The 288,358-nt window shown below is 46.3% G+C and overlaps 2 protein-coding genes across 3 annotated transcripts; one reads left to right on the forward strand and one right to left on the reverse strand.

Moving 5' to 3' along the window:
• Positions 1-1,554: 1,554 nt before the first annotated feature.
• ME3 (malic enzyme 3) lies at positions 1,555-130,018 on the reverse strand. Of its 2 annotated transcripts, XM_074572502.1 has the most exons (15): positions 129,959-130,018; positions 129,577-129,782; positions 61,860-61,993; positions 60,189-60,338; positions 40,201-40,276; positions 34,384-34,545; positions 31,322-31,425; positions 18,925-19,034; positions 7,296-7,393; positions 6,033-6,146; positions 5,277-5,382; positions 4,534-4,676; positions 3,188-3,361; positions 2,654-2,752; positions 1,555-1,831 (listed from the first exon to the last, which is right to left on the reverse strand). In XM_074572502.1, the coding sequence occupies exons 2-15, from the start codon at positions 129,763-129,765 to the stop codon at positions 1,670-1,672; spliced, it is 1,821 nt and encodes a 606-aa protein (XP_074428603.1). In that variant the 5' UTR covers positions 129,766-129,782; positions 129,959-130,018; the 3' UTR covers positions 1,555-1,669. The 2 variants fall into 2 exon arrangements, with proteins under 2 accessions (XP_074428603.1, XP_074428602.1); XM_074572501.1 differs by lacking the exon at positions 129,959-130,018 and having other exon boundaries at positions 129,577-129,955.
• A 54,369-nt stretch (positions 130,019-184,387) lies between these two features.
• On the forward strand, positions 184,388-192,916 carry PRSS23 (serine protease 23). The gene is made up of 2 exons (XM_074572503.1): positions 184,388-184,589; positions 189,742-192,916. The coding sequence occupies exon 2, from the start codon at positions 189,755-189,757 to the stop codon at positions 190,871-190,873; it is 1,119 nt and encodes a 372-aa protein (XP_074428604.1). The 5' UTR covers positions 184,388-184,589; positions 189,742-189,754; the 3' UTR covers positions 190,874-192,916.
• The last annotated feature ends 95,442 nt before the right edge of the window (positions 192,917-288,358 follow it).

Consider the following 288,358-nt stretch of genomic DNA (forward strand, 5'->3'; position numbering starts at 1 on the left):
GGAGACCGTGTCAAACGCCTTGCTTAAGTCAAGGTAGACCACATCTACCGCCCTCCCCTCATTTGTCCATCCAGTCATGCCATCATAGAAGGCTATCAGATTAGTCAGACATGATTTCCCCTTGGTGAATCCATGTTGAGTACTTCTGATTGATAGCTTTCTTTTCCTCCACATGCCTTGAGATGACGCCCAGAATGAGCTGTTCCATCATCTTTCCAGGGATGGAGGTGAGGCTGACCAGCATGTAGTTCCCCGGCTCCTCCTTCTTGCCTTTTTTGAAGACTGGAGTGACACTGGCTTTCCTCCAGTCCTCAGGCACCTCGCCTGTTCTCCAGGGCCTTTCAAAGATGATGGAGAGGGACCCAGCAATGACTTCCGCCAGCTCCCTCAGCACTCTCGGGTGCATCCCATCAGGGCCCATGGACTTGTGAATATCTAATTGATCCCTCACTTGATCCTCCTCAACCCAAGGGAAGTCTTCTTCTTTCCCCGTTACTTCCCCCAAAGCCTGGGACTCCTGAGGGTCAGGCTGAGCAGTAAAGACCGAACAAAGAAGGCATTCAGTAACTCCGCCTTCTCTGCATCCTCCATCCCCATGGCTCCTGTCTCATTCAACAGTGGGCCCACAATTTCTCTGGTCTTCCTTTTGCTTCCAATATACTTGTAGAAGCCCTTCCTGTTGAGCTTGACATCCCTGGCCAGGTTTAATGCCAAGGCGGCCTTGGCTTTCCTTGTTTCATCCCTGCACACTCTGGTGGCGTTCCTGTAATCCTCCCAAGGGGTCAGTCCCTTCTTCCACTTAATGTAAACTTCCTTCTTCCACTTGAGCTTTTTCAGAAGCTCCCTGCTCAACCATGCAGGTCTCCTGCGTCCCTTGGCTGATTTCTTTCTCTTAGGGATGCACCGATCCTGAGCTTGGAGGAAGTGGTCTTTGAATACCAACCAGCTCTCTTGAGCCCCTTTGCCTTCCAGAGCCCTAGCCCACGGGATCTCTCCAAGCAGTTTCTTGAAGAGGTCAAAGTTAGCCCTCCTGAAATCTAAGGCTGTAATTTTACTTCTTGTTGTTGTTTTGTGCGTGGTACCCATGATCCTGAACTCTATCATTCCATGATCACTACAACCTAGGGTGCCCCCAACCTTAATGTCCTCCACCAGTGTGCCCAAGCGTGCACCTCTCCCAGGGCAATGCACACACTCCTCATCGCATCCACAGAGCCACGGGCAACGTGTGGCTGCCGTATGTGAGGGATGATCACGCACACAGCTGCCACCATGGAAGAGGGGCCACCATGGACTTGCGAGCTTCCTGCAGGCATTCCCACTAATAACGGGACTCTTTCCTTCTACGGTGGCCAAGGCAGCTTCTCCCGAGGCAGCTGAGCTGAGAGCCGGGCAGTGTGTTAAGCAAGCAGCAATATGCAGTGCCGACTGACTGGGATGGGCTGCAGCCATAGTCTGTCTCCCTCCCCGGAGTACTGACTGCCCAGCTTGGACTCTGTTTTATTTCCTACTGACACGCCTCCCCGGAGAAAAAGCAGCAGCAAGTAAAAGAACTACTTGGATTCATTTACTTTTATCATTCTGCAAGCCTGGAGGTGCATTTATATCAGCAGTGATATGAACCACGGGAACTGATGGAAAAAAATGAGAAAACAGTTCTCCCAAAAACTTATACATCTTGTGTTTGCATGGCTGCGGGGGGCCACCTGTAATTATCAATAACAAACGAATCGTAATCAGGACTGTAAACGAGCTGTTTCACAAAGGCTTCCTTGTCTGCTGGCTCGGGGTACCAAGAAGCAAGACCATGCTTGTAGGCCCAGTCAACAATCTGCAAAAGGATAAGCAAAACAAGCTGATGAAACAACGCTGGCACGTTATGAAGTTGAAACCAGCTGCAGTTTGGCCTTGGCTGTATTTTTGCTCTTTCCTCAAAACTGTGCCCTTTTTTGCTCTTTTCTCTTTGTGCAGTTCCTTGAGTCAGCTGCACTTCATCCCTTGCGTGAGGGAATGCAAGCTGCCCGCAGCTACCGGCTGCTTCGAAACGCACACCCCTGCCCTGGCAAAATGGTTGGAGTGTGCAATTAAGGAGGAAGAGCAGAGTTTTAACCACCTCCGCCCACACCCTTGAACTCCTCAGCTACACTGTGCACCCGTCAGGAACTCCCAGCAGGCCAATGTGATCCTCAGTGGGAGTCCCCTGAACGGGAATGACAAATTTGATGCATACAGGGCCTCAGTCCCCCAGTCGGACAACAAGCGCAGATCTGCAATAGTATTTAGGTACTTAGGCCCCTATCGAATACAGGAGGAGAGGTTCCAAAACAGCGATCTGGAACCTCAAATATTTTGGCACTTTGCGTCATGTTTGAATTTGACCCTAAACCTGATGTTTTGAAGTGCTGAGCGCTCACAGCTCCAAGCACTAGAGCAGAGCTTTGTGAGCTGTGAGGCACCCAGAATCAGAGGGTATTTTTCACATTTGGGCTTTAATGATGGGGGAAATCAAAGCAGCGATTCTGGCTGGAAGGATTCCTGAGAATCATTGCTTTAGGCTGTAGAAAAAGTTGAATTAAAACCTCACAAAGCAAGAATGATGCCAAGGCAATTCTGCCCTCCCTACCACGGGAAGCGGCAATAAATGAGTACTCACTTTCACAGCGATTTTGAGAGACACCTCTCTGATGCTGTGCAAGGGGGGATAGAGTCTTCCTTCTGCAAGGTTCTGCTCTGTCACCTCGGCAGCAATGGACTAGAAAGAAGAGAAAGGCAGTTTACAGAGGCGGTCTCAAGCACGTACCACATTCACTAGCGTTACACGATACGTGCCTGATACCTCAGCAGCGGCGGAGACGGGACTAGTTAGTTCTTAATGGGAACTGCTGAACTGTTCAAAATACGCGTGTGTCTACATTTCATTACAGACTTAAAACTAGAGCCAGAATGATGGAAGTGCTGTGCCAGGGCAGCATTTCTGAAGAATGAGGGGAATTCTGTCATGGGTCCTGCACCTCTGGAGGTGCAATGGAAGCGTGAGCTTTCCCTGACACTGGGAAAGGCTTTGCTGAGACGGTGCCATTTCCACTCGGTGCATTGCCCCAGGCCAGGTTCTTGAAAACACCTGAAGTAGGTGCATGTGCCTCTTAACAATCTTTTTAAAAACATTAGTTAAATGCCAGTTGGAAACCTCTGCTGTGATGAGGAAGATATCGTCAGAGATGTGCCGGACTCCGCAGGCGATGACTCCCAGTGCCACTCCTGGGAAGACGTAGGCGTTGTTTCCCTGGCCAGGGAAGAAGGTCTGTCCATTGGGCAGGGTTACCTTTGAGAATGGACTCCCGCTTGCAAATATTCCCCGTCCCTGATAAGAAAGAGAGAAAGAGAGAGAGGGGCCTTCAGATTCAGAAGACACATCTTACATTTCTGCTGCTTGCCATGATCTGCGCTCAGGGGACTCTGGTGACCAAGTGGACAAATCTCCAGCTGGTCAGTGAGCAGGATCTCCACCAGAGCCATCTCCAGTTGATAATTCTGGAGGGCGTGGTCCCCAGAGCCATGGAGAGGGCGATGGACAGGGCCACTGAGCACCGAGAGGGTGTTTGCACTGCCCAACTGCACGTGCTCTGAACTTGGTGAGAAGGAGTCTCTCTTCCTCTCTGTCAACCATCTATTGCGCATGAAGAGGGACTCGTGGGGTGAAGGTCTGGGGGCTGTGTGATTGCCCTAGCCAGCAGCAGGTGAGGGGGAGGCAAAGAGGAGAGTGAGACAAGGCCTCCTCTCTCAGCCCAAGCCAATCCCCATGACAATAATTCTTCAGTGACATTTGAGCCTGATTTGGGTGATGAAACTGTTACACAAACAACTAGGGTGGCAAAACACAGGGAGAGTAACCTGGGAGGATGGGACACCTCCGACAGCTGTGGGTGAAGGAGCCACGTGCTTTCCTTAGAGGATCACAAAGTAATTCAGGCTGGCAGGGACCCAAACTCCTGCTCACAGCAAGGCCAGCTATGAAATCAGACCAGGTTGCTCAGGGCTTTATCCAGCCTGGTCTTGAAAATCATAGAATCACAGAATCATAGGGCTGGAAGGGACCTCTGGAGATCATCTAGTCCAACCCCCTGCCAGAGCAGGGTCACCCACAGCAGGTGGCACAGGAACGCGTCCAGGTGGGTTTGGAATGTCTCCAGAGACGGAGACTCCACCACCTCTCTGGGCAGCCTGTGCCAGGGCTCTGCCACCCTCAAAGTAAAGAAGTTCCTCCTCATGTTGAGGTGGAACTTCCTATGCTCAAGTTCCTGTGCTCAAATCTGCAAGGACAGAGACTGCACGAGCAGTCTGGGCCCCTGTTCCACCTTCTGACTCTCCTCACAGCATGCAAGCTTTTTCTTTATGACCAGCTTAAACCTCTTTTGTTTCAACTTATGCCCGCTGTCACTTGTCTGCCCACCATGCACCACTGTGGTTTCCTTGGTACAGCCATGGCCACGGCGTACCCAGAGCACCCGGCTTCCCCGCGCTGAGCTCCAGTACCTCGGTGAGGCGGTAGCACTGCTCCGCTGTGCACTCCGCTTTACTGGTGGGGTTGCTCAGGGCAAACACGATGGGCCTCTCATTGAAGGCTGCCATGTCCTTCAAAATCTTCTCAGTGAAAGCCCCTGCAATGGCTGCGACACCTAAAACACCAACAGCAGAGTGAGGTGGTGCTTTCCGACGGTCTGACTTCAGTGCATTGGGCTGATCCTTCTTGAATGCCTCTAGCGGTAAATGAACTGTGGGAGGGAACAGGATCCATCTCTGGAGATACAGGTGGGAATGTTTCGTTTTCACATTATGGCAAGATTAAAAGCCTGTCTCAAAATAAAGCCCTCTGCTCCTCTGGGCAGAGTGGGGATCAGCGTTTAGGCAGCCTGACTGCGGCAATTCACCTCCCAAAGGCTCAGCACTTCTCCCGAAGACCTGCCCGAGCTGCCTGTTGTCATCCTCGTCCTGCCCAGCCTGGCAGGGCCACGTTCGCTGCCGAAAGCTCCAGGTCCTGCCTCCCGCAGCACCTCCCTCTGCAGCCCTGTCTGGAGGGCTCCTACAGCTCCAAAAGAGAGGAAGCCTGTGCCCCACGGGAGAAGAGGAAAGGACGTGGAGAACTCGACTGACAAAACAGGGGTAAAAAAAGCTCATTTCATTTTCACTGGGAGAACAAAAGGAGGCCCTGGAAAAGAAGACAGAAACTCTCCTAAGAACTGAATTGACGTGAAAAGGTTGTGCTAAGGGAACTCTACCTATAATTGCTGTAGGCTTCACTTTCTGCACAACCTCTTCCAGTGTGTTCACACTGGGGTGGTCCTGGGCAAACATTTCTTTCTCATGGTTCAGGTGGCTCCTGCCCTGTGAGGAAAAAGGAGGAGTCAAACTTGCGGTGGAGACATAACGTAGTAACTCATCAGTTCATTTCACCTCTTGGCCCTCTTCCTAAACCAGATTCCTCAGAGGAGGACCTCAACATCAACCTGTCAGGCATTGAGCTGTTGGTGTAACGTCATGGTGGGGCTGGTCTCTGCTCCTTTCACTCTCCAAAATACATCGATTGTGTGGAGGCAGCATTTGGCTGCCAGGGCAGAGAAGTTGTACATGTAGCGCAAGTCTCCTCAAGTCTGAGGAGGGAGAAGGGCAGAGGTCCTGAGGACCGAGGGAGAGGAGAGTAGAGCTGGGCCTGGCTGGATCACCAAGCAGGGCCCCATGTTGCTGTTGTAATACCCCACATGACATGCAAGACTTCCAGCACTGCTTGAGACCGTGGCCAGCACTGCATCCTACCACTTTAGAGGCCCAGCCCAGAGCGTTGCCTTTAGGGCAGCCAGTGCTGCTGGCACACTGTTGTCACCAGGAGACCTAGTCCTCTGAAAGCAGGAACAGCTCTGCTGACACCAACGGAACGCCAGGGCTGAGCAGGGCTCCGAGGCATCTGCCTGCTCTGGCCTCTTCTAGCTTGCAGGAGGTGGCCGAGGACTCCGGCTCAGCTCTGGAGACAAATTTACCTTCACAATCAGTCCCTTGGAGTCCACCATCCAAATTTTTTTGATGGCATCCTCTCGTGAAATTCCTTCCTTTTCCATGGCCATGAGGATGAGATGAGCTATGCCCATTGCAGCCTGGAACACATTATATAAACACTTCATTGGGGTACCATCATCTTTTTTTTGGGGGGGAAGACTTTAAATGAGAGATCTTAAAAAAACAGAGTTTAAGAGAGACAGACAGAGGCTGTCTCTGTCATTTAAACCAGCTGCTGCAGGGGAGGAAGAGGGGCAGACACGGAACAAACATTGGTGACAATGACAGTTCAGAGGAACAAAAAGCGAAGCAGGACTGCTGCATCTGAAGTGAAGCCAAGAGGAAAGTCCTCTTCTCCCACTCCTGCCTGAAGAAGCAGCCCTGGGCACGCTGAGTGTTAGTGGTCCTACAGCTGTGCATGGCCCTCCTGCCCAGATGGGGACCAACGAGGCGGGACGGTCTCTGTGACACAGCACAGACATGTCTGTCAGGAGGGGTGAAGGAGAAGCAGCAATCTTTGCTTCATGAAGGACAGACAAACAGTGAGTAACAGACCTAGCCCAAAGTCCCACAGGCAGGCACGAGCTGAGCCAGGACCTGGACCATATGGACTTCAGTCCATAGTCCAGCCTTTAGAAACTTTTTCTTCCCCCTCTCTCTTTGAACGAGGCATAGAATCATAGAATCACAGAATGGTTTGGGTTGGAAGGGACCTTAAAGATCATCAAGTTCCAACCCCCTGCCCTGGGCAGGGACACCTCCCACCAGCCCAGGCTGCTCCAAGCCCCATCTTTACATCTTACAAACTACCTGACTTCTGCCATGGGGGCAATATGACCGACTCCAGAAAGCGAGGTTACGTTCTTACAGTTCTTTAAGTCTGGGTCCTTTCGACTCTATTGCTAAAGAGGCTCTGGTCTACCCTAAATACCAGCCCTAAGGACTCGCACCAGCCTCCTCAACGTTCCTGCAGCACCCTGCCTCCTAAGGGACTCCCCTCAAGGAACTTAAAGCCCCACTGACACATGGGCAGCCTCGCAGCACCCAGGAAGTCTGCCCAGGACTCATGGGCCAAGAAGTCACTGAAAGATTGTTGGCAACTGTGGGGCCCACTCCTGCCCAACGACAAGAAACCTGCTTCTGTGCTTTGTTTTCATGAAGTTTTGCAGGAAGTTTCATAGTTGACTTTTGTCTCTCTAAATTTGAATTTAGATCATATTGAGGAACAAACTCAAGAACATTCCTACCTCTCCAGCTCCCTGGAAAACAAACTTATGGTCAGCGAGCTTGTTCTTTGTGATCCTTAAGGCTGCAAAGATGCCAGCGACCGCAACGGACGCGGTGCCTGAAAAGAGAGAAACACCATCAGATGGTCACCCTGGATTGTCTACCCTAACGATATGCTGTTAGAAACCCTGTGGTGGGAACCATTCTCTTAGATCATAGAATCATAGGGTTGCAAGGGCCCTCTGGAGATCATCTAGTCCAACCCCCTGCCAGAGCAGGGTCACCTAGAGCAAGCTGCACAGGAATGTGTCCAGACGGATTTTGGATGTCTCCAGAGACGGAGACTCCACCACCTCTCTGGGCAGCCTGTGCCAGGGCTCTGCCACCCTCACAGCAAAGAAGTTCCTCCTCATGTTGAGGTGGAACTTCCTATGCTCAAGTTTGTGCCCGTTACCTCTTGTCCTGTCCCCGGGCACCACTGAAAAGAGCCTGGCCCCGTCCTCCTGACACCCACCCTTGAAGTATTTATAAGCGTTGATAAGGTCCCCCCTCAGCCGTCTTTTTTCCAGACTGAAGAGACCCAAATCCCTCAGCCTTCCTTCATAACAGAGGTGTTCCAGTCCCCTCAGCATCTTGGTAGCCCTTTGCTGTCCCCTCTCCAGCAGTTCCCTGTCCCTCTTGAACCGGGGAGCCCAGAACTGGACACAGCACTCCAGGTGTGGCCTCACCAGGGCAGAGTAGAGGGGGAGGATGACCTCCCTCCACCTGCTGGCCACACTCTTCTTGATGCACCCCAGGATGCCATTGGCCTTTTTGGCCACAAGGGCACATTGCTGGCTCATGGGCATCCTGTTGTCCACCAGGACTCCCAGGTCTCTTTCAGCTGAGCTGCTCTCCAGCAGGATAGCTGAAAGAGACCTGGGAGTCCTGGTGGATCCTGGTGATCCTGTCCCTGAAGGATCAGAGTGCCTTTCCTACTCTGAAATATTAATCCTCAGAAGATCCCTGCAAGCAGAACATCAATTTCCCTCTATATAGACTCAAAGGGCTGCCAAATCCTAGAACGTGAGAAGAAGCTAATATCTAGCTCCCAAGGGTTTAAGACGCTATGTGACTTGTCTAAGGTCACAGAAGACATCTGTAGCAGAGCAGTGGTCTGATCTTGGTCACCCTTGTCACAAAATGCTCTGTGATCGTGGAATTACCATTCTGTTCTCCTCATTTATCTTCATATCCCAGCACCACCTTCTCTTTTTTCACTCTGATACTCTAATACCCTGACTCAGAGCTGTCATGCCTCACTGCCAAGCATTACGGAGTCATTGAGAACATGAGATGGTCCCAGAGAAAAAAAATCAGTATATGGAGAGCAGAGCCTTGCTGTTACAGCCACCGTGATATGTACACCTTTCCATCCACCAAGGGAGGCAGTTTCCCAGGTTGAATAAACCTACCTTCACCCCACATCAATCACATAAAGTGTTCATCTAATGTCCTATCCCAGGTGAAAGAACACAGTGGGAAGAAATTAAGCAAGGCACGGACTAATGAGGATTCAGGCACTGGTGGTATCTCAGGTCACCTGGGCAAGCTGGACACAAGTGTAAAAGGTGAGCTAGGAATGAAGGAGGCAATTTTAGCATAGAATATCTGAAATTGGAAGGCACCCATAAAGATCATTGAGTCCATTAGTTTTATTCCTCATCATTTTAAAGGATACCACTTCGGATGTGCTCAAGCTCTGATGATGGTCTCTCCATTCTCATCTTCAGAAGCTTTGAGAGAAACCAGGGAGTCTACAAGTAACAAGTCCTGAGTGGGTGGTCATGGGTGGGGCGGACAACGAATCCTTTTAGGCTAATAAACCCGATTTCACCAAATTCCCAGCATCTCCTATTTTCCTGCCCATTTAGAGAGCCAGTGCCTTGGGGTTTCAATCAGCCAGTGCTTCAGTGAGACCCTTTGCATGGTCCTTAGGGCCTGGGGTGCTGCTGGGCATCAGCAAACATTCTGGCTGGGAAAGGAAAGCAGCTCATGAGCAAAGCGTGACCATGAGCAGGGAAACCAGCAGATGGTGCTGCCTCATCTATCAAGGACCGAGAAAATAAACTCGGCTTTACCTGCTGCTTTTCCTTAGTGCAAAAGCCAGAGCTAAACTAGAAATCACAGAATCGTAGAATCTTCAGGGCTGGAAAGGACCTTTGAGATCATCGAGTGCAACCATACACACACCAAAAAAACCCCACCAACCCCCAAAAAACCCCCCACAAACAACCAACCTACAATCTCTGCCACTAGAGCATGCAATCTAGCAGTATATCATGGTTCCCAGTCTACCGGTATATCACGGCCTCGGGGAATGATTTACTCTCTCATTATTTCCATGCAAGCAGAAAACCCAGCGGCAGCACAGTTACTCTGGCAGAGCAGTAACTTTTATTGACATGGCTTATTTTGCTTAGGGAACCTATATGAGCTACTCTGACAAAGAAAATCTTTACTGGCCAGACTGCAAAGGAGTGGGGAGAGCCCAGGGTCCCACAGCTGTCAGCGATGCCAAGCTTGTGACATGCAGTAGAGCACGAACACCGGCGCACACACTCACACGCTATCATCTGCCAGGCCAACCTTGCACAGAAATCCCCCCGATGGCCGTGTGGGTGGGAGTGGGGAACTGACCAGAGGAAACAAATCCCAAAGTGGAACAACTACAGTGCAACAGTGTGTCAGGTCACAGCATTAGCAGCAAAAGATGCCTGGAAAGTATTTAAAAGGAAGAAATGTAACTGGAGAAATATCTTGTTTCTCTTGGTCCTGACCCAGGCGAAATGGCTTTATACCCTGTGATGGTCCAGAAGTCTGAGGGGACAAATGCTGGTCTCTGCAAACCCATTTAGATGGAAAACGCTCGTGGGACGTTCAGCAGAGGGACTCGAGGTCTTTTAGATGTTAGGAGCGGGGATTCGAGAAGCGGGGCGCACGGAAAGGAAGGGTGCGGGGATTCAGTCTGCGTGCGCTCCGCTGAGCGGAGACCTGTGGGACTGGGTGTGCCGTTACTCATCCCCCGGCGCTTGCGCTGCAGCTCTGACAAACAGCAGGACTCTGCCGTTCCTAACCCTCCTCCTCTCCCTCCAATGTGTTTCTAATCCCTCCACCTCTCGCAAACTGCATCTCACCCCCATTACTCAACTAACAAAGTTACTGTACCTTGGCCTCAGCTCAGTATTTTTCTTTGATAATCACAATTTCTGAGCATGGAACAATAGAGCATCTCTACGGAGGAGAGTTCACAGCTGGTTCGTGTAAGGAATTGGCTAATCACTGTGCTTCAATTCCAAAAAGACCACAAAATGAGATGGGGGTGGGGGAACCCTCACCGCGAGCTGTGGCAAGAAAAAATCGCCTACCCTTCAACACGTCGGTCTATCTGTTTTCCAAAGAGATTGAACGCTGCTATTGCAGATAACTACTTCCTGAAGTAATCAGCAAGAGCCAGCTTGGCTGGTCCGTATCGGAGGTGAGATACGGAGGGGCACAGAGAGAAGAAAGGAAAATGCTTGCAAACCATCCCGTCTGTCCAAGGCTCAAAGCGAACGCTCAACACATCACAAAGTAGCAAGCAGACCTCAGGAGCCTTTCTGGGGAGCCCACAGCAACAGGACCAGCAAAGAAAAAAGGCATTTAAAAGCAAGGTACACTCAGGCCATCGCTTTAGGATTAATCTCTGACACTCAGGCACACTCAGAATACTGCAAAACATTAAGGAAACCCCCTCTGAGGCTGATTTTCCACTTGCTCTAGTGTAAGTCAGAACGAGCCCCGATAGATGTCAGTGGAGCTACACTGGAGCAGAACCGGGGGAAAAGGATCTGCTCCACAGCTTCAAGACGCTGCACGGATGGAAAAGGCTGCAGCCCAGAGGCACCCACGCCTGGGGACCTTATCCCTCCCTCAGAGCGGGGAGAGTGGACAGAGGGACGAATGGCTTTGCACATGGAGTTACGGGCACGGCTGCAACAGGGAAAGCGGTGCCCAGCGCTGATGTCAAGGCTGTACCGCGTGTGACAGGACCCGGTGGCTAAGCAGGGGACATGGCGGGAGCGGGGACCCTGCGGATGCTTGGGGCAGGAGTCCCCAGATGCTGAGAGCTGGTGCTGCCCTGTCCCCTGGCCCAGGCGGCGGCTGAGCGGGGCAGAGCATCACCTCCACGGCAAATCCTTCCGACAGCAGCAGCCACGCTGCCTGCTTCTTCATGCAATGCCCGTGTGAGTGATCCCCCCCTTCTCCACAGCACACTGGTGGAAGGCATGCCCAAATTCAGCCTGATCTTTTATTTTTCACCCTTGTCCCGCCTGCTTACGCTTCGCCCCATCAAAACCACGCCAAGATGAGGGCCTGGGGAGCAGCAAACACCAGTTTAACGGCTCCAGCAAAGGGCAGCCAAGAAAATATATCTGAATTTATGGATGCAGAGGAAGCATAGGGCTTTTCCAAATCCTGGTTCACATTAACTCCCTGCAGCAGTTCCGCCTGTTACTGGAAAGCAGAGTGGAGACTGTCCAGATCCACTCCAAATACATAATCGAAAGTCAAATACAACAAAGCTGAAGCAGAAAGCTGCCGAAGCGTTTGCAGCTCGAGGTCTTTCACCGCCTCGGCTGAGGGCTATTGTTATCCTTCCCCCAAAATGCCTCTGGAAGACATTAAGAAAATAAACCTAGAAATGGTGTGGAGCAAGTCAGTGAGAAGAGCAGTAAAACGCAAAGCACTGATACGCGGGGAAGGAACTGAATTTCTCCACTAACAGATGTAGGGACATTGGTGGTGGTATGGTGAGGAGCTGTCTGACAATGGAGATACGGAGCTCATCTTAAAGTAGATGCCCAGCGTAGGCCATCTCTAGATGCCTGTTTTTAATTCTTGCACTGTAACGTGCTCGGACTATAAAGTACGTGGCAGCGCTGGCCTACAGCATTGCCCTCACCCCTGCCAGCACTTTGCAAGAGAGCATCCCCGTCCCCATCGCAGCCCTGTGGATGCTGTTTTATACCAAGGAGCTAAGCCAGGTCAGAGCACAGCCCTGTTCTTCTCTGCATTTTGCCTCCTTAGCCTGGACTTAAAGACAGCTCAACACGGGGGTGACGTGGTCTGAAGTTGCGGCAGGGGAGGTTTAGGTTAGATATTCGGAAGAATTACTTTACTGCAGGAGTGGTCAGGCACTGGAACGGCCTGCCCAGGGAGGGGGTTGAGTCACCATCCCTAGAGGTGTTTAAGAAACGTCTAGATGTGGCACTTCAGGGCATGCTCTAGTGGCAGAGACTGTAGGTTGTTTGGTTGGACTTGAGGATCTCAAAGGTCCTTTCCAACCATGAAGATTCTGTGATTCTATGGTTCTATGACATGTGCTGTTCTTTGCTGCAAAGGAGGAGTTTGCAATGGCAGCCAGCGAACAACAGAAACAACGAACAAGAAAAGCGGGAGAGAAAAGGGGACCAAATGTTACAATCCCCAAAATGACCGAAGATATGGGGCAGATCTTTAGGGCCGTGCACCACTAAGCCCAAGAAACCGAGGCTCATTTACACCCAGGACTCCAGACTGTTCTGACCCATCTCGTTAAGCGTCAATGAGTAATTCAGAAATAAGTCTAACAGCTGGCCCTGAACTAGACAATATAGTAGCATCCAGAGAAAATGCAGGAGCGTCTTCTGCTGCAGGGCACAGCAGGTCCAAAGGGCATGGTGATGGTGACCCCCTACAGGACTGAGAACATCTCCAGACCCATCTTCAGGCCGGGTAAATCCCCACAGGGAACGCGTGCTGCTCGGGAGCCGCCTGGCAGGACATTGCCTGCTTTGTTCTGCAGCACAGGATCGTCCAGCGCTCCCTTCCTATTGTGCTTCCCCCCCTCCTTAGTTTCCTGTGATAATTACTGATGCGTTTTCCACGCCAGCTGAAACAACAAAGCAAGATACTGTACCATTTTAATCTGCTGAAATTAGTTAATGCTGAGCCAAGAACTAGCTTCGCCTGCTTCACACGGCACATGGAAACGTGCCCGCAAATTAGGCCACGTTTGCACATGACCGATTTCTAACTTGCCCATATGTTTGGAGCCGCTCAGATTTGCGGTGCTGGAGTCGGCCTGTTCCCAGCCTCAGCTGAGGTCTGGGAGCAGTGTTCCTCCAGGCTGAGACCGCTTCCTGAAGTGTCCTGGGAAGGTCAGGGAAAGGTTATCTGCTAGGATAATGAGAAAAGGTGGTTGGTGGGTCAAGACATATTTTGAGGCGCATCAGCTGTCACACATCCAACAACAAAAGGGAATCACTGCTCGAACGAGCGGGAAAAGACCCAGAGAGGTTCTGTGAAAGTGATGACCCCTGTGCATTGCCTGTGGAGGGACTATGAAAATACAAAAGGCTGAGTGTTTTTAAAGTGGTTAGTGATTTGGGATTTCCCATCTTGAAGTGCCTTGAAGAAGTCCAGTTTGCACGGTGTAGGTGTTGAGCCTGTTTTAGAAATCCTGTCTGTTCACAGTGGCTCAAACTGGCTATGGATGTAACTGAAACGTTCAGATTGGCGGTTCTTTGAGAAGCTATCAGTGTTGCACTTACATCAGGTCTACATTTAAAAGACTGTTAAAAATACCCGGAAGCAGGAGAAAGTAGGCATTTTGCTTCTGTGCACTATTCTCTCTGCCCTGTCCATAAGTGTGAAAGGCTTTTAGAATCATAGAATCATTTTATTTGGAAGAGACCTTTCAGATCATCATGTCCAACCATTAACCTGACACTGCCAAGTTACCACTAAACCGTGTCCCCCAGCACCACACCTACACGTCTTTTAAATCCCTCCAGGGATGGCGACTCCACCACTGCCCTGGGCAGCCTGTTCCAATACTTGATGACCCTTGCAGTGAAGAAACTTTTCCTAGGATCCAGTCTAAACCTCCCCTGGCACAACTTAAGGCCGTTTCCTCTCGTCCCATCGCCTGTTCCTTGGGAGAAGAGCCCGACCTCCCCCGGCTACCCCCTCCTTTCAGGGAGCTGCAGAGAGCGAGAAGGTCTCCCCTCAGCCTCCTCTTCTCCAGGCTGAACACCCCCAGCTCCCTCAGCCGCTCCTCACCAGACTTGTGCTCCAGACCCCTCACCAGCTCCGTTGCCCTTCTTTGGACACGCTCCAGCTCCTCAGTGTCCCTCCTGTAGTGAGGGGCCCAAAACTGAACAAGTGTTTGAGGTGGGGCCTCACCAGCGCCGAGTACAGGGGGACAATCACTGCCCCAGTCCTGCTGGCCACACTGTTCCTGATACAGGCCAGGATGCTGTCAGCCTTCTTGGCCACCTGGGCACACTGCTGGCTCAATTCTGTGATTGAATGACATGTTCAGATACAATTAATTAAAGAACTTATTAGAGATTTCTTCATTTTTCTGCAGTTCTGACGAAGCTCGCAGAACAACTTCTGCCGGGTAAGCAGCCTGAGCCTGAAGAATTCAGGTTTGCGATGTGAATATGGAGGGTAACACACTGATCAAACAGGAGAATTAATTTTTCATAGAAAAAATAAGGTTGGAAGAGATGCCTGGAGGTCACCTAGTCCTGTACCTGATTAAAGGAGGGTTAGCTTCAAAATTAGACTAGATTGCTTAGGGCTTTCTTGAAGGATAAAAGTCCCAAAGCTTTTCTGCACAACTTGTCCCAGTGTTCAACCACTCGCATAGTGAAGAACATTTTTGTTATGTCTGATCAGACAACTGAGCCATGATACTGAAGGATCTCTGTTGCAGCATAAAGAGTTCAGCTCAATACGCCAACTCAGCCAATTCCAACCACAGGTTGATGTGTCTCATCCCACTTTTGCGTATCCCAGGCACAAACTCCTGCTGACGTTGGTTACTCGGTGCCCATCTCTGATGGCTGTGTTGGGATTAGGCAGGCTCTTTACCACAAAGACAGTGAGGCACATGCACACAGAGCCTTAGTACCACGCTGAGAACCTTAGGTGTGCAAATCTACAGGGCTTCTGTGGACTCCTGCCTATTCAGCAGGGATTATTCAACAGACAAAGTCTATGAGACCTGATGAGGTGCATCCAACGATGCTGAAGTACGTGGCCATTGGCATTACAAAGTCAAGTGAGGGGTTGGCCTGGGTGATGTTCAGATGTCCCTTCCAAATTAACCTCTTCAGTGATTTTATTTATTTTCTTGTATGAAGCATGAAGCCAGAGATGCTTGACCCAGGGATTCACAAGACCTGACACCTTTGTAAGACTTCTCACAGAATGACAGAATCACAGAATCTTCATGGTTGGAAAGGACCCTTAAGATCATCGAGTCCAACCAAACAACCTACAATCTCTGCCACTAGAGCGTGCCCTGAAGTGCCACATCTAGACGTTTCTTAAACACCTCTAGGGATGGTGACTCAACCCCCTCCCTGGGCAGGCTGTCCCAGTGCCTGACCACTCTTGCAGTCAAGTAATTCTTCCTAATAACTAACTTAAACCTCCCCTGCCGCAACTTCAGCCCATTGCCACAACTTCAGACCATTTTCAGTTGTCTACTTTCTGTTTATGCACAGTTAAGTGGAGCCAAGTTACAGTAGGAAGAGAAAGAGCGGGATCCAAAGCATTCCCATGTCCCTCCACTTTCGTATGTGCTTTAATCGCCTGCCCTGGTACTTTACTGGGAAAAAGGAAGAATGACAATCAATTTTCTCCTGTAGAGCTGAAATTGAAGCTGTTGCCCCTTGCATGAACCCAGACGGAGCTGGGAAAGGACTGATGTCATCACCCCCACGGAGGAAGGAGAAGCGCGGCCTTAATGGGGAGCTCCCACGCGCGGGCACTGCGCGCCAGCTCCCGCTAGCTCCCCGGCTCACGGCTTTCAGAGGAAGAGCCATCGCCTCGTCCCGGTTTGTGGTACCTGGCAGGCATCCCACTCAGCATCCGCAGGCTGGCTCGAGCGGCAGGGGGTCTGAGTCATTTTAATTCTGTGGGGTTAGGATGGATTTGGCAATACGGTAATTGATGCAACCAGAAAAAAAAAGAAAAAAAAGAAAAAAAAGTCGGTGTCAATATTTAAAACTGCTTCTGTTTGTGTAGGCCCTGGGGCAGCAAGAGGGACACCTACGGGAGACGACGCAGAGCAGTCTGTACTCTCTTCCCACACCTCGTCTGTGTGTGTGTGTAGGCACATTGCAGTCAGAGCCCCACTAGCCCACGGGCCATGACTGTAAGTTAGCACAGCCCAGGCTGATCTCACTTGCACTGCTTGTGCCCAAGGTTTCTTTTTAAACCAATATACTGAAAACAATACCGGCTTTAATATGCCGGATAATTCAGGCTTCAGGAGGTCTGTTCCTGCCTGACTTGAGTGAAATGAGTCAGGCCTCCTTAAACAAGGCTGTGTATAATTCTCATTAATAATATAAAACAGAAGTTGCATTGAACTCTCCCACTTTTTTAAGTAGGCAAGTCACGAGACACCAGCACGTTAGAGAAGTGACAGCCCGAGGCAAAACCAAAGAACAGGACGGTGTAAGTGAGGAAGTGGCACTTCCTACTTTTCTCCTATCACCTGGGGATACAGAGGGCATGTCAGGGGGGGTAAACCAGACCACGCATTCCAGCTTCGATCCCATTATCTCTGACTTGACTCTAAGACAGAGTTAGCTGAGCAGATCCAAGTCATATCAGTGTCCCAAAGGTCCCCAAAACTCATTCCTGACTACGACCCTGGCTTGGAATCCCTTTTTCTTTCTGACAGTTACGTAAAAAAGCCTGAAACAGTGGCTTGCTTCCCTCGACTCATCGCTTGTCTGTGCAAAAGTTCAGTAGGATTTCTTTCCTTATCTACTACTGTGAAACCAGTGCCAGCTAGATGCTTTATTTGAGAATATAAGGGAGCTTAGTAAGAGGTAAAATACTATTGTTTTAACAGTTGGGACTCTGGGGAATTTTCAGGGGCCTCGACATCTCTTGTGCATCGTGACAGACATCTAACTGTGGAGAAGCAGACAAGGTCCATTTTATGGCAAAGCTGTTTTACAGCATCCTCCTAGATGTAGTTCGCCTCTCCGAGGGAGTCATGTAGAGGAACTCTCTGCGGCATTTAGCTACGACCTATGGCCAAAAAGACTATAAAATAGTCTTCTGCTTCCCACTCAGAATCTTCAGTTTTGCGTTAATATCCTCTTTCTCTTCTCTCTGCCTAAGAAACCATGCCAATTCACCAAGAAACCTTTCCAATTCCCTCAAGAAAACCGACATCCAGGCCAACAGATCCGCCACATCGCCTGGCCTGTTCTCCTTTCAGCTGCTGAGTCCCCTTCCACTTGCAGAGACAGCAACTAATCCAAAATAAATCTTTACATCACCAGCTCCTCATTATGGGCTTCATCTGTTCATCTCCAGAAAAGTTTGAGTTCTTGGTTCCTCCATTCAAGACTTCCATTAAAAAATGTATCTCCTTTTTCTGTGCTCCTGTCTCCACTGAAAACTTTTGTGGGTGGCAAGAATGAGTCTTCTGGTATGGGAGAATCTATCTCACCCTCTCTGAAATACCTTAAGCTCCTCTGCTTCTAAAAACCTTCTTCATGACAATGTCTTTGAGCATCACCGTGCAGCCCATCACACCAACCACATTCCCACCAGCCAGGGTCTTACTCCCTCTTGTGCCATGACAGATAGGAACAAGCTGTTAGACACACTGCCAAAGATTGCTAGATGGGTTGCAGATGCAGAAATAGTGCCGGAAAATCTGCTCACAAAAGAGTCATCATTGTGTGAAAAAGGACACTGGCATTTCTTTTAGTCTCTTTCAAGTACAAGCGAGGACAAGCCCAACTGACTGCAAATAATTAAATCAACAAACCTTGGAAACTTCTGCATGTTGCAAGCAGGACTAGACAAAAGAAGAGAAGATGAAGGGACTCACAGAAGAACTGGTTATTTGTAATCACTCGGGAAGATCCTGTCCCTGTCGGGTGGGCAAACAGCCCTTCCAATGGTTTAAAGCGAAGTCAGCACCAGACCAGGACGCCAGCAACACGCAGCTTGAATTCCTCGGCGCATGGGAGCAATTCTGCTGCCCGCTGAGCCTCACAGCGCCCGGGAGACGTGCTGGTTACAGCCCCAGCTTTGCTGCTGCCACTTCTCTTTGGCGCTGGAAGAATTATTTCAACCACTTTAGGGGAGACCACGTCTGTTCTCAGATTACCCTGGAGTTAGCATCCACGGAGAGGAAAGAAGCTGGTTTACCTTTCCCTTTGCGCGTGTAATGAGGAGGATAACAACAGAGGGACAATGCCAGGAGCAGCTAATGACCACCTGCCTCATGGAAGCCGAAAGCCTTGCACGACTGTTAAAACGTCACCATTGTTTTAGCTAAATTACAGAAAATTAATGGAACTCTCAAATTACCTTAATAATCTAAAGCACATGATCCATTTTCTCCCTTGAACAACGTTGCTGCGGCAAAAAGCTAAATTACTAAAATTATTACTTGTTTATATTTTTAAATGCTTATGTATAAACTCTAAAAGTTATCACACACCTGAGTATTGCACAATAAACAGTCTTGTGACCTTACCGCCTTTCCTCGCGAGAAGGTGAAGGTTAAATTTGCATTTCCCGAGCAGTACTTACCCTGAATATCATCATTGAATGTACAGTATCTGTTGCGGTATTTATTGAGGAGACGAAAAGCGTTAGCATTGGCGAAGTCTTCAAACTGGATCAGACAATTCATGCCGTACCTGCAAGTTAAAGGGTAATTAAAAATGGACACAAGTATTTCCACAACACAGGATGATAAATACATCTTTTAGCAGGACCATGCAGCTACAGTCTCTAGCACGGAGATAGAAGATGAGAGAAACGTGTCACAAGAACAGCCAACAGCATCACTCCCTTCCCAAGGTCCATATGCTCAGAAATGTGGAGTCTCTAAGAATAAATTGTATTAATCATCTGTCTGTTCAAGAGGCACAAGGGGCTTCTTAATATGCATACCTATATATCTATATCTATATCTACATCTACATCTACATCTACATCTACATCTACATCTCTGTCTATATCTATCTGCATCTTTGGATGGTTGGTTTGACACTTTTTCAGTGGTGTATTTACCAATGAGCTCCACGAAGTGAAGGAGATGCTCTTCTGCAATGGATATTGCAAGGGTCACGCTGCAATTCAGCCACTCTGACTGCAAAGGGAACGTCAGTGAAGGGGACACCTCCCAGTGCCCACTTCAACGGCAGGTGACCAAGAGCTGAGAAAAAAAACCTGCGTGTCGGGTCCCATGGACCCGAGCGCTTCACCGTGTGATTTCACAGCCACGTTTCCGTGCTTTGGAAACATTTCTCTCTCCACTGAGCTGCTCTGCAGGAAACCAGCACGCAACGACAGCAAGTGACCCAGAGAGTCAAAAGGCAGGAAACAATTGCAAACTTTCCATAATTATCCAGCAACATCAGGGCAAGTGCGCAATTTCTAAAAATTGGGTAACACTCGGACTCCGTATCTATACACTTTCAGCACTTTGTATGACTCCAGGCTGCATTAAAGCTTTGCTAATAAAATCTAAAAGGGCCACAAGTCTCTCACACAAATGTGACGGGGCGGTGGGAGAAGCTCAGGGAAGGAGTAACGCAGCTATTAGCAGCCTCTGGGCTGCAGGCAGGCGAGGGGGCTCTGAGCGGCTGCCCCGTGTTAGTCCTGAGCCCCTCTGGGACCCAAGGCAGGGCGGAGGCAGCATCGCCTTCCCCCCCCCGTTCAGGCTTTCCCCCTCTAAAGCAGGGACACCCCTGCTTTAAACTCGAAATCGATACTGGATAAAACATGCTGCACCTGAGAACTGTGGCTCTTGTCATGAAAAGCTCTTTTCACGGCACTCGCAGTGCTCTCCTGGGACGGCCTCGAACTTTTTATTGTTATTATTTTCCATTTCAGGTATGCCTGTCAGCAAGGAGACAATGACAAGCGCATGCATTGTGCTCCTTTATTTGTCCGTCATGAGAAACTCCAGCTTCACAAAACCCTCCGGTCTCAAAAAGGGAAAGGGTTTGGCTCTTACACTTGCTCCACATTCTCTGTGCTTGCTGTTAGAAAAGGACCACGATGATTTTAGAGCTGCGTGTGACTCTTTTGGATACAAAAAGCTCCGATTCAATTCAATGCCTCACTCCAGTTCAATCTCCCACCGTCCTACTAAGCTTAGTATTTGCAAAACAATATTAATATTTGCAAAAATTTCAACGAAAAGTTAGGTGCATGGACTCTTTGTTGAATCATGGACACAGAAGCTGTGGAAACTTTTCGATGGGTTCTGCAATGCGGTGTCATCCCCAGAGGGAAGGGTCACTGCTCCTGTCACCAAAGAACGGGGCACGTCCCTGTTGCAGAGCTGCGTGTGCAGGCGTCCCTGACCGCGTACGGCACAGCTCCGTGCCCGAACGTGGTGCTGCTTCCTTTCTCCTGGGCACCTTTCGGCTCTCTTCAGCTTCTCCTCTGGTGACGTTGGGAACGGATGTGGCACACCTGCAAGGGCGGACATGCCACGGTGGGTGGTTTTCTTCCTGGCTAATCACAGAATCACAGAATGGTTTGGGTTGGAAGGGACCTTAAAGCCCAGCCAGTGCCACCCCCTGCCCTGGGCAGGGACACCTCCCACCAGCCCAGGCTGCTCCCAGCCCCGTCCAGCCTGGCCTTGAACCCCTCCAGGGATGGGGCAGCCACAGCTTCTCCGGGCATCATCGATTTATCTTATTCCCAGTCCCCGCCGTATGTGTTCCCCATATCTCTCCTGAAAGAGAATACATCCCAGAGGGGTTAAAAACTGCTTTCAACATTAGTCTGTTTTTATTGTGTGCCACGTGACAGCTCCTACTTGATGAAGTACGCTTACTCCCCACTCGTCAATGTCCGAGCCCGGTGAGCCCTCCCTAGCTAGGCAGGTGCCACCATGGCTGCTCACACTGGCCACAAAGGCAGCAACTTCTTGTCTCGTTTACTGCGCCGAAAGGAGCAACAAAAGAGCCCTGTGCAGTATCCCGGCTGTTCTTGCACCACAACTCTCACCCTGGGTATGGAGACTTAGGCATGGATTTTCCAGGGGAGCAACAGGCTTTGAAATTCAGCAGGATCCAGATGCTCAGGTGGGGAAATTCCACCTTGCCACACTTCAGGGGGAAAAAAGCCCTAGAAGAGGGACTGCAAATCTGCTCCCATTGTGACTGCGAACAGGACAAATTCTTTCCCGTACCCTGTATGACAGGCCACGTTACATGGCTCAACAGCAACTGGAGTCTATGGAAATTTTCCATTTGTTTTTATAAGATCCTCTTAAATTGTCCCCAGTGTGCTGCTAACTACAAGTCACAGCAAGTGTCTGAGGGACAGACTGCTTCGGCGCTTTAAGCCTCCCCACTGCAGATTCTGGCCACTAGCAAGGAGACATCCAGTATCAAAATTTCCTCTGAAATGCTGAGCAACGCTCTGAAAAGCAGTAGATGAAGATTCCCAAGTCTCTTTCTCTCCGTAAAGTCTTGGAAGTCAAAATGAACGTTGTAGATATCCAAGGAATTTGTGCAAATAAACAACACAAAAACTGTGAAAATCAGTTTTCTGATGGACGATCCTCTTATCCATCGCTTGAATGTGTGAGGAAAATATGGCTAAGAGGGAGATGACACACCATGCAGAACATCTGCGAACATCTCACAGCAAAGAATTAGCAAATCTTTAAGCAACTCCAGTTGCTATAGAGACCATTTCTCTAACACCACTCTTATTATTTATTTGTATCACCGAGGAAGTTCCATTACCGACTTGCTTAATAAAACCAGTGATCTCAGCCAGCGTTAATGTGTGTGTGACCAGCTCTCCAAAGAGCATGAGGGTAGGTGGGGGGGTTTCTCTGGCTACAGACTCCAATTTGCAAAAGCATTAACCTGAACGTTTTTTTTTTCCTCTTTTGAGCCCAGAATTCTTTCCCCACTTCACATTCTGTGTCTGCAGCATAAGGCAGTGCACAATCACTTCTATTTTTGTCTTTGATCATTTTTTATTAAGCAGAGCACAAGGAAGGCGTGGTGGCCCATAAACGCTCCATTTCTCTTCCTGCCCCTCGGTACGACAGGACAGTGCTGGAATGCAAACTCTTTTCACCAAGCTATTTTTCTGAAGATTTGGTTTTTTCTCAGCAATATGCCCACTGAGCTTTCTCAAGCGTGAACCACATTTTTGAGCCTACGCGAGCCTTTGCAAAATGTGAGAACTAAAGTTTTCATTAATAAAGACCACAAATTGGTCATGGCAAGACCCTAAGACTGGATGCTTTAAATGGAAGAAGCAAGTATTTCAGACTCACAGTTAAAGAGGGGAGTCTCGGGATGATGATCCTAGTTCTCAAGGACTACACACCCTACTGGGGGTTTGAGAGCACTTTAAAGAACTTTTGCTGCTCAGAGTCACTGAAATGAAACACAAATGAGGCAGCTGACTTACTGAGCCATCTCAGGAATCCACCAGGTAATGCTCACTGCTCTTTCCTAATGCTACTTCGGTGGCTGTGTCCAACGCTCCATCTCAGGATGAGCTGAGCAGCCCAAGGATAACCTTGGCAAGGAAGAAGAGCAAAACAACTGCTGGGGCCATTTGCAGTAACGTCCTTGTGAGTATCAACATGATGAGTCAGTTCTGCTGTCCTTCCTCCACAGCCCAGTAACTTCAGCTTCGCGCAACCTGTTTCATCCCACAGGAATTCAGAGCGCTCTACAAAGTATTTGGGTAGCATCCAAAAGTAAAAGGCAGCCAACTTGGGACCGGCGCACAGCAAGCGCTTAAATACGCAACGATCCAGCTCAGGAGAGAAGGTGGAGAACACTTGTTACTGCAACGGGGAAGGGTGGTCGGAGAGCTGCTACTTGTACTGGATGGAATTCAGCCAACAAAACGCAACACAGAATGGGATTTTTCCACCACCTCCACGTATTAAAATTTGTCTGCGTAATGCCCAGCTAGACAACTCTGGCTGCCTTCTTAGACAAAAGAGAGACAGAGGCATATCCAATAGCAACTTCTTCGAACTAGTTTAAGTGGAAAATGGAAGTAGACGACATCTCTGGATACGCCTCTCCACAGTCTCTGGTGAAGACAGTATAAGACGACCAACTTAAATTTAGATGTCTAACTTTAGACACCTTTAGGAGAGATCATCTAATGCTATCTAATTATCACAGCTGGTTGGAAAGATCTTAAATATATGTCATGCACCCTCTGTCATTGACTCATCGCCCTTTTAACTGCGATGCTCTGCTGTCCTTCAAAGCCTGCAATTTCCTTGTTGATCTTCTCTACAGAAATTGCCCTGCTCCACCTCTTGTGTATGGTACCCAAGCGGTCCCCTATCAGGGTACGTGGAAATACTTCAGGATGGAATGAAATACACTGTCAGTCTCCCCCCATCATAACATTTTTAAAATGAAAACCGGATTTTGACAAAACTGATTTTGTACAATTATCGTGTTTTGGTGGAAACATTGCCATTTCCATTAAGAAACCAAAATTAAAGATTTCTTGTTGGAAGAATCATTTTTAGTGAGGTTATGCCCATGTTTAACCAGCTAAGAAATTTTGCTGTGTTTAACGTGTGAGATCTGATCTGAACGCAGTCCCAGTTAGCCCACACCGAAGCGCTTACCCCATGCTCGCTGCCTATAGGTGCAGGATGCCTCTTTTTAGAAAAAAAGTGATTGCAAAGTTAATATTTGAACAAGGACTTCTGAAGATCCCCTCTGCCACATTTAAATATTCTTAAATTTGCGTCTAGAATTGAGAGTGGCCCTGCAGGGAGATCTTGCAACCTGCTGTGGTAGGAAGAGGCTCCTGAGGTCAGTCTGCTTGTTTTTCACCTTCTTGGGTATGGGGCTATGGGGAACACATACGGCGGGGACTGGGAATGAGATACATCGATGATGCCCGGAGAAGCTGTGGCTGCCCCATCCCTGGAGGGGTTCAAGGCCAGGCTGGACGGGGCTGGGAGCAGCCTGGGCTGGTGGGAGGTGTCCCTGCCCAGGGCAGGGGGTGGCACTGGGTGGTCTTTAAGGTCCCTTCCAACCCGAACCGTTCTGTGATTCTGTGATTCTATAACTGCATTTTGACAAACGAGAGTGGAAGAACACTAGGCTGTTGTCCCATCTGATGCTAAGGTTGACTTGAGACACAGAACAAGATACTCTTTTATCTATATTAGAAATAGAGACAGAACCAGCAACCTTAAATACGCAAATGCTGGTACCAAGCTAAGAAGAGGCTTAGAGGGAAAAAGTACCTTTGCTCATCCCACATAAAAAGTGCGTGAGGCCCAGCTCATTCTTGTTACTGGGGTCCCAGTGCCTTCAACACCTCTGGGTGCGCTGACAGCCCCTTCGTGGCAGCTCCGGTGCGATGGTTGGGCTCTTTGCAATCGGCAGGTTACAGAAAAGCATAAGAACGTCCCAGAAGGCTAAGGCTTTTCTGCTGCCATTCACGTCTGGGAAAGCTCACGTCAGGATTGCACTGTTTGCATATTTACATGTGTTTCTGGCCAAGAAGAGGAACCCAGCTAGGTAAAAGACAGCTGCAAGATGGGTTTACTACTAAGAGCTCGCAACATTTCTTTGCTTACAGGCTGCAGACAGATGTTACACTTAACATCAGAAAAAGCCTTTAATTTTTAATACTTACACATAGCTAAGAGGAAGGCAAGTTTTCCCTTTAAAAACTGACAATGAAAAATAAAATTTTGGTAAATTAAAGTTTCAGAGCTTCCAGTTCTGAAACCACTGAAAAAGCCCTTCAAAGCCTCAGTACCGTGATGCGATTTAATAGCTCTTATGTCAATCATTAAATAGTTCTGCTAGTGTTAAAAGGAGAGATGAAGAGATTAAGTTAGAAAACACGATCACATCTGTTACTGTGTTTCGAAATGGAAATGCCATGGGTAAGGTTCATTGGCTGCCAGATAATCATAGCACAGTGAAAGCTGGACCCCAGGATCCGCAATAGAAGTCGTGACTGTTCCAGCAGATGCAGCAGTTATGATGGTCACCAGGAGTGAGACAAAAATGCAATTTTTGGTTTTGAGCCAACAGATGGGAGTTTTGCAAAAGCTTGTAGCCTTTTATATTGTAGACAATACAAATCTAGAGCTCTAGGTCCTGGGTTTAGAAATCCCATGCCAGGCAGCTGCACCATGGACCCAACAGGACCTGCTGCCTGCCTCACCATCTTCTCAGGCTGCAGACGATTTCGGACGTTGGGCAGGAGTCTCACTAGGGTTCTGCCAACACAAACACAAGCCACCACCCTCTGAGGCACAGAGCCTGCTGCGGATTCAGTGAGTGCTAAATGGAAGTGACCCTCCAAGCACAAAGATAGCAGGAAATCCCTGAATCTCGGGTTACTGGAGGCTGGGGGTATGCCAAGGATGGTTCGCTGCTTGTTCCTAGTCATATGCCAGGACATCTGCTGTGAGCTACTGTTAGAGACAGAACACAGGGCAAGACCAAGCTGAGATCTTGGGGAAAAAAATCTTGAAAAATCATAGTCAACCTTCATTATAGTCCATACAGCAACAGAACCGCCCTCTCGTGAAACAACCAACTCTTCTGAGCAGCACGTCTCACGACTTCCACGCACTGAGGCCAGCACTAATGGCTGCTATGGCCATTCCTGTGTTTTTATGCAAAAGGACATAATCCTCCTTGCGGGAGGTCTGAGGAACAACTGGAGCTGGAGGTACCAGACTTCTTGGGAGCAGGGCATAAGCAGGAGATGCAACCACGTTAGTGCTGACCCTCAGATGCAGCCTTGAGCTACCCTCCGACTGACAACACGGAATGGAGCCTCACCACCTGCCTTCCACCCAGACGGATCTTCTCCAGCTACATCTTTCTAAACCAGCTGTGGTAAATCTGGCTTAGGTGGAAAGCACAAACAGAAAGCCTAGGGCAGAGGGCTTTGCGCCATCTGTAAATGCGTTATCCCAAAGGAGTTGAAGGCAAGGTAATAAAAGTCCATTACCACAGAGATCCTGTAGCAGCACATCTGGAGCTCAGTCATTCCTCAGCAGCAGAAAATCAAGCTAATAAAACCTAAATATTGTTCTTTGACTTTAAATATTGTCCAGTGGCTAAAAGCGGACCATAGGAGCCGGCTGATGAGCTCATGCCACGTCAAGCCAAGATACTGGACAGTGGGGGTGGCTCTTACCATCACCACCACTTCTCCTTTCTGGACGGTGTCAGAGTCCCTCTGGGCAGGGTAACTGGGGCAGATGGGCAAGGAGAACACCCACCCTGTGCTCCCATGAGGGCTGGAGCCCGTCTACACCATTAGCCCTGCTAGAGCACTGGTGATGGTGTGCAGATCTCCTAGTGGACACACAGATGCTGAGGGACTCTAGGTGTTAACAGCATTACGCGAGGGCTTTGTGGAGACCAGTGGTGTCTAAAGACTTAAGTCTAGTCTTTCAGGATCAATTAGCCAAATTAACTAGAGCATCTCACTAAATAACTAGAGCACCTGCATAAATGCTCCAGAGAGCACCTGAATAAATAAAAGATGGGCACTGGTACTGGTGATTTTGTTTCTGAAAGGTGCTGCTGAGCTGGCGATCCACAGCCCTGGAGAACTGCTGAAACAGAGACGGCTTGTTGGGGAGCAGACTCTGCTTGTTGAGAGCACGTGGGACCTGACTTGGTACGTTTGTGGGTATAAGTACCGGGAAGGGATTAGGCAAAGAGAAGTCAGGTATAAAACAAGCACAATGAAAAACAAACTCAGCAGAGCTACTTTCCTCCTTCTCCCGTTTTGAGAAACTGAGTGCTTGATCTCCTGATGTCTTCTGTGCTCTACCGTGTGGCCCGGGCTGACAGAAGGCTTCTGTTTCCCTGGTCACCCTGTTAATGATCACTGATGGGAAAGGAAAGGGGACTCAAGTTACCACAGCTTAACGAGGCTTCTGCGACACGGTTTGCTGGCGTGTGGAGGTGCCTCTCGCAGGGGCTCAGGCCGCATGCTCGGCACCTGCCACGTTGGGAACGGAGACTGGGGCTCGGGGACAGGCCATCACCACCTCTGGCCACTTGGAGCCACCAAGCTGCACTGCTACCGCATGAGGAGACTACAGAAGGAATGAATGGAATTAGACAGAGGGTCTTATATCAGATAAAGAACGGATCTATACCAGCTTCTATACTAGTTTAGGAGAAAAAGGAGGAAAGAAATGTCCAGGGGCAGTTTGCTTTGAAAGAGAGCCTGACGATAAAAGAATATTGTTACTGCAGAGGCTGGGCTGAAGCCCTGCAGGGTTCAGGGAACATGCCCCAGCACAACTCATCTCCCATCGCGTTTTGATTTCAACCTTAATTTGCTCATATAGGCAAGCCCCAGGAATTCTGTGGGTTATTCTGATCCTTGGACACTTATAAGTATTTATTCCAGCCTACAGAAAGGTACAGTTCAAGAGGTTTTTAAGGCCAGGCTGGATGGGGCTGGGCTGGTGGGAGGTGTCCCTGCTCATGGCAGGGGGTGGAACTAGATGATCTTTAAGGTCCCTTCCAACCCGGACCATTCTGTGATTCTAAGAAGAAGACTGACCTTTGCCGTGGTAACTGAGGAGGGGGAAAACTGAAGCAGTGCATTTTCCCATACAAAGCATATTACTCATTGTGAGAAAACAGCAATTTGTCAGGCTGCTTCACTCAGTCATAGGCTGGGCTCAGCAGGCCAAATTTTGCAAGTAGTTGCCTCCCAAGAGGAGAAAAATGCATGGTTTGGAGCTCTTGTTAAAGAGCTCAGTCATTGCATGTGTTTTAGGTGAAAGAGTAATGAATGGACGTTTAGGCAGCAGGAAAGCGCAGACATTTATCCAGGTGTACCAGGAAGGGCTTTTCTTTCTAAAATTGCCCAGGAGTCACATTTTATTTCCAAATACTCCAAGTGCTAACTCCGAAGCCTCCGAAGCACTCCTCATTTCATTACGAGGTGGCTATTATGAGACCAGGAGCCCTTTCTGCCGACTGTAGGGGTCTCCAGCTGTAGAAATTTGACATCTGTTTGATATTATTATTCCATTAGAAAAGTCAATCTTCGCTCCCCTGGCTTTCTTGTGGGCTCTGACACATTCCACTTCAGTGACAGATGTCCCTTGAGCCAGCCGTGGTTTGCCGGGGTGGGAGGTACTCCTGCAGAGGAACTGACGAACAGTTTCCACGAGAAGCTGAAGTACCCTCAGGAAGCGGACAGAATTCCTGCACGAACATCAAGCTGAAAAGGAAACCCCCAAACTGCAAGAGATCTGTGGCAACCCAAAAGCTTCCTGCCCAAATGACTGAATTTGCACACGACGTTACAGACTTGCACAAGAAGCCCCAGCAGACCGAAGATCACAGCAGTTCATACTCACAGGTTTCCTCGCACGCGGAAGACGGCTACACTAAAGCAGCATGTTCTTGACCTTCTGAACAATTTCTGCTTCCTTTCGTAACACAAGCGAGAGCTCCTACTGGGTTGCATCCAGTCACTCCAGTGGAAATTTGAGACCGAATGAATCTGATTCATATAAGTTTGCCAAACCCAGGCTGATAGCAGGATTATTCACCAGCCCAGAGCTCACAGAGGATCACACTCCAACAGCGCTTTAAAGTACGCTGGTGGTCAGGATGATAATATCGGGTAATAGCTCCTTTCACTCAAGGATCTCCAAATACTTTACAGATGTGAATGGATACGTGTGAAGTGGAATTTCCCAGCTCCACTTTGCAGAGAACGTTTTGGGGGCTTACTGCATTCAAGCAATTCATCCTGGCTAAGAGAAATAGAAAAGCTGGGACAGGGGCCCCAGGAACTTGATTCCCAGTCCTTGGATGAAAGCGTTAGACATGACATCACCTCCTCACAAGATAAGAGTTCATTGTTTCACGGCTGAGTGTCTTCTCCCTTCAATGTGGAGATTAGCTCATGTAAACTAAACACAGGAAAATAACAGCCAACCCTTCCTCTCCAGCAGCAAGCGGAGAAAAGGCAAATTGTCTTTCTGGCCCTGTCACTGACATCGCAGGAGCAGTGGCTGCACCGAGCTTCGCATTTATCACCACAAGCATAAATCTCAGAGCCAAACTGGTGGTGGCCGAGGCCATCGTCTGGGTTCTCGTTCTATTGTTCCCATTCTATCATCGCCACCAACACTGCAATACCCCTGTGGTCTCCTGGCCAGAAGGAAGTGGGATAGTTTCCTTGAAGGATTAACTAGTGACTACAACCAAAACAAACAAAAAACCCCACAAATCAACCCTGACGGCTCTTAAATCTTTTCTACTTGTAAAGCCTCTTGTGATTTCCTAGTTGTGTTTTACCAGTTTTCCAGCCTCCAAGAATTTCTCCCCCCTAGATAACCCGCAAGTCTCCGACATAACACTACGCTGTAGTCAAGTGACATTTCAGCCAAGCTTTCTTATCAAATATAAAGAAGGGTAAAGCAGAGCACAAACACAAAGCTCACGCCTCTGCAGTCAGATATGTTTAAACCAACAGGCGGGGCGGCGTTACCGTGTTCGTACTCACAGACACAGGGGCTACAGCACTGGCTGACGGCAAGCACCTGTACGCAGTAAGTGGGCGACTGCAGCTGGGCGGGTTGAGGAACCGGCCGGCCATCACACAGGACACGTCTACACCATGCCGCCGAACGGCGACGGAGAGACTCCCGTCCTACCAGCAGCAGCTCACGCGCCCAGGGTGCAGCACAGCGCCGCACAGAGCCAACACTGCAACAGAGGCTGAAATGCTCCGTGACGCACCCATCCCTCTCAAAACTTGGTTCGTCAGCTGTGACCGAATGGTCCTCAGCATTTCAGCCCCTCTTTCCTACAGCCCCCCACCCGCAGCCAGCCGGGCAGTCACACCGTATGTGAAGATACGCTTCTCAGCGGGCGGGCAGGTGCTGTCATTAGACACTGGACATGATGCCTCCTACCTCGGAGACGGGATGAACGGAGAGCTGACGACACATCTCCCACCCCCTCCCTTCCGCTTGTGCAGGAACACCCGCACAGAGCTGGCTGGAGAGAGGGAAGATCACCCACAGCTCCTTCGGCTGTGAAGAGAAGACCCTACAACACCCAGAGGGGCAGCAGCCCATTAATCAGGCGCAGGCTGCAGCTCTCCGCCGCTCCTCATCAGTATCATCCGCTGCTTTAGGAACGGCAGAAAAGGTTGCTTAGGAGCTTGGGGCTTTCCAAATATTATTATTTCTTTTCCTTAGCAGTTGTTCTCTCTTTCCTTCTTATGGTGATGTCTCCACACACTCATGGAAATTTTAATCTATTTTCTTTTTACCAGGAAGAGGAACTCAGTGCAGCGCAAGAGGTGCACATACAGCGCTGAGGTTGTGGTTCTGCTCTTCCCATGACAAACTCCCTGGTACATCGGGGACCCTACAGCCCAGATCGTCACATGGAAATATGCACTCAGCCTGTCCCACCGTTAAAGGGACAATCCTGGCCTTCCTACTCCGCAGACATAACTGCCAGCGAAGTGACAGACAGGCAGTCTGCAGACCCACGCAGCCATCACCGTGGGGAGTAACACGCCATTTCCAGTTAGATGAGTTCCTCCACAACGCTGAACGCTAGCAACTTCCTTTACAAAATGTAAACAACCCAAAATTTAGCTTCTGCCTATGCTGAATGGGGCTCATAAATGCATGATGGAGAACAGATACAGCCCACAGGGCATACGTTTGACACCTATGGCCTGTGTGGAGAGGAAATGGTTATAAATAGTCAGGCCCGTTTCAATTCTCTGAAGACAAATATTTTTGACACAGAGTGCTCAAGCACAAAGAGTCATTTGTCGACCACCCAGGAGACTTGCATTTAAATGACCTTCCTTTGCTCGGATGATCGATTATACTAATGTTTATTTCACGAGTTGCAACATTTGTTCTTAAATGGAAGCAGCCCAGAGGAGCCATGTGTATAATCCCACTTACTTGTTGGTAACTGCCTGCATAAACTCATCAATCAGTTCGTCGTACTGTTTCCCACGAACCCGCTTGTGTTTCAGTCCAATATAGAGTGGGTCACTCAGCAGAGCCTAGGACACAAAGCAATTCTGTTGACATCTTCTCTTCCACGGATGGACGGAGATTTATGTCCCAGCCTACCCAAAAAGTTTGTCTGTTGCGGTGATATTAATTTTACTTACAATGCAGCGAAGGCCAGCTCACACAGCTCTTCCTGAGCAGAAAGTGTTCCCATAAGAAGCTACGGACTACATTTTTGCGTAAATAAAGCTGGAGGGATGTAATGCCTCTTGACTGCCATAGGAAAAACGGAGCTCTGCATCCCCACAACAGCTCTACCAAAGGCTCCCTGCCAAGGTGCCTCACTCTTCGTGGATAAAACCGACCTCGTGCGGGGCGTTTGCTGTGTGTGCAGTTCTTAATTTTGCACTGAGTCTACCAGGAAAGCTGCTGACGACAAACAGTGCTCTGGGCAATGAAGTTAGTCTGAAGTCACCTGAAATGACATGTATCCTATAGACCTTTAGGTGACAGCCCAGAGTCGACCAGAACCAGCGATCAGATGCCAAAATGCTCCCAAGCCCCGCAGCCACCTAGCACTCACCTCCACTCATCTGCGGGTGTCAAGGCAAGGTTTTTCATACAACAGATTAGTTTATTTTTTGACTCCTGTTGTGAACAAAAACCCAGGCCATTCCGCCAACCAATCCAGCAGACTGGTTAAGTCAGACCCTAAGCCACCTACAAAGGGCTGGGTCAGCATGGAAACAGCACATATTTTGGGGAAAATTACCGGACAAGCAGTGGCAGGAGACAGGTGGGCAAACACCTCCGTGAGTCACTGCAAAGCAACTCTGCTTCCCTTCCAGTTTCAGGAACTGAATCATGCTCATGAGAAGGGGACGAGCCATCTCAAACCTATGGTCCTGCAGCCATACGGGCCCTAAACATCGGCAGGTATGCTAAAATTAGATCTGTTAGTACAGCCACCGCTGGTTTCCCTTAGAAGGAAAGATGGAAGAGGCTTTCCTCTGAGTTTGATCCGTTAACTCTTCAGGGCCACGGAACAGAAAGCAGACCCACTCGCATCACTTCACCGATTGCCCCTTTAGTGCCCTGTGCTCTGGGGACGGTTCATGGAGTATAAAATTCTCCCACAGGCAAGCTGAGAAATGCCAAGCTCTGAAAAAAGACCAATTTGTTGAAAGATTATGCAAAGTATTACGGACTGTCAGAAAGACAATCTGGGAATTGATGCTAAAAAGACAATATGGCTGCTATATTTACTCCGCTCTACCTGGGATGCCTGTGTTAGCAACGCAGTCACCCTAGGCTCAACACATATTGTCAGGCAGAGATGAACGGGACGAATGCCTACAGGAGGTGTCTCATTTCTGCACTGATAAATGAGTTTACTTGTGGGGCAGGATGGTCCTAGGATGTGCTTAGGGTTCAGTTATACCTATGTAAGTTTATACACATGAGAAAGCCATTAAATAAATAAATTATTTATACTGTGAGGAAATCTATTGATATCGCTGGAAAACAGCAACTTCTATATCTTAATTCCAGATGTGGAAAACACCTCCATAGAGAAGTTCCCGGACACATATGTTACGCTTGATCTTGGGCAGAACAAAAGTGCCCAAGACACTGGGAGTCCCTTTCTCTGACACTATCTGACCCTTGGAGATGCCTAAAAATCATTGGTGCCACTTGGGATTTTAGTGTCCCCTCTGGATGCTGAGATAGAAACGGATGGTCCTGCATGGTCAGAGGGTTGGTGGGGAAGCACTTACACCCAGGTCCCTCTGGAGGGAAGCTCCAGCTGGGGGCCTCAGAGCATGCCAGCACTCGGTGGTGCACAGACCAGCATGGAGGAGAAGAGATGAAGGAGCCAAAGTCAAGTACAATGCTCTATTGACTGGAAACTCTACGCAGTGGAAGACTGAGACTTAATTCCTGCTTTAGCCTCAGAGGGTCCAAACTCAGAGTCCCCACATTTCAGGAAAGACCGTGGATGGGGCTGAGAGGAGCACACCCTATGTTCCACCAGCCCACGACAGGCTTCTGGGATAAAGGGATACAATAATCCTGGGACCAGAGACCAAAGAGTTAACTGGGAATCTCATCCCAGATGTCATCTATGGCCACTGATTTCACTTCCTTTCATTCTTTGCAAGTGTCCAGTGTGAGATACATGGGGCTGGAGTGAAAGAGCCGCAGAAAATCTAGCTTTCCCGTGAGCATAGGCATGTCTGGAAATGTCGGCACTCATCTGCCTTCATACACAAAATCAAAGCTCTTATACCTCGTGTTGTTTCTCTCAAGAAACATGTGTTTAGTTTACTTGGGGTCAAGTGAGGCACGAGTACATTTTACAAAAATGGCCAAACCCAGGCCATCACAGATAAGTATAGGATATTCATTTTAAAAAAGACATCCTCACAGATGTCCATTCTGGCATCGCTAAAATGTTGCACTTCGGCCTTTCTGAGCCAGACTCACGAGGCAAAAATCTGCAAACAGATGGAGTCCTCTTGTCTGGTTGTCACGTGCGGTAAAGTGTGCAATCTGACAAAACACTGACATTAATCATTCCCGACCCCCCCACCAGGGATTCTCCATTTTCTGGAATACAGTCGCCTCTACGCAGACACGAGTATCTGCCTCTTTTCTCACCATTACCGTAGGAAGAATAAACCTGGGACTCCCTGTACCGTATCTTTTGACTCACCGTGCCGTGCTGAAAGGTGAAGCTGACCCTTCAGCTCCAACTGGCAATGCTCCGAGTCTTCTCGCCAGGGGACCATGAGGCTGTTTAGTGTTTATTTCAGTTCCCCATAAGAGCAAAAGTTTCTTGGGCATCAAAGAGGAATGAAACCCGGCCACTTACCTGCAGTGCTGGTCTAGCCATTGTCTCATTTTGGATGCCTCTGGCTTTGCCTCCAATTTAGGGAACCGGCCTCAGTTAAGCATTAATCTCGATTCTTTCTCTCCCCTGTCAGAGTTATGAAAAACTGTCTTACCTCGTTGTCTGTGCCAACATCCAGCAGGACAGGGAGACACTGTTGCGGGTGAACTCCACCACAAGCTGTGTACAAAGCAAGCTTCCCCACTGGGATACCCATGCCGTAACTTCCTAGATCTCCTAAACCGAGAATCCTCTCTCCATCGGTCACCACGATAGCCTAGGAGGATCAAAAGAGACTGTTGCATGGTGCTGCCAAGGCTCTAGAAGCAAAACCAGCTCCACTGTCTTCACGCTGATGCCATTTTGCATTGTGCAATAGGTATCTGCTACGTGAGGCCACGTTAATGAGCTGTTAGTGGTAGAGGGCTGCTCATTTTCGGGGGGGAGATAATGTGACTGACGGGTAGCTGCTCGCGGTGTGGAGAGGAGCAGCTCTGCTTGCCAGCACTTCAATTCCCTCGTAGCAGAACCCAGCCGGCGTGGCTCTTTGTGCATCCTCAGCTCTATAACCACAAGCTGCACAAGAGAGATCTGGCCTTGATTTTTCCTCTCCTTTTCAGGAAGAAGAGCTCTGTACAAAAGTGCTTGTGCTTATCAACCGCATCTGTGGCAGCGCGGTTGGACTTGATGATCTTAAGGGTCTTTTCCAACCTCAATGATTCTATGGTTGCACGCAGTAACAAGCTCATGTCTTCACGCCGTTGTAGAGTGGCTGTGGAGTAGCCAACATCACATAATCAAAACAAAACGCACTGGCACAGGCAGCAGCGTGGACTGTGGAGGGGCTCTCGCCCTACGTATTTAATATTAGACCCTTTTTTCCCCCCAGGTTTGAGTTAAACAATTGCCAGTTAATTCTTTGTGCAACTGGCCTTTTGCATTCCATCAATACTGTAATGTGCTACCTCACCAAAACCTCTGACCCATAATTCTGTGTTTTTCTTGTTGTTATATCATTTCTTTGTGACAAGAAGGGAAATAAAAGCCTGCTTCATGTTGTCCAAATCAGAAGCCTAAAGTTTAGCTGTTCAAGCCCCCCTGTACATCAAGACGTTAGGAGGCAAACGACCGAGCAGATCTGACTAAGCCTCACAATTTTCGGGTTAACTATGCTATTTGTCGGGTTTGTCCCCAGGGTCAGGCCGTCTTTGGGGCAGTTCTTACATCCAGTAAGAACAGGAAGATACTGGAGCCCAGTCCCACCGCGGGAGAAAAGCTGTAAATACAATAATAAACTTCATCTTTCAGCACTGTCCCAGCACCTCAGAGAACAGAGCGCTCACGTCAAATGGCTTATCGACTGCGGGGGACGCAAGTGCACAGTCCAGCTTGGATTTCAAAGGAGAAGGCTGCAGAGAAGTTCTTTATTTGCTGATCTGCAACGTTAAGGCCCAACTTAGGACATAGGACATACACGTGCATGTGCTTTAGCAAGAAATAAGAGAATGGGGGATTAAAAGCCATCTCAACAGATGTACTTCCTTGGACGGGGGGAGAATACAGATGCATTGGTTTATTGCTGTGATGGAGAAGCATTTCGATGTTTAGGAATGGAATAAACCTCTTGCTGCACTTTCCTATTTCAGGAAGAATCGTACTCATCTGTTTCAGCGTCCTTTCTTATTCAGCATAAACTACATACACATCCCAAGGCTATTCTCTCTCTTAACCTAAACCACCATTTGTAACGGCAGAACAGAATTACATTATGTTACATCGTTCAGGAATAAGCCTAAGGAGAAACGGCAGATACAGAGGACACATGCATCTGTTCTGCCTTTTACATCTATTTTGCCCTCTAGCAAAAAAACCCCTCCAGTAGTTTCAGGCATGATACCTTTCAGGGTCGTGATGCACATAGTGCTAGGGACAAGCTATATGTAATAGAGGTTATCTTCAAATGGTGCCACTATACGCAGAGTATTTGTTTTTGTGCTGTTGACAGTTTCTTGTCACTAGGAGTTAGAATTCCTAAAAGTTTCATTTCCTTCAAGGAAAAACCTATTAAAACTCAAAGGACTACACACCTATCCTTAGGCTAGAGGCTGAAGAAGCCATGGGAAGTTCACAATCATGGCAGTGATGCACTTATTCACCTCCATTTTCGAGCATTTTCCTATTTGTTTTCCTTCCGAGATGACCTGTGGTGTTAGCGATAGGAAAGTCTCTTTTTGTGTGGGCTCCGCCTGTTTCTGGGTGTGCGCTCACTTCTTTACCGCACCCGGAGGATGCAATGGGGACTGGAAGGCAGTGATGGGAACGGGGAAAGCAGCAAGCACACGCACTGCTCCAGGTTTATCCTGAAACTGAGGCAAATTATATGAAAAGGAGTTAAAATCCTAACTACGCAGAGAGTTTTGGGATTTTTTCTGAATAAATTCTAATGAATCAAAATATTTCTTTGGAGCACAGATCCCCTTTCATCCAAACCAGTTGAGTGTTCTCAGGCAAGCCAAAAAACTTGATAGCACTTAGATATCCATCAGAGAGAGAAAAGTTCTTCAGCCTTAGATGTGCTGCACCCTATAGGTACCAAAACTCCTCAAGGTAACACTGAAAAATACAGGAGCCCAGAAAATACAGCACGGGAGACATTCATCGCTCTTGGTATCAGTGAGGGGAAAATGGATTCACATTTGTTTGTGGCTCTTCGGATTTGAAACACACCGGGGAAAAAAAAGAACATAGTTTCAGTGGGTACCTGATAGACAAGCACATTAAAGTAATGTTTTTAATCGCTCACGTTCACATGATCAGGACCCAACGAACAGGCCATTAATCTCTGGCTGAGCGGCACAGACCCTTCTAACTGAACCACTGGTTTAACAATGTTTTCAACCTGTTTTCTCCTTCCAGCTGTGCCACAAATTTTCTTGATGACTCTAGTCAAGTCTTCGGCTAAAAGTTAGGTGTGCGGTTTAAGCCAATCATCAAACTGGTTTCTAACCTTCTTTGATAGCTGATGGCGAGAGACAGAAACCTTCAGAGTGTGTCTCCTCCCTCCAGCAGCTGGATTGGGAAGGGACGAAAGGGGTATTTCTCTTTGAAGATGCTCATCTCCCTCTTCATTGACCACGCAGAAGTACTCACAAGCTGAGACTGGGCACCGAGTCTTTGGGCAGCTGACGTTAGCTGAGATGCCTCTGGACCATGGGCTGTATGTAGCTAGCCCAGTTTTCCAATGCCCAAGTAGGAGGCATCTGGATCTGGATCACCAGCGAAGTGACGCACAGCTCTGCGCTGACCTCCAAGCTTCTGAGGCAATGCAGAGAGGCAAGTGCCGCCGCTGGCATTCCCACTTCTCTCTATTGATTGCACAAGGTCAGCTTTTACAGGACGGACTGGTACTCTGCCTCCAGCGCACCATGCCTTCGAGCAGCCCTGTATGGGATCAAACCTGACAGGGACTCAAGATGCTGAGTGCACTTCCAGGGTGAGCATCCCATGGAAGGAGGGAGGGAAGGAAGGGAGGATGGCAGGCCAGTGCAGCAGCTAGCGTGGCAGCACACTCGTCTTGGAATAGGAGACAACGGTTTCTAGATGATCCTCACTCAGAGGCGGTTTGAACTCACAGCTGCCAGGATGACACCCGACCACAACGCTATTCTGTGTGATGCTCTGCATTCCCCCTGCTCTGGTCGGGCCACCATGCAGAGAAGAGTACAAGATTAAGGAACCAGAGAGAAGATTAGCAAGGGGAGGCACTGATGAGGGTTATCAGCATTTTATCCAATGTTTCTTCAGGGCAGGGTTCATTACCCGCCCTGGAAGAGACACAAAAATCCCACGCGCCCACGTAAGTGTGCTCAGCAACGGCTTCTTTCACTTGTTCTGTCCTGGCACTCTTCAGAGCAGCCCAGCTCCAGCAGGAGGGGTGGAGGTGGGGCACACGAGAGCTTGGCTGAGCCTTAGCTAAGCTAAGCAGAGCACCCTTCCAGCCCTTCCAGGCAGAGGATCCAGATTTCCCATTTCCACAGTAAAGGCTGTTGCCACGAACGAACCGCAGAGCAAAAGGTGGGGCAGCATCTCCAGGTATTTCTCCGCTGTCTTGCACGGGACTCGCTGGTGTTGGTGTTCAGCCTTCCTAAAACCCTGTGGCCCTGCGGGGACTTAGGCGCAGTCCAGGTGCCTCCCGAATTATCTCAAAATCTCAGGTGTTCCAGTGCCTACCAGTTCAGGCATGGAGAAGTCTGGGTACAAACACCCAGGGAAGCCTGCGGTCCCAAACAGCGATACTGATGAAATCAGCTGCCTTTGTAGTCTGGAAAACCTGGGAAGCAGATAGTCTGAATCTCTTCCATGGACCGCGGCCCTTCCTATGGTCTGTTTTGGGTGCCAGAGGGGGCTGTTTCAACAACAGCCTCTAATCGTTCTGTGCCAGTTTCCCCATCTGCAAAAACATATCTATTAGGCAGAACGAGTTCTGCTCATAGTCCTGACTCAGAAACAAATGGAAATACTGAGATCTTTGGACAGAGCAAGGACAAAATATCTAGTTTGCATCTGTTCTCCATGGTTCCAAAGACAAGGTTATAGGAATATAATTACTTTTTCTGGAAGCATGTTAAATTCCCCTTTTTTTTTTTTCCTCTTAGAAATGGAAAATGCTTGCAAGATTTTCTCAGCTGCCAAACCTTTGTTCCTAGAAGAAACAGCTGAGTGACCGGGGACCGAAGCTCTATCAATAGCCAGGGAAATTCCCAGGCACACGTACTTCCAGACTGATGGAAGCAAGGTGACTGGCAAGACCCGTCTTAAGTGTCGACTTTATTTCATGCCAGGGACTTGCCCGGCCCTGAGCTCTAGAGAGAAATACTTCACAAGATCACTTTTTGGGTGGGGTGTCAGTAATATTTTCAGCTGCTGGATATCAAACATTATTTGCAGAGTCGCCAGCGTTCTGGATGCTGCACGACTCACTGGATTTGGGAAGGAATCCTACAAGCCAGTCGGTTACAGATATCTTAGGGAGCTTTGGTACGTCTAACGAGTTGCAAGTTAGCCACAGAATCTTCAACACACGTATCTTACTTCTTTGCTAGGAACTCTATTCTGTACAGATTATTATCATGCACGCTCTTTTTATTGCCCAAGGTCCTGCTACCTTTGATAAGCAGGATCTCTGTGCTTGGCACTGGGGAGGCCCCACCTCAAACACTTGTTCAGTTTTGGGCCCCTCACTACAGGAGGGACACTGAGGAGCTGGAGCGTGTCCAGAGAAGGGCAACGGAGCTGGTGAGGGGTCTGGAGCACAAGTCTGGTGAGGAGCGGCTGAGGGAGCTGGGGGTGTTCAGCCTGGAGAAGAGGAGGCTGAGGGGAGACCTTCTCGCTCTCTGCAGCTCCCTGAAAGGAGGGGGGAGCCAGGGAGGGGTCAGGCTCTTCTCCAAAGGAACAGGCCATGGGACAAGAGGAAACAGCCTCAAGTTGTGCCAGGGGAGGTTTAGGATGGATATTAGGAAAAGTTTCTTCAGTGAAAGGGTTATCAAGTATTGGAACAGGCTGCCCAGGGCAGTGGTGGAGTCGCCATCCCTGGAGATATATAAAGAAGTGTAGGTGTGGTGCTGGGGGACATGGTTTAGAGGTGGACTTGTCAGTGTCAGGTTAATGGTTGGACTTGATGATCTTAAATGTCTCTTCCAACCAAAACGATTTTATGGTTCTATTCTATGATAAAGATGTTTTTGACCACAAACACGCATGACAGTCTCTGAAGTCCAACCACTATCCTGGAAACTCTCTAAGGAAGCGAACGTTTCTCAGCTTGTCCTTTTAAATAGGCAATTCCGTAAATAATGACAAGCAATTGCGTTCAATATCCCATTTTCCACCCAACTTCCTGTAATTTCCCGGTCCACAGAAGGCATGCACATACCTTAATATTGTCTTCAGGCCAAGAGTTTAGCATTGTTGCAATGTGGCCTTTGTCATGGATGGTGATAAACAACCCCCTAAGAAAGGAAAAAAAAAAAAGAAGAAAAAGAAGCCTTGTCATAAAATTAATAACTCCAAGATAAAATAAAACAAGTGAGACTTGAAAATGCAGGGAAATGAGCACAAAACCAGGCTGTTCACTGGCATGGAAATGAGACCTCGAGGGACTGCTAATGACAAGTTTAGTTCTCATTTCAAAACCCCAAGGCTTGAGATCTTTGATGGCAACTTCACTCAACGGCCTCTGGTGTTGCACATTTCACTCTTGTGAAACATCTTTGCTTCAGGGAGCAAACTCCACTTTAGTGCAGAAGAGCTTTCCAGTTAAAATATTTCTGACAAATGCAGGGGAAGCTGATGATTTTACCTTAAAACCTGTTACACGTTCTTTCCCCGGGAGCTTATTGCTGGCAGTTCAAACAGTGAAAGCATGATCCTTCTCTGCCAGCTACCAATGTCAATGATGTGGGTGGCTACTGCAGAGCTAGACATCTTGGGTACCCCCTCCAGTCAACAGAGCTCCGACTGGACCCGACTGGATCAATATCTGCCATGGCATTTGCTTTGACCAAGCTAAACTTGTCTTTGCAACACCATTTTTTTTCCCCTGAATATCTGACCCCAGTCTTTGACACTTGCATTCACCAAATGAAACCCACCAAAAATTATGAGAAGTGAAACAGAGAATTAAATGTTTGGATGAAACTTCAGTATGAAGTTTCAGGGCTACTGAGATGCTGAGGGGACTGGAACAGCTCTCTGATGAAGAAAGGCTGAGGGATTTGGGTCTCTTCAGTCTGGAAAAAAGACGGCTGAGGGGGGACCTTATCAACACTTATAAATACTGAAAGGGTGGGTGTCAGGAGGACGGGGCCAGGGTCTTTTCAGTGGTGCCCAGGGACAGGACAAGGGGTAACGGGCACAAACTGGACCATGGGAAGTTCCACCTCAACATGAGGAGGAACTTCTTTGCTGTGAGGGTGGCAGAGCCCTGGCACAGGCTGCCCAGAGAGGTGGGGGAGTCTCTGTCTCTGGAGACATTCCAAACCCACCTGGAGGCGTTCCTGTGCCACCTGCTGTGGGTGACCCTGCTCTGGCAGGGGGTGGGACTGGCTGATCTCCAGAGGGCCCTTCCAACCCCATGGGTCTATGATTCACACGGACAATAGCATACCCAGTTGCACTAAGAACAGCATACCTGATTGCACTAAGGCTAATGACTTCTCAACACAAAGGTCTTCATTGTTTAAACAAAAATGCCTTCTTTTTAATAAAATTAGGAACTGGAAGACAGCATTCTTTGAATATATTTTAGACTTGTGTCTTATTTTTTTTCCTCTTTGCTGTTATTACCAAAAATACTACCCTTAGCAGGAATTCTTCCAAAACCCAGGACAGTATTATTCATGTTGGCTGATCTCTGCTCAGACATTTTGGGATTTTCTGAACCTTCTCTTAGGCAGTGCTAACCCCAAAGCAGCAACCTCCTCCATACGTCCCTCTGGGGAAATTGCTCATGCTGCTCACAGCGCTCTCCAGTCAACACAAATCGAGGGCTCCGACTCAGTGACTGCTCTCGGCAGGAGGAGGCACCCGTCTCCCTTGCCTTGTCACCTGCTCACAAAAGCAGGAGTTGCACCAGGGATTTGTATCAGCTGGAACAACAGAGAAATGCACTTTGGCTGCTTACATCTCTCTACTATTGCTCAGCCCCGCTACGTTCAGATCCGGTCACGGTTTGGGGTTCTAATGTGGAATGTTAGCTAGAAAAAGTCTCATTTTTAGAGGAGGCTGAAAACAACTTCCATTGTAACTCCATAAGTGATGAATGATCAAACATAATCAGGCTACTCTCTACAGCAAGGGCTTCTCTCACAAGACTCTTCTAGGGGGGCAGATGTCTTCTGTGGGATATCTTCTGTTAACTGTGGGAATCCTAACGAAAAAGCCCTTTACTTTGAAAAGAAGAAAAATAACAGTGCTGACTTCTACACTGATCAAGATACAACCTCACATTCGGATCAGAAATGCAAAAAAAAAAAAAAAAGGAAAGTAGTGGATCATTTATTCAACATCATTCTTTAAAACCGTGCCCAGTAACCAATGAACTAATCACACACACACGGCCTATCTCAAAGGCAGCATTCACAGATGCTAATCTTCATAAAAAAGGGGTACTGCACTGCTGCCATCCACGTGTAGAGAAGACTTATTAACCAGGAATTAAAAGCACGAATTAGTAGCATCATTGCAGATACTTCAAGGTATGACATGCTTTAAAAAAGAGTGTTGTTTTAACGTAACATTTTCCATACATAATAAAGACACCTATTACTGCAGTGTCTGGCTGCGTGTCTCATACGTTGACATCTCTTCAGTGCCCAAGGGAGCCCACCAGCTATTTAAGCAAAGAAAGACAGACAGACAGACAGACAGACAGCCAGACCAGTGCTTGCAGGAGAAGCTGAAACCCAGCCGTCTGCCCCGCACCGGTCCTGCAGCTCGATGAGTTGCGAGTTGTTTCAGACGCGGGGCCCAGGGCAGATACCCAGGGCCTCTGAAGAACCCCTGACTCTGACCGTTGTCTCGGGAGGGCACTGGGCTGGTTTCCAGTCCCTGCTCCGGGTCTGGCAGTAGAGAGAGTTCGGCCTGGGTCTTCCAAAATCTGTTGACTGCTCTCACTACGCTCCTAGGGAGAAGGGCTCTCACCGCCATCGTCATGGTATGTTTTGCCTGAGGAAGGACTGGCTCGGCTTAGATGGCGGGGTCAGCGATTAAGAACCGAGCATGGAGAGGCACCCCTCTCAGAATTTGCATTCCTTCCCTTAATAGTATATTTATTTGATGTTGAACAGGCCCTCCCATGGAGTATGCTGGCTTCCGTGGATCCTTTTCTGAAAAAAAAAAAAAAAAGGCTACAAAACATATTCTTTCTGCCTTCAGGCCATGCCACTGACCAGATCCCTAGTCCTAGCTGGGACTCCGCTGTCCCAGGCATGGAGCGATTCAAGCGAAAAATTGCTCCTCACTTTACTCCAGGCAAAATCCGACGGTTTAATTTAGACTAACAATTAACACAGTGATGGCACTACCAGCTTTGGAAGGGAAACCTTCAGGAGCAGAAATGGTGATCCACCTGGGGAAAGTCACCTCTCCCGCTGACACAATGACACTGGGAAGCGGGCACGTATCTAAGCAAGCCTCATATTTCCCTAATGCTGAACCTGAGAGCCAAGAGCCCAGTTTCAGTAAAATACAAAAGTTTCCGATGCCTTCAGGCACCCAGCTGGAGCACGCTCCTGAACCTGGTCCAGGCACTGTGGACTCCATCAGGTGTTGACGCAATCGAAAGAGCAGGCAGTGGTGAGCTGGAAGTCCCTTTGCAGACCGAGTACGAAATGAGCAACTCCATCAGGTGTTGACGCAATCAAAAGAGCAGGCAGTGGAAGTCCCTTTGCAGAGTATGAAATGCCCAACTCTGGCAGGCAGTTCAGCGGATTCAGTGTTTTTAAGATGTGAAGGGAAACAAACACATGTCAGACTTTAGACTTGGGGGTCACAAGTAAGTCCTCATTTTGAATGGTCTCCGGGAGAGTTGTGCTCACTCCCCTGACAATAACGGTTACCCACAGAGAGGAGTTGGCCAACTTACCTGTTGAAATAAGATTCCTAAAATTGGCAGAGGGTTAATCTTTCCTAAAATCCCTTCCGCAAGGCAGGCAGAAGAAAGAGACGAGCTCCGCAAACTGAACTCAGCAAAAGGTTTGCTGGTGACTGAACAGGGCAAAGTAGGAGCCAGGTTTCTCTCAAGGGTACACAGCTTACAGGAGAGGTAACGGGAGCTTGTTTGTGCCTCTGAGGACAGCAAGGTAGAGCTCCGAATACTGGGAGTGACAGGATGGTCTATGTGGACCAGTGGTAAATAAGAAATGTCCAAGCTGCAATAAAAGCAATTAACTTGATTTTTCGGACGAAAAGACGCAGCCTAAGCATTCTGAAGAGGGAATTCAACAGATGCTGCCTTTATCATCATGCCTTCTCCACCCCTCTTGAGATTACATTTGATAAATTGCTTCAGAGAAACAAAAAGACAATGACTCCATTTAATCCCCTTGTGACTCAATAAAAATAATTCAATTAAAACAAGAAGCTAAAAAGATAAATCATTTTGATCAAGTCACATAACATGGGCACTGTGTGGGGGAAACACGCATCCTGGTTTTCCGGACCAGAAGACTCCCCTGTGCCCAGGATCCTGCCATTCTAGGTGGGCTCAGCCATTGTACGTCGTTATCCCCCCCGAGAAGCAGCTCTGCACGCAGTAGCTGGAAGCCAAACACACATGCACGGGGCTGAAAATACAAGAAACAGAGCTGAGTCAAAATTAATTGCCCCAGCAAGGTCAAGCCGGAACGTACACACCGTACCGCTACTTCTGGCTAAACAGTAACCTCCGAGAGCCTTTGTGGGTGTAACTCGGAGTGGGGAGTGCTCCGACCTGCATCCATTAGAGCTTCAGCGCTCCCGGCTCCTATTCAGCCCATTAACGCCACAGGTACCACTGCAGCTGCCTTTTGCTAAGGTGGAAGTCAGACTAGATATTTTTGTGCCACTGAGCACATCTGTAAGGTTCCAGAAAACTTCGGGGAAAGTTACAACTTCTGAATTTGTCACCGAGACAGTATTTCTACCTGGATTTCAGCAAGTCAAGTCAAGCTGCCCGAACTGGACTGCAGGGTCCAGCAGACTGCAGATCGTCACTGCAGGATCCGTCCAAGGGGCTGGGTATGTTCACCTACAACACACAAGATTTCTTCTCATCCCTAAGCCAGGAACATTTTCTTTTCCTTTCTGATTTTGTTCTGGCTGAGTTCACGGAAGTGCTCCAGGAATTATAAAGCTACACAGCTTCCCATGGGAGCCATGGGAAGGATCCTGCTGTGGTGCTCAGGTTAGACCTTGGCCATCTTGATGGCATTTTGAAAGACCCACGATGAAGATGATCCCAGAATTGCAGGCTCATTTTAGAATGAGTTCAGGGACAAGAGAGACAGGACACAGCTGATGCCCAGAGGAAGCCATACCAGACACTGGTGATGGCTTTTTAGAATAATATTCATTTCTTTTAGACATTTGGGAAGGAACAAATTTTAACATGTCTCAGGTATTACAAAATAAAAATATTCTTTAATGCTTTCACGCCATGAGCTGCTACTTCTTCAAAAAGGCCAAGTAGCGTTCCCCCTTCTGATCTTCATGGTTAGCAATGCTGCCTCGTGAGCCCTTTCTCCTTGGAAGAAACAACGTACGACGGAGCCCGGAGTGCTATCTCTGAAGCGCTATTGTTTGTTTACAGAGAATGTGCAAAGCTTCATCTCCCAAAACTCGGAGGGGAGTGAAAAAGATTATGCAACTCCTTTCCTCACAGCTCCAAATCTCTCCTCACTTCCCTTCTACCCAAAAGTCTCTCTTCCTAACAGCTTGTCCTCAGAAATTACCAGTGCTTCTGTGGAAGCGTTTGCAACCCTCCTGGTGGTGTCTCGCCCCACTTTTCTAGGCTTCTGCTGCCTCTGACATGCAGTCAAGCAGAAATCCCATGCGATCGATGCCTTTGCTTGAGCAGGCTCCCTGTGAAACCTCTTTGGCCGGTGCCGTGCTCCCCTTGCAGTCTTGTGCGGCGCCGTGGTTTGGGGTAGCGCTCCGACGGCTTCAGTTGCCTGTTTACATCTATATAATTGAAGGTCTCTTTACACTTATCATATATGAATACCAGGCAGCGATTATATCCATCAATTTTACCACCCTGGTCAAAGGCCACAGAAGAGCGGAACAGACGATGGCAATGGGTCACTGATTTGTATACCAACATGAAGCAAAAGGACCCTACTCTTTGCTTCACACGAATTTCCCTTACTGAGATAGAACCATATTTTTATGACATTTATGTCCTTGTGGAGGAAAAGAGATGTTGCTAGAAGGATCTCAAAAGCTCCTAAGTTGACAGGACTTAAAAAGCACACAAAAACCCCACTGAACCAATGCAGCTTCATCCTTCTTTTCCTCCCTCACTCCTCTAAAAGGACTATTCTCTGAAGAAAAACACACTTGCTCAGTAAGGGAGGAATGTATTTGAACAGCATTATCCAATATTTACAGGTACCGCAATGGCCAGGTCTGCTCAGGTGTGGGGGGCTGGCCCTGGCTGGACGCCAGGTTCACACCAAAGCTGCTCTGTCACTCCCCTCCTCAGCAGGATGGGGGAGAGAAAATAGAATTAAGTGCTCGCGGGTCGAGAGAAGGACGGGAAGATCACTCCCCAGCTACCGTCATGAGCAAAACTGACTTGACTTGAGGAAATTCATTTAATTTACCACTAATTAGTAAAAGAGTAGAATAATGAGAAATAAGAACAAATCTTAAAACACCTTCCCCCCACCCCTCCCTTCTTCCCGGGCTCAGTTTCACTCCCCATTTCTCCACCTCCTCCCCCCAGGTGGCGCAGGGAGACGGGGAATGGGGCCTCTGGTCAGTTCATCACACGCTGTCTCTGACGCTCCTTCCTCCTCAGGGGGAGGACTCCTCACACTCTGCCCCTGCTCCAGCCTGGGCTCCCTCCCACGGGAGACAGTTCTCGACGAACTTCTCCAACGTGGATCCTTCCCATGGGCTGCAGTTCTTCATGAACTTCTCCAACATGGATCCTTCCCATGGGCTGCAGTTCTTCATGAACTTCTCCAGCGTGGATCCTTCCCATGGGCTGCAGTTCTTCATAAACTGCTCCAGTGTGGGTCCCCTCCATGGGGTGCAGTCCTTCAGGAACATGGGGGAAGCTTCTAGCAACTTCTCACAGAGGCCATCTCTGTAGCACCCCGCTATCAAAACCTTACCACGCAAACCCAATACATCAGGGTTTGGTAAAAAGCATGATGAGCACCAAAAACTCAACTGCAAGTTCCACATGCTTTCGGCACGGCAATCACCTCATCAGTCTTGTTTACTGCATCTCAGAAAAGAAACATCAGAGATGGCTTCTTTAACGGGCTACCAGTCTTTGCCTTAAAGAATTACTTGTTCCTGAGAAGAGGGACTGATGAAGAGAAGCAGATTAAAAAGGTAGCTGAGGTCCTTCTTTCTCCAGATACTTACACAATGCTTGTCATTCAACACAAGAACGGGCGCTTGCAGGGAGTCTGCCTCCTCGTACGTGTGCGATGAATTACAAGACTAAACCACAAATACAGCAACAAAACTCAGGCTTTAGTTTCCTTTTCTTCCCACTTATTAACTTTGAGTCTGCGTGCTATGAGGAGAACTTGCTGCACAACTGAGGAGAGGACAAGGCCTCCCGGGTGGGTGAGCATTAAGAAAATGAATGCGTTCGCAATACTTGTACCAGACAGGCAGGCATCACGACTCACTGTTTTCACCAGGATAGGGAAGGCTGATTCGCAGAACAAAAACGCTCAGGACAAAGGTTAAGCATCTCCACTCACAACCTGAAGTGATGAAATCCTGCCCACATAAAAGTCTTTGAATGTTTTGACTTAGTAGGGCCTAAACTTCCCTCAGGAGTAGGAAGGCCACGGGAAGCCATTGCTTAAAAAAGCAACAAACAAAAGTGCTTAAAAAAGCAAAAAACAAAAGAGATGAGTCAGATTTTTGACACCATCAGAGCCTGCACGAAGCCGCTGTTGAACAATGATGAAGTTGTGAGAGAGTGGTCAGGAACCTACACTGAGATACGAGGTGGCACAGAAAAGGGTTCCGACAACCACCGCACCAGCTGACCTTCTGCAGCGATCCCAGCCATTGCCCTGCATAAAGGCAGGATGCTCCAGGGAAGCTTTGAGCAAGACATCATCATCCCTGGAGGTATTTTAAAAGACGGGCAGATGTAGTGCTTAGCGATACAGCCTTGGGGCAGAGTGGCTGGAGAGCTGCCTGGCAGAAAAGGACCTGGGGGTGTTGGTCGACAGCGGCTGAATATGAGCCAGCAGTGTGCCCAGGTGGCCAAGAGCCAAGAAGGCCAACAGCAGCCTGGCCTGTGTCAGCAACAGTGTGGTGAGTAGGACTAGGGACGTGATCACCCCCTGTACTCGGCACTGGTGAGGCCCCACCTCGAGGGCTGTGTCCAGTTTTGGGCCCCTCGCTACAGGAGGGACACTGAGGTGCTGGAGCGGGTCCAGAGAAGGGCACCGGAGCTGGTGAGGGGTCTGGAGCACGAGTCTGGTGAGGAGCGGCTGAGGGAGCTGGGGGTGTTCAGCCTGGAGAAGAGGAGGCTGAGGGGAGACCTTCTCGCTCTCTGCAGCTCCCTGAAAGGAGGGGGTAGCCAGGGGGGGTCGGGCTCTCCTCCCAGGGAACAGGCGATGGGACAAGAGGAAATGGCCTCAAGTTGCACCAGGGGAGGTTTAGGATGGATATTAGGAAAAGTTTCTTCAGTGAAAGGGTTGTCAAGCATTGGACCAGGCTGCCCAGGGAAGTGGTGGAGGCACCATCCCTGGAGGGATTTAAAAGATGGGTAGATGTGGTGCTTAGAGAGATAAGGTTTAGTGGCAGTTTTTGTCACTGTTAGGTTGATGGTTGGACTAGATGACCTGAAAGGTCCCTTCCAACCTAGGCAATTCTGTGATTCTGTGATATGGTTTAGTGATGGTTTTTGTCAGAGTTAGGCTGATGGTTGGATTCGATGACCTGAAAGGCCCCTTCCAACCTAGGCGATTCTGTGATTCTAAAACTATCTGAGAGTAACGTTGAGGTTCACCTGGCAAAATTATCTCCACGCTCAGGAAAGAAAAAGACAAGCTGGCTTGTCACTGTGGAAGGATGCTGACTGCTGCCGCATGCCGATGTGTGCTCTTTGGAGTTTGGTTGAGTTCTGCCCCAGTCCGGGTGACCGGGAGGTATTGTGGCTGCCCACGGGACCCCCCACGCGAGGGGATCAGCTGATGGCCTTCGCTTTCATGGCATGGTAACCACAGCAAACTGTCACCGCTGTGCCAGAACAGGCCGGAGGACCCGCTCTGGATTCAAAGCCAGTCTGTGCTAGAGATGCAGTAAAATGTGGTTACAGTAAAGCCCCACATTTGGTTTTATTTATTTATACTTTCAGGGCTCATATACAAAATTGACAGGTTGAGCAATATGAGCCTCGAGAGACATTTCCACCAGCTGCACCCCTATTGTTGATTTTTTGGTTCAGGTCTCTGCCAGAACAGGATAAGAGTCTTCAGAATAACAAAATAAACTTTGAAATTGCTTGGCTCTTTTAGGGAGCTTGAGATTAGAAATGCCTGGGGGCTACAGGCTTCGGAGAGAAAGTATGTGCCAGCATGCACTGATTTGTCTAAATACAGTACAATTAATCATCAAGTTGGACAAAATCTCTGTGGTGATCCATCAGCTATTTTCATGGATTTGTTTATAATAAAAGCCAAGAACTTTCTGTTGTTTTAGATCATTTTCTTTGTAAATTGTAGGATGCTGAAGAGTACCCTGAGGTACTGATGAAAAAATAATAGAAACCACGCACAATCAACCATTAATGAAATCTACGCAGAGATTTATACGGCAATATCCTATTATGTAAGTATGCCAGGAGATTTACTTTCAGGTAATCTGCAAGGTGAATGATTGCATTAGTGTTACAAACGTCCTAAAAGTCACTATATACTTTAGGCAGGAAAACCAAAATTCAGTGTGGGAGCCAGAAGATGCAGGCTCCAAGGTAGAATAATGAAGGATTCACTACCCACAGCAACCTCCCCGAACCCACGCAGGGAAACCTCGGTGATCCGAAGGGATGGGAGGCAGCTAAGCTGTAGGAAACTGCCAAAGATCAGGAACTGGGGGATTTCAACGAGGAGAACGCAGGAGTGAGTGCTCCTCAATGCAGGCGGCAACGCACGCAGGCTTCAGGGGAAGCTGCAGCCCTCCCAGCTCCTTGGCATAGTCCAAGTCCTGCCGCAGCAGGAAGGTTCAGATCAGAGCCCAAAGCAAAGCTTTCACATCCATCTCCTAGTCTGCCAAGTTATTAACACCCAGCACTATTTTTAGCAAGTTTTTTTTTTTTTTTTCCAGGAAAAGGGAGCTTATACAATCACTCTGTGGCCTCTCTTACCTCCTGGTTCATTTCAAGCAAATTCCTCAGAAAGGCAAAGGTCTCAAAGATGTTTGTTCCTACACCCTTTTATGGAAATCACTGTTGAGATACAGGGAAAAAATAATGGGGTTCGTGTCCCCACCGCTCTGGGGAGGGGAACGCAGACCTTCCTCCAAGGGTTATTCTGACAGCTCACAGCTAGGCACGCCACGAGCTGCTTCACACCTAGAGCCCGCTGAGGACAGGTAGGATCTAGCCCGGCCCTAGCAAAGCCTCGGAGCCTTCCCGCGCTGCAGGGCTAAGCAGAAGGCAGAGACAAACGCTGACTGTAGAGGAAACCAAATGAGAAAAAGAGGTTATGAGGCAGGATCCAAACCGCACAGGTAGGAAAGCAGAGGGGATGGGAAGCAGAGCACCCAAAGCTGTGCCCGCTGCTCCCTAAAGACGAGAAGAGGGAAGGGGAGAAGCACGAACTGGTGTGGGCGGCTGTGGTAGAGCAGAGTGGTAGAGTGGTCAGGCACTGGGACAGCCTGCCCAGGGAGGGGGTTGAGTCACCATCCCTAGAGGTGTTTAAGAAACGTCTAGATGTGGCACTTCAGGGCATGCTCTAGTGGCAGAGACTGTAGGTTGTTTGGTTGGAGTCGATGATCTCAAAGGTCCTTTCCAACCATGAAGATTCTGTGATTCTATGGTTCTATGGTGTGAGCACAGGTGGATATGGAGAAGGGATGAAAGGGATGTGGAAGGGAACAGAAGGTCTTGCAAAGGGGATGTGTTAGGGGGCAGTGGACAGAAATCAGGAGGAACCCTGGAATCATTGGTTCTGCTGGTCAGGAAACAGCCTAAAGAATAACTAACTCCCTCTTCCTCTCCAGAGAGGGTGGATGGAGACAGACCAGTGCAGAAACTGCTGACATTGGCCGTTATGCAGCAATGTGAAAATGCAAAGGGTTGGCATGAGGTGCCCAGTGAATCTCTGGCATCCCCAGTGAAGGACTGAGGGTGGCCAGCAGACCCACATCACTTTTGGCTGGTCATGAGCTACTTGTCCCTACTGGATTCTCAGGACAAAGGCGTTTGACCAGAGAATTGTCACGTCATAGCATAACTCACTGGTTAAACCCTGTGTGTATTTCAAAACTTCAGAAACTTTTTTTTTCCTGGTGTCCTTTTCAGTGGTGTTGTTTCAACAGTGGTGTTGAAGAAGAGCTCTGAGAAGACCCGCATAAGGATTGAGCCCCTGGAGCCACGACCTGGTGAAGAGCCGAGCAGGTCGGCAGCGTGGGACCCGACTCCTGCTTACCCTCACAGCCAGGGCGCCCTTCTTGCTGGTGTGCAGGAGAGGGAGAAACCAGGCTGTTCGTAGCTACTCTGCCACCCATGTGTAAATTTACGGATGCACATGGAGAAAGACCAGGCTTTGAGGTGAGATGTAAGATGCCACCAACCAGGGATCCCACCAACCAGCAAGTGGGGGCATTTCCCAAATTCAGGATCCTTTGCGGCATTCAAACTCACCACGCTCAAGGGGCTTCACGCCCTCTGTTCAAGAACAACTTTAAGCGTAGGAAAATCTGACCCAGCTCTGATTTTTCTCTGCCTTTTCGGAGGCTTATTCCTAAACCAGCCTGTGTGTTGGATCCCGGCAATATCCCAGTAACTGGAAGATTACAGGGTCGCAGAGAGAAACGTGCTGAGGTGGGCAATCAGTGCCTGTTGCTCGGTGATGTTGACCAAGGAGCTCTTATCTGTTTTCACTGCTAAGCACATAATCTATTCTGTTTTACTTGATAGTACAGAGGTTAAGGTGGGATCAAAAATCTCTGGGAAGTTAAATTAAGCCCTACCCTGATTATAGTTCCTTCCTGCGCTGTGCAAATTCTTCCAAGACCCACACCTTCACTTTTAGTGCACTGCAGGGAGCCCCAGGAATGAGCACAGAATTAGGACAAAGGAAAGAAATATTATTTTGACAATACCAGAGCCACCAGCTTTCAGATAAATTAAATCTAATCTCGCACAGTCTGTCTTAGTGAATCCACCTAAGAAAAAAATCTTAACTTTTGCTATAAATGGCGGCAAATACAGAAAATACCAGCAGCTTTTACAGCAGGTCTTCCACAATCATGCACTGAAGATGCGTGTGGTTTGCCTCATCAAAATATCTGAACGGTGTGTCTGCACACAGAGTTCTCCAGAAAAAAACCACCAAAACTCAGCAAAACCCAAGGAAGGTAAGAATTACAGTATCAGAGCACAGAAGCCCTCCTTTTGTGCAGACCTCTTGGGGAAGACTTTGGCAAATGCAAAGCAGCTCTTTATGCTGCCTGTTGATTCCTAGTCTCTTCTCTTTCAAAAAGGGATGCCCCTTTATTCGAGGATCAGAGCGCCAGCTCGCGAGCTCTGACCCAGCCGCTATACCACAACATGAGACCGCATCTCACAGCTACCCTGCAGTGGCATCTAAAAGTCAATGTAAATTATATAATAAAAATGTAGCATTTATGAATTATAAATAAATAAATATTCCACAAACTAAACAGTTAAAAAAGAGGACTCCTCATAAAAGATGTCCCCAAGTCATGACGCGTAGTCCATGGGAGGCTGCCCCACCGCCCAGCGGATATTGCTGTCCGAGGGTTTCTGACAGACAGCGTTATTTCCCCTCCCATTTACATCCTGGTACTCATTATTCTAAATAATTCTCCTCCCTCCTCCCTGGCTTTGGCATCTTTTGTTTAAGGTGGGGTTGCTCCTTGTGGCAGCAGCAGAGATTTATGCCAGATTAAATGCGAACACATCCTCTTGAATTTCCTTCACCAGGTCAACCTCTTTTCTTTTGGCCAACCCCACCTCTTCCTCTGAGCTTCTCCTGGTAAATCAGGGAATTTCAACAGACTTAAATCTCAGTCTCCTCTGACAGCAGGGGAAAGCCTGACCTTCATCGATTAATGCGAGACTTTGCTGTTAACCCCATCTTGAGAACCACTTAACTGAAGGGTGAAGGGAGAAGGGAGAAGGATGGAGGTACAGCACGCTGAAAAGACTTGTCTGGAAAAAGCGGAGTCAGCACGGAGTGAGCAGTGGGAACCCTTGAACCTCTCAGCAGAGGTTTCCAGACAGACTGAACCATTCTCAGAAGGCCTGGGCTCCCTCTGTGCTAACTGCTTCCTTCTCACCTACTCTAGCCACAGTCTTCTCCTCCTCATTCCATAACCCGACCCCATAACAGGACTAGATATAAGAAAGAAATTCATTACTCTGAGGGTGGTGAGACACTGGCCCAGGTTGCCCAGAGAGGTGGGAGATGCCCCATCCCTGCAAACATTCCAGGTTGGGTTGGACGGGGCTCTGAGCAACCTGATCTAGTTGAAGACGTCCCGGTCATTGCAGGGGTTTGGACTAGATGGCCTTTAAAGGTCCCTTCCCACCCAAACCAGTCTATGACTATCTCCCACCTATAACCTCTACCAGCGTCTTCAGGGCTTCCTGGCTACACGTTGTCCCCATGACACTTTCCACAGACCGCTCCCTTCAGTCTGCTGCAAGACCCGTCTGCTCATGGTGATGTTATCTAAATGCAGATCATGAAACACATTCATCTTCTCTTACACTGACTGCGGCTGCTTCTGGCAGAAGGATAAACCAGGCTGGTCACAACAGGAGAGGTTACGACAATCAGTGCTTTTGCGAAAATGCAGATTGCCTAAAGGGGTTTCAAAGTACAATTTTCAGGACAATAATCCAAAACCCAGTCTTCTCACTCACTTTTGGTCTCCACTGTTTTATAGAAGAGGGAGTGCAGGCAATTTGCGGTTAGGGAAAAGTCTATGGGATTCAGACCTTTGTTCTAATTTCCATTTGGTTTGGGTTCAAAGAGTCTAGAAACAGCAGGTAACCTTCTCTCTTGCTGCTCAGACTGTGCAACACCACTAAAATAAAAGCCTCAGCAGAGCCAGATCTGTTGACAAGACAATTCTGTAGATTGATGTTTCACTCGCTCATTTTTCGTCAGAGACACAGATCATTATTCTGTCAGCCTTGATTTTCGCACCACCTGCACCCTGTTAGCTGTCGTTCTCCAGGTTCGGCTTCATCCCAGCATGTTTCGCATTGTTCTGCCATCAGTCCTCAAGGGTATTTATGTCTCCAGAAGAGAAGAGTGAACTTTAAGCAAGTTTTTTCTGTCCCCATAGCTTTCCTCCGACGGTGACGCTCTGACCTGTTCCAGACCTGCTCTCAGGGGGTACCAAAAGCTTTTGCAGAGCAACTGACAACTTTATACTTTCAAACACCAGTATGCTGATGAATTACCCAGTGTCTCGCGAGACTGTGGTCATACGCCACTGTAATAAACTATTCCGCACTATCACAGAAGAAATACAGCTCTGATTCCATGCCCTGAGATAAGTTCCCTCTCTGCTTTGTCTTTGTGAAAAAGTATAAAGTCTCTTTCCAAAGTTACCATCACAATTAAAAAAGATCCTCCAGCTTAAAAAATACCTTTTAAATAGCATTGCACAGGTTCTGTCCTGTGCTGCGTAAGAACTCCCCTGATATTCATTAATAACATTTTACATTGAAAAAAAAAGAAAAGAAAAAGCAAAAAAGGAAAGAAGATCACAATACTACTACATACTTTTCTTTGTAGAGGACTTTGTATCTTCACTCTAGAGCAAAAAGGACTCTCAATCACAGTCTCAAAGCTTTCAGGGCTGATGAAAGCGTTTCCTAAGATAACAGTGACTCTTTCTACTAATGAGATGGAAGAATGAAAATTCCTCTTTCCCTCTTTCAGTGCCTCAGCAAGTTGCAAGCCCTGCTCTGCCACACTTCGTTCCTTCCCCCTACCAAACTCCCGATGAGGATGAAGGACCCCCAGGCTTTGAAAAGCAAACGCTGCCAAGGCCCGTGTTCCCTAGTACCCAGGGTACCCTGCCTTCTGCTTGAAGCCAAATTATATCCTCGCCGCTGGGGAACATAACCGCGCTGTCCTCCCCATGCCTTCCGCAGCTTGCTCCTGCTCCTGCACGACTCCTGCTGCAGCTGGCGGTGAACCGGCTATCCGCATGGCCGCTAGCCTGGCCCCCAAAAAAGACCTGGCTCTACCTACCTGTATTCCTGAACCAGATGACTGCACAGATGCATGGACATCTGTGCGGGATACAAGGGCGGTGGAAAGGAGGAGGGAATAACCAGGGAGGGATGGCAGGAGACAGACTGCAAAGCGGCGTATTTCAGCCATAGGATCTGACGCTGTGCAGCTCTGCAAGGAATCTCCCTCAAGTCTGGGCCACCCTCGAGCATCAGGAACCAAACGGAGACACGATCCACACCTTGTCACTGTGGGACACTGTGTCCAGCAATATACTTTGTCCTTGACAATGTGAATACGTCTGGGTCACAAGCACTGCAGAACACGTGAAGACAAACGTGGCGGCAGATTTTTTCTAACAAAACTACAACAAGACCCTGAGACACAAACTGTGGAGGAGCATAACCTGAGAAGCTCCCAACAAGTGAGAATATGTACCTCCCCCAGTCCTATTCTCCTCCTGAGGTACCTGCCACTGGCCACCGCTGCAGACAGGATCCATGGCTTGGAAGACTTTTCGTTGGACATAAGTGCTCTTCTCTCGCGCTTATTTAATGCGGTCTGATCACACAAGTGAGAAATTTTGACAGGGTCCTTATCACAAGTGTGATGGAGGTGAAATTTCTTGGTACTTCGACCTGCACTTACGGATTACACAATAATGTCTTTTTTTATTATTTTAAAAATACAAAATATAAAACGACACTGTACTTTGGCCTGAAGATTTTAATGCTTATTGCATGACTTCAAAAAACCAAATTTGGGTAACTCAGCAGGGAACTGTCTGGAAAACAAGATAGGAAAACTGTTATTCAACATAGACACCTTCCAGCAAAAACGTCAGGGCTCTTAGGGGGATGGTTCCAGAATGCCATTTTTAAAAATTTGACGGATTGACCTCCCTTCCAGCCGTTCTGAAAACCTGAGTTTTCAGCACATCGGAAAAAGTGTGAGACCAAGTAAAAAGAAAAGCCTGCTTGGAGAATTTCAAGCGACTCCTGAAGAGAGAGGCAGTAGGAGTTTGGGGAAGAGACGGGACCTGCTGGGGCACAGGAGCTCTGCCTGGCCCACCAGAGAAGGGGGGACACTACGGGCAGCATAGATGAGCGTGCCAAGAGTTCCATGTTTGCAAGCCTTTCTTCCCCACTCTCTTCTACTGGTAAACAGAGAAAACCTGTGTTTTAAGACTGCTGGCTGTGTAGCTTTTCGAAAGGAAAGAACGGCAGATGTCTGACCCCATTTGGAGCAGATCTGCTGGCAGAGGGGATGCTGGAGCCCTGACCCGGGAGGAGAACTCTGGAGCCCAGTCCCACGGGAGCGCAGGTGAAAGCTCTACCCTTAAGAATTTGTACACAGTGACCAGGAAGGGTAGAAGAGGCATTGAGCCCTGCAATTATGACAGCCCGTATCTGGCAAACAAAATCTGCAGCCATGCGAACACTGATAGATGCATCCTGATGAGAGAAGCCCCGCTGGATCTCATAGGACTATTTTCAGATGCTCTTGTACAAGAGTTGCTTTGTAAGCAAGTTACTCATGCTTTAATCTTTCCAGGCTCAACCTTCAAATATAAAGCCAAGCACTAATGGGGCTGAGAAAGATCTCAACAGAGGGAAGAAGTTTATTGTGTCCACAAGTCACTAATTGCTACTGCTGCGGCCACAGAAAGACTGCATAATACTCTGTGGACTTCCCTCCTCACCATAAGCTGTGCTATATGTGCGTGACCATCCCTGTTGGAGCACCACGAAGTATTTTAAAACCGAGACGTCTCATCTCCCTTGCCTGACCAATAGTATTAAATGCGGCAGTTTGGATGAAAAGGTAATTGCTGCAGCACACGTTCATCCAGCTCCTCGCTGCCCAAAGAGCTGGGCTGGGAGGCACGGCACGCCAGAGGACAGATTTAGAAAGACTTTGATTCATTGGAGAGATGAGCCCAAACCAACCGGACAGAGTTCACAGCAGGACATGTAGCGAGGAGAAATGCTAAGCACAATTACGGAGTGGCACATATCTGGTGGGGTAACGGTGTCAAAGAAAGGATTCACTGGGAGAAGATGACAAATTGCATCACAGTGACCAGGCCACTCCGACAATGCCAAAAAAGGCGAGGGCACGCTGGGACGTGTTAGCAAACGCCGACATGTAACTGCTCCAGCCTCCTCGGCACTGCCAGTCCTCCGCGGTGAAGCGGTGCTCACTCTTCTCTGGTGCACTTCAGAAGAAATGTAGCCAAACAGGGGACTCCAGAGTGGGATAACCCGGACCGAACAGCACGAACTACAGGCAAGAAAACCACCAGGCTGAACGTGAAAAGGCCACTGTAGAGAGGATGACATCGGCAAAGAACATGTCGGTTATACACTGGGGGAAAACCACTTTTTACTATATGAGAGTTAAGTACTGGAATGGGCTACGTAGGGCAGCTTTAGTGCAGATTTACAATAACACACAATCAGTTAACGAACAGGGTTATATGCTACGGCTGCCTGTGACAGCAGAGCAGAACTGAACGGCCTGGAGATCCTCTCCAGTTCTAGGTGCCGCGTTCTCCCCAAAACAACAGTGACATGCATTTACGTGGGTGTCTTTCTGTTTTAAAAACCTTCCAATACAAATACAATTAGAAGAATCAGTTTTTCAGACTTCCACGCAGCTTAGGATAATAAATATGGGAAGAGCCAGAAATTCAAACTTAGATCTTAATTCCTGAGCTCCCCAAATCTGCAGGTCCCAATGATCTCAGCAGAAAGCGTTGGTGCCCTACCCTGAACTAAGTGTCTTGCAGCCAGCTCCTGATGTACAAACGCGCTCCAGAAGAGAAAATATATGCTGCAAGACAAGGAGAGTCAGACTGACAAAAAAAGCACATATGAATGCTTCTCATTTTAATCTCATTACTTTACCTGATATAATAGCTCTTTTCTTTTTGCAACAAAAACACTCTTTTTGCTAAAAAAAATCTTGATTAAAACCAACTCTGAGGCCAGGCTGAAATTCACTCTACGTCTTCAGGGAAAGAAACTCCCCGCTATAGGAAAGTCAGTGTACTAAGGGCATGACAGTTTGCCCTTTCCCGCGGAAGCCACCGGCTGGAATCCAGAACAGCTGCAAACCCAAGTTCAGCAGCAAAACTGCCAGACCACGAGAACAGATGTTCTTACCGTATCAGTAAAATACTGTGGGTTTAAAACGTGAGAAAGAAGAGAGTTACGGGAAGGGGAATTCTCCAACACCAACTACTGCAGAAAGAGTCCCGTATGTGGCAAGAAATCCCTGCTTTCCTGAGGATAACATCAGGAATGGAAAAGGAAAGAAGCAAAACTCCCAAATACTGTCTTAACTTCTTGCAAGGTAAAGGCAGACTGAAGGCAGAGACACGGTGGCTGTACAGCAGGAATTGTGGCTGTGAATCCCGATTAGCTGAGAACCGGCAACATTCGCTCTTCCCGGCCTGACAGCGCTCCCAGCTCAACACCCGGAGACGGAGTCTGGGCTCTCTCATCTCTGATACCTCTCACGCCTGCCCAGAAGAAGTAGGCGTCCTCCCCCCGCCCAGAGGACAATTCCTCCTCTGGGTTCCTCATTCGCACTGAGGAGCAGGAGGGGATACGATCAAAGCCCGACCAGATGAATGATGTCACCACAGCCCAGCAGATCCAGCGGCTGGGTACCAGGGAACAGAACGCAGTTACCTGGGATCGGCACAAGCCAAAAAGCAGTCCTGAGGAGCCGCTCGTGTGAAGGAATCGGTGGCTTTACCAGAAATTTTGCCAGACAAACAGGATGCAAGCGTGTTTGCCGAGGTAATCTTAGCCATGATGTTATTCATCATCTGTCTACACAGCCCTTACGGCTTCGAGGTCTGCCTCAGGGTCCCCACTGTGGCCTTGAGTCACTTCGTAGAACTTGCCTCAGTTTCCCCATCTGTCATACTACTCTCAGCTGAAGCTGCAGTTATACCTCATGCTTGTGAAACGCTTTTAAACCAGTGTTATTCCATTCCTTTACTTCACATATTTTTATAGCAAAAGTGAAAGTTTTTATCTGCCTACTGGTACGTGTCAAGGACACAAAAAATAAAAAGCTTGCAAAGAAAACTGAACTTTACCACTGAACTTTCAGGCTAGGACTAAAATGTATTTCAGAATGCTAATGAGGGCTTTATCTAAACATTAACCATTAAAAAGAATTACGCAGAACGGGGCCTTCCAACACGGTACACAGTGTTTAATGTTGCATGAATGTGCACAGTAACTGCTCTGAGCAGCGAGGAAGGCACTGATGCAGGGCATCGCCTCCTGTGAAAAAGATTCGTGCAGGGCGGTTTGTGGAAGTGCATACAAAAGTTCAAAGTCAGCACAATGTATCCCAAATCCAGCAATTACTCCAACGCCAGCACTGCTGAAGGCACCCGGTGCTCCTGAGAGAGTGGACGGGGAGGGCGGCAGCCCGAGGTTCAGGGAGGCGTTTGGAGCGAAGTCGCACAGACTGTACTGCACTGTTAGAGAACAAAACCACTCTGTTCGCTGTTTATAGGAAGAAGGCAGCGCTATTCTCCACTCCCCAGCTCACCATCAAATGTACACACACGAAGCTGCTTGCTGGTCCATCTCTTGATGAGGGATTGGGTTTTAGGCGTTTTGGGCCACCCACAGAAAGATGGACTGTGGGGACAAAAGAAACATTCACACGGAATTACGAAAGGGGCAAGAGCAGTCTCTTCACTCACCGTGGTCTCCTGAAAGCCAAGCCGTACTGCTGGCAAGCCAGGCCAACTGTTGGGGTGTAGACGATGGGCATGAATCTCTCGATGTCGGAGGTCAGCACTCGATAAAAAAGCTTCTCATTCCTGTCTTGCAATGTCATAAGAACAATGTACCTTAGAAGTAAAATGGAATAGATATATATCAGTATTTATGGATGTTGGCAGACTCACAAAAAGCAGTAGCTGGCTCGCTCCGTTCTCCCAAGCTCCGACACTCCTCAGTTCTACACCGTGAGCAGATCCTCGGAGCAAAACTTCCCAGAGGACCTGACGGGCTCCACCGCCCTCACCGAGAGCTCCCAGAGACTCGGTAGAGCTGGAAGCCAGACCCACGCGTACCCTCAGGGCTTCACAAGCTGCATTGGAAACAACTGTAATGGAAAAGGTCAAAAGCAGGATTCGGGGCTACCTGGGACAGAGCGGGACATCGTCTTTACTATCAGAATTTATTACGCAATCTAGAAGATGAAATATGCATATATGCAAATGTTAATATGCACATTTCAAAGCACTGTCTTTCCTAAAATATTTCTACAAAACCTCTCTCTCCATTCTCCTGCATTCTCAAGTACTTGATCACTAAAACCTGAAGGACAGTTAAATTACATCTTTGAAAAAAAAAAAGACAAACGCATTAGTTCAGAAAATGGAAATGTTAAATCAACTTTGTATTATTAGTGTTGCCCAGACTTACACGTGCAGCACCAGGTCTATGTGAGCACTTAGTGACCTCGCATGTGTTACATTTCTCCAAAGATTTTTCTTTCTTGAAAACGCTTCATTGGCTAAGACTGAAGTTGTCAGCTTGAAGCCAGAAAAAGGAAAAGCTCAAAAAGCGAAGAGAGACTGCAAACGACGTTCTGTCTGAGAAACTTGTATGACCATAAGGACAGACTCCCTTCCGTGTTCAGCACCCAATCTCGCAGCGCGGCTTCAGAAAGGCATCACGCACCGCCAACAATACGTAATTTGCGAGATCAGCCCGGGCCTTTGTGACGGAGAAAAAACAATGCAATCTCTCCACAGGGGATGAGTCCTGCTGCCACAGCCCCCAGATCAACGGCAGCCGAGACAGATGGAGATGCAAACCCTACCACCCGACACATCGGGAGCCAAACACCACCTCGCATCAGTAACCCTGATGAACAATACTGGATGCAACGGAAGCTCAGGAGCAGAAAGATTAGTCAACACTCATCATCGCTTCTGGTATTTTTACTTTTTTCCTATTGGCAGGCGGGTTCTTCCTGTTCTTCCAGCCAGCACTTTAGAGAAGGTATTGCAGCGTACACAGACAGGCACGAGTAGTCCGTGTGCTCACCCCAGCGCTCTGCCCTTCCGTCTGCACTTGTGCCCAAAGTGCAGCGAATCGCCAGGCTCGTACCAGAGCTCTCCACAACGCCGTGGAGAAAGGGGCAGTACCGGCGCTGTCTTGGAACTGGGATGGCACGTAACTGAGGTGAAGGCAGACAGGCCAGAATAAACACTCCTGGTGCCGGAGAGAATGGACAGCTGGAAAAAGTGACTGAGGGAAACCTGTGTGCTTTGAAGCAGGATTCTCAAGTCTTTCTGGGGGCTTTAAAGAACTGAAAATTAAAGGGGGAGAGGGGAGGAAATAAGATGGTTTTGACATACTTGTCTAGATCGTTAGACTTGTTCTCGAAGTTTTTCATCACGCGGAGGACTTGAACATCTTGGCTCAAGAAGCAAGGAGGAAGGAGGCCATGAATTCCCAGCTGCAGCCTCTCTTCAAGCGTAAAAGCCATTCCCTGGGAAGAAAAGAGGAAGGCACGTTCAAACGGCAGGATAACCAGGAGGAAAGCAAGCAACAGCATGCGGCCCCCGAGGCCCTGGAGGCAGTCCTCCCCCGCGGGGACCGTGGGGCTCGGACCACCCAGACCCTGCAGCTTCTGCATTAGCAGTCCCAGCACCAGCAGGGCTTTGATGATTCACACCCTTTTGCCATTTGAATTTGGTTGGTGTCTAAAGTGTATACGACTTTATAGTGTACACATTCTTAGGGTTTCTTTCACTTCATGCTTTTCTTATATTACTGTGTTAGCTCACGCCTACGAGCTTCAATGGCCCTCCTGAAAGCCCAGCTCTCACAGTCCTTTACAAATCACATAACAGGTTTAGAATCATAAAATCATAGAATCATTTAGGACGGAAAAGACCTTTAAGATCATCAAGTCCAACCATCAACCTAACACTGCCAAGTTGCCACACCTCCAGGGATGGTGACTCCACCACTGCCCTGGGCAGCCTGGTCCAATGCTTGATAACCCCTTTCATGAAGAAATTTTTCCTAATATCCATCCTAAACCTCCCCTGGTGCAACTTGAGGCCGTTTCCTCTTGCCTTATTGCCTGTTCCTTGGGAGAAGAGACCGACCCCCCCTGGCTACCCCCTCCTTTCCGGGAGCTGCAGAGAGCGAGAAGGTCTCCCCTCAGCCTCCTCTTCTCCAGGCTGAACACCCCCAGCTCCCTCAGCCGCTCCTCACCAGACTTGTGCTCCGGACCCCTCACCAGCTCCGTTGCCATTCTCTGGACACGCTCCAGCTCCTCAATGTCTTTCTTGGTGTGAGGGGCCCAAACCTGGACACAGCCCTCGAGGTGGGGCCTCACCTGTGCCCAGGGCAGGGGGACGGTCACTGCCCCAGTCCTGCTGGCCACACTGTTGCTGACACAGGCCAGGCTGCTGTTGGCCTTCTTGGCTCTTGGCCACCTGGGCACACTGCTGGCTCATATTCAGCCGGCTGTTGACCAACACCCCCAGGTCCTTTTCCACCAGGCAGCTCTCCAGCCACTCTGCCCCAAGCCTGTAGTATCCATGGGGTTGGTGTGACCCAAGTGCAGGACCCGGCACTTGGCCTTATTAAACCTCACACAGTTGGCCTTGGCCCATTGATCCAGCCTGTCCAGATCCTTCTGCAAAGCCTTCCTACTCTCAAGCAGATCGACTCTCCTGTCCAACTTGCTGTCATCTGTGAATTTACTGAAGTACACTCCATCCCCTCATCCAGATCATTGATAAAGATATTAAACACAACTGGCCCCAGTACTGAGCCCTGGGGAACACCACTTGTGACCAGCCACCAACTGGATTTAACTCCATTCACCACCGCTCTGTGGGCCCAGCCTTCCAGCCGTTTTTTTACCCAGCGAAGAGTACGCCCATCCAAGCCATGAGTAGCCAGTTAGGCTTTACTCAAGTCTAGGTAGACAACACCCACAGCCTTCCCCTCATCCACTAAGTGGGTCACCTTGTCATAGAAGGAGATTGGGTTGGTCAAGCAGGACCTGCCTTTCATAAACCCATGTTGACTGGGCCTGATCTGCTGGTTGTCCTGGATGTGCCATGTGATGGCACTCAGGATGATCTGCTCCATAACCTTCCCTGGCACTGAGGTGAGACTGACAGGCCTGCAATCCCCAGATCGTCGTTATGGCCCTTCTTGTAGATGGACGTCACATTTGCTAACCTGCAGATAATTTAGATTCGGATACTGAATAGTAAACCCAACTCATCAACTTCAGTTACTTTCTAGTCTTCCACCAGACACGATGTGTATTAACGGCGTACCAGCAGCACAGAAGACAGACATGACATGTAGGATGCTTTCCCAGTGCTAAACCTTTTTTTTTTCATTCAAGGAGCACACAGAGTGCCATAGGTCTTATTAAGCAGTTGACACTCGCCCACGGCTGAAGCTCAATTACTAGATCGTATGGGATAACCCTGCTCTTAGGGGACAATTTCATCCTTCCTAGCAGAAGCCTGCGCGTGTCCTGCTCCCGTGCACGCAGGGGCTGATGCTCCAGGCGACCAGCAGCTCCCTGTGCTGGACTCAGCCCGGTGACCAGCAACGGTAAATGCATTCTGCAGTCTGGGAAGAAGATTATAAAAGGTCTTAGTCCTTAATTAATGGGATTTCTGCTATGCTGATAGCAGATTAGACAGCAGGATAGAGGGAAACATTTTCAGTAGCGTCTAAGGAGCTTAAATCCTAATGAAAACTTCACCCATAACTAACCAACTGATTCATATTTTGATGAACAGTTGGCAGTAAAATATTCAAAACTGGTAATTATTGGACTACACCTACTCAAGCACACAGACAAATGCTTGACAAAATCTTAATGAGCAGCTTTATGACTACATAGCTTTTAAACTGCTATTTTCTTCCATGGATTTAGTGTTTCTCCAAGACAAATAACTGTTATTAATGTTGCACAAGAAAAACCGAGGACACATCTCGATGAACTTGGTTTTGGCAGCTTTCCTTCACCTCCTGTTGCTTGTTCCTGTCCCTGTGCCATCCCAACGGCTGTGCCAGCACAAGCATGAGTGCAGTCACATGGTTAATGAGGGAGAGGAAGTACCCGGATTAAAAATAACCAGGTCATTTGAGCTGAGAGCAGCTCCCCTGGCTGGTGATACGCCATAGATGGCTCTGCAGACACTGGCAAACCTGGGCACAGCCGCTGGGGACATACGGCAGTGGGAACGGACCACTGGAAGAGCTGTAGAGTCGCGCGGATGGTGATGAAAATGTTTGTCAAACTTTCAGCAATGTCACGTAGCCTGTAAAAGGACAGAGGAAAGGACTGAAACCGCTTCTCCTGTTTGCCAGATCCATGCCTCGTACATAGCGCAACTCCTTTATTACTGAGTTGTGCACTACTGCCGATTAAAAAAAATAGTCTTTGTACATTTCAGAAAAGATATTCAGTCTCCGAGACGTCTGAGAAGAAAACAATCTTTATCCCACAAGCATTTTCGTATTTTTTTCTGCTCTGCATCAGGATAGAGCCAAGTATTTTCCAAATCTTTGACGCAAGAACATGGCAGAGAGAAGTCGCTCCCCTTCCAGGCAGCAGATGAGGAGTCAGCGTTGCCCAGGAGGCAAGAACGGGCTGTCAAACCCAGGAATGGCAACGAGGTCTCTGCGGTTGTTGATGGATGTTGTACCCGGGACGTGGCTGGTTCTGCTGAAGCGCCTGACATTTCTCACCCAAATTCCCCCCCCGGACCTGAGAAGCCTTCCCCTAAATGAGCATCATAGCAGAACTGGTACATTCCCACAAGATAAAGTTTGAGTTCCCGTGAGTCATCATTTTTTAATTTAAAAAACGCAACAAATCTACGTCAGAAAACTTGCAACCGTCTGTATTCTCCCGACTGGAGACTCCCGAAACACTAGACTGAGACCAACACTGGGATCAGCTCTGCGTCAGTATTTGGCTTTACACCGACAATATTGTATCATGGCAGGGAAAATACAGCTGCTGCGAATGTCAAAGTTTGTCTGCGATGTATGGCAAAAAAATAAAGCGCAACAATTTCAAAGCCTTTACTTCCTGCGACCTTTGAACACGGAGGACAGATAACGGGAGGCAGGAATATCTGGCAGTAAATACTCCCCTTTCTTGTCTAGAGTCACATCACAGGCTGGCCACAGACCTGACCCCGCTCATCCCCTGCAAGAGAAATAAAGCTCAGCAAAAAAAGTAAACCAGTTCCAGTTCCTCTTCTAAAAGAGATAGAAAAGGCCGAAATGCAGTATCCTAGGCACCGCCACCCCCAACCACTAAAAGTCTTCTTGCAGTATTTTTTCCATAGGAAAAAAAACCCTTTCAGTTATTTTCCACCCACTAAGATCAGGAAAAGCTTCAATATTTCATTAAATGATCACACACAAAATACAAGAAAAAATTCTATATTTCAGCTCATTTCTCTTCAAAATAACACCATGACACCTTACAGAAACAGCACTCTGCGCCCCCACTAGTATCCCCCTTTCTTTTCCCAGTGGGTTGGGCTCTACCCGGCTGCCATCTCCAACAGCCCCGCGCGGCCAGGAGCATCCAGCTTCCCTTCACCCAGGGGCGGCGTGAGAGCTCTGACGGGACCACAGCTGCCACCAAGGTGCAGCACTTGTATTCGGACACTGGCCCTTCAGATCTGCTGGGTCGTTTTTCCTTTCAGGAGGAACTCACCAGGCTGCAAAGCGTTCAGCAGTGCGCGGGGAAACCTCCTGAGGTGGTACCGGGAGTTAATGTAAGCATTAATAAGACTGAAGAGGGTCAAAAGGCAGCGTGGGGTTGTAGAGCGGTTTGTGCGTGTTAACTTGGGCTGGGAGGGACGTTCTTGCACACGATTCTGCTCGGCGCTTAATTTCTGGGTAGTTTTTAGGTCTGCTGAGCGCCAGGAGCCCAGCCCCCAGTGCCAACTCACCGTTTCAAGACACGGCAAATGCAAGATTCTGAACTTGAATTTTAAGCAATTTGGAGATCTGCGCGCATGAATGCATGTTTTTGGATTGCAAGAGCAGATTAAGCTGTTTAAACACAGCCAGAGCTGTGCTGTTACCAGTCCAAGGGAAGCATGGTCAGGCTGACATACAGCATCTCCAGCTCACTGCATGTACCGCACCTGAATGAGTTAAACCAGTCTAAGCATCTTCATACTGGAGCAATTGCGACCACGCGTGATGAAGAAGCCGCCGCCCTCACAACCAGTTAAATCTCCAAACCACTTTTAAGTACGGAGGTGGTCCATCAGCGAGCGGCTCTGCGGCAGGGTCGGGAGCGGAGCAGAAATTGCCTGCCCTAACTTTCTGCTTTCTGAAGTTTCTCGGAAGGTCTCGGAGTAGGACCCCTGGGTGAAGCGGTTACATTCACTGAAACAGCACAGCGTGAAATGAGTTTGGAAACACATTCTGCCCCAGATCAAAAGCTGGAATTCACTATGGTATTGCTATGTTTAAGATTAAAGCTTTTAGGGTCGGGGTTTTTTTTATTAAGGCTGCCTGAAAGCCATATTGTGCCACGCTTTTTCTGGTCGTGAAAGGTCTAATGATTAGACGGTGAGCCACAGCCCTGCAGGGCTGAAGCCAGGTGCTCCGATTCATTTCTAAATGTGTGGGAAATGAGCTGGCACGGAGAGGGCAGATGCTATGTCACCACCCAAAAACAAAGGCAAAAATATCAGCTGCCCACAAGGCTTCACGCTACGTCAGGGCTACGCGAGGGGGTTTTGTTCTGAAAAAGGCTTGCTGCAAAGAACCTCAAATGCTGCTGTTTTCTTATCGCTGACAGCACCAGGTCTGTTGTGTGGCAGCTCCCTCTTTGCAGCTCAAGCCCATAAAAGCACTTATTTCCGAAACTGAGGGGCGAAGCCAATTCACAGATAACGATTACTTTTAGCAGTGCGGTGAGAAGGGGGCGTTTCCCTCGGGGACAAATACAAGCAGGGGGGATGCCAGCATGGCTTACCCTTATAATGTACTTCTTACAGATCATACTTGCATAGGTGGGAACAAAGGCACAGAGCGGTAGTTCCCAGGGTACCAGGAAGCTGTTGTTAAGGCAATGGGGGCTTAATCCAGAGCTGGTTACCTAGTGCAGAACATGCAGAGTCCGCTGCGGCTCAGACCACCTCCAGATGCTCAGCATCTTTTTGGAGCAAAGTCTTGGCTTACTGCATTTTTCCGTATCCCTGCGCTCTAGAGTGCAATTAGTAGCCAGGGAGGGCTGTGGGGTGGCCCAGATGGCCACACCAAGGGCTTTATGCAGTTTGTAGAGTCCCAGGCCATTGCCCTCCGCGACGCCGGGACTCAAGCTGTGGGTCTCAGGCAGCCTCTGGGACCACAGTCCCCAACCCACGCAACTGCAAGCTGGCCTGGCAGTCCCCGAGCCGAGCAAACAAGGGTGAGTGAACATCTCCCAACCCTTCGGAAAGAGTCCTGGGAACAGGGAACTTCGCGGTCTGATAAGAGCAGAGAAGGGGGGAAATACAGACACGCAGGGACACCACTGCAGGCGGCAAGCGCAGGCACGGCTGATCCGCTTGGGAAGTCCTAATAGCCAGGCAAGTCCTAACAGTCTAGGGAAGTCCTAATAGTCAGGCAACTTCATAAGCTTATTCCATACAGATTTTTCCTGTAATGTGTTTTCCATAGATACTTGCACCTGTCCAGTTTTACAGCCAGGATGTACCTTGATTATCTGCAAGCCAAGTTCCTCCCATAAGAGGTCAGCACCAGAAGCTAAACTAATCCCCCCTGAGACGGCATGCAGGGGCTGGGGAGCAGAGAGCAATGGCAGAAAACATTAATTTTCTACACTGTGAACGATTTCTCTACAAAGGTCAGATCCTGCTGTGGCCTCCTCAGCTCCGTCTGACTTGACAACCCTCTTCAGCGCTCCTTCTCAGCTACTCAAGCTCCTCTTGCTGGCGGGGACGGACTGCCACGGAGCCTGTCCTGCACCACATCCCACCCTGGAAAAGCTGTATGGAAAATACTATTTGCATAAAAAGAGGGAAGAAGGCACATGGTAGGGGTAATCCTTTAATTTCTCATTTTAAATGTCTTGCAGCTTCTTCTTACCTTTAATTTGTATGTGTGTGTGCTTGGAAAAAACCAAAGCCATGACGCTGTGGGGCATGGGGAAGACACCGTTCAGCGCGTCTTCTCTGAAACCTGGAGAGAAGATCCCCCTCTGTGCTGTCTCGGCGGTTGTTACTGGGCAAACCTTGTGCTGACCATGATTTCCAAACTCTCCTCACAGTGTCCAGGTCTCTTTCTGTGTTCAAAGTCACCAGCTGAAAAAATCCCACACTCTTGGCCATCCCCTTTGTTACAAAGTGATATAATTGTGGATTTCTGCCCCTTTCATATCGTTGTTCCTTCCTCTCCCACAGAGCCTGGGAACGCTAAAAAAACCTCCAAGACAAAGATAATTAAGCAACTCAACTTCATGCTCGTTTCAGTTCCTGGGGAACCATCTTTAATGAGGTCCACTAATTCAATTACAACATAAGTTGTCCCTAGTACTAATGAGGCTCTACCAGTAACTGCTTTGCTTTGTGCAAGTAACTTCCTTTCACTGGATTAGAGGGACATATTTCCATTATTCTTCCCATTTCTACCTTGTCTCACAACAGCGACTTTTGATTCACACCAATGTACGAGTGAGCAGAACTGGAACACGACAAAGTCCCCGTGCCAGCACACCTCCCCATCAGGGACCTGATCCTGCACGGTTTATCTCACAGGAGTAAGTGCTCTCCTGACGAGGGCATCCCTGACGGGCACGGGACGGGCAACACGTGGCAGGGTCACGGGCAAGAAGAAGCAAAGCCATGCTGTTCCTACAGGTTACAGGAGGTTTACTTCAATAAACAAAACTCATGAGCCAAATCCCTTCAGGGTTCTCTTCATTAATCCACAGGAAGAGCTTCAGTGCAAATCTCAAGCCCCGCACTGTGATTTCAGGCTGCAGGGGTACAGCTCTATGCCGAATTTAGCAGGGAACTCGTCAGGATTTCCCACAGTTTGCCAGCCTCCAGGGCAGCAATCTCCCCTCCACAGAAAAATAATAATCCATATGCTAGAAATTATACGGGTTTTGTCTTCAAACAAGATGCCGGTGCGTTGAGAAAAACAGATTTTTAAAGCTGAGCGAGACAAACTTCCCCAAAGAACAGCTGGTTTGGCAGGCTGGCTTTGCGAAGGACCTGGGAACTTTGCAGATAGTTAAAAACAGCATAATTGTTCTGTTGATAGGAAAGGTGGAGATAGACAATTAATGCCAAGTAAGAGGTGATAACATACAGCTGTTTTTTTAAGAAACTCAAGTTTTGGGACAAATGCAATGCCTTGCTTCTTCCCACAAAAGCGATATTAAGATTCTTATGGAATTCTAGCCAAGTTAATGGGAATATTTCTTTGGCTTTGGTGAGAAATAGATCAGGCTGACATTTATCTTGATTTTGACTAGATTCACAAATGTCTTAACATGCGTGAAGCGTCTAAATACAAGCTTCAGTGTCTTTCAGTAAAGGAGAAGAGGAAGATCACTGCACGGAGAACAGGACTGCCATGCTACAGAAAAGCTTGGTGTCACGGGGAAAAAAACAGAGAAATCCTGAGAAGTTATTAGAATCAATAGAGCAGCACAGAGTCCTAAATGGGGTGGGACGCGTGGTGCATCCATACATGCAAGCAACAGAACGAAAGGCTGTTCATGCCCGGATGAGCCTGAAACAAGAAGTACTTGCTGGTTGCCTCTTCACGTATAAAAAAATACTCGGTAGAGAAGGGAGGTCGGATGGAGCAAGCAGCAATGAGGACATCGGGTCTTGTGCTACAGCCAAGCGCACGGGCAGATTCCTGAGTCAAACCCCAAATTCTCAGCCCCCTGTCAAAAATACCCCAAGGCCAGGCTGGACGGGGCTGGGAGCAGCCTGGGCTGGTGGGAGGTGTCCCTGCCCAGGGCAGGGGGTGGCACTAGATGGGCTTTAAGGTCCCTTCCAACCCAAACCGTTCTGTGATTCTATGATCTTGGCACGCAGATCCCAGGCCCTCCTGACTCCCAAGAAAATGAAGACACCCTGGTGTCTCCTCTACATGATTCCCAGGCTCCCTGTGTGATTCCACATCTGTTTCACACCTACCACTGGCACATCTTTTTATGCTAGCTAGAGAGTGAAATGAGCTAGTCCAGGGTAGAAACGAGAAGCTCGTAGCCCACGCGTGGGGGATGCTATTATTTCACCTCATGGGGAGAGGGAGCAGAGCAAAATTGGTTCCTGCGGGAGGCTTGCCAAGCAAAAAACACAGTATTTCTGTCAGATTACGGCAGTTTCCATGATGCTGCAGACATACATTTCTCCCAAATACGATGTTTTTCCTAGACAGGAAGAATTCAGCACAAATTACAACGCTTGCATTCCTAAGTCTATGAAAACCAGCCCTCATCCTCAATTTGAACAAGGAAGTATGTCTGAGAAGAAAGATCAAGGCAATTTTAAGGTTTAAATGTGATCCAAAACATTAAGAGAATACGGTTTTTAAAAGCCAGCTTTACAGCGTCTGGAAACCTCTCCCATTGTACAGGCAGCCGGTCATGTGAATTGTGGTTGCATATAATTTGGGTTCAGTGCTATAGAGAGCACTAATTTCCTTTTGAGGTTCCAGCAAATTACATAAAATGAGGCTTGTGCACTTACTGCTCGCACGCAAACTGCAGCACGCTGGGGGTTTGGAGGATGGGAGTCTCTCCGCAATTTGTATCTCATTTGCTATCGACACTCCAGCAAACGAGGTTGCCCCGAATGTAGGTTGGAGCTGGATTACACCCCACGGATGATTGCTGATGGGTGTATTTGGTTGACGACCACTGAAAAGCACTACCTAAGCCATAGAACTAGCTGTTTCACAAGACGATCACTTGGATGGAAGCTTAATCTCAATGAACCAAGACTAGATTTGCTACTGACTTTACCAGAGATGCTTTTTCCGCTGTGCCATTCGTACATCCTTGTATGCCTCTTCCATCAAAGCTCTGCAGAAAGGAACCATCAGCAGCAGTTTCTTGAGCAGCACCAGGTGCTCTCTGCCCATTCCCATCTAATCCGGGACAAGCAGGCTTGGCTTCTCAACCACAATTTTGATAGCTGTTTAATGAGATGTAGCATATGCTTCAGAGCACTACAGGCCATTTGAGATGCTTACAAAACACTCAGGTACCCCCTCAGATAAAAGATTCTACAGAAAGGCAATCTTTTCCTTTAAAAAGTAGAAATAGGAGAAATAAAGAAGGCTCTAAATAAGAAATCTGTCATCTCAGTAAAACAAATGCACTAGAAAAAACACCACTAAGCTCTCCTCCAATAGAACTACCACTTGAAGACAACTAAGCATGCAGGTGAACACAGAGCATCCCACAGGAATTCTGCGTGAGTCCCCATTTCCCGTTTGAGTAATTCGCACCGCTTCTGTTCTTCCCGCACTGCTTCTGCACGCCATCCACCCTGCGAGGTGGCTGATGGTCTTCACAGAACCATAGAACCATAGGGTTGGCAGGGCCCTCTAGAGATCACCCAGTCCCACCCCCTGCCAGAGCAGGGTCACCCACAGCAGGTGGCACAGGAACGCCTCCAGGCGGGGTTGGAATGTCTCCAGAGACGGAGACTCCACCACCTCTCTGGGCAGCCTGTGCCAGGGCTCTGCCACCCTCACAGCAAAGAAGTTCCTCCTCATGTTGAGATGGAACTTCCTATGCTCAAGTTTGTGCCCGTTACCTCTTGTCCTGTCCCCGGGCACCACTGAGAAGAACCTGGCCCCATCCTCCTGACACCCACCCTTTCAGTATTTATAAGCGTTGATAAGGTCCCCCCTCAGCCATCTTTTTTCCAGACTGAAGAGACCCAAATCCCTCAGCCTTTCTTCATGAGAGAGCTGTTCCAGTCCCCTCATCATCTTGGCAGCCCTTTGCTGTCCCCTCTCCAGCAGTTCCCTGTCCCTCTTGACCCGGGGAGCCCAGAACTGGACACAGCGCTCCAGGTGTGGCCTCCCCAGGGCAGAGCAGAGGGGGAGGATGACCTCCCTCCACCTCCTGGCCACACTCTTCTTGATGCACCCCAGGATGCCATTGGCCTTCTTGGCCACAAGGGCACATTGCTGGCTCATGGGCATCCTGTTGTCCCCCAGGACTCCCAGGTCTCTTTCCACAGAGCTGCTCTCCAGCAGGTCACCCCCAACCTGTCCTGGTGCGTGGGGTTATTCCTCCCCAGGTGCAGCACCCTACACTTGCCCTTGTTGAACTTCATAAGGTTTCTCTCTGCCCAGATCTCCAACCTGTCCAGATCTCTCTGTACGGTGGCACAGCCTTCCGATGTGTCAGCCACCCCCCCAGCTTTGTGTCATCGGCAAACTTGCTGAGGGTGCACTCTATCCCCTCATCCAGGTCATTGAGTTCAATGAACTTCAGCCCAGGCACAGAAACCGCAGCTATTGTGATGTTGTGGGGCCAAGGTGCAGTCACCCACTGCGGTGCCCATCGGCATTGCAACCCACCAGCTGAGAGATGTCCAGCACCTCTCGAGAGCATCCAGCTTCCCTTCGGAAGGCAAGAGGAGATCTTCGTGCCATCCTCATCTGGCAGCTTCACCTTAGAGTTTAGCTGTGCTTTGCACCATGATGATATTTTTCTTCCCACTTCTCAGCCCTCTGATGGTCTTTTATTTTGTCTCCCAAAGCATTAAGCATCTTTGCTTTCCTCTCTTTACTCCAGCACTCCTACAGCTGTATTTCACAAAACCCCTTTTTAGCACTGTCAGGCAGCTCAAGCCTATGTATGCACAAACATATATACATCTGTAGCACAAACGCATGTCCTTTTGCAACCCAGCCTCCAGCCAGCCCTACGACGATCTCCGTGCTGACCTCGGGGACTGTTGTTTCGCCAAACACATGTTTTGCTTAAATGCTGAGATCAGTCATCCAACTTTCCAAACTGCTTTTGGCATCACCGGGAGAGTAGCTGGCCTACCGTGACTACCCTCTGACCCGGTCCCTCGTCCTCCTCCTCGTCTGAATATTTGACTTCGAACTTTTTCTTCCTTTTTAGTGCAGAGGGGAAAAAGGAAGATGCATGAAGTGCTGGCCTACGTGCGACCTGACCTTTCGTGTCTAAAGCTCTCATCACCTTTGTGTGCACTCTCCCTGCTATCTCGGTCTATTGTCAACTTGATTTGAGCTGCCTCTAAATCATACGCAGTTGAACGCACAGCACTCGGCATGTTTGGCCCCAATGCCGGAGCATCTGGACTGTAATTTGTACAATAACACAAATACAAAATGATACATCCTTTCTATCAAACTTCCCCCCCAGGACCTCTAAATATTCTTCCAGTGATACAGCCCTTTATTTTCCACTTTCTTTGCTCCTCAGAATTTCAGCTCTCTTTTTTCCATATGGTGCAAGTAGAACTATGTCCAAATGTTCCAGGTGACAAAATACCACTAATTTCATACAAGTGCTTTAATTTTTATCACTTTCTCGAGATTGAGCTTAACCACTTCCAGTTACAAAAGCACCCGCCACACTAGAAAGATATTTACACTAGACTATAAATCAAATAACTAATAAAGTTCCTGAGATTGTTCCAAAAAAGTTCAAAAATGAAAACTCCCATCCTCCCCTTCCAACTGTTTTTAATCAAAGGCAGTATGAAACAAGTTATCCAAGTTCAGAATGGAAAAAAAAAAAAAAAGTACAATTACTCCGAGATGAAATGTAAAGATTAAAACCCTTTTGATTCCCTGAACTGTTTGACAAACATTTCTGTGGAACAGGAACTGCAGCAAGATGTTATAAAATCTTGATGTCAGTTTGCAACACGCGTGACCGCATGTTGGTCAAGACAAGCTGAACTGTTCATTAGTACGAGGAAGCTGTAAATCGCCCCTTTGGCAAACCTTCACATGAGTTCAGAAAAAACCACCTGGTTCTGTTCTTGATTCCATTAGATGCTATAACTTAACATGCCAACAATATTGTTCTTGGCTTGGCTGCTGCCTGTCCACCTCGGCACAACTACTCCAGCCTCTCCTAGCTTGGACAAATATCATCCGAGGCCAAGGCAGCAGCTTCCTTCCTCCAACAGAACATCTATTATTCTGTAACTGAAACAATTTGGCTAAGTGACGCTAAGGTGAAGCGTGACTGCAGTACGAATAACCAACACAGTCCAGATTCCTTGAATACACAAGTGTTATCCCAAAATAATTTGCTATATGGGTGATCAGGAGAAGGCAATGACTGAAGAATTGATTTCATTTATGACCGGCTGTGAAAGACCTGCATGCAGGACAACAGGATGGCCACTGATTTTCTTTTCTTCAAATCCAGCCGGCGACACTGGGCACATCTTTGGGAAAACACCCCTCAAACTCAGGTTTCAGTCCAGGGTTTTGAGTCTCCTCTGCCTGGCACCACAGTCATGCAGCACCACCAGAGTAAAGCAAACGTAAAATGATTTTGAACTTGCTCAGTGTTTGAAATAACTAAAGCCTTGGGTATTCGGAGCTGAAAAGCGAGATGGAGATCGTGTTGCAACTTTCAAAATATAAAGAAAGATGGGGACAGACTTTTTAGTGAGGTGTGTTGTGATAGGACAAGGGGGTAATGGCTTTAAATTGAAAAAGGGTTATGTTTAGATTGAACATAAGGAAGACATTTTTAAGATGAGGGTGGCGAGACACTGGAAGAGGTTGCCCAGAGAAGCTGTGGATGCCCCACCACCAGAAACATTCAAGGTCAGGTTGGACGGGGCTTTGAGTAACGTGGTCTAGTTGATGATGTCCCTGCCCCCATGGCCAGGGGGGTTCGGACTAGATGATCTTTAAAGGTCCCTTCTGACCCAAACCATTCCATGAGTCTGGGGAAAACAAGGCTACACTTTGGTGTCAGTACAATTTTGTCAGTTCTCAATGGCTATTTGATGTTTTAGGAGACACAATCGCCTTCCTCCTGGGGCTGAAACTCAGATATAAGAACTTATCACAACAGCCACAAAATCTGAGTGAGGAAGCACTCACTCCTGAAGCTGTTGGGTTACCCTTATGTTTGGTATTGAACAAACCTAAAAAGCCACACTCTTGCTTTATTATCGTTTACAATACAAGAAAGTGTTCATACGGCATGTCTTTTGTGTGTTTAAAAAAGAAGTGCTGACTTTGCCAGGTCAGTCGTTAACCAACATCGTTTACTTTCTGGCTGCGTCTCTGCCTCGCTGCCGTACGACAGCAGCCTCTCCCAGCCCAGGAGAAGAGGTCAGCAGTTTTGAGTGACTGGTCCGTTATTGCTGTTGGTGAACTAAAGGATGCTCTCAGAGGGAAGGCATGAAGCTGAACGGCACCCCAGGGAGTTCGTTAACAGTTATTTAAGGATGTGCATACAACTGCCTCAACGGCAATAAAACCCATGCTCCAGGCGAAGGTCTGGGATTGCCAGAGATGGGATCCCAGTCGTGCCACCTGTGTAAGCAACCTGACAGCCCTTTTTGTTGGTTGAAAGAACCCAACAGCAATTTAAGAACAGCAGCACAGCGTTCTGCTTGTGCCTTCCTAGCTCTGGAATGACTGCAGTAAGGTGTGCTCGATACTATATCCTTGTGTCTGAAAACTTGCCTGAGAGCAACAGAGTAGCTGGCAAAGCCCAAGGAGTCCCTTCCCGAGGAAGTGGCAATCTCTCCATGAGGGTGCTAGCCCAGTCTCCAGACCCAGAACCCAGTACAAGACGAAGGGTTGGTGAGAGGCTTTTCCTTCTCCGAGCTGCACAGATTAGTTTGCAAACTGATAACACCGGGGTCTGTTGGAGGGCAATGTTTTCTGCTGGGAAGCCCCAATCAAGGCAGCAAGAGGAGTACCTGAGCGTAAGGTCTCTTGCAGTTGTTAATGCCACCATGTCTTACACTCAATAATTCATGAGGATCACATCGTGCACCTCTGAAATGCTATACTGACATCAGAAACACCGTACTAACCGAGTGCCAAGTGGGTCCAGCCAGCTGGTTAAGAATCCAGCTTCACACACTTCCCAGATCTTTCTGTCAAAAAACAATGTGACCAAGAAAAGCAGAATGGGATGAGCAAGGGAAAAGTGAGCAGTTGATGGGTTACGAACTGTGCCGCTCTCTAAGACCACGCAGGGGTCAGGAGGAAGCCTGTGGGACACTTCAGCCCCCACAGCAGGGCCATGCACTGCCGCAAGAGCCAACTCCGTTCCTCTGGCACCCAAGGGGAGCTCCCAGGAAAAGTCCCTTGGGCATCAGCATCTCCAAGCTCAATTGTATTTTCATTCCTAATGGAATTTCTGCTGCTTTATTACAACGCAGATGTAGCTGGCTCACTCAGTCCCATATCTCTCTCCTGATTTTCTTTCATGGAAAACGCAAAAAGTGGCAGAGCTGATAATTAATGCCCGAGTATCTTGTGGAAGTTGCTATTTCCAGGATGTATCATTCCGAGTTTCCAAGAATGTCAGTGAACACGGTGTTTGGGCTGTAGCAGTCACACACTGTCATCGTATTTCCTCTGATGACTTCCTGAAGCAAGGTTTTTGTTTTTTCTAGCTGGTATTAGACGTTCGCGTGCCAGAAAATAAGGACAAAAAAACTTAGTGCCAAATCTGCAGGATGAACCTCACTGCTACATCATCACACAAGAGAAAACTTGCCACTAAAATTTGGTTATTTTCACTGTTATTAGTAACTCGGGTTACTTTCATGAAAATATTCTATGTTTGAATAATGTCAGCGATAAATACAGAGGATCCTTCAAACGTACCTACTGACAGTTCCCACGTGTTTGTTGCTCTGTTGTGAGTCCGCCAGCCTTATGGTTCAAGGGTATACACTGGTTTCTGGACAGCAATATTAAACCTTGGGTCTTGCTTTTTAAAAGAAATCAATGGACTCAGCCCTTGGTTACACAGATTGAATTCTGATATAGAGCTTGATCTCTGAACCATCGCAGAGTCTGGTCTCCTGAGACAGGGCAGATACCGTGTCCCAGGGCAAGTTGTGTGCAAGCTGCGTACACGCTGTAAAGGATAACGTAGAATCATGCCACAGAATCACAGAATGGTTAGAATTGGAAGGGAGCTTAAAGCTCATCTAGTTCCACCCCCTGCCCTGGGCAGGGACACCTCCCGCCAGACCAGGCTGCTCCAAGCCCCAGCTTTCAGACAAAGTCAAGTAGATCCAGGGTGTGACCTTCTGGAAACGACCAAAAGCCTTTCCCTTCAGCAACTATATCCCACAAGTCAAAACAACCTTTTATTCTTAAAGCTCTGTCAACTCAACCCTTCAAAAACACAAAGCACAACGACGGAGAGTCTAACCACAAACGGCGCCTGGACTCCCCCAAGGAACAAGGGCAGCGTCTCCGTGGCTGTGTCCCAGGACAACAGTTGGTGATACGAAGTCTAAAAATGAGCAACTAGGAGGATCTAAAGCCAAAAGCGCCGAGTTAATCCTTCTGCTAGAATAAATTTCAAACATGGAAACTTTAAAGACAACTGCAGAAGTTTGTCTGAAGCCACCTCTTCTGCCCAAGGCTTGCAGTTCAGCAGCAGCCCGGGGTGGCAATGAGGAAGCTGGCATTTAGGCCACACAAAACCGTACCCTGTCCCTACTGAAAGGGAAAGCAAAGCGGACTAAGCTCTCTTTGTTCCTTGGCCGGAGGCTTTGGCTTAGCGCTCAGCCGAGCCCTTCTTTCCAGCTTGAGACAAATCAGATTCCAGTGGTAAAACCCTGGCTCCAGGGAATTACGCAGCAAAACTCATGTTGATTCCAGAGCAGATCAGATATGAGAAGTCTTTGGGATTTGTTTGCTAGACAAAAAAATAAATGTAAATCATGCCAATTATTCCATTATTATTCAAAAATAAAACCTCCTTTAAGTGAAAGTTGAAGCAATGGCAAGACATACCCAGGTTTAATAATATCACATCTGTGAGGTCGTCAAGGAGCAGGGAGTTGGACTCAATGATCCTTATGGGTCCCTTCCAACTGGAGACAGGCTACGATTCTATGATATTATAGACTTAAGGGTTTTAAAATAAATATAACTTCTGTAACAACAGAAATGGTACACTATTAAGCTACATTTCTCGCAAGGAAAACGTACGCTTTTTAATTTACACAGGATGAACAGCGTCAAAGTGCAGTATCAGGTGCCGTATGTAAGAAATGCCAATGAGTTACACTCAAACGTAAATCCTTTCATTTCTGCTTCTCTGAAATGTCTTATCTCAACGCCTTTGGATCTGAGTTTAGCTAGCAAGCGCAGTATTTTTCCTCCATTTGGGCTAGCCACAAAGTTGGAAAGGCAACTCATATTCGATAAAGGAGAACTTGTTTTCCTTCTCCATTCTCTTACTGAGACGGAATCAAGAATCAAATCTCCTTAGACAATGCATTGTGTTCAGACACCAGAGATTTAACGTAACACTTCCTAAATAGCTCCACATCTCTGACTGGAAAGGTAACAAGAAACTACAGATTCTCTAGTGGCTGTTAGTATTTTATCTATTTTATACATTTGTTTTTCTCAGTAAAATAAAATTATCCTAAGAGGGTCCGGCTACACACAAAAAAAAACCCCATTAAAACTTGCTTTGAAAGGGAGCTCTAATTTTTAGCCAAATAGCCCTAATGTAAAATCAGAGTAGAAGCATCTGGAAAGGGAAAACAGAAGAACACAGACGAATGAGTGCAGAGAAGCTACCCAGCTCCTTAAGGAAAAACAAAGTTTTGAGGCTGCCTTCTGATAACACCAACTTGCTTACAGACAATGACATGCATAAGCAAGGAGAAAGAACACTTAGGAAAACACAGGAAAGATACAAATACAGGTTTCCTGCTTGTCATAGGTCAGCCCCTCTCACCTCAGTGCGCCAGCACTTCCCTCCAGAGCATTAATTTCCTCCAGCTGGACGCTGTTTCTGACCAACGCTCTTGCGACGGGTGCGCTGCGTCCACTGCAGGCTCCCACTTCATTCGGAGGGCTACGGGAGCTCTCCAGACGGACAGCTGGTTGCACAGCCACGTTCCTCACCGTTTAATTTTGAGACCTCTGCCATTTCCAAGGTTCAAAGCATCCCAGCATATTAAGAGGATGTGCACGTGCTTGGCATTTATTGCTTTGTTAAGGAGAGAGTCCAGAATCCCTAATTAGGAGGTTCGCGACCCTAGCAGAAGTGCTTCAGATAAAATGGCATTTCGGGAAAGCCTCTATCGGTTGATTTCTTCTATTTAACCATGAACAAATACAAAAAGAAAAAAAAGTAAATATGTAACACATTTTCACACAGAGTCATGTAAACGTATTTTGCTGTTGATTTTTTTTTTTTTTTTGGTTTAGAGAAAGAGTAAAGTTGCGCAGGTATTAAACTCTAATGCGGAGACAGACACATTGTGTGGTTTTGTCAGCAACCGTTCGATTACTTGGAGCTTTCGTCAGAGTCTGGAGCAGAGACAGGTGGTGCCTACTGATGTCAGCTGGGTTCACACGGCAAGGTTTTGGCAGCGCAGGGGCTGCAGGGTTGCTTCTGTGAGGAGATGCGAGAAGCTACCCCACGTCCAGCAAAGCCAGTGGCAGCCAGCTCCAAGGCAGACGTGAGCCCGTTAAGTGATGGTGGTAGAGCCTCTGGGATAACATAGGGAAGAAGGGGGAAAAAACCCTGCTGCGCAACAGCAGCCGGGAGAGGAGTGACAATATGTGAGAGCAACAGCCCTGCAGACCCCAAGGCCAGTGAAGAAGGAGGAGAGGAGGTGCTCCAGGCACCAGAGCAGAGATTCCCCTGCAGCCCATGATGAAGACCATGGTGAGGCAGGCTCATGGAGGTCCACGGTGGAGCAGAGATCCACCTGCAGCCCATGATGAAGACCACAGTGAGGCAGGCTCATGGAGGTCCACGGTGGAGAAGAGATCCATCTGCAGCCCATGATGAAGCCCATGGTGAGGCGGGCTGTCCCCCTGCAGCTCATGGAGGTCCACAGTGGAGCAGAGATCCACCTGCAGCCACTGGAGGACCCCACGCTGGAGCAGGTGGATGCCCGAAGGAGGCTGGGAACCCATGGAGAGCCCACGCTGGAGCAGGCTCCTGGCAGGACCTGTGGCCCCGTGGGGAGAGGAGCCCACACTGGAGCAGTCTGTTCCTGAAGGACTGCACCCCATGGAACGGACCCACGCTGGAGCAATCTGTTCCTGAAGGACTGCACCCCATGGGACGGACCCACGCTGGAGCAGTTTGTGAAGAACTGCAGCCTGTGGGAAGGATCCACGCTGGAGAAGTTCATGGAGAAGTGTCTCCCGTGGGAGGGAGCCCAGGCTGGAGCAGGGGCAGAGCGTGAGGAGTCCTCCCCCTGAGGAGGAAGGAGCAGCAGAGACAGCGTGTGATGAACTGACCACAGGCCCCATTCCCCGTCCCCCTGCGCCGCCGGGGGGAGGAGGTGGAGAAATGGGGAGTGAAGCCCAGGAAGAAGGGAGGGGTGGTGGTGGGGGGGTGTTTTAAGATTTGGTTTTATTTCTCACTACCCTACTCTGATTTGACTGGTAATATATTAAATGAATTTCCCTGATTCAAGTCTGTTTTGTCCACGACAGTAACTGCTGAGTGATCTCCCTGTCCTTATCTCAACCCACGAGCCTCTCCTTATATTTCCTCTCCCCCGTCCAGCTGAGGAGGGGAGTGACAGAGCAGCTTTGGTGTGGTGGGAACCTGGCATCCAGCCAGGGTCAGCCCACCAACGCTGAAAGAAGAGAAACGCCATGGAGGGCAGTCACCAGAAGAGACCTTTCTGCTTCCGCTTCACCAAGTTGCTCGACGAGGTGGCTGACGGAAAGAGCTCCTTTTCATCAGTTACAGCTCAACTCTTTCAGGCTCTTTCTCAGCTCAGCCTGATTGTCAGCACCGTGCACAGGCCACCGCTGAGGTCTGCAATGAAGTCACCACAGAAATGACACGGTGAGCATTTACTGACCTCCCAACTGCGCCTCCTTGTCCTGAAATAAATTTGAGCTCCGTTATTATGGTGCCTCTGATTTAGTAATTGGCTTTTGGGAGACACTCAAGTGCTTCAAATGGAATCTCGTCTTAGGGTCAAATCCTGTCCCTGCTGTAGCCTACGGGAATTTTGCCATCGGACTTTAATGAGACAACAATTTGGCCATTAATCCATGAAAATTTGCTACTGTAGTTCACATTGCACTCCCGTTTAGGACCCCGTTGTTCCGTTCGCTCTGAACCAGCTTGTTTTCACTTTCAAGAGAGCTGCACAGACCAGGGAGTAATTCACAGAACAAGTTCAGCGGTGGCAGGCATTAGCTGCATTAACTACATGACTGCTGGGTGGGCGCTGCCAAACCCAGCTGCAGAATCTTCCCCAACCTGCTAACAGTCACTGAGTCAATGAAAACACCAAAGAAGTGCCTCCCCCCTCATTTCAACACAAAGACAACACAAGCCCCATAAACAAGGAGTTTCCATGGAGCAAAGCCTGGGACGATTAATGCCTTTCGCTTCCAAGAGCAGGAGCCGATTCTTTAGGTCAAGGGAACATCAAGGATCAAATTCTGCACGAGATGTACGTCGGGGCTGACATTATTGGGAGCGTACCTTAGGGCAGGCCTTCCAAATTCCCAGTTCACATCCTGGCTGGCTTCTATAAGCTTCTGTTTATCACAATGTATTGCGTTTCTGTAGTCTGGTTTGATTTGTAGGTCACTGAAAATTTTCCAGCGAGATGCAAATGTTTTTTTAGAAATGTGGGTACGTCATTTAGCAGACGTGCACCTGTGTTCCCAACCGCCCTTCATCCACGCGCGTAGAAACAATTCACAGACTCGCGGGGTTCACAGGTTAAACACCAGTGGTATATATATATATATTATATATACAGCAGATTTTCAGATGTGACCAAGGTCAGAGTAACTGCCACTAATTTTAAGTCTCTTAGCTGACTTTTCCTACCCTGGCAATTGCTCATCGCTCTCATTCACAGCTAATTCTAAGTTACGCTCCTGCACTTCACACCTACTGCATTTTGCAGCACCTGCAGAAATACCTTTATAAATACAGTGGCAGATTTCTCTGTGTGGAAGGAGGTTAAATAAGATGATATGCAGGTTTCTGTGTCTCTGGTTAATAAAACATAAGGTTTCTCTCCTGTTGCCTTTCATCAACCCTGTTTTAAGTGATCTGGCACGCTCTGAAAATGCACAACAAGAGCTCTATTATGTACACGCACTAGGTGCAGCAGGTTTCACTGGACTGTAACTGATTTGTTTCAGATGAAGGGATGCTGTTAACCACCACTGTGAATATAATTGCTTAGTTGATTTCCACATTCTTGTCATTGTTGGCTTGGCTACTGCAAGAACAAGCTGGTGAGGAATTCCCTAACGCTGGTTAAAAAAAAAGAAAAAAGAAAAAAAAAAAGGAAAAAAAAAAAGGAAGTCTTCAAGTCAAACCACGTTCATCCTACATGCCCACGCCAGAGGCAATACGAATACCCCCTTTTCACCACTTCACTGCTTGTCCTTTGCCGCTTCTTCAGACCAGAACCAACTCCAGGAGGAGAAACCTTCCAGGTGAAGAGGGAAAGGGACCTTCACAGATCGTCAAAATCCCAAGATGCCACCTCCAAGCGAGCTCTGGGATGCACAATATCCAATTCCTTTTGTCACACGTGGCGGGGGGCTCAGAAAGCTTTACCAGACTTCCATTACAGGCTGTCGCTCGCAGCCCATCCTTGCACAAAGCGTGGCTCCGCTTCTGACACGTTGCCTCTGTAGCACATCTTCTGCTATTAAGTTTGCGGGAAAACCCCCGAATTCCAGCTGAGATCAGAGCTGTGTGCTCCCACCACAGCGGAAAGGAAAGCCACAGGTAATTCAGCCAGAATTCCCAGTTCTGGATTTGGTTCCCTCCCTCTCACGGGCTCAGAGCAGAGTGTTCCCACCTTGGAGTCTGGTGGCACCCTCTGACAAAGACTGATGCCAGATGCTGTATCTGCAGAGGTCCCTTCCAGCCCCCGCCACCCTGTGATTCTGCGGTAGATTCTGGTTTAAAGACTGTAGAGCAGCGCACTACTAAGAGTGGGAAGGTTTTTGCAAAGGTGTAACTGGAGAAGCCTGGTAGTCCTTAGGGACTTAGGGACCTGGTAGTCCCCAGGTAACCTTAATATCTCCCTACTGCCATCTCACACTACATTTCTTATCCAGTGTCCTGGTTTGAGGAGAAAGGGGTTTTTTTATTGTGTTCATCACTGAATGTTTGAATCTTCTCCTCACGGTCATTCTGCCTCCCTCATGGAAGGCTCCCCTGCACATCCTTCCTCCTCTGACTTCATTCTTTTCCAAACACCAGAAACGAAGGCCTCCCGGTTTTACAAAGGCTTTTGGACATGTTTTTTTACTGCATTTGACATGTAATGTCAAGTGCACACACAATTCTTTAGAGAACGGGAGTCCTAGGCTTTCTTTCTTACCTTTTAACTTAACCTCCTCTGTCATTACTATCTAAACCTAGAGTGTACTACGTTACTCATTTCTCAATAAAACTTCGAAAATAAGGAGGAAACACTATCATTTATAGCATTTTGAACATTTTACTTCCTTTAAGTAATTAATCAACATAAGTTGTCCTTATGAAAAAAAAACGGTGGTGAGACATAGCCCTTCATAGAAACATCCTGGTAGAATTTAGTATAGATGTATAATTTAGACGTATAGATGTAGAATTTAGTATAGATATGTAAGAGCATCGCTCAACAGCAGCACAGGCAAATAAGCTCAATGCACAGCAGGTACTAGGAGAGGACTGTGAGCTGCAGACAGACTGAAAGAATGGGAGCGTAGTTCTTCTCAATAAATGCTAAAGTTTTGTTCTGGACTATGAACAAACTCTCAAAAATATTCGTATTAGAATAGCTCTTGTCATGCATCACAGCCTTAGGGTCCAAAGCATACTGTAAAAAAGGAAAAAGGGGATCAAAACAGAGCAATGAAAAAAAGATAGGCTCTATGCCAAGGAGACAACCGGTAAGGAGAGGCAGGAGGCAACAGGGGAGCAATACTGATTGGCACGACGAGCTCCGTCCTCAGCACAAGTCTCACAGTAGTCTCAGCAGGCCCGCAGCCAAGTCGGTAAGTCAGCTCAAAAATATTTGTTATGTTAAAGTAATCCTTCTGTGCAAGTGGTTTTGCTCCAGGATGACATCCATCTCAGAGGTACGACACAGAGGATCTTTGGCTGAATTCTTATTGTGAGTGACACAGAGAAAAAACCCTCGCCGTGGGACACTGACGTATTGCCCATGCCTCCATTGAAATGTCTGCATAGAAAATCAGGCTGCTCCCAACGAGCTGCACGACACCCAGCTGAGCGCGCCGCGCAAACCAGGAGCTCCCAGAGTAACCGGGCCGGCCGGGGAAAGATGTGGCTAAGCAGGAAAATCACGCTACAGCATAACATGCAGCCACGGAACGCGTCCTCAGGGGGACTCTATTTATCTACTGAACGGACACTATGGATCTGTACGGCAGAGCGGAACAGAGAGCACGTTGTTCTTTGTAACACCAAGGAACACCGAGCAAGAGACGCTCCAAATATCTGCCTTGCTTCACATAATTGGGATGCATTATGAGCCACAGGAGGTATGTAATCAGCATAAATTACTTGATCATTAGCTACCTAATATGCAACAGTTGCCCTCTGAATTAATTGGGTGGGCCAGGAAGGGCAGAATAAAAGTAGACAATGACACTGTATGAGATTTTTCCTGCTAATGCCACTCAGCAGCAGCAGTAGGCCAGCCCTACGTGCTTCTCCCAAAATTTTAATCAAAATTTTCCTAGGAACTTTCAAAAGGAATAAGGCTAGGAAAGCACAATGGTGTGATACCCACAATGGTACGATGCCCATAACGATGCAATGCCCACAACGATGTGAGGCCAATGATTCTCCACACTAAGAAGCCCAAAAGTAGAATTACACAATTGGTGTAAACGGGGGAAGACCCTAAGGGGGAAGCTATGGGGCTAGAAACAGCGTGTTATTTGGTGGAGACGTGATCATGTGCCAAGAAGTCATTTCACGGCATTTACTTGGAACAGGCATGTTTCCACAGAACATTGCCATGTATGTTCTTGCTGACCAGACTTAACTAGTTATAGCACCACAGGTTATAGATCATCAATCTATTTATACTAGTGAAAAACAAAGCCAAAAACTAGAAACCAACAATCTAAACAAATGATAAAAAATAGTTACTGTTCCAAGTAGTTCCAATGATCTAGTGGGAGGTGTCCCTGCCCATAGCAAGGGGGTTGGAACTAGATGATCTTTAAGGTCCCTTCCAACCCTGACAATTCTATGATTCTATATTTGAATGCTCAGAAATCTGGTATTTGAGTCCCTAAGGACATTATTTTTATCATTCATTCATTTCTAAAGTAAAAAAGAAAATAATAAAAAAAATAATAACGTGGATTGTTATGTGGTGACTCTTCTCTAGGAGATCTCAAAGAAAGCCAAACTCTTCCTGTCCTGTATAATTTGGGTAAGGTTGTATATATGTATATAAAGACACTTTCCATAAAAGAGAGTCCCTCCCCGTGTTCTCTTGCCTGGTGGCTCGGGCTCAGCCTGGATTAATGCCACCTGCCCCTCACAGCAGGAATGCCCCATCTCTGTTAATGCTGGTGGTCTCCCGTCTCACCCGAGAGCTCCTCGCAGGACACGGGACAAAGCTGAGGTTTGGGTAAACCAACACCATTTCTCACAGCTGGAAAAAAAAGGCCTAACAGAGCTAATACTATGCCATCTTCAGGCAGATTCTCCGCTGGGGTGACAGTACCCTATAGGCACTTATTTCTTCCCACTGGTCACAGGGGAAGACCAGGGAATGACCTTTGGTGTAGATGTCTCCAGCTGCTGTGTGCCAAAGGCAGACCAAGGGGAATGTGGGTCAGGAGGCTGTCAGGAGACGCCTGGGGGTGGCACTACACCAAAGGGTATAGATGGCTCCTAGTCATATTCCTAGTAAATTTTGTCAATACATCATCGATTCTACGTGGTAAATAATAAATTCAATATGATCTCAATTCCCCCAATAGCTCGCTTCCCATATACTTTTTATTGCGAACACAAAGAGACTTCGGCTTTCCAACACCGCTGCCATGCAAAGTTCACAAGTTGAATTTCGTGGTCTGCGGCTGACGCGTGCAAAATGAGTTTTCAGTTTTACTGCACCAAAGGGAAGTTTTTTCCAGACAGCAGCAGAACTGCAGCCAAACATGGATGTTTAGCTTCAGCCTTGCAGGAAGGGCTGAGAAGCACACGCAAAGCACAATCCTGCCAGCACAGCTCTTCAGGGAGGTCACAGGTTAAAGGTTTACGGCACTTTCCCTAAAACGAGAAAGGTATTAATTCACTGTTTCCATACTGGGCAAAAGGTTGAAGAAAGACTCTCGAAGGCCAGGGCTCAGAGGTAAGCAGACGGAGCCCACCAAATATTCCGCACGCTTCCTTCTCTTCTTGAATTACCATGGCACCTTAGGGGGGTCCCAGCTCCTGAGACCCAGAGTGGGTGCCCTGGAGGTGGTACTAACAGAGCAAAAACCTGCCCCCAAAAGATTATAAAGCGTAAGAAGGTCCAGCTGGTACAGGCACGAATACGTACCTGCAAGATAAGCAACGATTTTGATATATCAGTAGGCTAATTCGGTGAGGTAGGTGTTTTTTGAAAAGTTGATAGCGTAGCAGCTGCGGTGGTACTCAGAGAAGTGCTTTCTACTGGGAGGGAATGAGAGAAAACAGAGAATATAACAAGGGAACGATGGAGGCTCATGTTGCAGGCTGCTCTGAATTGGGAGTCAACATCTTGACAATAAATAAAAGAAGCCATGCAACAAGAATCACCTGTGAACCACTCCTACCGCAAAGACCGGTTTGATTCAGCACGGAAAAGTGGAGAAAGAATAGCAGCACACAGAAAGGCTAGGAACAAAGCAAAAATACTTCAGGTTGATTCAGATACAGAATTCTAAAAGCCTGGATGAAATGATAGCTGTGTGACACTTCAGCAGAAGAAAGCCCATACGCTGGAGGTGTTAGGCAAAAGGCAACTGATAACATGCTGCCAGCCTGAGTACAACCTTTCGCGAGAGCCAGGGGATGGGGTAAGCATGAGGATGGAGGTTACTGCTGCTTACAGTGGTCCAAAAGAAAGTAGGGAATAAATACCAAGTTCCCTACCCTGGGCGCACAGAGGTGAGCTTACAGCTAGATCCCCCTTCGGAGAGGCCAGCTAAGACTGTATCTGAATTAGGCTAAGACTGTAGCTCAGAGAGAAAGGGCTGTAGTTTGGAAAGAGGTCTGCCTGTGGAGAATTACAGCCATGAGACAGACAATACACAGTGAGAGCAGCTGCATTGGCAGTTACGGTTAAGATCTCTTAAAGATCAAGGAAAGAGAAGGAGAAAGAAAAATGACAGATGACCCTCCACCAAGAAGTCCACCAGCGAAAAGGAAAGAAAAATGTGGTGAGAGAAGTATGAGTAGAGGCAAATAGCCACAGACGGCCAAGGGTGTCAGGACTTCATGAAGAGAGATGTCATGGACCTCGCTGAAGGCGGCTGTCAGTAGGACAGAAGGAAGGGTATAAATTAGTAACTTTGAGCTTTTCCTAGGATGAGGTCACTAGAAACACTGCTCCCAGCAGGATTATGCAGTGTATAGCACACAATTATTTAGAGCACAGAGAAATGCTGCATTTGAACTTTTATTAAAAGAGAAACCCCCACATCATCAGGATCTGGTCCACTAACTTCCAATTTCTGGTGTCACAGCTGTTCCCCCTCCAAAAAATAAATTGTGATGCAAAGGATCCATGACTTTCTTAAGGCAGTGGTCAGCTGCAAGTAGGAGAAAGGGAGAAGCACATGAATGAAACACACAGCAAAACCTCAGAAAGGGTGAAGTAGAGCCAATGGAACGACAAAAGCCTGGGAATGCACAACGCCTGTCCCATGGAAACAGGCTGAACATTTTGATGTGAAAAGCTTGTATCGGCCTCAAAACAGCCATGAGGCATGAAGTCTTGCACTCCTCAAAAAGAAACTCCTAGCCTTCAAAAACATGGCTGAGGAATCTGCCCGGACCGAAAGCTCCAGGTCTCTGCATCAACCTCGACATGGAGCCTCCAAAGGAGACAACCCCACTCCCAGCAGCAGTACTGGGCTGCCCCTCCAGGATCTGGAGCAAGGTCACACGCTGAGCCAGCAGCCTGCAGCAGCTAACGTCATGGCAGAAGGCAGCCGTCAAGAGAGGAATTCCCTGCAGTTCAGGGCCCCTCTCTTTTCCTCTCTTTTGCTTCCTTCTGGATCCTGAACAGCTCATCAGTGTGAGTCTTAGATCCAGGGCCAAACCAATCTGAAAGCTCATAACGTGCAAGTTATTGAACCCTTCTCCCAATAGCACGCATCTTTGTTCATAGGCCCCTCGACTTACACAGGCCCTTCCCAATTCAGAACCTACAGGACCCCATGTTTTAACAGGGTATTCGTCCCGTATTAAAAAAAGCATGCCTTAACTGTAGCCAGATGTCCACCGAACTCTGCAAAAAAGCTTCTTCTACCGGTGCCACTTGGTTTACTCTTACATCTGTTGCGTAGCTCAGGAATTAGTAGAATGTAAAACGTTTTATGAATTCCCTCCGCTCTCATTCATTGTTAATACATTCAACATGTTTTTCTAGAACCATGTGCAGGCACACACATGCACTCTTTTTGCCATTTCTTTTCATTTATTTGCATAACTTAACTCCCAAAGCTAACCTGGAAAATTCACAGAAATTGGAGACAAACCCCGTCCCACCTATAGAAAAGCTCAGCCTGTTTCTATTCTGGGGAGGATCAATGCCAAAGGGTGAAATCTAACCTAACGAAGCTAGTGGCAAAACTTCGAGGGGCTTCCAATAAAAGCAAGTTTGGCCCCAAACTACCCCCAGGACTCTCCCTTCATCCCTTTTATTTATGGTTAAGGCCCACTATCCACTTTATACGAACATGGTTGTATTAGTATTCAGGAGTTTAAAGCTCCTTGGACTGTGTTTAAGCCTATATGCACCATAACGGCATCACGTTGGAATTATTAGCATTGTGGTTGTTTTTTTGCCTAGACGTTTCTTTTTGGTCTGAGACTGAACTTTCCAACTTGCTTTCTCCCCTTCAATCCCAGGAAGTCAGCGCAGGTGTCAAATCTGCCAAATAAATCCCAAAGCACCTCGGTCTTTTATTTTTTTGGAAATGAGCGAGGGAAAAATGACAAACTGCAATTACTATCTTATTCAGAGCCCACATTGCTTCATATTCTGCATAAACAGTAATTTTGTTCGCTAAAGTAAACTCTGACCTGATTCCAGTTTTCTCCTTGGCTTTTTGTAGCACGGAAGGAGAAAGAACGCAGGTGCTCTGAGCTGCTTATGTGGTTGGTACAGACTTAACAAGAAGGGTTATGAAAATCAGTGCCGAGGAATTTGCTGTTCTGGATGCTGCGCTCCCATCATTCCGATCTCAGGCTGTGCTCGCAGCGCCAACAGAAACCCACAGATAGCAGCAGCCTCCGCAAACCTCGCGCTCCCAACTGAGCTTGCGACTCTAATGACAGTGAATTCCCTTTGCACGCTGCTGCCCAAGGGGAAAGGTCCAGGGGGCAAACCCAGCTCCTCCCTCCTTGCCGGTGCCCTGCTGGCATAGCCACATAATGTCACCGCACGTTGGCCCAGGGTAGGAAACACATCTGGAGGCAGATCTAGGCACAATTTTGCAGCCATGAGCCGATTTTTTTTGCCTAATGCTGCTTGTCCCTGTTAGTTCTCCTGGGGTGGTGAGAGAGAAACACATGATTACTGATCTATCTGAAGAGCCTCCACTCCCCAACAAGCAGCCCTGGGAGAGGATTCATTTTCTTCCCATTCAGTCAAGCCTCCATGGAAATATCCCACAGCCAATGTACCCTTGGGGTCTAAGGTCGACTCAGCTGCAAAGTTACTGTCCTTTGGTCCCAGAAGCAGAGAAAAAAAGAGGTTTGGAAGGGGCATAAAAGGGTCACCTACTTCATTCTTCCACCGTAAGGCAAGATGAGCTACACCTACGCCTCTCTAAACAGACCACTGCTTTAATGTCTCGTAATGTCTCCCACATTACAAGTTCCACATTGCCCATTCATTTCACTCCAGAAAGACCTTCTTGCTGTCCAGCCCTCACTGCAGTGAAGCTCACTACTTCCCATCCCATGGGAAGACTTCATCAGGGCCCCAACTTAAATGCCTCTATGCAAACGCATGTAGCATGGGGAATAAACAAGAGGAGGCAGAGATGTGCGCACGCCTGCAGGGCTACGATCTTATTGGCATCGTGGAGACGTGGTGGGATGGCTCCTGTGCCTGGAGTGTTGGAATGGAAGGATACAGGCTCTTCACGAAGGACAGGCAGCGGAGACGAGGAGGGGGTCTTGCCTTCTATGTCAAGGACCAGCTGGAGTGCATGGAGCTCTGCCTGGAGATGGATGAGAAGCTGACCGAGAGCTTATGCGTCAGGATTAAAGGGAGGGCAGGGACAGGTGATGTTACAGTGGGGGTCTGCTACAGGCCACCCGACCAGGAAGACTGAGTGGTTGAGGCACTCTATAGACAGATAGGAGCAGCCTCATGCTCACAAGCCCTGGTCCTCATGGGGGACTTCAACAACCCTGATATCTGTGCGAAGGACAACACCACAGTGCATAAGCAATCCAGGAGGTTCCTGGAATGCATGGATCATAACTTCCTTCTCCAAGTGACAGAGAAGCCAATGAGGAGAGGTGCCACGCTGGATCTTGTTCTCACTAACAAGGAGGCACTGGTGGGGAATATGAAGCTCAAGGGCAGCCTTGGCTTCAGTGACCATGAGATGGTCGAGTTCAAGATCCTTAGGGCAGTGAGGAGGATGCACAGTAAGCTCGCTACCCTGGACTTCAGGAGAACAGACTTAGGCCTCTTGAGGGATCTGCTTCTTAGAGTACTGTGGGAGAAAGCCCTGGAGAGAAGAGGGGCCCAAGGGAACTGGTTAATATTCAAGGACCATCTCCTCCAAGCTCAGAAGTGATGCATCCCAACAAAGAAGAAGATGAGCAAAAACACCAGGAGGCCTGCATGGATGAACAAGGAGCTCCTGGACAAACTCAAACTCAAAAAGAAAGCCTACAGAGGGTGGAAATGAGGACAGGTAGCCTGGAATACAGAGAAATTATCCGAGCAGCCATGGATCTGGTTAGCCAAGCTAAAGCCCTGATAGAATTAAATCTGGCCAGGGATGTCAAAGGCAACAGGAAAAGCTTCTATAGGTATGTCAATGATAAAAGGAAGACTAGGGAAAATGTGGGCCCTCTCTGGAAGGGAACAGGAGACCTGGTCACCCAGGATATGGAGAAGGCTGAGGTACTCAAAGACTTTTTTTGCCTTGGTCTTCACCAGCAAGTGCTCTAACCATACTGCCCAAGTCACAGAAGGCAAAGGCAGGTACTGGGAGAATGAGGAACTGCCCACTGTAGAAGACTAGGTTCGAGACCAGCTGAGGAACCTGAATGTGCACAAGTCCACAGGACCTGATGAGAGACATCCACAGGTCCTGAGGGAACTAGCGGATGAAGTTGCTAAGCCACTATCCATCATATTTGAGAAGGTATGGCAGTCTGGTGAAGTTCCCACTGATGGGAACTTAAAAAGGGAAAAAAGGAAGACTGAGGAACTACAGGCCGATCAGTCTCACCTCTGTGCCCAGCAAGATCATGGAGCAGATCCTGCTGGAAACCACGCTAAGGCACTTGAAAAATAAGGAGTCGATTGGTGACGGCCAACATGGCTGTCTAAGGGCAAATCATGCCTGAAAAATTTGGTGGCCTTCTACGATGGTGTTACAGCATTGGTGGATACGAGAAGAGCAACTGACATCATCTACCTGGACTTGTGCAAAGCATTTGACACCGTCCCACACAACATCCTTGTCTCTAAACTGGAGAGACATGGATTTGACTGATGGACCACTTGGCGGATAAGGAATCGGATGGATGGCTGCACTCCAAGAGTTGAGGACAACGGCTCGATGTCCAAGTGGCCCATTTCCACCTCTCCCACTATCTCAGGGCTGCTACTGCTGCCTCTTCAGCATCTGGCTTGAACACAGCACAGACCCATCGGTGCTGGTCTCACTCCCCCAGCTCCGTCCCTCCAACACGCGAGCAAAGCTCTGCACTGGGCTATGACTCAAGCAGAGTATTGTACTTCTTCCTGGAGTCCAGGTTTGCAACCCAGGACCTTTACAATCTCATCTCAGGTAAGTGTAAATGCTGGTTTTAATCCCTGCATTAAATGTTAGCTTCAACAATGTCCAGAGTTACATGGGTTTTACAAGCAATTTTTTTGTTGTTGTTGTCGTAGCTACACTACTGAAACTGTGGCAAGCTGGAAAAAAAATAGAGAGTGCAGAAACAAAAATGTTTAGAAATCTCATATTATGATGAAGCACAAAAATATTTTTATTTCACCAAAGCAAGAGATATGGGCTAAAACATTTGAATAGTTCATATTTCTATGCACGGTAGAGCGGGAAGAAATTAGCAAACAACTCAGGTACCTTACGAAACAAAGGACAGGAGTAGGTCAGGGCAGGTCAAATAGCTAAACCCAGCTTTTCAGGCCAAACTGATCTGAATTCAAAGCAACGATGTCCAATTCTGTAATTTACAGCTTAGTAGCATCTCCCTCTGGAATGTCAAAATAGCAACTCAATGCATAGTCCAGTGCTTTCACATTTCCCTAATGGAGCTATTCACATGCCGAACAAAGCCTGAAAGGAGCCAGGCTAGGGGGAAAAAAAGTATGAATCTCACAAAATATTCAGTATTTAAAATGCAGGTCAGAGAACACAAGTGAGTTTAATTAGAAAAGTAAAATGGGATCCTGCATGTTAATGCACTTGTTCACTGCTTGGGTTCATTTCCAAGTGTTCCCATTTGATTGTCCTTGGAGACACTTGTGTTTGTATCTAACAAAGGAGATAAAAAATGACAGGAAATGTTTGTTCTGGGTGTATCTGTGTAAATCTGCTTGCAGCAAAGATGTTATTGCAGCCCTGCACTACAGCACTGAGTTCATGGGACAGGAATGGCTGGACACTTAGTGCCGTGCGAGCCCTCTTCCCTGGAAAAGCCCTTACAAACCTGCATCCGTCGCAAAATGTAGTTTCCAGTGCACTGGCATTTGACGTTCACAACTTTGGAAAATTGTGGCGAGAATCAGAGCAGTGACACAGCCGTGTGTCACAACCTGCCTGGAAACGGTGGGGTGTTCGGTGCCTGGGGGCCAGCTCCCAGCTGCAGTGCAGAGGGACGCTGCTGAAATGCACAGACGCAGTGATGGTGGATTTTGAAAGTAAAACCTTACACGCTTTTTTTTTTTATGGTTATTATTAATATTGCTTCTTGAAATCACTCGGTGTAATGCTGAAGGTAGGAAGCGCCACGTGTGTGAAGCACAGTCCCCACTGAAGCTCATCAGCTACTCCTGTTGATGCTACTCGAATATGATTACAGTGAAACAGGTTGGATGGCATTCTCATAAATAATTTTTTCAAAGAACTCTCTAGAGATCTTCGCTATCTGTTTTTCAAAAGCTATCATATAATATAAACCAGAAATCTTTATAGCCGGGTTTAATAAATTGTATACAGTCAAAACTAAGGTCGTGTTGTGCTTACACTTCCTTCAATTTACAGCTTCTGTGGAAAAAACCATGGGGCAGAAATCACAGCTGAATTAAACACTACAAAATGTATTCAAGAAACAATTTAGGCTATTTCTGGTCAGGACTGACCCGAAGGGAAAATACTAGGGGGTTATTCACAGTATCCCTATCATACGAAGCATATGTAGGGGTACAAGGGGGAAAAAATGAAATACTGACTGGAGGCACACTATATCTGTCTGTGTTTGCAACTGACCTGAAAAAAGAGCCCAACAGGAATGGTCTGAAAGGCGTTTTCAGACTCCTCCTATCTTCCTGTTGCACGTGCAGTTCAAAAGCTTCACAGAATCACAGGATGGCAGGGGTTGGAAGGGACCTCTGGAGATCACCCAGTCCGACCCCTGCCAGAGCAGGGTCACCCGGAGCAGGTGGCACAGGAACACTAACCAGCCCACTGGTTCTCAAATTTTCCACACAGAGATGTCCTTTCCTTCATGAAGAGCTCTCCTGGCTAGAAGACACAGAATCACGGAATTTTTCAGAGTTGGAAGGGAGCTCTAGAGATCATCCAGTCCAACTCCCCTGCTAGAGCAGGATTGCCTAGAGCATGTCACTCAGGACTGCATCCAGGCGGGTCTTGAAAATCTCCAGAGAAGGGGACTCCACACCCTCCCTGGACACCTCTTCCATTTGCACGGCGCAGGAAGGGATGGAGGGCAGGAGTCCCAGTGCTGAGACACACAAGGAACTGAACTGGAATCAAAACAGAAGATTGATCCGTGTAGACGCTTGCTATTTCAGCTGGGTGAAATGCAACTATAGCAAGTAGCAGCAAACACACACACACAAGAACTAAGCTCGTTGGCACCAAATGTAAGATGTAAATCATACTTCTAAAGAAACATTCAAACCTCTTTTAAAGCATTATCCACAGATACAGACATAAAAAATTAAACAGACAAATCACAGTAACATCATGTGGTAAAGATCAGGAGGAAGATCCTCTGCTGTTCATCGTGACTACCTCAGCCTCAAGAGCAAAGGCAAGACCGGGACACGGACGTAGGATTGTCCTGTTCTGGGTAACAGCCGCTTGTACCGTGGCCAGTGCCTGGCCTGTCAAAGTCTTATTTTGTGTTAATTCAGCCTGGAAAATGCTAGATTTAAGTGCTTGCTGATTGAAATAACTGAATCTTCAGTTCAATGCAGATGGTCAACAGAGGTGGGTGGCCCATTCTCCTCAGCGTGACCCAGATCCACGAGACAGTCCCAAGGAGTCCATTGCTCACTGGTGTCCTTCCCATGACTGGTACATTGTGGAACCAGCCACAGGGACCTTTCTGAGTTTTAATCTCAGAGGACAATTTGTCCTAGACAGAATCTGCTGCAGCTAAAGGCTTTCCCATGAGGGACATTCCCTCCCCACACAGATTGAGCGCGCTCAAGACCAGGCTCAATGTAAGACCCACCTCCAGCAGCTGGAGGTTGCACTTGATGAAGGCACAACTCTCCTTCCCATCTTCTTCTCCTCATTCCCTCTTGCAGTTATCAACAAATCCCACGCCAATTTGAGGAGCCAGCTGGGACACTACGAGGGAAATCCCAAGCACATCGGCCTAGCTTCTTCCTAGGGGCGACCAGCAGAGCTGGGGCATCTCTCCAGGCGCCCTCATCTGAAGAGCAGTGTCTGCTCTTCAGAGAAGCAGACCAAAACCTGGGAGGAATGTTAACCACCTCATTTGAGTCAAACCTTACACAAAGGCACTGCCCCAACTGAAACCAGAATCTGCTTTTAAACCCCTCGCCTCCTCATTTATGACTGAGGACGTTCTTTGGTTTGCAGATGTCTGCGTGCTTGTATTCTGCCTAGATGAGAGCCGTTCCCCTGCCCGCCCTTAGCGATGTACGGCTGCAGTTCAGGACCGATTTCACTCACCAGCAGCACAGCAGGAATTTGAGGCCTGCATTTTTCTTTCCCAAAGGGGAGACAAAAGCTACCAAGCATTTCTGCTCCTTTGAACCTTGCAGACAAACTGACAAAAAAAATCTCATTACTTGGGACATATTTTACCTCCTGCAAAGGGTGAAGCAGGCCAAATGCAGAGATAGTTAAAAATACCCCAAACCCAGCCACCACCCCCCCACCCCTGCAAACTCACTCAAGCCTAAAGCATTACCGGAGATCTCCCACTGTGGGGAGCTACAGACCACAGTGCCCTCGGCTCACTCAGAGAAATAAAACTAAGGGGTTTTAATGCAGCAGGTAGGAACTGGATGTCAGGGTTTCCTCCCGGAGACTGTGCAACAAACGCTGCGGTGAACAGAGAGTCAGAGATGGGTACTCACACGCCACAACCAAGCCCGTCTCATGAGCAAAGGGAGGTCCACTGTTGCATGTGCCCCTCAAAGCCACAGGTAGCTGATGCCCTGGAGGAATGTGAGCTTTTCCCTTCTTCAGAAATGCTCCTGGCTCTTTGTGTGCAGCTCCTGATAGAGGAATTCCCCTCCCGACCCCCAGCAGGAGATCGGTTTAGGCATGTGCACAGACGGACAGCCTGCTATGCCAGCCAAAACAGGCTTTCTTAAATGAAGTGAGGCACAAGGATTTCAACATGAGCTGAACGCAGAACCGAGAGCTGAAACCAGACACGAGCTCTTGGGTCCCAACAAAAAGCCTTCAGAGAAACGAGTGAGAGTGCAATGCAGAAAGCCACGGAGATGGCAGCACGTCAGCCATAAGCAGAGGAGAAGATGTTGCTCCTTAAGATAGCTCCAGGGCTGACTTGTATTTGAAGATTTATCTTGAATACCCACTCACCTACAAGACTCTAGGGTGCACCAAGACACTGACCTCTCAAAAGGTCAAATTCTTAATAAGCAGCAGAGTGAAGAAAGCACAAGAAACAGCCTGTTTCCCAAATTCCAGGCAGGCCAAATCCACCCCATCAGCAGTGGAGCAGTGTCCGATGGTGCCAAATTCAGCCCTGCCTGGGGCTGGACTTCTGCTACTGGCCTGAATCAGACCCAAGCAGTTCAAATGTGGTTGTTTTGGTTCTTCACCCGCTACACTGCTGCTATTTTTCCACCTTTTAGTCTATTAATAAAAAAAAAAATGAAGACCTGGTACAAGAACATAGTCCAGACAAACAAGAGTTGCTCCATCTGAAATTGTCAGTGAGAGGGGCCCCCCTCTCTGGCGGGGAGGCTGAATCGAGTTCACTCACAGGGCTGTTTAAGTTGGTTTGTTTAGATTCAGAGTAGAGGCCACGAAGTATACAAAAAGCATTCGCAGATGCAGCAGGGAAGGCGCTATGATCCCCATAGCTTACCAGGTTGAATGAGAAAGTACTTTTCTGCAGCAGGTTATATAAGCATAAAGTCCTTTTTTCCTATATTTTCACACACATAACCAATGGGTAATTTGTTAAAAAGCAAAAGCATTGGTGATATATGTCACAGAAAATGAGGAGAAATTTTTATCAGTTCCTCCCTTCCATCTGCCCTACGGCTTGTGTCTCTCGCCTACTCCCTCTGATCCAAACCCTCTCCTCTCCCTCTCTCTCCGCATCTGATTTTGGCAGATGTAGGTAGGAATGCATTAACTGTGAAGCTCTTTTAAGAGTTAGAAAAAATGGTTGGCTAATAGTCATTTTTCCCCCAATGGCAATAGACATTTTAGCAAAACACCCACCTAGGCTTTAAATGAAAAACAGAACTAGAAGACAGTAGAGATACACCACCTTTAGATCTTTTGTTGTTAAAGGAGTTAAACTTTGTGTGTCCTATACATTAGAAACCCCCCATATCAAATGCACATGGCCAGAGTGGACGCAAAGTGACAACACATCACAGGCGAGACCCAGTGCAGGCAACAGAACGACACCGTGAATTTTCTAGATTTTAGGGTCCCCGGAGGAACTGCTTTTCTGGAGATTTCGAATGCAACTCTAACATAAATGTAACATTTGCAGTGCGTGTTGAGCCTCTGTATTTTCATCTTCAAAAGGAAACAAACTGTGGACCTGGCAGAACATAATCTCCTTATGCCTTAAGGAGAGCGCACTCGGATGCAACAAAGCAATCCACGGATGCTGTAATAGCAAAATCCGCCAACTAACACAAAGGGAGGGTGGGTGGGGGGGCGGGGGGAGCACTTTAGGACAGGACTCAGTGCTGAATCTGGCATATACGTTACTGTGCTGTGTGTCAAGTACGAAATGCTTGCAGCGAGCTCCATGTGGCAAATCCAGTGAGATGTGTGTGCACTTAAACACCCTGGGTTTTCTGAAGGCCATAAATGGGATAAATCAGCTTAAAGCCAGAAAAGGTATGGTGACTGAGGAGCACAGGGCAGCGACACCAGGTCAGGAAAGCAGACAGAAGACCAGTCTAGAAGCAGCACGGAGGAATGATGTCCTTCCAGAGCCCAGATGCAAAGGGAGAAAAAGATAGTCTCAACATGTATTTAATGCAAGCCTTAAGGCAGTGCTCCTATTGAAAAGCCTGGAACAAGAAGCCTAGAAGGACAGAAACGTCATCCCATCCACAGAAGGCCAAGTCTCAGGCTGAGTGACCCAAGGACGCCACAGAGAAGGGAGTCAGCTCCCCGGCCCACCAGCCTGGGTGGCTGGAAGAGAAGTCAGCTGCAGTCAGCCGAGACACTGCCACTGAAAAGGAAGGGTATTGGCCTAATACTCTCCAGAAATACATTTTCTTATGATTTTCTTTTGTAGATGTTCAAAGTAGTACAATCGTAACGTATCATCATCTTCATTCTATAAAAATAATGGCCAAACCTAACTCTTAACCTTTATCTGCCAATAAAAGAGTTTCCTTGTGACCTGACAGCGGCGGGGAACCTTTGGGAGTAGCACTTCACGAAACAGAATGAAGTGAAGTGACAAAAACTCTCAGATACAAGCGAGTTCTCTAAAGCTGGAGATGCGCTTTACGCTCTCCTGAAAGCAGCTGATTTAGGGACTGGTGGGACAACAAACTTCTTCAGGTCTCTTTAGTGGGTGAGAAACCACTGCCTGAAGGCAAAGAGCAGGAGGGTGAAATCAGCTGCTGACCCTGAAAACACTGTCTCATTCCATCATTCCAAAATGAATATGGTTAAACTAAATGTCCCGGGAAGAAATAAGTCATTTGAAGGACCCAGCATCAAAAGGACAGTTTGAGCATTCAGGACTTTGGGTTGGTTTATGAAATTACTTGCTGGGCATCTGTCAAAAATACCCATTTCTGTGACTGCACGTGCAACAGAGGTAGTGCATTATCGAGTCTAAAAGTTGGTACGTGCCTCAGAGACCTAAGTCTACACAAGAGTCTTTACTTGCATCTTAATTACTAACGCATTGCCCTGGGACAAGACAAACATTTCTTTGCCAAATGTGACCAACCTTCACATTCTGATGATTGCAAAATTTCAATTTTTAGCAATTTTCACGGTCTTCAAACACAAGCATTTGTAATTATTGCATTATCTAGATCAACACTTTAATACATAAATTAAAATTAATTAGTTAAGCTCAGGATCTTGCCTAGCAGCATTTCCTGTTCAGTGATTTGGATCAGCGTGGGCTGATCCTTATTGGAATGCCTGAAACCTTTAATTGTATTGCACGTGAACACAACAGGATTTTATGTCCATGGCAGTGATTTAATGTCCACTCCCCTTTAATGAAGTAAGTCTTTTAAACGATCCACAGAGAAAAAGTTAACAGCTTTAATACTCTGGCCTATATGGCTTATGGGAGTCCCTTTATTGATAAGCATAAACCCCAATACTTCTGCAACAACTCTTAGAGCAAATAAATGTCAGCACCAGTTGGGCTGGTTTGGAAATGAGCACTGCTCTCCTGGCAACAGCTGAGGGACCGTTTTCCCTTGAAACAGTGAGCCTAGTTCTCATTAACAAACTCCAGTTTTGATATCACTTATCAGCATACCTGGAGCAACTCCACTGATGTTAATAACATAACAACAGGGTAAAACCAGGCTAAGCGAAAATAAGGACTCGGTATCACAGGCAATAAAAGTTTTGTGTCTATTTATATCAGATCCAAGCTTGGCCGGGCTGATCTAACCCTCGTGTGTATTCATGAAAAACAAGTAGGCCCAATGCAGGAGGGGTACCAAAGTAAACCTGAAAGAGCGCGCACTGAAATATTTTTGGCTGCTTCTAATCTTGTCATCCTTTCTTTACCCAGTGAATGCAAATTGTCTTACATAGTATATTTCCCCCCAATACAGGTAAACTTGAAAATTGCCTTTCCTCACCTTCCTTCTATCCTGGCAGGTCCATAACGTCCTTTAGAGGACTACGAACGATCCGGGGCCTCTGCTGTACACATACACAAACGAGCACCAAGTTACTGCTCTCGGGAGCGTAACGATAGGACGCGGGGTAATGGTTTCGAACTGAAGGAGGGGAGATTTAGATTGGAGATCGGGAAGAAATTCTTTGCTGTGAGGGGGGTGAGCCCCTGGCCCAGGCTGCCCAGAGAAGCTGTGGCTGCCCCATCCCTGGAGGGGTTCAAGGCCAGGCTGGACGGGGCTTGGAGCAGCCTGGGCTGGTGGGAGGTGTCCCTGCCCAGGGCAGGGGGTGGAACTAGATGATCTTTAAGGTCCCTTCCAACCCAAACCATTCTGTGATTCTACGATCCTACGTGCCAGTCTAAATGAACCCAAAGCTGCTCCACTCTGGAAACTGCGCAGCAGACGCTTCATCCGTGACTAATGTAGCCACAGGCTTCTGAAGTGGGGCTACATTATTTCTGGACAGTTTCCTAGCAGACGCAAGTAAACTCAAGTCTCTGTAGACCCATTCGCTTAGATACAATGTGTGTCTTACCAAAAAAACCCAAACAATACTTATGAATTTGAAAATTCTCACTAATTTTGAGTTCCTGTGTTGAAGCGCTTGGTGTCTGACTTTTGGATACCAGAAGACATGACTTCATCAAGCTCTGGAGATGGCCAGGACTTCAGAAACAGGAAGACAGAAACCAATCAAAATAAACTCACATCTCAATTTAGGGTCTGAAAAGTTAAGGAAAGTAGGAAGTGACATTCTCATCTCCCCGTTTTAATTCCTGAGGATTTTCTTCCCAGAGATAACTCATGAAAATGGTATTCTACATTCCATACATGCTGGGAAAACAAAAGTTGTCTTTGTCTATCCTTTCTGTGCCACTCACGATTTTGGAAACCAAAGAGACCCAATCTGGTCAACTGTTCCTTACACGGAAGCCTTTCTACATCTCTGACCAACCCTGCTGCCCTTATGTGGACCTTTGCCAGGACATCCCTTTTTGCACGGCATTTACGAATAAGCCGAGCAGGACAGATCTCAGCACAGATTCCTCCAGGACTTCACTGGTAACTTCCCTCCACCCCAAGCCTTTGTTTCTTATCTTTTAATTACTGATACAACCATGCCAGGATCTTCCCTCCTGTATCACAATTGCTTTGCCTCCTAAAAAGCCTTTGGCAAGGGCTGCATCAAAAACGTATCAAAATATATAGAGAGAATATCAACCAAACCATGTTACCTGCATATTTGTTGATTGCATTGGAGATTTACAAACCAAGATGTTTACAGAAGCCTTTAAAGAAGCCATATGGATTCTTCCTCAGCAGATTTTATTTGTCCAAGCATCTACTCATTCTATCCTTTATTAGAGTCTCTGCTAATTTGCTGACGTTGCAGGCCTGCAGCTCCCCACATTCCCTTAGAATCTTAAATGGACATCCATCGTCCACCTTGTATTCTTCAGATACTGAGAAAGTTTTAAGTGATGATACATTTCACTGTAAGCAACACCGCTTCTTAATGTCTGAGCTCCCCTGGAGCTCCTGGGTGAACACCATCATGTCTGTAGTATCTACTGGGTCATAACTTTTTCCACAGTAACTTCAGTATTGGACTTACTCTCTCCTGAGTTTACCCCAAAATGCTTTATGGCTGTCTCACCATTCCATAGTGAGTAACAACACAAGTAATTAATTTGGCTTCTCTGCAATGTGGTGTCCATCATCTCTAGCTGCTCCTTTTTAAACTGTGATCATAAAGCGACCCTACAGACTCCCCCATCAGCTTTTTGCTCTTGATATGTTTGAACAATTTAGTACTAGTTTGAGTCCATTAGCTAGCTGTTCCTCCCTTTTGCTTTGTATTTTTAGATCTCCTCTGCCAGAGACCAGGCAGATTGCCTTCCCATCATTTCATAACCTAATTTACTTTGCTGTTTAGCCCGTACTTGCTCCCTTTGACTGTTTTCTAAGCCCTTGTTAAAAGGTGATACATAGCAGTGATTCTGGCATGGTATTGTTCAGCATTTCCATACCTCCTGGAAGTGTTTCATTCTCTTAAAAGGCCTTTTTAGCATCCTTTTATCGATCGTCATCATACACACATACTTCATCTTACTGAAGGTGCACACAACTGTGGTGGATGTTTGGCCTTTTTATCTCTGTAGGGACACTGAACACACCGCATCTAAAATACCTTGTAGTTGCTGGTATGAGCGGCACTTAAAACTGCAAAATTTTCAGCCAGGTCTGGCACCTTACTTAATGCCAAGTCAAGGGTTGCATTTTCTTTTGTGGCGCACCTTGATCAGCTTCTGCAGGACACTCACTGCCGGTGTCTCCCCATTTTGCCTCTGGGCAAATATTAGACAAGATGTGAAGCATCAAACATGGTGGAAACCAGATTTTGCACATACAAGAGTATCTTCTGCCCCGGTGACCTCCGTATATGCAGCCAGAGTCACTGTCCTGGTAGAATACATAATTAGTAAGGATCCAATGTTACATTCTTCCTGTTTAGACATGAAATTTCAGTCCAGGTTGCACAGAATCCCTGACAACTCCCGCTACCTAACCTGACCTTTAAACTCTCATATGGGTTTTTTAAGTGAGCACAATCACTACAAATTCACGTCCAGACTTGTACCTTACTGTGAATGAAGCCTTTCTAGATGGCAGGTGATATCTAAACGATGGAAGCGAAGTTGTTGTGCTCTCTCTTATCTCTAAAATAAGCCACTGACAGTCTGAAAAAAGTCTGAAAAGTTGTTGCAAAATAGGGATTCATTTTTGTGTGGAACTGCTATTTGTAAGGATCTTAACTCAGTGGCTGCGAGAGATGAGATGGCAGCAGCTATCTGTCTGCCCGGCTTTCACACAAACAAAGCACCCTCAGGAGACGCTATTCTCAGAATTAATTTTGCACATCCCTATAGTGCTACATTGAGCACACGGACTCTCATCCTGAGCGACGGCCCAAATATTTCTAGTGGAAAACAGGTCAAGCCCTGGCTTCAAGTTTTAAATGACCCAGAGACTTTTGTTCATGAAAGCAGGTTGTCAAAGTACTTCTTGCTGTCCAAGAGCGGATTAAGTTAGCTGTGAAGATCTAGCCAGCAAGAGCGATGTCCTTGCTCCTCACTGCTTCAGAGATGCTGGATGGATGTGCAGGTTTTTTTATATTTGAGAGCTCTGTGCTTGGAAGTAGGGAAGGAGAAATGAAACAACAGTTCTTCTTGGCACAGATTAAAAAAAAAATACACTTTCTGCCAGAAGTTGTAGTTTAATTTTGGTCTCGCTTGAAAAATAAACATTACAGAACATTAAAATCCTATATTTTATATCCTTTAAGCATCAAAAAAGTAACAATTAATGTCAAGCTAAATAAAAAGAAACAAACCGATTTTTTTTTTTTTAATAGCTAGAAATGAGAGTCTTCAACCCCTCAAGCTCCAGCCTTCAACCACAAAGCTAAAGCCACTCTTCCAGCTGTCCAGGGCAGCAGTGGAGGTAAATCCCCAATATTGTAATACGATTCACTGATGCAGTATCTCCCTCAGTTACCTGAGTACGTCACACGGTCACACATGAATTTAGGTAGAAAGGGACCTCCAGAGGCCATCTAGTCCTACCCCTGCTCAGAGCAGGGCAGCTTGCTCAGGATCACGCCGCCTTAGTAGCTTGCAAAAACCAGGTGGATTTGGCAGAACAAAGACAACAATGTGGCTGGAGCATGACACTGATCTCATCATTTAGACCCACTTTTCAGAATAAAAGGGACGAAAGCAGCAGAAAAATGAACGTTTTTGGATATCCGTAGCAAACCAAGTTTTGTTGTGTTTTTGATAGCAAAATGACCAGGAACAGAGACAAGCAAAATATTTCTTGTTGCCGAGACCTGGTGTGCTGTGCGAGGTGACCTAAACCAGGCACGTCGGCTGAAGTTCTGCACCGCCACTCTCTGACCGAGGGTCTGCACCTTTGTCCATCTGCCTGAAGGATCCAAAGCCAAGCGCATCTCGATCTTTAATCGCTCCCTCTCCCATTCCCTGCTTCTCTCGTAAGGCAAAGGACAACAGAACAGTGTCTCTCTCTATTTAAATTAACCATAATCAGCACAATGAGGCCCCAGGGCACATATACTATACTGCTCTACACACTATAATTACAGGAATACATTTATTTTAAGAATATTCCTGTTTGCATATTCCCTTTTTACGTCATTTTTCCTCAGACGGATTACTAAAAACCTCATCTGGTTATGTTCAGTGAGTGTATCTCTGCCTGTAGGACCCTTGGAGGAGGCAGGATTTTGTTATTTAAACCTTACTTCCTCCTCTCCTGTCCTTCTAAAAGAACATATTTGTGTGTATATATATATATATAAAAATATATATCGATATAAGTTCCCTCCTCCTTCCACATTTTAAAATCCCCTTTCATTACTCTATCTTCCTAAGTTTGAGCTATTAAAATAAAAAAACCTGCAATGTGGTAACATGAAGAAGAGCAAAAAACAGCAGGTAGCCTTTTATTGTATTTAGTGACAAAAAGTAAAACTTAAGAGTAAATGAAAAAAACAGAGAGGTTTAATATTTCCTTTTAATCACAAGCTGGAAAACTCTGAACAAAAGTTTTCCACTGAAAAAATATTTAAAGACACTTTTGTAAAGGAAAAAGTCTTAAACAACAAATAAATGAAACCCCGAAGTAAGTTCTCACACTAGAACCTTGGGGACAGACTTTTTAGCAGGGCCTGTTGCAACAGGACAGGGAGTAATGGTTTTAAACTAAAAGAGGGGAGATTTAGACTAGACAGAAGGAAGAAATTGTTTACACTGAGGGTGGTGAAACACTGGTTACAGGTTGCCCAGAGAGGTGGGAGATGCCCCATCGCTGGAACTGTTCAAGGTCAGGTTGGACGGGGCTCTGAGCAACCTGATCTCGTTGAAGATGTCCCTGCTTGTTGCAGGGGGGTTGGAACTAGATGACCTCTAAAGGTCTCTTCCAAACTATTCTATGATTCTATGATCCGAAGGGCTGTTCCAAGCTGTTCCTGTTAACAAAGACTTTGGGTTGACCACTTGTCCAGCACTACCAGCCCTACTGGAAAAGTTGACTAATAATTTTCAGCTGATTCCTAACTTCTATGTAGGCTTCAAGAAAAAACAGCTCACTTCCTTGCATTCTACCACAAACCAACAGAGACCCGCAAAAAGAATTCCAGGTCAAATTCCCGGGATGCAAGTGAGGTGAATTATGACAACCATAACACAGGCCCCAGCTACAGTCTGAAAGAAAAAACAAAACAAACCACCCAAAACAGAAACCCCAACCACGGTGACAACAAACAGCCAAGACAGATGAAACTGCACAGACCCGCAGGGCTTCCTGCGGAAGAAGCTTGGAAGCATGTCCCAGGAGGGCTGCCCAGGCACCTGGGGTGCAAAAGTTGACAGATTAAAGTTACACATGATGCAGTCAGGAAAGAAATATATTTTAAAGCCAAAGCTGAAGAACGCCTTACCAGAGCTGCACCTCTCCAGAGAGCAGGTGAGCACTACTGGTCATACTGGTTGTCACAGGTGTCTTTATGGGCATGCTGTCACTCTGAGACAATATTGAAGGCTAAGTCCAAGTTGCCCTGACTCCCCTCCTGCCCTCAGGTCATCCTCATGTGTCATCTCCAGCATTGTAGCGGCAGAAACCTCCCCACAATTCTGAATGAAGGGACAGGGCTTTCCATCTCCATATTTCCCCAAACAGCATTTCCCCCCCCTTGATTCTTGGTTTCTGTTTTATTTTTCACATTCTCTGCAGAACCAAAGCCCAGTGCGAGATACTCAGCTCAGCTCACAGATACTCCCCAGTGGAGCAGATGACTGCCCAGTAAGATAAAGTAGATGGACTGGAGGCAAAAACGAGCTTTAGGGTCTGCTCCTGCAGCTCCACAGGACACCCTAGGGAGTTTCTGCTGAGGCTGCGAGGATGAACCTGCTGGTTTTGCATTCATTCCCTTACCAGCTAATAACGAATCCTCAGAGCCCGCTGTGCAGCAGATGACTTCAAAATACGTGGAAACGTCAAGCCCAGCCTGTAGCATCACAGCTATTTATTTATTTTAAATTAAAGCCAGGCTCCGAGTAGATTATTACATAAAATAGACAAGGACTGTCTCCTTAAGAAAAAAATGTATTTTACAGTTTTGTGTTTTTTTTTTTTAAATCCAACATATAAAAACTGCTGTAAAGATCCTTAAGGCTTATCTCTACAGCTTTATCACCACGGTGGTGTTTACTCTTTCACAGAGCTATTTGTATTGAAATTCTATCATATCAATTTATTAAACATATTTTGAGGCTGTGGAATACGTGCTTATGTGACGCGCTTGAAGGCACAGCTTTGGTTTATGGAAGTAATTTCCATTGCAGAGCTGTATTTGAGACGTTGCTTTAGAATTCTTATTTTCTTATGAAATGAGAAAATTGACTTCATATAACTGCACATTTCAAATTAATTTTGTAGCTCTATTCCATCACACTGGGGCTTTTCATTATCAAGTCTTCACTCTATTTTCAAATTTTCCACTCATTTCCCATGAGAATTTAAGCAACTGGCTGAGAACCAATTACTTTTAAAAAAAACTCGGGGATTTTAGATGTGCTAATTTTTGGTGATCATCTTTGTAGGGTTGGGGGGGGTATTTTTTAACCTTGGTGTGACTCAAAACTAATCTGCCTCAAAGGGAATACACATTTCCTGACTCTTCGTGTTATTCTGTTCCCCACACACACTGGAAAAAATGGTGTCGAGATTCAGGAGGTCCTGACCATCTGAGAATTAAAGCAGAAACCTTGATAACAAAGAAGAGATATCCACCCTATCTAGTTAAGCCTAGTAATTGGTCCCTAAATCTAAGAAATTGAGTTAGGCTAGCACATGTTGTCCTGCTGCAGAGCCTGCATCCCACCACCACAAGGCCTTCATCAATAACACCTCCATCCCATCACCACCTCAGGCGCTGAGATTCTCTTTTAAGAAATTGCTGGAAATCATATTTCTTCTGGAGGGACAAAGAAACCTGTAGTTATTCACAGTCTCTTCTAATAGAAGAACAAGGAAGCATCAAAAATATCACCAAACTGCAGGTTCAAAATAAAAGGAGATATTTCTTTATACAATACTCAGCCATCTTAAAGAACGTCTTGCCTTGTATGCTACTTCTTTGAATATGGAGTTTAAAAGCATTTAGTAAACAAGGGGGGGGGAATAGTTCAAAAGCTATTAAATGCGATGATTTACACTAGTAGGTCCCTGAGCCGCAAAGTGCTGGCAGCAGGAGGCACTGTCGCTGCTTGCTTGCCTGTCCCCGTTTTCCCTAACCGTCTGCTGTTAGATACTGCGAGGATACGAGGATAAATGGTCTGGTCAAATCAAAGCCTCATAGACATATCCAAGCAGTAAAATTACCAAGGTACCTGAGATACAAGAGAAGGTAGGATACGAAGAGCCATTTGGTTGGCAGAATACAAAGAAACCCCAAATCAGTTCAAGTGTCTCATGTTTTTTCATACTGTTTCTTGCTGTGGGGTTCTCTGCAGGCATCTTTAGCATCGGTGCTCCAAGGCCCACTCATCGCAGAGCCGAGGCGCGTGCCAGGGGATCTTACCACACAGATTGTGCAGAAACCAAAATTCTGCAACTACCAAGTAGTGGCTTGTAACAAGATCCCCTACAAAGGCAAAAGTATGTTCTAATAGTTTATAAAGCACTGAAAGAGCACCAGGAACCACTCCAGTAGCTACACATCATGGAATTGATTCTAAACACCAACACAGATTGCACTTTCTCTACAGTAAGCTTCGCACTGAGGTGGTTATTATTCACAGAGGAACTGGATTTCCTAACAGCAGAGGACTAGGAATGAAGTAGTGGAATCTCTGAGATTTCTTCACTTTGAGATTTTTCGTTTCCAAGCTGTGGACAGGGGAAATCAGAAGGTGGGTGGAGGGAGGACAGAACAGAGTCAGCTTGACCAGCCAAACCCTGCTGACAGAGCCAACTATCATCTCGCATCAGTTATTGGCTAAAAAGCCCTAAGCAGACTCCAGTGTATTCATTCTGTAATTGAGATACATGCAGTTCCAGCCACAGCAGCTAGGCAAAACTGCTGAAAAAAGCTCAAACATGGTAGCCGTACAGAAATAGTGCCCCTGAGACAATGAAACATGTATGAATGGCTTTAGATGAACAGGCTGTAAACTAAGAGATGAAAGAGTGGTTTTGCAATGTGAAACTCTTTGGATGTAATACCTCTGTTAAGGCAAGGCTATCCAGAAGGAAATTCTACTCTATAGAAAGCAAGATTTAAGAGCAGCTACATCTTCCACAGTTTGTTTTTTTTCTCCCTATATGTTCACACGCAGAGAACTCCTAAATATACCAGGATGTCTCTCAAACTTCTGCTAGAGGGGGAACGCTCTGGCCATGAAAGGTCTTTACAGAGAAGAGGCCGACTATGTGAACCACCACCGAAAAGACTAGCACGGCACAAACATCCTTTGAACAACCACATAAACCCATCACACGCTCTCTACTGCTAATGTGTTTACACACGGCCAGCTAACGGCACTTACGGGATTTACCTCTGTTTCCCTCAGATAAACAGTCAAGGCAAAGCCGATGTCTCTCAGGCTTGTGAAGCTAGAAACTAAACTGCAGTGCGTCTTGAGAGATGCTTAACGCATCTAAGAGCTGGATGCCTTTCTGAAGCGCTGAAGCATAGCACAGAAAAAGCGTGTGTCATTCCGTTAGATCCCCATCCCCGTGCCGGATCCATCTGAAACCCTACGCTAATACCTGACAACACTTCTGAACTGAGTCTTGCTGAACATAAAGCCAGCAGGCTTTTCTTGGTGTTTAATCAACGTGAGATCTGCCTGTAAAAAATAAAACATCTTTCCCCTTTCTATACAGAAACACACCCTTTATTTGTAGAAAGGAGACTTGAAAACACTCTGCAAATGAGTGGAGCCCCTTCAGGGCTCACAGATGCAGCAAATACTTTCAAAATCCAAACACTCACACAGAAGGGGTTGGACCACAACACAGGCGAGGGTTATTGGAGGGTCTGTGAACCACCATGGAGGTACGGCTCTACGTTCAAGCATGAACATTTCCTTTAGGATGTGTGTCGCAAGGCCCCGAAGGTAACTGCTGCAGCAGTTTAAGATTTTACAGTCTCTGACGGTCCAATGTGATTGTCCAGCCTTGCTGAAGTTGCTTCTGTACTAAGATGGGCAAGAGTCTAGCACGTCCACAGACCATGAATCAACGAACTTAAACCACTGAAGGGTCAATTGTGAAGCAAGACAGACCTAGCTTTCCAAACTCCCTCTGAACTTGACTCTTTAACTCCAGAATGCCGATTACCTGATTACTAAACCTCACTCAAGATTACTAAACCTTGACAAGTATCTTCTTTGGAAAGAAGATAAACTACCATTTGAAACAGAGGACATCACTTGCTCTGGGGTTGATGGAGTACTACTTTTTGGAGGTCCCCCAGACTACTTGCAGCGTACGTGGGACCTGTTCCACCCAGATATCTCTATGGAAACCTTTTGCAGGTACCTTTAAATCACAAACCTTACAGGTGTTGTAGGTAGGAGGGCATTTCCATCCGCAGCTGGTTAGTGCAAACCAATTAAGAACCCAAGATTTAAAAAACATTATTACAGAATGAAATATTTTAAATAACAAAGTTTGAAACCTAAAAAGGTCAGTATAACTGTATAAAGTTATCTGCAATTACTTTCTCAGCTTTCATGCTAGTAACCATTGTGAAAGACTAATCCACAGGAAGAGTACCATCCCGGGGCAAAGGACAACCTTCCACTTGGAAATTCTCAGCAAATACATTAACCTTTTCTGGATTAACTGTATGTGCTGTCATTCTCAGCATCAAACTTATGAGCTCCTGGCACATGTCAGTCATTCCCCGTGAGCTTGGCTATGCCAATCAACGTAGTCAGAAAAAGAAAAAAAATGGACAAGCTTTCAGGGTCACAAATTCTTCTTCAAATACTGGAAATTGTTGTTTACTCTAGACCACTTAACCAAGCTATAATTTGTGGGTTTAGTCCTGCATGATTCACCAACGTTGAGGTAGCCCACAAGAAATATAATTTTTAAAGAATTCCTGAAAAATGTGTGGGTGGGAAATCCCTGTTTGTTGCACAAGGGCCCCAACTCTTTGACTCTGCTGTGGACTGGTGTAAAAATCAGCAAGCAGCTGTCATACAGACCACACCGGATCTACACTGAAGAGGTGCAGGCGCAGAGGCCTCGGGAAACAGAGTTGTACTGCCGCTCAGAGGGGTCGGCATATTTTACCATATTCTACGCTTTCAGCCATCACTTCGTAAGTCTTACTAAAGCAAGACACTGTCACATAAAAAAAGAATAAAGGAAAAAAGTCATTCTAAATTTAATTTGTACATCCTGTTCCAAAGCAACAGAAACAGACATAACAGCACAACCAAGGTACATCAAGGACAGTAAGGCCGTGTGAAGCGCATTTGCATGTTTTTTATTTCAAGAATATAACTATATATAGGTTCTGCTCCACTAAGAAATCCTGCTTCTATCCAGAAGTGGCTGGTATAGGGATTCATACACCAGTCCCTAAGCAGAAAGTACCTAACAAAAGAAAGGAGACCCTGGGGTCATCACCAATGAAAGAAAACACACAAAACACCACAAACAAACAAACCAACCAACTTCCACACACCCCCCCAAAAAAACCCCCACACCCCAACAGTATGAATGAAAAGTTTCCCTAGCTGAAAAAATGGAAACAGTAAGGTGAAATGAAAGACTACAGGCAAGGTGTAAACCAGTTGCAGAACTTAAGGCCTAGTCTGTATTTTGAGATTTAATGAAAACTTTGCTAACAAAAACTAAAGTATACTTTTGTTAATATCAAAAGTAGAATTGCAGTTTCATAACAAGTTATATTAAAAACAAGTGTAGGGGCATAATTACATAAATACGTAACAGCTGCTGATCATCAAAAGCTGTAATTTGCAATACCGGATTTTAACAGAAAACCCCTGTCGTCTCCCAATAACAGTTAGACTCAGAACTGCTGCAGACTATAGGATGTATAGGATTGGTGATTCCTGGATTGGCCATTGGGAGTTTCGACGGGTCACAGACCACACCCAGTAACAGACCCCCTGTTTTGAAGGGTAAGAGTTTAGCAGCGCGCAGGCAGACCTTGCGGCTGGCCTCAGTGGCAGAGAATGGTCTTGGGTATGTTCAGTTTGTTAGTACAGACACTGCCTGTCGGATGTGTGTCCTTCGGGGTTTCTTGAGTTCTTACATCGGCAGGAATCCAGTACAACACAACGTTCAAAGCAGCCCCAGTCACAGAGTGTGTCAGCTACAGTGTTCCCATGAGACAGGGATGAGCTCAGGCTATAAAGCCTGTCTTAAGAGACTGTAACCAGATTACGAATGCAGACATTTAATTATGTTGTTGAGACCAGGTCACATGGGAAAGCAGCTCATCAGCCGTGGTTCTGAATGAGCATCAGGATGTACTTGGCAATTAATAATCCAAGGAAGGCTGCTAGCGATCACAAAGCAGTTGAGATCTGGCAGATCACCTGGACGTTGAGATGGGTAATATATTTGATTTTGATTGTAGAGGTCAAGCTACAGCTTTCCTGGATATCTCACACACAGAAACCTCTAACCACTTCTAACAAGCTTATGGCCACTATTTCCCCAAAAGCTTATGTATTATTATCTATAATATCTACACTTGAAAATTGTTAAAAGGTTACAAACACCTCTTAACACCATCATACCTCCAAAACCTGACATCTGATGAAGCACAGTGAAGATAAACAAGTATTTTTAATGGGAAATCCTCAATTCAAATTCAAAAGTCAGGCATTTTCATCAAGTCTTTCTAGATGCATCAGGAAGTTCAGTAAGCCACGGGCAATTACAGTAGGTTTACGCTCACATCCAATGAATGAATTTATTTGTGGCAAAAAACACCTGGCTTAAAAAAGGGTTTCTCTCTTCTTCCCCTGGTAGCAAAGAAGTTGCTAGATTAATAGAAAAAACATTCAAAAAAAAAATCTTAAACTTCACTGCAAATTCTCATCACTTTTTAAGTCCTCTAAGAGCAAGAGCATGGCACATGTATTCCTTCTACCTTTGATCTCCTGAGATACATCAGTAAAGCTTAAAAGCAGGATCCTCTCCTTGACTTCAGGATGGCACAAGACACCAGCACCTGCACTAATTTGCCACAAACTCGAAGAGCTGCTGACAGAGAATGGAGAGGCCAAGTGCACCGTGCTGCAGCTGTAGGGTATTTTATACCTGTAAACTGCATTATGCAGACTTCACTCCTTTCCCCACTGTACAGGATCAGTTTTTCTTTTACTCATTTTGAGAGGTTTATTTTTGCTGAAAGATGTAGAACAGTGAACTCACTGGAAACAAAAATATTTTATACAAGATTTCAGAGACAGAAATACCACCTACTTCTACAATGCCAGGTCGTATAATTCTATAAAGCCAGGTTCGAGGGCTGTTTCACCACTTGCCCATCCTGTTTACCCTCAGAAGCCCTCTAAGGAGCATTTCCAGGGTGATTAGGCAGCTATGAGTAGGGAAAGGTCCAAAGTACAGTCTGCGCTTTACAGTACACTCAAGCACATGTCCACCTGCTGTGGGGCAGCAGATCACTGGGAGGTTCAGATGCCTCTCTCTCTCATCCTTTTGTCCAGAGACCTGACGCCAACAGGGAAGACCACACACGTTTCTTCCCGAAAGGGTCTGCATAAAAGTCTTTGAACACGACAAACAAGCCGAAGCTGGGCTGTTTAGCAGGAAAAATGGGCAGACAGAACCAGGACCTGGGTTTCTCCAAGCCAGCCCAAGTACAGTACAGATACAGGCACTATACCAAATTGCTTTCGCTATCACTCTTCAATTTCTTACAGGACAGAGATTTTGCTTCTCGTTTCCTTACCCTGCACTCCTGATGGTAAAAAACCCCTCCCACTGTTCAATTAAAAATCACTTTTTGATGTGTATGTCATATTCAAAATAAGGTTGTATTAATAGCGTAAATCGTTTCATACTTTTCTCAAAAGCATTGCAGATTATCCACAGAAAGCAGCTTCAGGCTTGAAGCTACGAATGCGTTTCCCAAGCATTTCCATTCACGATCTACATCCAATATTCATAAAAGGAGAGCTCTAAAAAAGATGGCTTGTGCAAATACATCCAGAATGTACCGTTCAAAACTCAGCACCTGAAAGCTGTTAGTGCTTCACAGAAATGTTTTTAATTGTGAAATACAGAAGTGCACAAAATAACGGGTTAGTACAAAGTAGATAAACACATCATTTGTCCACCACCAGAATACATGAACTGAAGGATGAATTAGTGGCTGCTAAGAAGCACCGTAAATTAACTGATGCCAACCTAACAAACTGGCTACATGACAAGACATACTCAGTCTCTGAACTTCAGTGTTTAACATAAGATAAGGATATGCCTTTGAACATTCTTTAAAAGCCATCATATGCTGAGAGGTCAGAGTGATTTTAGCATGATGTAGAAGATGCTGATGCTTTGCAGATGGCAGTAGCAATGCCTCTTCCCGCAGGAGAATCAGAAGGTTTTCATTTCAGAGAACAGCCGGGGTGAATTAGAACACAGAATAAAAGAGGCCAGATTCTGCCAAAAATCATGGTCTAGGCAAATGCATGTGCTTTCTTATATGGGAGGAAAAAAAAAGAGCACGGTTTCAGACAAATGTCATGTAAAGTTCTACTTTGATGAGTATCCAAATTATACTAAAGTTGCTCAACTCCTATACGTTGGGGATGTATATTTTGTACCTATCAAAATCTTACTTCAGACTAAAATGCTGTGATAAGTGCAGAGTGGTGCCCCTGCGGCTGCACATTTTAAATTAGCTATTACATGCAAGTTTATAGAATCAGGTACCTCCCTACACCATGATGCTGGCCTCAGTCAAAATTTCTGCATAAAAGTTGCCCTGATATTTCTCCAAGTCTCTTTCCCCCCAAACAAAAGGAAGCAGTTCTACAAAGCTTGAGGTTATCTGAATAACTTAAAAAAAAAAATTAGTTTTTCTTCCCAAAGCCACCAACTTCTAAACTACGTTTATCTTGGAACAGCGTCGCTAAGACTCAGCATGAAGCAAACATTCTAGATTTGTTTTTGTCCTCACTGAAAATCCATGCCTTGGAGTATATATGTGGTGGGTTTTTTTGTTTGTTTGTTTTTTTAAACACACGGATCATCCACATTCATATTACTCACAAATCTTTCTACCGCTGGATTTTCACACCAGATCTCAGAACTTGTGCATCATCCTGAACCTGTTACCAGGTATAAGTCTATCTGTAGGGATCAAGGAGACAGGATTCCACTTCCTGACTGTAAGCACTGCATCTAAGGATCTGTAGGATCAAAACCCAAACATTTACACAGTTCTCCCTAACTTCCCAAACCCAGGACTTCGAACAAGGGAACCATGACCCAGAATAGCAAATGTATCCGAGTACTTACTTTTGCACCAAGAGAAGGTAAGCCGAACTTTAACAGCTATTTGTGGGTTATCGCGCTCCTATAGGAAGAGAAAAGGCTTGTGGGCAGACCTTGGCTCCAAACACCCTAAATCTGTCAATTTAATCAACTATACTTCAATTAAACTGCTCAGTCACTGCATAGTAAATGGGCAGGACATGTTAAAATCCTCACTATCAATAAAGAACGCAGGATCTGAGACCACTAGTAATACGAGGGTCTGTCATACTGCTTCAGGACTTTCTTCTTTCCTTTCATCCACTACTCTTCTGCTCCTCCTTTCTTAAATTAAAAGAAGAAAGTGAAACAGTGAAAAAATTTCATGTCATCTCAGCAGTGTGAAGCTGAGGACAAATCTATAGCTTTAATAGCTGAAGTAACTGTGTCACTTTTTAGGGTATTTATTACCTGGTTTTCTTCTTATTTATTTAATAAAACAAATATCAATGAGAGACATTATAAGCTGTTTGAACCTCGTTCTGCAAGTTCATTTTCTTCTGTCTGGTACTCAATAATGCAGATATATTATTGGTCTTTATTTTTACTTCTCTTCCCTGTGAGTGCAGAGCAGAAGTGCATCACCATTTGTTTACAACCCAGCTGCGCTCCCACAGAGCCAGTCCTCAGACAGCCTTTGGCCAGAAGACACTCACAGTCCTGCAGCAGTGGGACGCTAAATCGAAAACCTATGCCCCAGTTCAGCAAAGAACTTTCTTAAACAATACGAAGCCAATAAGGCTATAGCTCTGAATACTTTACGGCAAAGAGCTGTAATTACTCATTTGGTTCCCATCAAATTCAGTCTCCTTTGGATCTAGTCCTAGCCATTTGCTGGAAGGTGTCATTAAGTAAAATGAGAGGAGAGTCAGGCCAATAATCTCCCAGTTTCTAAGAAATCACTGGTTGCAGCACCTATCTAAGCAGGTGCTTTAGCAGCAGCCACAGAGGGACCACACAGCACACCCAGATCTCTGGCCCACTAGCTTTAAGCATAAATATTTACCCTACTTTGCTTCTCTCTTTGGATTATTACTTTAATAATACGACAAGGTAATTGCCTCAAGTTTACAGGTGTTGGCACCTGTAACTTCGACACAGTGCGACTGGAAGTTTTGAACTGTTACATAATAAAGACAGAAATTTTAAGTGATTAACTAAGCATATTAGTGTAATAAAATGAAGCAAGGTCTGGTAAACAGAATTTTACAAAGTCTTCCCAGAACAGCTGCTTATTAGCGCTTGCTTCCTTCGCACACAGCTTTTGGGAAATATTTCACAAAGTGCTGTTCATTTTATAAACCAATGCGTATTTGATGGTGCGTATGGGATACAGCAGTTGATATACCACGTGTGTTTCTAATAGGCTGTGGCTGAGATCATTGCTGGTAGAGATAAAAGACACTATATGACAACTGAGCAAACAGGTTTGCTGGCTGAACAGTTAAGCTATTTTGGAGAGACTCATGTTCACTCACTTGGTCTGCCATGAGTGTCCCATATTATTACCTTGGGCAAGCTAAAATCAGTTCCCCACTGAAGCGAGAATAACTCCATTTCCCTGTCTCAGAAGAGTGCTCCAAAACCAAGTGTGAAATATACTACACCACTACAGTGCCCATGATCCTTACTCAAACACCTCTCGGTGATTCATAAACTGCCCTCCATAACTATTTGATAAGAAACTCAAGGGAGCTCAAAAGTGCTAGGTGTAATGCAGTGAGTGCTCTAGGACTCCAGTAGCTTGAACTTCAATGCCTGAGTGAATGTCATTAAGGAAAAGCAGAAGCTGAACGATACATGCCTTGAAAATCATGTTACGCTGAATGCCTCCAAGAATGAGCAATAAGAAGGAATAAACCACAAGTATTTCTCCCATTCATGTTGCTTTCATGTTTTTTACACGTCTCTATGTTCAAACTCACTAGTTCCTATATTTTGCCACAATCTGTCAACCACAGCCAAGGATGATGTGTCTAACCACAGTCTCACTGGCGTGAAAAAGCATTCTGCCTCTCCACTTCAGACTCAAGTTGTGAACAATTCTAAACATAACTGGTGCATTCTAGATAATGAAGTTTCTTAATTTGTGGAACAATAAATAAGTACCTTTACAACTTCTAGTATCTTTTTTTCTTCACCTCATATTGGTTAGGGGAATTACCAAACACATATATAGATCGTCTCTCTAAAGAAGGAGCTTTGAGATCTACTCTCTCACGTACCGGTATCTCAAGGCATGCCCTCTGTCTCCAGCTAGATCTTTTTTGGAGGGGAAAAGCATAAGGACTTTGGCCATCGCCCTGGGATTTCTGAAAGTCCAGAAGTCGGCTCAGAGCTACAGTCTTACCTGCAGAGTTAATCTGCAAGTTCACATTAAATCCAATGCAGGCAAAAGACGAGCAGCCTCTGCGTATGTACAGACTACATGCAAAACCGATGCTGGATGCCCAGAAGTCCCAGATATATGGCCCATCTAATCCAGAACGGAGATGAGGAATATCTGGAACACACAAAGTAATTGTGTGTTCAGACGGTCCCACCACCACGCACACCGCAGGCTGGAAACTCTCACATACTAGAGGCTCCTCAGCCCAAGTGCCTCACCTCTCCCAGCAGCATCCTTCTGCCTGGACTGGAAAAAGCAATGCTGCCTCAACTTCCCATAGTATGAAATTACTGCTAACCTGAAAGGGAAAAGGCTTACAGGACTTCAGGCAAATTTGGGTTGGGCCCCAAATCAGGGTTCATTGCAACCAGCTGAGAGTTTGAGAAAAATTTTGCAACACTAGGAAAATTAAAATCAGCAGTGAACTGACCCAAGTGACTGTTTTATCAACAAGACTGAAATTTATGCCTTCTACAAGCACACTTGATACAGTACTACAGTTCAGAGATTACCTTTTGATGACGCCAAGCAAAGACATCGAGAAAGACCTAAGAACGGTTTCAGCAGTTCATTGCTTCCTAGTAGATCTGTAACCACTTTCACTGCTCTTCTTCCCTACTCCAACACCATGGAACATTTCAGGTCCTGGGAGCTGTTTTATTTATTCACTGACAAAAAGTAAAAAATTAAAAGCATCCACTTTACTGAATTTGCTGTTCCTCAGGAAATACTAATTGAAAACTTCTTGCTCTGTGTTACAAATCGCAGTGCAAATATTATGATTCTGTAAGACAAACAAGATTAATATCCCTCTTTCCCTGCAGGAAATCCTAATAAATGCTACAAGGGTTTCCAGCTTTGCAGGAAGTGAAACTGCTGCACCCTCGTACACTTTTATATTTGGCTTCAGTGGAAAACTCATTTTGCAGCTCCACCAAATACCAGTTACATTCCTACAGGCAAAGCGGGTCCAGCTGCCAGTCAATAGGCCATTTGACCTTGCAGAGAAACCCGAAAGGCACTCGTACAAAACAACAAGATCCAGTTACAGGTGCACTCTCACTGCCAAATCCATTAAAGCTTATCTTTAAAATGCAATTAACTTTTAAAAAGTGGCCCACATCAAACCTATTTTCCAGCAGCAGCCAGAGTCTTGCTGCTGCTTTCCAGCACCTTTGCATCGCTTCTTTCCTATTTATATGCGAAATGACTTTGCCATCTTATACCTTCAAATACAATTAACATATTAAATCCAAAACACACACTTGTCCTTAGGGAGAACGGCCCAGTTTCAGCAAGCATCAGTCATGCATTCATTCTGGTTTCATAATCCCAGTTACCCTTGACCAGTGGACATTTGGAAGGTCACAATTCAAAGGCACTTTTGTAAATTCTATTAAGCTACAACAGGAACTCTCCAGGGCAGCTTCAAGCTCTCCAAGGTATCTTGCTTAGTGTCCTCGTTTTTCCTGCAGCAGCTCTTGTGAAGATGTCCAGCTCTCCTTGCCTGCATGCCAGAGGACAGCTCTGGGCATTGGAAAGGCATCACTGAGCTGGTTGCTCCAAAGATTATAAGGAAGATGAAAGAGCTTGGACAGATGACACTAAAATAAAGAGTACTAAAGAGCACTTTTGATTTTTAGGATACACAACTATGGAAGCAGCTGGAGCCTTCATGTGATTCTCTATGAGTAGAAACTGACGATATTGGCAAATGCCATTTTTGCTTTGAGATTTTTGCTGAAATAATTAGTGAGCACAGTTTTTCACATGTGTTTGCATTTTAATTACTATCTAAGAGCAAGATGGTGAAATTTCACACTATGCTACCTTTAATCTTATCCTTTTGCGATCAAATAATCTCACAGCTTGAACAGTGCAGTTGCTTATTCCTAAATTCAAAAAAAAAAGGCTCAATGCAAAGTTGAAATCAGCCTCCCGATGGCTTAAGCCTATGCTGCCTCTTAGGAACCAAAGAGCAACGCTCAGGGAGACCTCTGTGCTGTCGCAAGCATTTCCCCCCTGCTCCCCCCAGCCATAAGGCAGTAAAGGCTGCTGGCATCAGCACATGGAGTGAAAGGCATGTCACACACGTCTCCTTCTAATAAATACTGCTGTACATCACAACCCGGGCAATTTACCAAACCTAAGAGGAATCTCTTGCATGTGTGCAATGAGAAACAAGTCCCAGTAGTACGTGCACTGAAAATCCTCCAAACCCGAGAGGGGAAAAAAATTCTTTCATTACCTTTGAGCAACTGAGTTTGTGTTTGAATGTGATTTACTTGACAAGCTTCTAAGACACCAATGTAAGCGAATTCACCAGTGAGTATAAAGTAGCAGACACCGCAGAACGCAAGCCATTCCACATTACCATCAGTGTGAACTTATGCTTGGAAAGTTTTCTTTCCCCTACCTGGAGCACATGGTCACATTTACCATTGCCTTCCATCACTGTCACTCATCAAGCCAAGCCATCTGCTAGGCACCGGGGGGAGAAGTTTCCAATTCTTCTTCCCAAGATCCTCATCCCTTCAAATAATTTGAAATTCTCTTGTCCAAACTGCATCTCTCACTCAGAAACCAACTGAGCTGCTAAACTATTCTCGTACAAGTGTCTTTCATGCTCCTGCAACTGCTGCACAACTCTTCCCTCCAAGAATGTCTGCTGGAACTCAGACTTGGTGCACATCACACCAGCACCAATGGTTTGCTCTCCCAGAGGTTTTTTGCACTTAAAGAGGGTCTGTTAAAAAAAAAAATAATATCCAAATCAGCGGGGGATGAAGTACATTTTTAGATTATATTTAGGTTTTTTTCCACAGTATTCACACTTAGCGCTTCAGCAAGTAATTTTTATTTGGCTCATTTTACGGCTAGATTTAGAAGCTGTTGTACAGTATTAGGGGAGAGAAGGGCCTTGTCCCTCCAATAGTTGTGATCAAGGGATCCGATTTACAGATGCAGTTGTTTTATCCCAGCAATTAGCTACAGGCACAAATAGCAACATGAAGACTTCTAATTCCCTGTGAGGTAGGAAATGGGTAACAGGGATAGCTTTGGGGTTTGGGTGGGATTTTTGTTGTTTTTTTTTTGTTTATTGGACCCACTGATCTAGTTGTGGATAAAAAAAATAAATACTGAGTTGCTAGAAGAAGGGCTATGAACATGAAAATCCCCAGTTGGCCTAACAAAAGACATCCTCTCTCCCGCCAGCCCCTGCCCTGCCTACATGCTTAGACCATCCTGACAACAGAAACTCTTAAGAATCTGGACGCTTCCAAAAAATGACAGGATTTGGCACATATAATCCATTCTCTCATTTGCAAATAATCACAGCTAAAATTACCTGCCGGTTTAACATCAAACCCTTCAAATGAAGATTAAACAGAGTTTAATGGTTTCCATAATGAATTTAACCACTAGACAAAGTGACAAATCCATCAGCCAAGCCAAAGAGTCAAAGTTCAAGATGTCTTGTCCAGAACACAGCACTGCTGTACTTGAAATAACTAATTCCTTCCTATGTTGAGAAACACAGTAAAGCCTTAACTACATGTTTTATGAGGCTGAGCAGAGCTAATCCATACGGACATACTACAAAACAGACATCACTTTACAAGCTAGACACACAGAAAAAAAATTGCTCTGAGATATGGAGCTAGTCTTTTTTATATATACAATACAGAAATGTACTGAAAATCTGTTCTAGTTCCATAGTTCCACGTGTTGAAAAAAGATAAATATGCAACAGAGAGCTGCAAAGTGAAGAGAAGCAGAAAACTTTTGTGTTGGCGTTACTTTCTTTGTCAGAACCATAGTCTGCTTGGTTTATGTCCGAGTTTTGTGTTTGCCAGCTGCAGAACTATAAAAAGCTTTGCATTTTAAAGCATTTTTAAAAGAAAGATATTGTATTAGACTGACAATACATAAGTCATTTGTCAAAATGTCATGTTGTTTGGGGAGATGGATAGCAAGTGTCACCCCTGGGCCTCAAAGAGAGGTTAAAAATTAAAAACATACTCATCATCTCTACTAGAGCATATTACAAGCTGAAAGTAGTCAAGTTTGCTGTTGTGCTAAGCCTTCTATTGAAAGAAAGGGAATTAAAGCGCAGCGTTTATTCTCCCCCAAGTATCAAGGCCTGTCTGACCTGCTCATAACAGCTCTAAAGCTAAGTCTGTCCCAAAAAGAATTTATTTGAGTGAAAGCTACAATAAGCTGTTCAAGGTTTGGCAGCAGGTCTGATAAGTCAGTGAGAAAAAGAAGAATAGGTAACAGAAAAAAAGCAAAAGACAAAGCAAAAACTTTGTTTTTTCAGACTGACTTCTCTCCTAGGTTTTGACAGTGTAAGAATATTTCTGGATCCAGAACCCCAAGGATAATTAAAATAATCATTTTCCTTTTAGCTCCCTGCTCCCTTGGTTAAAAAAAAAAAACAAAACAAAACAACAAAACCAAACAACACACAAACCACCAAAAAAAACCAAACCACCACCCCAACAACAGCAAAGCAGGACAATCTGTACTCCTGCATGGCATTGAATCAGAGACAGGTACAGGCAAGGTTTCCCCCATGCAGGGCAGCATCCAGCTTTCAGCTACCGCAGGCACATGCACTGGCAGCCCAGGCCCTGACCCCACAAGGGACTCGGTGCTGGAAATGCCTGGGTGCTGTCTGCACGGGGGCACGTGCTGGCAGTGGCACTCTTTGAAGCGAAGAATGAGTAAAATGCTGAAACCACAGCAGAGCTGCCAAAAGCAGATGTTTGCCCGGTACCTTCCATCAGCCAGGTAAGTTGTGGGGGGGCAGGAAGATAAATCAGCATCACTTACAGCAAGTCAGAGAAAGAAAACTATCCCAAAGCCCTGGAGGAGCCTAAACATTATGAACAACCATAACTTTCCTGTTCAGCAAGAGGTATCGATAGTGTGCAGTTATTCATTAAACACCCACCTTTCCTTTCTCACCTCTACATGAACGCCATAACAGCAGCTGCAGCGTTCTTCTGGAGGTGACTGCTAACGGAAGCTAAAGAGGAATTCAATTTACATTCTCTTCATCCAAAATCAAGTCAAACGGAATTTGTTCAGTTTTGTTCAGCGAGTGCCAGATCTATGACACACCAAAACCAAAGATTCAGGGGTCAAGCTGCCACACAGCCCTGCAAAGCTGCCAGATGCATCTCTAGTAGGTACCTTACTGTATGGCAAATCCACCTGAAATCAAAACCAAGCCACAAACTATTGCTCTTCACTTCTTGAGTTAGCACTGTCCTCCAGCAGCTTGAGTTAAATCATCACTAATTCTGACGAGCACCAGTGACTCAACATACAGCAGCACACAGTTTCTAACATCAGTAACATTTATGTCACACTACTTAACGTGGGGCAAGGCTTGAAGCCTGCTGAGGTCAGTGGAGTGGGGGCTGTTTACAGGACCAGCCCCACATATAATGTGCTCAGTCTTCCCGCCAACATCCACAGTGCTTCCAAAGTCATCAACTGGTTGGTTGCCACACATTTCACTAGACGCAATGAACAGAACGCTGAACAAGCTGTAACATTCAGCCCTGGATGCATTCTAACTGCGACGATATCAATTTTCATACTACTTATCAAACAGTTTCTGTTACTTAAGTGCAATTCTTTTTCAAGTGCCAAAAACTTAGTCCATCCTGTGGAAGAACAGCTACATTCTCCACCCTACCAAAACATGCCTGCTGTAAGGATTAAGGCTTCTCTAAAAGAAAGGGCATGATAAAAAGAAAGCAACATAAGTATCTGCCAATCTGATTAATTTCCACAATTTAAAGGCAATTTTAAAGGTATTTTTAGAACATAAACTGCTCAGAAATCAGAAGTAAGCATTTTGGACCAAACGCAATTTATTTTTATTAAAATCTTACAGTGACTGCAAGCATAAACTCAGCACTTATAAAAGCTGCCCAACCAATACTTCCAAGACCTCTCAATGAAGTTACAAGGGCTGAAGGCAATCAAGAACCAACCTGGGTCTGCACCAGCATCCCTCTCACCTTGGCAGCAACAGGCTTCCTCCACTCTCCCAAGCTTTTCCACAAGAGCTCTATTCCAAAGCGTTAGTGGCATCCCGAAGGGGACAGAGAAGGCGTTGGCAAGAGATTATGCAGAGAGACAGGAAGGCAGATGGCCTCCTGGTTTGGCATGATAAGGAAGAGGGACTGGAATCCAAGCTGAGGAAGCAAAGGGGCTTTTTCAAGCTGCTGCCAAGACCAGAAGCACCAACAGATTTAGCTTGGGCTTAGTTTGCTGACCATGCTGTAATGACAAGTTCTTCGGTACTAAAACGGTAGAAAATGCCATTGCCAAAAGATACTTTGGACTCAAAAAAAATATGTTTGACATTATCACCAAACAAACAAAAATGAAACTCCACACACCAGGATGAAGGCCAAAACAAAGCTGACTGAGCAATCATATTTCCAGACCACCACCACATTTGCCAAAATACCGGGCCAAAGCTCATGTCCTTGGAGTTTGCTTCCACTGAAGTCACTGGCGATACACCTGGGCTTGACTGATGAAATAAAGAACAGGGAAAACCATGAAAACAGCCTCTCTGCTCTGGACACCATCGAAGGCTCATCACTCTGCACAGTGCTCCAGCTCACTCACGTTTCAACTCTAGAAGAGTTAGAGCATGATTTGATGAAGAGCTGTCTCTCAGCTGTGGTTTGGCTTGGGTCTGAAGAGGCCCACGCGCTTCAGGGTTTGCCCATGGAAGTGTCTTGTTTGATATCCCTAGAAACTCTTACGGTCTTATCAGGTCAATTCAACTGGAGACTCCAACTGTAAGAATAAAACCTTGTGGATTTAGAGAGATTTACTAATTTGAAAACAGAATCCTGCCTCAGTTTGATCTTGCCAACTGCCATTTCAGACACAGTTCCTGTGCTCATTACTAATTTTGTTTAAATGCAATCATTTTACAAATCCAGCTAATTTTAGGCCTGTTTCACCACAGTTGCCAAGTACAGCCACGTGCAAGACTGGATCAGTTTTTCCTCAGCTGCAGTGGCAAATTACTGACACCATGTTCAAAGAACCCTCAGTTAGCTCAATTCTGATCACCACAAAGCTGAAAGACAAACAACCTTTCTGCATTTTAATGATGTGTGCAGCAGTACGTTCCAAAAACACTGCAGAAACCTACAGTGATTCTTTAAAGTTTCACTTCACTCTTAGAGATCCAGGCTGGTAATTTTGTTTGTTTGTTTTTTTTGTAATTCGTTATGACACATTCCATGAAAAGCAACAGAGAGCGTGCATGCACATCAAAAAAGCACAGGGTATTATCCAGAAGACCCCAAATTCTGATCCCTGCACTGCACTTCGTAGAAAAGTTTTGTGTATTATCTCAACCCTTCAAATATGACAGTATCCTGCCACTCTGGAGACAGACTGTGACTTCCACTTCTGCACCTGTTTGTGATGGCAGATCTCCAAGGAGGCCATGATTTATCTCAAAATTAGGACTTCCAGAAAAATGCGTGAGTGAAGTGTCGCCAACCTTCCGATTGAGCAGTGCGGTCAGATGTCACCAAAGTTACAGCTGATTTTGAACAAGACAAGATTTTTCAGAGAATCATAGAATTGTCTAGGTTGGAAGGGACCTTTCAGATCATCTAGTCCAACCATCAACCTAACTCTTGGAACCTAACTGTTAAAATTTTTAGGTTTTCCAATTTTGCAGCGTTCAAAGGCAGGAAAAGAACTGCTTCATGAGGCACTTCTGACAAAAACCATCACTAAAACATATCACTAATCACTATGTCTGCCCATCTTTTAAATACCTGCAAGGATGCTGCCTCAACCACTTCCCTGGGCAGCCTGTTCCAATGATTAATAACCCTTTCAGTGTAAAAAGTTTTCCTGATATCCAATCTAAACCTCCCCTGGTGCAACTTGAGGCTGCTTCCTCTTGTCCTACTGCCTGTTACCTGGGAGAAGAGACTGACCCCCTCCTTGCAGGTAGTTGTGGAGAGCAATAAGGTCTCCCCTCAGCCTTGGGTCCCTTTTGGGTCCCTACAGGTATGTGGTCAAATTGGGAATTGTCCATCTCAGTCTGTGTTTGTTAAAACACAGAGAGGGCACACGAATTTGACAGAGTCCCTGGAAGAAGCGGGGAATCATGAACAGCACATCTGAGATGAGCAGAACTGTACAAATCTTCAGAACTGAGAGCAGTGACAGAGAAAGGACACAACACAGCCTTGACCACACCAAACAGAAGGCAACTCTGATAAATAAGGTAGTGGGTAAGAGGTGCCTCATCTTTCCTCCCAGCGTCCGAGTGCTGAATTAGCTTTTCACAAGGCTGAGGCCCCACAGTAGAAGACTTGTCTCTCAGCAAGTCCAGCATTGCTGCTGCCATGTCAGCAAGTCACTCACTCACACGTGGCCAAAGCTTCTAACAAAGCCTCCTGGAATCCACCTTGTACTTGGATCGTCACAGAACGATCTCACAGGTTCTCTGTGGTTATCTGACATAGTTAAAATGGTTAGATTTTACAATTTTGCAGCACTCAAAGGCAGGCAAAGAACTGCTTCATGAGGCACTTCATGAAAATATGCAACAAGCTCTTCTTTATCCTCCTATTATTTCCGAGACTGTTCTGTCAACTGAGAACAACTGCTGTCGCCTTTTAAGACTGCAAGTACCCCTCAGAAAAATGCTGACGTTTCCTGAGTCTTGCCCTTGGATCAATCATGGGCTGGAATACTTTGCAACAGAAGGAAAACAGTATTTGAGTAGTACAGAAACATGCAGTGCGCTTAAAGTCTCATGAGCGCAGATGAAGCATAACCGGTTCTGTCTTTAAAGTTCCTCCCACTGTCTGAGGATTTAAGCTACAAGATTTCCTTGCGTGTGACTTCCCCAATGTCACACAGAAAGCCTGAGACATAATCAAAGCCAGTCTCAGAGATGGAACGCAGTCTTGCCTTAACTGCAAGACAGCTTTTCCCCTCTAAATTTTCCCCAAAATGCCTACTCAAGCAAGCTCTTAAACGCAATGCACAGATTGGCCAAATAATTTAAGGATTGAGATAACTCACTTACAGCCCATGCTTCATCCAGTGTTGGAACCCTTGATGAATACTTAGGAGTTCAGTTTCTTTACATCAGAAAAACCAGCCAACTTCACGTAGTAAACAATGACCAAAGGAAAGAAACAGCAGCAAATTTCTTACATCAGTCACCAGTTTTTCTATTTATTTTTTTCTTCTCAGGCAGATTTGGAAAATCGAGGAGCTTCTCAGAGGACAGCCTACTTTTACTGATATTAAGGGTATTACAGAGGACCTGGCAGCAGCGACTTCCAAGTCTGCTTCTTCTTCAAAGCACTTTCACCTTAGTAAGGAAGCAACGACTTGGATCAATGACCTCAGACCGTAAATCTGTCCGTGATGCTGCTGGAGGGATATAGTCTTCTTCATTGAATAAATACCACACACTTCATAGCTTTAGATTAACACTTTAAACTTCACCCAAAAGCTATAAAACAGACAGGGCATTGAATAAAGCAGCAAAACACTTGCTGACCAAACCCTGGCTTTAAAAGACTTTTTCAAAGGTTCCTGGAGAGATGTAAGGACTATCAGACCAGAGCAGCCTTCGATCAGATGAAAGCTTAGATTAAAGCAAGATCCACTGCAGAAAACGGGCAATGACCCCATGCCCGTATTTAGCCACAGAAGAGGTGAACAGTAATTACTCTGTAACGAGAGTACAACAGCTGAAAAACTATTGAGATCCCTAATTCTGACCTACACCACTGCAGCACGGCAGACCAAAGGGCCGCCAGTCATACCTTCACCACATACGAACCAACTGAATTCTCTCATTTCATTTGAACACAGTTAATTCCTTAAATAATCAACAAACTGTTAAGAACGGCAGAGAAATAGAAGCCTGTTTAAGAAAGTTTAGGGAGAGGGCCCGAGTGCTTACTAATGACTAGTTACTAGTTAGCTAGGTGCATAAACAGGCAGGCCGTATCTCTTACCACAGATGTCAGTCATTTCTGTCCTCACTTGGATATTCTGTAGATGACTATATCAATGCTCGTAAGGTCTGTACTGACAGAGGAACATAACAACATAAACAGCAAACATCCAGGCTGGAGAACCAGCCAGGAGATTTCTCACAGTCAATTAAACGTATTTATAGAAGTACATTTTACCTCCAACCAAAGCAGTTTTCTTCCCTTGTCTCCACATGAACCAAAATTTCATTTAGATTTAATGAAAAATACTTGATTTCACTGGAAGGGGGAAAAACACTTTAGAAAAGCCTCAGTTCTGAAAATTATCAAATGGGACGTTCAAAGTCTACTTCTGCGGTAGCCAGATCAATTTAAAACATGATACATTCAACTGTTTGTGTTTTATTATTGCATTACACTGAGCAAAGATAAAAATATTAATTTTTTGGTTTGAACTGATATATCCAAGACTACTAGAAACATTAGCTATGTTACTCATTATAACTGTCACTGAACACCAAAGAGAGCAAGCCAGATGTTGAAGAAAAACCCATCAAAACCTCTTAATGCTGATGAATTACTGTTGCTTATGAGACAGTTGGCAATTCCTCTTCTCTTCAGTCTTAGGGACATGCACTGTATAATATTTCAAACCAGACTGCCTACAAAGTTGTTGCGAATTCAGTCTCATCCTGTGCCATTGTGTGCCTTGGTCCTTCAGAGTGCACCTCTATGGATGCTGAAACGGTACCAGGAGACACAGCCCAGTGTACAGTGTAAATTAAAATTGTCTTTACTTTACTACAAAAAGTAGAAGTTGTCATCCACAGAGTCTCCAGTCCAGAAGAAGACACAGGAGGGTCATATACCAGATAACTACACACCAAGCAGATGGCAAACAGTCATGGTCCCATCAACTATCAATACCATGTTTAATATCTGCTTATTTTTAAGGTAATTAATGTATTCAAAATTATTTCTAGCAATATTAACACAAGAAACTGCAACCCAACATTCCTGAATCTAACATATTTGATCCCAAAAATCTGCATCCAGATTTTTTTTTTCCCCCCATTCAAATTATGGAAAGGTATGGAAAAGTAGTGGGGGGCTAAATTACAGGGCTTCTCATTTTGCACACCTTGCAGACTTTGTTGAAAAACCTTCTCCTAAAGCTTTTGGGGATTTTTTTTTCCCCTTTTTAAAAAAAAAAAAAAAAAAAAGTGTTGAGGTTTCCTCGGTTTTGATCATGAATACATCTTCATCCCAGCAAAATATACTGCTTCAGTAGCAGAAAATGCATTGCTATGGATATGCCACGGAAGGAAGATTTACAAGAAGAACCACACATGCTTGTTTTGACATGAAGGTGTTAAGTGACCGGTTCCACTGCCACACACGTAATACAACGTCTATCAAAATACCCCAGGTTTTGGTATTGGATTTTTAAGGACAGGCCATGCTTTCTCCTTCCCAGTTTTTTGTGATTTCAGGTGAATGGCTTCGGGTCCCCGCCAAAGGCACTTCTGCCCGACAGAAGCTCCTCCAGTGCCACTACCGCCAGGGTGGAGGCCGGGAAGGCAGGTGACCGGCTCCCAAGGAAGCCACCTATAAAACTCCCCCCACGCTCTGTCCAGATCGATCCACGACTGCTCCCCCCATATTTCACCCCCTTTTTGGCATGGGGCTGAACCCTGGGCATGGTCACGGACAACGCTGCAGGGACACCCACCCACCAACGGGGACACCTGCGATGCCCTACCTCCCCCCCACCCCGCCGGGCCCCTCTCCTCTCCCTGGAAGACGAGCCCCCGGCGGCACCCACCTTGTTGAGGTGGGGGTTCCTGGTGATGTCGTAGCCCCGCTTCTTGAGGGCCAGGGCCCTGCCGGGGGCGGCCAAGCTCCCCCCCGCCGAGCAGCTGCGGCCCCGGCTGAGGCTGAGGAGATGCGGCCTCCAGCCGGCCCCGGCCATCCGTAGCAGGCGGCCGCCCGCCCCGCCGCACACTGGCACCATCGCCCCGGCCGCGGCTCCTGCGGGCGGAGACGACGTTAACGGGAGACGGGGACCCGGCGGGGCGGGAAGGGCGCGGCGAGAGGGCGGGCCCGGCCCAGGTGCGCCCGGCCCGGCCCCTCACGGTCCCCGCCGAAGCGAAAGGAAACCCGGGAAGCAGATCCCGACCCCACAACGGTCGCGCCTCCTCCGCTACCTGTTAAGGCTCAGCCGGCGGCTGAGGGGTGGGGGTGCCCGCCGGGGCCCCGCCTCCGCCGGGGACAGCCGGCGCCGCCGCCGCCCGGGGCGGGGGGACAGAGCGGCGGCACCTCCGGCCGGAGGGGAGCGGGGCTTCGCCTTCCCGCCATGGCGGCGCCTGAGGGAGCCCCTCGCCCCGCCGCCGCGGTGCGGGGTCCTCTCTCCTGGAGGATCTGCGTTTTCTCCGTTAACCTTAAGGAAGGGCACCGTGAGGGGAGGGCCTGGGCTCCGCGCTGCGGGGAGCCCCGATCCCGGCCCCAGGGTAGGGGCGGCAGTGCCCGGGGTTGGGGCCTGTGCAAAGAGCGGGATCCCCAGCAGGACGGGGACAGGGAGAGGGACAGGCTGAAGAAGGTGCTCGGAGGAGCTGCTGGTCGTCAGGAAGCACTTTGGAAGGACCTGTCAGACATCCCTCCTTCTGGAGGGCGAGCGTCGGTGGGTACTTCGGCATTTCAGTATACTTGTAGTCTATATATTCTGTATATAAAATCTATATACACACTGAACTGTATATAGAATCATAGAATTGTCTAGGTTGGAAAGAACCTTTAAGAACATCGAGTCCAACCATCAACCTAACTCTGACAAACCCACCACTAAACCATGTCCCCCAGCACCACATCTACCTGTCTTTTAAATACCTCCAGGGATGGCGACTCCACCACTGCCCTGGGCAGCCTGGTCCAATGCTTGATGACCCTTGCAGTGAAGAAACTTTTCCTAATATCCATCCTAAACCTCCCCTGGTGCAACTTGAGGCCATTTCCTCTTGTCCCATCACCTGTTACCTGGGAGAAGAGACCAGTTCCCACCTCGCTACACCCTCCTTTCAGGTAGTTGTGGAGAGCGATAAGGTCTCCCCTCAGCCTCCTTTTATATACATACTTAACGTATATACTATATACTACATATGTGGTATATATTATGTATATTACATATACATACCTGGAAAGTGTTCAAGGCCAAGTTGGCCTTGAACCTGGCCTTGAACACTTCCAGGGATGGGGCATCCACAGCTTCTCTGGGCAACCTGTTCCAGTGTCGCACCACCCTCTGAGTAAGGAATTTCTTCCCAATATCTACTCAAAATCTACCCTCTCCCAGTTTGAAGCCATTACCCCTCATCCTATCACTACACTTCCTGATCACGAGTCCCTCCCCATCTTTCCTGTTCCAACTTTGCCTGTTTTGTAAAGTACTGCATGCCTCTTGGAAAAAGCAGCTGCCATTTCATGTTGAAAATGCTGTAAGAGAAGTACAGAACTCAACTTCAGTATAATTTGACTGTGTGCGCCTAAGAGTTAACTGAAACTATTTTAGACTACATGCAGAATGTCTGTTTGGGGTCCATGTCCTTGTCATCTCTGCTGTGAGCAGCAGAAAGAGTGCCAGTTAGTTTTGTTTGAGCTGGTTCACTAACAAGTAGCTTTGGCACCTTGAATTGCCAGAATTCAAACCCATCGTGTATTAATGGCGTTATGAAAACACCTGGGAGGTGATGCATGGGTTTCATCACGGCCTCTTCCATAAAGGAAAAACTCCATTCCAAATGGTACAGAGACAGTCTTTCCAAAAAATGTACACTATAACCTGGAACGTATTCAATGGAAATTTTTCACAAGCTATGTTGGTGTTTTTAACCCAGTATCTGCAGACAGAAAAGGTTTCCTTGTATGTTGAATGTTGTATCGTCTATGCCTCGTGACAGCTGGACACATACACGAGCCCCGCGAGAGAGGGAAAGAGAATTTCAGGGCTGGAAAAAATCCCTCGTTTTGTCACTGTAAGTAGGTGGAACAAATAATGTGGGAGGATTTCAGACCTGCAATGGACTAAATTTACAACTTTTTGGAAATACATAAAGGCCTATCAAAATGTAAACTATTAATATGAATACAATCTTTTTTTTAGAGTAATGACATTTTACTGATGAGAATGGGTGTTATCACAGAATATTTTAATTTCTACAGAAATGTTGCAGTTTTTCAGTGAAGTTGAAACACTAACTTGTCCCAATTTTGTATTTAAAAATCAATTATAAGAAAATAATTTACTGAGAACAGATTTTCCTAGATTTTTCACTGTGTGAATTTACTTTTGAGTTTCATTTACTAAATGTAATGCATTTAACAACAAAAGTTCCAAAATTTTAACTGAAAAAGATTTGAACCTTTAGATCAACCCAGGCAAGAATAACTTTTATTTGGTCTTTTGCAGAACTGATCACTTAAATTTACTCATCTGTCCGTGTCATGGGGAGAGAAAACTCATGGGTTGAGATAAAGACAGTTTAATAAATAAAGCAAAAGCTGCGCACACAAGCAAAGCAAAACAAGGAATTCATTCACCGCTTCCCATCGGCAGGCGGGTGTTCAGCCATCTCCAGGAAAGCAGGGCTCCATCACACGTAATGGTTACTTGGGAAGACAAAATGCCATAGCTACGAACATCTTCCCGTTCCTTCTCCCAGCTTTATATACTGAGCATGGCATCCTGTGGTATGGAATATTCCTTTGGTCAGTTGGGGTCAGCTGTCCCGGCTGTGTCTCCTCCCAACTCCTCGTGCACCCCCAGCCTACTCGCTCTCAGGGTGGGGTGAGGAGCAGAAAAGGGCTTGAGTGCTTGGCAACACCCAAAACCACCGGTGTGCTATCAACACCATTCCCATCCCAGCCCCAAACAGCACTACACCAGCTGCTAGCAAGAAAGTCAACTCCATCGCAGCCGAAACCACGACAGCAGCAAACTCTGAAGATATAATACTTCCCTGTCTGAGAAAAGGGCAGGACAATGCTGGCTTCTGTAGCTACCAACCGTGTAGCTTGCAGCCTCCTAACCCTCTAAACCTTCTGGTAGACTTTACTTAATTTTGCATCAGAGGAGAAGTAGGTGATTAAGGACTATTAAAGACAAGATGCAAAAGAGCAGACATCAGCACAGCTACCATAGAAGGCAGACACTAATAATGAAAAACAAATTTATGGTCCGCGCTTGCTTGATAAAAGGCAGAGAAGCTGTAGGAGGAGGAAATAAGACATTAAAAGGCCTTTCCCACGCCACGGGACTGCTGGCCAGGCTGACAGCTTTGGTCTGTTCCTGAATGATGTGGGGAATTGTTATTTCCCGACATTGGACCTGAGTGGGTGAAGGTAAATGTGGCACTTCTTTGGGCTGGGCTCCGATTTTCTAGACACTAAGGGAATTTTATTCTGCTTCTTAATGTTTTTCAAGGCACCTTCTCAGAACTCGCAAACCACAGCCTCTTTTTGTACAGACATGAGCAGAACACCTTTTTTTTTTTTTAACTAGTGCCCCTGAGTAGCTCACAGTGAGCTAACTGAATTAACTCATTATCATTGAAAGGATTTCACACAGTTTTCTCAAAAGTAAATCAGCTTCTCCTGCCTGACACTGTTCCAAAGCACAACAAAACAAAGGGGCTTCATAGCTTGCTTTGGGACTTGTCAGACACTGTTCTCCCAAAACAGCAGTCTGAAATCCAGAAAGCTCCCCAGGTTGTTAGCTCAGCCTCTGGCTGGGGGCCCAACGTCCACAATATCCCTGGGAGAGAGTTGCCATATAAAGCTCGACTTTGTACATCTGTCTTCTACCCATCAGTGCTGGATCGAGGGTCAAGACAAAACCATAAATCTGTGTGTGAACTGTCAGAAGAGAGCTCTGTTTTCTTTTCCTCACCCTGAATTAATATAATTATTATCTCAATTTCAAGAATACCTGGAAATATGGTCGGGGCCTTGCACGGTAACCCCTCGGTAGAAGTTTACGGTCTGTATATGCAAGAGGAACAGACGTAGGCAGGGAAACGGAGACATCGCTCGCCTGGGGCTGCGCAACAGGTCAAGTGGCAAAGGTGGGAACTCCTGCAGACCTCTTCTGCGATGGGCTGGTAAGAAGCACGAGACGGGGAGTGAGGGAAGCGCTGCGTCTCCAGTAGCTCATTTCTAAATGGGCTGCAGAAATGGCTGCAGATAGGATCTCCCACTATTGGCCGCTGAGGATATAGGACAAGGTTTTGAGAAGGGTTATTTTTAACGAGCTCACAGCATTTTCAGCATTTTTAGCTCATGCACGCACTGTCACAGGAAGGTGTATATATACACACACACACATATATATGGGCTTGACTTCATTATTACTGCGTTGACTCTTTCACATACTTTATTTCCTTCATTTTAAAATTCTAGCTTATATGCTTCTCGGAGCAGGCATGTGTTGTATATTTATAAAAGTAAAAATAAGGTTTTCTCTGCACCATGAATTGTCTCCCTGCTGTTGTGCAGACACTGAATAGTGCCTTGCCAGGGGACTTCTCATCTGTTACCTCCTACTGGCTGACAATAGCCATCAAACTTATTTTGTGCAACTTGGTGAGAGACAAATTACAAGTGTGGGGTTTCTAAAATTTACCTGGCGCTGCAAGAATAAAGCTTGAATCTGATTTAGATTCGTTATGTCCAAGATGCAGAGCGCTTGCTGTCAGATGCACATGAATGCACTTTGTCTAACATGCAAGCCTCTCTTGAATGCAAATTTGATAGAAGCAATGGTTAAATTCTTGATTAAAAAACTAGAAAGAGTGTTACAAAGAAGCTATAAAAGCAATGAAATGCACACTTATATTCAGCATTGAACTCAGAGGATTTTATTTAAGCTGTTTTTCAGCAGCAGGAAGGAAACAATGGTTTGTGGAGTGGGATTCTATATACACATGGGGATTTGCGGGTTGCTACAGAATGCAATTGAAGTTTCAAAGCGTGTTATAAGAGCTAATTTATTCCTCCAGTAATTTAAGTAACTTCTTTGTGCCGTGGCATTGCATTTAACAGTTTGGCATCTAAGAGAATGCCAATGAAATACTCTTTAAACTTACCAGAGAATGAATCTCTGACATACAAAGAGGGACCTTATATTGTCTATTCTTTTATGGCATTATCTTTCCTCTCAGGAAATGAATTGAGCTGCAGTTACAAACTTACACTGTAGCGGTTTTCAAACCACATACCTTGAGAATCCTTGGCATTGTCCAGCCGTGTGTCTCCTGGTTTATTAGATTTTGCAGATACTATATCCCATCCTTTGATGCAGGCTGTTAATTTAAGTTCGTCACGACACAAGAAGCCTAACACAACAGGGGCCGTAAGTTTTGATATGGATGTACAGAAAAACTGCAAGTGCTATAGAAGAGTCTGGGCCAACTGGATCAGAGAGAGCTGTGGTGAGCTCCCCGTCTAGAAGGGGATAGAACGTTTTCATCTGCTGTAGATTTGGACTGCTCTTCTTGGTATTATTGCTCTATGGAAAGTGTATATGTGCATACATATATGGAGTGATACTGTCTCTAGAGTAATACAGTAAAATATATACATTATAAAGGTATGCTTTAGCTCGGTCAGAAGTTATGGGCTCAATTTATATGGCGTTATACAGGATATCAAACTGGGTCCGACCATGGGATTTGAAGGCACCACAGGGATCATCGTGCCAGCCTTTCACAACTGCAAGCAATTATATGCTTGGTGTTTAATCCACAAGGATTCACAAAAGTCTGCTCCAGATGCAGCAGCCCCAGCATTCTTCTATTCACCGCTAACAAATACAAGACCTAAGGTTACAGACAAAACACCACAGATGATCGCATGCCACCACAAAACAGCAGATTCCTGCAGTGGGATCCTCTCTGGTCTTAAAAATCTTTAATACTGCAGCCTGCCCCACGCAGAAAAGTTCAAAGAATTTTTTAAATTTTTTGGTTTTTTTATATAAACGTGGTTACTGCCACTGTGCTAACTCCATATTTTCTCAGGCACGTTACAGATGGAGGGACATGCAGAGGGTTCTTGTTCATGGTCACATACTCCGACAGCGATGGAGCTGGGAACGGGATCCATACGTCCTGGCTGTCAGTCCCTTGCTTACTTTGTCATCTGTCACTAGGTTCCTTTTGTCACAGTTTACTTCCTTGACATATGCTCTCACAATGTTATTCTTCAGCAGCGAGAGACTTCACTGTCGTCCGGACAAAAACCATCTGCAGTTGTGCAATTAAGACCTTAATCGGACCTTTGGACCTTTTTCCTGGCTTTGGCTAGTTTTAAGTGATAATGATGATGGTTTATGCTTACACCTCTTAAAATGAAAAATGAGCATGGAGATAAACACACTTCAGTCGATAAATTCTCCTGTCCTCTCTAATATAAATCTTGGCTTTTTTTTCTTGTTTTCCTTCCATCTTACTACAGATGTCCTAAGCAGTACATTAACCCTGTAGTGCACGTATGCGATCCTCAGCGTCCAAATGGGCAGAAATGGGCAGAACTGCGAAGACAATGCACTACTTAACATCTTAATTTCTCTTAAAGAGAAACAATTTATAGTGATACACAAGCATATAATGTTGATTTATTTTAAACTGATTTTTTTCATAGGCATTGACCTTCCTCCCGTAGAAGGTGGCATAGGTTTTGCAGTTGCCTTCAACAGAACTTGAATACTGCTGTAGTCCAGCTACAAATTTTAGTCATATTTTAAATTCAAAAATAGTTCTCTGCACAGTGCTAGAGTACATTTTTACATCTAGCACAATGATACTATTTTTGAGTAACATCATACATGTCGCAGCAGAAGGTTTTGAAGGCAAAAAGGAGGTGTGTAATCTTTTTCCTTAGAAGTCAGTTTGTTATTTAAAGGAGCACGACCGACCTTCCAACTAGTAATGTGCCACACGCCTGACCCGGACCGTTGTTTCTACTAGAAACCTTATGAAGAACGACTGAGGGAGCTGGGGTTGTTTAGCCTGGAGAAGAGGAGGCTGAGGGGAGACCTCATCACCCTCTACAACTCCCTGAAAGGAGGTTGTAGAGAGATGGGGGCTGACCTCTTCTCCCTGGTGACAAGTGATAGGGCGAGAGGGAACGGGTTCAAGTTACGTCAGGGGAGGTTTAGATTAGATATTAGGAGACATTTTTTCACTGAAAGGGTTATTAAACATTGGAATAGGCTGCCCAGGGAGGTGGTGGATTCCCCATCCCTGGAGGTGTTTAAAAAAAGGGTAGATGGGGCACTTAGGGACATGGTTTAGAAGTGGCTTTTGTCAGGGTAGGTTAAAGGTTGGACTTGATGATCTTAAAGGTCCCTTCCAACCTCAGCAATTCTGTGATTCTATGATTCTAGAAAACTTCATGCAATTGAAAGATGGTGTTAACAGTATGGATTCATTAAAATGATGCTGAGTGAGACTTCGCAGCTCACAAAAAAAAGAAAAAAAAAGATATCCTAATAAAGCCTTGTGATATAAAAGGAGTCGAGGAGGCGATCAAAGACTCAGACACATGAACAAGAGCTGAGAGCTGTTATACAAGTTACTGAGGGGTAAAATTACTGTGTCAGCTGCTCCATCCATGCGCATCCTCACTCACTGCTGCTGCGGAGGCAGTCTGAGTACCTGAGTTACAAGTGAAAGTACACCAGGGCGATGCGTGTTGCCTCCAGCCTGGCTGGGGTACGCACACAGACGGTTGGGTTAACCTGCTCACCTGTGTCACGGCATGGGAACATGTACGAGTACAGCTGATATGCAGCAAGTTTAACAAATCACGGAATCCAAATTTTTTACAGACCCCTCTGGCTTTAAAGCAATAAAATATTTATTATCATGCCAGTATGTGCAGAAGAGCTTGGCCAAAGGAGGTTTTAATAATGACTTGCTGCCACAAAAGTAAGCATAACACGTTTCTGAATGATCTTTTTCGATTGCGGAAAACTGCAATTAGCACTTGACTTTATCAGTTCAATTATTTTAAGACATGTTCTGAGATTGAGGAGCAATGGAAGGAGCTGGGACTGTTTAGTTTGAGGAAGAGGAGGCTGAGGGGAGACCTCATCACTCTCTACAACTACTTGAAAGGCCACTGTAGAGAGGTTGGTGCTGGTCTATTCTCACAGGTAATTAGTGATAGGACAAGAGGGAATGGGTTCAAGCTGCAACAGGGGAGGTTTAGGCTGGGCATGAGGAAAAAATTCTTCCCAGAAAGAGTGGTCAGACACTGGAACAGGCTGCCCAGGGAGGTGGTGGAGTCACCATCCCTGGATGTGTTTAAGACTCGTTTAGATGTGGGGTTGGGGGACACAGTGTAGGGGAGAACTTTGTAGAGCGGAGTTGATGGTTGGACTCGATGATCCCAAGGATCTTTTCCAACCTAAATGATTCCATGAGTCTATGATTCTATGATTCGTGAGCCTTCTAGGGCAGTACAAGTCTATATGATGAAAGGACAAAACAGTGTGAGAAGCTTCTGATGAGAGATGGTAATTTGTACTTCATGAATGTTGTGCTCATTGGCTTTGCCAATGTGATTTTTAAATTATTTCTTTATGTGTGTGAAAAGGTGAGTTTTGAAAACAGCTGTTTTTGAATACTGCAAAATGAGCCCATCATACCAGGTTGCACACAGGTGAACATTTTGAAAATACCTTTCAAATATTTCAATATTTCAATATTTCTTCACCCTTCTCTCTATCACCAGGCAGTTGCCATCCCTTCATTTTTGGAACCGTGTACCTAGATGACAAGCCTTTTTAATGTTAGGTGGAATGTTTTCCAAGTGCTATATTTTTGTATTACTTTTTATACTCACCCCTATCCCAGAGGACGTCCTCCTCAGCCGGCGAGCCTGCAGTATGAACTGTGCTAGGAGTAAGGACTGGAAGAATTCATCCGTTGAAGATTTCTCAGGCTCTTCGAGAAACCGGTGCCAGTATGGTACAAGGCCCTTTTAGAAATCCGCTTTAACTCAACTGGCCTCTGTATAATTATATTAGCTCTGCAATTAATGATCAGTAGCTATCAAGTGAAATTGCGCCCATGGCCTCCCAGTAAAATCACCTCGTTAGTGCTGCATCCGAAAGCGTGCTTTCGTTAAACGCTTTGGCAAGGGGAAAATGAAATTTCCGAGCGATAACCGGTTCACAGAGGGCAGCAGCCTCCTGCTGAACTTTGCTGTGGATCCAGTTCGGCAGGACAGAGCTCTTCGGAGGGGTATTGGTGAGATACAGGACTGATAAGGAAAGTAAACAGCTGAAAGTGAGAAGCAGCTGGAAAGGTCAGCCGGGCTGCAGAGTAGGGGCGGATGGCCTCGGCCGCTGGCACGCTCTCCCACCTGGAGCCCAGCTCTCAGTCTCACTGCCAATTACTAAAAACCACTGTGTGTAACATCAGCATAAATGTTTTACAGTGTCCTATGCAATGATTAAAACAAAAAAAAAGTGACTAGCTTCTTAAATCATATCACGCAAAAGCATGCTGTTTGCATAAGTAAAGCAGAAGGGCTTGCTGGGTTTCTCATTAAACAGTCTTTTTTGGATTTGCAAAAATTTTATCTGTTCATCAAGTCTTCAATCAATTCTATAACCTCCAAGATAATCTCCCCAAAAGCTTTTGGGTCTGATTTTAGGAGACTTGGAGTCTCTTACGCCTCTTAAAATAAATCAGGACAAACATTTTTAAGTCAATGGGCCTGTGTTTTTGACTGATATAAATCATTGTAGCTTTTTTTGACATCAGTATTCCTCTTATTTACACAAGCAGAAGTTTGTTTTAACAGACTTTTATCACTTCATTCCAAATGCAGCATTTTTCCTGAGTTCTTGTAGTTATAAGTACATGTTTGTTACAGAGACAAGACAACCAGAAAACAGGAAATTGAAAGGCCGTTTAATAGAGGTGGAGGAAAGCCTCCACTGCTAAGAGTCTATTAATCTGGGTAGTTTGCTAAGAAATCTCTCTCAGATATTCTGCCGAGAAGATATAACACAGTTTAGGTAATATACTTTATGTCACGGGGGTTGCATGCATGATCCAACTGTGGGAATTAACTTTAATCCACGTGCTCATTTCCCAATCAGAACTGCGGCCCCATCGTTAAAAATCGTGGCCTGCCGAGCTCCGGCTGAAGCCGGACTTTGCGCTGAAGCTGCCGGGGACGGGGCAGATCTTCGCTTCTGCTGACTCTGCCCTGAGAAATGAACTTCTGGCAGAGGGGGCGGACAGCTGGCTCTGCCAGGCTTGCACACTTCGGCAGCAGCGGTTGCCAGACCTCGTGTGTCAGACAGGGAGCTTTTTTTAAAGGCGGGAGAGAAAACAGCAATCATGACACCGTACCAGGCAGAAATGCATTTGGGTTTTGTTGTTGGGGTTTTTTTTTTATTATTTGCAAATAGACATTCTTTAGGTCACAGCGGGGAATTTTGACATTGCAAATGAATTAGTAAGCGAAATAAGAACAGCCTCTACTTGTAACTGTAACGTGCAGCGGCTGCCAGCGCATCCCTACGGGCTGTTGGGTCCCTGCAGAAGCCTAGGAGGCTTCCAAAAGCATTTTCAATGCATGGAAGATGCCACAGGTGAAAGTTAGTGCTTTATGAATTGCCGTCTAGTGCTTGGGGAAAACATAGATCATTGTAATGGTGAACCGTGCAAAATGGTTAATTTATGCCATAATGAATCTTAAACGATGAACTAATTTGTGTTACTTCTAGAATAGGGGGGAAGGATACAGCAAGCCGAAGGTCCATCCCCAGGGAGCTCGGACTAACTCCATTAACACCTATTGGCATGTGCAACGATGATGAATAAACTCATTCTCTAGGGCTGACTGGAGGCAATTCATCACCGATACGAGAAATCTGCAATCAGCAAAGGCTGCAGTGAGCCGTTCTTAAATGAGGAGACACTCCTGTAGAATCTTAAAAAGCAATTTGATATCAAAATATCTTCAAGTCCAAAACTCCCATCGAAATCGCTGTAAAATGGCATGTCTGTATCCCAACATCACTGCAGCCAGCGATGGAAGGCATCGCAGAGGAGAAAGGTAGAGACACGCACCAAGTTCAAAGCACACGTACAAATTATAGATCATCTCTAAAATGTGAAGACCTGCTAAAATCGAAACATTTCCACGGGATAAATCATTCATCAAGCAGCGGTATGTGGGGGGAGTACTTGTTCGTACTATGCAGTAGTGGATATTTCACTGAAAGGGAACTGTGAGTGTCAGCATGGCCGTGGGCGACTCTTCAGTACCCTCCTCTCCTCTGATAGCAGAACGTGTACGGGTTCAGAGCAGTGAACTACTGAGCATTATTGGAACAGATTTTCAAAACCAGACCGCCAGGACAAAAAAGAGGAGAGTGATACCGTCTCTTTATCCCGAGACAAACTCTCACCTGCTCAAGTGTCAAATCGCCAGTGTGGTGTAATAAAACTTTGTGTAACAGAAGAAATTGAATGAAGGAGCTTTTGAAGCCCAAAACCATATAAAACGCTCCTAAAACATTAGATATTGCTAAACCACTGGAAACAGGCTGGCTAGTCTACGCTTGGCGAACAGAGTCTAATCTTGAGCGAGGGCACCTTCTCCCACCCTAAACTATGAGTTTAAGGGGTGGTGAATCGCCAGCTGGGAAGTGCCTGACTCCTCGCATCCCAGAACATGGAGGTGTAGCTTTGATGGGACAAGGGGTAACAGTTCTAAACTGAAAGAGCAGAGATTTAGACTAGATATTAGGAAGAAATTCTTTACTGTGAGGGTGGTGAGGCGCTGGAACAGGTTGCCCAGAGAAGCTGTGTGGCGGTGTGCTCTCCCCTTTTCCCCCCCCGGCTCCTGCTCAAACCATGGCCATCAGCGGGAGTTGTGATGAGTCGCACTTGAACTGTGGGAGATGGCTGGCAACATAACCAAAACCCTGTCTGGAGTGGGAACCTGGGTATCTTGTTCCCCTGCGAATATGACTGTAGGTCAATTCTCTTACTCCATAAACAGTGGACAGCCCAAGAGCCCTTTGAGCTCTCCTGCACGGCAGCGGCTGCACGACAGGATCTCCCCTTGAGTGGGGATGCTCACTTAAGGTTCTGCTCCTCAAGGCTGAGAGATTCCTTGCCGCAACAGATTCTCGGTAAGTGACTAACAGCATGCTAAACTTTGAAATCTTAGCTAAGGGATCTAAGGATTGATTGCGCATATAGAATCCTTTAGACATAAACCGGTGACCAAGTCTGGGACTAGGATTGGATCCAGCCGCAGCCAGACTCCTCTCTGAGAAGGAGTTTAGAAAGCCAGGGGGTCCTTTCTGAACCTCGGGACTCAACGGGAGGGTCTCCCTGAGAGCTTGTCTGACCCCGGCCTCTATGCAGTAAATAATCAAGTGTACCCTGGCATCGAATCTCATAAAACACTGTCGCATTCACTACTAACTTTGTTAAATCACTGTTTTATGTTAATAAACATTTCACTACTCTCTTACAAGTGAAGTTATTCACTCCGCCCGCTACAAGCTGTGGCTGCCCCATCCCTGGAGGGGTTCAAGGCCAGGCTGGACGGGGCTGGGAGCAGCCTGGGCTGGTGGGAGGTGTCCCTGCCCAGGGCAGGGGGTGGAACCATTCTATGATTCTATGATCTTCGAGCTGCTGTCTAATACTTAAACAGGCAAAACTGATTATGATGAATCCTTAGAAACCCCTTCTGACAAGCCTGGTTTGCATGCCTTGTTCACTATTGTTTAGAAACTGAGTTTTTCCATTTTTCTAATCTTTTTTTCAAAGACGAGTCTCCTCTTGCTCAAGCCGGCTGCCTCCTGCACTGCAATGAATACATCAGTGTTCATTGGGAAAAGCTCAGCTTTTCCCGCAGCCAGAGAAGGGTTTCAGCTGACAGCTGACTCCTGCTTAGGTGTTGCATCTCCAGAAGTGAAATCTTGGTAACTGAAGGATTAAATCTGAAAAAGAGGGAGGTCTACGCGCGTGTTGGACGGAGGATGGAAGAGGAGTCAAAATACAGAAGCAAAATTCCTCTGGAGTACGGGATGTGCGGGGAAGCTGTGGTACGACAGGCTGCATACCAGCAGCTGTAACCAAAGCGCACAAGGGCCCCCCCCAGCCCACCAGGCTTCGCCCCCGTTCCGATACAGGCAGATAGAGGAGAGCTCCCCCTTCCCGATCACATTTTCTGAAACCTGGATGTTTCCTGACACACGCTCAGCTGCATTTCGGAGCCGGTGTGAGTCACTGCGCTGGCGTTTATTACTCACTGCTGAGCAATAGCTATGGAATTAGGAGCTCTGGGGCTCGTGTGTCGGTGGTCACTCTATACACGATGTTAAATATGGCAGGTTTGCCTGGGAACCCTCCGAGTCATCCCTCTTTTCCCTTTATTTATTTATTTGGCTTTCAGCAGGGTTCAGGGACAGGGTGTTCCTGCTTCCTGGGTTATTTTGTTACCGCTGGGTGAGCAAGCAGACAAACTTGTGCAAGAAAATGGGTTTTATTCATTGTGGGAAAGCGAGCGTATACGGGGGGAAAAAATGTGTTCCACATTCTCTCCACATGATGAATTTAAGATTCATGTGGAGATAAACCAAAAATACCCATGAAAGGGCTTTGGTTTTTGCATTTCATTTCCACAGGAGATTCCCAGAGTTGTTTGTTTGAAATAAACAACATAAAAGGAGACCCTCTGCCCACTCTCTGATGTGAAGTAATTAATGGCTGGAGCAGCATTTCCACTCTTAATTCTGCTTTTCATATGGTTTGTTTTAAAAATTTGCTCCAGACATGAACCTAACATGCAATAATACTTTGCATTTAGGAAAGCCTTTCATCTGAGCAGCACAAAGTGCTTTGAAAATATTAGTCAATGAAGATTCACAACATCATGAGAGACACGGGCTTTTTTTCCAAAGAGAAACCGAGGCGTTCAGGGTCAAACACCCCGGTGACGTTTTGCCCAGTGATACGACAGAGTGTCAGAAACCCAGATTTCTGTTTGTTAGTTCTGATAATCATTTGAACCCATCACTGTTTCCAGGTCCTACTTAAAGACGGCTTTTTTATTTTTCATACTGTGAGGGAATTTGAAACCATTATTTAACTACAAATTTTCTATGTAGCTAGATGCAGCCTTATGATATAAGATAGTAAAAAATAATAGATAATAATAAAAATCTCGTGGTGTGTATAATCATCCTGAATGATTGCAACAGACCTCATTAACGAAACGGTGGGAGTCACCCACTGCTGATCTGCAGCCATCGTACGGGTGTCGAGCATCAAATATTAACAGCTCGCTACATCCGCACTGCAGCAGGGTTTAAAAAGGAGAACGCAGATGGGAAGAGGAACTGTAAATTGTCCTGAACCTGGGGCAGAATTGGCCCTCGGTCTCATGATTATTGAGAGTCTGGATGGGGTTTAGTCTGGGCAATTCAGGCAACTAACTTACACCCCAAACTTCCCAAACCTACCACAACGATTCTTGTCCGTTATAGGCTGGGTTTCCTGTAGAGTCACTGGAGCAGCTGGGTGCTGTTGAAGGCCTCCAGCGGGAAATCCTAAGTTTAGATACCCAATTTAGGTGCCTCTGGAGGTTCCCAAAGGCACTTACCTCTTTCCATTGACCTTGCAGACCATGTGGGTTCTCACTTTTTAAAAGATTGCTTCTTAGATGGGTACAAGTCAGGGTTCAGCTTAGGTGCTTCCATTAGACGGATGGGATGCACGTCTCCTTCTGATGTTCTGCAAAAATTGCAGTGGAGTCTACAAGGTCCAAACGTCCCCTCCAACCCCCAGCACCATTTCAGCACTTGCAGCAGCATTTAGGGCTTGCTCAAGGACCTCTCAGCCTCCTCCATGAGAACATGTAAGCTCACAACACAACACAGCCAAACCACAGGTGAAAATCTTGTTTTTAAGGGACAAAGAGTGTAAAGGTCTCAATACTTTTTGTTCTTGCCCATTCTGCTCGGGTAGGACGGCTGCTAAGATTTTTTGCACTGTGGCAAGGAAGGTTGTTCTGTGTGGTGGGACATTTGGCCAAAGCCTCTGGGTTCTCTGTGTGTTACGGGAATTGCCTAGAAAGGATTAAGTCAGAAATGATCCCTGTCCCCTTCTGACCTTGCCACCTGATTTATGGAAGGTTGCAGAAGGTGGTTGTAACAAACGATCAGCAGGAACTGAGGGAGGAAAAGAGATTTTACAGGAAACCACGGGATCACGTAGCTCTAATGAATGCACAGTCAAGCGGTTTCAAGTCAAGTAATTACAAAAGAGTAAAATACATGAAGCAGGCACAAAATCAATGAAAGCGAGATGAGATGCCGCTCCTGACCATCTGCCCAGCTGGAAGCAGTTGGCATTTCCCTGTAAGCCTCACGGAACAGCATGGCACAGAACATAGTGGCAGGTGTGGGACCAGCTAATGGACACAAGGGCTGAAGCTGGGCTATTAAGGTCCTAATCACCTCCTGAGTCACAGAATTCACAAAATGAAGCCAGCGTGGACAGCAGTGCTCTGAGATCCTACTCGATTTGTGACATTGTTTGCCACTGACATCCCATTTTGGAGCAAGACAATCCAACACCTTAGTTGAGAAATGGGAGCCCTGGAAAGAAGGCCACGGTTGGCTCCGTTTGTGGTACTGCGGAGAGAAGCATGGATGGAGGAGGTAAGTCCTCATTAGTCCTGTTCATCTCCGTTTCTCTTTCTGCACATATTTTTTTCCAGCCATTACAACGATCGATCAAATTTCAGTAGTCAAGGTCCACTATATCTGCCCCTCTCATGGTCTGATCTCCAATGCAGAGATTAATTACCAGTGTTTTGCACTTAATGACATAACTAAGACCAAAGAGTATTAATATTTCAGCCAGTTCGCATCCAAACAAATAAATTTAAACTTCGTATTACATGCTGTTCAAATCCCCCAAAGACCACAACATCAACATTTGCATATAAGCTCGTTCCTTGACCTTTATCAGAAGAAAATGCATTTCAGCTTTAACTCTGGAGAGCCAAGAGTGAGGAATATACGTGATTGCTGTGAGGCTCTGGAAAGACTGCAGAGTCATGCATTACTCTAATGGCTTTGAGGGGGAGTGACGGTCCTGCTCTACAGTGTATTGATCACCAAAGCAGCTGCCAAAAAATCATGGCCGTGAAATATTAAGTATACGTGGAACTTGGCTCTTTTTCACACTCTCTCTTTCCAGGATTTGTAGCTGAACACCTTGGGGCATGAAATGGTCCTGTGCGTGTCCGCTCTGTGTTCCTTCCGAGGAGCCCGCTGTTACTACGGTGTCAAAACACTTCCCATCCTCAGCCTGGTAATTCCTGCTCCAGCCTCCTGTGATTCCCATTTTTCGGTAGGGGATCTGCACCATAACTAAAGAGTGACCTTTTTAGCGTTACATGGGATCCTTTGACACGTGTGTCAAAACAGGTGAGTTCCACCTGTCCAGCCTAGTGCCCTAAACCCAGGGCCACCTTTCCCGTTCAGGTTTGCGACGGCTCAGTGTGTGTGATCATCTTTTTTGTTGCACGGACACAATGCTGAGTGCCACAGGGCTTCTGGCTGCAAGTGCAGTAGATGCGAATAGCAGCAGTCCTCGTGGCACTGTCCCCGAAGCTGGGGAAGCTGCGCACCGCGGCAGGAGGTGACTCTGAACTGATGCATAGCGCAGAAAGCGACAGCAGCAAAGGGGCTGACGTAGGGATTGCAGCAAGAAGGCGCGTCCCCGCTGCGTGCAGACTTTAGACTTTGGTTTGTGCGGAAGCTGGTGATGTTGCATCTTCTTTTTTTTTTTGTGTGTGGATTAATTAGGGCCATTGTTGGTAGTACAAAATCCATTTAACAGATCGCTTCGGGCATGGCCCGCTGTGATCAAGGGCAGCACGTTCAGTCCCTGTCATTAAATAGCGCTGCCTTTAATCCCCGGAGGTGAATGACGTTCTGTGTTTTACAATGTGGCAAACGCATCTGGCGATGTTCAAACATGGCTTATGAGAAAGCGTTTTTTACAGGCACCCATGCAAGCGTATAAAGCTGTTCTGAGCAAGGTCAGAATAATTCACAATACATATTTGGCTCAGCTTGAAGATCATCTGCAAAACCTACATACAGAAAATTGCAGGCAAGACTAATAAAAAATTTAATGAGCCTCAACCAGCAGGAATAGTTTATTATGATTTGGTTTAATAGTCCTTCCAGCTACTCTTTCCTCATGCCTATAAATATCGGCCATTACCTGGCCATGAACCTTTTTTTAGCTCTCCATGAATCACAGCTGTGAAAAGACGCTGTATGGGAAGTGTGTTTGTGTAGACGCTCCGGGCGTCAGAAGGACCAAAGGCAGATCTGGTATTTTACCTCCGCACGCAGAACAATTACACCGGAGTCACTTCTCTGTGTCAAAAGTTAGTTTCAAAGTACAGTCTTGTTTACAATGAACTCTTCCTTTCTAAGGCTAATGCCAGATTAGACGCCGTTGGATTGCTTTACCTATTATTCGAGGTCGTTTTGTTTGTCTGATAAAAGTCCTACTTGAATATTTGAGATTTGTGCTGGGGAGCACAATAACAGGATACGGTCACGCCAACAGCCGGCTGGGAGGTTCGCTGCCGGGGAACTTCTAACACTTCAGCTATTTCGTGGTGCCAGCCCTTTGCCGGGGAGCGAGCCCCCTGCAATCCGGCCACGTGTCCCACGGAGCAGGCGGGCTCCAGGATGTGACCGGCGCTCTGGGAACCCACCTCCCGGCTGACCCCTCAACAACTTGTTCGTGGGCCTAAGCCCAAGACGTTTCCAGCTGCGACACACAATAACAGGGACCCTTTAGCATCAGAGAGAGGATGCTTTTGTCATGAGAAAGAGTTTGGGTGTTAACGAGGGTGGGAGCAACAGCTTTGCCAGCGAGTGGGCTTTGAGACGAGCTTTGAAGGGAGAGAAGGGAGGATTCTTGGAGTGCGGAAAACCAGAAGCGCTGGATTTTTTTCCCCCCTCTAAATAACAAGCAAAGCTGTGACCACAGGCTCTGCCCATCCTGAGTCCCTGGGATGCTGGAGGCAGATGATGAGTGATTAGAAACAGCTGAAGTATCGCTTTAAATATCCATTAATTAATCCTGTAGCAATTCCACTGTCTTCATAACTTCCTTTAACAGGAAGTTTTCCTTCTGCTCTCTGAAGGCTGAAGACAAATTTTTTTTCTTATTATTGTATGTCAAAAACGTGTTTTGAAATGAGCCTGTCAGATCGCCCCGAGTGATGCTGCACCTACCCAATTAACCTGCAGATGTGAAGAGCCACCACAAAGCGTTAAACAAATGACTCCACCTGTGGGGAACAGTTTGTAGTGCAAACGCATCCCCCTGGGCGGGATCACAGCGGCGTTCCCACTGCCAGGGATCCAGCTTGGCACGACACCACCATTCAGCTCCTGAAAACAAACCTGCGACCGCAAACCTGCCACCAGCTGTAGCAGTCTTCCAAAGCTGGAGCTGGGAAGCAGCCTTCGAAGAGGTGCCAACAAGGAGAATTGTCCTAACCATCCGAAAGGGCGAGTCTGCACCTCCGAGTGTATGTGTATGGATCCTATCGGTACTAACGCGCAGGTAAGACGCGGTGTAGGACACTTGGGAATCTGTGCGCTGAAAATCCCAACAACTCAAAGCCCTCGTCTGCAAGATAAGGAGGCAGGAACACACATGAAATAGGTGTTAATGGTGTTGTTCTTGCTCTGCACAACGCTGACTCATTCCTTCCATTTTGACAGGCTATATCCGGAAAAAGCAACGCTGGATGGTGGCTGTATGTTGCCTACAATCCTGGCAGAGATACAGCAGGATAGATCACACCTCTTTTTATAGATGTAAAAAGGCCAACGGTGAGAAACAATCGAGATGGAAGAAGGCATTTTTGTTTACTCCACAAAGCTGTTTTAGCAGTAGGCACGTACTGTCCTGTCCTCTCCTCTCTGCTCTTTTGTCTGGGTTGCTTCGTCTCTGGGACAGGTTCTCCCCTCGCCTCCCTGGAAATAAAAACGAGGGGTCGGTGTAGCTAAGCTGGCCTTGCATCCCTGAGCTCAGATTGCACTGAGCTCGCTTTGCTCCCGAGTGTCTTAGACGAGTCATCTGAGGGAACCAGAGGATTTCTTTGAGACTCTGACACAAAATTCACATGGGAATAATTCCTTAAAGCAGAGACACATCCTCTTAATGGAGCTCTACGCAGAGCGGGAAGTGCTGGGAAGGCTGTGGATCAGGAGCAGTAGCTGGAGGACGCGGCTGCTGACGGAAGGGAGGAAGGTCCCAAGTAGCTTGAAAGAGTAAATCTCAGCTACCAAGAGGTCTTAGAATCATAGAATTGTTAAGGTTGGAAGGGACCTTTAAGATCACTGAATCCAACCATTAACCTAACACTGCCAAGTTACCACTAAACCATGTCCCTCAGCATCATGTCTACACATCTTTTAGATCCCTCCAGGGATGGCGACTCCACCACTGCGCTGGGCAGCCTGCTCCAATGCTTGGCAACCCTTTCAGTGAAGATTTTTTTTCCTAATATCCATCCTAAACCTCCCCTGGTGCAACTTAAGGCCGTTTCCTCTCATCCTAACACTTGCTACTTGAGAGAAGAGCCCGACCCCCCCGGCTACCCCCTCCTTTCAGGGAGCTGCAGAGAGTGAGAAGGTCTCCCCTCAGCCTCCTCTTCTCCAGGCTGAACACCCCCAGCTCCCTCAGCCGCTCCTCACCAGACTTGTGCTCCAGACCCCTCACCAGCTCCGTTGCCCTTCTCTGGACACGTTCCAGCTCCTCAATGTCCTTCTTGGCGTGAGGGGCCCAAAACTGGACACAGCCCTTGAGGTGGGGCCTCGCCAGTGCCCAGTGCAGGAGGACGGTCACTGCCCCAGTCCTGCTGCTGTCCTGTTTTGGGGATAACTTAGCTCAAATGCCTGAGATAAGACTATCACTGAAGCTTGGTGCTGTAAAAATGTGCTGCAGGGTCCTCTGAAAGCTTTTGGGGTATAGAGTGGGAGGCAGCGTGAGGGAGAAGGATGCTGCTCCTTCCCTTTACACAGTGGTTTGCCCATGACCACGCAGGAAGCTGTGGCAGAGCTGGACTTTGCACATGGGAGCCCCAACACCTCTCTAACCCCCAGCCAACCTCGTCTGCTGACTGCAGATGATACGCTTTTCTCATTGACTGGACAAAGCCTGAACGCCACAAACACCTGAACGGCAGGTACACTAAACTGGTATTGCAGAATCACAGGATGGTTCAGGTTGGAAGGGACCTTAAAAATCATAGAATCGTAGAATCTTCATGGTTGGAAAGGACCTTTGAGATCATCGAGTCCAACCATACACACACACAAAAAAACCCAAATAAACAAACAAACAAACACAAACCCCCCAACAATCTACAATCTCTGCCACTAGAGCATGCCCTGAAGTGCCACATCCAGACGTTTCTTAAACACCTCTAGGGATGGTGACTCAACCCCCTCCCTGCGCAGGCTGTCCCAGTGCCTGACCACTCTTGCAGTAAAGTAATTCTTCCGAATATCTAACCTAAACCTCCCCTGCCGCAACTTCAGACCATTTCCTCTGGTCCTGTCATTATTCACCTGGGAGAAGAGGCCAACCCCCACCTCTCTGCACCCTCCTTTCAGGGAGTTGTAGAGGGCAATGAGGTCTCCCCTCAGCCTCCTCTTCTCCAAGCTAAACATGCCCAGCTCCCTCAGCCTCTCCTCAGATGACCTAGTTCCAACCCCCTGCCCTGGGCAGGGACACCTCCCACCAGCCCAGGCTGCTCCCAGCCCCGTCCAGCCTGGCCTTGAACCCCTCCAGGGATGGGGCAGCCACAGCTTCTCTGGGCAGCCTGGGCCAGGGGCTCACCCCCCTCACAGCAAAGAATTTCTTCCTAATATCCAATCTAAATCTACCCTCTTTCAGTTTGAAACTGTTACCCCGCGTCCTGTCATTACACTCCCTGCTCCAGAGTCCCTCCCCATCCTTCCTCTAGGCCCCCTTCAGGGACTGGAAGGGGCTCTAAGGTCTCCCCGGAGCCTTCTCTTCTCCAGGCTGAACCCCCCCAGCTCTCTCAGCCTGTCCCCACAGCAGAGGGGCTCCAGCCCTCCCAGCATCTTCGTGGCCTCCTCTGGACCCGCTCCAACAGGTCCACGTCCTTCTTGTGCTGAGGGCTCCAGAGCTGGACGCAGGACTCCAGGTGGGGTCTCACCAGAGCAGAGCAGAGGGGCAGAATCCCCTCCCTCACCCTGCTGGCCACGCTGCTTTTGATGCAGCCCAGGATGTGTTGGCTTTCTGGGCTGTGAGCGCACATTGCTGGCTCATGTTGAGCTTCTCATCCACCAGCACCCCCAGGTCCTTCTCCTCAGGGCTGCTCTCAAGCCATTCTCCGCCCAACCTGTATTTGTGCCTGGGGTTGCCATGACCCAGGTGCAGGACCTTGAACTTGGCCTGGTATTATCTCACATAAGAAGCACAAACGTCTCTCATACAAATCCACAGGACTATGAACGTTTGTAAGAAAATAAAACTAACGCAAAAACCTGAAGACACTCAGTCCCAGCTCCCTCTGGAGTGTGCCGCAGCGTGTTCGCTTTTACCTGCAGGGAAGGGATGGGACAACAAATATCCAATGCCAGATGTTGAATGCATTGCATAACGTATTACTGGGAAATAGTATAGAATGAACAGATTAATGGTGACTAATACAAAATAAATAAAATGCAGAAGTACAAAACAGAACAAACAACTCTCACTCAAGAAGCACTACGAGGATGAGAAACCATTACCTATGGGAACGCCATTCCTTGTCGGAGTTTCAGCTGGACTGGAGAGAGCACTAACATACACCCGTCAGGAATACTCCGAGGAGACTAATGGATCCTATTATCTAGATCCCTTTCCCATCTCTAGACAAACATCAGAGTACATGGACGAGTCTGTTATAATGCATTCGATTCACATACAGGTGCTCTGGGTTTTGCCTCGGTGAGATAACTTGTCAGAAGCAGACTTCCTTATTTATTCCCCTGAAGATTTTCCTAATGTTAGGTAAGAATTAAGGACAGATCTTTTTTATCCCACTGAAGAAAACAAATCTTTAACAGTGATTGTGCCACTGCTTCCAAACACTGGAACTCATTGTAAATTAGGCCTAGGATTAATCTCTCGGTCTGTATCTACACGCATTTGCTTGGGCCACCGACTCCTACCAGGTGGAACCTGAATTCTGAGTCACGCAGTCCCATGACACCAACAGCTACCAGCGATTCTCCTTTAGTTCAGTGTCTGCTTTCTCTGAGGGAGAGCTGAGACACGTGTTCGTTCATGCAGTAAAATTTTAAGTACCTGTAGCTTGAAGGCACCGTCTGTTCTAAGAAGTGAGCTCCTAAGAGACTTGAGGATGAAGGAAGCAGCAGATACTGAGACTGCAGTTTACCAGCCTGTTTCCTGGGGCAGCCACTGATAAGGAGCAAGGTCCTTGCATGGTTTAAACCCCAAGATGTGATTTCCACAGAGGCAAACAGCTTTGGCAGAACCATCGAAAATCACAGAATCACAGAATGGCAGGGGTTGGAAGGGCCCTCTGGAGAGAATCACCCAGATGGTCTGGAGCAGGGTCACCCAGAGCAGGTGGCACAGGAACGCCTCCAGGTGGGTTTGGAATGTCTCCAGAGACGGAGACTCCACCACCTCTCTGGGCAGCCTGTGCCAGGGCTCTGCCACCCTCACAGCAAAGAAGTTCCTCCTCATGTTGAGGTGGAACTTCCTATGCTCAAGTTTGTGCCCGTTACCTCTTGTCCTGTCCCTGGGCACCAATGAGATGATCCAGGCCCCATCCTCCTGACACCCACCCTTGAAGTATTTATAAGTGTTGATAAGGTCCCCCCTCAGTCTTCTTTTTTCCAGACTGAAGAGACCCAAATCCCTCAGCCTTTCTTCATCAGAGAGCTGTTCCAGTCCCCTCAGCATCTTGGTAGCCCTTTGCTGTCCCCTCCCCAGCAGTTCCCTGCCCTTCTTGAACTGGGGAGCCCAGAACTCAAGCCCGATCATCGATTGTTTTCCTTGCCTCTACTTTTCTCCACACCTTGCTCCTTCCCACTGTTTCCTACTACTCCAACGTGAGTATCTGAATACACCACGGACCAACAAACACACTGAGTCTGAGCCTATTTCCTCGAGAAATGCAGGTGATACCTATTGAGAAAGGGCACAGCAACAGGAGCGCGGTGACAGATGGCAGGACGAAGGCATGGAGAGGGAAAAGAAAAAGGTACACGGAGTAGTTTCTGTGCATTGCCCTGATGGATCCAATAGAAACACCTAAAAGGAGTAGGGTATGGAAAGTGCTGAGATAAAGAACCAGCGTGAGCGAGTGCACAAAGAGCAATTAATTGAGATTTATCAAGTAGCTTCATCCTAGTGCCAGGGGAAGGGCAGGGGAAGGGAACGATAGATGAAGATAATGGGTTTGGTACGGGCTCTGTCACATCGGCATCCTTGTGCAGAGGGCAAAGTAGGTGGTTTCATGCTGTGGGACAGAACCGTGGCTTTGAGCTTTGGGGGTCGGGGGGAACTCGGGGGCTGCCCCTTCAGGCAGCCGACTGACAGCTCAGGAGGGCAACGAACGGGCTGCCTTACTGCAGCTCAATGAAACGCAGCCGAGCTGCTGCACGTGCCAGCATATGACAACTTCACCTGTCACATCCGCAAGGCAAAATGTGTTCACTGACCCTAACGTGAGGGCGGACCCTTTCCAAGGCACTACGAGGGGAGTTTCAGCAAACGCACGTTGATCAGCTATTCAGACAGCCGTGAAACAAGGCTGAGCTGCATCTTACCTGGGAGATGGCAAAGTCGCAGTGACCGTGTTGCTTCTATTCACATAATCATATAAACCACCACGGTTTTGGTTTTGACACTGATAATCTACAGTCAGTGATTTCCCCATGTATTCCATGGGCTTTCCTTGTAACACACACTGAGTAACTTCCCAAAATAATTTTTCCTTCCTTCTTTGGACCCTATATTAATAAAAAATATGAATATTATAAAAATGCCATGGGAACAAGGGAGAGAGACTGTGTTTCATACCTACAGCTACGCTTTTTGTGTTTACTGCGAGCCCAGATCACAACGTATCCCTCGGGTATTATAAAACTTGTCGTGTAGATAAATCATAACCCCCTTAGGTGGAGGAGGAGTTAGGGACTGTAAACCTTTCCCTTTATGGCCTGTGCTCTGAGTAGTTTAGAAACCTCCCCTATTTTTGTGCTCCAGGCAGATATTTGAGTTCAACCGAGCCGTTCCAGCAGAGGTTTCCTGGCGTTCGTGTCCCCTGTGCAATCCTAATCCACCTCAACACGAGGAGGAACTTCTTTGCTGTGAGGGTGGCAGAGCCCTGGCACAGGCTGCCCAGAGAGGTGGGGGAGTCTCCGTCTCTGGAGACATCCCAACCCCGCCTGGAGGCGTTCCTGTGCCACCTGCTGTGGGTGACCCTGCTCTGGCAGGGGGTGGGACTGGGTGATCTCCAGAGGGCCCTTCCCACCCTATGGTTCTATGATCCCCTCCGTTCCGGTGTCACCACGCAAGCAGGCGTTGGCGTTGCTGGTCTGCTGCAGCACCACTCACCCGCTCTGTTAGGCAGGGACTAGTGAAAGTGTGTGGGACCCCACTGAGCTGCGAAAGTCCTCTGCGAGATTATCTTTATATTACCCGTGTCCCGGTGAGGCTGTCCAAAGCGCGCCCCTTGGCCTGTTAGTGAGGGAGATGTTGACCATCAGCACAGAAGGTTTCAAGCCTGTGCAACACCTTGGAAAAGCTGTTAGACTCAGAGCCCCGCCCTGGTTTAAGCAAACCACCTTCTGCTCCCCGTGATAATTGTCTAATTTCTCCCCCATTGTTCTAGCATTAGAGAACCACGGAGCCTGCTTTCGACACCAGCTGAAATTGTCCAGAGCTCACACATTTTTTATAAAACCGTTTTCAACAACAAGTCTCTTCCCATAAAAAGCAGTTAAGCGTCACTCGTCCTTCTTTACTACATTCGTTCAGATTACGATGCAGAAGTAATTTTAAAAATGGCTATTGCTTTGTCCCTGAATTTAGGGAAGCACCAAAGGGGCAGGAGACCCAGTGGCCCCCTACGCATCCTTCTCACGGCCGAGTCAAGCCTTCTGTTTACACAGCATCGTCTGGTGTCAAAAAAAGGCTCTAGCATTCTGTCTTCTGTTTTTAAGATCCTCATTTACTCAAAAACCAGTGGGTCTCAGTTCAAACTGGGCTGTTGGATACAAAAGTAATCGTGGCCAAATGCAATAGAAGACGTGTAAACTTCACACACACAGGGATGTTTGGCCTATGTACGTGTAAATAGTGCGTCTGAGGCATATGTGTGCTTAAATAGTGGGTTTGTGTGCCCTGAATCCTGTGCCCTTGAATGAACTTTCCCTCGGAGCAAAAGTGTAGGGTTTTTTATTTGTACTCATAATTTTTTTTTTCCCATAAAAATATTTTAATGATTTAAGTCCCATAAGCCCAAAAGCTCCAGATGCATATTTTAGTTGTTTGTCATAAGAACTATCCAACATAAAAAATGACCATCCTTTGAGCCAGAATGAGTTTGCACAATGCTTAATGTTCAAGTGAAGCAGAAGAGGTTTTCATTATAGTGAAATAAGTCCTTATAAAAGTGTCATTTGTGAAGCTCTAAAACCAGCAGTGGTAAATTAAGATTTTTTTGCCATCTGAAATGCTTTAAAAGGAGCTAGGTCTGTAGAAGGTGAACTCCAGTTCCCACCAAAGGCAGCAATAACCTTCCAATTGATCTCAGTGGTGCTTAGATTTTACACAGAGATACAGCTTTTAGCTTTTTCACCTTTTGACTTTCTGCAGTCTTGAATTATCACCGTCTTGTCGGTGACTCTTTTGGGAAGAACTATGGACCTACCATACATTGACCAAACTCTCCTGCAGGGGTAAGTCAATAAAAGAGTCAGACACGTCTTTCCTAATTAATCCTAAGAGAGCAGTGAAACTGAGCACTGATTTTCCTAATTAATCCCAAGAGAGCAGTGAAACTGAGCACTGATTTTCCCAGAGGGCCACACAAGACATTGCTCGCTTGCCTGTGACTGTTGCTAGATCAAGGCAAGACATGGATCTACCTGTCTGGCCTCGTATTTCTTCTACTGGGAGCATCCAGGTACTTTGTCAGGGCCTGGATGTGGGTGCAACGGAGGAACACAACGGAATTGCATGTATATATGGAAATTTATGTGTGTACTTCAGAACAAACTGGAATTGTACTGATTTCAGGAGGCAAAATTCACTGTAATCTCCCTAGGAATAGGATTCGGATGCATCTCTTACCGCCCTTTCTCCCAAACGTACCTATCTCTACGTGTTTGTGGACAGTACTTGCAGAAGGACCTTCCAGAGGGAGCAGACAGTTTGAGGTCAGAACATCCTCTTCTCATCTATATATAAGACAGTGTCATCAGTTACCCAGTTCTTTTTCAAACTGCTTGTCTTTCACTCTTTGTTAATGATTTTCCCATAAGAAACACTGTTTGCTTCTGGAATTACTTGGATGATGCCCACTTAATTGCCTTTTGTCCTTTTCACCTTGGGATGAACTCAGATATGAAGAGTGTTTTACCTAAAAGTGAGAGTTCTTGCAGTCTTCAGTTAAATATTTACTTATGCCGTTTTTGGTTTGCCTTGTCCTTGGTATTCCCATGTCCTTTGAGACATCAATAGCAATTCCCACTGACTCTATAGGCACTTCGCTCCTCAAGCAGAGTTACTCAATACTGTTTTGGACACGTTTTCTGCTCCCTGACTGCAAATATTTTCATATTTGTGTTACAAAGGCCAACAGAGACCTCGTGGACAATTTCTTCCTGTTCTTAGAAAAGTACATTGGGTCCAGACTGGACTGCAGGAGCAGGCTGGGAGTATTAAGCTATATAACTCAGAGTGATTAAGAACTGACTGAACGAAGGACCGAGGTCAGCCTTCCCTCATCAAAGCACATTTGCTGAATGTCAGAAAAATGAAGAGCAGCGCTGAGCTACTTTGATACCTCTCGGATTTTCATAAGAGGAAGCAACGGAGAAGGAAGGGAAACCAGGGGAACACCACGGACCTGAAATACAAGAGACGTGAGATCAGACTCGAGATGACGTGTGGATGTGGCTCGGCACTGAAGACGCTGCCCCTCGTACTCTCCGTAGCAGCACGTTAGTTACTTAGACTGCCCGTTTTCTGAGCAGGGAGCGTTTTGAGGCTGTGGAAAGGAAGAAGGCAGTATGCTGAATGGGGAATTTCCCCAGCCTTGTGGTTAGGGGACGCCCTCGACACCCACGATGTCTCTGCTGAAAGGCCTTCTCACAGCAGGGACTCGCTCTCCAGCTGCTGTTACCTTTGGTGACTGCTCCAAGTACCATCTTGTTCGTTTTTATGAAACTGTTCTTTCTTCAGCTCTTTTACTTCCCACATTATATTAAATAAAGAAATTGTTTAAGGCTCAGACAGAATTGTTTGAGCCAGCTTGGAGTATAATAGGTTGTACAAAGTGGGAGTAGTTACAAAAGGCTGGAGTGACTAAGGCAGCCCCTGGTGAGGACACCACTCACCTGGAATGTGGGTGAATTCAGGCAGAGAAGGAGTTTCAACGGGAGCTTCTCTCCTGCCCCAGCTGAGTGATGCTAAGGGATTACACGCACAGCAGGTGAAACACAGGCACTTCCCAGATGTCCTGTCCTGGCTGGATTGTGCACCAGACCAAGCAGGTAGATACGCTCTGAGCCCTGGGCAGAAGAGAGGAACGCCCATCCTGAGGGTCCCCTCAGAACCTCGTCTTTACTAAAGACCCCTAGTGATGCGGTGGTGGCAGGCTGTAGGAGCCTTTATTCGTACATCAAAATATTTCTTCTTAAGCATTAATGAGGACTTTTCCTTTGTTCTTAGGCAGTGGCTCACATGGCTCCGAGGCTGCCAGTGGCTCTCCAGTATTGGACTTCTGTACCTAAATAAGAATTTTGGTGCTTGAAGTCCATTACAAACCTAAATTTTAATGTCTGCAGTCCAGAAAGCCATTTCTGTGTGCTCCTAGCTTGTACGTGTAGCTGAACAGAGAAGCTTTTCCGTGTTTCCCTCCCTTTCCCAACGAGGATCCCTCCCTCTCCATGTGGTTGTAGCTGGACGCTCGGGATCTCCGCATGGGCTGGAATTCAGTAGGAACTGCTGGCTCAGGCAGCTTTCTGCCAGAGTCTTCACCTCCCCAAATGATTTAGCATTACCAGAATTGCTCGTGGCGAAAGGTAACGCCCATGCTTTCCGGAGTGCAATGTGTATCCTTTCTGCTTGTCCCTTGTCTAGCACTGACGTTTGTGTGGCACGCATACAACTCTGAAACAAAACAGAAATATGACAGAATTGTCTGGAAGATGTTTATGAATTTCCTCCTGTGCATTAAGTACAACATTTCTACCAAACTCAGCCGTGCATGTTTTTATCTCAATATTCGATCTTGCAGACCGCAGTGATGCTGATTTGCCTTTTTGCCTTTTACGGACTGACCAATCAGTCCACTGACCCCTAGGTATCCTTCTGCCCAGCCCGTGCCCACCGATTTCGGGGTTCAGTGGCCTTCGACAGCTGAAACAAGAGAGAATAAAGAATGCTGGCAAGAAGAAGAGTCCTCAAGTCAATCCTTTCCAGCATCCAAACTCTTTACACAAGTGGCACGCAGGAGCGAAGAGGTGTTCTTTGCCTCTCTGAAAATATCTGTGTCAATCTGAAGACGTGCGTAGGGTGGTGGCTGGCCTGGGCAATCCAAACCCTCCCATTTGGTTACTCATGTAAAAGCACCTCAGGTTAGAAGTTATTTGTGTTTACCTTGAAGATAACTGATCAGATTGAAGCCAAGCTGTCTTGAACAAGCCTTGAACATGCCCACGGGCAGGGAAAGGTATTTGGGAGGGACAGTGCTAAGCCTTCTTCACACGCATTTAATCTTAGGTGGCTGATAAAGTTTGGAAGTGTGGTGAAAACCTCTGGACACAGTCTGTGCTTCGACACAGCACCAAGCCCTTTGTGGAAATGTTGTGCTCTTCCCCTGAGGGGGATCAGGCTACTGTCTACATACTTTGGGCTTGCTTCAAAAGGTACCCAGCGATGCTTTTCACCGTTTGCTCAACTGGTCCACGGAGCTTGTTATTGAAAGGTTCCGCTGGCTACACCTGTACTACTGCATGCAACAGACCCATGGCTGTTGCCTGGCGTGAAGCCAAAGGGCACGTTATGATTCATATCCACATGACTAAACTCTTTTCCCCCTAAAAACAGGGTGGCCACACCCAGCCTGCCTGTTGGGAATGGTCCCAAGAATGGGCTGTTCTCTACACCGCGCTCAGGTGTTGTCTGCTAGCCGACGCTAATCCACGTCGAGGGACCATGAAACGATATAGACAAGCGTGCGCCAGTGTTAGAGCCGGTGTCATGGCCCTGTTTAATTTACTAGTCTAGACATAGCCATTCACATCAAGAGTCTAGCAGGGTCCTTGAAAGGGCCATTGCATTTATATGGCTAATAAGAATATCCAGAGGAACAGGAAAAATTATTTTGAAAGCAAACCCCAAAGCCAGATCTGCTGTTTTGGCAGTGATAAAGTACTAAGTTCCTCTGGGAACAGAATACGCAGAACTTCTTCTTAAGGGGTTTCTGGTATCCTCCCCAGCCACATCTGGTGCTGCGGGTTCTTGGGAAGAGGATGCTGGACACGATGGCCCTCTGCCCACGCCGCTGTGGCAGTCCTGGTGCTAACTGCCATGCGGTGTTACACTTTGGTAAGAGGTATGGAAAGACTGTGGAAATACCTCTCAGGACCTCCGATTTCCTTGACTTGGTCCCTGATCTGAGCAGGGCAACGCTCGGGGCTGGAAGCTGACGGCTGGCTTTTGCCCGGTGCTGCATCCGGATGCGCGGGTCTGCGCGCTGAACAAAGCTGTGCTGCTGCACACCCGGGCTGGGACAGTGACACAACCCGGGGTTTGGTTCGTGAGGCAGTTTTACTGCCTGGAATCTCTATACTCGTGGGAAGTATACTGCTAAGTTGTGGCTAAGTTGTGTCATGATTTTTGAACTGAATTCTTCAGCTGATCTCCAGCTTAAGCTTTTTCTTATGTTTTCTTATTTAAATCTAAATAAACCAAGATATTTAGTCACTCCCATGCACACATACCATGGCTTGCCTCCTGGGTCCCCTCTCTTACCTTCGGGATGCAACTCAGGGTCTTGTTCCAAACATGGCTGTGGTGTGATGAGTTGGAGAGTTTTAACGACTTCCACTTGAGGTTCCTTTTGTGAAAGTCCATGAGAAGCAGCGGCTGAAGAAGAAAAGGCCGAAGCAGCTGTGTGGGAATAGCACCCCGGGCAGACCCAGCCAGCAGAGACACTTCCTAGCAGCCACCCCACGCGATTGCCCTGGCTGGAAATACCCACAGATTATGGGAAGTTCAGAGTAGCTGCGAACAACATCTGCACCGTCTTTCCTGAAGGCAGAATCTGGGGCACAGACATAGCCGTTATATGAAAAAATAGTGAAGCCTGAGCGAAGAACCGGGCTTAGCGACCCCCCCGGAGTCCCAGTGGTGCCTGGAGCAGGACCCCAGGGATTCGCATGCCTGGTTAGGCCCCCAGCTCGCGCCATGGTACGGGCACAACGTCTCTCAGTGTGGGAATAACATGGATTGCCTAATCCCAATGGGAGACAGGGATTAGGGACAAAATGACTCAGACAAATGACTGCAGATATTTTATGTGCAGTCTCCGTTCGCATCAAAGATACAAAGATATCCTGGATAATACATCCCTATGCCCCCTTCGTTATAAAGGCAGGTTTCATGTATGAAGTGAAATGCGAAGCCACAGCCTGTATCTCAGCCCGACTGCAAATTCCCACCAGAAAAAGGGCTGTGGAAATGCAGAATCAGACCCAGGCAAAATCTTAAAGCAGTTTCTCGCTGTTCTTTCTTGTGGGTGACGCTCGATGCGTTACTGAGGCTTAGCACAAAGCCTGGCCAGCACTTAAGCCCCTCAGCAGGATGCTTAAGTGGCGTCTGGGCTTTGTGCTGGGTCCCTGCACTAGTGGGAATTTTTACCAGTGGGGAGAAGGGTTGCTTTGTCCATATTGAAAAGTCCACAGCCAGCCTTCTCTGTAGTATGTCTCTTAATTTAGTTCTGATTTAATCCTTTGCATTGAGGGGATGCTGGTTGCCCTAAAGGAATAAAAGCTGCCATCCTGAGGCATGTGCCTTTTACTATCCGTGCAGTCCAAATAGTTACATTCAAATCAAACCAAAGCACTTCAAGAGCCAAGTCTAGAGCCGTTTTTCTTAACCGGCATGTAAAGTTTTAGCTCCTTTTGTTAATATTTTAAGGCAAGTTAAAAGCAGTATTTTAAACGCCGCGGATTAAGCACAGTAGCCTCAGACGCGTGAATACTCTCACACCTCTTACTTCGTATGATCTGCCTGAGCTCTAAGTGTAACCGCAAGCCTTTGAAGGTGGCACCAAATCCTTATAAGCTGCAATAGCTGTATTAGGTATGGTTCATCATGGAAATATTAAGGTATTTAAATAGGTGGCCACTTACGATGCTAAGTGTACCTTCACTGTGGACTGTATACACAGGTTTCCCTTCATTTCTATTCTGCAGCCACTAGCAGCTGCTTTTTGGATGCTAGGACATGAGATGCTGGCCACGTTGCCTTTGCATAGTGGGTTTCTAGTGAAAGACTCAAGGATTTGGGTGTACAATAGCTGACAAGTAAAAAGAGGAGCTGAAAAGCTCTGAAAAACTGTCCGCTGGAATATAAAACCAAAGTTTTGGTTTGGTGGCTTGGTAAATATTCCAGGAACTACCCTTCCCTCTATGGCATTAGGGAAGCAATCCTCCCTCGTTTTCCCCGTCTCCTTGCGGAGGCGGATGTATCTGGGACTCATTAGGGGGTGGTTACAGCAGTGGGAACAGAAGAGCTCAGATTCTAGTCGGGAGGCACTGTGGTCTCCTGGGTCAGGCAGGGGGCTGCGGCCCAGACATCCTGACCTGCATTCCCGGCTTTGTCACGCTGGCTCACGGACAGGCTAAGGACAAGTCCCGGTACCCAGATATACCTCGTATGTTCGGTCTCCATAGTGCTCTCCAGCTGTGTGCAGAGGCTGGGAGATGCTTCGGTGAGAAGCACTATAAATGCAAAGATGCTGGCGTACGGGCGATGAGGGAGAGGCATTTTACTGAGCAGACCTACAGATATCATGATTGGGAAGAGAAAGGTGGAAACACCAGTCAGTAACTAGTCAAGGCAACACCCCTCAGAAGAGCACAATGTGGAGCCCTGACCCAGGTGACCAGCAACAGCTGAGAACATGAGCAAGCCAGCCTTGGAAGGTCCCAAGTCCAGGGCCGCGAGCAAGGGATTAATCACTGAGCATAAATCCATAAATAAACAGCTGCTTTCCGAGAGTGTTGAGCACCAAAAGGAGGTTCTCTTGAGTTCCTTTGAAGTATTTAGCTTATATAGACTTACCTGCTCAACGTAGATGTTGGGCCATCCCTCCTTTCCAATGAGCAGGATACTCACATGGCTACAGGATGGAAAAAGTTCATAGAATCATTTAGGTTGGAAAAGACCCTTGGGATCATCGAGTCCAACCATCAACCCCACTCTACAAAGTTCTCCCTTACACCATATCCCCCAACACCACAAATAAACGAGTCTTAAACACATTCAGGGATGGTGACTCCACCACCTCCCTGGGCAGCCTGTTCCAGTGTCTGACCACTCTTTCTGGGAAGAATTTTTTCCTAATGTCCAGCCTAACGACAGAGTTAACGCTGTCCCTCACATAGCCGTGTTGTCCCACCACATCTCAGCTAACTTCAGACAGTTATCTCATACATCTAAGGCTACGCCTCCACTAATAAATTAAACAGGCCAAGGAGTGTTATGGGGCACAGGGACTCGAACTGCTGCTGCACCATCAGAAGGGCCCCTGCCGTCGGTGTGGGGGAGGGTACTAGCCTTGTCCCAACAGTCTCTGGTCGTGACCTGGGAGCCCACCAGGCTAGGACCGCTCCCAGTCGGTGGTCCCTGCAGAGACACCTTGATTAGGAGAGCAGGCAAGTTTACTCGTCTGGATGGCGGCTTCATGGTGCCAACCAGCCTTGGGGCCAGAGCTTGGACGCGTTTAACTTACTAATGCAGACCAAGTCTAAGATCTGGAAAGATAAAGACACTTGCAGAGTCTGAGTCAGCCCACCCAGGATCTGAATTACTCCTGGAGGTGTCTGTCTGTCTCTCTGCACCGGACACTTAGGTGTTAGCTCCCTCGGCAGCTGCCTCGGCGTACAGCCAGGGCAGGGGAATCTGGGCACAGGAGGGTAGCCAAGGTGTATGGGATTAGACCGGAGGAACGTGTTTTCCCTTGTACTTTGCTGGATGATAAATTAATTAAATGATTGGTATTGTTTTTAACACTCCTATCCTAGTTCTCCCATCACTGTAACAATAGTATTTAGTGCTTTGACAGCTAATCTGGGTGTTTTGGAATAAGAATTTAATACTTTGCATCCACCCAGAGTCACAGAATGCTTTATAAATTGCAATTAATTGCTATAATTTTCTCAAGAGAACTCTGAGCAGTAGCATCCCTGTTTGATGAATGTGTAAACTGAGGTACGGAGAGCCGAAAGGACTTTTTGTCCTTTTTTTCCCCCATATAGCTAGTGAGAGATGAAGATGGAAGCGCAGCCCCTGGGCTCGGTTCTGACTCTTCCAAACCTGCCAGCCGAGAAAGTGTCTCCCTTTGTTGTAGTGAAGTTCTGCGCGCCGTTTCATTTTACAGGCTGTTAGCCCAGAATAATGGGAAGCGGGTACCCTGATGGATGGCAGGAAGCCTTTCTAATTTGTCAAAGTACAATTAATAGCTGGCTAGCTCAAGCCCAGCTCTCTGTCAGTAAATACGGTTTGGGCCAGAGTCACTTAAAGGTTCCTGTCCTTGTGTCTCCAGCTGGCAGGGCCACCTGCAGCTCAGTCTGGAAGCTGAATCCCCAAGCGCAGAAGCGATCCTGGTCCTGCAGAGCCTTCTTAGAAAAGATATCCCAGGCCTCCAAGCCCACGAGCCTTTTACATCTGGTCAGAATAAAGGCAGAGAGACAGTCAGCAAAGGGCGAGGCCTGATTTGTGTTTTTTAATGGACTTTTGTTGTCCTCAAGCTCTTCTCTGAGGTGAATGTTCTTGCCAGACATTATCAGCTTCAGTGGTTTGGCTGGGATTTTTGCTCCAGATTCTTTTGTCCTGTTGACTTTTGGATCAACTCTGCACTGGCTCTGTTTTGAAAGTTGCTTTACCCATATTAATGTTTAACTTAAACAAGTATTAAATTATAAGTCTAACATGGAAATGTTTTAGTCTCTGGACAGTTCCTTCCCTTGCTGCTTTCGAGCTGTGCATGAGTACAGCTTCACTTGGCAGGGTTTCTTCTCTTTGGTGCTGGTCTCATGACACTGTTATTACTGCTGCTTTAACGCAGTGGAAAACAAACAAACCCCCCCCCACTATGGTATTGTAGGCGATACTGTGGGCTCCTGTGAGTCAGAGCAGCCCAAGGTGGGGGGACAGAAGCCTGAAACTCATTTATTTCACACCATATTCATCCGATCTGCACGGAGGGTGTTTTGCGGCGGGGGACTTGATAGTAGATCTGGAGGCCAGGAAGGATCTAGATCTATGAGGAAGGAAAATGTCCCTTACTGTTGTCACATACCCCTTTGCAAGTCATCAGCCATTGTCTGGGCGTCAGATGCCAATTATAATAGGAATGGGAGAGACAAACAGATGTTAGGTGTGTCAGGACAGTTATCCCCATGAAGAGTAACTTAACTCCCCATGTTGGTATCTACTTTGTGGAGAGTTTCCGGGGAAACCACGGACAGGCTTGCTGCTGTTTCCACTGCCCTGAGTTGCCCTCAAGATCTCATAGAGGGGCTTCTAAAGGCTCAACGCCCTGAAGAGCACGAGTCTACCACTTTCCTTTTCTGATGCTACTTTGTCCCATATCCTCCCTTTGTCTGTACCATCCTCTGCAGAAGACTGATATATAGTGGAGTTAAAAGCCACCTTGTCAAGGTCCTTGGTGGCTCCCCCTAATTATAGAATCATAGAATATCTCAAGTCGGAAGGGACCCATAATCAGTGAGAACAGAAACAGTTACAGTTATCAGACAACAGACTTTGGTTAAAAATTCTGCCAGCCTTGATGGCAGCAGAGGTTGGACCCACACCGGGCTGTGACCGTCCCCTCCTTACCTCTGAGAGATTCAGACTGCTGTGTTTCCACGTAGTGCAACCTCTGCATGGTCTCTCCGGTCCCAGTTTGTAGAGGATGTCTGTGAGCACCTTACGGACCGTGCTCGCTCTATTTGAACTCGCACTCTCCACCATGCACCTTTAGTAGCCCAACTGCATGGACTTTGGTCTTCTCCTCGTCTCCTGCTCCTTAGGCAGTTCTGGACCCATCACAGAACAGTGGAAATAGGAGCTAAGGCCTTTCCAAGTGGCTACAATCCTCATTCCATCCATATTTTTCCTGTGGAAAAGGCTTTTAGAGAAAGAATGACTAATTTAATCTTTATTTCCGGCACACCCACCAACAAACAACACTTTATTTGGGGCAAATAACATCTAATAATAATGGTTGTCTTCTGTCTGGTAGTTTTAGGTCCCCTGCCTTTGCTCCTGCAGGTGAGGGTGCCATCGACTCGTGTTGCTTCAACTCACTCCCCTGCTGTGTCTCCACTGGGACACATTTTGAAGGAAATGCCGTTGTGCTCAGCGAGGGAAAGGCAAAGCAGCCTGGGAGCGAGGAGAGGAGCTCCACACGTTAATCTCAGGATATTGTCTTGCTTTTCTAACTCCCTGTACAGCCCCAGCAGAAAGCTCTGCCTTTGTAGAAAGCCATCCTTCCTAGCGCCTGAGTGAGCTCTCTAGACCTTCCTACTCGGTCCTGTACAGCATGACCTACCTGCCCATCCACGTTCATGGCAGAGTCTTCTTAGATAACGCACCTAAAGCACATCAAGCCCATTGAGCCATAGGTAATCGAGGCTGCTGACCACCTTGCGGGGCAGAAACGCAGTGCAGGTGCCTAATGTCTACCTTGACACGGACCTGGGGGACAATCGAAGGTCCCGGAGCTGTGCTTCCCCTCTTAGCCCTCTCCGGAGCAGTGAGCGTGCTGCTCGTGGCCTGATGATGCTGAGGCTCTCTGGGTTCTCCCAGCCCTCTTCCATCCAGGGTCTGGGTGGACATGCTCATGGTTTTCAACAAGCTTGCAATTTATAGTGTGACATTCTCGAGGCATTTAATAAAACTAATACTTCAAGCACGCTCTGCTTAGTGCTGAACGACTGTCAGCCAGGTTTGTGCTCAGCAGAGCAACTACTCAAAGAGCACTGGTAGAGCTGTTAAGGTCGGGGAGTGACGGGTAAGTATCCAACTGCTACTGTCAAAGCAGGGCAGATAAGTACATTGCACTTAGATGGGAATTTGTCTGAGGTTCATAACTGAACAGCTTTGTCCTACAAAAGGATTTCAGGGTCTTCAGGGAGCATGGGCGGTTTGGTCTTCAGATTTGTATCCCCCACTCTTCTGGCAGTACACGTGCCATAATACACAACGGGACGTTTGCCTGCTGTTTAGTCAAATAAAAGTCACTTTCTTTGATGACTGAGAGGGTCTCTTGGAGCCTGTCTGCTCCCTCCTGACTTCTGCTGCCGCTGCTTACGGGAGAGATCTCAGCCCGAGGGTAACTCTGGCATCTCTGCCCGGTTTCATAAAGCGGAGCCAGAAGCCAGCGGTATGAGTAAGGCAGGATCCCGTGTGACTGTGTAACCACTGCTTTCCATGGGAAGATATTTCTCACATTAGAAAGTCCAGCGAGTGGGTGGGGGGAAATCTATAGCAGTGATTTGGCTTGGGACTGTGGAAAAGATATGTGATGCGAGCTAAACTGCTGGCCTCTCTCACCTTTACTTGGCGTGGAAAAACTGTCGCCTCTTTCCAGCTCACAACTGGCAAGGGCTGCACCTACTAAAAGGTGCTGTAGTCCTGGGTTCCTCGTTGTGATTTGTATTTTAATACATGTAAAAGCTCAGAAACTCTGGCTTTTTCCTGCCTCTAAATAGAGAGACTGGGCAGAATCATTCCTCCAACAGAGTCGCCTGGAAAATGAGGAGGAAGTTCACTCGGCGAAGCGGAGGGGTGGTAAGTGGAACTGTGCACATGGCTCCCGGCTCCGTCCCGCTTGCTGAGATAACTTGCCAGCCTCCCTCCTCAATGACAATGTATTCCATTTCCCTCCCCACGACATGTGAAGTTTAAATTAATCAGAGCAGCAAACAGAGACAGAATCGCTATTGACTGATTTTGGCTGGAAGTACATTTTCTGATTTCCAACCAAATTTTTCATGGAGGTTAAGACCGTTTTATGACACAACCGTGTCTCCCTGCTTTTATGAGAGTACAGCTGGATTCTACAAAACGGGTGTGAGTCCATGCTCCTAAAGTTTTCGTCTATATTAAAATAATAAAGGGAGTAGATATAAGGGCAATTTTTCTCCCTTTCTGTGAAACAGATGCTATTAGATCTAGCTGAAACCTCAAGTTTCCATTCCACAAGAAGTGCCAACATTTTAATACCAGTTCTATTATGTTAAGAGCAAAGAATGCAACTCTGACTTTAGCTTTTCGGAGTATTAGTATAACGTAACATAGAACAAAATATGCTTGGAGACAAGAAGTTGTTGTCAAATGAAAAATTAGTCAAAGGAGTCAAGACCAAAATATCACCAAAGTCAGCACTGTTACAGAGGAAGCTTTCTATGTAGATGGAACAGGAAAAATATGCTGTTAGAATATTTTCAGGCAGTCATAGATGCTTTAACTATAGTTGCATTATGATACAGGTATATCATAATCTAATCTCTTTTTCTGGTGAAATCCAGAGAGTAAGTCAAAATCATAGACTCATAGAATCATTTAGGTTGGAAAAGACCCTTGGGATCATCGAGTCCAACCATCAACCCCACTCTACAAAGTTCTCCCCTACACCACATCCCCCAACCCCACATCTAAACGACTCTTAAACACATCCAGGGATGGTGACTCCAGCACCTCCCTGGGCAGCCTGTTCCAGTGTCTGACCACTCTTTCTGGGAAGAATTTTTTCCTCATGTCCAGCCTAAACCTCCCCTGCTGCAGCTTGAACCCATTCCCTCTTGTTCTATCACTAATGACCTGTGAGAAGAGACCAGCACCAACCTCTCTACAATGGCCTTTGGTTTGCTCTTATACAGTGTCAACACAGTTTAGTGAGAGCTGCAGCTAATTTATATGTATATATGTGTGTGCTTGGTACAATCCATCAAATACGTGGATAAAAGCTTTCCACAGTGATACGTTTCCAGGAACAGTGTGAGAAGACTTCCAGAAAGAAAGTCTCCAGCTTTGAGGAGAAGACGATGGAGGAATAAGCTGTCTTTTGGCAATGAGGATTTACCTAGGGGTGAGTGTGGAGGCAGCTGCTCTCCTCATTGGCACTGCCACAGCTCCTCCTCATCTCTGGATGAGACAAGCTGTCCCTCTGCTTCCCCGCTGGCTATTAGTCCCGCGGATGCCTCCACCCTTGCCTTGTGTTGTAGTGGGTTCGCAGGGATCTCTACACAGGGCACGGAACCAGCTGAGCTGCCAGGTTTTGAATCACCTGTTTTCACCAGAGGGATATTTTCAGGCCGCCTGGCCCAGAGTAGAGAATGTATTCCCGGAGCAAGAGAAATGCTGACATTTTAGACTGGTTGGCACGAGCCCCTGCCTGGCCACCGGCTCCTTGTCCTTCAGACATTCAAGCTCACCTGTGATTTGGATTTGATTGCTGTATCCCAGTAACTCCTTTTTGCCTGCCTGAGTGCCAGCTGCTCCCTGCACTGCACTGCACCCCGAGGGACTCGGTCAAATTGCATCAATCACCTGCAGGTAACTTGGTCCTAATTCCCTTCTGGCACTGTTGTGCATCCTGCCTAGTTTGCGTGGCCTCTTTTCTCCATGCAAAAGTCTGTACCTGTTGTGGGAAGCCCAGAGATGGCAAAAATAAGGGATCAGCAGTTACCTACACAAATCTCATTCCATCATTTGCTTATTGCCATTCCCTTTCTTCTGCTGGAGACAGAAGCAGTGCCTGATTCCACTGAGGGTCTGAAATTCGCTGCATTCAGCTTTTTTGAAAAAATCTCTTTTTTTTTTTTTTTTTTGGACAAAACTACTATCCCCTTGGCCACCAAGGGACCTCTAAGTGAAAAACACTTTGCCAATCTGCAGTCATTCCCAGTTAAGCGCCAAAGGACCTCTTCCTTGGAAATCATTGGAAAACTGCAGAATTAAGGTGGCATCTCAGTCATCTGCTTCAAACTCCAGAAGGCTCTTTCTGACGGCGTCTAGCAGGACTGGCATCCAAATAATGAGGAGGTTGCAAGAACCACCCAAAGCAATAAGCATGGTACTACATACTTCCTATCCATTGCATTTGAACCAAAGCAATTAGCTGCTTCTGTCACTGGAAATTAGTTTTCACCTGTTTTAAATGAATATCATTGAATAGGCAAAGAGATTGGTCAGAATCACTTCTGACACATTTTAAGAAAAAACTTAAATGTAAGCTTTCAAAATTTCACTTGGCATTTTGTTATGTTACGGCTTTGATAGCAGTATCTCTTCAAATAACGCTTTGCAAAGCAGCTTTCAAAGTGAATTTCTACTCCGGGTTACTCTTTGCTGTAACAATGGAGAATGATACTGCCCGCAGCTGGGCACGGAAATGATCACGGGCTTCTGGGCAGCACAGGGAAACGTCCCCTCTTCTGATGGCTCCAGGGGGAAAAGCCAGAGGGAGACACAGAGGGCTGGAGAAGACAAAATGTCATACCTGAAATGAAGTTGTAGCGAGGTGGGGATCGGTCTCTTCTCTCAAGGAACAGGCAATAGGACAAGAGGAAATGGCCACAAGTTGCACCAGGGGAGGTTTAGGATGGATATTAGGAAAAATTTCTTCACAGAAGGGGTTATCAAACATTGGAACAGGCTGCCCAGGGAAGTGGTGGAATCACCATCCCTGGAGGTATGTAAAAGCCGGGCAGACGTGGTGCTGGGGGACATGGTTTAGTGGTGGTTTTTGTCAGTTAGGTTGATGGTTGGACTCGATGATCCGAAAGGTCCCTTCCAACTTAGGCAATTCTATGATTCCATGATTTCAGGGAAAGTCCAGTTAAGGTTGAAGTGACTTAGGGACATCAGTGCAGGTGACTTGGAGGTGTCAGTGCAGGTTTAACTCCCTCTGCTTAGCCCACTCCTGTGCCTCAGGATCCTCTATCCCAGACCATCCCTTTATGAGACTCGCAGCTTTAATTTTTTGCTGTGGCTGCTCCTTAACAGGCTTTTAGGCTTCTAATACTTCACAGTAGTAAAACTCCTACTTCTAGTGCAGAAAACCCGCCCTGCTTCCACTCTTATCATTTAACCAATGGCAGTTTCTTAGGTTGCCCTGTTTTCCTCTATAAATGCAATGCTTGCAAGAAGCAACTGAATGTGAGTCTACCAAAATAAATATTGGCATTCCCAGGCACAAGTGATTTTTCAGCAGAGGATGTCAGGAACTTGTCTTCTTGGCAGTGTCTTTGTAATTCCAGTTTTATCACTAATTTCGGCAAATGACCAGGAGGGGAAAAAAAAAGAGTTATCTAGGAGAATGCAGAGGGAATAAACTGTGAAAAGGGAAAACGGACAAGTAAGGCTGGCCTCTTGACGAGAGATCTGTGAAGCTGAAGAATAATCCTCCATGGCAAATGTCTCATGGAGAATTGGAGAGAAATTTAGTTTGCAAGAGACCTCTGGAGATATCTAGACATCCTGCACGCTGGAGCTCTCCTCGGCACTGAGAATTCTTGCCTTCTTCTCTATACATCCTAAAAAGTGCATACGCATGTATTGCAGCTCCATCGGAGCGCACCTATGCCCTCCAGCCAGGCAACCATCCCCCACACCTCTGTAACTGCACTGACGGTGTCGCTCCGCAGCTGCACAGGCCTCACGTTCCTCCTGTTTGTTTCCCAGACGGCATGTTAGTGTGCAGGAGTTCCCCAGGACGTCCTCTGCCTCCAGGGAGCGTGAGGGCCTCCCTCAGTGCCCTGTCTCCTTTGTGATTCCATCTCCATCCACAGAAGAACGTACTTCAAAGCCTTCCTCAGTGGGTTAGAAAAGACGGCCAGAGGAGCATTTTTCCAGGGCCAGACAGTGACACATGGAGCTTCTCCCTTTTGTTCAAATCAAGTCCAAGGCAGCAGCGACCAGAGTTACTGACAAATAACTGTTACTTACAACTGTAATCTAAATCCAGTCTTCCAACAGCACCACTTTTTGTCATGCTTATCAGCTGTCTCAGCAGAAGACAAGGCCAAGGGAGTGAGGAAGACCAGAGGGTGCCCTCACTGCAGCACGGAGAATGGCGCCACATGCTACGGGCGCCGGTTGCTGGTGCCCCAGAGGTCCTTCTGATGCTCCATCACACCACCGATGCCAGAGGGAAATCACAGAGTTTGTCACCTAAACTGAGAGTCTCTTTTTAATTCCCACACTGGATGATCTCAGTCAAACCATGAAATTAATTAACCACCTGGAGAAAACAAACAGCTCCTCAGATAACTTTTGAAAAGAGAATTGGTTTAACCTCAGAAGCTGATGTTTTCTAGCTCTGTATTTCTTTTGCTTTCTGTCCCTCAAACATTTCCCAGAAGAAATAAAATCAGCTTCACAAATATATTTCTGTCTCCTCAAGCGCATTGGAGACAAATTAAAAGTTATGTCCTTCACCAAATGTCACATGGGATCTCTGTCAGTCTCCTGAAACTCCTGTTAGGAATATGGAATATGAAAGAATATGAAATTCAAAGGTGAATAAGTACTAAGGTTAGGGATGTCGCTGAGAAACCTGATTAAATTAGAGTAATAGTGCCTACTGGATAGCAGTGTTCAGGCGATGTTGGCTTTATTCCAGGTTGTGCCACTAACAGGGTGTGCAAACATAGGCATAGACTGTTTTTCTCTATTTTGATTGCAAAACAAGGCGAGAAAGTATATTTTATTTTTCTTTTTTATAAGGCATAGCACAGCACAGTTACAAACTGAGTTAGGACATGTGGGTTCTGGAGAAACACAAATAATATATCTAGCAATATAATACAACACTATTCTTAATCAGACAGAGCTCCCATTTACTTCAACGAGAATATTGCCTGCAGGATCGGGTCGTCAGGTCCTAATTAAGGCTCAGTCAGCTGTCAGCTCTCCCTGTCGAGTTCAGTACGGGGGACGCAACTTCATTGCACCCTCCTTCTGCCACTCGCCTACCCTCACAACACAACCTCCGTATTCACATTCAGAACAAGAGCGTTCGCGATGCACTGATTTAATTCTGACCAGGCCTGGCATTCCCCTGGCTTTGTTAACGTCTGCGCTCGCTTCGGTGCCGTCCTTTATTGTAAGCCTAATAAGTACATAAAGGCTGAGGAATGGGGATCCGGGCAGACTCACAGCAATGAGCTTCGAGGAGCTTGTTTGCCCGGGCAGACAGACTGGGTAAACAATTAGCTCCAGCTCAAATGCTCAGGTCCCATAGAAGAACTGGATGCTTGGCACTGGCCACTCTCCATGGCATTCAAAATTTGGCTTTTCTCCAATCAAATATTTAAACATTTGTGATCGTTTGTCCAGCCCCACAGGCTCAGTTAGGAATTTCTGCTGCATTCTGGTTTTGTAAATGGAGATACAGTGATTATTTACCAAGAACTTAGAAAAGAAATGTGCTTAGCTTTACAGCAAGGGTAAAAGAGAGTTTGTTTGAAAGTCACATAATGGAACAGGCCAGCAGCATAATGCTATAAGCAATGTACGCTTAGACAAAGTATGACTTGGAGCGTTGCTGTCACAGACCCTTCTGTGTTCATTGCTGGTAGCAAACAGCTGGCTTTTAATGAAACATAATAGAGAATTTGTTATTTTAAAACTGCTTTTCCACGTATAGCCATGCCTGTCGCAGTACAATGGAGAATTGTATCCTTATTCCTTCATGCTGGCAATGCAGGAAATATTTAAGAAGTGCTTGTTAAGTATTTATTTTAAAATATGTTCATGGTATGTGTCCAAATCAGTAAAGTTAGTATACTCGGAGTCATGCACATGTGTGGTACCTTTTGTATCAGGACATCATGTTTGTTATAATCCTTGCCTTCCATAGTTTCAGATTGCTACAGTAAAAGATGCATAGTGTTATCTAAGTCGATCTCCTGTATATCACAAACTCCTTCGTTTCATCCTATTTCACTTTATCCAACCCATCTCTTCAGTTAGAGAAGGAACTTACTCAAGTTCTCAGGAAGTTAACCTGCTGTATGCCGCAGGTCTGACAACCCAGCTTCAACATGGTAAATAAATAAATAAATAGAATCTGGTAAACAATGGATGAAAAATTCCAGGGAAATTTTTTTTTTGTAGGACACTTGAAGAAAATGGGGAAAAAAGGTTGCTTGTTTTCATTGTTTTTCACATGTCTGGGAATAGAATCAAGCCATTCTTGTACAAAACCACTAAACTTGCTCTTACTTGTTTTCATCAGCCATATATGCACAAGAAGTTTAGAACGGAATGGAGGGTATGGGGTGGATCGCTGTGGTTGGCTCAACCTGTGAGGCTGTACATGGTCCCATGAAGAACTCACAGTCTGTTCAAAGGCAGCGGATGGTCCTTGATGGATATTCTGCAGGAGAGAGGCTTTACTGGACTTAAGAGGTGAATCTAAGGCTCAGCTTTGGATTTGGTCCTTCTTCGAGCAGGAGGTTGGACTGGAAGGCCACCAGAGGCAACCTAAATTATTCTATGGTTCTCTAAATAGATTTAGTGACTGCTGATGGTCTAAATGAATCCTAATGACAGGTCATCTCATGTACTACTGAGAGCAGAGACCTCAGCAGGGAGATGCTTAGAAGAATGTTCAGGGGATCTGGAAGAACTGGTAAATGCTAGGCAGAAGCTAGGTAAGTGCAAGGTAAATAGTTCAAGTTAAAGCTTTGAGAAATGTTGGCCTGCTTTTCCTCGGGAAATGGGACAGTTTAGGTGGCCTCCAAATCAAGAGAAAGGCATATAGACTTCTCTGGGATCAGGCTGGGGCATTAAGCCGATAGAAAAAGAGCAGAGTGAAAAGGCAGAAAAAAAGCACGCACATTAGCACAAATTTAAAACATCATGAAAGAAATCAGTAAAGCAACCAAGAGACTTGCAAAGAAGAAAATAACTAATTTTCCTTAAGCTAATACTCAGTCTGGAAAATAAGCAAGAGGAATCTGCCTGCTCATTAATAAACATCAATTCGACCTAACTGATAACTACTGAATTTAGTGGTAGGATTTCTGTGATCAAACAGTTTAAATCACTTGTTATAACTAAGCCAGCAAGCAGTTATCTCAAACTAGCAGAAATTATATGTCAAAAATGGCATCACCTCTTTCTGTCACTGATAAGGGAAACCATTGATCTCAAGCGTTTTTGAACCACAGGATAAATACCTACTTAAAACATCTCTCTGCAATGTATAGAGAAAGTGACCTAGTCTGAATGATGTATCCTGGATTTCCCACAGTGACAGTGGGACTTTCTGAAAATGACATACAACAGTTTCCTAGACCAAAAATCGACATGGAGAATATATATTAGCCTTGCCAGCTAACAGAGGTATCATTGCAGGAGTTAAATATTATTGCTTACAGCTGTTACTAAAATTAGACATTTTAAAATCAGTTTTCAAAAACTTGTCAGGAAGGTCTCTTGTCCATTACCGTCAATTTTGAATTAGTCCTAAAGCAGAAGGGGAACTGTTAAGGTCTGCAAGAAAGTGGAGGTGACACGAGCATTTGAATAGGATATATGGAATTACCCGGATAACTGTGAGCTTTTCTATTTGATTCCAATCTCAGATCACATAATCAGCCTGATGATATATTTCACAAAGGATTAAAGTAATATAATTAAGATTTATGGAAGCAGATTTTCTCAAAGAATAATACTGCTCTTGATGAAATTATAAGTTTTAGAATAAGAGCAATTGTACTGATACAGTATACTTAGACTTCTAAGGCCTTTGACCATAACGCATCTCGATAAATAGCTGAAGTATGAATAGAAATAACTAGCCAATGATGAACTAAAGGCCGTAATGCATGCCTCCACTGTGATGAATTTTAGCTCAAGACTGACTGTTCTTTCAAATGTCTTTCTGGCTCAAACGAGATCGGCGCAGGGGCCGAGCGCAGTGCTGAGAGGGGCTCAGTGCAGATGCACTGATCAGGGGCAGAGAAGTCCGGCGGGCAGTGCAGGTTGTTAGGCCAGGTCGCAGTGCTTCCTTCTGGCTATAAAACCCTCTTCATGTGGGTAACTTGCCCATCAAGTGAAGACAGACCAAGCGTGTCGCAGCACCTAAGGTACAGCAAAAGCTGGTACTTCTGCCTGGGGTCTTTCCTCATGGCCCAGGTCCACTACTCCAAACAATAGTTATGTGGGATCCTCCTACTAATACCCGAGGATGAGGGCAGTGTCAGGACCTTTACTTCTCCCGAGACTGGCTGAACTACCGTTGGAGAAGCACCTGTGTAGATTTCTAGGTCAAGTGCACTGCTCACTCCTCCCTCCTGTCCCAGGAAATATTCTGCTAAGGTGGCCGTGGAAGGATGACATGGAGTTATATGGGATGCATCTCAGACATGCTGTCTTCGGCTGTTGCCAAATGTAGGCTAAATCATAGAATCATAGAATCATAGAATCATAGAATTGTTGAGGTTGGAAGGGACCTTTAAGATCATCAAGTCCAACCTTTAGCCTACCCTGACAAGAGCCACTTCTAAACCATGTCCCTAAGTGCCCCATCTACCCTTTTTTTAAACACCTCCAGGGATGGTGAATCCACCACCTCCCTGGGCAGCCTATTCCAATGTTTAATAACCCTTTCAGTGAAAAAATGTTTCCTAATATCCAATCTAAACCTCCCCTGACGTAACTTGAACCCGTTCCCTCTCGTCCTATCACTTGTCACCAGGGAGAAGAGGTCAGCCCCCATCTCTCTACAGCCTCCTTTCAGGTAGTTGTAGAGGGTGATAAGGTCTCCCCTCAGCCTCCTCTTCTCCAGGCTAAACAACCCCAGCTCCCTCAGTCGTTCCTCATAAGGTTTGTCCTCCAGACCCCTCACCAGCTTTGTCGCCCTTCTCTGGACACGCTCCAACACCTCAATGTCCCTCTTGTAGCGAGGGGCCCAAAACTGAACGCAGTACTCAAGGTGGGGCCTCACCAGGGCCGAGTACAGGGGGATGATCACTTCCCTAGTCCGGCTCACCACACTATTCCTGATACAGGCTAGGATGCTGTTGGCCTTCTTGGCCACCTGGGCACACTGCTGGCTCATATTCAGCCGGCTATCAACCAACACTCCCAAGTCCTTTTCTGTCGGGCTGCTTTCGAGCCTCTCTGCCCCAATCCTGTAGCGCTGCATGGGGTTGTTGTGACCCAAGTGCAGGACACGGCATTTGGCCTTGTTGAACCTCATACCATTGGTCTCAGCCCATTGGTCCAGCCTGTCTGCTGGACAAGCTTGTCTTGGACAAGCCTGCTTGTCTTAGTGCATATTTTCAATGAGGATGAGAAAGTTCTGTTAAATTCTAAATTTTATTTACAGGTCTGATGCATCGCTCAGCTTCTGGTGCGGTGTTGAGGTCCTAGACTCAGGTCCATAGTCACTATATCTTTATCTGATTCAGCTTGTGCAAGGCTGTATACATGTCATTAAAAATCAAATTTTTCCACTTAAGTCTCTCTCCTTGGTACAGAAGGGATCCCAACTTAGCTGAAAGAGGGCAGATTGAGTGCGTAGCTTTGACACTTCAGAAACAGGCTTTTTCACTCAGTACGTTTAAGAAAGGAAATATTTACAGACCACCAGTAAGTATGTGGTATGTAGTATGGAGCAGCACGGGGCTATTTTTAGACATTCATCCTTGAGTTTTGAACAGCACTTAAAGGCACACTGTGTCAGAAATAAGTTATAAGAAATCCGGACTTGCTATAAATATTCCTTATGGGACGTGTCTCTGCAAGACACATCATCAAATGTTTTTTGTTATCTTCTAGGCTTTGAACTGTAGATGGTAGTAATTAGTGCCAGGAAAGACCTATTAGATTACCTAAACTGCTACATGGTATTCGGGATTGTTCCCTTTCCTAATGTTTTGCCTCACACAGTTTATATATCCTTAAGGAGGGGGAAAATCCCCTGGGATACTATTTCACAGCCAGTTCACACAGTCAGAAATTTTTCTGGTGACATTTAGCCCAAATATATCTTCTCTTATCTCATCGCATTATACTCTTGTCATTATACTCTTTAGTGCCATGTGAAATAATTCCTCCTTAGGGTCCTATATACTCTACACTGCAAACGTAGACTGTTAGATTCATCATATGATAAACTATACAAGTTTTCTTTATTTACCTTTAATCATTTTGGTTGGTTTTTTTTTCTTTTCTTAATGACCTCCAATTTGTCTACGTTTCACATGGAGCTAGGCAGCCATAACTAAATACAGTCACAGCTGAGAAGCATAAAATCGCTATTATTACCTTGCAAATGAAAGATGTCATCTGCCACAAGAGAAGGAAAAGGATCATAGGTTAGTGAAACAGGTTGCCGATTTGGGACAAAAATCATCGCTGTTTTCATAGCTGGATAGACTAGATCTGAAAAACAAGCCAAGCTCTTGACAAGATGTGAACAAGAGCTGCTGAAGAGCAACTCTCTGATGAGGAGCACTTAACTCTGAATGGTGTGTTTCCATCTAACTTTAAAAGCCAAATGTCCTCTCCACATGAGCTGTCTAGGCTGCCTCTATTGACGCCCAAGAGAAAACAATTCCAGACTGCAGTTCATTCCATAATAAATGCAGCACCTAACATGGGTGGGATGGATTGCCCTCTGGAGACACCTCCTCTCCTCTGACTTAAAGATGGCCTTCCTTAGGCTGCTGGCTTAATTTTGATGTGGCTAAAATTAGCTGCGGTTAATCTTGTTTACTTGTTTCCAAGCTAATCATAACTGACCTCTCCTGGTTCTAATATGACTCTTCTTCGCGTTTCAGACCAGAGGCCCCTATCAGAGAGTCCCATGTGCTGGCTGTGATGGCTAAAGAGCCCTCCCGTATGCCCTTGACCTCTAGGTTCATTCCCCTGAGGAGCACTGATTCACATGTGGACTCACAGAAATTCTACCAGCAAAGGTTCATTTGACTGAGAAATGAAGGCAGAACCGCTTATTAAAATAGTCCCAATCCCTGCCTCATTTTCCTTTTTCTTTGTCTCAATAAGCTGGGGAGATACACCTGCTTTAGGTGTCCCCATAGGCCCTACATCCATTGCAGGATGGTCTTGCCAAGAACACCACCTTCAACCCTTCCTCTCCCTGAGGGAAGTTTTACCTGCATAGGCTCTGCCTGTGCTGCCAGATGGAGCGTGGCTAGAACATAGTCTGAAATATGATGTGGTCCCTCATTTTTGAGTCACACCGCTAACTTCAGGGTGCCTTCATGCTGGGTGCAACATGACCAGGCATCAAACTAAGTCTGACATCAAACTCAAGCATCTTTTTGGAAATCCTGCCAACTCTTGCTGTACAAGAGGACTAAGAAAGGCCCTTCCCAGCACCAGCCACGCAGCATCATTGCAAAGGCTGATGGGAAGGTGGTAAAGGTTGGAGCTCACCTGCTCTGCAGGCATGGGCTGACATAACCTTCTCCTCCCTGAGACAACCGCAGGGAGAACCTTCTCCTTTGCCGTGTGCATTGAACACAGGCTTCTCTTTAAACAAGCTGGGCACGAGGTGAGGATGATCTCCAACAGGAGCAGTCTATTCATACCCTCAACGATCTTCTCACTATACAGTAGCTTCATGGGCACATACGGCACTGATAAAGTGTTATAGCTCACCATTCTTAGATGAGTACATGGCGGATTCAAAACCGCCAGACGGAGCAGTGAAACCGACAGCAGAATCTAAACCCAGCAGAGTGAAAACAAAAATGGTAGTGATGAATGTCATCCAGTTTTGCATAACACTGAAGATTCCCATTTTCAGGAAATCCCTGAAGTTCTCAGGGAGTACAGTTGCAGTGGATGTTTTATTTTTCAGGTGCTATTTTGAGATTACTTCACTGTATTGATATGCTGTTTACCCAAATGGTGAAGATGCAGTGTCTTACAAGAATCTCAGTCTCGTTGGAGCAAATCCAGATGCCTGTTTTATTTCAACAAGTTTTCACTATCATGAAATTAAAGGGCCACTGTTAGTTTAAATATCCCTGTCAGAAAAGTTTTCAGTAATATGAATAGCAGTAATTCCCGAGATCTCTATGGCTAAGAGCATATATAGTAAATATGTAGCTGTGAATTTTGAATCAAGCTGAATTCAAAATGTTTTTCCTTATTTTCTTCTTTCTATGCATCTCATAGTTTGATCAAAACTTTCTACATAATATACTCTATTTCAAGCAGGTATTTAGAGAATCCCATGCCCTGTCTGACAGACACAGATAATCCCAATAAGCCTTTCAATTGAGAATTCTAGGGGAAAAAACCAATTTAGTCCAATCTTTCCTCTTGTGTTTCCCATATAGTAGTAGATTACTATTTCAATAATTTCAGAAACTTTCTGTACAGCTTGGGTTGTCTCAGGCAAAGCTCTTTAGTTGCACAGTTATGTCTGCAGGTGGGACTGTGCAGTAGAAACCTTTCCTTGTTAGGATGAATTGCAACTATGTGCTCAAACACCCCTGTTCACCCAGGAAGAAGATGGACAGGCTGAATGGGATTCACTTCACGTAACTGTAGGCATCAAAAAGTTAGATTTAACCTCTCCTAACAGACGATGGAAGGAAATGAGTGCTTTTAAGGAATGATTGCCTGGCCTATCTCATATCCTGTTTTGGGATGTAATAAATCTCCTCCTGAGGTATCCCCTAAACGCCTGCAAAAGGAACCTAGAGTGGTCATACTTAGCTTTTAGTTGTCTTTATTTGGGCAGAGGAATCCTCTCAAAGGCTAAAGCCCTCCACCCTGCTCCACTGCGTCACACTTGCTGATGACAAGATTTTTGCCGACAGCAGAAGGACATTGTATACATCCAGCTGTAAGTTTTCCCACTTGGCAATCTTTCCATAAACCAAACAACTCAGATTCCCAGTCCTCGCATGCTTCCTTTAGGAGCTGACAGCAAAAGCATCTTGCTTCTGCAAACTAGGAATAAGTGCCTCCCCCCCGGCCTTGCATCCACAGTCTTGGAAAACCTGAGAAAAAGAGTTCATTCTCTCTGAGTAGTGTCATCTTGTGGTGCAACCTATCTGAGGCAAACGTCTGGCCATCCCCTCCCCGTCATCACAGCACCCAGTCATGGCACAGTCACCACTCTATTTATCATTGGGACACTGCACTGAGATAGAACGTGCTCTCACGCTCATTGCGCAGACCGGGAACCGAGGCAGCAGAGCCTTCCTGAAGTCCTGCTATGAAGTAGCGGCAGAGATGAGGATAGGACTTGCTTCTCCAAAGCCCCAGTCTGCATCATCCTTGCCTTCAAAACAGACTGTTTTCAAAGGGATAGAGAGTGCTTTCACCTTCAACTTCTTCCTCCCGCAGTTAGAAAGAGGTTTGGGAAACAGGGCACTTGTGAGCAGGGGTCTCTGTCCCAGGGAAGGGGGAAGGAGCCTGCGGAGTAGCTGCCATTCCAGTGGGGAACTCCAAGGCTTTTCTGCTGCATTACATCAGCAGCGAGCAATGGGAGGACTCATTTGAGCCAACTGTGGGTTGTCATTCCTCCTTCCAGACTCAGTGGCCTCTGAAATCACTCCATTGTCTGCGGCAGAATCTGGCGCAGGCCCATAATGCCAGGTTACTTCACTTCCCTGCAGAATAAAAGATTTCTTCAACCATGAGAAATTATCTCCTGACAGTGCCATTCATTAGGGCTCCCACCTGTAGACTGTTTCATTTTCAGCTTACTCGCAAGGTGCTGAAAAGTCAGCCTGTGTGTTATCACTTGACAATATAGTACAGCTAATACCTGTTCACCCTTACGTATGTTGTCACTTGCTGCTCTTTGCCTCAACAATGGCTCACAGTAACACTCCAATCTTGGGCTTCACTCGCTTTTTAAAAAACCTAATGCAGCCCGAGTTCACCAGAGCTCTTGTTTCTTAAGAATTATACACATAGGGAAAAAAAATACATCTGTAATTGCTATCTTTGTCCTCTTTTGAATTAGAAAGTTAAACCATTAGATTTTTTCTATAGGTGCTGGGGAGAACTGGACAGTGATTCATTTTTTCTGCAGGCAGGCATTAAGACAGGCCAGGAGAACTGCCTTTTCTGAGCTTTGGGTTCAATGTATGCCCTAAAAATAATAAAAATCTAGAAGTTTTTTTGGCAACCAAATGCCTTGTAGCTAAATTTCAAACTAAACATTCTTCTCCACTCCTTTTGGCATGAAAGAAGTTTTGCCCGACACTTTCTTTAAGGTTCCATTCTCAGGAGGGGTCCTGCAGACACCAAGCCTTGTGGCTCCTATTCATCTCTCTGTGTTGTACGGAGAGGCACGTAATGTCTTATGATCTGTGTAACTGAAATACCGTGGAGTGGTAGCTGTAGACCAGCTCCCCGGGGTGGCAGGTGCTGTACAAACGTAACACAAAAAGAATATGATCCTTTTCCCGAATCCAAAGCAGAGAGACAGCAGTTAGTCACGGGAAGACAGAGTCACAGCAAGAAACCATCGGAAGTGTGGTGGGATGTCTCTATCTATGGACACTTTTTTTGGATGGGGTGCCTTCGTCTTTTCTAGCACTGACTTCCAGCTGCTGCTCCAGATGAGGAAGGTCTGTGGTCCTGTATTGTACCATGGATAGCCCAGGGTAGCTCAGACCCCTGCAGTTAAGTGAGATAAATCCCGCCATGTGTATCTCTGCTCCCCTATCTGCTGTAAACATTTCTATCAGTGGCGTATCTTCAACGATTGTGTCTATTTGAATTTGTGTCTGGAGATCAAACAGTCCCCCTTCAGTCAGTCAGAATTTATGCACAGTCACTGTAAATAAAAAATTGGGGAAAACATACAAAGAAGGAAACAATTATGCCAATATTTATTCCTTCTTCCCACTGAGACTCTTGAAAACAGCTGTGTGATACTGGAAGGCTGATACATCTGAGATAAAGCTGGAAAACGACATATAGAGACCTGTTCAGTGGAGGGTTTGCAGTCATCTAGAAGCGACTGCAGGGCAATCTGTACTTTGTCAGGAGAGTAAAAGAGATCAAGAGGCCTCGTTTGGTGTGGTGACCTACAACAGTCAGGAAGGCCTGTGCGAGGAAAGCTGGGAAGGCCCTGGAGCACACATGGCAGTTGTGACCGAAGAGGCTGTATGCCCATGGAAAGCAAGAGCCCACCTGGACCACTGCTGCAGCCCTGACTCCCTCCCACTACGTAAGCAAACATCACAATGCTTTCACCTCCTATAAGACATGGCCCACCTCCTCCATCCATGCAAAACAACAGAGGTGGCAGGGCAAAGCTTCCTGAGCAGTGGGACTGCGTATACAATCAGGAGGCAAGTTCAGATAAGAAAGGGATCTGTGATTAGTACACTATTGTTAATGGAGTCTTACTTGTTAGCTGCCTACTGATACTCCAGGTGTCTTCTTCACTGTTGCATGATCATTTCCTGGTGGCCCAAGAACTGATGTCACCAGCCCTTGCTTCCCCCTGACAGCAGCTGTATTCCCTAGCTGTGTTTCTGTTGGAGATCATCGAATCATAGAATAGTTAGAGTCAGAAGGAACCTTGAAGACGATCTACTTCCAACCCCCCTGCCCTGGGCAGGGACACCTCCCACCAGCCCAGGCTGCTCCCAGCCCCGTCCAGCCTGGCCTTGAACCCCTCCAGGGATGGGGCAGCCACAGCTTCTCTGGGCAACCTGGGCCAGGGGCTCACTGCCTCAAATAAACCCAAAAGCTGTGTAAACCCTGGGTATGGAGACAAAAACCTGCCATATCCTTCTGGAGAACCATTGCAGATATAGGTAGTTGTAGGAATTTCACGCCTGGTCCTTCATCCCTTTCCTTGAATTCATCAGCTTCAGAGCTCCCCTTGGTCTCTCCTGCTTCCTGCCTGTGGCTTCTGGTGGGATCCTGCATCTCTCATAGTTGAGAAAGACTTGTCTGAGTAGTTATAATTTTTGTAGCACTTGCTTTTTCCAAGCATCTGTTAAAACCTTTCCACAGACCCAAATGGGGTCGGTGCTAGGCCCAAGTAGACACAAATTAGAAAAATCACATCTAAGAATGTAAGATCCTGTGACATCTCAGCTCCTTGTAGGGTCCTTGTGTGGGGCAGAGCTTTCGCCATGCTTCAAGCTTTCTTAGTCCTTTGTAAGGGTAACAGCAGGGTGAAGAGGTCAGCAGAAGGCAGCAAATAAATCGATTCCTGTGAAATTTATATTTCCGTTCTGGGGTAATGGTGATCAGCTGGGAATTTTTGGCAAAACCTTTTGTGGATTTTTCTTGCGGAGTTAAAACACATTGCAGGGTTTTTGCCTTCTTGGCTCTGTTTTCCTCTTTTCTTGCCAGATATCATTATAAGGATTCAAGAAGGATGAGTAATTAAAACCCATGCAAAGAATGTGTCTGACAATTAAATCCAAAATATCTGCCAGATGAGGCAACATCGGGGACAGACCGCAGAGCTCCTGGAGCGTGTGCCCTGTGATGGCAGGAGGGACCCCGGGGGTTCACCCCACGCCTGGGGACCCTCCGAGAGGGGACCTGCCACACCGGGGACGCAGGAGCTTATGCCCTGTGATGGCAGGAGGGACCCCGGGGGTTCACCCCATGCCTGGGGACCCTCCGAGAGGGGACCTGCCACGCTGGGGACCCAGATGTTGGGGACAAAGAGCCTGCGGAGGTGCCACCACTGCACCCCTCACCTCCCGCCCAGCCCTGAGGTGAGGGGTTGGTGTCCCCTGAGCTGCCCTCCGTGCCGGGACACCACGAATAACAACAAGGATGAGGAAACAAACATAGGGTTTCCCTCAGGAAATAAACGAAAACAGCCGTATAAGAGGGAAAAAATGGGGTGACGCCCCGCAGGGTGCGCTAGGGCGGCGGCGGGTCCGGGGAGGCCTGCGCGGAGGGACGCCCTGCCCCCGGCCTCGCCCGGCGCGGCCCCCCGCAGCGGTGGGACGGGCAGAGGGGGCCGGCGCCGCCGGCAGCGCTGCGGGGCGGAACGGGGCCGGGCGGCCCCGGCGGCGGAGCCACCTGCGGGAGGCGCCGCTCCGCCCCGCTCCGCTCCGCCCCGCTCGGAGCGCGCCTCTGAGGGAAGGCGGCCGGCGGGAGGCAGGAAAGGAGGGAGGGATGGGACCGGTCCCGCCACCTGCCTGACGGCTCCCGGAGACGCCGCCACCGCGGGGAGCTGGTACGTGCCGGGAGGGTGCCGCGGGGTGCGGGTCACCCCCCCGGGGGGACAAAGGGGCGGCGGGGAGGGTAGCGAGGGTCGTTCTCGCCCCTCGGTGCCCCGGGGCCAGCGCTTCGCCTGCCGGCGGGCGCGGAGCCGGGGGGAGCCCCGGCGGTGCGGGGGCAGCGGGCGGCGGGAGCCGCTGTCCCGGCTCGGGGCCGAGCCCTCCTCGCAGAGCTTAATTTTTAACCCGGCTGGCATCAACGGGAGCGCACCCGGCGCCGCCGCTCCGGCGGCCGGCGAACAAAAGGGATAAGGCGGCTTCTCCCCGCCGGCCGGGGCGGCCAGCACCGCCGCTGGCTGGGGTCGGTGGCTAACTTGGAAAGGGTGAGGAAACAGCTGATTAAAAAAAAAAAAAAAATTCGTCTTTGCTGCGACTTGGGAGTCGTTCGGAAGTAGGTCTCCGGTTGAGCCGCTGCGGTGCTATGCTTTGGTTCATCACCGTGACTAAGAGCATCGGTATTTTGGGGGTTTTCTTTAAGAAATCCATCACCCGGTCTCCTCCGGGAGGCGGTTGCCGGAGGCTGCGGCGGCTGTTCGCCTCCTGCCCCCCGCGGCGCCGGGTGAGGTCCCGCCGCGGCCCCGGCTCTCGGGGCGGCCCCGGGGCTGAGCATCCCCCGGCGCTGCGGTGGCCCTGAGGATGCAGCTCCTGGCTTGCAGCTTCTCCTCGCTTGCAGGTTGCCCGCTTCTCTTCAAGTTGGCCATCGCTGTCGGTCTGTTAGTTTGCTCTTCAGTGGAACCGAAGCCTCTTTGCATCCAGGGAGAGAGAAAGAGGGAAGAGGGCAAAAGGAGGCAGTAAAATTATTCTGTAGGAATTGGACTAAGTGGTAAACACATAATGTGATCCCTTTCCTCTCCGTGTGTCACTGACACATGTGTCAAAATATGCGCTGTGCCCGTTGTATATGTTAACGGTCGCCCTTGGCCTGTCGGTATCAAAGTTCGCTTCAGGTTTTCTGAGACATCTCCTCTTACAGCGCTCAGCCCAGCGGGTACGGCAGTGTGACCCCCGCAGCACCCTCAGCATCGCGGGCAGGCTAATAGAGATGTCAGATTTCAGTGGCAGTGAGGCTTCTGTAATTCTTAAAGCGCGACTCAATTATTTTTGCTGTGTTTTAACAAGTTCTGTGACTAAGGAAAGCAGCTGAGGTATTTTGGCACGGCAGTGATTTAGTTCACCTTTATAATTTGGGTTGAGGCAGGTTTTTCGCTCTTACTCTCTTGGTTCAATTTCTTTTTTTTTTTTTTTCCGTGTTTTTTTTCTGGTTTCCAGCACTGTGGAAAAACTTTCTTCATTTCAAAATGTAATGGAGACGGTGCGCTTCACGGGCTTTCATACTGCATGTTCCAAGATTTATTGTTATTTAACCGTCTATTACAAGAACCGCCCCAGAAGTAGTGAACTCCTCCAGAAAAATTACTTGCTTATTAGAAAATGATTCATGTCCGTCCTGAACAAGGCAGTTCTCTTTCACCAACTTGTATCCCAAGGCGTGAATGCCCAGAGCAGGCAGGGAAATGTGTCTGTAAAGTGTTTTAGCGGCGTGGGGAGCCCCGGGGTAGCTGTCACTGTTTCCATTCTCTAAACAATTTTAATGCCATTAGCAAGTGTGATTATGTACAAACCGCTTTCTAGGGGGTTCCTAGGCTGGATATCAGAGCCGGGCTTTGTACTGAGTCGAAGGGTGGATTGAGTTTATGACACAGTTTAAATAGAAACAGAAGAGCAGTACTACAGTAGAGCAGCACGTCGTAATTCATTCACTATCGGTTTGGGATAGCCGTTCAGGGAAGCACTTGCTTCTTACCAGTTTGTTCAATTTGAGAACATCTTGCAGGGTCACCCAGGAATAAATAGCTGAACATAGAGAGTGGTAACCCTGGGGTTTTTTGCAGCTTTTTGGTTTGGTTTTAAACAAAAAGGAAAAGAGAAAGGAAAAGGAAAGAAGAGGCAAACCGGTAGGTCTCTCTTTAAATTTAGATTACTTTTTAAATTCCGTAATTTTTTTGCTTAACCATTTTATTTTTTGAAGAGGAAGGTTCTACACCTTCCTCTACATTTGGTGCAAAGAGGTACTACGTCCTAATTTGGCATCTGGTTAATAAGATGTACTAATTCTATTTATTGCAACCCAGAACTGATTTAGTACCAGTTGTGTCTCCAGATAAGACAAAATTACAAAGACGTCAATAAATGCCTTGGTTTGTGAGGAGCACTGTTTAGCTTCTGTGATCAGGTGTAAACTCACAACTGTATTTCATTGTTAGGTTTTAATAACATTTTAAATAGAAAAGTTTGGTAACTGATGAAAAGGCTTTTTTATCCCATATATCTGCAATGTGATCACAGCACAGAGGCAGCAGGGGAGGGGTGTGGGAAAGCTCGCGCAGAGGCGTGGAGTAAGTCCTGCTTTGCTGTACTAGAGCACAGCGCAGACACAGATAACCATCTTCTGGAGCCTTTTTTGGGGGCCAGCTCGACTCCCAGCTCCTGTCTTGTTCTCGTCATCGGGCGGCTGCCCTCTGCTGTCTGAAACTGCCTTGGGAAGCGTTGGCGTTGCTGCAGTGGTGACGGCAGGGAGATGAAGGAGGGAAGGTTGGAGGGAGAGGTAATTTCCCTTCTCAGCCCCGGTGATGCTCTCGAAGGAAGCGGGGAAGCTGTTGGGCACGGAGTCCCTTCATCAGGTCGCAGCGCTGACAGGCAGGAGGCAATCTTGCAGCTTGTGCAAGTAACTACTAACAAGACGCTTCTAATTTTCCCCTGCCAGAGAAATAAACCAGCCAAAGGCCAGCACTGGGTCTGTTCGCATGAATGATTTTTGGATCCAAGAAGTGGCATAAGTGGTGCAATTTAGGCAGAGATTCCATCAACCAGGAAAGCTTCAAATGTAATTTGTGGGAATAACGTTGGTGTGAAGCAGATGAGAGCAGACTGCTCATAAATACGTGCTCTTAATGACGGGATCTGCTCTCTGATGCACAGCATAACTGTAATTCAGTCTGTTCTCAGCTTCTAACTGGGAGACCAGTAAACATTTCTGCGTACAGTCCTCACTGTCACGAGTAGGGCAGTTAAGAGCTATATTATATATATATATGTATAAAAGTTATGCTAGTGTATATTGTCTTTGTGGGGTTGGAGTGATAACATTTGTCCATTTTACTTTCTTTTTCTGTGTTTTCCTAATCACTGTTATACAAGGAGTATATTTGATATACAGCAAGTGATGCCTGATAGCTTGCAAAGCCTAGCCACATCAAATATTAATCTCTGCCGTGGCAGGAGCCAGAGGAGCCGGTGGTTTTCCTTGAATACATAAGCAGGTCTTTTCCAATTTTGGGACATGCAAAATTACGCAATTCTGATTCGTGTTTAAAATGGCCTGTATTTTCCAGCATGACTTGCCCGTTAGGTATAAAGCAATACATTCTACAGAGCTTAAGCCTGCTAGGAGTAATACGTCCCTTTAAAGATGTGCTGTTTGTTAATGAAAAAATTACCAGCAGAATGGTCACTTCTGGAAGAGTCAATACCTTTCTCTGTGGGCATCAGCAACATCAGCTCTGTTCATCTGTGTCTGTTTTTTGGAATGGAAATGTTTTGATATCCTGCATGAGTCAATTGATATTTTGAACATTGTGTGCTTTAATTATAGCCTTTGTTCCCAAAGAGGATGCTACCAACAATGGAAGAACCCAGGCCCAATATTTGAGTTGGACACCTTTGGACTTTAGCAGTCTGTAGCTTCCGAGGTCTTTTTCAGTGCAGCTTAGGGATGGAGTATTCCTACAAAAAGCATTAGAGAGAAGGATTTTTCTTTTTTATTCTTAGGTAGCTGTGGTCATCTCCTGCGTGATTTGCTTTGATTTACTCATTTGAGGTATTTCAGGAATGATCCTGCCGTTGTGATCAGTTTAACCTCAGCAGGGATTTAAATATGTGTAAGCTCAACATAATTGTGAAGTTTTGTTTGAATAATCTTTGTGTGAGGGAGATCCTGCCTGCCTTCTTGCCCAGGGCGCAATGCCTCCTGCAGTGATTCAGCTGTATGGCTAATTTTCAAATAAACTGAAGTTACACGTTTTCTTGACACAGCACTAGTGCATGCTGTTCTCTGCAGTCTGAGACACTCTGCCTGTGGTTCATAAACACATTTACAGTCCCATTTGCCTCCCTGTGCTCAGAGGAGGTTGGTTTGCATTTCTAATTATTCGAGTTTATAAAGGAGTAAGCCAGTATGTTAACTGAAAATTCCCTCAAGAATTGTAAACTTACTTCATTAGCTGTGTTCATTGTGTAATCATGTCACCCTTTCTCATGTAAGCTTAGGGGAGAGCGAATGCTACGTGGAGCAGAGACCCTCCTCTGGTAGAACTCATGCCAAGGGAAGCAAGTCTCCCGTGCAGTCACGTTCAGCAACCCAGCTCCTGTTCAGGTTACCTTCTTTGTCCACCCGCCTGTTCCTACCATCCACTTGATGTCTCTGGCAAAAACAGCAAATGGTGTGAGGTCATTTAAGGACCTCCCTCAGTGGAGTAAGAGAGTAGATGGGAGCTTTCAGAGAATGCTGTAATCCAGATAAAGACAGACCCATTTACTCATTGCAGGAGCTATGGTTTATGAAGTGTGGCTGCCCCATCCCTGGAGGGGTTCAAGACCAGGCTGGATGGGGCTTTGAGCAACCTGGTCTAGTGGGAGGTGTCCCTGCCCAGGGCAGGGGGTTGGAACTAGATGGTTTTTAAGGTCCCTTCTAACCGGAACCATTCTGTGATTCTACGAATGCAGGAATTTACGATGACTCGGAATTTTCTTTACACCGTGGGAAGGCAAATACCATAACTTTCCACCAATGTCAGCTGGGAGTTGGTTGCTCAGCACACCTAAGGGTTAAATGCTCTGTGTTTCAGCGTTAACCTGGGACTACTTGTTTCAAGGTACAGGTTAAGGCATTAGTTTAACATTGAGAAACTGAAGTACTTAATGATAGTTGACTCCATTCAAATCGCTTGACCCTTATTATATATACTTGGTTAGTATTTATCTACCTTAGCAAGGCAGATTAACGTTGCAAGATGTTTGGGTGAGTAACTGGACTTCTTTTGCTTTCCACAGACCGGCATTCAGAATGGCAGGCTTGTCCACTTTAATCCTCCTTTTGTGTGCTGCTAAAGATGTGATGCCCTCCAGTTCTCACTGGAAGCCAACATGGCCATCGTACAGAGTTCCAGTTATCCTGCCACGGTCTACCCTTAACTTGGATAAACCGCAGTTTGATGCTGAAGCCAGACTGGAAGTGGTATCTCCCTGTGGCCCAGAGTGCCACAAAAGTTCTCCGCTGCCAACTTACGAAGAAGTGAAGAACTACCTGTCCTATGAAACCTTGTACGCTAATGGTAGCCTCACTGAAACTGAAGTGGGCATATATATTCTGAGCAACAGTGGTGATGGGTCTCAAGGCAAATCTCGAACTAAGAGGCAGATCTATGGCTATGACAGCAGGTTTAGCATTTTTGGGAAAGACTTCTTATTGAATTACCCGTTCTCCACGTCCGTGAAGCTATCTACAGGTTGCACGGGGACACTAGTGGCTGAAAAGCATGTTCTTACTGCTGCTCATTGTATCCATGATGGCAAGAGTTACGTCAAAGGAGCTCAGAAACTGCGGGTGGGGTTCCTAAAGCCCAAACTGAAAGATGGCAGCAAAGGGGCCAATATCACCAACTCAGCAATGCCTGAGAAAATGAAATTCCAGTGGATCCGAGTGAAACGGACACACGTCCCCAAAGGATGGATCAAAGGCAATGCCAATGACATTGGCATGGATTATGACTATGCCCTGCTGGAGCTCAAGAAGCCTCATAAAAGAAAGTTTATGAAGATAGGTGTGAGCCCACCAGCACGACACTTGCCTGGAGGGAGGATTCACTTCTCTGGTTACGACAATGATCGTCCGGGAAACCTGGTTTACCGTTTCTGTGATGTCAAAGATGAAACGTATGACCTGTTGTACCAGCAGTGTGATGCCCAGCCAGGTGCGAGTGGATCTGGCGTGTACGTGAGGATGTGGAAGAGGCAGAATCACAAATGGGAGCGTAAAATTATCGGAATATTTTCAGGCCATCAGTGGGTGGACATGAATGGCACCCCACAGGATTTCAATGTAGCTGTTCGTATCACACCCCTCAAATACGCACAGATCTGTTATTGGATCAAAGGCAACTACCTTGACTGCAGGGAAGGATAAAGACAATGAAACTCCTAGAAAGCACTTATGACTGGTTTTAATTACTCATCTGAGGAAAGGCTAGACTTCTGCTGCAAATAGATGCGATCTTGTAACACCGGGATGTAATACATAGCGTTTCAAGCAAGCCACTTTGTTCTCAGGACAGGGGCTGTGTGCTGCTGTCATTACAGCTTGAAACTGGGGAGAAAGGAACGTCTGCAGGGTGGGGAAGGAGCAGGTGGACTTGCTGAATTTGCAGCTGAGCAACTGAAGATTAATTAGGGGCGGATCAGTAAACAGTACGAAATCAGAACCGTCTCCAAAGAATCTTATAAAAGGGACGCTGTTGACTATCTCATGCCTACAATGTTTGTTTTAATAAATCCTAGGATTAGTAGAAATGCTTTGATGTGAACTTTTAAAAGAAAATATTTCTATGCTGTTGGGGGCTGAAGAGGGGCATTTAATGGTGTTTGCAACCCAAACATTACAGCTTTGTGTTCCTGCATGAAAAAGGGAGTGTGAAAAGGGCAAGGCATGCTCTGTGGGAGATGAATGCCACACAAATAGCGTGAAGGGTAAATAACTGCATAACACTTCTAACCTTCTTTCGGTCTGAGCGATTTGAGACTTTACTAGTAACATAGTTAAGAAAAATGCTTTTTGAGCAAACAGGCCTTGATGTTGCAAGGACTTGACTGTGAAGATGATGCTGGTCGTATGAGCAGTGCCATTGCATCCTGCTTTGGGAAACAATTGGGCTTAAATCTTTATAGCATCTGGGGCATAGTCTTACACCTAGCAGGATCCCTGTGGATATACTCTTGTAGAAAATGTATGGGGACAGAGGCTTGTTTTCTGTTATGACCTACTTAGATCTTTTAAGAAAAATCTCATGTCAGCAACTCAGATTTTCAGAGGGGAAGCCTGTCTTGGGTTCTTGCTGGCCATCTGAATTGCTGCCTGCAAAGCAGGTAAAGGGGAGAGCAGGACAAGGAGTCAACTGAGTTTCCTCCCTTTTTGTTGAAGATCCACGCTGTTCTACCTAAAAATGCACCAGGTAGAGGGACCCTAGATTTTTAAGTGTCTCTCTGTCGTATCCCTTTGACAGTGTAATTTGTATGGCATCTTGACTTCAGTTTCTTGTGTTGTTTGGGGTAGGAATCCTCCCCCCCATCAAATTGTTGAGTTACAAATAATTCGTGGCAAATGCAGAGTTCAGTAATTCTGCAGCTGTAATAGAGCCACATTGTAGGGTGCAGTCTGAGTTTGCTCTGAAGTGATGCTCTGCTGTCTCTTACAGATAAGTGACTTACATTTTTAGTGTAGCAGGACTGTAGTTTGAAACAAGAACTGTCTTTTATAGGTAAAATAAGTCCAGCCAAATACTTGTAGCTCAGCAAGCAGCATCAGGAAGTCAGTGTGGTCTGTACAAACAGGGTTTCTCAGGTGGATTGTGCCACTCTCTTGCAGCAACATGGTTAAGTACATGCTGCCATGCCAATATTATTTTCTTAAGTGGGAGGATAGACACTGGTTTCAGTTCCAGTTTCTCTTCCATCCATCTCGCTGTCTCCTGAAGCTTACCGAGTTGCCCATGGCTCTTGGTGTTGTGGGGCAAATGCAAGTCCCTGGTGTGAAGTGGCAGAGCTGGGAAGGAATGAATCCAAGCAGAGGTTCCCTGTGCTATACAAGGAAAATGTTAATTCAGCTAAGCCTTTTTTACACTCTACTAATTACTATGGCATTTGTAAACATATGCCTGATGGTGCTTTATCTTTGTGATGGCTTTGGCTCTAGTTCTGAAAAACATTTTTTGCTAGAGCTGCCTATGATTATTATTTTTATAGGTGCAGCGTACAAAAACATGGACCCTCTTGTGGGCTTTTGGTGCACTCAGATACAAGCAGTTACTAATGCTTTGAAATATGAATAATCAAAATATGTATCTGATGGTCTTTTTCTGCCTTTTATTTTAATTTTCTTTACTTTATGGCTGTTATCTGGAGCACTTTTGTTTGAATGTATCACAGTGAATAAAGAAAAGTTATGGAATTTCAATGCAGACATTCTTGTATTTTTACTGTGCTTGGGTTGCACTTTCAATCTCGTTTCAGTTACTTATTTGGAAGGACGTTCAGATACAGAACAGATGCATTGATATCCTCAATGCTCTTTATTCTCCTTCAGTTTTCTTTTGTCCCCATGTGTTATAGAAGTTGGTGTGTCTTTTTCAGTAGGCTTAATTACTCAGTGTCTTTGGACAGTAATAATCAATCTTAGCTTTCATGTAATTGTTGCCGTTCCAGAGCCAGTCATGAGCCCAGATTAGTTAAAACTGAAAATAACCTATTAGACTAAAGAGTCACATTTTTTTATTAACTTTAGGGTCAATGACCTATGGAGGAATTTGAACCAGTCAGTATAACATCATAAATCAGGTCCATCTTCTTTTTATTTTAGTTGAAGCAGTCAGAAAAAAGTTCCTCTGAAGCCAACAGTGAGACCTATGTTTTTTTGAGGAGCACTGGAGTGCAGAAATGTTCTGCGTTTTGATTTGGGAATTGCTGTCCATATACCCTTCCTGGTTTATGGATGTGCACGCTACGTCACGTGGGCTTGAGAACATCAGTCCTGGCTTGCGGGCCATATTTCCCATCCACTGGTCCTATGTTCTCGACTGCTTTGTTGGACTGTAGACTGAGATCTTTTATTCTCTCAAGGTGACTGGCAGAGTGGAGTCGTGTAGAGGGCAAACGAGTTAGAGTAATTTGAGCAAGTTGTTTTTTTTTTTTTTTTTTTAAAAATATGTATGCAGCAAGTTTAATGTAATCAGTGGTGGGAGAGTCTCTTTTTACTGTACACCCTATGCAAACAGTCCAGATTGCTTTTGGAAAGAAAAGCAAATCTCAGATAACGTGGGCAGAATTGTTGTGCTAAAGCTCAGCATTGTTTCGCCTGCACCCACCTGAGTTGGTGGTAATTTTGCCGACGTATTCATTCAGAGCGGGGCTGGGCCATTGCTGGGCGGGTTTGGAAACTGCATTTGGAGTCTATGTATGTGCTTTGGTGCTGCAAAGAGGGCTTTTTAAACCAGACCTTTAAACCATGAGAAAGACGGCCATGCAGCCAACATAGTTCATCAAGGAGACACGAGTAACTAAACTATATACAGGCACAACACTAGAAATTTCATTGTCCGGCTGATCATGAATGCTGAGAGTCTGCAGAGCTGAATTGAGTCCCTCATTATTCTCCTGTCTTAAGGCAGAACAGCAGATGGGTACAGAGGGGCTGTTTCAGTTGTGAATGGAAAGGATTACAGTCTTCTACTCCTGCATCTTTAAGAGGTTGACGTAAGAAAAATTCTAGTTAATATGATATGACTCCCTCGGAGAATAGTGCTGGAGAGGGAAACGGAGGTCTCGAGAAAGCACAGACCATGCCGGGCTCCTCCAGAGCACACAGTGAATTTAGCCTGCTGAAGACTGCGGAGTATCATCAAGTTTCGTTCTCAGAGGAAAGGTATTTTCCTTGCATCTGTAATTGTTTTGCAGCTGAATTCCCAGGCCTGCCTGTTTAGAGGGCAGCCCTCGTCTTAAAACGTTGCGCGCTGAACTCCGAGCAAGTATAATACATGCTTGAAATTCTTTTCCGTGTTTCCACTTAATCTGCCATTTGTTAGCGCGTTTTGGTAGCGTGCCAACGCAATATGCACAGGCCTGGAGACAAGAAGTTTTCAAAGAGTGGATCAAGTATGATGGGTGGGCAAAAAGCTTCTTTGGTTCCCTGGAGCAAAAAGGAAGCGCGGACAGAGAAGAGCAGCGAAGAGTGAAAGGGCAAGACGAGTTGTATCACAGGAGAGCAAGAGTCCTAGGGAATGGGCTGCTGCGTATATACGCGCATGGATGGATGTGCATGTCCATAGGGTTTTTGTGAATAGTACTGTTAATTTCCATTCCCTGTTCTACTAGGGACAGAAGAAAAACTTATGAGATGAAGTAAATTAAGCCTCTTAAAATGAGCACATAAAACCAAATCTGAAGCCAGTGTGCAGCACGCATGAGAAGTTTAGGCTGTGAGTTATCTATAGGTACACAGGAAAAGCATAAATCGGTGACATTAGAATTAGGAACCTGATCTTTTCCACCCAGAAGATGTTTTTTCCTGTCTCACATACTGACTATTAGGTTGCGTGTGCATCGTGCCTGCTGTTAAAGGTAGTGTGGGCTTTTATAGGTAAATGATTAAACAAGAGAAGAGAAAAGAAACATCTTAGCATGCCCCAAACGCTATTAGCAACACTGATTATTCCCAGGATAAAATTATCGGTGGTGCTTTGGGTGTGAATTGATTTTGAACTAAATGAGAATAGGCTGAGTCATGAAGCAGGCTCATACTGCTTTTTTATCTAAAGATCTCGAACAGTAATTAAGTGATTGTGGCTCAAGGGGAGACAATGAACGTTCATCTGCAAACTTTTTATGGACAATGTTTATTTTTCTTACAATAAATTCCATTTGAAAGATAAGTATGCATCAGCAGAGATCTACAAGAAGTTAAAAACTTCTATTGCTTCACGAAGCAAATGATCATGATATAAAGTACTCCGTTTACATAGCACGTATAATGGAAGTATCTGATACACGTCAACTGACATTTGCTCATTTGCACTCGTTTCAGTTTTGGAAATCACTGTTCATGCCAATTCGGTGAGTAGAGAGTATTTTTCTGGCAAGCCTGGCCAACTCCAATACAAAGAGCGTGTTCATGGAATATTGACGTGCGATGGGAGTATGAACGTTGTTAGCTCTTATTGGAGTGACAGCAGTAATAAGGTATAATAAATTTTTCCATCTTATCCTAAAAAATGACCTATAACTATTTTAAGCCACATAATAATGATTTGGTGATTTGTCACAGGTTACATACATGAAGATTTATTTTTTTTATTATTATTTTTTGCATCTCCTTACCAGTGAAGCCAGATGTATTTACTGCTATGGGCAGGGCAGAAGAGGACAAAAACGTTCACATTTGCAAAAGTTCATTAAAGGCTTCTCTAACATAAAGTCCCACTTCTGAGCTGAAGTTGAACTGTATTTGCCATCATACAGAAAGGGGTAGGTTTAAATGGGGTAGTTTAGATGAGTTTAAGCCTGAGCTAGCTAGAAAACAATTCCTTTTTTGGTATTTTCCCACCATCTGCATCCTTCTTTTTCTGTTCCTGGCCATCCTTGGAAAAGAAAACTTCCCATGATGAAAAAGAGTGGACATCCTTAAAAATAAGGAGATAAGGTGCACTTTGGAAAACCTCTTCAACTGGTATTTTTGTGCTTTGCTGCTGCAAAGAGGGTGCCTACCCAATGGCTTGGCTGGTCTCGGCGTTCTGGGACAGGCAGACGGCACCTGCTCTGGTTTTGACTGAAAATTTCCATCTGGGTCAAAGAAACTTTTCTGATAAAAACTTTTTTGAAATCAGGATGTTTCAACAAAGTTTCGGTTTCTGTCAATTACTATACAAGGTTATTTTTCTAATGAGTTCCCAATCAGACCCTGGTTCAGAGAACTTGTCCTGTGGTGGTGTTCTGGTCCCCATGGGAAGGATGCTTCGAAGATGATATTATGGCTTATAGAATCATAGACTCATCTAGGTTGGAAGGGATCTTTAAGGTCATCGAGCCCAACCATTAACCTAACACTGACAAAACCCACCACTAAACCATGTCCCCCAGCACCACATCTACACGTCTTTTAAATACCACCAGGGATGGTGATTCCACCACTGCCCTGGGCAGCCCGTTCCAATGTTTGATAATCCTTTCAGTGAAGAAATTTTTCCTAATATCCATCCTAAACCTCCCCTGGCACAACTTGAGGCCATTTCCTCTCATCCTGTCACTTGTTACCTGGGAGAAGAGGCCAACCCCCCCTTGCTACAACCTCCTTTCAGGTAGTTGTAGAGAGCGAGAAGGTCTCAACAGCATTCACCAAACTCTCTTGTCCAAAAGTCATGTTTTACCTGAATTTATTGCAGTTTGGTTCATTCTGAATGGAGCACAGAGGGGCTAGTTTCGTTGTTGGTAGGGAAAGGAGCATGTGAGAGGTAAGCACCACTGCAGAGTAGGGTCAACCGGCCGTGGGACCAGAGGCTACAGAAACAGGTGGAACAACAGGGGTTTTCTATCCTCTGGATCTCACAAAAGCTTCACTCAGCGAAGAAGCGTGGGGTGGAAGAAAATGTCACACTGGGCTTCATCCCGCACCCACCAAAGTTTGCTATTGTCTTGGGTGGGAGCAGGATCCGTGCGCAAAGGGATCTGCCACATGGCTTAAATGTCATCAGGCGTGTGGGAGCACTTCTCTTCAGCCAGCCCTTCTGAGCGACCATTGTGGCAATGAAAGGGCAGGAAAAGTTTTCCCAGAGCGTGTGGGTGGGGGAAAGGCAACCCTTCATGCTGGGAAGGCACCAGATGTGCGGGTAACTGAAACCTCTTTTCTCTGAAATAAAGGCTTGGGCCGAGTGAGCTCCGCAGGTGGAAGGAGAGCAGCTTTGCTCAGCAGGACTCCTCCCCGTGCCCAGAGATGTCTCTGGCCGCAGCCGAGCGGGAGGGGGATTGCCACACTCTCACCTTTATGGATGAACCACTCAATACCTGCCTCCTGCCTCCTGTGGGGATTAATTATTTAACAGGAAGAAGAATAAAAAATAAGACAATAATCTGAAAGAAGCTGTGAGATGCGTTCGATTCATCGTACCAATGAAGTAACTGTTTACAAATGGGTACCCAGAAATACTCATATTTTTTCTAAGTACCGGTGGCCACTGCTGTTGTTGCCAGTGATAAAAAGATTAACTGGACCCGAGCTTGTAGGTACTGTGGAGACATCCGCATTAGAAACTCACATTTCCCAGGCTTCACTGTAAAAACAGACTTTCTGTCTCCTTGTTTCCACCAGACCTCATTCAGGAAACACAATCCCCTTTTAAGTGCATGATCTTAAGCTTTGTATAATGAAATATCTTTAGGGTATTTCTCAGTAATCGGCTCCCTGAGTTCTTCCTGTGAGATATTCTGCCGCTCTTCCCAGCTTTGTGTCATCCGTGAATTTCATTAATGTGATCCTCCTTCTTGTGCAAATGTTGCTGGGGAATATATTTAGTTAAGACTGGCTAAGAGTGATGCTTGAGAAGCTGTGCTCGTAACCTCCCTCTACCCTCATGGTTCCCCTTTCAGCACCTTTTGTCTCTGCTTCAGCCAGACCCTTGGGCTAATAATTCCCTACATGGCTCCGTTTCAATTGCTTTGCTGAAATCCAGTTAGAGGAGGTCCACCAAAACCAATTATTATAAATTAAACCGTTGCTTGAGCAATACTAAGAATCTGCAATAAGTTATGTGCAAAATAGATGGCCTATTTCATCGCGCTCGCTTTAATCTTTATTTTAATGTTCACCAGAAATAAAAACTTCAATTAAGGTTACAGTTTTGGGGTATGGCTTTTTGTGTAATATTATCAAAATAATTGGGGGTCTTATGGGACAAAATCTCAAAGTTGTCTTGGGTTCAAGCTTGTGAAAAAGTTGTGTACATTCATTTGTATTAAGCACTAATCCGGAACATAAACTCTGTCTTGGTTCTCTTTCTTCATATAGCTGATTGTTTAGAAGCTGATAAACCACAGATAAAGCCTAAGGACAGAAGTGTGGTTTTTTAGTTCTCTATAGCTGCCTTATTTGCATTGATACTAATCCGAGAAGTCGCAAGATCTTCATCATCATCATGACGATAAAACAGCTCATTCTTTTGATGTCAGATAAAACACTATTTTGATGTGATTCTGAAGCCAAGAATCATAACATCTGCTGTCATAATATCTCCCTCTACACTTGAAAGGGCTGTGAGACATCTGGAAATAGAAGAATCTTTTCTTTTGACCCATAAAAAAATAGCGTCGCCCTCTTTTTCCTCCCCATTTTGACTCTTGCAATCTGGAAAGATTACAAAAACAGTCTGTGAAGTCAGTTTATGGAAGGCTTTATTAGAAATCCTCTGTTTGAGGTATGAAATATTTTGCATATTTGAATGAAAGAGTTAAATCCGGAAACAAAGTTAGGAATATTGTCAGCACTAGGTCATGCAATCCCCCACTACTTCGGAGCCGCCACTGGTGAGAGGGGCACGGTTCCCTGCATCACCACCTTGCCTCTGACACGGCCTCGGAGGGGTCTCCAGCACCAGGGGTGACCTGGCGTGGGCTGGGGGCTGCCAGGACACTGATTTCCCCCACCACAGGGCAGCAGGGAGAAGTCCTGGGTAGCCCTGGCTGTTTGGCACCCAGCTGGGATTTGTGGTTTCCGGAACCATCATGGTGTAACTGCTAAGGTCATGTACCCATCTGACCTGAGAAAATCCTGTTTGGTCGCTCTTAGGTTCGACTAAGGTACTTCCATATCTCCTTCTTGGGTTATTGCGGTTTGGGTTTTGGCTTTGATTTGCTCATCTCTGTTGTTAGCTGTTCCCAAATTGCCGTAATTATGTCTTCCCTTGTGATACAGGGAGAATTGCAGCCTCTGGACTGATGTGCAGGGAGACTTCTGGCTACGTCTGTACCAAGCACTGGCCCCTTCACTCTAGTTGCTTGCTTTCAAGTGCCTTATTTTTCCAGAGATCCTGTTGCTGAAGGGACAAGCCGTAGGAAGCCACATGCCCAGCAACCCGCTCTTGCTTTTGTGAAAGACCTGTAGGTTGAAGGTGAATTGGGAACAGGCTGCAGGATTTAATGAACTATTTCACATGATCCCTCTGAATGTAATACATATGGCGGCTTCAGGTCTCGCAACACTTCACAGGAGACCAAGTACCACTCTTTAATGAACACGGAAATCAAAGTCTGCAACTTCTGAGTTCTTCGTGTATTTTTGCTGCTTAGAGCATGGTATGTGCCTGCGAAATGTTCTTACCAAGGCAGAATATAGTAAAAGAGAAAGCATGGCTTGCTTTGATCTTGGGGGTTCTTGCACTACTTGCCACTGAAGGTTTACATTTGTTCTTCATGCACTGTATGCAATTTGTTTGGCTTTCAATAAAAATGACAGACAGAATTAATAACAGCCCTGATATCTCATCAGGAGATGCATTCCAAAAATATCTGTCTATCTACGCAGCGAGTGTATGAAAGCCTATATAGGATCCTTGTCAATAAAATTCTTCTGCTTCAGGCAGAGAGACTTTTCATTAGTTTGGGAAAATACTTTCCTCATTACGACGCCTTACTTTCATGCATCCAGAGAGATATTGAAGGTAACTGATTATTTCTAAAGAATAAACCTTTTACACTACTACTGCCTAAGTTTGCCTTTTGTTTATTAAAAAAAAACATTAAAAGAATGTTCTTTGTGGCACAGGATGAGAATATGTTGTAAAGCTCTGGGACACCCTGGAGAAAGCACGTGGTGGTGTTTAATTAGGAAGTTTTATCAATGTACATCAACCTCGAATTAAAGCCACGTGGGCCAAGAGGATGCTCACATTTCTGAACTTTGGAACAGTTGGGAGATTGCAAACTTAAACTGTTCTGCAGGGATCCATCTGGTACCCACACTGGCCAGCAGCACACGGGGACCGTGGTCTTACAGCACAGACACTCCACCATTTGAGCTAAATCAGAAACTGCATCACTAGGTGGTTGGGTTTTTGCGGGTGGGCCAGCTGTGTATCCAGGGATGGGAGTTGTCTTTGTCCTTATACTTCTCAGACACTTCCTGCCAACGTAGGAATGGTTAAACTTAGGACTCGCAGATTCCAATCTCTGCCCTAACGAACAGAAATTCCTGCGTATATTTTCCTGCCAAGTTTTATCTTGTATGCTGCGCTCCTCTTTCTTCCTCATCACTACCATCTGGTGCTGGAGACATTCCACTTTGCGTTGTCTAAACTGGTTATCAGAGAGTTAATGAGTACCTGGGTAATACGGGAGGGAGACGTGCTCCATCCTTCCCGCACGTCCTGTTTAGTCAGTGGGATTTCCCCCTCTCCTCAGCTTTATTTGTGATGCAGTAAAAATAGATCAGCAGAGTTCTGTGCAGTATTGCAAGCTGAGTTTACCTTTAATCAAACTATGTGGTCTTTTTACAAAATCAGTGACAAAGCTGCTATTAAATACCTTTGAAGTTCTTCATAGCCTCCAACCTCAAATGCTCTAGCAAAACAGATCCATTAAAGCTTTTAGCTAAGAGATAAAGAAGGTGAGTAATAGGAGCTTGGAAACAAAGCTGGCTCCGTTTCTTTTGGAGTGTTGAACAACTCTTCAAATACCAATGGGCATGAGCAAGCCCAGCCTAGGAAGGGAAGGAAGATAAGAACATGTTTGGATGCAATCCATTCTCAAGAAGACGCAAATGATGAGGGAGGAAGCAACCTCCTCACAAACAAAATCATAGTTTTGTGTCATCCACCAGCTGTGTGTGGGCTGGGTACCAGCAAGTTGAAAACAAGACCCCAGTCTCTTAAACTGCATGGGATTCATGTCTTGCAGGATCCAGTTGCTAGACTATGTCTATCCACAAGGTGACAGGTGATGTTCAACCCTTCCTCTTGACTGATGACTGCCCAAACACCAAGAGCTTTTTCTGGTAAGGTCAAAGTCAAGAGGTGTCTATAAAAGTGCTAGACCAAGAGACTGGCAAGAGCAGGCCTCTGCCTGGCGACAGCCTGTCTAGCATAGGGAGAAGCTGATCTATAAAACAGCAAAAAGCCCAGAAAAAAGAAAGCATTAGAGATTATTTTCTCCAGAGGTCCCTTCCAACCCTATGATTCTATGATTAAAATCATGAGGTCACGGTACGCAGGTTTGCTGTGAATGTGCCAAACCAGAACCCTTCTCCAGCCCTGCCCCATTTTAGTGGGAAATACTCCTCCCTGCCTATATGAAACATTAACTGCAGCTGCAAGTTCCTTGGAGAAGACAAGGAATACAATACAAAAGCTTCTTCTCCCAGGCTCACTCACCAGGCTTCTCAGTCCAGTCCCCATCTCCTTCCACAACCAGTTACCTCTGTGCTGGCTTTTCTTCCTCTTTTTAAGCTCACCCCTTCACCTGGGCTGGTTCCTATCACTAGGGGTCTGAGTTGGCTCGCACAGAGATAGGAGAGGAGGATATCCTGCCCATGTGTTCCCGTCTTCAGCCTATATGTCACCTCTGCATTGACTCCACATCTCTATTTTTGACTACCTGTCTCGAACCAGAGCCCCCAAGTCACGGTGTCACATGAAAATTTAGATCCTTCTGAACTTCTCTGTCACTTCTTCCTAATCCCGAATTTCCAGCTGCCTGACAATCCTTTCCCTTTTCCTACTCTTATTTTAAACATTTTCACATTGAATTGAAATGCTTCTTTCTTGGTGCTCCTGGGAGTCTGGGTCACCCAGAGCAGAGCAGATACCAAGTCCCAACCCTCGGTTCCAGCACCAGCCACAGCTCTTCATCATTGGGAAAGTCAATGTTTGTCCTGTCGTCTTCAGCTGGAGCAGTCGTAGAGTTCTGGTGGATTGGATGCCTTTGCAGTCAGGGTAGCACCAGGCTCTGGTTCTCACCACACTGTCAGGAGTGTAAATGGTTTGAGCACATGGGAAAAAATGAAAGGTTTGAGCATGTGCAATAAAGGACAAACTCTTCAAAGACGGTAGCTATTTGCACAGAAGAAGCTTCTGTAGAGCAAATATAAGTTGTTTGTTTGTTGTTGGTTTTTTTTGTTCCTGAGAGCTTAGAGATTGGTCAGATTTAGGCAGACTTTTAGAAATCAATAAGAGAAATATGACTGCTGCAAACCCCTGGTCTGCTAAAATATAAGCTCTTCCTCTTCCAAATCCAGCAGCACTAAAACAGCATCTTTTTTACCCAAAATGTTGCTAGCTTTTTCTTTTAACCTGTGCAACAATTTCTTTCATCTCCTTGTTTCAACCCAGGAATGAGCGAAGTTTCCAAGAATATGTCAGCAGAAAGCTGAACATCAGGAACATCACTACCTTACAGCTTGAGTTTGCCGAGATCTTAGGACCTTTAACCGGTATCTCGTTAAGGACAGTAGGAGGGAGCCTCAGTAACAGGCAGAGTCACTGAGCGGAGACACGTGTAGTTGAGAGCTGACAGGAGTTAGGGAGCAGAGGATCTGAGACAGGAGAGCTCTAGAGCCGCTCAAAGCGTTTTGAAGGCAATACCAGGAAGAGCTGCATACGCAGTTGGATAACTGGAGAAGAAGGGGTCTGAAGGCAGCAAAGAAAAAACAGACAAAAAAGATGGACTGGACATCTGTTTCTTCATTACGGGAATTGTGGTTCAGCTACAGGCAGAAGTGGGTGGAAACCCCCTTTCCACCTCCCCAGTGAAGGAGAAAAGCTCTAGTAGAAGAGGAGAGAAAATCGGCACGGAGGAGGACGGGCATACATGAAGGGAAAAGAAAGGCAAGATGATTGTTTTCCCTGGGAAATACGGTGTTTTAGTTGAGTTAGAAGAGAAATTAACTGTAAACTTTAATAACTGAATGATATCACTACAAAGAAATTCTATAAACCATTTTCACCCTATTGTACAACTTCATCTAACCTATGGCAGAAGATGACAGCTCAAACAGCTGTAGAGCTTTCTGTCAAGATTCAAATGTAAATATCTGAAGCTAAATAATCTGGACAGATGTGATTTCAGATAGATTTGGTGTGGTGTAAATCTGAGACAAATTAGAGTTAGGATTAAGCTTTAAATGATCAGACAATTTAATTCTGAGCAAGAATTCTAACATGGAGGAAATAGTGAGATTTGACCTTCTGGGGATATTTACACTCTGTCGAACGGAATTCAAACCATATTGACCTGTCTGGAGAATTTAGTTGTAAGTGAAAGATAAGCTAAAACCAAACCATTTGTCATTTTATACCAGACCCAGAAGGAAGATAATCCAGTGATCAGAGGTTAGACTGGAATTCAGACCTGGATTTACTTCTCCTGTCTGTGTAACCACTCACGGATTTGGAAGACATTTAAATGTCAAACTCCAATGAAATAAAGAGAATTAGTCTGGGCCTTAGCTTCTCTGGATGCAATTTGGGCTGAGTAAATGCAGATGTCCACGATGTGATAAACACTTCTTCACAGTCAATGGAGAGGAGAAGCCATTTTGTAGGTCACAATTCAAGTTTCCCTAAAGTTGATGTTTAAAATAGGTCAGATGAATCACTGGATAATGTTGTTTCTCTCCATTGTCTCTAAAAGAAGCTGAAGGCTCTTAGCTCAGTTACAGGAGAGCAGAACTTTCCTGTTTTGGAAAGGTAGCTGACAGCTAAAACTGTTAAATTTGGAAGGTACTCAGATTCTGGTCTAGCAACATCAAAGTACTATAGATAGATTTAAAAGGTCAGCCTGAAACACACTTTATTTCCTCTTAAAATTCAAAGAGATGTGAGTCAGACGTGAGCTCCACAGCACGCCATTAGGGATTCTGCCCATCTCTGAGAATTGTTCTGATTTTTTGGGATCCAGTGAAAGCCATTGATGTGAGGGAGAATTGGGAAGTCCTCAAAGAAAAATGCAAGTCCTAACCATGAGGCAGACCTGGGATGGGCCCCAGTATGGTCACTCCTTGCCTTCTGCCACTTGACTTACTGTGCCTCAGGCCAAATAAATTAAGGAAACTAACTAAATGAAGTACTGAAAAAAAAGTGAAATTGAAATTGTCCCTGTTTGGCTGTGCCTAGCTCTGCACATTTATGGGCCTTTGCATCTTTTCGTTGTATTTTATAAATTCACTTTTCATTCCCCCTTTCAATACCTTCTCCCTTTCCTCTCTTTGCAAGGAGAGCTACCAAGCTGCAGCAGGGTAGGTTTAGGCTGGACATTAGGAAAAAATTCTTCCCAGAAAGAGTGGTCAGACACTGGAACAGGCTGCCCAGGGAGGTGATGGAGTCACCGTCCCTGAATGTGTTTAAGGCTCATTTAGATGTGGGGTTGGGGGACATGGTGTAGGGGAGAACTTTGTAGAGTGGAGTTGATGGTTGGACTCGATGACCCCAAGGGTCTTTTCAACCTAAATGATTCTATGATTCTGTGATTCTATGAGTGGTTTTTTTTTATGCTGGCTACACCACTCTGGACACATGGCCCAGTATCACATCACCTGCTCTGGAAACCACCTTGAAGTCAGGAAACCTGTGCTTCATATCTCATTCCACGTTTGGTGTTGTTCTGACCCTCTGACCACATGTAACGCAAGCAGAACCCACCACATTCACCAACAGGCATGCCTGCTTCCACCAACTCCCTTCTGTATTGCTTCAGGAACAGGAAAATTGCTTCGACCTTCAAAGAGGTCTTCCTGTTTTTGTGGCACTATTTGTAGGCGCCCGCCTCTGTCCCAAATCCCTGGGACCTTTACCAGAAAGGCCTCCATCCCTTCCTGTCCACTTGTTTCCTCTCAGATGCTTTTTGCAGCATTTAACTACTAACCATTTTCTTCCTTTATGCGTGACCTTTTCAAAGCCATGCAAGATATTGTAGCATAAATCTCAAAGCCACAGTACGTCTGCTTCGCCTGGGCAGCTCACAGCACTAACTTTTCCCTCTGTTGCTTCTTATCTTCTCCTTCACCTTACAAGGTTCATGTGCTCCTCCAGCGCTGATGCCATGTGCTGTGAAGCCCCCACATTAAAGACATGTTTCAAGGATAGCGCTGTTTTACTGAGCAAGATTTGATGCTGTGTTTGTGGGTGGAGAAATTTCCCCACCACCACCTTCAAAAAACCTAAATCACATGAAAGGTTTTTCATGGTTGTTCTTCACAGCGTTGCAAGACTATTTAGGGGAAATACGTTGCAAGCCAGGTTTTTTGCAAATCTCGACATGCTTGGAGGATCCTCACGTGTAGAAAACTTATGATATCTGGGTGACTCTTATTCCAGGAATTTGGGCGATAGGATCCTACTCACTTCCACAGACACCACCTTGCTGTCCAAGACTCAAAAATCACTTATCTGTTTTTCACTGCTTTCTATGAGTTTGCACCTCATGAGCTCTGACCATGGCTCCACTCCCTCTCTTCCGTCACTCTTCCCTGAGAATTTCCTTCTCACTCATTGTACACTGTTGCCCGTAATTCACCTCTTCTTACTTCTGAAAAACCAAGCCTTATCCAATCTTTTTGATTACCTTGCCTATCAAAAGGAAGGAAGATGACACCAAGATGCTCTGGCGCATGGTGAATGAGGTTCCTAAAGGAGCCAGAGAGAGAGCATAGGGCTTCAAAGCAGTCCCAAACTGTTTTCATATAATAAGATCACCAAAATGGTCCAAAAGGTCTTTTGAATGCAAGTTTCACTAGAGCACAAACACCAGGAAATGAAGAAAGGCTCCTACATCTCCACTGGCCCTCATGGCATGTCTGGAAGCAAGATTTCAGCTAATTGAGGGACGTTCTGACCTGCAGCAAACTACACAGGGTCTTTGGTCCTGCTTTCCTTTTCCTTCCTGCTCCTCTCACATCCCTCACAGTTTCCCTGTGGAGCTCAAGGACCCCAGCTCTGAGCTGGGAGACTCTCCTTGCCCCCTGTTTCCTACCCTTGGCATCTGGAGACAGTCAATCATAGAATCATAGAAAGGTTCGGGTTAGAAGGGACCTTAAAGATCATCTAGTTCCAACCCCACTACCCTGGGCAGGGACACCTCCCACTAGACCTGGTGGCTCAAAGACCCATCCAGCCTGGCCATCCAACTCAGTTGCCTCCAGGCAATGGGTAATTTTCCATCCACCTGCTCTGATCACTGAAAATACGATATGAACGGGAGCAAGCAGACTAGAGGTGTCCTGTCCTTCACAAGCCCGTTGCGTGATTTCGTCCTTTAGGCAGGAGATTTGTTTTCCACTGCCTCAGTTGCTTCTGGTTCCTACCTCGACATGCACTCTGATGGCAGCTCCCAAGCCTTTTCCCGCTTTGCAGACTGTCACTTGGCTCTTCCGTCCTTTTTCCAGTGGTTTTGGTGAATTCTAAAAATTCATAGAATTGCTATATTGCCTGAACTGCACAGCAAGCCTGGCAGCGCCTTTGGCTTTTACAACTTTTTGCTTTTGGGCTTTTTTGCCTTTTTTTTTTTTTTTTGTTTCGCAAGTCTTACAAGAGTCTTAAAAGTCTTTCCTGCTATCATGTCCTTAGTAGCACTCTAATAACTTTAGAATCACAGACAGTAATGGTAAAAAAGATTTATTTCATCATCTAGTTCATCCCTCTGCTGTTGCACAATTATTCCCCGGGGAGCACTTCAGGCTCCCGTCCAAGAAGTTTTTATGTTTAGCTTCAACCTCTGCAAGCATGATAGTGCAAGGCTCATTGTCTGCCTTTCAGCCATTTCAAAAATTAATTTGCCCAAAGTACAAATAAAAGGTTATTTTTTTTCCCCTTCCAACAGTCAGGCCCGTAAACTGTTTAAAACATCAAAGCCCAACGGCATTTCTTCTGGCTCTAACTTCATTAGCCAGAAAGCATCTGCAACTGGAAATGAATCTGCAGCTGTGTTGATGGTTTGCAATCCAGAGTTAAAAAGCACTTCGCTTTCTCATAGCTCTGTTAGCACTTTATAGCAGGCAGGAGGGGAAGAGAAAGAAATCATATTGTAATTAATATGGGTAATAATTTTAGAAGAGTGATCTTTATTGAGTAACATCCGTACGTATCAGTATTTCAAGGAACTCCATATTTAAAAGGCTGCTTAACCCTGGCAGTCACTTTAGGTAAGATGTGAATCGCAATTCCTTCAGATCAAGTTTGATTAGACACACTGACTTCATCAGCGGTAAGACGGAGCAGGGACAGGTGATTAACAGAGCTCTGTAAGGCAGGAGACAGATTTCTTCTCTTGAACTACCGTGGGAGAAACTACTTTTTCCTGTCTGTGCCTCTGTGACCCCTCTCTGAGGAAATACTGATTTGTGCCTTTTGCCTTATAAGTGGTGCACGTGATATGAGGGAGCTGCAGGGACGTGGGCAACCCCCAAATCCTTATTTTGTTGAATATGCAGAAAATGCACAATACCGGCACCCGCCCTGTCCCTGGGGTATGATTCAAAGGGGTCACGAGCCATTTTATGGGATACTCACCCACACTCACTCACTGGGCTAGCGTGAGGATTAGTTCATGCTTATTGAATGCACTTTCAAGAGCTCCAGACATGTTAGTGACAAAGCTCACATGGCCAGAAATAGTAAAAGTTACCGCAGATGCAATGTGTTTTTCAGACCCTTAAGACAGATTAACTTAGAGATAATAAATGCCATGCAGAGGCTTTCCCATTGCTTTGATCAAAGATCAGGGGTTCTTTTACGGCAGAATTAAAACCCACAGGTCTGTTATTCCCCTCATCCACCCATCATCACACAGAGTTCGGCCGAAAAGGCACTCAGCCTGGAAGGTCACCAGATTTCCCACTTTCCCTCTTTCCATCGTTCGCACCCAGAGCTTGTTGCTATGGGGTTTGCTTTGCTCAGAGGGTTTTATGCGGGGAAAGTCCCTTGTTAAGGCTCAGCTTTTGGAGCACGACTGGCACGATGAAGAAAGGGAGGGCTGGCACAAGGTTCACAGAATCACCAAATCACAGACTGGCTGGGGTTAGAAGGGCCCTCTGGAGATCAGCCAGTCCCACCCCCTGCCAGAGCAGGGTCACCCAGAGCAGGTGGCACAGGAACGCCTCCAGGTGGGTTTGGAATGTCTCCAGAGACGGAGACTCCACCACCTCTCTGGGCAGCCTGTGCCAGGGCTCTGCCACCCTCACAGCAAAGAAGTTCCTCCTCATGTTGAGGTGGAACTTCCTATGCTCAAGTTTGTGCCCGTTACCTCTTGTCCTGTCCCCGGGCACCACTGAAAAGAGCCTGGCCCCATCCTCCTGACACCCACCCTTGAAGTATTTTATGTAAGCATTATAGGTTAGAAGCATTAGCTTGGTCACAGCCCCACGGTGGGATTTCACAGAGAGGTTCACAGTCCCATGGTCCGTTTTGCCATTAGAGGCATGATGTGGCCAGTTTGATCGCATCCTTGGGACACCCATGCTGAATTTTCTGGTGACGGGTCAGGTTTTGCAGGGTGGCAGAGGGAGAAGAGGACTCGGGTGAGGTGTGGGACGGCTCCATCGAGGGCGATGCTCCAGCAGTGGGCTGCAGGCGGCTCCTGCCCAGCTGTGCGCAGCTCTCAATGCTGCTCAGGTCCTGATGATGCAGTAGATGGGAACCTGAGACTTAGAAAACAATTTAATTTTAAAACAGTCTGTGCCCCTTGGAATGTACTCTCTCCTTCTGGGCTGAGCATTTGCAAAGTGTTACTTAATAGAGACATAATGTAAAATCCCAGCTCCAGACGCACCCGGCTCTTGGTCCAAAAATAATCAAAATCCGAGGCTGGAACCACATGCCAGTTTTGCAACTGGCTCCTTGACAGGAGTTGAACTATAACCACAGAATCTATCAGCTCAGCTCTTTGGGAGGTTGAAATCCAGGCCGGATTTTGAAATCTGGGACCTCTCTTCAGTAATTTACAGCATACAAAAAGAAATTCAATAATAAGCCTGGTTTAGCTTCCATAAAACCTTCGGGTCGACAAAGAAGCACTTCCACATGTCCGGATCTGTTGGGTCCCTCTCCTCTCTTTACAGTAAAATCCTTCCGCAGCGTGAAGTAAGACAAGTTAGTATTTTCCAGACTTTTTGCGTGGATTTTAAGCTAGTTCCCCTTCTCTCTAGGGAGGGAAGGGTCCAAAGGAAGGGGGCTTCGCTGAGCAAGGGGGCAGGTCTAAACACGGGCACAGGGGAGCAAATGGCATTTCTTTGCTGGTCTCGTGGATGAGCTGCGTAGTTCTGGGTTTGTTTTTGCAGCAGCAGATCTCTCCCCTCGCCTGGGACTTCTGGGACCTTTGTCCCGCAAATATTTCAGATCCGTAAAAAGCTTGAGAAGCGAGAGTGACTACAGGATATTAAACGCTTGTTGCTTTTCAAGGAGCAGATGGCACTTTCACCAAATGCTATCATTTTGGACATATTTTTCTTGTGCTGTCATTTTTTTGATAGCTTATTTTTGCTGTAGAAAAGGTCTGTGAAGCAGCTGCCAGTGGAGTGCTGGTAACTGGATAGCATCTGTACATTTGAAAATCTTCCTAAATGATACGCAAGGGAAGTCTATTAAAACATGTTTGTCTGGAGCTCAGAAGGTATTTCATGCAGGGTATTGTTCTGCTGCAGCCTACATCTGCTTTTTTTTTTTTTTTATTAAAACACAAAATTAAATTATTGTTAAGAAGAGTACTCAAAATGTTATTGGAACAAATTATTACCAGATATCCTGAGTGATGCGGTGGTTGTGCGGGAAGGCGCAGGCCTGCCTGCGCTGGACATTGCAGCTTGTGAAGAACGGGCTGCTTTGAAGCTGCGTCTCAGCGTATACGCTCGTGAAATGATCTAGAGATGATCGTTTGTATCTGCATGGGATAACAGCGATGAGAAGGACTAGCTTTTAGAGGTCAAAAGAGGCTCCATGTGGAAACACAAAGGATGCCACGTGGAATTATTTCATTTCAGATATTCTTGGCAACCACCACTTTTCAGCGTAATGTGTTTCATTGTCTAGAGGTAAGAGCTAGGAAGTCCCTCTGCAGCTCCCGCAAGAGGTCTTCCTGTTGCAAAGAACAGCTACTAAGAGTTCCCCAGCCATCATTTTATTGCCACTAACCCTTTCTCCAATTTTTTTTCAGCCTTATCGTAACGCAAGTTAGTATTAACGCCCTTAATTTGCTATTCAGATACGCTTTTCAGGTGATGATCTACCTGCACATCATCTGAAGCGAGTATTAATCTGCGTTTTAAACACATAAACCAATAATATCCTATGACTGAGAGCAATTCTAAGAAATGGGCCATTACAACCTTACCTTATTGCTGGATAAATTAGGCTAGAAATGGCATATCCAATGTTCCCAAATCTGAATTTGAGACTGAACAATAGGAATGCCCAAGTCCTCTTGTCTGAGCTGAGCTAGAAGAAACCATGAAAGTGCACGGATGTGTGTATATGAAGCTTTTTTGGTTTTGTTTTGTTTTAGTTTATATATAACATACAATTTACAATGACATAACACTCTATTTTTAACCTGATTATATCTATATGGAAATCCAAGCTTTCACTTGACCACTTTCTTCAGATCTTAAATTTAGATGGAGTATTGAGTTGGCTGGCCTGGAAACTGAATCCATCTTCATCTGGAGAATATCCATATGTCTTCAAGGTGCTCTTGAAGGTCAGATGTCTTGATTTGACTTGCAGTGAGGAGACCTCTGCCCGGCTGCCTTGCTCACAGGAAGGCTGCAGGCATGCTGAAGCTGGCAAGGTTGGTGAAGCAGGGTATGGAAAGCACTTTGGGATGCCTGCAAGAGCCGTCATTAGCTGCTCATGAGGTCGTCATGTAGGCTAGATATATGTTCCACTGGAGAAATCATAACTAGGGGTTGTAATCATAGGGAACTGAGGTAATTTAGTCTGGAGAAGAGGAGGCTGAGTGGAGACCTTATCACTGTCTACAACTACCCGAAAGGAGGCTGTAGAGAGGTGGGGGTGGGTCTCTTCTCCCAAGTAACAAGTGATAGGGTAAGGGGAAATGGCCTCAAGTTGCACCAGAGGAGGTTTAGGATGGATATTATGAAAAATTTCTTCACTGAAAGTGTTATCATACATTGGAACAGGCTGCCCAGGGCAGTGGTGGAATTGCCATCCTTGGAGGTAGATGTGTAGACGTGGTGCTGAGGGACATGGTTTAGTGGTGGCTTTGTCAGAGTTAGGTTGATGATTGGACTCAATGATCTGAAAGGTCCCTTCTAACCTAGGCAATTCTGTGATTCTACGACACTAAAATGCCTGCTCAGGAGCAGTAAGAGTGGGGCTGCTGCACGAGGGAAGACAAGCTGGAAGTTGAGGGTGATCCCAGCACGGGCAGTGCTGTCCCCAACAGGGCACAGCCACAGGTGGACCAAGACCAGCGCTGTCGACCATCCAGTGGCCATCAGACAAGTCAAGGTCAGGGTACATCCAGGCAGCCTGGTCAGGAGCAGGAGGAGATGGGGCCAGAGATGGGACTGGAGACAAGCCTGCTTACGGCATGGGTCCAGGGAGGTCAGGTTGGACACGTCAATTAATTAAGGCCTATGATTGGTCTCAGAGTCCTGACACTGATTAGCAAAAGCTCGCTCGTTAGCAAGGCAGTGTGGCGGTATGCAGCCTCTGCTCTGCAGGACGGCTGCGCAACAGGCAGTGGGTGCTATCATTTAAATCTCTCCCTGACCTTCACACCTGCTCTGCTTCTGTGACATCTAGCGCTGTCGTCTTGGCCTGAAACCTCAAAAGCCCCAAGCCAGCGTCCTCGAAAGTAATTTGGATTCTTTCCACTGGCTTCAGTTTTGTTTGAGCCAGCCAGTTACTGGGACGGGCTCTTCCCTGTCTCCCAGCACTGCTGCCGAGCGTGCGGCATTTTCCATCCACTAGGAAGGCAGTCATCAGTAGAGAGGTTCGGGTCGGGTGACAGCCAGGGAGGTTTGCTTGCAAATGGCTGTAGGGAGTTCAATTATTAGGAATTAAGACCACACCACGGAGAGATGAAAACAAATCTTGCTGCAAGTGCAACAGGGTCTGTTAGCCAGAAAATGCCACTCTGCTTTCAATTAATTGTTGCTCTTCAATTAATCCTTTCAGTTTATTTCTTGGAACTTTTCTGGAATAACAAAATGACATGTCTAGGCAACCAAATATGTTTTTGCAGGGCTGAACCTGGACCTGATTGCATTTGGCTTTCCCTGGCTTCAGGGAGAGCAGGAGCAGCCGTGCCCGGAGCCCTTGGCGCATTGCCAGGGACTGCCCGGGGCTGTCCGTGCCCCGTGGGAATAATCCATGTTATCCTCTGCGGGCTTCCCAGGAGGAGCAGGATGACCTGTGGCTGGACCAGAGCTTCACCCCACATTGGTAAGGGAGAGGACTTGGGCTTCAGTTCCCTTTTGCTGCTGGGGCTGATTTTGTTCAGCTCCTTGGCTGAGGAAAGTCCCCACTTTGTCCTTGAGCTCGATAAGTAGAAGGGGCTTTTTTTTTTTTTTAAAAACAGGAAAAAGCCACTTGGCTCTATTTGTCATTCTTCATTAACCTTATCTCAGTCCCTCTTTATCCTCTTTTCTCCCGTGTTGCCTGGTCACTGTAGCTCTTAATACTTCCTCTCTTGATAAAGATGTCTTGTTCAAAGGGTATTTATATCATTAGTCTCAACTGCCTTACTTGGCAATGCGACCCTTTGTGATTGGCTTGGTTGTTGTTTTCTCAGCCTCAGCCCGAGGGGCAGGGTTATAAAAATGTCCTGTACATTCGGTGAGGCCCACCCCTTCCCACGAAACATCTCCAGGCTTTAATCTGTGCCTTTGCAGAGCATCCCTGCAGGATCACGAGAGGTCGGTGTGGCTGGGCTGGGCGAGGGGCACACATGGCTTAGTGGTCAACTCTTCAGCCCCGGCTCCTGAGGAAGCTGGACCCCAGGAACGGCAGAGCAAAATGCAGAGCCAAGGAGCCCTGAACACCAGTTGTCCCCTCCAGTCACTTCATTTTCTTTCATTTTTCAACACGTTGCCTATGTGTTGCCACAGGCTATGCTCTGTTGAGCGCCCTCGTCATCGTATGTACTCTTTGATGTCCTTTACTGCGAGGGTGACGCCGAGTGCTCTGGGTGTAAGCCTGGCTTAATCTTGGTTATAGCATCGCTGCAATCGCTGGCTGGGCTGCAGACACACGCCTCCCCCTCCGTCAGCGTTCCTCACCCTTTCGGACATTTAACTCTGAGGACTTCGGGGCTGGTTTTCCCTCCCTTCCTGTCCTTTGTTATATAGATTAGATATTGCAGGGCTCTTTATGAACACAAGAAACCCTTGATTTCCAATGTCACCCTGCAGAGATTTAAAGGTCCATGTAACAAGAGTTAGTGAGCAGGCTTCTGTTGCAATTTGCCCATGGGAAAAAGGTTGTGAAAATGAATGAACAGAAAAAAAAAAGGAGAAAAAAAAATAAGAAAAAGAAACAAAACCTGAACAGTTCTTAAAAATATTTTAAAGCTTGGGCCAGTTCTAAGACGTGCCAGGGGAGGCTGCAAGGACTGGTAGGACAGTGTTTGTGTATGTTTGGTTTCCAAGACTGGCTTTCATGGAAACAGCATGATAGAAAGTGGTTTTGGTCAGGAATCTCCATACCTTTCATGCCAGCACTGTGCAAAGTGGCTGTCAGTGTTAGCGCTGGCTCCATTCTCCCATGGCTGGAGTTCAAACTTCAAACTCAGGATTCAAGCCTGTTACCTGTAGACACAAGGCATGGTAAGGTAATTACTGCAGCTTGAGAGTGGGTTGTGTTGTCCATGTGGACAGAGCTGGGAACTCTTCTGGCATTTTGCTTTGAGCTAGGGTGTTCACCTCTGGGGTTTGGTTCAGAGGTTTTTTGAGACCCTCAGTTTCCTTGCTGTGAAGAAGTAGATGTGCAAGGGAAGTGTGGTGTGCCCAAAGGAGTAACCTCTGTATGGAGTGGGTGTACCTGAGACGCAACTGGTTTAGTCGTAGCTTGAGACATCTTGGCTATAGACGGTCCATATTTAAACGTCTGGTAAGGGATTCAGTTAGACACTAAAACACACAAGTGCCAGTGTGTACATGTGGTCTAAGTGTCTATGCTCCCTTTATACTCAATGGAGGTCCAGCTAACACAGACCATGGAGCCTTCAGCATAATTTCACTCACCCCGAAGGAGTCACCTGATAGTTGTCTGAGTCATTTCCAGACTCCATTGACTATGACTTTATTGCAGACACCATCCGTATTTAGTTTAATGAGAGTATAGTCCCTAGCTCACGTGCAGACACCCACAGGTAGGTACTTCAATCCCACCCCAGTTTCCATGGCAGTCCACACCTCTGGTGCCTGTTAACTTCTTGGAAATTTTGCAGGAGTCAAAATTTCAAGCAATGACATTATTTTTTATCAAAGTCCCACAGAGATAATTTATCTCCCCAAGTTTGAAAATCTTGACCACTGTTGTTATTCTCAGATTTCGCCCTCTAGACAGTTTGGTTTGTCTGGTTCTGGATATGGAACCGAAACCCTATACTGAGATATTTCTCCAAGCTCTGCTGGCTTCTCCATGAATACCATCGTGTGTGACTCATGCTCTTTGGCATGGATAAGTAGCTAGATTTAAAATATGGTTTTGTACTTCTTTTGATTTCCAAATAAAGCCTAATGGAAAAATGTTATTTATCCCTGCACTTTATGCATTAAAAAAATGCACTGACTTGATTGCAATAAAAAAACCCTGTTTGATTTCCTATATTAAAAAACCAACAATGTTTTTACCAACCATTTTTAAGTCTGAAAAATCTGAGTAAGTTTCTCATTAGTGCAAACTTTTCTGATTAGCCCTGGCGGGGGAATGATTCCCTGCTGTCCCAGTGTCCTAAAGCTGGGCTTGTGCTACCTGAGAGGGTGTTTGAGGTGCATCTCAGTGGAGATTAGCATGAGCTATAAAGCTTCTGACCTTTTAAACACTAAAGCAAAGTCTGAAATCTCTGCTCGTAGGTATTCACAACTTTAAATCTCGGGCTGCGTCTTTAACCTTGTCTTTAATTAGACACCCGGGTAATATCACAGCAGAAATAACCCAGTGTGTCAGCACTAACGTACCCTTCAGCAGTAGACGCTGTTTGGCAGCCCAGCTTCCTCCAACACTTGCATTCCTTCTGCGTGCACTCACCTTCCCCACCGGTATCTAACGCTTCACCCCAGGCTCCGGTGGTGGAATAGGGAAATCATAAAGAAATGCATAAAGAAAAACACAAGCTTGGTAAAGTTGCAGCCAGCACAGTCAGAAAGAAAAGGAGATAAATGCTTTGTCTGTACAACATGTTTTCCAAACCCAGGTCAGACGATGTTGGGTTGATTACCCTCCAGAAAAGGAGATCTGTCTTGTTTTACCATGCCCTGTTGTCACAGAATCACAGAGTGGTAGGGGTGGGAAGGGCCCTCTGGAGATCACCCAGTTCCACCCCTGCCAGAGCAGGGTCACCCAGAGCAGGTGGCACAGGAACGCGTCCAGGTGGGTTTGGAATGTCTCCAGAGACGGAGACTCCACCACCTCTCTGGGCAGCCTGTGCCAGGGCTCTGCCACCCTCACAGCAAAGAAGTTCCTCCTCATGTTGAGGTGGAACTTCCTATGCTCAAGTTTGTGCCCGTTACCTCTTGTCCTATCCCCGGACACCACTGAAAAGAGCCTGGCCCCATCCTCCTGACACCCACCCTTTCAGTATTTATAAGTGCTGATAAGGTCCCCCCTCAGCCGTCTTTTTTCCATACTGAAGAGATCCAAATCCCTCAGCCTTTCTTCATGAGAGAGGTGTTCCAGTCCCCTCAGCATCTTGGTAGCCCTTGTCATCCCAGCCAGTGCCTCTGTGTGACCTTAGGAAAGTCACTAAACACCCTCTTCTTCTATTCTCTCTGTCTACAGAATTATCCTTTTCCCCCTGCTCTTTGCTTTCTCCCCTCGGTTACACCAGCCATGCAGAGGAACGTGACCTCAGCACCGTGCTAACGTGGTCGCGCAGCCTTCGGGTCAGAGCTGGCTTATGCCCCACCTGCTCTGAGCCCTGGCAAGTGAGTTCATGTCTGCCTGAGGTCTCCCATGCAGATTTATCCCAAGTGACCCAGCCTGAATACTGGAAGTCATTAATGCGGTGCACCGTGCAGGTTAATTCATCCTCCTTCGCTGAAGGCAGGTGGCGCGTGAAAAGAAGGCTTATTATCCAACTTTACTGACAGGGCGTTCAGCTACGAAATACCTCAGTCTCTTCAACATTAATCTTCTTGCTATTATGGGGGTTGCCTCATACTATAAGGACCTTGCACAATGCTTATCTCAGGGGGGTTCTTATCTGAATTGCTCTATATAGGTGTTATTGTAAGAGTGACAATTATAATACAAAGCTTTGGAAAGAATAATAACTTAAATGTCCTTCTTTTCCATGCGTAATGGCGTTTCTCTCATTTCCTAGTGTTTAGGGAAATTCATTTTTTTCCTAGTAACTGGTTTTAGCTTAATTTAGGAAGTTCGGCTTTATGTGACATTGTCTCAGAGGAAGGACTAGTTAGATCAGCGTAAACGATGAGTGTTTTTATGGAAAATTAAATGCCTTCATCATTTGCCTTCAAACGGTGAATATTCATCAAAAGTAAGCTGCAAATATTTTAATCCAGAGATGACCTTGCAGCTGGGACAGAAACAACAATTACTTGCAGCAACAAAGACTGAGTCACATTTTGACAGAGCTGATCTGGGCAGGAAGGGTTTACCTAATTTCCTGAAGGTTCTCGGCAACTGAATTTGTCTGATCTCCTCTAATAGCCAGACTCCAGTGAGAAAAAAAAAGGCTTCTTTGTTTTGTCTTAAGCTATTTTTCTTATTCCTGAGATAGTACCACTAAAATGGGCTTGATCACTGGTACCAGAAGCTGCCTGGGAGCCAGTGGGGACACCTGTAATCATGCAAACCCAAAGCATGGAGAAAGCAAGCTGAGTTGGACTTGTATTGTCTTCTCATTCAGATTCAAATAAGGAATCACAGCGGGTCAAATGGGAGGTCATGAAGGCGTGAGGTTATGGGTGGCCAAGGCCTCATCCAGGAGGAAATAAGGGCATTTCTTAGCTTGCCAGAGATGAAATAAGGTGCTTTTAGATAGTGTTGTCCTGTGACCAGTCCAAACTTTATGGGTTCTGAGAAGGACTCCAAGTTTTTCGACATGGGAGTAGCGTGCTATGGAGGGGGGCAGATGTGTGCTATGGAGTGATGTGAGGTCAGTGTCCGAGTGAGCTCTTTAAAGCATTTCTCCTTTTTGAGCAGCATCGCTTTGGTCTTGCTTGGGTTCATCTGAGCCATTGCCATCTGCAAGGTGATGCGCAGTGATGCTGAGAGGTGTGTAGTCACTTCTTGGCTGAGGCTCTGGAGTTATGGTCTCGGACACCAGTGTCACACTGATATGAAGGAGGGGAACAACCAGGGTGAATGTTTCACTGACACCCTCCAGCCAAGAGCCATGGTTTCACCTCACCACTGGAGAAAAATGGTTGGACCACAGCAGTGCTGGGGCACAGGGCCATGGGACACCCCAGCCCAGCAGAGGAGGGCCATCGGGAAGGGCATGCACATCTTAGCAGAGGCCACAGCCATGTAAAAATAATTTTTTCATGCCACTAGAGCAGTCCCTGTGTTCCTGATGAAATATTACAGGTTTCCCATTAGTTTTGCTACTGTCACAGAATCATAGAATCATTTAGGTTGGAAAAGACCCTTGGGATCATCGAGTCCAACCATCAACTCCACTCTACAAAGTTCTCCCCTACACCACATCCCCCAACACCACATCTAAGCGAGTCTTAAACACATCCAGGGATGGTGACTCCAGCACCTCCCTGGGCAGCCTGTTCCAGTGTCTGACCACTCTTTCTGGGAAGAATTTTTTCCTAATGTCCAGCCTAAACCTCCCCTGCTGCAGCTTGAACCCATTCCCTCTTGTTCTATCACTAATGACCTGTGAGAAGAGACCAGCACCAACCTCTCTACAGTGGCCTTTCAAGTAGTTGTAGAGAGTGATGAGGTCTCCCCTCAGGCTCCTCTTCCTCAAACTAAACAGTCCCAGCTCCTTCAATCGCTCCTCATCAGATTTATTCTCCAGGCCCTTCACCAGCTTCATTGCCCTCCTCTGCACTCGCTCCCCCACCTCGAGATCTCTCTCGTATTGAGGTGCCCAGAACTGGACACAATACTCAAGGTGTGGCCTCCCCAGTGCTGAGTACAGGGGGACAATCACCTCCCTCCTCCTGCTGGTCACACTATTTCTAACACAAGCCGGGATGGCATTGGCTTAAATCATTCTCTGGGAAGTCAACTTCCACAAACAGCAAAAGAATTAATAAAACCAGAAACCATAACCTGAAAAGTTTCTGAAGATGTTTGAATAGTTTTGTTTTGCTGGTCCTGGAAGAGACAGTGCAGCCCCAGCTGCAGAAAGAAAAGAAGCATCAGCAAAAAGCCACGTGGCAGCTCATAAACGGAATTTGCTGCACACAGACCAAGGCAAAGAGGAACCCACCACTTTAAAAATGTGGACAATGAGGTGCAGATAGAAACTGAGCCAGCAAAAGAAACAGACAGAACCGAGCAAAATATTAAGCAAATTAAGTAAAGATACTATTCTGCCAAACCCCAAATGTTAGCTGAAGCTGGGGAAGTCTGAATGGGAGCAGGATGAAGTCTGGGATCCAGGTGGAATTTTGTTCATCTGAAAACATGCGAAACTTGGGGATTTTGTAGGTGGTGGCTATTAAGTGACTATGGAAACACGTAAACATGTCAGGCCCTTGCTTATGCAGCAGACCGAATTCCTGCGCATACACAGGACCTTACAACTGGTCTGACGGACTAAAATAAACTCGCACTGCCGCTTCTCCTTGCGAGCTCTGCGGGGACAGCACAGTTCACAGCATTAAAGTGGGTTTCTGGTTTATGGATTATAAACACAACTGTTTATGAAAGTCCAAACGCAGATTAATGGTGATGGAAAAGTGAGAGGAAGCCAAACTTTCAGATTCAGGTTCAGTTTGTAGACTGCAGGAGGAATGTTTGGGGTGAAATCCTGAACCCATTGTAGCTAATCAAAATTATGTTACTGGGTTCAGTGGAGCCACCCTTGATTTTCTCATGAACTTGGCTCTCTTGCTTCAAAGATAATCAAGGCACAGACAACCCCGACTTCTATTCCCTGCCAGTAGCTGCACAGTACAGCTGACTTTTCAGATGGAAATTTGTGACTTATTCAGGTTTGAAACAACCAGAATTCCTCAAGGAGAAAAAGAAGATTCCCGTAGTCTCACCTGGTGAAATGTACAGAGACCAGACTATAACAGAAATGTGGAAGAGGTAGCCCCTCTTCTTGTTTGTTTTTTTTTTTCTTTCTTATTTCATAAGGAGCATGTATGTGAATAATGCGAATAGCCATCTCCGTATCCAGAGAGGCTCTCTGATGCCAATACCTCATTCTGTAAGATGGGCCAAAAGCGGTGGTTATTTTCTTCAACATGTTGGCTTTGATTTATCCGAAACTTAGTGTTATGATGCCATCTGGAACTAATAAAACTTCCCTTTATTTACAGCAATCTCATTTTGGACTATGTTTTGACTTTGACTGTATTATAAACAACTCTTTGCAAGGACTCATCTCCATGTGACTCCTGGCCCCGCTTCCATCGCAGTCTTCAGCAGCGTTGTGTCTGGCCTGGGATGCTTTGACTTATCCCCAGTTTGTACGGCTTTAATTCAGCCCAACGCTATTTCACGCTGGTTTCACTGCAAAAATTAAATATGCCTTGTGTCAGTTATGGCTTCATTGAGATATTTTTTTTTTTTTACTGTGACAGCAAAAAAGGGGACAAGGGAGCGGTAGGGGACTCTACCAAAAAAGGGGAGCGAATGTTTACCAGCAGCCGAATGCCTTCCTGGCCTCAACTTGGACTTTCCTCACACACGCTTTGATTTTGTTAATATTCTCCCTTCAGAAACATGTTGCTTTTTGGAAGCTGATTTGCCTGTATAGGGCTGAGAGATCTCTGTCAGAATGACTGTGGAGCTGGGAGATGTCTCCTTTTCGGGATGGCTGTTTCACTCTCTTTTACCATATGTAATTTACCAAATGAGGGTCAGGGTGTGTAGAATACAAGGAACTCTTATAAAAACATATATTTATTGTCAGAGTCCCACAGTATTCAATGAAAAATGCTCTAGGCCAGGTTTACTGTCCAAGTCCTGTTCATACCGACACAAGCCCAATCTTGGTACTCCCCTTTGTGCTTTCCCACTGTTGCAAAAGGGATGAAAACTTGCCCGAAGAGTGAGTGCACGCTCTGGGAAGAGGCGGGAAGGGCCGTAAAGGCAGCAGAGCTGAAGCACTGTGTCGCTGCCAGGCAGCGGTCCCCGCTTTCGCCACGGCAGTCTGAGTATCCATTTGACTGCAATGTTTTATGCAAAGGGGCAGGAGAGCAGAGGGGTGACTTGGATCCGTATTGTCTCCCCAAGTCTTTGTGTCCCAGCCTCCTGGTGAGCACAGGGTGGCTGGCATCGGGACTTTGACCTCCATGACTGCCAACAGAAAAGCTGGTGTCTTATGTGAGACTGATGGAGACACAGAGAGGCAGTGCAAATATTTAGATTTCTAATAATATCAGTGCTTCAAAAGACTTGCCTTTCCTCTAGACTACAAGTGACAGCAGGCAAAAGGTGACTGGCAAACTGTACTGAGAACCCACTTGGCATTTTATTCTTCATTCTTAATGTTTGCCTTTCTATCAAGAAAATGTTTTAAAAATAGATGTGTTAGATTTGCAAAGGAACATTATTGACATTCCAACCCTATGATTCTATGATTCCATGATTCTATGATTCTACGATTCTATGATATGATAAAAAAAAGCCTGATAGACATGACCTGCTCGTCTCCTGTCACAGGACGGAGGTTACCTGCTGTCATCCCAGATGTTTTCTCCAATCCAGCAGAGAAGGCTGAACTCGACAGCAGCCCCTCGTGGCATGGGGCAGCGGAACATGGTGCCTGATGACCGGGACCCAGCTGTCTGGCTCCAAAACCCGGAGCACAGCGGGTGCAGGCCATTGCACACAAGCTCATCAGCCTTGCTTATGGCAGGGCTCGTCAGGTAAGAAGTTACACTGATGTGGATGCCCTGCATTGCTGAGGTGGTATTCTGTGGGGCTCTGCAGCCCGTGGATGTACAGACTTGGGAGGCTGTGAAATCACGGTCTTTCTGCAGTAATTCCTTATACAAAATCCTACACACTTGGATAGGACCAACGAGAACTCCACAGACCTCAACCACCATTGAAAATGGCCTGTCAGTAGACACCTGTTGGATCATAGAATCATAGAATGGTTCCGGTTGGAAGGGACCTTAAAGATCATCTAGTGCCGCCCCCTGCCCTGGGCAGGGACACCTCCCACCAGCCCAGGCTGCTCCAAGCCTCATCCAGCCTGGCCTTGAACCCCTCCAGGGATGGGGCAGCCACAGCTTCTCTGGGCAACCTGGGCCAGGGGCTCACCACCCTCACAGCCAAGAATTTCTTCCTGATCTCCAATCTAAATCTCCCCTCTTCCACTTTGAAGCTGTTGCTCTCGTCCTATCACTACACACCCTTGTAAAAAATCCCTCTCCAGCTTTCTTGTAGGCACCCTTCAAACACTGGAAAGCTGCTATAAGGTCTCCCCAGAGTCTTCTCTTCTCCAGGCCGGACAACCCCAAGTCTATGCTTAGAAATGAAAAGAGGAAAGGAATAAAAGAACATTAGCTTAAATAGGAACAGATTGGTAGCTCCCCATTAAAGAGACTGGGGATATTCACATTCAAATCATACAGGCTTAAACCAACGCTAACAACCCGGAAAATCAGGGCTGGTGAAGCAAATGTATGTTGAAAGTAACTGTCCTTCTTTCCACCCTGCTCAGGCAATGAACAGCCATCTCCTGCAGTAGCTGGAGTGATTTTCAAGGATAACCCAGGCAGGGCATTTCACGCTAATCTAATCTGCGAGCGAGGGCTATCAGACACTGACACCCCTGTTTGCCAAATTCAGACTGACTAATGCTTCCCTGACCTTGGCTCCTGTTACCATATGAATCTGCGCAGCGCAGGAGAACTGGCAGCGTGACAGCAATACAGGCACTTCATCTTCAAGGCATTTTCTTTAGCATTCCTGTGAAAAGGGGGGGTATTAAGACGCCTGGTTTGCAGAGGGAGGAGAGGTGACAAAGGGCTGTGCCCTGGGCTGGGGGCCGGCAGCTTTCGGGGCTGGAATTCAGGCTCAGGAATTCCTAAGGAGAAAACATCTCTGCATCTCCTTCTGTTCCCCTGACAGTTCTTGCGGTCACAGAAACAACAGCCTAGTCCTTTTCTAATATTGGGGTGCATTTTTTTTCTTTTTTTTTTTTCTTATTAGAAAATAATCTCATCGAGGCAGGAATCACCTTCATTTAACATCTTCTCACAGCCTCTGCTTGCCTTGAGCCGGGAGTTGTGTCAAAGCGCATAGCTGGGATTAACTCCTTGTGCTCCTTTATTCTAATATAAAGCAGAATCTGGAGCGAAGTCTCCAGCAGAGTGGAGCAAGAACATTTGTGCTTTTTCTTAAATTTCTTTTATGAACTGTTCAAGACTCTCGGATACCCAGGAGATGCATTAAAATAAAATAAAAAAAAAAACAAACCCAAACCAAACGTAACAAGTCTAAAATGGTATTTCTAATCTGGGATGTTTCCACAGTGTTTTGCTAGCCCGCTTTCTGGGGCAAAGGGAGGCGGGAATTTGACTATTTTTTTGATAAAGGGATAGTACGCACTGTTCCTCTCTGCTGAAAATAGTATTAACGTGAATTGGACAAAAGGATCTCACAGGTAGACTTCACGTAGAACCAGAGATTTATCCTCTATCTTCGATGGAGAGTTGTCATCATGTCGCCGTTTTTCTCTTTGGGATTGGGACGCGGGATCCGTCGCGGTTTCTGCGCGTCAGGGGCAGCCTCACCAAGAGCTCTTCCCGAGTGGAAGCAGTCGGGTTTGCTTCCAAGGCTTCCTCCCCGGGCCTCCCAGGAGCCGGGCTGGCCCTGGCTTAGCTTTCTCTCTCACAAGTGAACCGCTGCGGGAAAAATAAAAGCCGAGGTGTAAACAGAGTCTTTTCTTTTCCTCATATGATCCTGCAAAGCGCTGAGTATTTTGACCCCGCTCTAATAAAACACTTGCTTAATGCGATGCGCAGGGCAATCCCTTAGAGTTCACTGAGTATTCACTTAAGATTATGCAGATTTGGGTCGGCACTTTGCTGAATTCAGCCCAGGCTCCTCACCAGCGGCTGCGGGGAGCATTTTGCCCGTCCTGGGGAGCCCACGGCCAGCGGTCCCCAGCCTGTTTACAACCACTCGTGTGTCAGCCTGGCTTTCTTGCTTTCGTGCAACTCCCTCTGGTGGATGCCTTCACAGGATTTTTGTTGTTGTTGTTGATTTAGCCCCTTTGCTGAAGCCTTTTTCCTAAGGACGGAGTATGAGCGAAGGAGGACGGATTATATTTTGCAAAATGGGCATAAAAAATGAGGACTATGGGGTTAGGCTTCCCTGCAAGCCACCGGTACTGAGGCTTTTCAGCTCTGATCCCCAAATCTTTTTAGCTGACTTCCCCCCGGCTCCTTCCAACCTTTGTGATGCTCAGCACTGCTGTCACGTACTGTATAAAAATGTTAAAAATTAATCAGGCCTATATTTTTCTGGATTGAGTGGGTAGCTGAGCTGGGAGAATAGCGGATCCATGTCTGGGACATAACTCCCGGTTATGTCTTCTTTTCTGACGATTAATGGCAAATAGAGAAACAAATCCCAGGGAGAGGGAGCGGTGCCCATGCCTCCTGTTGCCCAGGGCAGTACCCTAACTACTAAGCTGTTTCTGTTTCTTTTTTGGTTAATTCCTATTAAATGACTTGCCCAGCGGAGCAGGTCCCAGTGGAAGGAAAGAAGGAATCCGCTGGCAGCGCTGCAGCCTGGTGGTTGTGGATTCAGTGGGAAATGTCCGTGTGGCTCCTCCCAAGCTGCACGGGTGCTGGCAGATACGCAGAGGTCCTTGGAGGTGTTAGACCTGCTCTGAGGTGTTCACAGAGAAGACCTTTGGAAGAGCAAAGAATCATCCAGGTCTCTCAAGTCCAGCCTACGGAGGGGGACATCCTTGTTCCCAGCCAGAAGAGCCCTGGCAGCAGGCTGACTGCTTGTTGAAATGATCCTGAGAAGAGCAATTCCTTTATGTAAAACCAGGGTACCACAGGTACCTAGAATGGAAGTAACCAAACCGAGCACATCAATAGTCAAGAAGAACCAGAATTATGCATTTGATGACTTTATTTAGGAGTATCAGTTCAGAAATGGTTAAGATGTGAGAAAAAAATTTTATTGAAAACAAGATACAAAATATTGTGTTGTCAATACAGCTGTCAAAATACCAACAACTACCAGCATATATTGATAGCTACCAGCAGGGCTCACGGGCTTTCCTCGGAATGCTGAGACTTGCTAGCTGGTTTTCACAAATGACTATCTGGTATGAAACGAAAGTAATGGAAAGTTTTACAGATAAAATTACAATGGTTATTTTATACAATGAATGAAGGATCAAGAATTATTCATTTTTTCTTCACCAATATGCACAGCTGTAAAGTAGATTTGTCAAGGTCAGTCTCTTATCTGAGAGAAATCAGCTCTTCGGTTAGCTTACTAGTGACACAGATACAGAGAGCTACTGAAACACATAGAGATTTAAGCGGCAAAATGCAATATACAGCTTTGACTTGGCAAGATAAACATATCAGCTTTAAGCATAAATACTGCTGGTCAACTGCAGGTGAAATCTGAATAAAAATAATGGAATGTATCCGTGCAATGATATCCAGGTCTGAATGCAGAGCTCCACTGCTTTCCATGGGGCCTCTCCCAGAACAGCAGTGGTCCTGGCTCTTGTATTTCATCTTTCCTGTTGGATTAGGGGCACTGGATGCCCAAGGGACGCAGATCAGGTCCAAAACTTGCCTGGCATGCAGTGCTGCCAACCCAGCTCTTCCAAAAAATGTGAATTGGCTCATCCCACACAGGCAGAATTGTAAAAATAAGAGTTTCTCTCAAATTTTCCTCATGGGCATTTCAAATATCCCATTTTTGAGCTTTTTTTACTATACAAACAAAGACCAGAACTGTTTAGGTTTTGTTTTAAAGGGGAAGAGGAGAGGCTGACATGAAAGCAAGGTGTCCTGGAGAGGTACCTTTGTAAGAGGGCAAATATAGCAGTTGTCTCAGAGAACGTTTTAGTGATAAACAACACACATTTCAAAGACTTGACACAGGTAGGTCTCAAACAGGCCATCTCTGGGTGTTTACCTTTATTTATCTGTACCTCTTCTGCTTTGGGAGCTGCACAGCAGAGCCCACAATCGGATCTTCCAAAAAGCTTTCCAGTACTTCCCTATTCAGCTTAAGCTGAAATGACGCAAGAAGAGCCATTCCACTGGTATTTTCTTCCGAGCTTCATTTTCCCAGCTGATCCCAGGAAAAAGTAAAAATGTCTGCTGTCAGGAAGCTTCAGGTTCATTTTTTATTTCATCCAGATGTGGGTTTTCCCCCCCACACTTAACATGGTTCAAACACCTTTCACTCACTGGATAGGACGTGTAACTGGAAGGGTAGCACCGGCATGGCCAGAATGATATCAGCAGAGAGTTTTAACAGTCAGTGTAGTTGTTCTGGTAGATGCCCAATAGCAGCTTGGTCACATGGCAAAAATTGAAATGTTTCAACAGCAAAGAAAAAGTGACATATGGACTTTAAAGATCTGTTAGTAACAGAAATGTGAGTACCTGTTAACATAGAGTTTATGGTCAGAAGATCACTAGATCATCTATTTTGACCTGATATCATGCAAGCTATAGTGTATCATTCAGCTCTCAGTATATGGAGACCAAAGGCTTGTCTTTAGAGTTCCAAAAGCGTGTCCATTTTGTCTTTACAGTTACAAAAGATGACAAATTCAGACAGTTCCCAAGGTCTCCAGTCCTGCGCTCTTTCTCTCTCCCCAGGAGAGAACACTTGGTAGCCATGGCAGCTCTCCGGAACCCCGAATCCATTATCAAATATGAAAGCAGAGAAGTGTCAATAAAAATGCAATAAACCAGATGTTATGAGAGAAAATGATAGACGTTGTCAAAGACAGCCAAATAATAAAGGAAAGTGTGATCTATAGTAACATTTCATCATAAAACTTCTGAAGAAGATTCTTTATACCTAGGAAGAATCAAATAAAGTTACACAGAGGACAGCATGGCAAATCCCTGATATTAAGCAGGAGTCTGATAGTTGTTGTTGTTCATTGAGTAGCCTGTCTCCTCTGCTTTCTGATATTTCTTCTTAGTTACAGATATTTCTTACCACTGCTCAGTAAATCACCTGATGAGGTGAGCTTAGACTTGTTCTTCGGACCTGCTGGGATCAAGTCTTCTGGCTGGTACTACTTGGGTAGCTTTGCAGCATCCAGAGCAGATGTATTTCAGGAAACACAAGTAAGCACTCCCCGATATGATAACGGTGACGATGATAATGATTGTAGCACTAAGAGCTGGTGACGCCGTATCCTCCAGAACAGAGTGGTCTCCTCCTGGTGTGGAGAAGGGAGGTAACTCTGTGTTCTCACCTGGCAGTGACAGAGTAGTCACAAATCAGAAATTACATCAGGAATTGAGCAAAAAAGGTAACATTGGTGGGGTTTGAAAAGAAAAAGGAAAAAAAAAGGCACAAAATAGGGAGCACCGGCATTCACCTCAGTTATGTTTAGACATTTTCAGTGTACATGGGAACATGCGAGCTCGTACGTCTCAGCTTGCTTGCAAAGAAAAGCGAGAAATATAGTCTGAGGGCACAATTGACTTGCCTAAATTTAGCTGTCTTTAACATGAGACAAATCTCTCCCTCAAAGTGTTTTTTCTCTGCAGAGAGTCTAAAGGAGGTTGGAGGGTGACTAGCTTGGAAACAGATGGCTGTGTTTGGTCAAATGAATCCCATAGATGACGTTTTTCATTCTTGGAAAAAGAAAACATAAAACAGCTATTGAACCTGGTTCTGTGGAAATATTGCCACAATGTGGCAGGGGAATTTAAAAAAAAAAAAAAATCAATGCAGGATAGATTGCTATAATACCTGGGCTGTGAAGCTCTGAAAATGTGTTGGGTTTTTTGAGTAATTGTGTTCCTGAGAGGTAAGATGTTGTTTGACACACTTTGACCTTGATTTAGCTTAATCGGTTCATTTGGACTATCCTTGACACTGACCCTTGCCCTAGGGTTAGACATTTGCTACATGCAAGCAAAAGCCTCTAGAACTATGGACACCCAAGATCTGTCACTTGGCAAATCCACTGCTGACAAGTGGTATTATTTAGCTGTTTTTTCTTCTTGTTGGTCAATATACAAGTTTTTCCCCAAAATACTGCTCAAAAGCAATGAACTTGTCCATCAGCACAGACGACGTCACTCTTGCCCACTGAGTTGCTATTGTCCCTGCCCAGGGCAGGGGGGTGGAACTAGATGATCTTTAAGGTCCCTTCCAACTCGAACCGTTCTCTGATTCTACCCCATGTGCAAACCAATGCCAGGTACCCCCTGCTCTACAATACTGTCCCCCATTATGGTCCTCACTCAGGAGCGTGATGAGCGTTAGGCACACACGTGCTTACCACGAAGCCCTGTGCTTGGGTTAAGAACGTGACCAGATTGCTTCAAAATCTATGTCTGAGCCCACTTTCTGTTTACCTTCCCAATTCCTGGCGGATCGACATTCCTATATAACTTACCCCCCCTTTACAGACACCATCTTAAATTATTTGATGACCATCACAAAAAAAGCTCTTGCTTGCTGCAGCACCTTTACCCCTCTGCATAGGCAGGGATACGTCTCATTTTTGCACGGAGAATCATATTCTCTAAGCAGAGGTAGGATGATTTTGCAGGACTCGGCAGTGCAGAATCCTGCTCTCAAAGCAAGAGCAGAAACAAGACACACACTCCGTTTTCCCAGGCCGTCTTTAACCCTAAGCTTCTTTTCCCTTGGCACAGATTATTATTTTATATATATATGTATGTATTGTGCATTCTGCATACCTATCTCTCTCTGCTGACTCTGTTAGCAAAAAGAATACCAAGCTGTTATATTTTTCATGCACAATTTCATCCAAGTTCAAAGGACAGCACACTGTGTTTTCTGAAGGAGTTATTCCTACGTAGATTTCCCAGGGGAATCTATCAAAATGAGGAAACAGGAGCTTTAAATAGTATTTTCCTTTGAAAGCTGCACTAAAATCGCTGGTTTAATCAAGAGCTTTTCCTTAATAGGGGCCAGATTTTTCCACCCTTCGTCTTGTGAGTAGAATGACGGTTCTGATGAAAATTTCTAGAAGTCTGAAATACGCCGTGGCTTTTATTGGTGTTTCTCATCTAAGACCTCTTTCTGCAGTGCTCGGGCTACTTTAAATGGGAGGTCTTGAAGTGCAGCCACTACCCCTACTATGCCGATATCCCACTGATTTCAAGATCATACCAATTAAAAGCTCACCTCTGTTATGATGCCAGACAAAACACACCCCAGCAGAGCCAGGCTGTGAGAATGCCAGCCTCGATTCCTGCTACGTTTAGTGTGGTTGTAACTAGCTAACTTTATGATCGTTCCACTTTTACTTTGTCCTTTTCACCTATTTTGGTTTTCCTTGCCCTTTTGTCTTGCCTTGTATACAGAGTGTAAGCTGTGCCATACAAGGGCTCATTAAATGGGTGCCCAGAGCCTCGGAACAAGGAAGGTGGGTCTGTGAACGGGGCTATTTCTTGCTCCTTCAATACAAACAAGCAACGGCACGAACACCAAAATCAGCCCTCGCATTCAACTCACTGAGAAAGAAAAGTCAGTGCGAAATGCCAAGCGCTGCCGAAGAATTCAGATGGTAACACGAGGGCGAGGGGTATCTGTGAATGCCCCCGAGAGGCCTTCGCTTCTCTTTGTACCGTTTTCAGCTGCCCCACGTACGAGTTCATTTTTCACCTAACCCCTCTGTTTGCTTCTGCATCTCAGCGGCCGCAGAAACGTGCGCATGGCAACGCCTCCGAAAGAGGGAATGCAACTGCCCGGGGATCGTGTCCGTCTGAGCTGCCACTGCCATACAAGTGCTCTCTCTCAGGGAATAAATGATATGCTAATAGCGTGCTAGCCCTCCCCGCACAGATGCCAGCGGTGGCCGGGGCCACTCCCTCTGCGAAGGGAGAACACAGGGCTGTTCAGGCTTGTTCTTTCTCTGCGGTGTTGACTTTTCCTATTAAGTTACGCTGCCTCCGATTTTAATGTCAGAGAGATGGCCAGCTCAGATACCCACAGTGCCGGCCCCATGGTTCTTTGTCAGCAAACTGACCCACCAAGGAAGGGAAAAGGGCAAGCCTCACCCTTACAGACAGGGATGGGGAGCAAGGATGCACGGGAGAGAGGAAGAGGTTGACATCTCTGCACCTCAGGTTTCACTTCTCTATTGCATCAAGTTCCAGCTACGTGTCCTCACATCCGAAGACCCTCATAGCTCTGCTCCATCTGGACAGATTTTGTCCCTCATCAAGTTGCTTCCGATCAAGCCAACTTTGTCTTGTATTTGCTTATGTTTCCCATGATCCTATTTACACTTTACATCTCACTCAGCCTTAAACTTACGATCTTCTGCTCTTTGAAATTCCTCTTGAAGACCTAATTCCCTCCTCTTTTGTAAGAAATCAGCCAGCACTTCCTGGAGTGCAGGAGTGCAGGGCAGTTCTGCTTTTTTTACAGCGTTGAAAACTGAAGATTCCTCAAATGTCCTGATTTGCCCATCTTTTCCTATAGCTGAATAAAACCAACCAGCTCTCACACCTTTGAAAAACTAGGCTGTTCACATATGTTGAATCATGTGTGCTTTGACTGTCTCCTTCTCGCCTACTCAAATTATGCCGTTTGCCTTCTCATGCTGTAAAAATTTTCAGGACAAAACTGCCTTAATGTATTTGATGTGTCACCGAAGGAGAGGTAAAACCTTTGGTCATGCAAGGGAACGTGTACACAGAATTGCTTATGCAATTTTTGCTATTTTTTTTCTTTTATAAAAAAAAAAAAAAATGCGCTAAAACTGACCTTCCCCATGAGTATGTGGAGTGAGCTGGAAAGAAGTTGAGAGGCCTCATCTGGAGTACTGTTCAAGTCCCCTAGTTCAAGAAGGACACGGAACTACCGGAGAGAGTCCAGCGGAGGGCTACAAAGTTTATCAAGGGACTGGAGCACGTGTCTTATGAGGAAAGGCTGAGAGACCTGGGACTGTTTAGTCTTGAGAAGAGAAGACTGAGAGGGGACCTCATCGATGCTTATAAATATCTAAAGGAGGGTGTCAAGAGGATGGGGTCAGACTCATCTCAGTGGTGGCCGGTGACAGGACAAGGGGCAACGGACACAAACTGGAACACAGGAAATTCCGTCTCAACATGAGGAAAAACTTCTTTACTCTGAGTGTGACAGAGCCCTGGCACAGGCTGCCCAGAGAGGTGGTGGAGTCTCCGTCCCTGGAGATATTCCAAACCCGCCTGGAGGCGTTCCTGTGCCACCTGCTCTGGGTGACCCTGCTCTGGCATGGGGTTGGAGGAGATGATCTCCAGAGGTCCCTTGCAACACCCACCATTCTGTGATTCTGTGATCAACATTTGAAGACTTTTTTATAACAAGTCACTGCGAGCACTGTCTACGATGAGTGGGATCAAAATCCCATTTCCAAGTCTAAGTGGAGTCTAGCTCAGATTGAGGTTAAGTGCTTGTCCTCTTAAAAGATGTCTCTTCTGTCAGGACAAATTTTCTTGAATGACCTGAGTCCAGAAAAAAATCAGTATTTAGCTCTTTGCAAAGCAGAAAAGACTAACTGTGTGATCACCCCGCACAGGCGTGCTGGTGGAGCAAAGCTGGAGACCGCGGACCTAAGGGTTTGTCTCTTTTCTAGCGGCTTAAAGTACCAGTCAGACCTAATATTTAGATCTTCCTGACTACAAACCTGCCACGAAGTGAAAGCCTGAGTGTTGGCTTTGTGAGAACTGGTGCTGGATCTCAGTGCTGGGAGTTGGCTGCAACAGCCACATGGTAACAAACATAAAGTTCACACCCCAGCACTAGGGACAAGTTTCTGGGAGATCTTGAAAATAAACTAGTGGTGAGTCACTGCCTAAATCCTGAGTCACTGACTCTAGTAGCATATGCTTTCTCTGGGATATAGAAAATACTGGCGTTTCCCATGAAATAACACTCAGTGGTCATGAAGTCACGGTCCAAAGTTCAACAGCCCAGCTACTTTCACTCCCTGCAGGGGCCAGACAGTGGGAAGAGGAAGTGAGGTCCAGGAAAAGATCGTGCAGATTCATCCTGCAGCGTAAAATACTGCCCTACACCACGGAAATGACAGCTGCTCCTTATTTATTAGATAAAATGAGATGTAGACCGTAACTTTGCAAGTTTCTACAACAGCTTGCCAGATAATTCAGTCGGTTTCATCAGTTCAGAATTTCATTTCTTCAACAGCTTTCGTAGTTCTCCAAATTGTTACGATGGGAAGGGGTGAGACAAGGAGCAATGGGGCTAGAGACTAAGAAAGCACAGATCTGGAAAACCCTCCAGACCCATTTTGGAGGCGTATGTCTGTCTTTCAGATGGGAATCCTTTCACATGTTGAGACAACTTGGGAAGAACGTCACTTCATATAGAACAGATCAGCTGAATGTACGTACAACGGTACTGCTCTGCGTGCATACGTTTTGATCTATGTGCTTAGCCCAGGACTGTAGATTTTCTAGCTTTTTCCTGTTTGAGTACAAATGTACCATGCAAGTTGAACATTCTTGTCTGGAAACCTTTCTGTGCACAAAGATTATACACAAAGTCCTACTTCATTGTAGAAACAGAAACAAAGACAATCTATGGGCAATTGTTCAAGTTAAAGACAATTAAATGCACTTGTTCAAAAAACCAAGCACACAGCCCATGAGGAGTCTGGCTTTCAGCCACACAGTAAGCTCAGGTTTGCTGCTGGTCCCTTCCTCTCTGCTTTCTTTTTCCTTTGGGACTGCAGCTCTACAAAGCAGACCCAAAACACTAGTTTTGCCCCTGCCAACCCTTTCCTTGTGCTGGTATGGATACGGTGCTGGCACAGGCTGGAGCTCTGGAGCTGGGTGAGTACCTAGGAGTGTACAAGTAACAGATATTACCTGACCGCATTCTGTGCTAGGGGCAGGGTTGTTCAGCCTGGAGAAGAGAAGGCTCCGGGGAGACCTTATAGCCCCTTCCAGTACCTAAAGGGGGCCTACAGGAGGGATGGGGAGGGACTCTCTACCAGAGAGTGGGTCAGTAGGACAAGGGGTAATGATTGTAAAATGAGAGAGGGGAGATTTAGATTGGATATGAGGAAGAAATTGTCTACTCTGAGGGTGGTGAGGCACTGGAACAGGTTGCCCAGAGAGTTGTGGCTGCCCCATCCCTGGAGGGGTTCAAGGCCAGGTTGGACGGGGCTTGGAGCAGCCTGGTCTGGCGGGAGATGTCCCTGCCCGGGGGAGGGGGTTGGAACTGGATGATCTTTAAGGTCCCTTCCAACCCGAACCATTCTATGATTCTATGATTCTTTGAGCATAAGCAGGTATCTTCCAACCTGGACCACTACCTTCTTGAGCCTTACCATAAGCAATGTTCCAGTTTATCCTCCTGATCAAAGAGACGGGATTTGCAGCTCTCTGCCCTTCCTCAGACTGGGAGAGAGAGAAGAACATAAGCCCTGGGTGTTGGTAAATGTCTGCAGGGTCTTGCCGTAGTGCAGGACTGAACTAGCAGATTTGCATGACCAAAGGAAGGGGATGTGTGTCAAGTGAAGTCTGACAACCACATTTTACTACATATAATGTAATTTTTCATTACTAGGATATGAGCTTCAGGATATTTTTAAGGATACAGAAAGTCCTTTCAAAATTCCTCTGGTGCTAAGTGGAGACACACAGGCTACAGTATGTTCTTTACTCAGGTGTGACGATGTGAAGCCCAGGAATTACCTCCCCCTTGAATGCACCAAAGGCATACAGCCCTGGAGGGTACACACTGAGATCCTGTGGCTCCTTGCAAACAGTTCTGTGTGCCTCCTAGCCCTCTGCCTGCACACAGGGCCTGCAATTCTCTCATCTCCTTGCACAAGGTGGATTTGATGCTTAGGTGTCTCTGGCTGGTAATCAGACACTGTTATTCCCTCTGTCACAAAGCTATGTGCCAAGAACATCTCACTAGACCAGGCAATTAGCAGTAAAGTCTCCAGCTGTTCTCAAAGGTCTCTGCAGTTTTCTCTCTCCAGCCCTCCAATTCACCCTGCAGATCCTCAGAGCCAAACGCAGCCACATGCCCATCAAATCCTGCCCAGCAGCATGAAATCACTTCTTGGCCTGGGAAGATGATTGTCCTCGGCCGTTAATAATTTCACAATGCCTGTTAACCGTACGAGTGTACTAGAGGAGCAAAATACAATAACTTCACAGAGTAGGTTGCCCAGAACTTCTTCGTTCCATCTGGCTAGCAGAAGGCGGCTCCCTATGTGCGAGGTGTTCTGCAGATAAAAAGACAGAAAAACAAAGGTTTCTGTTCCAGATGTGAATCAGCCGGGTCTGGGAGAATGAACACAGCAGGCTGGGAAGTAGGAGATAACATCAAGTGAGAGTGGAAGCAAAGAAGGCAAAGAAAAGTCTGGAGATATCTGAAGAAGAAGTACCAAAAACTGTTCGTGGAACGGAGTTGTAAGCCTAGACCCCCTGTACCGTCAGGCTGGTGGTGCTAATACTAAGGAAATACAAAGGGATTTATCTGCACTACGCTGCAATTAGTGAGTTGTATCTAAGCACATTACTGCAGCAGTAGGACATGGGTTCATCCCTCCAATTAGCACTGAAATGCAAATGCAGACCCCTCACCCTGACCTGTATACAAATCTTTTGTGTTTTACTCAAGAGAGTAAAACCTAAAACCTTCATGAAAACCATTAAACATCTTATCCCAACTGCTTATTTCTCTTACTGCTATTATTGTGCAAGACCTATGAAGCATTTTTATATTGGAGCCCGATATCAGATATTATTGTATAACTGGGACTCCACAGCTGTTACAGAACTAATAGGAAAAATAGAAAATCCTCTGTGTATTTAGCCAAAGTGGAATTTAACCATAACTCCGAATAAGTTGCCACAGTTTTATACTCATGAAAAGCATTATTGCATTTTAATGGCTGGTAGGCAAACAGGAAAGATGCCAGGACAAACACTGGGTAGCAGTAGCAATTTTCCTGCCCTTTCTCTGCGGCCATCTGTGACACGCGAGCTCTCATTCCCGTGGAATTAGTCCAGGATATTCAGAAACCCAGAAATACAGCTTAATACTTTCTTTTTCAAATCTGAACCAAGGAGAATGTGAAAATCTCAGGAAGTGGCTGTATTTTGAATAAACCTCTGTAGATTTCCTGTCACGAGTGATGGCCTTTAGCAATTGAAGAAAATAACTTGACGTATCTTCAGAGCATCACTGACTTCTGTGGACTATCTCTTTAAACTCTGTATTAGTAACTGGAGGAATGAATCTGCCTTCTTTGAAGCCAAAAAATACCTCTTTCCAAATGAGAACTGGATAAAAAAGAAATGGACTGTCCGAATGTATGTTATTTACTTAAGATGTTAGTCTGAGAATTCAAAAAAGAACATGGGTTTCTGTAAACTAAATGAGAATCCGATGCACGAGGTTGTTGGAGCCGAGCAGTTGCCTTTGAAGAGTGCGATTTGGCAGCTTTTTGCCTTTTGGCTTTGTCTTCAGGTTTAAGGTCAAATTTTACTTATAATAGGATGACCTACGTTCAAGCAGGCTGCAATGGTAGAATAACCATTTAGACACGTGAGTACCAGGTACGTTTGCCAACTTCAAAACACCAAGTGGCACTAGAAAAGCTCTGCGGGGTCATTCGTGGGCCCGTGGATAAGCAGAAACCAGTGGACGTAGAAAGTCAGGAGCAGTTTTCCAGCTTACATGACCCCAAACTCCAACTAACAGTACTGAGGAGAAACAGAGGAATCCTCACCCGAGCCGCCAGCAGTGGCTTGCTGCATCCTGGAGCAGGAGAGCCAAAGCTGTGGGCTACACAGATGAGAAGCAGTAGTCAATCGTTAGATCATTTTTTGGTAGTCTGCTCCTGGTGCAATTTAAACAACAGATGTTACTCAGTAGTAGGCTGTGCAGCCATCTGGATTCAAGCTTCATTAAAACACAACTAATCGCAAATTTTCAAAATCCGTGGCATCAGTCCAGTATTTTATGGTGTTTTAAATTAAAAAATACATTTCAAGGTTGGCTTTTCTTTTTTTTTTTTTTTTTTTTTTCTTTACGGACTGTTTTTACTTGTCCATGAAACTGAAGATTTAGTTTAGTGTTTTCAAGCTTTTATTTGCAAACCCAAGGACCCAGATGTGAAACAGGAAAACTCAGATTGCCGTGTAGTCTTATCACTCTGGCACTTGGGGCTTCAAAAAGGCACCACACTTCTTCACAAGGCGCTTCGAGCAAATCTGCCTGCCATCCTTCTCTGGCTCTTGCCTTGCATTTTTGTTTTGCTACCAAAGCAAACACAAAGTGCCTGGAGAATCTTGTTTCTCATCAGCTGCCATCCGAGCAGAAAACATTGACGTGTTTGCATTTTATGAAATAAGGTTATTTAAACAACTTAATCCCTGAAGTTAAAATTGCTAAGGTCTCCAGTGATGATGTTTTCATTTATTTGGTCCTGCCTCACTGCTTATTTGAAACCCTGTAATTCAGCTGATTTATCAAATACATGCGTTTTGCCAAAAGCATTGTAGTGAAGTCGTTTTAGCGTCTTACCCGTGGAGCATTTTCTAGAGGAGCTGGCCACACTTACAGCCAAAAGGCAGACTGTGTCCTCCTCCACGTTACCTGCTATGGGCTGGGCTGGCTCGCTCTTCACTCCCCGTGCCAAATGCTGCAGTACGTAGCAGATGTAGAGCTGTACAAGGCTGACGTCTTGCACCGTGTTGTAGGGCTCACCAAACACCAATGACAAGGAGAAGGCACTCTATAGCTATTGACATTATTTTCCTTCCAACACAAAGATGACCCATTCTCCAGGAATGAAGAATTGCCTCAAGAAGCAATTTGGCAGGGCCTGAGCCTCCCGTAGCTGTTTTAGAAGCCTTCTCTTTCTTTTCAGTGGGTTTTTTTCCTCATGCTATAGAAAAATCACTATTATTTTTACAAAACTGCACACCATATACTGAAATATAACCAGATACCAGAACATTCATTTCTGTGTATGTATTTAAACTGAGCAGAGGGGACAGAACTGCGTTCATACTAAAGTCTAAAAATGCAGAATTCATATGAAAACAGCATTTTTCATCCTGTTCTTGAAATAAGTTATTTCCTCAGAGTCCTGCCCTTTTCAACCCCTAAGAAAATAATAAATAAATAGATAGATAGATAGATAGATAGATAGATAGATAGATAGATAGATAAAGTGGCTCAGAAAGTCAGCTGTTGTTATATTAGTTTTCTGTTCAAAGATGTGGAGTCACCCCTCTTATTGGGACTCAAAGCAAAAGGAACACCAGAAAAGCAAATGCTGGCTGCGTGCATTCCTACAGCCTGCTTTTGCATTCCTGCATCCTCGCTAAAAATGGCCAGGAAATAAAAATCAGCACAGCACAGGTGCACGCTTCTGTCCTTAAACCTTCACCATTACCACAGAAATAGAACTTTTAATTTCAGAAACTCACGTTGTAAGTATTCCAGGATATATCTGACACAGGCGCAATGTCTACATAGTCCACACCGTACAGTACACGACCGCTGTGTCTGGTACCCAGGACTGATTTCAGCTGTTCAGTCGAATTGCCAAGCCTTTACGATTATTCAGTCCATATAATAGTCGTTCTGCTTAGCCTAGCATGCAAAGTAGTTCACTAATACTGTTCCTGTTACTTTTTCTACCATTCTGAGCTTGTAAACGTATGCCCCAAAGTGTCCAATACAAACAAGGAAGAAACTCCCTGCGTGTGGCATTTTTGCGTGGGCAAACCGTGCTCCACAAAATGCCACCCCCTGTTCCCACACTGCCCCGACTCCAGGGCCACTGGGCATGGGTCCTCCAGCCCTGGGGTGGGACTGACTCATTTTAGCAACTAAAAAGAGTGAAAAGAGTGTTAGTCAATTACTGAGCAGCCTGGCGTAGCACACGCTTTCTAGATGACTAAGTTCAGGTGAGACAAATGCCAGCTTTAGGGCCATACTTTAAAAGACAAATCAAAGGGTTACCTAGCAATGGCGTTAGAAGCGCAGGGGAAATTTAAGCCCCCAAGCGAGTTATTCACTCCACATTTGTATGTGATTCATGTTTCTAGCTCTGCGTGCTTCCGAGCTCCCTCTGCCCTACACCGCAGGATCAGAGCCTCAGAGCTCACAAAGGTGTATTTCTTATCCCAGGAAGCCAGGAGCACACGTTGCTCATCTCCGGCAAAATCCATGCGCCCTGTGGCTTTACCAAAACCCTCTAGCTCTTTAAATAGTGTAAAAGGGAAACAGTGTTTCTGCTTACAGCCTTTTCCATCAAATTTGCTCGAGATAAAGAAAGCTTTAAAATCAAATCAAATCAGAAATATCTTCATGAAAATAACACGAGGTACAAGCAGTGGATTGTCAGGGCCAACAGATTCAAAGATGCTTATGCGATATGAATATGCTTCAACACCAAAAAATATTATTGAACCCCAGTAGTGGGTTCAATTCATCAGTGAAATGAGGGTTATTTCTCTTCATCTTGGTTGGGCTTTTTTTGATGCAATTATGATGAAAAAGGTGCGTGGGGGCACTGTCAAAGGCTCTGCTGTCTCTTGATATCAAAACAGGATGGTCACGATGGTGTCCAAGAATAAGCACAGTGATGAGGTCATGCGGAGCTCAGCCTTCCGAAGGGCTGAGGCAGGTGTCCTCCACCTCCAGCAGCACACAAAATTCATTTAGCTGGAGAAAATCAGTGACTTTGGATGTCAGTTCTATTGAAGCAGCAACAGCAAACAAAGCAATGAGCAGACATCTGAAGCAGGATTTGTCTGTCCACCTTTAGACTTCTGCAGCGTAAGATACAAATCTGAATGAGTCAGTTTGGTTATCCTGGTGACAAGCAGAGGGAAATGTGTGCTTTGCTGGGTAAGAATCACTTTATCCTAAGACAGATGTTTATAACTGGATAGGTGCAAGCGCAATAAGGTGAGTCTAGATGACTAGCTCAGAAGTAAATATTTACAGTACAGCTGCCTGAAGTTGAGATAAATTCCATCCTTCTTAATACAGAGATACAAGAGCTAAAAAGTGGTTTTACAACAGCAGCATGAAGAGAAATTGCAATCCGGTAAACGCCTGAGACTGACAGAACAGGACACGCTCTTTATCCAGAGTTATAGCAGATTTTCAAAGATGTGATGAAAGAATGGATGACCAGGTGCTTTATTTAGGGCTGTTCATCAAAGGGGCAAAAAGGTAAGGATGCCCAGGCATGCTCCGACTGACAGTGCTGGGACGGTTGCATTTACCTCTTCTGTCCAGAGCTTGGTCATAAGAGTTCCAACTATGGATCTAAAAACAACGCACTCAACTGTCTTTGTAGTAAATATATTTCAAAATCCTGTTTTATTTTTCAGGTATGTCCACACACCAAAACACATTTTTGGTACCATTGAGTAGAACCAGACACGAATTCTCCACTAAGGGTACTTAGATTATAATTAGTTGTATTGGGTTCATGTGGCAAGGTTTTCGTAGTGAGGAGGCTACAGGGGTGGCTTCTGTGAGAAGCTGCTAGAAGCTTCCCCCATGTCCAACAGAGCCAATGTCAGCTGGCTCCAAGACAGACCCACCGCTGGCCAAGGCCGAGCCCATCAGCGATGGTGGTAGCGCCTCTGGGATAACATAGAGAAGAAGGGGGAAAAAAAATATCTGCACAACATCAGCCAGAGGAGAGGAGTGACAATATGTGAGAGCAACGGCCCTGCAGACCCCAAGGCCAGTGAAGAAGGAGGGGAGGAGGTGCTCCAGCAGCTGGAGAAGAGATTCCCCTGCAGCCCATGATGAAGCCCATGGTGAGGCGGGCTGTCCCCCTGCAGCCTACAGAGGTCCACGGTGGAGCAGAGATCCACCTGCAGCCACTGGAGGACCCCACGCTGGAGCAGGTGGATGCCCGAAGGAGGCTGGGAACCCATGGAGAGCCCACGCTGGAGCAGGCTCCTGGCAGGACCTGTGGCCCCGTGGGGAGAGGAGCCCACGCTGGAGCAGGTTTGCTGGCAGGACTTGGGACCCCGTGGGGGACCCACGCTGGAGCAGTCTGTTCCTGAAGGACTGCACCCCATGGAACAGACCCACGCTGGAGCAATCTGTTCCTGAAGGACTGCATCCCATGGGAAGGATCCACATTGGAGAAGTTCATGGAGAGCTGTCTCCTGTGGGAGGGAGCCCAGGCTGGAGCAGGGGCAGAGTGTGAGGAGTCCTCCCCCTGAGGAGGAAGGAGCAGCAGAGACAGCGTGTGATGAACTGACCACAGGCCCCATTCCCCGTCCCCCTGCGCCGCCCGGGGGGAGGAGGTGGAGAAATGGGGAGTGAAGTTGAGGCGGGGAAGAAGGGAGGGGTGGGGGGAAGGTGTTTTAAGATTTAGGTTTTTTTCTCATTACCCTACTCTGATTTGATTGGTAATAAATTAAAGTAATTTCCCCAAGCTGAGTCTGTTTTGCCGGTGGCAATAACTGCTGAGTGATCTCCCTGTCCTTATCTCAACCCACGAGCCTTTCCTTATATTTCCTCTCCCCTGTCCAGCTGAGGAGGGGAGTGATAGAGCGACTTTGGTGGGAACCTGGTGTCCAGACACGGTCAGCCCACCACAGCAACCTTTCGAAAAAAATCTTTTTTTCACCTCTTTATTACAAGAACAGTAAAGAATCAGCTTGCAGTGAGCAAAGTGATTGAAAGGCGCAACAGATGTTCCTGGTACTTACGGAAGAGAGAGACCAAAGCTCTTTTAGTCCCTTTTTTGGGCTACTAAGGTTTTGGTTTTGTTTTCCTTGTAATAATTAATGCTCCCTTGGCAAAGCCAAAAGAAAAAAATTCGTATGTATTTCTTGGTCACTGTAGCAGTTTGTCTCTATTTCATTGAGCCCTGCATCCTTTTCCAGACTCCCTGGGAGTCTGCCCTAAAGAGCTCAGGGAACTCTTTAATATTGAGATGTGTTTCCTAATCTAGGACTATAGCTTTCTGAGGAACCACATTTACTGATCCTGTCCTAGTGCAGACATTATCTGCTGCATCCTCCAGCCTGGAGCAGGGCAGGTATTTTGCTGCCTTATACATAGTTTCCATAGGAGTTGAAACTCTGCTGAAGTAGCTTTCCAAGCTGTTTAGCAGGACATCAAACTAGCTTTCAGCTTTTAAAATCTCTGTCTTATCTCAGACTTAGAGTGCAGTGGAGTGGGAATACTGAGTCACCTCCTCGTAAGGACTTGCTTCTGTCGTCATTTTGCCTGCATTATGAAGTTTGGATACAAAGTGAAATCTTGTTTTAGGTGAGGTTTTGGATCGCTCCTAGATCTTTGGGTTTGGGTCAGATTCAAAATGGGCAGAAGATTATGCTCTGAATCTTATTTGTTTGTCCCACAAAACTGTAGAAAGTATAATGTATTGTCTAATGTAATGAGTGCGACTGAAAATGACTGACTTGCCTCATAAAACTTATTTTGTGAGATCTCCACCATGTGGATGGATTTTACTGCCTGGACTATGAACTTCCAAAAGGAGTTTGGCTCTTTACATTTCCTCAAGTTTTAGTCATCCAAGTTATTAAAGAACACAAATAAGAAAGCATATTTTAAAATCGTAACTTTTATCTTGGGGATGTCCCTTGTGACTACAGTTTTTTGGAAGTTTTACTGTGTTTATTTTTCCTGATTAAGAAGCTTTGTAGTCCACTGGAACGGAAAGTATTTGATTAAAAAAATGAAAGTAACGGAACTTCTAATGGTTCAGATAGATACAATAATTTCCCTTGATTTATCATCTCCATTATTATCACTTCTTGTAAAACAAGCAGCAATTCTCATTCCTCCAACTCACTGGCAACGAATTCATCCCGGATCATGAGGTAACGCAATAGCTGGAGGATTTAGAGTAGTCAGAACATTTACCAGCAGTCAAAATGCCACCAGCAGCTTTGGTGCCAAGTGCACCAGGACACTGCTTATAAGTGGCTTAGTTGGTAGGCTCTCAACACGAGTTATAGTTCTGAGATTTATCTTAATGAAGTCTGCAGGTCACATTTCCTGGCGGCTGCACTGCACCGGGCTGTAGGGCTGTTCTTCTGCTTGCTGCTGTTGGGCGTTCTCAAACCTCACGGATGTTTTCACAGTTTTGGTTGTGAAAGCTGGTGCTCATCCTGCCCTTGCAAAATGGCTTGGAAATGCAAAGTGAGAGGAGAAAAAGGTGCAGAAACCAGGAGGCAAACATAACGGCCAGCTTGACATGAGCCAGCAGTGTGCCCAGGTGGCCAAGAAGGCCAACAGCATTCTGGCTTGTATCAGGAACAGCGTGGCCAGCAGGAGCAGGGAAGTGATTGTGCCTCTGTACTCGGCGTTGGTGAGGCCTTGTGGAATAATTACTAAATTGGCCAAGAATACAAAAGTACAGCATTGTTCACACATTAAGGGAAGTCATAAAATCAAGAGGCTTCTGAGGTAGAACACAGCCGCAGCTGGCACATGAAGAATGCAACATCTGTGATTCCCTGTACAAGGTTGTTTGCGAAACTACACGAGGGATGGAACGGAACACGCTTGTTCCGTGGCCTTCCCTTGTGACGAATAGCAGATATGGGGACGAGATGGTACTACGGAACTGATAAGCGGCCTACACGCTACCCGAGCCAACATTTCATCAAATGTTGATGAAATGCTGTCCTTTTGTGCGAACTTTGCTCACCACAATGTACCAAAACACACCTCCATCCCGGAGGCTATCCGCCCCCGAGGTGTGAACACTCCTCCTTGAATACATTAATCATAATAAAAGTACGTATGACTAAAGTCACTCAAACTCCACTTTGAAGATAAAAAAATAATATAAAAATAGCCCAAGAGAGAGGGGATGTCAGGGAAGACACCATCGCGAAGAATTCCACCGCTGATTTCCGGGATCAGTCGACAGGCTGAGCCTTTCTTCCCCCCCATAGGGATGCCTTTTGTAAGACTTCGATTACACCGAACGCTTTCTCGGGGACTTAGAAATTTCTCTAGAGAATCTCTATCCTACATCTATAGCCAGGCTGTATCGTTTATAATTTTGTCGCGCGTTTGTATACTTAACAATATCTTTATTTGCACGTGCTTTGCAGACAGTGTATTTATCACCGGCAATCCTAAAGAACCTGTATATCTGTTGTTTAAATAAACTGCACTGTTTCAGTAGCTGGTCGTTTCGCTTTCTCACTGAACGCGACCAAAACTACAGAGAGGCCGTGCTAGTTCAGGAGCACGACTAGACTGAAGGTGCAGTCCACTATTAGTGTATCCAAATCGTAGTAGTTTAATACATATTAAATGCGATTGGACTGATAGTACTGAATTGGGCATCACTCAGAATTTAAACCTAGCCGCACCTGGCCTCCCACCTCGGTGAGGAGTGTTAGAACGCAAGGGGGTTTATCTTCTGCCAAAACCGCTTGGCCCCGTTTCACGCAACAGGCCTCACCTCGAGTGCTGCGTTCAGTTCTGGGCCCCTCTGTACAAGAGGGACGTTGAGGTGCTGGAGCGTGTCCAGAGGAGAGCTACCAGGCTGGTGAGGGGTCTGGAGAGCAGGTCATCTGAGGAGAGGCTGAGGGAGCTGGGCATGTTTAGCTTGGAGAAGAGGAGGCTGAGGGGAGACCTCATTGCCCTCTACAACTCTCTGAAAGGAGGTTGGAGGGAGGTGGCTGTTGCCTCTGCTCCCAGGGGAATAATGACAGGACCAGAGGAAATGGGCTGAAGCTGCGGCAGGGGAGGTTTAGATTAGATATTCGGAAGAATTACTTTACTGCAAGAGTGGTCAGGCACTGGAACAGCCTGCCCAGGGAGGGGGTTGAGTCACCATCCCTAGAGGTGTTTAAGAAACGTCTAGATGTGGCACTTCAGGGCATGCTCTAGTGGCAGAGATTGTAGGTTGTGTGTTTGGTTTTTTGGTGGTTTTTTTTTTTGTGTGTGTGTATGGTTGGACTCGATGATCTCAAAGGTCCTTTCCATCTATGAAGATTCTATGATTCTGTGATTCTATAAAGATGTAAGGGTTTACCTTTAAAAAAAGTTCTCGTGGGTTTTTTTAAGCGTTTGCCTGAACATGGCAAGCGTGAGGCAGGTGACGTGGCAGCCTTGTCCTGCAGCATGCAGAGAAACACCTCCGTACCGGCTCCGCCTCAGCGCAGACGCTGGTCCCACACTGCACAAGAGGCACAGTTCATCTCATGCTGACTGCGATCCCTGCGGGGAGTCCTGAAACCTACTGAAGGAGAAGATGCCACAGTGGCTTCCACCTCCTGCCATTACAGAGATGTCACCTGCTGGGCAAGGGGCTTGGAGCTGAGAAGGTGAGGGGGGAGAAGATGCTGTGCTCTAGCTACGGGAGTTTAATGGCTTTGAAAGTAGTCCAGCTATGTGGTATCCAGCTTGAATTAGCCCTGCTATGTGGTACCAGGAGTGCCAGCCACAGCCACGAACAAAATAAGCTTCTAAAATTCTTCACAAGTCAAATGTAACTCTCCTGTTTTTCCACCCATCCTGGCTGCAGAATAACTCAGGGTACTTTTTTGCTGCATATTGTCTCCTCTGTGCTCTGAACTGGACAGGATGCTCTGTTCTCTGTGTGCCCCCCAATATCAAAATAGAGGGGTTTAAGCACTGGTAGATTTTTTTCTCCTATTTTTCCTTTTCCTTTCAAATGTAAAATTCTGCAGAGCCTGTCCACTCTATTTCAATGAAGATTCTGTTTCTGTTTCACAGTTAATACAGTTGTGAAGGAAAGAAATGCCGTGCAAAAGGAAAGATCATGACCTCATGCTAGAGGACTCGGACAAATGGAGTCTAGGAAGGGATATAGGTTGTTTTGCTCCTTTTAAACACAATGTAGACCAACTATATGTTTTGTTTGCTTAGAATTGTATAGATTTGTATTGCAGCTTTGTTGGAGCACTGACTGAGCGAGCCGTCCAGGTTAATACACTGCTCAGGTGGGTGGCAACTGAGCAACACAAAGACATTAATGAACTGGCAGAAATGTATAGTAAAACAGCAATTAATTAAACATTAATGTTTAATTATGTACGTTTTGTATGTATGTTTTGTATGTACATTAATTATGTACGTATGTAATGTTTAATTACTTTACATTACTGTTATGTAAACAATAATGATTACGTTAAAAAATATTTTTAGAATCTAGCCAAGTATAAGGTAATCTAATGACAGTGCTAGGGGACACAGAAAGTTTCTACGCATATATTACATACATAGCATATGCAATTTTAAATTTCAGAGGGACCGTGGGCCATGAGGTAAGACTATGAGTAATAGGATGAAGTTATGCAAAGGAAACTTTAGGATGAATTACAGGAAAAAATAATTAACTCCACTGAGGTGGTTTAGACTCATAGGTTCCCAAAGGAAACAGGAAAATCCCAATATATGTGTCACCTAAAAACAATGTATTATATATTCTTGCAAGTAGATGTTTTGAGACCAGTGCCTTACTGGCCTCTGTGGATTCCAGTAGACATCTAATAGCACCTTTTAATCACCTCAGCTTTCGGTGAGACTGTTTGTCTAAAGGCTCAGACGAGACTTTCTATTGTATCTGCATGCCTAAAGAAACATGGATTTGCCTAGTGGGACTTTTACAAGCACCTTAGAAGTAAGATCGTATGTCCTGCCTGCCTTTTTAAGCTCCTAAATACCTTCAGAGTGTGATCTCTAGTGCAAAGATGAAGAGTGTATGTGAGTATCGTTAAGCCAAACTTTCAATGAATAAAATTATCTTGGGGTAAACAAATCGTTAGGGAAATGATGAAGATACTATACTTCAATACAACTTTGGAATTTCTGATAATCTCTGATATGATAGATCATTGTTATCATATACAATAGTAAACAGAGCATTTCAAATTGAAAAGACTATTTTCCAGTTTTTCTTTTCAGGTATGTAAGATTAAGAAGTGGCCAGTTACTGCTGTGGAGGTATTTCTGGGGAAATCTCCTTTGTGGTCTGTGAACGACAGAACAGACACTATTTTCCACTGAATAGGATGAGAAAAACTGCTCTGTGACAGAATTCAGCAAGTTATTTTTGCAGTATCAATAGAAAAATTATGTTGACTCTAAAACGATCAGCAAAAAACTCACCGCCACCAACCGTGAGCGGATTAGAGAGGGCCTTGCTTTCTTCCCTAGGCTGTCCACAGAAAACATCTCTAAATTACGTCATTACCACGAGGGCACTGAGGGAAATGAAGTAACTCTTGAGACAGCCCTTCCTTCCCCATTCCAATACCAGAACTGCTCCCAGTCCCTCTGCAGCCCTCGCCCCACACCCCAGTCCTTTCTTCCTATAACAACTTACTTCTGCCTCCTGTGTTCTCAGCAGCTGACTTCCAACACCAGGGAGATATAAACAATTTCTTCTTATTCCCATTCATTGTAACATCTACTTTTGCTGCTGTCCCTTCACCTTTGACGTGGCTCAGAGAGATTTTTGTGCTAGGAACTCAGATTGCAGAGCACACCTACAACAGGCTTTGTAAATTCTGATGGCATTTGTGATGATTTTGATGAATTCAAAGTCATAGCCTTGGAAATGTGTCCACAGAAGTCAACGTATGGTCACACAGTCTTAATAATTAAGTTTTTCTGCCTGTGGTGGTAAAAGTCACTGTGTTCAAGTGACTTTTCAAGTGTGTGCTTTCTGGGCGCAGCTCAGATGTGGTAAATCACGAAGCAACAGAAGCTCTACTAGTTCCTATCTATTTTAGGCTCCTAGGTACTCAACCACTTTTGAGAATATAGCTTGGAAGAGGAAGTCACTCAAGGGCTTTGAAAAGTTTTCTTTGTCTCTGTATCTTTCATGGATAGCTTTGAAAGTCTCAAGCACTTCTAAAGCTACTCTTGAAATTCTTTGCAAGTCACATGAATTTACAAGATCACTAAGGTACACTAGCAAAATTCAAAGGGATTGGATTTGATTTAGAGACTTAAAATTATTTGTAAGTTATTTCTAACTATTTAATTATTTTTTTCCAAGACCCAGAGAAGATTATTATCATATTGATCCTATCAAACCCGCTCCAAGCTGAAGCCTGGCATATTTTGATTTGGAGCCATTTAGGCTGTTAATCATTGATTTTCACTCTCAAGTGATTGAGAATAAAAATTACAAACCAAGACTCTCAAGAATAAGTCCTCCTCCCCTACAGTTGTGTACAGTTGCATACTAGATTTCGGTTTAGGATATGAGGGTTATGGTAGTTCATTCTACTAATGACTAAAATAATGGAATAACTCCTGAAGGAGTGATGAACGCTGCTTATGTTCTGATCTCAATTCTAATTAGGAAAACAAATGAAGTGTAGGGGTAGGTATGATATGCTTAGCTGGTGTAAATCAACACAATTGCACTGAGTCCAGTGGAATTACATCATCTTACGTCAGCTGAGCATCTGACCCAAGCTTACAGGATGATTAATCTTCCTCACATACTCCAAAGTTCATGGAAATCACATTTTTATGTGCAAGTCCTCCCTTCATCACCTGCCAGAAAGGTTAACAAACAGATTCACTGTGCTGTAAACCTAATGCTTCCTTTTCCCGACATACATAAAACATCTGGTGCGATATGTCATCCTTAGCATCTGTCACCCATATTTACTAAATCCTAAACAAAGATGCACTTTTTCCAATAATCTCTTTTTCTAAATGTTTCCTTTCACTTGCTTCTTCTAAACCTCTCTTTCCAGGTTCAGTTCCAGATAGAAAAGTAAAATTTGCCGAACAGCATTAAAGCCGTGGCATGTGTAGTATAACCCCAGAAGCACCCGTGCCAATGAAGGATGAAAAAAATGAAGCAAAGGGTCCCTTTGCTCCTACAGGGATTCAGTGGAAGCAAAATATCTGAATAGCGTTATTATCACAGCTTGCACTTGTAGGAACATCTACTGCTTTGTTGCTCATTTTGTGATCATTTTGTGATTCTGCCATGTCTGGACTCTGTATGACCCTATGTGTCCATCTCACCTCTTCCCATACGGATAGAAGGACTCAAGGAAGGGTTTCTATGGCAGGAGAAACAGTTTAGGATCCACACCATGGGAAGTGCTTGGAATAAAGCTCACATTCATGGATGCAGGATAATCCAAACAGGAGATAAAAGGTCACAGGAAACCAGGCGCCATCACTTCTGCTGTTTATGGAACTACTTGTTTATATCTAGTTTCCGGATGAGACAGGAAGTACTGAAATATCTCAAAATTGGTTCTTCCTTTGGCATTTTAAAGTAGAAGTGGAAAAAGAAGTAGCTGGAATCTTCCAACCTGATATCAGAGATGCCACAGGAGCGTATCCGGCCTGAGACGAACTGGGGAATGAAGCCGGAGGAGATAGGACCACCATGGAGCACAGTGCAGAGGTTCTGTGGTGACTCTAGTCCTTTAACCTTGCTCACGTAACCCGGGACCTGTCTGCACTGCCATGCCTTCAGTTAAAGAGCTAGATTTCAGTCTGCTCCTGTGCAGGGAAATTGCCTCCTTTGTTCAGGCTGAGCACAGCTAGATTCTTTCTTGTACGTGTTCTTGCATGTCTCACATGCAGCTCAACAAAGGGGACTGAAAGTCCTGTACCTGGAGAGGAACAGCCCAAGGCACCAGTACATACTGGGGACCGACAAGTTGGAAAGTACCTTGGCAGAAAAGGACTGGTGGGTCCTGGTGGACACCAAATTGAACATGAGCCAGCAATGGGCTCTTGCCATGAAGAAGACTAGCGATATTCCAGGATGCATTAGAAGAACTGTTGCCAGCAGACAGAAGGAAGTGAGCCTTCCCTACTCAGCACTGGCGAGGCCACACCTGGAGTGCTGGACCCAGTTCTGGCCTCCTCAGTATAAGAGAGGAGTGGACATACTGGAGAGAGCTCAAACAAGGGTCATGAAGATAATGAAGGCACTGGAGCATCTCTCCTATAAAGAAAGGCTAGGAGAGTTAGGACTGTTCAGGAAGGATGGAGTATAAATACCTGAAGGGAAGGTACAAAGACACCTGAGACAGGCTCTTCTCAGTGGTGTCCAGTGCCAGCACCAGAGGCAATGGGCACAAAATGAAACACAAGAGGTCCCATCTGAACATCAGGAAACACTTTTTTTTACTGTGAAGGTGACCAAGCACTGTCACAGGTTGCCTGTAGGTGCTGTGGACTCTTCATCCTTGGAGATATTCAAAACCCAGATGGACATGGTCCTGGGCAACCAGCTCTAGGTGTGCCTATTTGAGCAGGGATGTTTGACAAGATGACCTCCAGAGGTCCCTTCCAACCTCAGCCGTTCTGTGAGTTTGTGATTCTGTGTCCCTGAGCTGTTTTTTTACAGGAAGCTGGCAGGTCCCAGGGCCTCAGATCCTGGAGAGACGATACTTATAAAAAAGCAGTGCATACCTGCAAGATTCTCATATGCAGAGATGTGGCTCATCTGATGATTCTGATGGAGAAGAGATTCCCAGTAATTGCTTCTCGGAGGTTAGAAATTATGAATAAACAGTAAAGCAGGCTGAGGATGATAATTGTAAATTTGTATGTTCAACTGAAGTCTCTGATGTTGTCTCATATCTGTCTAGTCACGTTTCTTCCCAGACAAGTAAGTCATCAGCTAGTACTTGGTTTCTTTTATTTATTTAGTTGTTGGGTTTTTAGTACGTTTTAGTAGGTTTTTAGCTAGTGTCTAGTTTATTTGATATCTTCTTTATCCAAACCCAGATTTTTCCTACCTCCTCAGCAAACAAGATCATATACCTATGGCTGAGTCTGAATGATTTTTTTCTTAAAAGATATAAGGAATATAACCTATACATAATTAACCTTCAGTACCTTGCAAAACTTTCAGCTATGTTTTTGTACTTTTTAAAAGTTTCATAGTTTTTAAAAATATAGAATTTACTTCTGAATCTACAGTAGTGACCAAAATAAGCATAGAATCATAGAATCATAGAATGGTTCTGGTTAGAAGGTACCTTAAAGCCCAACTTGCATTTGTGTCTGGGATTGCCATGACCCAGGTGCAAGACCTTGCACTTGGCCTGGTTGAACTTCATGAGGTTGGCATGGGCCCACCTCTCTGGCCTGTCCAGGTCACTCTGGATGGCATCCTTTCCCTCCAGCATGTCGACCATGCCACACAGCTTGGTGTCATCTACAAACTTGCGGAGGGTGCACTCAATGCCACTGTCCATGTTGCTGACAAAGATGTTAAACAGCTCCAGTCCCAGTACTGACCCCTGAGGAATGCCACTCATCCCTGGTTTCCACTTGGACATTGAGCCATTGACTGCAAGCCTTTGAGTGCAGCCATCTAGCCCATTCCTCAACATCAAACATGTGTCTGTGATGAAATCAAGATATCCTGCTGCAATTCTTTCTCATAGTAAGTGGCAGCTTAGAAGACATCCTTGAAAGCAAAGACAAGCCAGGGATGAAGCTATCAGCTAAGCAGCGTGGATGACCATGTGCCCAGTGCTTGAGCCTGGTTTCTGGTCCTCTTTTCTTTGGGAGTGTTGGTGTACCTTAATACTCCACAAACTTCTAATATGACTTCGGACATACCACTGAGGAAATGGAGACACCAAGACTCTCACTCTCAAATGGGAATGACAGAACTCCTTTCATTGCAAGGAGTGCTGTGGGTTACAAGCCACACGTAAAGAGTTGTGGCAACTGAGATGGGCTACACACAGAAACAGAAGATGGCTACGCTCTTAGCTTGCATATCTAAGAGACAGCTCAGCTTATACCTGCAGATTTGCATGAGTCAGGCCAACTAAGAGTTGGAATAAAGCACCTTGTAAATGCCAAAATACAGTTAAATGCTTGTTTCCCAAATGCCCCTCAGCAGATGACTACTGGATGTCAAAAACTTTGCCAGTTTTTAAGTTGTCAACACACAGCTATGACATGTAAGAAAACTCATTGTTTTTACGGCTCACAGAGCACTATCTTCATCCAGAATAAACTAACTGGTTCATTATATATATATAACATAACACATAAATACATAAAGGTATTTCTATGAGTCAGCGGTGTTAAAAGAAGAGTTAAATTTCTTACATAAAAAAAAATCTCTGATTAAGAAAATGAGGACACCAGACCTCCGTGTGTGATGGAGGGCAGTACAGACAAGCTGGCTCTGGCACCAGGGTCCTCACAGCTTTGTCGCTCTGATGCTGGAACTGAGCTAAGAAGCCTCTCCCCGGGCAGCCAAGCTCTTTCTATGAACGGAGTGGTGCCATTTCTGCTCAGTGCTTCCCTGGGTGGTGTAGAAATACTATTGAATTATGGTTGGTATTTCCAACCGTACCCACACATCTGGAAAAATCATCCAGTTAATATTAGGATGAAATCCTGGCCCCAGTGAAATCACAGAATGCGTCACCACAGATTTAGAAGAGTATAAGAAATCAGTGTAGTCCTCTCTGCTTGTACCTACTACGTTTGAGTGAGCTGCAGCATCCCGAACACTGTAACTCTTTACCAATAAAAGAGGACTCTGACAGAGTAGTTTATAAAGTATGTACCGGGATTTTTTTTTTCTTAAGTAGTAAAAGCCTTTAACCTGCTGCCAAATGAGCTTGTAATAACTGGGACTCCAGTTCCCTGTGTGAGTGGGGCCTGGACCAACTCCAGCACAAATTAGTTCAAAAAAAGCTTTATTTCTGCGTGACAGATTGTTTCTGTGAGTAGCACTGAACAGTGGTGCTTTCATGAATAGGTGCTCTAAATTCCAGCTCTACTAAGAGCACCTTCAGTCGTAGGGGCAAGTTCCTGGGTGCTGGAAGGGCTCCCAGTGCACCAACTCCTCTGTACCTTTCCCTCGGGCAGTTTAATAATCCAAGCAGTGCATACAGCACCAAGAAACGATGTGTGTCCCCGACTGTCACAGGGTCCAAAGGATTTTTCTCCATTAGCCATGCTCCAAAAGCACTTTCCAAAGCCTTTTACAGGTCAGCGGATTTCTTTCTACCCAAAGCATGATGCCCTGACCAGCCCGTTGATATAAAAACCACAAAGTACTTACAACAGGCAGCAGAGAGAGTGGTAAAGGGCTAAACTGATCTTCATTTGCACGGGGTTTATTAGGTGAATTGCACTGAGCTGCTGTCCTGTCCAGTGGATTTATGATAGGTTATAATATATCTTGACAGGCTGATAACTGTATATAACATACTGCTCATGGCTGTACTTTGCTTACAATATCTGTTAACAGTACATTTATCTCTTCCAAGTTCTCGGCAGAGGAACATTAATTTAGAATATGATCAACTGAGAAAATAAGCCCACAAACATACACAAGACAGGACTGTCAGTTTAAAGCATGAGAGATCTCCATGGCAATGTGTTTCATGGGAATGTATTTCTTCTTTTTGCTGGTTTGTTTTTTTTTCCTACTGTGTTTCTGCAATATTCTAGTATGTCACTGATGGTGGTCTTGTCCTGGTTTCTCGTGGTGTAACCCCAGCTATTCCACTCAGTAGAAACGTTTCTGATGTGCAGCCATGGCTTAACATGTAGCAGAAGGTACTAAGTGGATTGTTCTTATTTCTTTTAGTTCTCTTCTTTCCATCAGCATTAACCCTTTCGGTAGGTTACTGAGCATTTCTTGTAGCAGATATATTATATATACGTCTATGTTCTTTTCCAGCTGGAATGGTAGCTGTAATGACTTGCACTGAGAGTCCACAATTCAATATGCTAGGCGGAAGTCTCACTTTCAGGCTGCTGAAATCTTAGCCTTGGAAATAATTATATGGCTCTTATCTTTGTATACATTTCCTAAAATAAAAGTAAGAATGTCTCCAACCCCCACAGCTATATCTCACGATAGTCACTCTATTTTTCCCTGCCTTTTCCTTGGCAATATATATAAGGAACGTAAAGACATGTCAGCTGTGCTTTCCCCACCAAGGAACACATAGCGTTTCCTGCAGACGAAGAAACCCAGACTGACATGAGAGAGATATCTAACTCCCGACTAACACAGAAGCCTGTTTTGGGAGATCTTGATGGTTTGAGGTATGTGCCTGCAGTTGTGGGGCATCAGAAGGGGAACGGAGTGGGACCTATGGAAACCCATGACATTGCTCCACTACCCTCGTAGTAGAACAGAGGAGGTTGGGGGAGAAATGCATGGTTATAGCAAAGCTCCCATCTTTTGCAAATGGCTTATAGGGACAGAAGAAGGGATGAGAGTGGAGATGTTCATGCTGAACCTGTTGGCACCACTTCCTCTGTATTTTCTTGCCCTACTTGGAATTTCCGTATCCATCTACAAAGGCACTAACAGCTACAATAGAAGACGGATAAGGAATGGTTACCAACACCCAAGATCTCCCCAGAAGTGTCCTGCCATCTCCATGGCTACCTTTCGGCTTGCTAACCCCATTGCCAAGGCAGGACCCGTGGAGAGCACCACCAGCAGAGGTGGCAAGGCAGACTCTGCCTGTCCAAGGTACCTGAGGGTGAGGACAGGCGGGTGCAGCAGCCACTGAGCTGCCCCTGTAGCACGTGGGCACAGGTAGAAGCGAGCGTACCACGCCGGGAGTTCTGGGCAGGGAGGGACACAAGAGCCCCCAACCCTTCTGCTGAATCTTTAGCCCTTTTCCCTGTATTTAGATAAAGTTACAATTACAGCGCTGTAATTAAACAGCTGAGGATGAGGATGGCAATGGCGATCTGAGAGTCCCAAGGCCTCACACCCACTGTGGCACAGCCCAGGTGCTGGGCTTAGCCCAGGACATCCCCGGCCACTGGCTTAGGAGGTCGGGGCAGGTTTGGGGGCCAGGGCAGGTTCACCTCATCTCCTCATCAGCTTTTCCCCAGCAGTGAGGAGAATTCACTGTGGCGAATGAGCGGGCAGCGAGGACAGCAGGGGCTACCTGAGAGCGCCTGCTCTTACACTCGTGCATTAAAGCAGCATTTAAGCGCCTGGTTGAAGTATGTCAAGGCCAACGAGCAAAAAGGGAAAATCAATGCGAGGTACCTAGCCCTTGCCAAAGGACACACGAACATTTCCAAACAAAACATGCAGATCACAATCGATTTGCTGCCATCCAAGTTCCTCTTTCAGGCTACTCCAGCAGAAAAGGCTCCGATTTTTACAAAAGCAGAAAAGAAAGAAAAAAAAGAGAAAAAACCCAACCAAACCCAATGCCTTCCATTAATTATTTCTGTCCTTTATCATCTTTTAGCCTCTTCTGATCGCCCCGCTGAAAACTCCCCACCCCACCGGTTCCTCACTGCTCCACCTCCGTCCCTCCTGCCCGGGACTGGGGGGTCGGGGCTGGAACCTGGGGGTGCGGGGAGCGTCCCCGCCGCCCCTCTCCTCCCTCCCTCCCTCCTTCCCGGGTGGGACCCCGGTGTCCCCCCCAGCACTCACCCGCCGGCCCCGGGCCGGGCAGCGCCAGCAGCAGCAGCAGGAGCGGCGGCAGCGCCCCGGCTCGCCCCGCCGGCATGGCCCGCTCCGGTGGGGAGGGCTCCGGGCGGCGGCGGCGGGGGGAGCGGGGCCGGCGGCGGCGGGAGCGGCGGTGAGCGCGGCTGGGTCCCCTCGGGGAAGGCGGGAGCTGCGGGGGCGGCGGCTGGGTGGGATGCGTGTGTCCCCCCGTGTCCTCACAGACACCCCGCAGGCACTGGCTTGGGCGTCGTTACCCCCCACCCCCACTGTGCCCCGCAGGTTTGGGGGGGTGGGGGAGTGTCACTACTGCTGTTACAGAGGGGGTGGCAGGGGGTGGTTCCATCCCTGCCCCCCGGGTGGAGGGTGGTGGGTGGGTCAGCATTTCCAGCTGTGGCCACGGTGAGAGCGGCAGGTCCTCACCTCCATCCTGCCCCTCATTCCCCACAGTCACTGCTGTGTGTGTGTGGGGGGGGGTATGGACAGTCACGTCCCTCATCTCCTCCTGCCCCAGGCTGTCTGGTGCTGTGGGGTCTTGCTGTGGTTTAGCCCCAGACAGCAACTAGGACCATGCAGCCAGTCGCTCACCCCCCCAGTTTGGATAGGGGAGAGAATCAGAAGGGTAAAAGTAAGAAAAAACTCATGGGTTGAGGTAAAGACAGGTTAAAAGGTAGAGCAGAAGCTGTGCCTGCAAGCAAAGCAAAACAAGGAATTCATTCACCACTTACCATCAGCAGGCAGGTATTCAGCCACCTCCAGGAAAGCAGGACTTCATCACATGTAATGGTTACTTGGGAAGACAAATGCCACAACTCCAAATGTCCCACCTTTCTTCTTCTTTCCCCAGCTTTATGTACTGAACATGATGTCATATGGTGTGGAATATCCCTTTGGTCAGTTGGGGTCAGGTGTCCCGGCTGTGTCTCCTCCCAACTTTTTGTGCACCCCCAGCCTGCTCACTGGTGGGGTGGGGTGAGGAGCAAAAAAGACCTTGAGTGCTTAGCAACAATTAAAACCACCAGTGCTCTATCACACTATTCCCGTACCAAATCCAAAACGCAGCACCATATCCCCTGGTGGTAAGAAAGTCAGCTCTATCCCAGCTGAAACCACAACATGTCTCTTAGAACTCTAGAGCTGGAGAGCAGCTGTGCTGATGGAGGAAGGTGGAGGGCTCTTTGCAGAGACATGGTGCCCGGGAAGTGAGACAGGCTGTAATAACACAGGAAGGACCGGAGTTTTCTGAATTCCTGGGGGACCCCAAAACCTGATGGATGGGTAAGTCTTTGCAAGACAGAGTCATGTCTCCATGAGGAGATCTGTGAAGGGAATGGGGGTTAAAGACCCTCTGTTAGCCCGTGGCACCAATGCTGCTGGTTTTCACAGAGTATTGGGAGGACAGCAGGACACTCAAGCTCTAGGCACAGGTGGCAGGGCAGGATTTACCTTCTCTCAGAGTAGTGGCCGTGTAAAGACAAGGAGCTTAACTCCTTGTGAAATTAAATAAAAGAAATCATCTCTTATCAGGACAGAAGGAGACAGTGGGCAGCTGCATCTGACACCTGATGGCCACCAACAGGTAGGAAAAAACAGGAGATGACTGTACACGTGTGAGTTTAACAAAGTAAACCTTCAGGGGTCTTAATGTCTCCCTCGTTGAAGATATTTTGCTTCCCCTTTCGTCCCCTCCCATTTAATAGTATGTAATGGCCTGGGAGGTCATGAATTCCTGACATCTATTTATAATCACATCCTAAGAAGTTCACCGCTGTTTTGCTCGTGGATATACTTTTCTTTTGAAAAAGTGTTGCAAGCAGTAATAAGGCACTGCTAGGCAAAGTGCAGGGGGGGAAAAAAAAAGGTAAGCATGAAATGTCATAGCAAAGTAACCTGACATTTCCTAAGAGTTTTGCAGGCACAAGCCAAGAAATCACTGGGGCTGGAGACTCATGAACAGCTCTCTTCTTGGCTGGTTCAAGTATTAAAGCTTAAAAAGCTGCCTAACGCTTCCACTCCAGCACGAAGTCGTAGCCCAAGCCCACAGACAGGCACGTCTAAATCCTTTCTGCCCTTTACTTAAAGGCCAGGGCGTTGTGGTTTTCGTGGAAGAGGCTGAAGCCGAGTTTGCCCGGTGTGTTGGGGTGCTCGCCCCCGAGCCCCCGTGGATCAGCGCCGTGCCCGGGAGGCGCCCACGCGGGACGGGGCGGGCGCTGGCCAGGGTGCTGAACCGCCGCTCTGTGGGCCGGCACAGGGTCCCCGGGATCCTCCTGCCCTGCAGCCGAGTCGCTGCTTATTCACAAACAAGAATGAGTTCGTCTTTCCTAGCATTTCCCAGATTTTTTACTTCCCTCTCTGTTCCTATATTTTCGTTTTCAAAATTATCTGCATGGCCAGCTCATTCAGCCCTCTTCTCCATTAATGAGGGCACAGTTCTGGTGAGGAGGCCAGAATAAAAAGGTGGGATGAAGAAAAATCTGAGTGTAGCTTATATCTTGAGGAAGCAGAAAGTTTTCCAGTTGGCAGCATATCCATATTAAGAGAGTCCTGACCCATCCCTGTTGTTCATTCCGGAACAAACAAGCAGAATTTTCAACTCATTTCTAGCAGATTTATAGCTGTGTGTCAACTGAAGAGCAAATACTTCCTATGGTGTAAAGGAGAGGAAGACAGGAATGGTAAAGGCTTCATGTATAGGACAGAAAAGCAGAAATGGTAATACAGTTTTGGGTTTTGTAGTTTTTTGTAGGAATGTATCTGAGAGAAAATCGTCATGTGAGCCAGCCTCCCTACTAAGAGAGATTAGATTAAGAACAAAACAGGTGGTAGAAGATGGAATTAGCACATGGGAAAAACAGGAACTGAGAAGGTAGAAAACATGTTGTGTTAATGACTAAGCAATTTACTATGCGAATTCTTGTAACCAATCTGATGTGTGAATGAACTGCATGGACAGCACGTGGACAGTGCAACTAGCTAATCAGAAATAAGCGAGTCGCGTGTACAGCTACAACACAGGGTATAAAAGATGATGATCTGTGCTTAATAAATGGCTTCTGTTGATTCACATTGGATCATCTGGAGTCCAGTTATTTCTTCTCAGTTTTTTGTGTTGTGTTCCCCCCCCCGCCCTCCCCCTCGCCCTAAGGTTGGACACTGGTGCTTGTGAGGTAAAATTATCTACTCATGGTGAGTTCTTCTCATGAGAGAGTGTATAAGTGGTAGGAAGATACTTTAGACATTGTTGGGGTTCTCAATGCTTACATTCAATCTTACTATGCAGAAGTTATGTTAGAAAGGAAAGGAAATTATGGATTAATGTCTCAAATCACACAATATCAGGTCTATTAAAAGGCAGCACTGATAAGACCCAGAGAAAAAATGTCCAGCTGAAAAGACTGTAACCATGCTTCAGAGTCTCCAGGGTGGTCTTATAAGTGAAATAAATTGCCTCACTACCACAGAAGTCTGACACTGTGTCAGTTCTTCCTTTGTGTACCAAGTCCATACCAAGAAAAAGATGAACTCAGCATGTTCTAATAATACTTTGTTCATCTAAATGACTCAATGTTTCCTTGGAATAAGATAGTAGAGAAAGGTCATATGTATTTTGTAGCCAACATGAACTTGCCTAATGTAAACTATTTTTAACTTCTACAATGACACACCTAGGTCTGAGGATAAAGGAAGAATGATGCATGTTGTCTACCTTGACATTAGTGAGGCTTATGACACAGTCAGACACAGCATCTTTCTTTTTAAGTTGGGTTATTAAGATCTGAGTAGGTGGATTACTATGTGGGGCTGAAAAACTAGTTGAGCTGTCAGGGTCAAAGTGTTTGGGTTAAGGGTTTGTACTCTTTTTGGAAGCTGGTTACAAGAGGAGTTAGTTAAATGTTTATCTCAAGGTGTATCTTTTTTATTATCTCTATCAATGACCTGGAGGAGAATACAGAATGCACATCATAAACTTTACAGGTGACACTAAACAGGCGAAGGATCAGTTGGTACACTGGTGGGAAGGGCTGCCGTTATCCAAAAGGGTGTGGACAAGCTGGAGGAATGGGTTCACAAGAACCTTAAGAAACTGAATGAAGATAGATGCAAAGTCCTCCCCCCGAGAAGGAAGAAGTGGTGCAGGCTGGGCACTGACTGTCGGGGGAAAAGCTCTTCCAATAGTTCCTGGTAGACAACAACCTGAGCGTGAGCCAGCCGTGTGCCCTGGCAGCAATGAAAATTAGCAAGATACTGTGCGGTACTAACAGGAGTGTAGCCAGAGGGAAGTGAGTATTCCCCTCTAACCAGAACTTGTTGGACCACATGTGGAGTACTCTGATTTTTGGGACACCAACAAAAGAAAAATGTTGATAAACTTGATCAAGTCTAGTGGAAGGCCCACCAAAATCATCAGAGGCATGAAACACATGCCCTGTGACAGAAGGCAGAGGGAAATGGGCTTGATCAGCCTGGAGAAGAGAGGGTTTGCACCTAATAGCAGCCTTCCCATGTCTGTGTACAGATACAAGGCAGCAGTATTGTACCTAATCACAACCTTCCCATATCTATGAGGAGCTCATCGGGAAGACAGACCCAGGCTCTTCACAATGGTTCCTGGTGGGAGGGCAAGAGACAGTGGACACCAGCTGAAACAAGAGAAGAATGTCTCTAAGCAATTCAAAGCGTGTGGGGCTCACTGTTGTGATGAAGGATCTAGGGCAATCCCACACTTTTCTGGAGCAGCAGATGGAAGTCAGGACGGATACTCTAGGCGCCTCGGTTACCATCAGATGCCTAGGACACCTAGGAGTACCTAGTTGAGGCACATCTCTATATGTCTGGAGCTGAATCCCACCCTCAATCTGCAACAGAAAGCTTTCCTACTCCACTACAATGGGTTCTTTGAAGAGTCATCTGGTAAAACATCATTCCCATAACATAAATTTTCAGGTTAGGCTTTCCCAACATTTGGCACTTCCTTTTTAACTTGATGTGAGATTCTCTTAGTATTGTATGTCAATATTTCATCCCAAAATGTTGCTCGTAACATTCAAGAAGTAGCAGTGGAATGTGCAACTCGGATGTTTTTTCTTCTTTCTTTCTTTTTTTCCAAAAGCAACAAACGAAAAGAAAAATCAATGACTCCAATAAAAAAGCTTTTATATGAATTTTGACAACTTGGGCAATCACATAAGTGTCAAATTGCCTTGCCTTCTGGAACAGGATAATTTTAAAAGTTCTAGTTTACCAGGCTGGATATTCTGTGCAAAACTGCAGACACACTCACAATACTAACTTCACCAAAGAGTCTGCCACATGCATTGGATTTCACCTATTGATTGGTTTCTGTTCAGCACTCAAGTTAATTTTCCAGGAGCAAGTGAATTAATTCTCAGAACACAGTTGGAACTTCTGATGACTTTTTAGTGTTATTGTTGTTTATTGTACAAATGCACCGGAGAATTGACTGTGCGAAATACGCAGCATCCTGGCCCTAGTTCAGCAAAGCGTGTTCAACTTTAACCTTAGAGTTCAGTGCTTTGCTGGAGGGTGCTGTGCTGAAAACCCATCCCAAAGGTATGCTTGCTGTGTAGCTAAACAATAAAGACAACCTTTTGAGTGTCTCTCCTTGCCTCCTTTTTCAACTGCATTTTTAAATAAATAAGTGAATAAATAAAATTAGCCATCCTTCTCCAGCTATATGGCAAAGGCATTATAAGAAGCTTTCTCTCTGTGGACTTAGAGTAAGCCCGCAGTATCACGCGGAGTGGCTAAGAAAGGGGTACACTGGCATGCGACAGTGCTGTTGCCGGGAATATGACGATTCACTGAATTTTTGCAGCAGTGTCTCCTTCCTATTCATTGAATTTTTGCAGCAGTGTCTCCTACCGAGGGGTAACATCATTTTATGCAACGCTAGCAGCTATTTAGTTTTAGTTCCGGTTTCCCTCAAACACCCCAGCATTATATTTTTGTAAGCAAAAACTACAAGTGATCTTTTTTTACACACCTGAATAAGCTTAGTTCGTAACTTCATTAAAAGACAAGCTTGTAGCAGATTTCCTCCTCCATATATATATAAGTATACAAGTTATAACTCTGCTTCTAGCCAGTGTACATAAATATGTCATTTTTGTGCAATGCAGCTTTGTAACGTTGAGTTGCAAAGACTGGGAGCACAAACGCTTCCTGAAGGCACGCAGCCGCTCCCGCAGCTCTTGAACACTGCAGGCTCACCCGGGAGCCAGCATGGACAGCAGAATCGTGCACGAATCCTGCTGTTTGTTCTTACAATTTACAGCTGAACACCACTAGATGTCCTCTGCTGCCAACCCTGCTCTTATACATACAGCTAAAGGGGTGTTACCGTGTCCTTTCTCTACCGTTATGGCCCTTCCATTGAAAACCGCGTTGCTGCTGCCAGGTTATTACTGCCTGGAGCAGAGAAGGCTCCGGTGAGACCTTATTGCAGCCTTTCAGTGCTTAAAGGGGACTTATAAGAAGACAGGGACAGACTCTTTAACAGGGCCTGTAGCGATAGGACAAGGGGTAATGGTTTTAAACTGAAAGACGGAAGATTTTTTTTTACACTGAGGGTGGTGAGACACTGGCCCAGGTTGCCCAGAGAGGTGGGAGATGCCGCATCCCTGGAAACATTCCAGGCCAGGTTGGACGGGGGTCTGAGCAACCTGAGCTAGTTGAAGATGTCCCTGCTCACTGCAGGGGGGTTGGAACTAGATGACCTCTAAAGATCCTTTCCAGCCCAAACCATTCTAAGATTCTATGATTATTTTTGCCTTATTGACAGATGCTACATGACAAGTGTTAGAAAAGGTGAGACTGCAGTATGTCCGGAACACCTGTACTGAGGAATTGGAGATTTTCAGTTTTCCATACATTCTTGTACTTCACCTTTCTACTCACTCTGTCACCATCCTGTTTTTGGGACACGAGAAATTAGTAGATGAAAAGTCTGAGATTTGGCCTACACCAGCAAAGGATTGACCAAGCTCTGTTCACTGGAGAGCAATTTCTCCATAAACATGATCTTTCCACACTGATTGTCATCTCTCTTCTTTATACCTCCAAAATTGCTTGGTCTTTCTTGCAAGCTGGAACCTGGATCAGAGCTGAACAAAGCCTGCTAATGGGATTAAAATGTCCTTGTTGGTACATGAAGTCACAGTCTGTATGATAATGAAATCCATACATGGGGATTTATAAAAACTGTATGGTGGATGGGGAGGGGATAGATACATAGTGCAAAAACCATCCAGGTACCTCTCAACAGAGAGGACTAGAAAGTTTTATGTGCACAGACTCTTTGTGTTTGAACAGAATAATGTATCCCGAATGGAAGTAAAAAGATTTATCTCAAGTGACGAGCAGGTTTACTATCTCCAAAGTTGTCTTTTTCTAGGAATGCACGTCGTGGGTGTCAGTTTGTGGACAGCTTGTGTCTTACACCACTTGCTGGGGGCATTGATTGAAGCTTTTGCTGAAGAAAAAAGCTTTTACTGGAGTTTGCACTTCATGATTGTTTTAATTGCTAGTACCCTGGGCTCAGAGCACCGTTAAAGTAGAGTTTCTTGGACTTATCACTTGTAAACACGCTGTTATTTCAGGTGGGAGAAAGGAAAAGCTTTTCCCAAAGGGAAACATCTCTTGCTAGATCATTCAGACATTGAATTATTTTTACATAAACTGATAAAAGAATCACAGAATCACAGGATGGCAGGGATTGGAAGGGCCCTCTGGAGATCACCCAGTCCCACCCCCTGCCAGAGCAGGGTCACCCAGAGCAGGTGGCACAGGAACGCGTCCAGGCGGGTTTGGAATGTCTCCAGAGACGGAGACTCCACATTTCATTTCATTTGTTTAAGGCAAGAGTCTATAATACAGAATTACTTACGAATCACTTGTGCTTTCAGTTTGGCAAGAACAGCCTAATTTTGGTTGATGAAGCAAATGATGTCTTATTATATAAAATCTTTTTCCTGCCCACATATTTTTATTATGTTAGCGAAAGGATTTGAAAATGGGAAGTCTTATTTTATACTGCTTTATGTTTCGAATGTTTCCTTATTCCTTACACTATACTCATTATTTGTACTGTGCTTGTGCCTAAATAAACTTAATCTGTTGTGCTGGACATTGCAAAGTACCTAATTAAAAGGTGCTGTTTCTGGCATGAATAATTTTTCTTCCTGGCCATGAATTCAGAAGCAGTTAGAGGGCGACAATTAACTTGTCCTAATTCAAGATGCCTCAAAATGTCTTCTACAAGCTGAACTAAAAGCGGCTTTTCCCCAGATTTCCTACTTTACAATTGAGGGGCTGTTTTCTGAAGCTTTGTCATAAATCTTTAAGCGCCTCCTTAGCTACCACTGCATGATAAACGCCACGTTTATGCCTTAAGCTTCAGTGCCACGGATGAGAGACAGCAGGTAATTAAAGCAAACAGACTGGGAAGTTTGAGTTAACGAAGCAGCATTTATTGGCTAAGAGATCAATCTCAATTATCGCAATGGCATTTTATTGTTATTTGCCTTTGCAGAAGGTGTAAATGAGCTGCAACGATGCACAGAACTGTGGAATAAAGGCTGGAATTTCTTGATCCTTCTTTCCATTTAATATCCAGTGCTGGTAGATTCCCATGATGTTGTGCTGTTTTTCCTCTTCTTCCAACATTGACCTTATAATTACGATATTGGCAATGACTTCTCTGTTTTTCCTGATGCCTCACTTTATATCTACTTGTGAAGACTCACTTTACATCTAGCTTTTCCAAGTCATCTTTTTCATCTTCTTTTTTTTCAAGAATCCATATAATCTCACTAAAATCACTGATGCTGCATCCCCTCTTGTTTATACTACTGTAATCTTTGTCAGCTCTAGTTAAAGCAGGAGTAGGAGAGTCTGGCTCGTTATGTGCACGTTCCTCCGGGCACAGGGTGGATATAAAAACAAACCGCAGTGGTGGCTAGTTATGCGTTTGGTCTTGGCACCTGGTCTCAGCCACCTCTCATTTAGTACTTTCCTCCATGAAGCTGCTTAACCCTTCAGACAGTCCAGTCTGGAAGCTTGCGTGTCCATCAGCAACTAATAAAACCAGCAGTACCAGCTGATCGATTTTCTGTAGCTCAAAGAGAGACAGAAAGGAAAGAGATGTCTACAGCAACATTGAGACTAGATACATAAAAGTCCCCCAGAACAGTGGTGTCTGGCTTGTCTTCTTGAACATCTCAGAACAAAAAAGTTTGCCACAACACTATGAGCCCCCTGAGAAATGTGTGCTCTGAGAGGCTGCCATATGAAGAGCAGGGTTGAGGGTTTCTTTCTTATTGTTCCTTGTCATATAGGCTAAGTCTTGTTCTGTAATTATCTGACTTAAGAAATATCAATCTAATGATAAGAAATCACACAGATAATTTCTTACTGATTTTGGATGAATATTTTAAGATAAAAGGAAGCACCAAGTGGTCCTTCAGGGACTTGTGCAGATTTGCAACCAGCTACATCACCATTATAATGTCTCCTATGTAGCAGAACTTGGATTAAATGCTTCATAAGGAGGGAACATATATCCTGGCAGTACCTCTCATTTCAGGGGTTTCTTTTCAAGGCTCCTAAGAGACCAATTCAAATCGAGACCATTGCACATTAGTGTCATAGAGCCTGATCTAGTGTGCCTTAGGAAGGAAGATAAATGCAAGTTTGTGCTGAGAAAAAACTGCAAAAACTAGTGATGTAAATTCCTATCGTAAGAGTCATCAGCAAGGAGCCCGAGCAGCATTCACTTGTCATTAAATCTGGGATCATAAATGAAATAAGTTCACGCAGCTTTCTGTGCAAACACAGTCCACAGAGCTGCAGACCTGGTACGGGTGTTTTTTTAACCCCATGTTTCCCATCTCAAAAACTCAACCATAAAACAGTGGAATCAGCTTGCCACCTCATCTCTGATTTAGTTGCTTCTTGGTTATCCACCTGAAGAAGGATAACTCCTCAGTCTAGATCTCCTTTGCTCAAAGAGCTCAAAATCTGGGAGTGTAATGATAGGACACGGGGTAACGGCCTCAAACTGAAAGAGGGGAGATTTAGATGAGGCAGTAGGAAGAAATTCTTTGCTGTGAGGGTGGTGAGCCCCTGGGCCAGGTTGCCCAGGGAAGCTGTGGCTGCCCCATCCCTGGAGGGGTTCAAGGCCAGGCTGGACGGGGCTTGGAGCAGCCTGGTCTGGTGGGAGGTGTCCCTGCCCAGGGCAGGGGGTTGGAACTAGAGGATCTTTAAGGTCCCTTCCAACCCGAACCATTCTGTGATTCTGTGATCTTCAGGTGAGTTGAGTCAACCCACCTCAGCAAGTCACGTTACCTCATTTTTCTCTTTACCAAGCCTGGTCAACAAATGCTGATGGGGCAGGAGATTTCAGGTAAACACTGCCAGTCTGGCACAACCGTTGGCTTCAAAATTCCTCTCTCTGCCCTTTATTGCCTCATAATTAAACCCACAGTGGTGTAGAAAGCACTTGTAGTTCTGATCCATCTCATCTTGAGTTCAGTTTCATTCTTGCTGTAGATTTTAATGAAGGTCATATCAGGTCCTGACAAAATAAATATTCAACTTTCCAGGCTGTTTCGAGCTCTCATGATGGTTTTTGGTTTGGGTTTGGTTTTTTGTTTTTTTTTCCTTGTTTATCACTATGAAAACTAATCTGCTCCAGTGCATCTGAAATGTGAATGTTGCCAAGTACAAATGAAGTCATGAATGTTAGCTAGTAACTGCTCTGAGGGCACTAGTCTGAATGATACACAAATTGCAATTGTTATATTCTTTTGCCATATGCCTTCTTCCCTTCAAAAACTGAGTTAGGAAAAAGGTTTCCTTAGAGCTTGTCTAATTTGCCATTTACATTCCCTTTTTCTGTAATCAGCGATTGCATATTAGATAAAGTTTGTCACCATGCCAACCCATTTAGAAAGGTCTTGGACAGGAAATACAGCCAGTGAGGGACAGAAGTTCATGAGAAAGAGCTTCCAACATTTTTCCAGCTGACGGGAAGCTACAGTTACCGCAAAGGATTTCTTGACATTTTCACTCCAAAACATGGGTCAATAGTCAGACATTTAGCCCATGACTCAGGCATGAAAAATGTAAAACATCTGCCCCAAATGTATGCTATGAACACGCTACGGAGAGATGCATGACCTTAACATAAAGGCTCACTGGATTCACTTTTAGAGATTATGAGTTTTATTTGAAGAACAACCATGTAGGAACACGGTTCTCGATCAACAGTAAACAAAGCAATAATAGAATATAGCACTATCCTGTGTTATTCAAAAATAGGAAAATAGTCTTTATTTTTCCATTCCATTCCATTAGGGCTCATTTTCGTCACTTTCATTAAGTTCTGGTTAAGTAACGGCAACGTAACAGTAACAACAACAATTATATAGAAGCTGAAGCTAGGAGGACGTCTTACCACTTGCATGGCAGGTGCTTACTTTACTCACAATCACTGTAATAGCAACCTAGTTCACAAACACATTTCGCATGACAGATGTTTTTTATAAGCCCTGCTTCAAGTGATGAAATATTTATCCTTGTTTTGCAGATAGAGGAGTAATGGCCTGCTTGAAAAAAAAAAGTAATATTAGCTGTGCTAGGGAACGGACCCAATTCTTTTCACAGCCAATCCAATGTCTGTAGAGGAATAGATCCCTCAACACACCCTCATTCTTGAAAAATCTCCTAGGTAGAAGATAGTCTGAAATGCAGAAATAATCATGCAGTCACAGACAAATTACTGGCAACATCAGATGTAGACCTCAGAAGATAATGACGGAAGTCCATACAGATGGATACAGATCTGGCGCAGTAAAACCACATCGATCTTGTTGATATTTGGCTAGCTGAGAACATAGCAAGACAAGTTCACATCTGCCTGTACGTGTCTGCCTAGATATAGCCATAAATTCCAGCCTCACACTGGAATTCTCTCGCTGCTTCATCCAGAGTGACGCAGCAGCAAGTTGCTGCTATCGTTCCTCACCATCACTGAGGCACCAAGCAGAGGAATGCGCTAGAGCGGTTTGGGTTTGCTCCCTACGTTCAAGGCTGGTTTGTGATTCCGAGGCATCTGGAGGAACAGGATGAAAAAGTGCCTGTGAAGTCTGCCTGTCTACGGTCAGCCCCTGTCTCCAGTCCTTTATGTGGCCATGCAGCATAGTGGGCGCTGGGACCCAGTGGCTGTGTGATTTTTAACTACTGATACATTTTCATGCATGCATAATCAACAAGCTTTTGGATAATGGATTCTCAATCACTGTAAAAAATATTCATAAAATGCTCTAGGTAGCTCATTCTAGGCCATTACTGTAGCCATCCTGTGAGCCTTTATTTACGTGGCACGACTTTCTTTTGAATTTCATGGTCTTTAACGTATCTCTTCAAGCAAATTAATTTCTTTCCCCTTGTTTCTGCTTCCCAGCAAAACCCTTTTCACAGGGGTTGCGGGGGGGAGTTCAATGGCTTTCCCAGTCCTGGTGATAGTCATGCTTTTCTTACATTAGTTACCCTTAATTTCCTTCAAAAATCAGAGCAGAGCCGAAGTCTGGGGGAAGGGGGAAGCGCTCCCTCAGCACCAGGCTCTGCGCTGGTTAGAAGACAGTGTTTAATGCAAACATAATCATAAATAGGACAGAGTTGGGAAGTGGTTTTCAATGTGCATATTGTTGAAGATGAAAATATTCCCATGGGAACCAGTGCATCAGCTGCTTCCAGCCTGACGGGGAAGCACAATTTGGATGGGAACAGGTGGAATTCTTCCCAGTGTGTGAGTCATTTTTTCTCTGGCTCCCCTTACAGACTTTGGTACAGATCCTAACGCAACACACACCATTCTTTTTAGTTCTTTGTTTTTCTCTAAGACCAATCAAACGGGCAACATGCAGGATGACTAAGCTGGTGGACAGGATTGTATTTTTGAAGGCTGTTGCATTTGGCTGAAAATGGATTATCTTGGTTTTGTCTCTTTGCTCAAATAAAATACAGATGGATAATGTGGGCTGCAGATAACATTTTTTCCTGAAAAAAAAAAAAGGATTATTTCATACCTCTGTCTGTCATGAGTGCTGTTCGTACAGACTGGGAGAAGGACCAAGGAAAGATAAAGTAGAAACAATATTATTCAATCTTTCCTGAGTAGTTAAAATTTGATAAAAGCTTGAAAATCAGATCAGGATCTGAGTTCACTAAACATCAGGAGTGTCTGCATGTGATTTTTCATTTCAGGTGAATTCTAGTTCCCGGAGAGGCCAACCAATCCTGCATGGAGAAATGCATTAAAAAAGTTGTGTATCAATCACGCTCCTTTGTTGTCTCTGTCGCTATTCTTTCTGCCAAGGCTCTTGGAATAGTGTAGGTGCTATAGCACAGTACAGATGAGATTTAATGAAAAATACCCAACACACTAAGACAGCCTGTTCTGTTGACTAGCTTGAGTTTAGCCCTGTAAGAAGCTTGTTTCTTTATTGATTTTTCGTACATGGATTATTCTCCAAGAGAAGCACGGAACATCATATACTCAAGTACTTCTGAGATAAATATCAGGGAGAGAGCTGCAGCATGAAGCTCCTCATGCTTGTGGCTCCTGCATCTTGGTCCTGCTGGCTCCCTCTCTCAAGATACCTGAAACGTGACAGAGCAAAAGCCCCAAGTCTTCCTATGAAATTAATTTTCTCCAGGGTTGGAAGGGAAGTGGCATATAAATGGTGAAAGCTCGAGTGCTTATAACGTGAAGCTCCTTCATTCTTTTCTGCTGGGGAGGCGCTGGAGGCTCCCCGGTTCAAGAGGGACAGGGAACTGCTGGAGAGGGGACAGCAAAGGGCTACCAAGATGCTGAGGGGACTGGAACACCTCTCTCATGAAGAAAGGCTGAGGGATTTGGGTCTCTTCAGTCTGGAAAAAAGAAGACTGAGGGGGGATCTCATCAACACTTATAAATACTGAAAGGGTGGGTGTCAGGAGGATGGGGCCAGGCTCTTCTCAGTGGTGCCCAGTGACAGGACAAGAGGTAACGGGCACAAACTTGACCATAGGAAGTTCCACCTAAACATGAGGAGGAACTTTTTGCTGTGAGGGTGGCAGAGCCCTGGCACAGGCTGCCCAGAGAGGTGGTGGAGTCTCCGTCTCTGGAGACATTCCAACCCCGCCTGGAGGCGTTCCTGTGCCACCTGCTCTGGGTGACCCTGCTCTGGCAGGGGGTGGGACTGGGTGATCTCCAGAGGGCCCTTCCACCCCTGTGATTCTGTGATTCTATGATTGGTAACCAGCACACCCCTTATTGGATTCCCCAAGAGCTGAGCCAGTGCTTTTAAGGAGTCTCCCTTGACTGATGTTTCTCACAGAAATGATCTTCCCATGAGGAAGGAGTTCTCATGGTTTGTGTCATCTGCAGCGTAAAGCCTTGAGGCTGTTGTTGCAGTCAAGGTTCTCCTCTGCTTCCAAAGGTGTTTGTTTTGCCTGAATGAGATATTGGAAACATTTGTGAACCGTGAGTATTTTCACACAGGACAGGAAAAACATTTCCTGGCCAGCCTTAAACATACCCCATGGTTAGAGGTGAACTCTGACTCAAAAATCCTCTAGTCTGCAAACATGAACAATGAAGAAAACAAGCTCTTTTGTCCCAATTTTATAGCTGACAGAGAGATTTTTGAAAAACTTACCTAAGATGACATGTCTCTGCAGTGTTTCGTAGGCTACCAGGGGCTGTTAAAGGCTGCCCTAAATTCACATGTAGTACAGCTAGGGCATGCTCCAGACTATCTGATGGGTTTTGTATCAGTAGATACAGGTCGGTCACTCATCCCATATGGGCTGCAGATGGGGAAATTGCTGGCGCATTGAGCTTACAGCTGGCTTTATACCTGCCCATGAGGTGTAGCATGGACACTCCTGTGACAGTTGGAATTTGAACCTAAATCTCCCTCCAGCATATTCCCATAAAAACAGCCTTCACACTGCTATGGATAGCACGACTAGGTGTACGGATCATGAGCTATATTTAAAGTTGGGTGGTAAAAGAGTTTTCTCGAACTTACAAAAAAGTTCACGGTTTCCCCAATGCTCAGGAGAAATGCAACACCTTCAAAGATGTAATAGAGATAAGTAAAAGCAGCTGCCATGGAAAGCCTTCAATTCCCTGGGTCCTTTACTGTGTATGTGGGAAATCTTTCTTCTTTATTTCAAAAATACGTGGGGAAAACATGTATTTATGTGTATACATTTGTATACATAAGCATACGTCTTCTTCTGAACACAGTTGGAGTTACACTTGCAGAGATGCTGACGTGAAAACCTAGAGCTGTTTTGGTAGAGAATGTCATCTCTGGATACAAATGTTCTCTCTGAACTGTTTTCCAGAACAAGTATATAAACAGATAAATCTCTAATGAAACTCCCATGAAATTACATCAGAGATTAAATCTTGTCCTATGTTCTTCCTTGTTAACAGCTTTCTACCAACAGTGGTGGCTTCTTCTAAAGGCTTAAAGACAGAAAAGCCTGCTATACTGAGTGCTGCATGTGCTTCTGTACTGCCATGATTTAGAGAGGTTTACTCTGAGGACGATGCATCTTGAACTGGGTTGGATGGTCCTTGTGTCTATTGCGTGACTTTCTTAGGAGCACTGTGGAAAATCACACAGATAAGCTGTAATACAACTAAATTAGTAAAAACGTAGTTATAATGGAAGGAAGCTACAAACCCTGTCAAAGGCTCTGATTTTACATTTCTACTACAGCCTATTGTCTAGCACCATGGCCTGAACAGCCTGGAAAGGAGGTTTCTGTCCAGCCTCCTCTATGCTCATGGTTGTCCCAGGGCAACTAAGATCGTGGAATCATAGAATTGCCTAGGTGGGACCTTTCAGATCATTGAGTCCAACCATCAACCTAACACTGACAGAAACCATCACTAAACCATATCTCTAAGCACTACATCTGCCCGTTTTTTAAATACCTCCAGGGATGGTGCCTCAAACCACTTCCCTGGGCAGCCTGGTCCAATGCTTGATGACCCTTTCCGTGTAAAATTCTTTCCTTAATATCCAGTCTAAATCTCCCCTGGTGCAACTTGAGGCCGTTTCCTCTTGGTTTATCACCTGTTACTTGGGAGAAGAGACCAACCCCCCTGGCTACACCCTCCTTTCAGGTCTCCCCTCAACCTCCTTTTCTCCAGGCTGAACACCCCCAGCTCCCTCAGCCGCTCCTCACCAGACTTGTGCTCCAGACCCCTCACCAGCTTCATTGCCCTTCTCTGGACCCGCTCCAGCACCTCAATGTCTTTCTTGGCGTAAGGGGCCCAAAACTGGACACAGCCCTCGAGGTGGGGTCTCACCAGTGCCCAGGGCAGGGGGACAGTCACTGCCCCAGTCCTGCTGGCCACACTGTTGCTGATATAGGCCAGGCTGCTGTTGGCCTTCTTGGCCACCTGGGCACACTGCTGGCTCATATTCAGACGGCTGTCCAGCAACACCCCCAGGTCCTTTTCCACCAGGCAGCTCTCCAGCCACTCTGCCCCAAGCCTGTAGCGTCCATGGGGTTGTTGTTACCGAAATGCAGGACCCGGCACTTGACCTTGTTGAACCTCATACCATTGGCCTCGGCCCATTGATCCAGCCTGTCCAGATCCCTCTGCAAAGCCTTCCTACCCTCAAGCAGATCGACACTCCCATCTTTGGGTAACGAAAAATCTTTGGGTAATGAAAAGATTACCCACAAGTTTTGGGATCTGGTGTAAAATCTCTGCTGCTGCCTTCCTTCTTTCTCACCCAACTCTATCCTTCTGTTCTGACCTCAGATATCTCATTAAATGGGTCTTCTCACTTGAGAAGCTCCCAAGAACTACATCCACTTCAAGCCTCGAGATGTTGACAATGTTCGCCCCATCCCAGCAGTCCTACCCAAGCATCTTGAGCATGATCTGCCAGGTTGCTTCTCGCTCACAGGCAGTAGTTGTTCAAATATTAATTCTAACTCTCATGCTTACAAGGGGTGAGGTCAATCCATGTTACATTAGGCTGTGAGGCAAACTCTCCAGATGTTTGCACCCTTCTGTCATGGAATCATAGAATCATAGAATCATAGAATTGCTGAGGTTGGAAGGGACCTCTAAGATCATCAAGTCCAACCTTTAACCTACCCTGACAAAAGCCACTTCTAAACCATGTCCCTCAGTGCCCCATCTACCCTTTTTTTAAACACCTCCAGGGATGGTGAATCCACCACCTCCCTGGGCAGCCTATTCCAATGTTTAATAACCCTTTCAGTGAAAAAATGTTTCCTAATATCCAATCTAAACCTCCCCTGACATAACTTGAACCCGTTCCCTCTCACCCTATCACTTGTCACCAGGGAGAAGAGGTCAGCCCCCATCTCTCTACAATCTCCTTTCAGGTAGCTGTAGAGGGTGATAAGGTCTCCCCTCAGCCTCCTCTTTTCCAGGCTAAACAACCCCAGCTCCCTCAGTCGTTCCTCATAAGGTTTGTCCTCCAGACCCCTCACTAGCTTTGTCGCCCTTCTCTGGACACGCTCCAACACCTCAATGTCCCTCTTGTAGCGAGGGGCCCAAAACTGAACGCAGTACTCGAGGTGGGGCCTCACCAGTGCCGAGTACAGGGGGATGATCACTTCCCTAGTCCGGCTCACCACACTATTCCTGATACAGGCTAGGATGCTGTTGGCCTTCTTGGCCACCTGGGCACACTGCTGGCTCATATTCAGCCGGCTGTCCACCAACACCCCCAGGTCCTTTTCTGCCGGGCTGCTTTCGAGCCACTCTGCCCCAATCCTGTAGCACTGCATGGGGTTGTTGTGACCCAAGTGCAGGACCCGGCACTTGGCCTTGTTGAACCTCATACCATTGGTCTCAGCCCATCGGTCCAGCCTGTCCAGATCCCTCTGCAGAGCCAACCTACCCTCAAGCAGATCAACACGCCCGCCCAGTTTAGTGTCATCTGCGAACTTACTGAGGGTGCATTCGATCCCTTCATCCAGATCATTGATAAAGATATTAAAGAGAACCGGCCCCAGCACCGAGCCCTGGGGGACACCACTTGTGACTGGACACCAACTGGATTTAACTCCATTTACCACCACTCTCTGGGCACGGCCATCCAGCCAGTTTTTTACCCAGCGAAGAGTACACCTGTCCAGGCCATGAGCAGCCAGTTTCTCCAGGAGAATGCTGTGGGAAACAGTGTCAAAAGCTTTGCAAAAATCCAAGTAGATAACATTCACAGCTTTTCCCTCATCCACTAAGTGGGTCACCTTATCATAGAAGGATATTAGGTTTGATAGGCATGACCTGCCCTTCACAAACCCATGCTGACTGGGCCTGATCACCCTGTTCTCCTGCGTGTGCCGTGTAATGGCACTGAGGAGGATCTGTTCCATGACCTTCCCAGGCACCGAGGTCAGACTGACTGGCCTGTAGTTCCCCGGATCCTCCTTCCGGCCCTTCTTGTGGATGGGTGTCACATTTGCTAACCTCCAGTCAGCTGGGACCTCCCCGGTTGTCCAGGACTGCTCATAAATGATACCAAGTGGCCTGGCGAGCACCTCCGCCAGCTCTTTCAATACCCTTGGGTGGATCCCATCTGGCCCCATAGATTTGTGCACCTCCAGGTGCTGAAGCAGGTCCCTCACCGTTTCCCTTTGGATTACAGGGGCTTCATTCTGCTCCCCATCCCTGTCTTCTAGCTCAGGGGTCTGGGTACTCAAGAGGCCCTAGCCAAACATTGTACAATTTGAGCTTTGAAAGATGCTCTTAGAGCTCATTTTGTGGGCAATTTTGTTTTCATACATTCTGGGGATGATTTATTTGGGCTGCATTTTTATGTTTCTGCTTTTAAGATTGTGGGTGGATGTCGGTTATGACAATTTGTGTCTGGTATTTTGGTATTCTGGTATCTTTGCTTTTATGGTACGTGGATGGGAACTAGTTGCATTTTACAGAGCTATTTGTTGTAAAATTGCTGGGTATAAATAGGATTGAGAGAAATGGTGTGCCAATCTCCTGTGCTTATAGCGCCACATTGCACAACAGTGCCACGGACTGGAAATGGATCCTTCAGGGTCCTTACTCGGTTGTGATCTTTACAATCATAATTAACGTCTACCTGTGATGGACTGGGTTGGTCCTTCGGAGTTATCTTTGAAGCTTTTCTTCTCAAAAGCAACTTCAGTGTTACCTGTCTAATTCCAATGGTATGGTCTTGCTGTCCACAGAGATTGGAATCTCTTAGTTGATGAAACACTAACAAGGGTTGGCGGATGTCTGCGATGGGCATGAAACAGCATTCTGGTTAGCCTGAAGTGTGTGTGGGAGCTATGGAGCTACAGAAGGTTGTATTTTGCAGGATATATCTCCAACAAATATATTTTGTAGCAAATATTTCAACATTTGAAGTCAGTCGTAAAAAAATCAGAATCTCAACCATATTACGAATTCTGATAAATGAAAATGTTTTGTGTTCTCCATCAGGGATAAAATGAACATCTTCTGGAGTTTGTAATGAAAAATGTGAGACAGATCATCAGAAGAATCAATAACCTTGGGGCACTTTCCTCAGAGTGGAAGGAGTGACCTAAATTCCAGTTCTTGGTCTGATTTTGGCAGAGTTGGAACTTTCAGGATGCTCTTCGTGTCCCAGATGAATGGTATGATTAATCTGCTGTTCTGGGTCAAAAGTCAATCAGTTTTGACCAGCGACCCCATGCTGAAGTTGAGAAGAAGTTTATAAAAAATTTTGAGAGGTTTTCTGGATTTGAACCTAGACCTGCAAAAAAAATGTTCATAGAAGCAGCTTTTCCCAGTCCTCAGATTAAAAGCCACTGGGTAGTTGTTGACTTGTTTGATCCCTGTCCCTGGATGCCACCTAAAAAAAAAAAATCTTTGTTTTGCTCACTTCATATCCTCAGCTTGGGACATGGAATCCAATTTTCTAAACCATCTGTTAAAGCAGCTAAACGTTAGCAACCGAAATATGCAGCTGATTTCCAGGAAGAGCACAGGCTGTTATCTAATTGTAGTGTCTGTGCTGAATCGGACTGTTCCTGAGCAGTTAAACAAGTGGCTTTGCTTGTTCCTAGTGATATTTGGCACTGCACCTTGACAGATAGATTTTTGCAGGCCGCAAATAGCACAGGGGCTTGAGACCGGTCATGATAAAAATTCGTGAGAGGACTGGCTGCCCACACAGGAGTACAACGCCCTGAGGGGAGCGAGAGTATTATTTGTACGTTGTATTTTCCATTGTGTTTTCTTAGTGTTACGACCATCTGCCTTCTAAATTTCACAATTTCCGAAGGCATAAGGTTATGCTGCTTAAGTTACGTTGTCACAAAATGAATAGACACAGTCCACATGCAGAAATCATTCCTTTACTGACATCTTACTGAGCTTTCCTGTTGACAGGTATGTTTAGAATCACCAGTGGCCACACTTCTGCTTTTTAAATCTTTTCTTGAAGCTTCATCTCACATAAAAAGTGCAATGGACTAGTATGACTCATGCGTGAAAAGAAAGAAACAGAAATATATTTATGCAGCAAAGTTCAACAGACTTCAATTTTAACTGTCAAGCACTCCGTATAGAAAGAAACCCTACTCCAGAAAGCTTCCCGTCTGCAAGATTTAATTGCAGACTTCTGGCAATTTGTTCCCTAAGTGGAGTACAGCGAGTCCTGTTCATTTCTCATATCCCTTTAACGCTGACTTCTGTGCATTTCCCATGTGAAGTCATCCAAGTAGATTTGCAAACTCTCTTGATTTCACACAAAGATACTGCCCTGGGAAACTGGCACCTACGTGAGACGAACACCCACCAGCGCTTCTGAATCAGAGGACCTTGCTATACTGTCTACCGGGTCTCTGACGCACGTGGTGGCCCCAGCTGAGGCTGCCCTACCCTTCCAGGCACTGTACAAGCAGAAGGGAAAAGCCTGGCTGCCAGATCAAAACGTGGTGGAAAGGAGGAGCGATGCTCAGAGGTGCAGACGACTGGCCAGTGGTCACCCCTTCACAGGAGCGTGAATCACACACAAACCTGTGTTCAGTTCTGTGGTAACGGCACCAGACCTCCTCTCGCTGTCTGCCGAAAATCCTGACAAAATGCCATCAATGAAAGCACAAATTATTGAAGCTGAACGTCGTCTGTGCTTGCACGGTGAAATGACAGCTTCCTCCCTTGTTTTGTTCCATGGTTCCTGTTCTTGTGTGCGGCGAGTCCTTTTAGCGACTTTTGGAGTGAAAATAAAAACTGTGTTTCATTTTATGAAGTTGTCATCCGAAATGATGTACATAATTAGAAGAGAGAAAAGCCGTTAGGATGCCTGAAGGCCAATGCTGGGAGGCACCCCACTGCGCTCACTTCGGTTTTCTGAACACGTGTCTGATAACTGAATGGGCTCAGGAACCCCTGAAACGATGGGAGGATGGGGACGAGCGATACTCGGGCGTCCCAAGCCCTGCCTATGTAACGCTCAGCTGCTATTGTCATCATTATTCCTCCGGTGCCAAGTCTGTCTGATGTTAGACAATGGAGGCTAAATTCACCCATGACGTACCTCTGTCAAAGGCCAGCAGAGCTCCGCCACCGGAGGGATTAATCCCTCCTAAATCTTTTTCAGTGTTGGACGTGCTGCCGCTGATGTGTTAACGACTCCTGACATGTGCTGCAGGAGCGTCTTTGCAAAGCAGCTCACTGGGAATCTCGCATGTAGCTCAATTAATATTAATTTACATTACCGGGAGGTGGTGTGCATTTCCCACATGCCGTCTGGGAAACAGACCCAAAGAAGCTTTCATAATGAAGCGGATCGCAATGGGAAGCGGCTGATCCACGCAGCTTCCCGGTGAGGGTAATCCCAGCTCCAGCAGCAGAAAAGTAAACAGAGGGGCTGGCTGGATGCGGGCGTGCGGACGGTGCTGAGAGAGAGCAGGAGAGCTGCAGGGTGCTTGCTCGCGAGGAGGAGGATGCTTCAGGGACAGAGCAAAGGTCTGAGCTGCCGCCTTTATCACTGACATGATCCAGCTGGATGAAACCTCCAGCATAAACCTGGCTGAAGGCTTGGTGATATACACAGCAGCAAAAAAAAAAAAAAAGAAAAAAAAAAAAGGATTAAATAGACGACACACAGTAGTGCTTTTAAGAACCAGGAAGAAAGCAGGTCATTTTCTCTGAAATACCAGGTTTATGATCTGGGTGGAAATTACAGTACGTAAAGTATTTGCCACTTTTCCATTTGTGGAGAAGCAGAGATTAAAAACGAACTGGGCAAACCCATTCTGGGAAAATACACCCCAGAAAGGGAAAGGATTTGAGGCTCAATAACACTGTTTTAGGACACGTGTGAAACTTAACCTGAAGTACTGGGTACAACTCTGGTTAGCCACGCTAAAGAAATATTAAATTTTCCTGGAGCCTGTGCACAGACTGTAACCTGAGACACCTGGGGAGCACGGACCCTGTTTTATGAGATACTTTCTTTTATGAGCACACTTTTGCAAGCCAATATGAAAAAAAAATCAGTCCTGCACCTCCCGTTCCCTGCCCTCGGCGTGCTGCAGACCGTGGCCCTGGTGGCACCTTGGCAAGTCCCCCACCTCTGGTCCCCCTCCGTGGAGGCAGTGTAGAGCCAGGCACAGGCTCTGCCTCCCCCCACCCCCCCACCCCCGGTTTTATCAGGACTCTGTGGCTTCTGGCAGCTGACAAGAAGAAGGGACCCCTCCCGCTGCTTCCAGAGCGCTGGGACAAGGTGGCTTCTGCGGGACAGCCGTGACACCTAGTGGTCACACAGGCGAGGTCCCGGGCAGCCAGGAGCTTGGAGACCACCTCGCAGGTCTTGCCCACGGCCCTTGGAGATCACCTCGCAGGTCTTGAGACCCCACCAAGGATAGCAAAAGGGCACAAGGTTTCTGTAAGAGCACCCTTGGGAGCACCAGACACATTTTCAAAGGATCTCCACATATTTTAGGAAGATTTTGCTCTGTTCAGACTCCCTGCAGGTCCTTTGGGGAATCCCCTTCCCTGGTGTCACCCTCCTGATCCACACCGGTGGGTTTTGCTCCTCTCCAATGCCTAGGAGCCAGCCCGGCTGTGGTGGGCATGTGGCGACCATGCAGAAACTCAACCACCCACCTTGAAACTAGTTTACATGATGACGGTAATCGCTGGATTTGGTTCTAAGATCCGTACTTGCCTCTGTGCAATAACCTGTGGCCTTCATCTCACTTATAATGGGGTCAAGAAACTTGTTCTCAGGCTTGGTCTAAGCAAGTTTGGGGCATTCTGCCTGGTTCCTGGCTCCTGTGTCCATGTGCCCTCAAGTCTCTGCAGTCCATCTGCAGCTTTGTTGAGCAATGATTGCTGGAATAGTACGTCTGACCTGTAACTTGATCCAAGGCTCAGCGGATGTGGCCAACAAATGCGTGTAATTTTACTGATTTGTTTGCTTCTTTGACCAGGCAAACAGTTTGTTTATCGTGGTGGGTGGTTTACTTTGCAGAGGCTTAGCCCTAATATTATACTACTTTTTCCAGCAACGAGGTGAGCTACTGGTCTTGATCAGCCTCCTAAAATAAAAATTTTAATATTCCAAACTCCACTGGAGAGGGCAGCAATAGTCATTCCTATCATCAACCCCATCCAAGCACCCAAAAAAAAAGGAAAAAAAACAAGCTAAGAAGGGACGTAGATGCAGCAGTGTTGGGAAGTGAGAAATTAAACTTCTCGTTCGCAGGCCTCCAGACTGGGGTCTAAAGCCCTGCTTCAGGTGCAGCTGCTGTGGCCACCCTGCCCGTGCCCCAGTGATGATGGCTGTATGAACAGCTGCACGTGAGCCATGCACGCAGACAGCACGTTCTCTCCAGGGCTAACCGTGTTTCTTACCATAGGGCTGTTTCAAGCATCTTTTTATTTAAATTCGCTTTACTTAAATGCATTTAAGATTCATAATTAGAATTTAGTATTTAACTTCAATTTTTAATTTAATTTGGTATGTATTAAATTCACCTTAAAGATTGTTTGGACACTTAAAGAATGTTCTGACAAACTCATACGGAGGCTGAGAGAGAGGTTTGAGTGTCCCCAAATTACTGATGCTGAACTTTGTACACAAAAGTCACCCAGGTACTAGTAATGCAGGCAAGCGTTGTGACCACATGCAGCTATATGAAGACATACATGTGTGAGGGGGGGTTTAAACGGGGCACACTCCCAGAGCTCCACGCCAGTGACCTACACTCCTCCATCCACATGAGCTACTGCCCACTTTGCACTTATGTGTCCCACAGTTCATGTCCAGAGCCTTTCTGATACGGACAATAAACTGCTGTACTGAAGATGAGGAGCAAGTGCTGATGTATGGGAGGGCAAGGAGATCTGAAGGAGGCATCAGAAAACCTGGGAAGCCTAACCAGGGCGGGACTGCGAGTGAGCTGTGTGTGCCTCGAGGGGTACGGTCGGTGCTCTGCAGGCGCTGGGTAAATCATTTACAGGCAACGGCAGGGTGATGAAGGTGCTGCAGGGGGAAAGAGACAAGTGAGACCGTGGGGAATGACTGACTACAGTTAAAGGTCACAAACCTTTGTAAATATATGGTAGAAACTGAGTTAATGTGGTGAAAGATTTACAAGGCCGGGGTAGGCATAGGAAGAGGGCCTGGGGTGGCAAATTTTGGACCATAAAAGTTGATGGTCCTGTATTGGCGGGAGATGAGCAAGCCTGGCAGATCCTTGGTAGCAAAGAGTAAGACCAAAGTATCCAATTTCAGAAGAGACTGACACCTTTTGAAGCCCCAGTTGGGATGGTCTATGGAAGTTTTCATGTCGTAGATTGTCGCAGTCTCAAATAACCTAGAAGCATGTCCTTCTGGCTCTCTGTGTAGGATGTTCCTGCTAAGGAGGTGCATCAGAACCTTCTCCTGAAAGGCCCAGAAACTGTGTAAAGAAACATAGTTAAAAAGCACAAGGGCAATAGGAAGGAAGAACTTGGGTACAGGTTCTGCATGGGTACAAACTTTCATAGGGGCACTGTGAAAATGCCAGCAAATGAAAGCCCTGGCTGAGGCATAATTCACACCACCGAGAGCCAAATGCAAATTAAATGAGTCTGCTGTGAGCGTGGCAGCTTGCTGAAGCACACCATCTGCAGTCGACATGGCAGACCCCTTATCAAAGCTCCTTTCTCTGCCCAGAGCTGAGGCACTGGGAGCATTTGTGCTGATGGAACAAAGCACGTAGACAAATAACGTGTCAGCTCACCGACCACTTGGTCCCAGCTGAGTCAGTGGAACGGACGCAGGTTTTAGAGTCGAGAACACTTTTCCCTTTGACTGACCAGTCACCAGCTGGGCTTTTGTGTGCATTGGGCGGGGTATTAGCAGCAGACATCTACAAAATGTTCATCCCTTAGACTTAAACCAGGAGAAAATAAGTTCCAAATCTACCCTGAATCAAGGGATGATGGAGATTCTTATTCTTCAAATACCATTTTATTTTAGCCGTGTCAGAAGGAATAAAAACTTATCTTTAAAATTTTTGTGGTCATTTTTAAAACGTAAAAGTTCCCTTTCCATACCAGAAAATAAAAATATTTTTATTTCTAATCAGTTTAAATTGTATTTTTCATTTCAAAAGTGTCAAGAGAACAAGGACCCAAAGGGTGTCTGGGGCTGAATGCCATCGAGCCAGGAAAGAGGCCGGGTGGCATCTCTGAGCAGCCACTCGCTGCTTGCAGACTTCATTTGTATACCCTGAAACCATGAGCGTGAGCTGAAACCAGGTGAAATTCCAGGCATTCATTCTTTATTTAGACAAATTCTTTCCTCCCTCCAAGCGGTCAGGCCTCTGCCTTGAGTTACGGCTGTCCTTTCACTCCTGAGGCTCAACCTTTTCGATTGTTTCAACAGGAAAGCTTTCTATGCAATCTGTCAAACTGAACGCTTACAGCATTTAATAAAAGTCTGAGCACCCTGGGACTTGGAGAAATGCACCTCTTGGTTTCCTCGGTAGAGGCGATGGGATAAGGAAGCTGTGTGCCAGCCTGTAGGACAGCACTGCTTACGCATAGCTAAACTGACGGCAGAATTTGTCCATTATTCCTCATTCCTGGATTAACGTAAGGACGAAAGGATCATGAAGGATGCTATCTGGAACACAGGTTTTAGCCTTTTTTCAGTTTGCGCGTCCCCACAAATTTTCAAGACTTGATGCAGGGCGCTGCTGACGGCAGGGCTGTTTTCCCAGGCTTGCTCTCACAGGCACGGTGGAGGTTACACGTGGGAGCGCACCAGTCTGTGGCCATCGGAGGAAAGGGGCCGCTCAGAAATGAGAAACTCCTCTTGAATCTCCAGCTATTGCACTTTGATTTGGCGAGCAGGCTCCCTGTCGGCAGGGTGGAAAGCAGATTGACTTGGGGACAGGGGGGAGGTCCTGTGTTCATCACCGGGAAATTCAGTTTCCGGGTATAAATGGAAGATTTCTCCCACTGTCAGAGCTGCAGCCTTGTCTTTGGCAGGAGTCACAGACTCACAGAATGGCTGAGGTTGGAAGGGACCTCTGGAGGTCATCTCACCCAACCGTGGCGGTGCGCTCTCCCCTTTTCCCCCGCCGCCGGCTCCCGCTCAAGCCATAACCATCAGTGGGAGTTGTGATGAGTTGCACCTGGACTTAGGGGGATGGCTGGCAACATAACCAAAACACTGTCTGGAGCAGGGACCTAGATATTTTGGTCCCATGCGAATATGACTCTGGGTCAATTATCTTACTCTATAAACAGTGGACAACCGGTGACCAAGTCTGGGACTAGGATTGGATCCAGCCACACCCAGACTCCTCTCTGAGAAGGAGTTTAGAAAGCCAGGGGGTCCTTTCTGAACCTCGTGACTGACAGCTTGTCTGACCTGGTCTCTATGCAGTAAATAATCAAGTGTACCTTGCCATCGAGTCTCATAAAACGCTGCTGCATTCACTACTAACTTTGTTAAATAACTGTTTTATATTAATAAATATTTCACTATTTCTCTCTTATGGGTAAAGTTAATGTCTACGCGCACAACACCAACGTCCCTGCTCAAGCAGGGACGCCTCGAGCTGGCTGCCCAGGACCGTGTCCAGCTGGGCTTTGAATATCTCCAAGGATGAGAGTCTACGGCATCTACGAGCAACCTATGCCAGTGCTTGGTCACCCTTGCAGCAAAAAAAAAAGCATTTCCTGATGTTCAGATGGCACCTTCTGTGTTTCAGTTTCTGCCCATTGCCTCTGGTCCTGGCAGTGACACCACTGAGAAGAGCCTGCCTGGTTCCATCTCCTCGGCACGTTCCCTTTAGGTATTTATATATACTGATGAGACCCTCCCTGAGCCTTCTCTTCTCCAGGCTGAATAGCCCCAGCTCCCTCAGCCTTTCCTCATAGGAGAGGTGCATCATCTTCATGGCCCTTCACTGGACTCTCCCCCGCTGCAGGTGGGACATACTGGGGTGAGTCCAGTAGCAGTTGGTGGCATGGGCTCTGCTGCTAAACAGTGAGTGAAGATTCAAAAGGGTTGCTTTCTCCAGACCGGTGTTCCCAGAAGGAAAGAAAGGAAAAAAAAGCCCATTCCTTTCCCTCTCACAGCAACTGTCTGGATGAATGAGCAATGGCCTGTGAGTGGGCAGTGTGGTCTGTCGAGCCCACATGCTGGTTTCTCACGTTTCAGTCAGTTGTTTTCACCTTTCTGCCAAGTAAAAATAACATGCTTCCAAGGGACTTTGAGTCTGGTGATGTGGGAAGAACCACCTGCTAAAAAAACACTAGGGAAAGTTTTCCTGTTAATTTGTCAAAGGCAGAATTTTAATCTATCTTTCTGGAAAAAAGGACCCCTGAAATCATTGAACCAAGCCAAGGGGCTTAACATATGGCAAAAGTTACAGGAGCAGTCAGGAAAGCGTGGTGTTTAATTAATGAGTGTTTGCAGCAGTCCACGGAGGGCCCTGCTGGGGCTGGAGGTGTTTTTTGCCTCTTACTCAAAGGGAGAGACTTTGTGGGTTGTATAAAAACAAAGCTTTCCCTGGCTCTGAGGTATGTTTGGTGGAAAGGTACATCCCAGATTGGGCAGACAGGTATTATTTAGCTGTGCAGGGTACAGCAGGTGGACAACCCAAGATGGAAAGCTTTTCTTTTGGCTTCCGATGCCTTGGCACACCCTTCTCCACCCATGGGTAGGTAACCCAGGAGGCACAAACCCTGGGTGATCACAGAATCACAGAATGGTTTGGGTTGGAAGGGACCTTAAAGATCATCTAGTTCCCACCCCTGCCCTGGGCAGGGACACCTCCCACCAGACCAGGCTGCTCCAAGCCCCGTCCAGCCTGGCCTTGAACCCCTCCAGGGATGGGGCAGCCACAGCTTCTCTGGGCAACCTGGGCCAGGGCCTCACCACCCTCACAGCAAAGAATTTCTTCCTGATATCTGATCTAAATTTACCCTCTTTCAGTTTGAGGCCATTATCCCATGTCCTGTTGTTACACTCCCTGATCCAGAGTCCTTCCCCAGCTTCCCTGTAGCCCCCTGTAGGTACTGGAAGGGGCCCTAAGGTCTCCCTGGAGCCTTCTCTTCTCCAGGCTGAACCCCCCCAGCTCTCTCAGCCTGTCCCCACAGCAGAGGGGCTCCAGCCCTCCCAGGATCTTCGTGGCCTCCTCTGGCCCCACTCCAACAGGTCCACGTCCTTCTTGTGCTGAGGCCCCAGAGCTGGACGCAGGACTCCAGGTGGGGTCTCACCAGAGCAGAGCAGAGGGGCAGAATCACCTCCCTCGCCCTGCTGGCCACACTGCTTTTGATGCAGCCCAGGATGTGGTTGGCTTTCTGGGCTGCAACCACACATTGCCTGCTCATGTTGAGCTTCTCATCCACCACCATATGATGCACCCATGTGAGAGTTGTGCACAGCACAGCCACGTGGGAGCGTGGATAAAGAGCAACGCTGCCTCAGCAGGAACATCCCTGGTCCCCTGGACACCCCCCCAGCACTGCGTGGGACTGAGCATCCCACTCACACCACACACCAGGACAGTCTGACCCATGGGTTTCTCTAAGCAGTGAACATTGTCAAAGTCCTGCTCCCTGGAGAAGGTCAGAGCCTCCTGGTTAATTTAATGGGAGAAGCAAGACTGTCCCGCTTGTTCTCAACACAAGCAGTGGGGAATGGGAAAGTGGCTGAGGTCCATGTAAGGTCTCTAGAACATCCAAAGTCTCATCCTGGGTCTGGGAAGCACTCGGCTGGCCCTCAAGATCTAAAAATGAGATTTCAGGGCTCACTGTTAGAAAAGCAATTAAATGCTCCGCTCTGAAGTCGGTGGGACACCCAGAGGGGTTTCGGGTCTCAGAGTGTGCTTCGTGCTGGTGACGTGACATCCCCATGTGCTGGCAGATCTCAGGCAGTGTTGCGCAGCCAGGCAGCCACAGTTCCCCATAGTACAAAGGCAAGCGGGTCCGTGTCCTGGCAGAGCGATGTTCCACTAGAGCTTTTGCAGCTACAGGTTTTGCTGAAGCTGTTTTTGAAGACATTATGGCAATCCTAGACAAAGTTATCATCAGGAGAACTTCTAAATTAAAAATGCAAATGTATATATGTATACGTAGGTACCCTACACTTGCTACTTACCAACTTACTGTGTTTGTCGTCAGAAAAAGAGGTTTCCATATCCAATTATTTCTTATGACGGATCAAGAAGGTCTGAGCTATACCATCGTAATCACGTAATCACTATGATACACAACAAATTATAGGGAAAATTTTGTGGCATAGGTGGCTGAAAATAATGCATACGAAAATGTACAGATGCCAGACTGTGGACATTTGGAACGTTCTGCTTATTTACACAAATAAAAATGATCTCTCATTGCTTCATCCAGTGCATGCTTTCTTCTCTTTTTTTATCAACCTCAAAATCTGTTATAAAAGTTTCATGTGTATTTGCTAATGACACATTAACAGTGGTTTGAACAAATAAAGTGCATTTTCCTTCATCCCCGCCCGTCCTGTTGACTTTGCCTGGAAATGCCGATGAGGAACTTTTGTTTGCAAAACTAGTCACAGAAAGACAGTGGTGTGAATTCTGGCCTGCGGTGTTTGCACAAGCACTGGCGGCAGACCTGACACAAATACTCATGGGAATTTGTTTCTGCAAGGTTATTGTCACAAATGATTTATTGAAGCCTTCCTCCTGCTCAGCAGTCTGGCATCCATCAGGCGAGCAAACAGTCCCCCCCCGATTTCAGAGTGCTCCGAGGCTGCTCACTGAGCAAACACTCCAGATCAGAGTCAATATTTTGGGAGTAATCAATCAAATGGTATTTACTCCCACAAAATTTAGGCTGAAACACTTTGAATCGAGAGTCAAAATCAATGTTTTTGAAGATAAATCCATTTCTTCCTGTTGATGTGTTAAAGTTGATCAGGGAAATTGGTGAGATAGTTGATCCAACTAAAGTTATACTTACATTATGTAGAAAAATTTAAAAAAACTCGTATTTTTAGTGAAATGACAGAAATGAATATGTCTGTCCTCATGTGTACCTATTTCAAGAAGAATTAGGATCTGCATGGTGTGCCAACACTCGTGCCATGGAAATGCCCCTTCCAATCCTTTCTCCATTACTCCTTGTTCCAGAGAGTTTGGTACCTCTTTAAAATGTCTTCTTTCTTTCTAATCTCTATTTGCTTTATCAAATGCACACTGAAACCAATTCTTCGTTTGCCATCGTGAGAGATAACTATAGAAATCTGGATTCATAGGGCCCTGCTGAGCTGCTTGTAGAGCTCACAGAACCAAGCCCAGCCCTCAGGGAGTTTAATTTATACGGCGACCAGGTTGTAACCCTTCCTGCGGTTGCTTATGGCCAAGTCAGTGGTTACTGAACCCAGCCAAGAAGGATCGTAATTATTTTTTTCTGTTTATTTACCAGACAAATGACTATTACCTTCACGGATATAACATGTTACGTTCTAGTCAGAGCCAAAACCGCTTTCTCTCACCTCCAGCAGATGTTAGGTGGTGTAAAGTATCAAACAGCAACCTGAGATAGTGGCTTGGAGCTGGCAATACCTCCAAGCCCGTATCAGGTTGAGCTGAAATGCTAGTTTTGTCCTGTTCAAACGCCAGTTTAAAGTGTTCCTGTTAATTTGAGGACATGATTAGGGCATATAAAGCCATAAATAAAAAAGGGCTAAAGGGTGTTAGGTTTACTGTTGGACTCGATGATCTTAAGGGTCTTTTCCAACCTAGATGATTCTATGATCAGCTGTGGAGAGACATGCACTTTGTGAATGACCACATTTATTGAAAACCTCCCACTCCCAGTTTTTGCCTCTGCTGGCACCTACAAACCCTTCAGCTCTGCCCAGACCTGGGTGCTGCCTCGTCTGCTTTGGGCAATGGTGCCCAGATCAGTTTAAACACCCCACACCTTTGAGGTGTCGCGTGCTGTCCCTTTGCCAGCAGCCCCATGGGAATGCCAAGCAACCTCAGCTGGCCTGGGGACAGACGTCTGCCCATGCTTTGGGGCACCTTGGATCTCTCCTTCCCTGCTGTTCGAGTTTGCATCTCTCTGGTGTCTTCCTTCTTCCTTCCTCCCCTCTCCTTGAGGAAGAAATCTCTTTCCCTCTTTAAACGAGCGGCGATGAGCCAACAGGTGCAGTAGGGAATGGGATGGGAAGTGCCAGTTTTCATTTTTGCTGTGAAGCCACTCTCATGGAGATTTTCCTCCTGATCATCCCACTCCTTGTGCCTGTTTGGGCCAAAAAATCCTCAAACCTCTTGGTCTTCCTCTTTCACTAGGAGGTTAGCTGGGCTCTTCTGGGGTTGCGGGGAAAGGCTTCCAAAGCTGAGCATTTAAAAACTTGTGCCTCTTCTGCTTCTGTTGCTTTAGCAGAGCTGAGGAGGTGGGGGGGTCCCAGGCACTGCTCACGTGCTGACTTCCACACGCTGACTTCCCCTGCGTATAGCCCAGCAGCGAAGTAGTGTCACAGAATCATGGGATCGTTTAGGTTGAAAAAGACCCTTAAGGTCATCAAGTCCAACCGTTAACCTAACACTGCCAAGTCCAACACTAAACCATGTCCCTCAGCACCACATCTACATGTCTTTTGAATATCTCCAGGGATGGTGACTCCACCACTGCCCTGGGCAGCCCGTGCCAATGTTTGATAACCCTTTCCGTGAAGAAATTTTTCCTAATATCCATCTTAAACCTGCCCTGGCACAATTTGAGGCTGTTTTCTCTCGTTCTATCATCACTCATATCCCAACAGCCAGGGCAGCTCTTGGATCCTGCTCTCCCTCTTATTCCGCCAGGGCAGGGCCATCCCCTCTGTGACATGAGAGACAGCAGCTCGGGGGCAGGTTTGGGAATGGGCCTGCAAACTCCGGACTGCTGACGGGAGCCCAGGCTGCGGGAGGGAGCCGTGGGGCTGCACAGCACAGCTACTGGAAGGGCCACACAAGCGAGGAGGACTGGGCTGGTGGCCACGTCCCTCAGACTTGGCTTTTCACAGCCAAAAAAAAGAAAAAAACACCTGACATCCCAAGGAGAGGTGGGGGGGGGGAGGGATGTGGCCCTGCGCAGCATCCCGGTGCACCCCAAAGCTGGCAGGACTCTGTCGGACAGAGAGACAAATGCTCTCGGGCATTTTGGAGAGGGAGGGACCTCATGAGCTCACAGAAGCAAAACCGGGCTCATGCCATGGTAAACTAAGGGCCGACTTCGCCGTCGCTGACAGGATGAGTTACGGGTGTTGCAGGGTGAGACCTGCCCCTTTCCCTGCTTTGGTTATAAAACCGTTCTCCAGGGAAGCAGGAACGGCTCCTCACTTCTTTTGGCTCTGCTCAGGCCACAGCTGTAGAAACATGATTGTTTTGTGAGTGGAATGGTGTTATTGTTTGTCATAACTTTCATATGCTGGAGCCTCTGTAGCTGACTTTTTTCAGCACTTTATATACATATATAGAGATATAGATATAGATATAGATATAGATATAGATATAGATATAGATATAGATATAGATATAGATATAGATATATTTTCCCTTCCTCTCTGAGAACCCCTCGTCCCCATTTCCAGGCCTCTCCTGCACCTCCTACCTTTCAGAAAGATGCCACAGTTTTATTGTGGTTCTCTTGTGTGTGACGCTGCAAATACTTTTGGCTTCTGCCTGGGGCCTGCCAGCTTTTTCCCACCGCTGCCAATGGCAGCAGAAAGACGCAAGGCTATCGTCTCAGGCTGGAGGCTTGCCTTTCTGCTGTGCTCTCCCAGTCCTTTGAAACATAACCAGCGTGAGGTCAAGGAAGAGATCGTGTTAAGTCTTTTGAATGACCTTTCTGGAGTGTATGTGCTGCTGGCTTCTGCTACCGGCAGCTTTCCTCTCCACAGCAGGGGACAGACGTGCCTTTGGCCCTTTTGCCACACTACTATGTTATGAGGTCATTTTTGTTTTCTCCATGAGCAGTGTTAGCAACCTGCTGCAGCCACGCCATCCCTGAGCCTAGGGCTGAGCAAGGAGAGACTAGTATTAAACGGAGGGTGAGCTCGTGATTTCCATAGCTGATGCACTTAGTACAAACCATCGCTTATGGCCTGGGGCCATCAGATGTGCTGCTGGGCAAAATCTTCACACCAGCAGCTGAGGTATGTGCTCTCCTTTGCCTTCACCTTTCCAGATGCTGGTTTGGAGCCTTGATGGAGGGAGGGGATGGACGATCCTCCTGTTTCTGCATCCCATTGCCTCTGAAAGCCTATTTAAAGGGTTCAACCTTAGGATCCTGGAAGCCAGGGTAGTGAGACACTGGTCCAGGTTGCCCAGAGAGGTGGTGGATGCCCCATCC

This window comes from Larus michahellis, chromosome 1 (assembly GCF_964199755.1).
Source record: "Larus michahellis chromosome 1, bLarMic1.1, whole genome shotgun sequence".
NCBI classification, from domain to species: Eukaryota; Metazoa; Chordata; class Aves; order Charadriiformes; family Laridae; genus Larus; species Larus michahellis.

What these genes read in the sequence shown, in the direction of transcription:
- PRSS23 (XM_074572503.1), top strand. Translation starts at nt 189,755, where the DNA reads ATGGCAGGCTTGTCCACTTTAATCCTCCTTTTGTGTGCTGCTAAAGAT.
- ME3 (XM_074572502.1), bottom strand. Translation starts at nt 129,765, where the DNA reads ATGGTGCCAGTGTGCGGCGGGGCGGGCGGCCGCCTGCTACGGATGGCC. An exon ending in GGAACCCCCACCTCAACAAG is followed by an intron (nt 61,994 to 129,576) that starts GTGGGTGCCGCC and finishes TTTTCTTCCCAG; the next exon opens with GGAATGGCTTTTACGCTTGA. An exon ending in TTGGCTTTCAGGAGACCACG is followed by an intron (nt 40,277 to 60,188) that starts GTGAGTGAAGAG and finishes TTCCTTTCTTAG; the next exon opens with GGGGTTGTTTATCACCATCC.